At 40.7% G+C, this 238,620-nt stretch overlaps 3 protein-coding genes, 1 long non-coding RNA gene and 1 pseudogene across 6 annotated transcripts in view; 3 read left to right on the top strand and 2 right to left on the bottom strand.

Moving 5' to 3' along the window:
* The first annotated feature begins 889 nt into the window (after positions 1-889).
* CFAP77 (cilia and flagella associated protein 77) lies at positions 890-204,596 on the top strand. Its single transcript, XM_043985150.1, has 6 exons — positions 890-1,139; positions 106,893-106,992; positions 107,716-107,944; positions 141,425-141,530; positions 159,319-159,420; positions 203,510-204,596. The coding sequence occupies exons 1-6, from the start codon at positions 933-935 to the stop codon at positions 203,630-203,632; spliced, it is 867 nt and encodes a 288-aa protein (XP_043841085.1). The 5' UTR covers positions 890-932; the 3' UTR covers positions 203,633-204,596.
* Positions 143,879-145,827, bottom strand: LOC122741559 (annotated as a pseudogene).
* Positions 204,597-215,425: 10,829 nt separating the features above from the next.
* On the top strand, positions 215,426-225,480 carry BARHL1 (BarH like homeobox 1). Its single transcript, XM_043980885.1, has 3 exons — positions 215,426-216,932; positions 221,650-221,872; positions 224,209-225,480. Exons 1-3 carry the CDS (start codon positions 216,467-216,469, stop codon positions 224,501-224,503), a joined length of 984 nt encoding a protein of 327 aa, XP_043836820.1. The 5' UTR covers positions 215,426-216,466; the 3' UTR covers positions 224,504-225,480.
* Positions 225,481-230,362: 4,882 nt separating this feature from the next.
* DDX31 (DEAD-box helicase 31) overlaps positions 230,363-238,620 on the bottom strand; it is a 91,385-nt gene continuing 83,127 nt past the window's right edge. For all 3 annotated transcript variants that reach the window (XM_043988819.1, XM_043988817.1, XM_043988816.1), the window contains one exon: positions 230,363-231,109. In XM_043988819.1, the coding sequence (XP_043844754.1) occupies positions 230,962-231,109 (148 nt within the window). In that variant the 3' untranslated portion in view covers positions 230,363-230,961. The remainder of the gene's footprint in view (positions 231,110-238,620) is intronic.
* The window catches only part of LOC122743697, a 12,664-nt gene continuing 11,278 nt past the window's right edge, over positions 237,235-238,620 (top strand). Inside the window, exon 1 of the long non-coding RNA XR_006355009.1 lies at positions 237,235-237,359. This is a non-coding gene — a long non-coding RNA (uncharacterized LOC122743697). The remainder of the gene's footprint in view (positions 237,360-238,620) is intronic.

Raw genomic sequence — 238,620 nt, 5'->3', positions numbered from 1 at the left:
GTGTCAAGTGTCTGAGGCCACATTTGAACTCAGGTCCTCCTGACTCCAGGGCTGGTACTTTATCCACTGTGCCACCTAGCTTCGCCAATGCTTTGTAAATCTTAAAATATCATCATCACTACTACGACTACCACCACAAGCAGCAGTAGCAGCTGCATGCTGCACAGCTATAAAAATAAACTAGACCTGGCTAGGACCTTAGAAATCATTTAGCCTAACTCTCTCAGTTTATAAATGGGAAAAATGAGGCCCAGAGAAGGAAAGTCACTTGCCTAGAGTCACACAGCAAGTTCTCAGCAAAGGCAGGACTACAGAATTATAGAACGTCACAGACCTTGGAGATCAGATTCTAGTCCAACCCCCTAGTTTAACTGATGAGGCACAGACAGGGGGGTGAAGTGATTTGCCCAAATTAGTTAAGTGGCAGGTATCCAGACTCCTCTCGTCAGTGTTTTTCTCACCACACAACCAGGTTGCTGTCCCAAGGGTAGTGGAGAAGACTGAAATGTGTTAGAGGCTCTTTAAAGTTCTGTTCGGGGGCAGGGGTCAAAGAGTGTTGGTGTGAAGAGTTCTATGTTCGAAAATAAGTGGAAAGGAAGCTCGGTCTTGTTGGCGTCCTGTTGCTATAGAAATGGGATATTCCATTCTTTCCAGAGGGGTCGTCTTTCCTACCTTGCTTCTATGAATTTCTTTGGATTGGGTTTGGAACAAGATTGGAGATACTATAAAGTTTAAATACGTTTACTTAAAGTCACATCCAGTGTGAGAGAAGTATTTTGTGGATTCTCGGACTGGGATGGTTGAGGGACAATCCTCCCGAGGGCTGAGTGGCATGAGCCAGAGAAGGGGTGGGCTCGGGGACCTGCATTAAACCCTAGGGAAGCGGCACTTGACGGATCTCCCAGGTCCATTTCTCGGGAAATTCTCCAGGGATGGCGGCCTCCGGGATGGAGGTCCCCGAAGCCCCCCAACCCGAAACCTCCCGATGGAAGAAGAAGAAGCCAGTCTACCGCACGGCCAGCCAAATCTGCCCCCCTCCGAGGCGACCCCTGGCCATAGCCGACCTGCGCCCAGGCATGGAGAATGAGAGGCTGGGGGTCTTAAGGGACTCCATGCTGCAGAACCCGCTTATCTTAAAGGTGAGCAGGCTCTAGACAACCCAGGTTCTTGGACTTCTAGTCTAGAACATTTCTGCTTCCTCCAGTCCTTCACGTTTAAAGTTTTAAGGTTTACAAAACCTTTCCTTTCAACACCCCTGTGAAGGAGGTAGTACAAGCATTATCAACTCTATTTCACAGTTGAGAAAACTGAGGATTAGAAGGCTAACAACTAACCTTCGCAGGGTTATACACTTAGTATCAGAGACTGGAATTAAACCCAGGACTGAATAGGTGCTATGGTCTTACAAGTATTGCTTTATTCATTTAACAAATAAGAAAAGGGAAGCGTAAAATACTTTACTTAACATAATGTTAAGTACTTCAGTACATTCAACAAACATTTATTGAGCAGCAATTATATAGAAGCCTTATACCACATGTATTTGGTTTTTTGTTAGCAACATGTACTGCAGACTCGGCTTCTTGCCTGGCAAGTTAGCAAATACTGTTGATCCATTTCCTCTCACAGTGCATCAAATGAAGGGAGTACCAGAATAAAAAATGATCTGTGATTTCAGTAGGGCAGGAAACTCGAAGTATGGAAGCTCCCTTCGTCAATAGCAGATCGCAATTCATTTTGACAGTAAGCAAGTCCTAAGGAGTTACTTAATGCACCTAGAAGTGATTTGCCCTCTGTCACAGTATGTCAGCGGTGAGATTTGGAACCTAGTCTTCTGACTCCAAGGCTAGTACTATATCTATCATGCCAAGCTGTGTAATTACCTAGTGAAAATATCACCCTAAAAGCATTTTCACGCTGCAAAGCAGGCAACATGAAGTTGGTATTGAATTTACTTTGTGTTGATTATTTGGGCATAAAAATCACAGAACCATTTTAGGCTTTAACCACTAGAGAGCAGCATGCTTTTAAGAATGTTCAAATTTGTTTTAAATTTGAAATGCTGGTAAGGAAGTATATTACCTATAGCCCCTAAACAGTTTTTCTTTGTACTAGGAGCCTTAGCTTCATTAGCCCCATGCTTTAATCACCTGTGCTTAAAGGCTTAAACAAACTTTGAATGCTAATCATTGTCCCTACGCCTGGTGCACATTGAAAGATTATTGTACTGAGAGAGCCCTTGAGTTCTAATTGCTGCTATTCTTTCACTAACCATCTACATAACCTTGATCTTACTGGAACTGATTCTACTTCATTTTACTGGGCCTCTGAGGAAATGGAACTAGATGACCCATCATTCTGGTTCCCCTACATTGGGCAATCAGCTATAATTATTTTTAATAGCATTTGATTTTTTAAATTACATATAAAAATAGTTTCCAACATTTATTTTGTATGAGATTTTGAGTTCCAAATTTTTCTCCCTCCCTCTCCTCACCCCTACCCAAGATGGCAAGCAATCTGATATAGGTTATGCATATGCAATCATGTCAAACATATTTATACATTAGTCATGTTGTGAAAGAAGAAACAGAACAAAAGGGAAAAAAAACAAGTGAAAATGGTAAACTTCTGTCTGTGTTCAGACTCCCATCAGTTCTTTTTCTGAATGTGGATTAGCTATAATTCTTAAGTAAGGTATGACCGTGAAGATAGGTGTGTCTATGTTGATCTCAAAGTGACTAAAGTTACCAGTATCAGAAGGAGTTTAGAAAGCTAGAAGGCCAGACTAGTTTTATAACAATGATTTTAAGTATGACTAGGCTTGGCTAACATAGCTTTGCTATAGATTAAAGGGCAGAATCAAGCCCATTTAAAAATTGCTATTTGATTAAAGATTGCTCCAATAGATAGATGACCACTGCGTTTGTTCCACAAAGTCACTAGTAAATCAAGTATCAATTCCTTCTTTCTTCTTTTTGTCTTTCTTTGGTAGGGCAATGAGGGTTAAGTGACTTGCCCAGGGTCACACAGCTAGTAAGTGTTAAGTGTCAAGTGTCTGAGGCCGGATTTGAACTCAGAACCTCCTGAATCCAGGGCTGGTACTTTATCCACTGTGCCACCTAGCTGCCCCCTCTTTCGTTTTGTTTTTTCTTTTGAAACAAACATTTATTTTATTTTTTCCAGTTACATGTAAGGGTAGTTTTCAACATTCATTTTCTTTTGTTTGTTTGTTTGTTTTGCTTTGTTTTTGTTTTGTTTTTTTGGCAGGGCAATGGGGGTTAAGTGACTTGCCCAGGGTCACACAGCTAGTAAGTGTCAAGTGTCCGAGGTCGGATTTGAACTCAGGTACTCCTGACTCCAGGGCTGGTGCTTTATCCACTGTACCACCTAGTTGCCCCTCAACATTCATTTTCATAAGATTTAGAGTTCCAAATTTTTCTCTCTCCCTCTCTCCCTTTCCTCCCCCCTCCACAAGGTCGCGACCAGATTATATATGTACAATCCACAAGTGTTCTTTTTATTAGTTCTTTTCTATGGGGGTGGATAGTAAGCTTCCTCATTAGTTCCTTGGGATTGTCTTGGATCATTGCTTTGCTGAGAGTAGTTAAGTCATTCACAATTGCTCATTGAATAAAACTGCTATCACTATGCACAATGTCCTCCCAGCTCTGCTCATTTCACTATACATCAATTCATGAGTCTTTCCAGGTTTTTCTGGGATAATCCTGTTTGTCATTTCCAAGACAAGAAGACAATTCCACCACAATTATGTAGCACAGCTTCTTCCATCATTCCTCAATTGATGGACATTCCCTTGATTCTCAATTCTTAGCCACCACAAAGAGTTGCTATAAATATTTTTTGTACAATTTTCCCCTCTTTTCTCTTTTTCATTATTACTATTGTTAACTGTTTCCCTTCCATCCTATTCCCTTCCCCATGATATTTATTCTATTATCCATCTTCTTTCATCCTATCCCTCTTCAAAAGGGATTTGCTTCTGTCTGTCCCCTCCCCCACTCTGCCCTTCCTTCTTTTACCCCTCTCTCTTTATCCCCTTACCCTCCTATTTTCCTGCTGGGTTAGAGAGATTACTTCACCCAATTGAGTGTGTACATTATTCCCTCCTTGAGCCAATTCTGATGAGTGTTAGGCTCATTTTACTGCCCAGATTAAATAGATTACTCCACCCAGTTGGGGGTGTGTGTTAGTCCCTCCTTGAGGCAACTCTGATGAGTTTAAGGTCTTTGAGCCTTTTCTGATGAGTGTAAAATTCATTTACTGCCCTCCTCCTCTCCCATCTCTTCCCTGACTCCATAAGCCTTTTCCTATTTCATGTAGGATTTCACCTCTGCCCTTCCCCCTCCCCCAGTGCATTCCTCTCACCCCTCAATTTAACCCTAAAGATGTCATCATGGGGCAGCTAGGTGACACAGTGGAAAAAGTATCCACCCTGGACCCAGGGGGATCCCAGCCCAAACCCATCCTCAGACACAAGACAGTCACCCACTGTATGACCCCAGGTATGTCCCCCAACTCCAATTTTTTTGGGGGGGGTGGGGCAATGGGGATTAAGTGACTTGCCCAAAGTCACACAGCTAGTAAGTGTCAAGTGTCTGAGGCTGGTTTTAAACTCAGGTCCTTCTGAATCCAGGGCTAGTGCTTTATCCACTGCACCACCTAGCTGCCCCTCAACTCCAATGTTTTATGGTTCTCTAAGGTCTTGTATTTGAAAGTCAAATTTGCCATTCAGTTTAGGTCTTTTCATCATTAAAGTCCCATTTTTTCCTCTGAAAGATTATACTGAGTTTTGCTGGGTAGGTGAGTCTTGGTTGTAATCCCAATTCCTTTGCCCTCTGGAATATCATATCCCATGCCCTCCGTTCTTTTAATGTAGAAGTTGCTAGATCTTGTGCTATCCTGAGTGGGGTTCCATAGTACTTGAATTCTTTCTTTTTGGCAGCTTGCAATATTTTCTCCTTGACCTGAGAACTCTGGAATTTGGCTATATTATTCCTAGGAGTTTTCCTTTGGGGATCTCTTTCAGGAGGTGATTGGTGGATTCTTTCAATTTCTATTTTAGCTTCTTCTTCTAGAATTTCAGGGCAATTTTCCCTAAGAATATCTTGGAAGATGATGTCTAAGCTCTTTCCTTGATCATGGTTTTCAGGTAGACCAATAATTTTCAAATTATCTCTCGACCTGTTTTCCAGGTCAGAAGTTTTTCCCAGAAGATATTTCACATTACCCTCTATTTTTTATTCATTTGGATTTGCTTTATTGTGTCTTGGTTTCTCATAAAGTCACTGGCTTCCATTTGTTCAATCCTCATTCTTAGGCAATTATTTTTGCCAGAGAGCTTTTACATTTGACTTTTCAAGCTGTTGACTTTTTTCTCATGTCTTTCCTGCATCACCCTCATTTCTCTTTCCATTTTTCCCTCCACCTCTCTAACTTTATCTTCAAAGTCCTTTTTGAGCACCTCTACGGCTTGAGACCAATTCATATTTTTCTTGGAAGCTTTAGATATAGGGGCCCTGATGTTGACATCTTCCTTGTCACTAAAGAAACTTTTTACAGTTCTCACCTTTCTCTGTCTGCTCATCTTTCCTTTCTTTTACTTGTCTTTTAGCTCCTTAAAGTGGGGTACTATTTCCAGGCTGCACTATCCCAAGCTTCAGAAGTTCCAGGTGGTATGATTTAAGGAGGATCAGGTTTTTCACTCACCTGGCCTGTTCCCTAGTCCATAGATGACCCCAGACCAACTTGCTAATCAACCAGCTTTGGGTGTTGTGTTTGTCAGCTCCAACAAACCTGTGCCCCTCCCCCACCTGGGCCACTGCTACTCAAGCCTACCTCCTGGTTCTCAGCAGGGGTGAAAAACCCAAGTTCTGCCTCAGCACCAGCATAGACCCCTATAGTCTCCCCCTCTGCCAAGGGCTTAGCCCTTTCACCAGACTGTGAGCTTAGTTCCAGATGACACTGGCACTGCAGCTGATTCAGAGGCTCTGGGGGGGGGGGGTCTCTTTCTCTGGTGAGGCCTTCCTGGGACTGGATCTGTGTCAGGGTGACTGTGGGGTTGGGCTCCACTCCTGTCTCAGCACAGCAGCTCCCTCCTTCTGACCTTCCAAGCCATTCTTGGTTAGAAGATGATCTCAGCACATTCTTCTGTGGGTTTTGCTGCTCCAGGCATTGTCCTATGGCATTATTTGGATGTTTTTTGGAGTGATCGTGTCATGAGTGTGAAAGCTCACTGCCTTTCAAATACATCTCTTTTGAATGTCCCCCCTCTTTCTTAATATAAAGGGATGAAAAATCTTCCCTCTAAGGTCCTGCCCAGCTTTAGAGCTAATCCTCTGATCTTCTCTCTGATGCTTCATCATGGATCAGAGGTGACTCTGGGTTCTTGAAAGTTATTTCAGTGGATTTCATACTCTTGTAGTTCTCAGTAACCTGAAAAAACATTAATTATAGCCCTGAAGACAGATTTTATATCACTGTTCTAACTAAGTTTAGAGAAGTTCATCACCAAAGGGCTGGCCACTAGGTGATGGCTTATTTGGAGCAAAGCAATTTATGAAGTCTTCTAGCTAAGGTATAGAGGGAGTTGTGATCTGTACATGAAAGAAGGGCCCATCCTCTCTTTGAAATACTGAAGAAAAGACCAGTTATAATTAATCATCAAGTTAGAGGTATTTGGAAAGTATATAAGTGTGTATGTATATGTATGTATATATGTATATGTGCGTATATATAAATATGAAAATATATTTTTAAATTAAAAAATAACAACTGGCTGACATAGAATTAATATTTTTGCTCTCTGACTGGCACCAATTTAATGCCTTTTCTATCACAGACCAAAAGCTTCATTCCCAGTCTTCAAACTAGAGTTGGAGGGGTAGGGGAAGGAAAGGGAATGGAAAGAGAATTGCTGATTCATTGGTATTTTTGTCCAGCATACACTATGGCAGAGAATTTTGCTTACTATAGCATAAATACTTAAACTAGAGTACTCTTCCAATGTCTTATCATGGTATGGAGGTGACCCTAGATTTTCTGTTTGGGGTTTTTTTTTTGGTGATGCAGTTGGGGTTAAGTGACTTGCCCAGGGTCACACAGCTAGTAAGTGTTAAGTGTCTGAGGTCAGATTTGAACTCAGGTCCTCCTGAATCCAGGGCCAGTGCTCTATCCACTGCCCCACCTAGCCGCCCCAACCCTAGATTTTCTAAAGCTAAGCTCTCTGGCAGGTCTTGGGAAAGACTTCCAGGAGGGGCACAGGGATAAACTGTATGTCTGTTATTTGAGGATCAGCTACATATTGGTTCAGAAAAACTTGTTGCTATAGGATGAACTTTTCAGCCTTTGAAATTTCCAAAGACCATCTACAAGAAGGCCCAGAAACATTTCAGTTGTATAGGTCAGAGGGAAGCCAGTGAGACTCCTTGAAGTACTGAATTAAAAGGAGGCAATGTGGTTGGCCTCAAAGTTAGGAAGATTTGGGTTCAGATCTCTGACACATGCTGGCTATATGACCCAGGGCCAGTCACTTAACATTAGTTTACTCTGCAACTCTCTTAAGTTGCAGTTCTCAAACTTTTTGGTCTCAGGACTCCTGCACACTCTTTTATTTTATTTTAATGTAATAAACATATTTATTTATAGTTTTGGGTTCTGATTTTTATCCTTCCTTCCCTCCTTCCCCGACCCCCCTCCCTGAGGTGGTAATCAATCAGATATGGATTATACATGTTCGATTATGTAAAACATTACCACATAAGTAATTTTGTATAAGAAAACTTGAATAAAAGAAAAAAATGAAAGAAAGTGAAAAATAGCATGCTTCAGTCTTTTCCATAAATATCAGTTCTTTCTTTGGAGGTGGATAGTATGCTTCGTCAATAGTCCTTTGGGATTGTCTTGGATCATTGTATTGTTGAGCTTAGTCAAGTCATTCACAGTTCTTCATCAAACAATATTGCTGTCTCTGTGCACATTGTTCTCTTGGTTCTGCCCACTTCACTATACATCATTTCATACATGTCTTTCCAGGCTCTTCTCTCTGTACGCTCTTAAAAATTATTGAGGATCCCCAAAGAACTTTGTGTAAGTTACATCTATTGACATTTGCCATATTAGAAATGGAGATACCTTAGTAATATTCTGAGAATAGTATTGAACTTGTGGACCCATTGAAAAGGTCTCAGAGATACCAGACTGAGAACCACAGCTTTAAGACCCAAAGTTGCAGATCTTGTCTAAACTTTTTTTTTTTTTTATAAGTACTGAAGTAGAGAAATGATAAGAGGATTGTTTACCTTGGTCAAAGTCAAACCTGGCTTGAGGATTTCATATATCCAGGCAGACAAGCTTATCATATTTGAACCACAAATTTTCACTTTTTTCCTCAGGGGGGCAGTATCTCCCTTTTAATTCTTCCCCAAGCTTCCTGAGTTGCAGTGACCACATAATCTAATAGGGCCTTCATATGATAGGAATTAAGGGATCGTCAACATTTCTCTCTTTATCTCCTCTTATGAGATTTTGTAATTTGGCCCTAAAGAAGGAGAATATTATCAGAGAATTTGGGAATTGGAAGAACACCAGAGATCACTAATCCAGAGTCTTCACTTTACAAAGGAGGGGACTGAGGCCCCAAACAGTTTTAAGTAGCTTGCCCAATGTCACATAGCTAATTAGTGGCAGAGACACCAAAACTGTGTGGTTTTAAATAACAACAACAACAAATTAAAACCAAAAGTGAATTTAAATGTGTTTCCATTTTCTTTCAAAATCAAGTTGTCAAATTTGGGGATTTTTGTTTTTCTTAATTGAAATGTTTTAATTTACTGGAATTTTCTTCTGTTTGGCATATTTGGTAATGTAAAACAAGATGGTCATACTCTGTCTTTACATCTCTTCCTTTGGGATGAGGCAGATAGTACATGGTCTTTGACTTGGCTTTCTCTCTCTCTTTTTTTTTTTTTTTAGTGAGGCAATTGGGGTTAAGTGACTTGCCCAGGGTCACACAGCTAGTAAGTGTCAAGTGTCTGAGGCTGGATTTGAACTCAGGTACTCCTGACTCCAGGGCCGGTGCTCTATCCACTGTGCCACCTAGCTGCCCCTTGGCTTTCTCTTGCAGTGTTGGAATGATGGTCTGAATGGGGTTTGTTTATGCATTGGCATTTGGAGGCAGGTACATATTGGAATAGTATGAGGTCCTGCAAATACTGTCACTTATTTAGGGGAATATGTTGATATGGTTGATTGGTTGTTTCTCCTAAAAAAGGGGGCTCTTTTTTTCACTTAGACCACTGATAGAATAAATCCAACATTGCTAATAAATACCCAGGGAATTTAACAAAATAAGATCAATAACTTTCCAGTTATTAAAGGTTGTTTTTATAGGAGTCAGTTGAAAGTAGGAATAAAAAAAAGTTTGAGTAACCAACCAGTAATAGTTAACCATCTATATGATATCAAACTATGATTTGTTTATTTTGCTGAAATGACTGAGTCATAGAATTTCAGAGTTGCAAGGGACCTCAGCGGCCATCTAGCTGTATCAACTGGGTGTTTTACAAAACTGTGAAAGTTAAATTTATTCAGCAAACATTTATGAAGGAGCAGCTAGGTGGCACAGTAGATAAAGCACCAGCCCTGGATTCAGGAGGACCTGAGTTCAAATGTGACCTCAGACACTTGACACTTACTAGCTGTGTAACCCTGGGTAAGTCACTTAACTCTCATTCCCCCCCCCCCAAATTATGAAGCATCTTCTATGTGTAAAGCATTGTGTTTGGCACTGCAGATGCAAAGACAAAATCAAAACTGTCTCTACCCATAAAAAGCTTACAATCCAGTGGGTTAGGTGTAGGAGAGTACATAGATAAATATATACATGATAATTTGAGGAGGGAAAAAGGAAATGTGGTAGAAATCAAGGAAGTCATCCCATAGGTGTTGCCTGATAGAAACCTTTTCCAAGCTATAGTGCTAATTAAACAGTTGTTATTTATTTTGTTGCTTAGGATTTAAGGAAGCTTTAAAAATTAAGACATAAAATAGACAACTAAATTAAAAAAGACAAAAACCTATTAAATGGTACCCTGTGTTCTTGGAAAAAAGTTAAATAAATATTCTCTTTTTAGAAAAGGCTTCTATACTATATTTTATGAAGTGGTGTACAAGGCTAGTTTCATTTCATTTGTGACCCTCTGGAGAGAACAGAATTAGATAGAGAAAGAAGTGGGATGCTAAGTGAACAATTCCCAGTTTCCCAGAATTCAATGACTCAACATAGAACCTGGTTACAATCCCCTTCAACACTCCTTCAGAGAACTCATCAGTAATGCAACTTTCCTGCCACTAGAGCTCAGATGATATCCTGTCAATACAATTATGGGGAGAGACTTCTTGGTTAGCTCTGACAGGCTAGTACCTTCAGTTATTCTGGAGATATAACAGTCTATGTATAGATGTGGGATTTATTGAATACAGCATCTTTAGAAAATGCATATGATCATGAACCAGATTTTTCATAATTTATTACTGCTTCTGTTTTTCAGTGGGGTTTATGTCACAATTATGTAGTGCTGCATTTATGCAATCGAACCACAGAAGCAAACGAGAAAATGCATATAAAATACTATGCAAACCTTAGAGCTCTATATGAATGTGAGCTGATGCCATGATTGTAGATTATTATAGAACTACTGAATATCAAAACTGGAGAGGGACCTTAGAGATCACGATTTAGTCCAACTCCTTCATTTTACAGATGGGAATACTGAGGTCCATGGTGGTGATATAACTTTCTCAATATATCTCATAGAGAGTAAGTAACAAAGATGAGCCTAGGACCTAGGTATCTTGGCCTCTAGTGCTAGACCCCTGGTCTTTTGGCTGCAATAAAAATTAATAAATCAATTAAATAAGCCAGATTAGCCACATCATTGAAGTGATTTTTTTTGGTGGGGGCAATGAGGGTTAAGTGACTTGCCCAGGGTCACACAGTTAATAAGTGTCAAGTATCTGAGGCCAGATTTGAACTCAGGTCCTCCTGAATCCAGGGTTGGTGCTTTATCCACTGTGCCATGCAGTTGCCCCCATAATTTTTTTATTGAAGTAATTTACATGGTGCTAGCCACAGATATTCACGGATATTCAATTCAATAAACATTTATTAAACATCTACTATGTGCTAGGCACTGTGCTAAATTCTGGTGATGTAAAAAGAGGCAAAAGACAATGCCTGCCCTTAAGGAATTTACTATCTAATAGTCACCAAATGCCTGCCCAATAAATCAAATCTAAATGTCATTTTTTTTTTTTTTGCAGGGCAGTTGGGGTTAAGTGACTTGCCCAGGGTCACACAGCTAGTAAGTGTCAAGTGTCTGAGGCTGGATTTGAACTCAGGTCCTCCTGAATCCAGGGTCGGTGCTCTATCCACTGCGCCACCTAGCTGCCCCCTAAATGTCATTTTGCTCTGCTCTACTTCAGGTAACTGTGATTTTGTCAGTGTGGATACTCCCTCCACTAGTACAGACTACAACCCCTCTTCAATTTAGTAGATAGTGTTTGAGCGATGCCATGACTAAAAGATTCAGCATGCAATGAGATAGGCAGCTAGAAGGTACAGTGAATAGAGGGCTGGTCCTGAAATTAGAAAGACCTGAGTTCAAATCTAGCCTCAGACAGTTACTTGCTATGTGATTCTGGACAAGTCACTTAATCTCTGTCTATCCCAGTTTCCTCAACTGAAAAAAAGAAGATAATAATAGCACCTACCTTCCAGGGTTTTTGTGAGGATAAAATTGAGATAATATTTGTAAATTGATTGGCACAATGCCTGGCACATTGTAGGTATTTATTAAATGCTTATATCCTTCCTTATCCCTTTTCTCTATGACAAACTTGGTGATGAACATCTCTCCAAACTTAGTGAGGCATGTTTTTGGACAACAGATAAAGTCTATCCTTAGGGCCATATTTGAAGACTTTTCAGTTTGGTGGGAGTTGCCAGGGTTTGTGCTTCATTAAATGGCTTCAACAACCTAGGGTCACTCACCTCAATACCACAAGGAGGCATCAGAGTAGAACTTATCATTCATTATAAATTGAGAGCCATCCACTCTTTAAGATTCATGGTGTTGAGTCAACCAACAGCCATATCCATTTTGTGCTTAGTGCTATACTACAAGGAAGATAACATGGAGCTTACAATTTAATTGCTGAAATGAGATGCACAGATATACACATAAAATGTTAACCAACAATACACAAAATACTGTGAGAAAACTTAGATAAATGCCAGAGTGGTACATTTTGTAGGTGCTTTAAGCACAAAGGAGAGAGAGATCATTCTGATTGGAATAGTCATAGAAAGGTTCATGTAGGAGTGGGATTTGCATTGGTCCTTAAAGGATGGAAAGATAAGATTTCGAACGACAGAGAAGAATGATAGGATTCAACCTTAGAGCTATACAGAAGCAAGTTCTTCTGAGGTATATAATGGATAGGGTGCCTTCATCATAGCTATGGTTCTACTTGATGAAAATGAGTCTCGTTATTATCCATCCTTATGGTCAACAGAAAGCATTTATTCAGGGCCCATGAAATGATACCATGGTGATGGGTGCTCTATGAAACATAGGCTTACATGTCTTGGAATTTCCCATATAAAACAAATACTGACAGGAAAATACAAATGTATAAAAAGACTTTCAGTCTATAACAAATATCCAAAAATATGTCAGTTTAGTGAATGAAATGCCTACATTATATGTGAACGTAGTGGGAAAATATACTACTCTCATCCTCTCTTCAAAAATGCCACTATCAAAGGATATGAACAAAGAGTTTTCAAAAGAAGTGCAAACTATTAACAACTCTGTGAAAAATGTTCCAAGTCACTAATAATAGGAGAAATGCAAATTAAAACTACTCTGAAGGTTCACCTTGTACCCATCAAAATGACAAGGCAATAAAAAATGGAAGCAATGTTGGAGGGGCTGTGGGAAGAGAGGTATGCCAGTACAGTGTTGGCAAAGCTGTAATTTGATCCAACTGTTCTGGAAAATAATTTGGAATTCTTCTAGAAAATTCTGTTCATACTCTTTGACGCACTGAAGGAGGCTAAAGACAAAAAGGAAGGTCCTATATATACCAAATATTCATAGAAGCATTTTTGGGGTAATAACAAAAAAAATTAGAAACATGGTAGATAGTTGATTGAAGAATGACTGAACAAGTAATAGTACCTGAATACCATGGAATGCTATTTTGCCCTAAGAAATGCTGAACGTGAAGTAATTCAGGGAAACATAGAAAGACATGTATCAGCTAATGCAGACTGAAGTAAATAGAACCCAGAGAAAACAATTACTATGATAAAATAAACCAAAATAACACAAAGTTGGCCCCACTTGTGGTACAGTGGAAAACCTGCTGGATTTGGAATGTGAGAACTTAGGCTCAGATTCCAGTTTGACTAGTTGCTACTTGTGTGACCAAGGACAAGTCACTTGAGCTCTCTGGGCCTCAGTTCCTCATGAGTAAAACAAGGAAGTTGATTTAGACAACCTCTAAGGTACCTTTGAGCTCTAAGTCTATGATTGCAATGGCAAAGCTTGGTACTCAAGAACAGTTGTTCACACACACACTTTCCTCCTCTGATTGAGTGCCCATTACTTGCCTAGTAATATGCTGCAAAGAAATCTGCTATCTTACCCTCATGGAAATTACAACTTAGTTGTAGAGAGGAAGCTTGTAGATTCCTTCTCAGGTAGAGAGGGAAGGGGAGTGACCCTTGGAGTGGAATGTTATTGAAGCTGCCAGAGGGATTGTTTCATTTTGTTTTTGCTTAACAGTTTTAATTGATTACAAAAAAGAGTTTAAGGAGGGATTTTATATCGGGAAATGATTCTACTATGGAAACAAAAGACATCAGTAAAACTTAAAAGTAAATAAAATAAAAAAGAAGTTTGACGAAAATAGCAGAAGAAAGGAAAGAAAAGCAACATGGCCACCAACAAACTTCACCAGATTCCTCAAATGTTACTTTTAGGGTCTAATTCACCAAGGGGTAAAAGGAAACTTCACAGGGTAAAAAAGGGAAGAATTGGTAGAGAGCAGGGCCAAGGAAAGCAAGGAAAGAGCACATGCCCAGGAGAGGGTGGTCAGCAGTGCTTATTAGCTCTGGTTGGCAAAAAACCAAAAACTGTCAGTCTCAGCCCTAATATTGCATTTGTTTACATATCACAAATAGGAAGATGGCAAAGTTCCTATTTGGTAGATTGGGAACTTCTGATCAATTCCATCCCTCTTCTCTTTCCTTCTACTCTTCTTCCCCTCCTTCCTTTTTTGGCATGTAGTAGGTACTTAAGTGCTTGTTGATTAATTGATTTCTGCTTCCCTATTTAGCTATTCTTTAAGAGTTTATTATGTATAGGTCATTGTACTAAGGATAAAAAGGTGATAAAAATAATTATACTCCTATTGGAGGAACATGAATGAATGAATGCATTTATTAAGCACCTTACTATGTGCCAGGCACTATACAAAGAGGAAGTTTTTCCTTCCCTTCCCCCTTCCCAAATATAATTTTTTCCTATTTTTAAAAACTAGCTCTATAGATATGTGTGTATATACACATACATATTAAATACATATGTTTAAACCCACAGGACCTGGACACGTTCCTAATGATGGTTATGTTATGGGGAAAATAGGGTAGGGGGTTTGGGATAGGGGTAGGGGTTTGGGGTGCTTAGGGATTCCTCTTTAAAGAAATACACTAGGGGGCAGCTAGGTGGCACAGTGGATAAAGCACCAGCCCTGGATTCAGGAGGACCTGACATCAAATCTGGCCTCAGACACTTGACACTTACTGGCTGTGTGACCCTGGGCAAGTCACTTAACCCTCATTGCCCCACAACACCCCCCCAAGCCCCCCCCCAAAACCCAAGCAAACAAACAAAAAAAAAAGAATTACATTCTCTTGCACACAAATCCAGTAGAATAAGATAATAGTTTATTTAGGGGCTGGGGAAAGGAAACCAAGAGAGAAATCCTTGGACTTCTTCTCATGGGGAGAAGGCATGGCACAGAACGTGGCTCTGAGATGCCAATCTCCTCCAGCAGGAGACAGGCAGATATTTTTTATAGAGGACTGATGGTGGTGATCATCTGACTGTGGAAAGTTCCCTTATTGATGGAGGACCATCCCCCGATGGTGGTGGCTGGGGGATTGGGTGAGGGGTGCCTGCGGATCTCCCAAGCTATCTCTCTCCTCCTCCTGACACAAAGGCAGCAGCCACACCCAATCTTATCTCACCAGGGGATGAGGGAAACCGGAATGAAGGGTGGTGGTCCCAGAACTAGCTCAGTCCCGATCTGGTTCCACTTATCTCTTTAGGTGTATCTGTCCTTTGGTTTAGTTTCTCAAGGAGAAGATTCTTTGATGTACCCCAGAGAACTTCCGGGGTGGCTTGGGCCCATAACAGTTTGCATCACTGCCCATAATTAGTTACACTGTCACTGTCACCATCTCTTTCTCTTACAACTTATGTTATTATTAAGCTAAGAAAACAAGCATTTGGTAAATAGACTTATAATTTACCCATAGCCCAAAGGCTCAGGAAACCCCAATGTAAAGATAGTAAAATAGGGAATAGTGCATTTTAATACTATCTATATCTGCTTGTTAACCATCTCCCAGACCCTACCCTTAGAGATGAAGATTAAATTCCATAGCTATTATGAGTCACCCCTCATCACTTTTAAAATCAATTTATTTCCCATTTATGATATGGTTTACACAAGTTTGCTAGCATTTATATAAGGTTCGTCCTCTCCAGCCACTCATGTTGTAGCTTTTAAAAAAATGTGTTTCTAGAAACCCATACGGTGCAGTTCAATAATTCATTAGATAAATAAATGAATGTGGGGCTGGCTTGTTGAGTAATCACTAGACTGGCATGTGAGTGTTGTTTCACCAGCCCACCAACTTCCAAGGGTTTTTTCTCAGCATGAACTAATTTAAGATTTAAAACATAAATTATTTGGTACGCTAGAAATTAAACTCCCAGCGGGCTCTATCGCCAGCCTAGATCTTATACTGACATTGTAGAGATAAATATAGCATTTCAGAGAAGTAAATAAATGCTCTTTATAAAGGAAACAGCTGTATTTCCTTATTTCCCACCCAATAACTTAAAGGCACATCAGGGTTCAGTCTTGAAATTGACTAACATGGGTCAGTGAACAGAGAGGTCAACATTAGTAGCACAGTGAATAAAGAATTGTTTGGCAAAAAAGGATTGAAGAAAATACATAAAGAGCAAGAGAGGGGGATTTTTGATCTTTTTATGTGAACCAAACAATACATATTTGTGAGGCTGGAGGCACCTAGACATACAAGGTGAATGTCTTGGTATGTATGAAAATCTATGTTTATTTACTAAGGACAATGGAAATACGGAATCAAAGGCTCTTTGATTTCAAGGTATACTACTAAAGACATTCAGAATCATTAGCATTCAACAATGGCAGGGCTGTTTCATCAAAGGCAAAGCAGGAGTTGGCAAGGATCTAAATATCATGGTCTCATACAAAAATCCAACACTTTAATGGGGCATTGGAATGGCAGCACTTGGCTAAATGTCTCATTAAGGAAATTCCATATTGCTGGAAAACTTCTTGTAGTTGGATATTTCTATCAATGAATTTAGCAATGCATCATTACCTTGAGTTGTCATTGTTGAATTGATATGTGGTAGGAATTTATCAGAACTTCCTTTAGAACTGTCCCTAAAGATCATTAAGGAAAAACAAATATTAGACAAGGTTCCCTGTCTTTAAATATGTTACAGACTAGTTGAGGAATGAAGGAACCTACACATGCACATAAAAATCATTTTGACATTTCAAGGCAGTGTATGAAGTGCCAAATAAGGGCTATGGACAAAAAGTGCCTTAGTATTCCAAAGGAGGAAGATGTCCCTATGGGCTGAGGTGTTCAGGGAAAACTTCCTGGAAGAGGTAGAGCAGGAGCTGGACCTTGAAGGAATGGATAGGATTCAGATAAGCAGAGAGGATGATGAGAGAGTATTACAGGAAGTGATACACTTCTTTATTAATTCAGGAATGAGCCAGGTGAATCCATGGAACAGCAGACAGAAAAGCAGTTTTTAATTATTAGTATTTTGGGGTTGTCCAGTTGTTTTCTGTCATTTCAAACTCTTTATGACCCTATTTGGGGTTTTCTTGGCAAAGATACTAGAGTGGTTTGCCATTCCTTCTCTAGCTCATTTTATAGATGAGAAACTGAGGCAAACTGGGTTAAGTGATTTGCCCAGGGTCACACAAGCTAATAAGTGTCTGAAGTCAGATTTGAATTGATAAAGATGAGTTTTCCTGATCCCAAGTTTGGTGCTCTATCCACTGTGCAACCTAGTTGTCTCTCCTAATTATTTTAAGAATTCTTAAAGGTCTTGACTCTGGTGTCTATCTGTTGCTACTTGTTATCAACAAAACCCTGCGAATACCTTAATAATTTAGGAGTAGAACCACCTCATTCTCAATGTAAAACCAAATTTATACAATGTTCCAAGTCAACCTAATTAAGTATGTCATTTGTTAATGTATAGAATCGCTCTCTCCCTCTTCTTCTCCCTCTCCCTCTCTCTCTTCTCTCCTCTTCCTCTCCCTCTCTCTCTCCCTCTTCTCTCCTCCCCCTCCCTCTCTTTTTCCCTTTCCCTTTCCCTTTCCCTCTCTCTCTCCCTCTTCCTCCTTCTCCCTTTTCCTTTTCCTCTCCCTCGCCTCATTTTTCTAGGCTTTCACCTGGAATTGTACTAAAGAAGATTATACCTTAGAAAGTGATGAGGGGACAGCAAGGTGGCACAGTGGATAAAGCAGTGACTCGGAATTCAGAAAGATCTGAGTTCAAATCTGGCCTCAGACACTTGCAACTTACTAGCTGTGTGACCTTGTGCAAGTCACTTAACCCTCATTGCCCAGCAAAAAAAAAAAAGTGATGAATAGTAAATGTGTAACTAACTTTGTTCATGCACTAAACTAACTATAATCAAAAGAAGCTACAGGTCTTTTGAACATCCTGAGATATCTCCGGTTACCTAAAGAGACAATGTAGTCTAGCAGAACAGAGAGTGCAAAACTGGGTGGGAGGGGGAGGTGGCACAAAACACTTAGGATTTAGCTCTGATTCTGCCGCAAACTACCTGTGTGACCTTGGGTAAATCACCTTTTCTCAGTCTGACCCTCAGTTCCTTCTTCCAAAACATGGCTGGGTTGGACTAGATGAACTTGTAAGATCCTTTTCAGGTCTAAGACCCTTTAATCTCAGGAGATAGGATAAAATTCTCATAGTACAATGAATCTGAACTTTTTTTTTAAAGCACATGTTATATGTAGGGAAGAGAAAGTGTTGCAAAATCCAAGACTAGTCAATTGTTGCAGCCCGGTGGGAATCATGGAGCCAGAGGCTGGCCACAATTATTTTTCACTTCATTTCCAAAAATAACAAACTGTAAAAATAGTAATTCCTTGGATTCATAAGCTCTTGGCTTCAGATATTAATGCCCTATACAACTTGGCTCTAACCTGCCCACCTAGCCTTCATAGTGGTTCTGCTTCATATAGTCTACATTCCCCTTTCCCCCTACTAATTTTTCCTCCCTCAAAATTTTTAGAACACTTTGCCTGGCTTTCTTTACCCCTTTCTCCAAAAGGCTGCATAACAATCCCAGGGGAGTGCCCAGGTATACTTATTCTGTACATTAAGGAGTCACATATATCCATAGTCTGCCTTTTTTGTGTGTATATCTCATGAAATTCCTTCTCCCTTCTCCCCGTTAGGTTATAAGCTCCTTGAAGACAGAGACTGCATTATTTTTCACTATTGTAGCTTCTGTTCCAGCCCAGGGCCTGGCATATTTTAGGCACCTAATACAATTCTGTAGAACTGAATGGCACCTTTCTCTGGAAGAGTTCAAAGTACTTTCACCTCTTGATCTTTGTTATGCACACAGCATTCTTGTCAGATATTCCCCTATTTTATAGATGAGGAAACTAGGGAGTGGAAAGGTCAGGTGATTTGCCCATGTCAATGGACCGGTGATGGTACTGGGAGCTAGGACACTAATCTCTTGATTCCATCTTGCTCTAGTCACTAGATTAGTCATTTTCTTCCCAGAGGTCTCACCCTCAAATAAACAGACTTAGATGGAAGTGACCAGTCATTCCACAAAGAGGAGAAAGGAGGCAAGAGCCAGAGCTCATTTTCCAATCTACTGTGCAGACCAGACTAAAGCAAAGGTGAAAAACACATGTGTGCATATGCACATATGTGTGCATGAGCATACACACACACACAGACCCTTGACAGACAAAGAAGACACCTATGTAAGCTCACTCTCCTTTCATCCTCACTTCAAGCTCCTAACACACCAGTTAAGGTGACCGCCAATGGTCCTATCTTAGAGAAGGACAGGAGAGAGGTAAGGAGGAGGATGATCAGATGCAAGAAGAGAAGAAAAATAAATAGGAGTAGGAGAAGAAGGAGGAGAAGAAGGGGAGAAGGAAGAAAAGTGAAAAAAAGGAGAAAAATAAGAAAGAGGAGGGGAGGAGAAAAAGGAGGATGAGGAGGAAAATAAAGATCAAAACATTCTTCTATGACCTTCAACAATATTCAATGGCTTCAGCACTTAATTCTGCTGAAGATAACCTTAAATCTAATAGACTTCTAATCAATGGAAAGAGCTGAATCTCTGACACATTACATTACACGGGGATGACTGACATGGGAGAACATTTAGGGCAAGGCCCAAGAAAGCAAAAGGCCAAAGAAGACCCAAGGGCTGTCAACAAGGTGGTTTGTGCCATCTCTGAGAGCCGAGGGCAAAGAGAAACCAATAACAAAGAACCCCACAAATTTAGGCTCTTGCTAGTTGCCTAGAGGAAAACACAGCCATCGTCTTTTCAGGAAATGGGCAAATTAATTGGTAACCACAGTGTATTTATTACATGCTCGATATTTTTTATAAAAAGTCAAACAGGCCCCCACCACCCTGGTTTGAGGGTTAGAGATGGCAATTTGTTGACATTTTGCAAGTTAAACAGCTGCTGATTTCTGACAAACTCTATGTTTTCACCAAATCTGTTTGAGGGGATCTGTTGATGCTATTCAGTGTGCTTCCCCCAGGGCTGTGTGTTGTGCCTACCTTCGGGCTCCAAAGCCTTTAGAAACTGTCACTGAAGATTTTGCTCTCTCTGTAGGCACCCAGTGGGCATAAATTCAGTTTTTAAGCAAGTCATTTTTAACTACTTCTTTTTTTTTTTAAAAGAAGGTGCTTGCCTGGTGACTTTTCTGAGAGTTTTTTGTTTTTCTTGACAATTTTGGGGAGATGATGAGAGAATCTTTATCTTGCTGCTTCCTCTTAACAGAATCTCTTCTTCCTTGTCTTTGTCTTCTTTCTATCTGTTTTTTTATTCTCCCCCACCCCTTCTCCTTCTTTGCTTCTCCTCCAGAACAGGATCTTGGGGAGTCACTTTAACTAGTTAGGCATCTGAGTTTGGGATTTCAAATTATTATTACTGATCATGATAACTCACATTTACATATTGTTTTACAAATTCTTGGTGTCTGGGTGGTTCAGCTAACAAACATTGGCCTTAGGATCCTTGTTTTTTAAAATGAGTAGGTTGCATTAGAGGATTTTTGAAAGTCCCCACCCCCTCCCCACACACATAAAACCAAATTTTATTGGTTACTTACAGTTTCACATTGACTAAATTTCCCCCTATATAACTTCTTCCATCCCAGAGAATCATTCCTTATTACAAAGAATTTTTTTTAAAATGAGGGAGAAGAAAAAAGGCAGCAAAACCAATCAATATATCAAATAAATCATAACATTATATACACTATTCACCACCTGTGAATCTTAACACCTCTGCAAAGGAGTGGGATCCCCTGCAATTCTAAATCCTCTGGTTGTATATAACAAGAAGAGCTCTTTCCAGTAGCTATGGTGGAGAAGGACATGCTTTCAAACAGCAGGGACTCAATGAATCACTATTTGCTGAGTGCCTCCTATATCTGAGCACTGCCTTGGAGATGATGTTGAAAGAGAGGAGAGAGAGAGAGAGAGAGAGAGAGAGAGAGAGAGAGAGAGAGAGAGAGAGAGAGAGAGTTACAAATCATAGTATGTCACAGCTGGAGTGGATCTTAGAGATGATCTAGTCCAACTTCTTTTACAGAGAGGGAAACTGAGGCCCATCATCAAGAATTTCTCAATCTGGTAATATGAGCAATACCAGGCTAAATTTCAGGTTTGGAGGAATAAAAGATTCTTATGAGTTAGAGGGGTCAAGGAAAACTTCAAGCTTCAAAGAAGAAGGAATTTAAGTTGACTCTTGAATGGTGAAGAGTATTTAGGCCAAGAGGAATATGGGAAGGGCCTTGATGATAGAAAAGTACATAGTATGTTCAGAGTCTAGTGAATTGACTCTTTTGGCTAACAGACAAGGTTTATCAGGAACCTGGAATGGTAGGGCAGGATCAGTCAGTGGAGGAGCTTAAATGTCAGACTGAGGAGTCTGGGCCCTATCCTTTTTCTTTTTTTTTTTTTTGGTGAGGCAATTGGGGTTCAGTGACTTGCCCAGGGTCACACAGCTAGTAATTGTTAAGTGTCTGAGGTCAGATTTGAACTCAGGTCCTCCTGAATCCAGGGCCGGTGCTCTATCCACTGTGCCACCTAGCTGCCCCTGGGCCCTATCCTTTATGTAATGAGAAGCCCCTGAAGGTTTTTGAGAAGTAGAATGATACGGAAATGGGACTGGGTATTTGGTTCTAATCGGAGCCCAGATTTTAGGTTATCTGAAGTGTGTTCCTCATTCCCAGCAAAGTACCACTCTGCCAAATAGTTACTGATAGCAGCAAGCAGGCAACCCAACCAATGGTTGGTGGCAAAACCTTTGCTAAGGCAAACAGAAAAGGAAACTTTTCCTCACTGTTCCAAGAGGAAAGTATATCTTGCTTTGCTTCCACCCTGCATCTCCCCATGCTGGACTCCATAATCAGAGAGATAAAATTGTTGTCAGATTAGTACCACCAAGGAAAAGCACAGGCCCAGATCACACTCCTGGTTAGTTAGCATTTAGATAGGATGGGACAGGGGGTTGTACAATAGGCATCAAAGCTGAACTCTTGGTGCGGCAAGAGGGATTAATTTCTTTAACCAACATGCCTGATCTGGCCTATCTCATTACCCTGCCTTGTCAGTGTTGATGTAAGAGTGATTGAAGATTATACCATTTAGGCCTTTCCCCTGTTTTCCACAGAAATCGGGGCTATTGAATTGCACATTCTTCTATGGCCCTCGTCAATACTCAGTGGCCTGAGCTTCTAATTCTACTTCATTTAAACTTCATCAACTTTTCCAATCAAGTGGAAGGATCTGAAATAGGCTCTGTAAGCAGAGAGGCCCTGTGCCTTTTGTCAGATAATTTATTCCGTTTTCTGCACCCCCCCCTTTTCTCCTTCTCTCCTTCTCTCTCTCTTTCTCTCTCTCCCCCTCTCATGGTATTTCGCCCCCCCCCCTCTTCTTTTCGCTCCCTTTCCCTGATGCTGAAAATGAGATTACAGTATTTAAATGACTATGATAATCAATCCGGGGACCTTGAGCCGAGATTGAGGTTAATTTTTCTTAGCAGAACAAAGAAGCGTGATGCCTTTGGGGATTTGAAGGTGCAATATGTGTTTCATGCTTGTGTTTTTTCCCCCCTGAAATTGCAGTTTTAGGAGTCTTTTCTTGTTACTAACTAGGCGGCTGGTGTGATTTTTAACGGAGGCAACCCCTAAGAGAGAAGAAATGTAATTTTGAGCTGATAAACAGCTAACGGCCTTCAATCAACAATTTTAATAGGAAAAAAAAAGTCACTTACATGATGTGACTACAGAGTTAATGAAAGTGTGATCATTTACCTTATTTATTTTTAAACACATTTGGAATAATCTTTTCCCGTGTTGTAACTGGTAATTAACAGCCCACAGTGTGCGACAGTAAACTTTTGAATGAATGGTCCTGTCATTCAGCACCATCTTCTTCTTGGCAGCTTTTGCAGCTATAAAAGTTGAGACTTTGTCATATTTTGGCTAATTGGAATGGGGGTCATTATACGATTGAAAATCTACATGAAAGTGCCTTGTTCAATTGTTACCTGAAGCATTTGCAAGTAGGGCCCCCTGGCCAGTCACTCTACTAGCCCCCCAGCTTCTGAAGGAAAAGGAATCAAAATATGTATATTTCTTTGTCTCTCTCCACTATCTTGTCAGGGCTGTTTTACATGCTGCCACCCAATGTTATCTTTTATTTGTGTCAGGAGAAAGGATTTGACAAGTTCAGTATACAATGTTCATTTGGCAAGGCAAATTTTTCATACCAATTTTGAGTAGGAAATGAAACTATCTTTCAATAGAATGAGCAACATCATTTTTGGACAGACTTATTATGAGAAGAAGGATTGCAAAACTTTATTTCTTGGCTAGAACCTGGAAAGGCTAATCCATTATAAAACAAAAACCAAACCAAACCCTGTAGCATCTGATTCTCATAATCATCCCTTGGTTGGGGAGATAATAAATGACCTTAACTATTCCCTGCCTGCCTAACCTCCCAATTAGAAAAGATTGTCCCTGTTTTCTACTAAACTGACTCCTTCAAATCCCGTAAGAGCACTGGATTTTTGAATTGTAGGGTATAGCTTTAGGGCTGTAAGGGACCTTAGAGATCATTTTGTCCAATCCCCACATTTCACAGCTGAGAAAAGGTGGGCCCAGAGAAGTTAAGTGATTTGTCCAAGGTCACTTAGGTAGGAAGTGGTCCAGCTGGGATTCAAGCCCAGGTCCTCCAAATGCAAATCTGACATAGAGGGATTTGAATTTTCATCCCAACCCTGGTTTTCTGCAACCTCTATAATCTTGAGCAAAACATTTCCTTAGCCCATACCTCAATTTCTTCATCTATAAAATGAGGGCGTTGGGCTAGGTGGGTTCTAATGTCTCTCCTTGCTCCAAATCTTAGAATTCCATGAACCACTGGTGATTCTGTAACAGTTTTCTGTGTTGGCTAAGCAAAATATTTAATAATCACCCACATTTGCAGAAGCTGTAAGGAACACCATTCACAAAGGGTGAACTTTCCTCACATTTATTCTCTACCACTGTTTACCTAAAAAAAGAAGACAATCTTAGCCTCCCTGCTACCCAATTCATCGGGGGCAGTGGTTTACGGTGACATTTTTCTTTCTTAAAGCAAATATTGACTCACCATGGGGAAATTAAAACTCCATTAGACATCGCTACATTGTACAGCGGGCTCCATTACAGGAGTCTAGCTGCTATTAATTGGTTTCTTCCTCTGGAATAATTCAGTGAAGGAGGGGGAAAAGGGAAAAGAGAAGATAGATTTAAATTGTAATTTCTTAAAACGACACAATCTAAATTACCAAAGGTGATCATTATGTGGTTATTAATCTAAATATAGAGAAGAATCAATCTAAAAATGTAATGTATTTAATAATATAAAAAGCCTACGGTCGAGTTATTTCCAGACTACAGAAAGTAATTCTAAAAGCAAGGGTGGGTTAGAGTCTGGCAGATTTTTCTTAGGTAGAATTTCCTTCAGAGAATCCCAAGCTCTGCTTTTTTTTTTTTTTTCCCCTGTGCAGCATTTTGCTTTCCTAGAATGAATGACAAGTTTCTTGTTCTGGTCTTCTTTCCTGTTCCCATGAAAACCCTCCACTCTAGGCATACTGGTCTGCTCATCTTCTCCAGAGCACATCTCACCCTCTGCCACTCCTACATGGTAATCCTGTCCCCACTCCCACCTAGACCAGAGAACACTGTTCTCTCCTCTCTGTTTAGCCAAGGCCCAGACATTTTCTCTAACCACCCTGGGCTCCACTGGTTTCACCCTTCACTGAATCTGTAGCCCCTACTATCTCTACCACTTCATTAGGCCCTGAATGACCAGAGAAGTCTATAGTCCCTCTCTTCTAGGATTGTATCCTCATTCAGAATTCCAATGTACTTTAAGTTCTAGTTTGAAGTGGCTGCTAGCACTCTTTGGCAAACTTGCTGATATGGTGCAGCTATATAATTCCACATTCCTCATCCTATGGGGACTTTCCTGGTTAATTTTTAGGAAACTACCCCTCCTTCACTCCTGGTCCATGCTGCTTGCCATGGCTCTGCCAGGTATGTGACTGTCCCAACAGACCCTTTGTCAGAAAACCCTAAGTAAACCAGTGCCCCCAGGGGTTCTGAGCCTTAGACTGGAGAGTTGCATTCCCGACTCATCCAGGTCACCACCTGGCATGGTGGCCCATGGGAAGTGTAACGATTGGAATGATGCCACCTGCTGGAGACTTACTGTAGAAGAGTTCTGCCCATGAAGCGAAGGTCTTTGAGGGCAAGACCAGGAGTCTTTTCTTTGGTGTCAGGAAGTGACACGGGCTAGTGGGAGGAGGAAGGAAGAGACTGGCGCTCGGTCTCGCTCTCTTTCCTTTGGACTCTGGTGGAGAGGGGAGCTAGAAATGTGCTCTCCCTTTAATAGATAGGAATCTAGGCCTTTCTCTCTCTCTTTACCAAATTCTTGTTTTCCTTAATAAATGCTTAAAAGCCTAACTCTTGCTAAAGCTTATAATTTATTGGCGAGCACTCATTAGATATTTTAGACAGACTAGTTAGAATTTTAGCCCTTAACAGAAGGTAATGGTAAGGGAGGCTACATCCAACTCTATCCTTGACTAAATTTTTGTACTCTCCTATGCTGCTCTTTGCTGTGAATATCAATGAATCATTCTGATCTGTCCCAGTGTCATTTGATGTCTATTGGTAGATTGACCCAATAAATGTCCTAAATTTGTATTATAGGTCATTAGTCAAAAACTACCTTGTGTGCAGTCCTTTACTGTTATCTTACATATGATCTTGGATGAATACATGTTTTCTTTGACATGTGCAGACTGAATCTCCTCTCTGCCTTCTTATCTTGTGCACTTTGTGTCCAGGCCCTTCCACAGGCCCTCCATAGAGATCTACCCTATGTGCTAGGGGTTGCCTTCCTCTTGCTCTTTTAATCTTTCATGGATATCATGAGTACAATCCTAAAGCTATCCCTTTTTTATGCTTCATCCTCCCTTCACGACCAACCCTTTTCCTCTCCTAGTCACACATATCACTGATGATGATGTCTTTATGCCACATCTTCCATGTAAGTCACCATTGGTCACCTCCTTATAGGCAACACATATCTTTCCCTTGTCTGTTGGGTCATCTGCAATTTTTATTCTTCTTATATATCTTGGTGTTCCAAGTTACCTAATGATCGAGCATCACTGGAAAAATATTGATATTAAAAAGAGATGAGCTTTCATACCAGGGAGCAGCTTAGGATCAATGAAAAACACTGCTCAATTTCCCAAAGGCCATCCATCAATCAACCAGGGTTTATTAAGCACCTACAAGGCAGACTCTGTGCTAGGTACTGTAGATAAAAATGCAATGAATGAAACAAAACCGTATTTATAAGAAGCTTCCATTCTAACAGGGAAAACACCAAGGACAAATATGAGAATATGTAGAAAGCAGTTTGAGAAGGAGGGAACTAACAAGTTGAGGGGATCAGGAAAAAAATGACTCTTATAGAAGCTGGTACTTGAGTTGCATCCTGAAGGAAGAGAGGGGTTCTAGGTGAGAAGAGAGGGCATTACATGCATTGGGGGAGGAGGGGGAAGAGAATTCAAAGGTACAGAAACAGAAGATGGTGTTTTATGTTTATGAAGAAGAGATCCATATCCAGGTCAATTTCTTCATATTAAATTCTAAGCCCAGATTGTTGTCTCTCTGGAGCCCCTTCCCCAGATATATGCATTGATGGACTAATTCAATAGGCTGTCTCTTCTGCTGCATGTCATAATCTTGATGGTCTTTCTCCATTTTGTTTTTCCAGTGCAGATGACTAAAATAATCTCTCTCATAGTGGGAGAGCCCTGTACTAATATTTTCTATTGTTTTCTAAATGCTTTACAAATGTTCAGCTTTTTGTGTGTATGTGTCTTGTTTCCCCAACTGAACTTAGTCCCTTAGGACTAGGGACTGTGCCTTATATTTCTTTGTGTCCCCCACAGCTTTGCATACAGTAGGTACTTGATAGATATCAGATGATTATGTGACTGCTGTTTCCTGAAGTCTTTCTTCAGGGTTCTGTGGCTTATGTCTGGGAAGAGCATTTCAAGAGATGATAATATAGTACAAAGTAAATACAGATGTAAATAATCTGGGGTTGGGGAGAGAAAGCATCCACAATATAAAGGTAAACTGAGTGATATTCGTATTATCTGGATGGTCAGAATCCAAATTCTGGCACTCGTTAGTTGTGTGATCTTAGATATGTCTTTTTGCTCTAGGTCTCCAGTTTGCTCATCTTTAAGATGAGGAGGTCCATCTAGATGACCTCCAAGGCCCCTTCCAGCTCTAATATGCTATGGCTTATGACTTAATGATTTGAGTATTTAGTACTAAGTGGGCAGCCCCTAAAATAACCCAAAGAATTTTACCTTCTCCATCCCTTTGTGCTCAAGCTGGATGTCTTGACATGCTGGTAGCTGCTGTTGTACTTCTCCCTCAAAGGAACTTTAGGAGAATTAATTAATCCTTTTAGCCTTGCAGTGAGCTAGGAAAGGAATACTTCAAGACAGCCTAATGGTCTTCTTCTATTTTGTGCCAAAAAGAAAAAGAAAAGAAGTTGAACAAAGAAGTCAAGCACATCAAATAAGGCCGTTCTGCTTCTCAGTGTTACTGCTGTTGTATTTTTTTTTAAAGCAGGGACTAGGTCACCAGCTACAGGGTATATTGTGAAGGGCACTGAAAGTCCTCCATGCCATTTGATCTTCCCACATCCTCCCATGCCACCATTAATCACTTCCCTTTGGAGAAAGGCATTGAGGTGTTTGTTTTTTTAAAAAATATTAACCTATTCTTATTCACTTAGAGAACATAGCATAAGGTAGGGTCATTTCACTGGTTCTTAAGGATCACAGATCTAAATCTAGAAAAAACCTCAAAGGCCATCTAATCCAAATTTCTCACTTTATAGAAGAGGAAACTGAGGCTCAGAGAGGTGAAATAATTTGCTTCTGGTCACACAGGCATTCCGTTTTGATGAAAGAAAGGGGTAGAGGAGAGGGAAAGAGCTTCATGAAATAGAGTACTTCTTAACATTTGCCTTTTTTTTTTTTTTTTTTTTGGTGGGGCAATGAGGATCAAGTGATTTGCCCGGGGTCACACAACTAGTAAGTGTCAAGTGTTTGAAGCCAGATTTGATAATAAGGTTGTAAGGAGCCACTGCCCAGAGAGGAGGATTAGAGGTAGGGGATTTGGCCCTAAGGGGTGACCCTAGTGGTCAGGATATAGATTCTAGATGCCTGGGGATGGCAATACTGAAATGAGGGTGGATGGGTATCAAATTCCAACTTCACAATTCTGCATAGAACTGACCTTGTTGATGATTATTTTGTCTTCATAAACATTGAATCGTTACTGAATACCTGTGATATTAGAGGGACTGCACTAAACCTGGAGAGTCTATAGTCCTTGCTCTTCAAGATTTGACATTTTCAGAGGAGGCCAATAGACTTTGACTTACCTTAAAATGTTTCCTGAAATGGACAGATTTCTTGTAAGACTTTCTTGTAGGTTTGGTTACAATAAAAAAAAAACTATTTACACTTGTATTGAGTTCAGTTCAATGTATTATCTCTTCATATTTTCCAGTGCCAAGCATAGTGCCTGGTATACAAGAGGCACTTAATAAATGTTTATTGATTGATTGATATTATATGCAAAGCAATTTGCTAAGTGTTAGGGATATAAAGACAAAAATGAAAGTCTTGCCCTCAAGGAGTTTACATTCTATTGAGTCTTTTTTTTTTTAAGTGAGGCAATTGGGGTTAAGTGACTTGCCCAGGGTCACACAACTAGTAAGTGTTAAGTGTCTGAGGTTGGATTTGAACTCAGGTACTCCTGACTCCAGGGCTGGTGCTCTATCCACTGTGCCACCTAGTTGCCTAGGAGTTTACATTCTAAAAGCTATAGCATGTATACAGAAATGCATATACATGTATATATAGACCTATATGACATCTATGTACATATATTTATATCATATATAGAGATTATAGGTAGATATGCATATAAAGCTGTTATAGCTATCTATATACATTATATAATATATATACAAATATATAATATAGGTTTATATCTATATTATATACATATATTCTATCTATTCATGTATATCTCTCTATATATACATATCTCTGTATATATGTGCATGTATATACATATGTATATATTTATATGCATGTGTATGTGTGTGTATATATATATATATATATATATATATATATATATATATATATATATATATATATATAATCTCCTTGTTCAGTCATTTCATTTGTATCAAATTTTTTGTGACCTCATTTAGAGTTCTGGGAAAAGATACTGGAGTGGCTTGCCATTTCTTTATTCAGCTAATTTTGTAGATGAAAAAACTGAGACAAATAAGGGACTTGCTCAGGGTCACACAGCCAGTGTCTGAAGAGAGATTTGAATTCAGGAAGATGAGTCTTCCTGACTTCAGGCCTGATGCTCTATTCACTGTGCCACCTAGATGCCCATATTTATATCTATATATGTATATGCACTCACATACACACACACACACACATATATGAATACAAATGCATATGTTACAAGGAAAATTGAAAAGGAGAGAGCACCAACAACTGGGAGGTACAGGAAGTATTTCCAAAAGAAATAATAACTGAACTGATCACTTAAAGAAGACAAAAATTCTAAGACACAAAGATGAAAATGTACATTTCAGGCATGGAGGACGATTTGTGTGCATACAGAGACGTAGGAGGTGGAGTGTTTAGTTTGGGGAATGGTCCAATTTAGCTGAAGCATAGAGTTCTTGAAGGAAAGTAGTATGAAACAAGGCTGGACTTCAATACTGTCCTAAGGAATATATTTTATCCTAGAGGTAACAAGGGAGCCACTGGACATAGCACTTTAAGGTTGTAAGAACTTTTCACATTATTCTCTAGACTAAGGATTCTTAACCTGGGGTCCACAGACCAAGGATGGAATCTGAATGGGAAAAAATTACATCTTTATTTTCACTAATCTCTAACTGAAATTTAGAGTTTCCTTCATTTTGAAAAAAATTAAATCAATGAGAGATAATTTAAGAATCATTGGAGTGACCTAAAAGCCATGACCCAAAAAAAGCCTAGATTAAAAAAAAAAAACAATTAAAAAAACTTCCCAGATCTCTTAGAATTAGAGAGAAAAAGTAAAATTAGGAAAAAACCCCTCATTGATTGCTTTCAAGAAGAAATCCCCAATGAAAACTCCCAGTAATATCATAGCCAAAATCCAGCCAGAAAGAGAGAATTTAAGTACCGAGAAGCCACAGTCAAGATCATGAAAGATTTTGCATCTACCACACAGAAGGAGTGGAGAGCTTGGACTATAATATTCCAAGAGACAAAAAATATAGGCTTATAACCAAGGCTAATTTACCCAGCAAAACCAAATATAATCTTACAGGGGAAAATGGATCTTTCATGAAATAGAGTACTTCTTAACATTTGCCTTTTTTTTTTTTTTTTTTTTTGGTGGGGCAATGAGGATTAAGTGACTTGCCCAGTGTCACACAACTAGTAAGTGTCAAGGGTTTGATACCAGATTTCAACTCAGATCCTCCTGAATCCAGGGCCGGTGCTTTATCCACTGCACCACCTAGCCACTCCCAAAATAGAGTATTTCTGAGCAGTCCTAATGAAAAAAACTGAGCTGCATAGAAACTTTGAAATACAAGAAAAACATAAAAAAGTAAAGATGAATGAATCAAAGGGGACCAAATAAGGACCAACTGTTTATATTCTAATTAGACAGACAATATATAAGTTCTTTCTTAACCCTATCATCATCAGGAAATAGAGGAAATCTAATTAGACAGAGGGTCTTAGAGTGTTTATGTTGTGCTTATGATCTTAAAAAAAAAGAATGGAAAAGGAGGGGAAGAAGAATGTAATTATATTACTCGCATATGAACTGGACAAAGGAGGGAAAAATAGACACCCAGAATTGAATACAGAAATTCATTTCACTCAAAAAGGAAATAGGAGGGCAAATGGAGAAGGGAAAGGAGGGAATCAGAAGGAGGGTGGGTTAAGAGAGGAATTTGTCCTAAGCAAAACAAACTCTGAGGATGTACAATACTATTTAAAACTTTTTTTGTGGTGGTTAAGAATTGGAACCTGTCAATAAGCCCATCAACTGGGGTATGGCTCAATAAGTTATGGGATATAAATGTGAAAGAATACTATTATACTATAAGAAATGAAGAAGGGGGAGGTTTCAGAGAAACCTGGGAAGACTTGAATGAACTAATGCAGAGCAAAGTGATCAGAACCAAGGGAACAATTTATAAAATGATAACATTTTAAAGAAAAACAACTCTGAAAAACTTAAGAACTCTGAACAGTATAATGACCAGATATTTAATGCACTTTGTTTTTATTTCAAATGGGGTTTCTCTTTCTATTATTGCTTCTTGTGTCTTATTATTATTATGTAGAAATGCTGTTGATTTTTGAGTTTATTTTGTAGCCTGCAACATCGCTGAAGCTATTGTCTCAATTAGTAACTTTGCTGATTCCCTAGGATTTTCCAGGAATATCCTTATATCATCAGCAAGTAGGGATGGTTTTATTTCCTTTTTTCCTTTATGCATTTAATTTCTTTCTCTTCTCTTATTCTAAATTAAACTTCAATTTAAACTTAAAACATTTTAATTTGAAAATAAGCTTTCCTTCCAGAAGTCAGTTGTAACTGTGTGTGGCTGGTGTGCACATATATATTATGTATGCACTCAGATGAAATCCATTCATCGCTGTCTCAATAGAGAAGAAACAGAATTTCCTCCTGTTCGATTTTGTGTAATTGGTTTATCTTATTTTATTTCTTTTATAGACAACATGTGTTCCACTAAACCCCAGAGCTCCATCTAGGCAATGGGACCACCTGGTGAAACCTGTGGGTCTCTTTTTGGTGGGGGTACCAGAGGGAGTGGTGTGTAGAGGGTTTGGGGAGGGGTGACTTTTTTGTGTGGGTCAGCCCTTTGATTTGAGAATTTAACAAGTAATTCCAAATGGGGACTTAAAAACCTGTGATCTTATCTAGCATGTGTATCCTATCAGATGCGGCTCTGTGCTCCCAGCACAAGTTGCACAAAAGGAATGAGGGTGAACACATGGCGGCTCTAACTAGAAAGAGCTTTTCTACAGAGGATATTGAGTTGTTTGATAAAGCCCAATATTACGCTTGAATTATGCCTGAATGCTTAGAAAGGACATTGTCAAAGGGCCCTTCACATGGGCAGCAGTGGACCCCCTTTCTCCTAACCCCTTCCGTGGTGATGTTTTTGGCTGTAATGACTTGGTATTGTATTTATAAGCCGGCAGAGTAATCCAGGGAGCAGCAGGAGGGGCCCAGCCTAAATAAAGCTTTACAACATCACTAATTAAAACAATCCTTCCTCTCCCTAGGTTGGCTAATGAGATAGAAAGGGAGAGGGTTCATGGAAATGTTGCCATGAGGATCCTTATTTATTTAATTCTTTAGCGTCCATTTGAGGGGACTGAGAAAAAAGGTTGGTTTTTCCAAGAGTTGGACAGATTTTCTCCCTCGACCTCTGTAGAGAGCAGCTGAAATGGATACTTCTGTCACGTAGGTGCTTCTGAGTCCTTGCCCAGGGCAAGCTCCCTGGGAAGTGTGGTTATTTTTGAGTTTGAACTGAAAGAAAGATGAGAGAAATATGCATCCCTTTTTAGTAAATTTCTCCTCAAGTCTAAAAGGCCTGTCTGCTCTAGGCCTGTGTGGTCAGGGCAGTTATATTGAAGATCAGTCACTGAAACTGAATGGCATTTAAAGAAATTAGATCACAATGCTCTAATAGATGGGTTATGTCTCCCGTGGATGTTTCCTAGTTTCGTTAAGGTGACAAGAATTCAATTAATATTGTATTTAATAAAACCCAGCATGACCTAACCTTTTAATACCATCAGAGTATCCCAGGATCCTTCTCCTCAATTTCAATCCCTTGACTTCCTTCCCTGAAATGCATGATGATTTCAACTAATGAATCCCATCAGCACCAACTGGGACATTAGATTAGTGAAATAAAGAAAAGAATCAACTTAGTGCAGGATTTGGCAAAATGGGATTTTTATGCTTGGTGATGCTGAATTGCCTTTGCTGAAGCCCTACTCCAGTGCAACTTTGTGTGATGGCTAGACTATTATAGATGATGCCAGCACCGTGCAAGCTAGGAAGGCCTTGAATAGGGCCCAGTGACAAGACTAAGCCATGTTTGCCTCTCAAGGAGAAACCTAACCCAGGGAAGAGATACTTATCTCATCAGAAGGTCGAACAGAACCCAGTTGGCCCCAGCAACTTGAAAAACTGTGGACTTAGGTGCCGAGGGATATGAATGGCCATGGCACTCGAGGGCCCTGCTCATCTTTTGAAGTTGAAGGTTTAAAAAGTTAAATCATGTCATTCTTGGAGAACTTTTATAATTTTTGGGTCAAATAATATGCCAATGGATAAAGTTGTTTGGAGAGTGTGATTAAGTGGACACTGGTTAACTAAGGTAGTGAAGGGAAGGGGATGGTGTTATTGATCCAATAGTAAGTATTATGCCAACTGGTATTCATATGATCACTTGTTTCTAATAGTCAGGCAAAAGTTTACTACTGTAGCTTCAAGGGTAAGGATGGGTAATTTATTTATTTTTTTTTTTAGTGAGGCAATTGGGGTTAAGTGACTTGCCCAGGGTCACACAGCTAGTAAGTGTTAAGTGTCTGAGGCTGGATTTGAACTCAGGTCCTCCTGACTCCAGGGCTGGTGCTCTATCCACTGCACCACCTAGCTGCCCCTAGGATGGGTAGTTTAAAATGTTTTTTTTTTCAGAGCTAGGGTGTTCCATTTGACATTTGATATCTAACTTTGTTCTCATTTGTAGCCTTATTCCTCTTTCCTTTCCCTTCAAATGAGATAATATTGGTAAAGCACTTAGCACAGTGCTTGATGCATAGTAGGCAATAAATGCTTGTTCCCTTCCTCCTTTCCTCCTCTTCTCTTCCCCTCTCCTCTTCCCTTTCCTTTTTCTCTCCTTCTTGTCTTCCTCTTCCTACTTCTCCTTTTCCACTTCCTCGCATTCCTTCCCTTCCTCATCTTCCTTTTCTTGTCTTTTTTATTCTTTTCCTTCTCTTTTCCTCCTCCATTATCATCAGCATCACTTTAATAATTAATATTATCAATATTTATCAATCCTAGGGCTATGTCAGATTTTGGAAATACAAAGAAGTAGGTGTTAAATTCCCTGCTATAACAGAGCATCTAAGTCCTTCTGTCATCAAATTCTCTAACTGAGGAAGCAGGCCAGATAAATTTTTTTTAAATGACAATTAGAGAGAGCATATAAATACCAAATAAGGGTGCTGGCAATAAGGATAAATAATTCTGTTCTTGCGTTATCTCCACTAACATAGGTGCCTCTTGGGATAGGCACTGACTGTCTAGGTTCCTTGAACCAGCATCTATGAAACAACCAATTCATTGTCATCATAATTATCATCATCCGTAGCACCAGATGGTATCAGTTCTGACAGGAGTGTCTTACTTCTCATTTTCAAATAGGTGGAGTAAGTTCAACCAAATAAACTCAGTTTGCAAAATATTTCATTAGAAGCAGAGAAGGAAAGCAGGCTTTGAGCCAGATATTTTCATGCAATTCCATTCCTTATTTATGTAGACACAGAGATATTTCAGTAAAACTGCACTCAAATCTGAGTGACAAGGTATCTCTCTGCAGTGCAAGGTGCAGGGCCATTGTGGCGATGTTGACAGCTTTTTTAATGTAGAGTTGCTACTCCACTGAAATACTGCGTGTTGGTATTTTGAAAGTACAAGATGACCCATTTATTAGCTGTGATTCAGACAGAGATTACATGCAAGGAAATTCAAAGGAAGAAAGACATATTTTTTCTGGCTCCCATAGACTTCCCCACCCCCTTCCTCTGTACCAGGGAAGACATTTGAAAAGCAGGTGGTTTTTAGGCTGCAGAGTGGACATATTTCTATTAATATAACAGAGTTTCTTGAAATCACAGGAAAAAGTTATCTCTTTACCTCCATCATGATTCACAGAGGGTTACCATTAACTCTATATGTACCCTCGGACAAGTCATTCCAGAATTCTGGGCCTCAATTTCCTTATATATAAAATGAAGAAGTTGGTCACGGTGGTTGTAATACCTGCTACTGGGGCTGAGGCTATCTGACACCAATATGGTGAGCCTGTGGGAGGAGAAGGAGAGGTAGGCCACCAGACTGACCATGGAGTGGACAATAGTCCTGAGTCAGAAACAGAACAGATCAAAGCTCCCTTGTCAATTAGCAGTGGGGTTAGGCTTGTGTATGACTGGTGCATTTCCAGTCTGTGTGAGAAAGGGAGATGTAGCCTAAAAAAATAAAAGAATGAATAAATGAATGACTTAAATGAAATAGTTGGACTAGATAATAACAATTCACATTTATGATCTTTATTTTTTTTGTCCATACTTGATATATAGTGGAATTCTCTGGTTTGGAAAGTTCCCCCACCAGTATAGGTCAACAACTAGTCTGTAAATTATAATTTTTGAAAATTGCCTGGGACACTAAGAGATAAAGTGATTTGCTAGCAGTCACATAGCTGGTATGTGTAAGAGTCAGGACTTGAACACAGATCTTCCCGACTTCCAAATTAGCCATCTATTCCTTTTTTTTTTTTTTTTTTGGTGCAGGGCAATGAGGGTTAAGTGACTTGCTCAGGGTCACACAACTAGTAAGTGTTAAGTGTCTGAAGCTGGATTTGAACTCAAGTCCTCCTGAATCCAGGGCCTGTGCTTTATCCACTGTGCCACCTAGCTGCCATCCCCCCATTCATTTTTACCTATGCTTCTCTTTACAGATGTACATTATATCCCCTGATCCCTTTAGCCCTACAACAGCCCTGTGATGTAGGTAGGGATGGATTATTCTTATTCTTTGGATAAAGAACTGAAGCTCAGAGGTTAAATAATTCACCCTGAGTCATTTAGTTGGTACATTTCAGAATTGGAATTCAATTCAAGGTAGGTCTCTCCTAACCCCAAGGCTGGTACTTATTCCACTGGATCCAGATTCATCCCCAAGATTCCTTCTACCTTTTAAAGCCCATTATTGTCAGAATAATGGCTAAGATTGGTAAAATGGAAAGAGCATTGAATTTGGAGTCAGAGTACCAGGGTTCACAGCAATACCTCTACAAGGTCTGTATCCCTAAGAGATCACAAAAAGGGGAAAAGGAACCACATGTACAAAAATATTTATAGCAGCTCTTTTGTGGTGGCAAAGGATTGAAAACTGAGTGAATGCCCATCAATTGGGGGAATGGCTGAACAAGTTGTGGATTTGATGGAATACTAGTGTGCTATAAGAAATGATGAGCAGACAAATTAAAAAAAAACACCTAGAAAGACTTACATTAACTGATGCTGGGTGAAGTGAGCAGAACCAGGAGAACATTGTACATAGTAATAGCAACATTGTATGATGATCAACTATTAGGTCTTCTCAGCAATACAATGATCCAAGGCAATTCTAAAAGACTCATGATGGAAAAATGTGAGCCACATCCAGAGAAAGAACTATGGAATCTGAAAGCAGATCAAAGCCTACTATTTTCACTTTTTTGTGTTTTTTCTTTCTTATGGTTTTTCCCTTTTGTTCTGATTCTTCTTTCACACCATGCTCAATGTGGAAATTTGTTTAACTTGATTGTATGTGTATAACTTATATCATATTACTTACTGTCTTGGAGAGGGGAGAGGGAAATTTTTGAAATTCAAAATCTTATAAAAATGAATATTGAAAACTTATCTTCACATGAAGTTGTGAAAAATTGCTATTGAGGAAAAAATTAAAATAAACCCCCCAAATTATAGGGATCAAATTGTGACTATTAATAGGAACTCAAACAAGTAATTTCCCTTCTATGGATCTCAGTTTCCTCATCTTTTTAAAAAAAGGGGGGGGCACCTAGGTGGCACAGTGGCTAAAGCATCAGCCCTTAATTCAGGAAGACTTGAGTTCAAATCCAGTCTCAGATACTTGACACTTACTAGCTGTGTGACCCTGGGCAAGTCACTTAACCCTCATTGCCCTGCAAAAAAAAGTAGGTTAGACTAGATGATCTCTTAAGACCCTTTAGAGGTCTACATTCTATGAACCCTTTAACTCCAATGTCACTCTTAGCACTATAGATTGAGCAATGTAGTCTGTGCAACCAACAGCCTGGAAAATTCAGGTCTAAACTCCCTCTTTTACTCCAGTATCATGGTTTGGGTTCTTACCAGTCTGGGCCATTCTCTAAATTTTCTACTTCATTTTTCCTGGATTAATTTGAGCTCAATTGCTAGAAGTTGATTCTCCAATGTTTTGCAGGGCATATAAAGACATCCCTGTGGATGGTTAGCAACTTCCCCCTCAACATAGGCAAAGCTTCTCCATCCACTCACTTGTGGTCCAACTCTGGCTATATCTGGATGGAGGATGAAATCATGTTCATTTCTTCTTGGGCTAGTTCAATGACTAATTTGTATGTTAACACTGGATATGAAATGATCTAATGTACTGGGTTGGCTTTTCATGGGACAATAATTATCATATTGAAATAATGTGTATCCTTAGGCAAGTCACATAAGTCACACAATCAAGATACCAGTTGGTTCCACGTACAGAAAAGGTGGAAGTTCTCATTTCTTGGAAACTTAAAATTTTGTTATTCTTTGTGTGAGGCATAACCACAGTCTCCAAAGGGTGAATGTAAATAACTGCCTTGAAAACAGAGGTGCATCTCACATACACAGATACCTCCCAGACACATCTATGAGGGAGGTCCAGGCATCCAAAAACTACTACTTTTGGACAGTAGGTATAACTATGATTTCTGAGGTTTTGTCCATAGCCCCTTTATGCCTGGAGAAGTTCTGCTGCCATTTTCTCATTTTATTAAATGGGAAACAGCAGGTGTGCTGAGGCTCCTTGTATGAGTGATGAATATCAACAAGTGCATGGTTCTCAGCCTGTTCTTTTGTGTTTGCCACAGAAAGCATCCCTTTGCCTTCCTCCCTCCCTTCCCGAAGACTGTCAGCCCCAGAATCTTAGGAGAAATTGGCTTGAACTGAATGTTCTGAACAAAAGAGGAAGTCAACGGAAGAAGAGTATTTGTGAGGATAAGTCAGCTCATATGGAGCTTTCCAACCAAGCAAACTTAAAGCCACCTGCAGAATTACCAGGGAGACAAATGCCACATCTGGAAAGATATCTGCATAATCCACAGCTTGTCATTTGGGCAGGAAGTGGTTTTTCTCCTTTGAGATTTTGGCTAATTATGGGTTGGGTGTGTGCCAGGGAAAAACAAACACATATATGCACATGCACACACGTGCACCATCACGCTGGAGCATAGGGTTTCAATAGGAAAGGGCTGGCAGGGGCCAACTCTGTGTGACTCAATTGTCATATTGAGGTACATGGCTCCTATGCTTATTCTGCACAAAGTTTTGCCACCCTTCCTCCCAACAGTTCTTCCCCCCGCCCCACTTAAACAAAATAATAGGCCAGAAATAAACGATCTGGGAATACTATTTTACATAATACAGGAATATTAATGGCTCTCCATTTTGGTGAACAGAGAGTTTTCTTGGTCCAAGGGGTCTATCTGTTGTTGTTTGTCCTTTGTTCTCACAAAGGACCATGACACTGGGGAGGTGATGTTATTACTTGCAGTGAATTGGATTTAAGTGAGGGAGGGCTATGTACCAATCTCACTTTCTCCTCTAGAGCCATCTGGGTCCAGAGGCAATATATACATCAGGACAACTGGAGATGGCCTCAGATGTTTAAGGAAGTTGGGGTTAAGTGACTTGCCAAGGGTCACACAGCTAGTAAACTGTCTGAGGTGAGATTTGAATTCAGGTCCTTCCAACTTCAGGGCCAGTGCTTTATCCACTGTACCACCTAGCTGTCCCAAAGGATCTAGCAGGCCTAGCATGAATAGGTCAAAAGGAAATAGAAAGAGGACCTGAGTTCAAATCTGGCCTTATACCCTTGACACTTACTAGCTGTGTGACCCTGGGCAAGTCACTTAATCCCAATTGCCTCACCAAACAAACAAAAAAAGAAAGGTTGCAAACAATCCTTATATGTAACTGGAAAATAATAAAATACTGAACTAAAAAAAATTTTAAATAAAGGAAATAGGAAAGAAGATGGATTTGTTTTCCTTCTTTTAACCTGACCCTGCCCTATAACATTCAAGAACAGATAGCTAAGGGTGAGGCATAATGAAGAATACTGAAGACTAGAAAAAAGAACAAAAAGAAAAAATATTTTTTAAATCTTGGAAGTAAAGCTGTAAATTCCACTTTTTCCAAATGTACAGATAAAGAACTGGTGGCTAGCAACAATCTACAATGTGATTATCCACTTAATGCCTATGAATTCCTGTAGGGAAAGTCGTGATGCAAAAGTATATCCCTCAAATTTCATCTAAGTAGATTGATGAGGGCAGGGTATGTTTCAATTTTATCTTTGTATCGTGAGTGTTTAGCATTGTGCCTTGCACATAGTTGGCATTTAATGGTTATTTGTTGAATTGAATTGAATTTCATGGCCTTTGTTAATCACCTTGTTGAGATGAAGATAATTGGTTCCAGAGATAGAGGTTGAGCTTAGAGCAACTCTCTTTAAAATGTTGCTTGGTCGAGGAGTAAGTTGGTGCCAAGTGGTGTGGAATCAGGAGGATTTATTATCACCTATATTTTTCTGGACTAAATGAAACCAAATGGATCAAATTATTTGTTCATTTTCTACTACAGGGAAGCATTCACAAAAAACAAATTCAAATATTCCTAAAACAGCTTCCCAGGCAACAACAATTGTAGCAGACAATTATATAGTACTTGAAAGTTTGCAAAACACTTTTTATGTATTATCTCATTTGATCCTCACATCAACAGTATAAGGTAGGTGTATCAATATCCCCATTTTACAGATTAGGACACTGACACTGGGAGAGGTTAAATGACTTGTTGTGGATCAGCCAGCTAATGAATAATTAGAAGAATTTGTGGTCTTTGACTCCAAGTCCAATGTTCTATGGACAATGCCACCTAGTTGCTTCATCTAGTATCCTCATGCATTAATTATTTTGTGTTGGGAATTTGCCTAGCACTGCTCCCCCCAAACAGAATTTACTCACTCCCTCATCTCCCTGGAACCCCTTCTTCCCTCTCAAATGGATAGCAAAGTAAAGTATATGTAATAATGGATAAGCCTGACAAGGAACCCCCATCAGATCCAAATAAATATTCCACCTAAATCCAATTTTAGTATATCCTGAACTAACAACACTTCTCAGTTGTTCGTCAAGCTATTAATATGACCACAATGCTCTCATACTCTAATGGATCTGTGATCTTTTTGTTAAGGGTGTTCTTTCCCATATTGATTTCAATCCAAACGTGCAGGCCTATGTGTGACAGGTCTCATTAAAAAAAAAAAGATTCAGTAGGGAACATGAGGGCTGTGCTGTGTTCTAGTATTTGTTTTTTGTTTTGTTTTTTGCAGGGCAATGAGGGTTAAGTGACCTGCCCAGGGTCACACAGCTAGTAAGTGTCAAGTGTCTGAGGCTGGATTTGAACTCAGGTACTCCTAAATCCAGGGTTGGTGCTTTACCATTGCACCATCTAGCTGCCCTCCCTCCCCTCCATTTGAAGAGCTTTCATGGAGAGGAAGGATGGGATTTATTCTCTTTGTCTCCAGAGAACAGAACCAGGAGAAAAGGGTGAAGGTCAAAGGTTGTTTTAAGCTTAACATCAGGAAAAACCTCCTTAAGAATTAGAACTATCTAAAAATGCATTGGCTTATCCCCTCCCTTGAAGCATGGAAGAAGGATGACCATTGGTTGGGTATGTTATAGTGAGAATTCCTTCACATATTGGTTGGACTAAATGGCTCACAAGGTCCTTCCCAACTTTTAGATTCTGTAATTCTTCCTGACAATCTACCACAGGGCACTTGCCCAATGTAAGGTGGTTGTGGTGGGGTTGGATTGTGGTCTCCTCACATTCTCTTGCTGATGTGTCCCTACCAGTGGAGCATGTACACTCTTGCTAAGCAGGGGGTGGGGATGGTGAGTGCTCTCAACTCCCTGTTGCCTTCTCCAATGAGACCAAGTTCAAGTCTCAGCTGGAAACAAATGCAACATCTTCAAAAACAGAGTAGGACATATTTGTTGGAAGCATGAATTTCTAGGATGTTAATCAGTAAAGTGGTCTGAAAATTTGTCTGCCCACTACATTCTCTTTGAACTAGAGTCATAGTATCCACCATCACAAATAGTCAATGGAACAGATGCTAAAAGAAAAGACCTCCTATAATACTATATATCATAGTTATTTGTGTGCACTTGTCTTATCCCCCTTTTAAATTGTAAGCTCCATGAGCCATGGGATTGTATTTTTCCCCACTTAAGAGTATTTTATTTTTTTAAATTACATGTAAAGATAGTTTTCACCATTCATTTTTATATGATTTTGAGTTCCAAATTTCCCCCCTCCCCTCTCCAAGACATTAAGAAATATGATCTCTTATCATATAATACATGGTCAATCATGTTAAATTTCCACATTAGTCTTTCCACATAAGATCTCCTTAAGAATACAGTCTAAGTAGCAACAAGGTTATTTGTGTAATAGCCATCCATTTTATTATGTAGCAAGCATTCTGTTTTGGGATCCAGTTAGTGTTAATGTAGACATTATTAAAGGGCTTTGTTCCATAATGTGGTTTAATTAGACAACTTGGATGGATGCAAGATAACAGTTACTTCTTGTGCTAGTTTAACTTTTAATTCAGAATAGAGGATATAGAAATATCTCTTAAAATGTGGTGTTTAAAGGAGGTAGAATCATGGCATCTCAAAGACAGAAGGGACCTAAGAGATTATCTTGTCTAACCTGAATCTGAGAAGGATGTTTCTGTACACTATTCATAACTAGTGGTCATCTAAGCTTCAATGGAAGTTCTTCAGTCATGAGATATTCCCTACCTCAATTCTGCTTTGGGGAAGAACTGATTGTTAGCAAGTTTTTCCTCTGTCTCTCTCTATACCCTCTACCAATTGCTCCTAGTTCTACTCTCTGGGGTCAAATAATACAGATTTAATCCATTTTCCACAAATACCTAAAGATAATTATCATATCAGCCTCCCTCATAAAGTGATTTCTTCAAAAGGCTAAATATCCCTGCTTGCTGCAAGCCTACACTCATATAGCATATTCTCTAGTCCTTTCTGCCCCGATTGGACATCTCTTGACAACTATGAGTAAACTGGGAGTGTAAATAGCAATTGTTTTTGTTTTGGCCAGAAATTCTGAGAAATTCTTCCCCTCCCAGACTGATTCATTTATGAAGGCAAACTAAGCCATCTTTTGCCTCGATTCTTACTAAGCCTTTAATTACCGAATAGGCTTTGCCTTAGACAAACTGAGACCTGGGAAAGACCTTAGCTTACAAAGACCAAGATCTCCCACTGCATCTGGGGCCATCAGGTCTTGCCTCTGGATTCAGATGATTATGGAGGAGAGAGTGAGGCTGATGACTTTGCATAGCTCTTCCTCACTCAAATCCAAGTCACTTGCAAATCAAGACATCAACCTCCTGATGTCATCGGTCCTCATCTACAATAAAGGATGAACAAGTGAATTGGGTAATACATTGCTTTAGGCAACGTGACCCTGAAAGAGATTGTGGATTAGGAGCAGCTGAATGGCACAAACATTCCTACATGAACAGTGAATCTGCCATGTACATTAATGCCACCGCTAAGTTGGCTTCTCCAGCCCCCATGGCTAACTAATTAGGTTTCTCTATTCTGACATGTGTAGGGTGCTCCTGGTTCTTGCAAACTTTCTCACTCTTCCTTTAATTTTGTATAACTCATTAAAAATCTCTTCCCCCCTCCAAAAAAAAAAAAAAAGAGAGAGGGGCTGGTCACTTGATGAGAAAGAATGGCAAAAGGAGATTTTTTTTTTATCACCTGTGTCTAGGAAGGAGCCATTATTATTGTTATCTTGCAGTAAAAATCAAGTTATGGGGGCAGCTAGGTGGCGCAGTGGATAGAGCACCGGCCCTGGAGTCAGGAGTACCTGAGTTCAAATCCGGCCTCAGACACTTAACACTTATTAGCTGTGTGACCCTGGGCAAGTCACTTAACCCCCAATTGCCTCACTAAAAAAAAAGAAAAAAATCAAGTTATTTCATAGAATTCAGAGCTGGAAGGGCCTCAGAGATCCTCTAATTAAAATACTTTTTCACATGGGGAAACTGAGGCTTAGATAAAAGTGACTTGGGGTCACACAAATAGTAAATAAAACATCTGATTCCAGCACTTAGGGCTCTTTTCCCTACACTATTATTGTCCAATGAAGTTTTGGTCAACAATGACACTCACTGATGCTACACAGAGTATTTTTCTTTCCTTTACTTCCAAATGTGGCTAAAATAAGTCCTCCTAGACTCACACATCTAAAACATTATGTTTAATTCTGGGTGACATATTTTAAAAGAGAAACAGATAAATAAAGTATATCCTGGGGAGAATGACTAGGGACCCCCAATCCACATAATTATGAGGAATCAGGTATGTTTAGCCTGAATAAGGAAAGACTTAGTGGAAACATGTGGATGTGGAAACATGTCTCCTTGTCACAGCCATAACAAAGTTTCAGGTGGAAGAGGAACCTAGATGACTTTCAGGGATGCTGGTGAGAGCATTCCTTCATTAGATGGAAATTGGATCAGATGGTCTCTGAGGTCCTTCTCTATCTCTGTCTCTCTCTGTCTCTGTCTCTCTAAGCATGATATGATTATACCCTAGCTTCTTAAACTGTGGGACCCTATATGGGGTCACCTAACTGAATGTAGGGATTATGAAAAATTTGGCAACAGCAAAAGGTTACATATACCTATTTTATATACCTATATACCCAGGGTCATGTAAAAATTTCTTGGCCAAAAGGGAGTTGTGAGTGGAAAAAGTTTAAGAAGCCCTGGATTATACCATTCTTGAATTTAAAGTCCTTATCTATTGAAGGAAAAAATGTGTTCCATCAGCTTCAGACATAATGCAAGGAGAAAAGGCACTACCCAACCTGGTGATGGAAAATTCTAGCATGGAATATCTCTTGTCCTTGTAGAAAGGACTTTCAGCCTGGAAGATAGGGAAGAAGGGCACTGAACTATCCCCCCAACCCCCGTCCCCACCTCCACTGCTCAGCCCTATATCTTGCTGAGCATTTTTTTATTGATCTCAGTAAGGAATCAGAGTCCCTGGGTGGGATGCAGAGAAGCAGGATTAACACTGGTTTTTTTGTTTGTTTTGACTCAATTATCTTCCTCTTCTTACTTATGAGAGTGTGAGCTACATTTGTTTTTGTAATTTATATCACTTTCCTTTAGAATGGTGTCCCTCACTGGATTCAGAAAAAGTGGAACTGTTGTTTTAATAGATTGGAATTTTATCAGCCTATGTATTTGCACCAAAGCATAATAATAATAAATTATGATACTAATAAGTAGGTTATCCAGAAGGACTGTGGTGGCACTCCCCCCTTCCCAATAATTGATGCACATTCTTTGGAATTTAGGGGTGTCATAATTTATCAGGGTTCGTTTTCCCATCCAATTTGAGGCAAGGCAGCTGTGTTTTGTAAGCAATAAACTCTCCTGTTGTATTTCTTAGCTAAGCAGAGAAAAGCATTCTTATTATTTTCCCCCCAGTTTCCCAGTTATTACTGCAGCATCTGGTAGCTTCTCTATAGTAAAAGGTTTGTCAGTATTTCAATTATAAACCCCAATTTTCAGGAGGTCTATAACTCTTCTCCTTTAAAATCTGATCAGGCTGAAAACTCCATATATAGCTTGTCATCCCAGGAATGTGAGGGTTTTTAAAGAAATATTAAAAATGATATAAATCAGTTCTGCTTCTTTCAAGGCTAATGATAAAAAAATACCTTTTTCCTCCTTCACATCTACAAATATGAAAAAGAAAAAAATAAAGATTTTACCATCAAGATTTCTCCTTCAAAATGCAGAGATACTTCCCTCCACCCAGCCCTATTCTAACATCTCACTGGGCATGTAGGTGAGGCTGGGTTCTTGGAGGCTAAATTTTGATAGGTTCTACCATGCTGGAAAGAATTCAAGTTTAGTTATAACAACAGACAGCAACTGCTTTCCAAGGACCAGTCTGGCTAAGAATCGAGAAACTGATCATTAGCAGTCTGGCCACTTAATAATGATTTTTTTTGGCTATGGCAACCTATGTTTTTATTGTTTTTGTTTTTGTTTTTGTTTTTGTGGGGCAATGAGAGTTAAGTGACTTGCCCAGAGTCACGTAGCTAGTAAGTGTTAAGTGTCTGAGGCTAAATTTGAACTCAGGTCCTCCTGAATTCAGGGCTGATGCTTTATCTACTGCACCACCTAGCTGCCCCTATGGCAACATGTATTGCAAAGAAAAATATAAATGGCCCTTAGGCTCATGCAACCCCTTTCCACTTCTGCAGTGATGATGGCTGAGATGGGGGAAAGGAGGCAGAAGGTGCTCAAAATACAGGCTCTGGACCATCTATAAATGTTAATGTACGGAGGACTGTTCCCAACATGCAGCTTGAGAGGGTGCTGTATGTCTCCCAGGGAGGCAGTATAGACATCTCTAGCCTCTTCTTCCCCCACTTTTCTCTAAGGGAGACTTAAATTCCTTCCGGGAAGGGAAGCAGGTGGTTGAGGCCAGGAATTTGGTCACTCTGCTCTCCTCAGAGAGAAGGAGTACCAGACTAGAATGATATCTATCTGCTTCCTTAAATACTGTTAGTCAAGGGGATGTGGTTTTCAGGTTCAGTCAAAGTTCTGCTTGCTATTCATTAATGGGGAAAGCAGGACCCAAGCTTTATATCCAAGGCTTGATTCCCACCAAATATCAATTCTATAATGAACACACAGCAGGTAGCCAAGGAACCTACTGATCCAAGTCAATAGCAAAAAACAGAAATCAAAGAAAGTATACATAAGTGGATATATACCAGACAATGTAGAGTGAAGGAGTTCTCCCACTGGGAATGAAACAACTCAACTCAACCAATAAAGTCCTGGGTCTCACCAAGAGGAAATTTTCAATGTAATAATCTGGGGATAGATCATGATGGAGACTGTTGACTCCTCTCCTGTTGGCTTCTTCCCAGAGTCTTTTCCTTCAGCAACATGATGTGGAGTGGTCCTTGTCTATCCTCTCTCTTGAAGCTAGAAGCTGGAAGTACCTGAAGCCCAAAGAGACTGAAGAGACTGAAAGAGATTTTTGAAGAGGCTGAAGAGTGACTTGAGGAGAGAATCTCATACTATTGGGCTTTGAGACTTGAGTTACCTTCACTTAGCTTTTTGTACTCTGAATATGTGACTGGGGATACCATAGTGTACACCTACGTGTGAGAACCTCATCTAGTGACCAAACAGAGGGACATACTGCTAGAAGAACTGAGTAGTATCAAATTGACATTTTTGCCTTAAAGAAAGCCAGAAGGAAGAATTGTTAAGAGAAGAAGTGAGAAAAAAAAAAGAGAGAAGAAGTGAGATCAGGGATGTGATCAGAAATGTATGATCAGGAAATAAAGATAGATTAATTACATGGCAGGGGTAAGGGATAATCCTTGATCTCTTGTTATCCAGACACTGTCAAAAGATCCAGGTGAAAGGTCCCAGCAGGCGGGGGGGAGTCCTTGTGGAGAATTTACAAGAACATATGGACCAAGAGTCCAAAGTGGCCCTCGGGATAAGCATTTGAATTATTGGAGGAAGCATTCACATGAATGAGCTCTAAGAAGGTATCCAAGTATTCACAAATGAGAAATTTTCTCTGTCGAAGTTCTTCAGCTGTCTCTGGGATTTCTGCCCATTGTTGGAGAGACATAGGTCATTCCAATGAGTGAACCTAAAATATCTCTTAACATGGGTATCTCTTTTTGAACTCCTCATATAGCATTTGGTTTTATAATTCACTCATATATATTGTGTAAAATCATACCACGCATTATGAATATTTAGATTATATATTATACCTACCTGTATTAATGTCTTAGCTCCCTACTGGACTTTAAGCCGCATAAGGACAGGGATTATATCATTTACATTTTGTTTCTTCCCCTCCTCCAGCATGTAGCCCCCACCTTTATACACAGTAGATGTTTATTGGATGTCCATGGTTTATACAATAGACATACTTCTGAAATTTGTATAGAGCTTAGATTCTTGCATTGTCAATCATATTTCAAATGCAACTTTCTGCTTCAAGTAATATGCCAATGAATTCTGTGTCAAAATATTCTTTTGTAAAGTAAATGATCATTTCATTTCTATTCAATAAGTATTTATTGAACACTGACTATGAACAAGGCACTAAACTAGGCATTGGGGGTACAAAGACAACTACAAAGAACTCCATGCCCTCAAGAGACTTATATCCTACTCTGAGGAGCAGGAGGCAGAATAACACGTAAAGAAGCACATATATAGAAAAATATAGAAATAGGGGTTAGACCTGTGATTTCATTGGTATATGGAATTCCCAGGTGAGGAAATTCTCTCTACCAATGCAGGTGGGTACCTAATCTGCAACTTAGAGTCTTAGAGAGATGCCTAGAGTATTGATTGATCTGTTAAGTGACTTGCCCAGAGTCATACAGCCAATGTGTGTCAGAGGTGGCACTTGAAATAAGATCTTCTTGACTTTGAGTGCAGGTCTCCAACTATTGCACCACAGTGTCTTTCATCTACAAAAATATATTCAGAATACATGCAAAGGATTTTTTTAGAGAGGGGGAGAACTAGCAACAGGGGAGTTATCAGAAAAGCAACCCATAGGAGGTGGTGCCTGAGCTGTATTTTGACGGAAAATAGGTATTCTATAATAGAGAAATGAGGAGGGAGGGCATGTCTCTCAAGTATGGGTGCCAGTCTTTGCGAAGTGACAAAGATGGAAGACGAATGTAGTATATAGGAAATAATAAGGGAGTCAGTTTGGCTGGAAAACAGCATGCATGATGGTGAATCATGTGTGACCGGTCTGGAAGGACTTTAGAGTGAGGCTGTGAAGATGTTCAGATAGTGAAGCCAGAGAGAAGAGTTTGTATTTTGTCCTAGAGGCAATCGGAAGCCACTCAAGCTTCTTAAGCAGGGCAGTGATGTGATCAAACCTCTGCTTCAGGCAATTGTATGGAGAATAGATTGGAGGGGGAGAGACAGGAGGCAAGGGGCCAGATCAGGTGGCTATTTTAGGAGTCTGGTGAGAGATAATAAGGGACTGAACTAGGGTAGTAGCAGTTTGAGTGGAGAAAAGGGAATAGTTATTAGATAGGAGAGGGGAATAAGCATTTATTAAGTGCCTACTATGTGCCAGACACTGTATTATCTGTGTTTACAAGTATTTCATTTGATCCTCACAATAACCCTGGGAAGTAGGTGCTATTATTACCCCCATTTTGCAGTTGAGGAAAATGAGGCAATTAGAGGTTTAAGTGACTTACCCAGGGTCACACAGGGAGGAAATATTGGGCTGGATTTTAATTTAGGTCTTTCTGCCTCCAGGCACTATGTCACTCTAACTGCCCTTATTGTGAGAGATATTGTGTTTTTTTCCCCCCCCAGGGTAGTGAGGGTTAAGTGACTTGCCCAGGGTCACACAGCTAGTAAGTGTCAAGTGTCTGAGGCTGGATTTGAACTCAGGCCCTCCTGAATCCAGGGCTGGTGCTTTATCCACTGCACCATCTAGCTGCCCCCTGTGAGAGATATTGTGACAGGAGAATTGACAGGATCTGGCAACTGATTAGATATGGGGGCTAAGAGAAAGTGAAGAAGCAAAGATGACCCCAACGCTGGGAACTTGAGTGACTAAAAGGATTGTTAAAATCTTGACTGAAACAGGGAAGTTTGATGGAGGAGTAGTTTGGGGGGCAGTGGAGAAGGCAATGAGCCAAATTTTGGACATATTGAGTTTGAGAAGCTTATAGGATAACTAAGTGGGGAAGTTTATTGGTCATGGGGGAATTGGAGCTCAGGACTTTGATGAGAGCCAGATATATAGATATGGGAGTCATCCACACAGAGTTGGGTAGTTGAACTCTTGGGAGCTGATGAGGTTATGAAAAGAACATAGAGAAAGGAAGAGGGACCAAGTCAGAGCCCTAAGGCATACCAGTATAAGGGATGCATAACATGGATGATGGTTCATCAAAGGAGACTGAGAAAGAATGATCAGAGACATCAGATTAGAACTACAACAGAAGAGTGTCCCAAAAGCCCAGGGAGGTGAGAGGATCTAGTAGAAGGGAGTGGTCAACTGTCAAAAGCTACAGAAAGGTTAAAAAGAATGAGGAGCAAAGGTGGCCTTTGGATTTAGCAGTTAGGAAATTGCTGGTAATTTTGGGGGAGTGTAGTTTCAGTTGAGTAAATTAAGAAGGCAGTTTTCAAGGTGTTAAGAAATGAGTGGAAAGTAAGGATGTAGAGGAAATGAGTGTAGACAACCTTTTCTAAGGAGTTTTAAAGGGAAGAAAGAGATAGTACAATAGATGGCAGATTCAAGGTTTTTTAAGGATGGGGGAGATGTGGATATGATTTTTTTAAATAAATAAAAGTATTTTATTATTTTCCAGTTACATATAAGGATGGTTTTCAACATTTGTTTTCATAGGATTTTTAGTTCCAAAATTTTCTCCCACCCTCCCTTCCCTCCCTCCTCCCCAAGACAGAAAGCAATCTGATATAGCTTATATATGTGCAATCACATTAAACATATTTCTGCATTAGTCATCTTGTGAAAGAAGAATCAGAGCACGAGGGAAAAAAACTCAAAAAAGAAGGAAAAAAATGGCCCAAAAGTAGAAACAGTATGGTTCAATCTACATTCATAATCCACAGTTCTTTTTTCTGGATGTTGAGAACATTTTCTATTATGAGTTCTTAAAATTGTTTTGGATGGTTGCACTACTGAGAAGAGCCAAGTCTATCACCATTGTTCATCACACAATGTTGCTGTTACTGTGTACAATGTTCTCCTGGTTCTGCTCCTCTCAGTCAGTGTCAGTTCATGTAAGTCCTTCCAGGTTTCTCTGAACTCCTCCTGTTCATCGTTTCTTACAGCACGATAGTAATTCCATTACATTTATATACCACAACTTGTTTAGCCATTCTCCAGTTGATGGGCATTCCTTCGATTTCCAATTCTTTGCCACCACAAAGAGAGCTGCTATAAATATTTTTGTATATGTGGGTCTTTTTTCCTCTTCTATGATCTCTTTGGGATACAGACCTAGCAGTGGTAGATATGGATATGTCTGTAGGCAGTAAGGAAGGAGCCAGGAGATAGAGTTTGAAGATTTTAATGAGAAAGTGGATGATCAAAGGAGTAAGCTTCAAGAGGATGTCAGAGTGAATGGGATGTAGGGCACAGGTAGAGGGGTTGGCTTTGGCAGGAAAAGGGCCACCTCTTCTTCTTCTTCTTTTTTTTTTTTTTAGTGAGGCAATTGGGGTTAAGTGACTTGCCCAGGGTCACACAGCTAGTAAGTGTTTGAACTCAGGTACTCCTGACTCCAGGGCCGGTGCTCTATCCACTGTGCCACCTAGCTGCCCCACCTCTTCTTCTAAGACTAACAAAGGAGGTGGCTGTTGTTTGTCCTTCATTCTTTTGTTTGTTTTGTTTTGTTTTGTTTTTTGCAGGCAATGGGGGTTAAGTGACTTGCCCAGGGTCACACAGCTAGTACCTGTCAAGTGTCTGAGGCCGGATTTGAACTCAGGTACTCCTGAATTCAGGGCTGGTGCTTTAACCACTGCGCCGTCTAGCTGCCCCTTGTCCTTCATTCTTACAGGACCATGACTTAGGGGTGATGTCATGACTTGGAGCGAATTGGCTTTAAGTGAGGGAAGGCTGTGCAAGGTCACCAACCTTACTCTGTCCTCCAGAGTCATTTGGGTCCGGTGGCAAGATATACATCAGGGCAACAGGAGATGGCCTCAGATGTTTTAACACAATTGGGATTAAGTGATTTTTCCAGAGTCACACAGCTAGTAAGTGTCTGAGGTCATATTTGAACTCAGGTCCTCCCAACTTCAGGGCCAGCATTTTATCCACTGCACCAGCAAAGGAGGAGAGAGAGGTGGTGGTGGTGGGGAGATGATGCTGAGGGGATTGTCTAATCTATGTGTTCAGATTTTGGGGGGGATTTTTTTAAAGTTAGCATACCTATATTTGTAGCCAGGACCAATACTGTCCTTGCTGCCATTGAACTGAGCTTGACTGCTAGCTCTTGGTGTGCATTGAAGGTGGGAAGGTCTGCTTTTAATGGCTACTGTTTGGCTGCTGTCCATCCTTGACCTAAATGAGTATCCATAGCAGTCAGTCGTTTCCCTCAAAGATCATCTGAATATGTGTATATGGAAGGACCCCAAAGAAAGTAGTGATTTATAATGTGTCCACATGACACTAGGAATCTCAAGCCCAGTAATAGAAGTCTTAAATGACTACACAAAAGTTAGTGCTTAAAGTACACTGTTTTACTGTTTTGATTTTTTTCACCAGAAATCAACCAATTAAATTGTTCAAAGAATTATGGCTTAGGATTCATGGCTGAGTGATTACTTATAGAATCATTCTTTTCATTTCTTTTCCAACTCTGACCTAGACCTTTTTAAAGATCTCAATTGTGTAAAGCTTGATTATCAAATAATAATAACAATAGCATCTATGTAGCACTTTAAGATACGTGAAGCACTTTACAAATATTATCTAATTTTCTCATCACAACAATTCATTGTACAGATGAGGAAACTAAGGCAGACAAAAGTTAAGTGACTTGCAAAAGGTCACACAGCTAATAAGTTCCTGAGGCCAGATTTTAACCAAGATCTCTCTTGACTCTAGGTCAAGTACTCTATCCACTGTACCACCTATCTGCTATCAACAGAAGTAAATGTCATTACCACTTAGTTCATTTTTAGCGATCTCAAACAGCCTTGTGAGTCACTTTGCTTCATTTAGTCTCAGATATGTTTTAGTGCTTCATTGGATAAGTCATGGTCCTGTAAGAATGAAGGACAAGGGGCAGCTAGATGGCACAGTGGTTAAAGCACCAGCCCTGAATTCAGCAGTACCTGAGTTCAAATCCAGTCTCAGACACTTGACAGGTACTAGCTGTGTGACCCTGGGCAAGTCACTTCCACTTCCAGCTGTGTAGATTGCAACCCCTTCATGGCTTCTCATTCTGTGCAAACCTTGTTCATGTGTTTCCCTAAGTCCTACGTAAAGGATATACCCAATGTGCTAGAAGTCCTCCTTTGACTCTACAATGATACTAAAACATTATTACAGAAGTCACTCAAAGAATATTTATTAACCAAAGACATGTAAGTCATCCAAGAAAGTCATATAAAAATTAAGTAGAAAGGTAAATAATAAAGTAGAAGATGCAATCTTGTATTATATCATAAATACTCATCTGTTGATTCAAATCTTATCTGCCCAACTAGACAATAAGCTCCTTGAGACCTTATATATCCTTGTAATTTTTGCACAATGTTGGGCATTTCATAGCTGCTCAATCAATACATATTGGAAGGAATGAAATTTCTTCAGTAGTATCTTTTTCTCCTTCCTTATAGAGTTCATGAACCCCAGAATAATGGTGGTACTAGGGCACAGGACTAAACTTTAATAATAAAAGCTCATATTTATTGTAGCCTGGACCCACATAAATTATGGTACCTCTGAAAGCTATTGTTGTGTTTTAAGGCATGCTTTGGATCATCATCTACTCAACAACCACAAATCATGTGCTTCCACCAATGTTCCTTTTTATCAGACTAACCAGTTGTTGAGTTGTGTCAGTTGTATCTGTCTGTGACCTTGTTTGGGGTCTTCTTGGCAAAGATACAGGCGTGACTTGCCATTTCCTTTTCCAGGTCATTTTACAGATGAGGAAAATGAAGCAAACAGGGTTAAAGTGATTTGTCCATGGTCACACAACCAGTATGTGTCTGAGGCTGGATTTGAACTCAGGTCTTCTTGACTTCAGGGCTGGTGTTCTATCCACTGTGCCATCTAGCTGCCTGAGACTAGCTAGAGGATATATTAAAGCAAAAGAATTTCATTTGACATAAAAGGCAAGATAAACAACAAAGTAGGAATATTCCTGGCACCCATTCCCAAAACGGCTGCTTCTTCCCTACAAACATCTCCCAAAGGAAACTGCCTCCATAACATAGCAGGCATATCATACAATCAGTCATGTACCATAAAGTGTTAGATATGTTCATGGCAGTAGCATTGGATGTACTGGTTCTTAGATCTGAATTAGCCACCGTGAGCTGCTCCTGCTGCCTACACACACAATCAGAGGGAAAAGGACACAGGCAGCTAACTAACAAATAGGCAGTAGATCTTGGGATCTTCTCTGCTTTGACTAGGTTCTCATTCTGACAGAATAAAGAACACTGGTCTCCATGGGCAAAGCACTCCAAGACACCTCCTTCTCTGATGACCCATTGCCTTCCCCAATTCATATTAGATCAGTTTACACCTGTTTCACAAGTCACAGTTCAATAGTTGGAGTGTGGAACTTCCTGGGACAGTGCTGCAGGCTAGAAAACAGGGAGTATCTTTTTCCATTGTTACTATGTCTATGTGCCTCTGTCCAAACCCAGTCTTTCTCCTCACTCCTCTGTTTTCCAGCTCAGGACCCTCAGAACTACAGAGGTACTAAGTGGTACACAGAAGTGAAGGGTGTTTCCATGTTACCAAACTATTGCATAGGCCTATAAGAAATGTATTTCTCCAAGGAAAGGTATCCATTCCTCCTTATAATATAATGCTTTAAAATTTATAAAGCAGCACTTTCCTCACAACAGTCCTGGCTTTTATAGTATTATGCCATTTTACAGATGAGGAAACTGAGGCACTGACCACTGAAGTCACTTCACAGAATCATAGAATATGAGAGTTGAAAGGGACCTTACTAACCAAAAGGAATCCCCACTATAACATAGCTGACAAGTGATCATCCAACTTTTTGCCTGACATCACTTAAATTTACCTCTTTGCAATTTTTGTCTACCCATTACTCTTAGTCATGCCCTCTGAGGCCAAATAGAACACGTCTAATCTGTCTTCCACATGACAGCCTTTCAAACACTTGAACATCCCCCTTTAGTCTTGCCAAGGTCACACTGCTAGTAAGTAGCAAAACCAGAAATGAACCCAGCTTCCCTGAATTTTTCTATCATACCATCATATTCCCATTCAGAGCAGTGTGGCCTAAGGAGTCATCTCTTGAAGACTGATCTACATTTCTTCACAGTGAGATATTTGGGGAAAAACCTTGCTTGGATTTATCTCTTCACCAAAAATGAAGTATTAATGGACTGATTCTATGTGACAATAAAACATTTCCTGACCGGCTTTGGATAACTTGCACTTGAGATACTTGTAGACTCCGGAAACCCTATACTGTTGACCTAATATTCTAAGAATTGATCCATATGGCTTTGTTGAACATATCTCGTCTCAAAATAGGGAAAGTTTCAATGGACCTTAACTAATATGAAACTAGGTGGGGCAGTGGATAGAGCACTGGGCCTGGAGTGAGGAAGATCCAGTTAAAATTCATCCTTAGACATTAAGCTGGATGACTGTAGGTAAGTCACTTCTGTCTGCCTCAATTTCCTCTTCTGTAAAATGGAGATAATAATAACACCTATCTCCCATGGGTGGTTGTGAGGATCAAGTGAGATATTCGTAAAGCACTTTGCAAACCTTAAAATACTAAATAAATACTATTATTATTGCTGGTATCCAGTAGCAGAAGAAGCCATTGTGTCTTCTCAAAAGAGAGGTAGACAAGAAAAAGATAAATTCATTGATAGTATATCTTTTTTTACTCTTTTAAAATGTAAATAGTATTTTATTCTTTGATTTACATGTAAAGATGATTTTCAACATTCATTTTTATAAGATTTTGAGTTCCAAATTTTTCTTCCTTCCTCTTTCCTCTCCCCCTTCCCCAAGACAGCAAACAATCTGATATAGGCTATACATGTGCAATCATGTTAAATATATTTCTGCATTAGGATGTCATATATTCTTTAGTGAATATTTTCCAAATATCTTGAAAATTTAATCTGGCAGGATTTTCTAATAATCAACCTGTCCCCCCCTCCCCTGTGAAATATAAACTCCTTGAGGGTAGGGCTATTTTCATCCCCACAATTCCCCAGTGCCTAATACAATGCCTAACTCATAGTAGGTACTTAATAAATGCTCGTTGAATTAAATGGAATTTAGTTTATTGTGATCCTACAAGTCTTCCAGTTCAAGGTTCCTGGGACCGCCAATGCAGGCACACTTGGGACAATAGAGGAGGAAATCAGAGGGCATTGCAAGACACCACTTAACTTGCAACACTGATTCATCATTAATTTAACCTTTGAAGTATTTTCTGTGTTTAAAATCTTGGTCAGTTGCTGCCTGGCTCAGCAGACAAACACAACAGGGAGAAACAGAGATGGAAAAGGAATAGTACTCAGGAAAACCAGACTCCCACAGCCACCTTGTCCCAACATCAAATGGTCTAGTCTGTTTCTCTCTTTCTCTGTCTCTCTCTCTCCCTGCTTGCAATATACAGCAGCTCTGCAGTAGCAGTAGAAGGGGCTAGCCTAGCAAACAAGGGAGCAAATGCTCTCTCCTCCTTTCTGCTTTTATTTGTGGCCTGAAGATGCCTCAGCATGGGAGAGAGGCTGGTGCATGCTTAGGGTTCAGCTGCCTTAGCATCCTAACAATAGTAAGATAGCTCTGGCTGGAAATTTTTCGCTCTTTAATTCTCATTTGTTGCTTTATCAGAGGTTTGGTTAGAATACTCAGGCTTAGGAGCATTTAGAGGTTTGTAAGAATAGTCTTGTGATAAATAATAACATGACTGTTTTCATTCATTCAATAAATACTTAAATGCCTTCATGAGTTTAGAATACTTAGGCAAAGGGGAAATAGAATTTAGACAAATACAGCCCCATGCTATAAAACTGTGCATAACCTTTGATCCAGCAATGCTACTACCAGACCTGTATCCCAAAGAGATCATAAATAAGGGGAAAGGACCCACATGTACAAAAATATTTATAGCAGCTCTTTTTGTGGTAGCAAAGAGTTGGAAACTGAGAGGATGCCCATCAGTTGGGGAATGGCTGAACAAGTATATGAATGTAATGAAACACTATTGTGCTATAAGAAATGATGAGCAGGCAGATTTCAGAAAAACCTGGAAAGACTTACGTGAACTGATGCTGAGTGAAGTAAGCAGAACCAGGAGAACATTGTAAATAGTAACAGCAACATTGTGAGATGATCACCTGTGGAAGACATGACTCTTCTCAAGATTACAATGATCCAAGACAATTCCAAAAGACTCATGATGGAAAATGCTCTCTACATCCAGAAAAAGAACTGTGGAGTCTGAATGCAGATCAAAACATACTATTTTCACTTTTTTTTGTTTTTGTTTTTGTTTTTCCTTTCTCATGGTTTTTCCCTTTTGTTCTGATTCTTATTTTAAAACATGACTAGGGGCAGCTAGGTGGCACAGTGGATAGAGCACTGGCCCTGGATTCAGGAGTACCTGAGTTCAAATACGGCCTCAGACACTTAACACTTACTAGCTGTGTGACCCTGGGCAAGTCACTTAACCCCAATTGCCTCACTAAACAAAAAACAAAAAACAAAACAAAACAAAAAAACCCCATGACTAATGTGGAAATACATTTAACATGACTGTACTTGTATAAGCTATGTTGTTTGTTGTCTTGGGGAAGGGGGAGAGAGAAAAATTTGGAACTCAAAATCATAAAAATAAATGTTGAAAAGTATCTTTACATGTAATTAGAAAAAAATAAAATACTATTAAGTGGGGAAAAATATAGCTCTATGGCTCATGGAACTTACAATTTAAAAGGGGATAAGACAAATGCACACAAATAACTATGATATACAGTATTATGGAATCCAAGGGGTGCAAAACGAAGAGCTATGGAGCTCAAAGAGGGAAAGTCTTAACAGGAAATCAAGGAAGGCTTAATAGAAGAGGTAGCATTTATGTTGCACTTTAAAGATTAGGTAGGAATTTAACATGCAAAAGAGGACAGGAGGACTTTTTTTAGGCACAGCGAACAGTTTGACCAAAGATATAGAAGCAGAAAAATTCAGGGGATAGAAATTAGTTGTTTGGCTACAGTATGGAGTTCATGGATGATGTTAGCAGTGGTGGAGATTAATAGTATAAGATAAAGTGGAAAGATAGGTTAGGGTCAGATTGTAGAAGGCTTTGAGGGGCAGCTAGGTGGTGCAGTGGATAAAGCACTGGCCCTGGATTCAGGAGGACCTGAGTTCAAATCCAGCCTCAAACACTTGACACTAGCTATGTGACCCTGGGCAAGTTACTTAACCCTCATTGCCCTGCCCCCCCAAAAGAAGGCTTTGAATGCCAGGCAGAGAAGTTTGAATTTTATTTGTTAGGCAATATAAAAAGGAGCTACTAAGGATTTCTGAGGAGATCTTTGCATAGGGATTAAGACTGGAGCTGCTATTTCCTTGGTCTAGGGAACTCCCTCTATCTGCAATGAACAGATTTAGAGAGTTACCTAAAAAGCATTGAAAGGTTGAGTGATCTGCCCAGCAAAACACTGCTAGTATGTTTCAGAGGCAGGACTAATGGCCAGGTCTTCTGGCTTTGAGGCCAACTCTCTGTCCCTTGCATCATATGCCTGTTGTGTTTTGGCAATGATATGAAGAATGGATGATGGTGGCTGGGATTGTGGAAGGAGATCTGGACTATTTCCGGAGGGTGGTAAAGAAAGATCATACTAGGGAAGGGTAGTAGTGGGAATAGAGGAAAGAAAAGGGATGAACATGAGAGATGTTGAACTGGACTTAGCAACTGATTGGATAATGAAAGGTGAAAGAAAGGGAAGAGTCACACTCCAAGGCTTCAAATATGGAAGACTGGGTAAATTGAGGTGCCTTTGACAGAGATAAGAAAGTTAGAAGGAGGAGTGACTTTCAGAGGAAAAACAGTAAGCTTATTTGAAGATGACCACTAATGACCTATGGCTAGAAATATGAACTTTAAGTTGTTTTCTTAAATAGTGTTGATGGGTTAGTGCTGAGACTCCCTTGCTTGTGTATATGAGATGGCTATGTGCTGTGAGGAGGAAGCTAGGTGGCACAGTGGATAGAGTGCTGGGCCTAGAGTCAGGAAGATTCGTCTTCCTGAGTTCAAATCTGGCCTCAGACACTTCCTAGCTGTATGACCCTAGGCAAGTCACTTAACCTTGTTTGCCTCAGTTTCCTCATCTTCACAATGAGCAAAGGAAATGGCAAATCTCTCTAGTATCTTTACCAAGAAAACCAAACTGACTAAACAAAAATGTGTTGTGAGAGGTATTGTCTGAATGTAGTGGAAAGGACAATGGTTTTGGAGTCCAAAGACTTGTATTTGAATTCCAGCTCTATAACATACTACCCATATGACCTTAGGTAAATCACTTACTATCTTTGGGTCTCAGTTTCCCCATCTGTGAAATGAGGGGATTGGCCTAGATGATCTCCAAGGTTCCTTCTGGTTCTAAATGTATGTTGTTATTTTTTTAACCCCCTGGGAACTAATGAAGTAACTGCGCTATATAGGAATTCTTTCCTGAGCCTCGCTGCTTAGCAGGTGCTCAATGAATATTTGCTAGATTGATTGGAAACATTAACTAATTGTCCAGAGACTCTATGGACATAAATTTGCTATGAAAGAACTGTTATGCCTCATAAACATGACTGTGTGGTAGATATACCTTAATTTATACCTGGATTCTAACATGGAATTGGGGGGGGGTTATAATCTCATCCAGTAGAAAATCCCTCTACCAAGGCAGATCAGCAACTATCTATAACTTATGGGTTTTTAAAAAATAATTTTTATTGCTATCTTTTGTGTTTTATATCACTTAGGTTTCCCACTGCATTTCTTTTCTCTCCCAGAGAGCCATCTCATAATAAAGTATGAAAAAAGAAAGAAAAAGTTCCACAAAACTAAACAACATATCAAAAAAATCTGACATTATATGCAGTATCCCACACTACCAACTTTTTCAAAAGAGAAGCGAGGAAATGGAGAGGGAGAAGTGTCTTATATCATTTCTTTGAAGCCAAGCTTGGTCATTATAATTTCTCAGTGTTAAACTTTGATTTTTTTTTAGTTACTCTTTTCATTTATGTTGTTGTAGTTATTACATATATTGTTTTCTGGTTTTGTTACTTCACTTTGCATCAGTTCATTTAAGCTTTTCCATTCTGTTCTGTGGTCATCATTTTCATTGTTTCTTACTGTACAGTAATATTCCATTACATTCATATAACTCAATTTATATAGACATTTTTCAACCAATGGACATCTACTTTGTCTCCAATTCTCTACTACCACAAAAAGTACCACTATAAATATTTTGTTGTATATGGATTCTGTCCTTGGGGCACATACTTAGTAGTGGAGTCTATTGATAAAAAGTTATGGACATTTTGGTAACTTTAAGTCTCTGAAAAGTGCCTAAAAGGTTAATTGACTTGCCCATGGTCATATAGCTTGCATTGTTAGAAGTAAGCCTTGAACCCAAGTCTTCCAGACTAAATCCAGTCTACTAAGCCTCTCCTTCCCATATTAGTCTCTATGAAATCCCAGGATCATAAACTCAAAGTAATAGAGAGGATTTTGAGAGCTCTAATCCAATCCCCTGACATACTGGGAATTTAATGGATTTTTAATCCTATTTTTAAGACCTCCAAAGAAGAGTCTACATGTTTCCCAATGTTCAACAGTCCTTTCTCATAGCCAGCTTACAAATACTCATCATACCACAATTTAAGACTACTTCTTCTCTTCCTGTCCTTGGTGGAAATCAGTTTAAAGGCTGATGTGGGATACATTGATGATTCAAACAAACTTCTTGATTTTGCCATCCATCCATCAATTGACTGGTGTATATTCACCAGGAGCCATGTTAAGAGCTGGGGATATAAAGATAGAAATGAAACAGTCCTATTTCTCAAGAAACTTATATTCTGGGAGTTAGGAGGGGGTGGATCGATCAAACTGGAGACTTTTAAAGAAGCTTATTCATTTTTTCAAAATCTATTTTTGGTTAAAACTTGTTAAGATGCTAAAGCTACCATCTACTTCTTTGCTTTATTTTTAATCAAAACAAATTGTTTGGGCTTTTTTAGCTGTCATCTTGCCAGCTACTACAGTTATTTTAAATAAAACATCAATTTCAAGGGGGAAAAAAAGAATGAATTAGAGTCTCTTTCTCGTTCCTCATCTGGTTTGTCACCCTAGCTAATCCCTAATCTCTTCACCCCACCACCCTCATACCCCACTCCATCCACCTTTACTTTATTTGTTCAGCAGTCAAAGGAACCTTTTAAAAGTGCTCTCTGTTCCGCCAACACCCTCTTTGGAGGCCTAGGGAGAACTGGGAAGCCTGAGACTCCTGCATCAGTTCATCTAAGTCCTCAGCCCAGTGTGATCTTGTGTAGCTGCTCTCACACACATGCCTGGAAGGAGACTTAGAAGCACTTTCACTGACAGGATACAGCATATTTTTTAAAAGGGGGGGGGGGAGAAAAAGGATTAAAATAGAAATTCTGCTAATATTTTCCTCTGATAAAAGTGAAGCAAGGAACAGCTCAATTGTGTCACTCCCTAGTTTTTCATTTGTGTTTTTGTTTCATGCCTCAATATCTTCCTCCAGCTGCTCATGTCTCCCTTTCCTTCTCCTCACTTTGATCTATTAGTTTTCCCCAGAAATGGGGTTTATAAATCATTGTAATGCAGCCCTGGGAAAGATGGTGCTTAGTGCAGGGAGAAATACATTGCAGCTAACAGCCCCGGCAGGGAGGAAAACTCTCGCCTCGTTGCTGGGCTTTGGCGACAGGTTACTGATGGTATTTGTTTTTTATGTCTGTATGCGTGCCATCGGGGGCAGGGCCGCAGGGAGCGCTCCCTGCGCCACCTCTGTAATATTTCAAACCTCCTTCCGCAGCCTCAAACAAACTGCTTCTGGCTTTCAAGGAAGCAGAAAGAGAATGGAAAACGAAAAGACCCTACTAGAACAGATGGGAGGGGAGGCTAAAGCAAGGGTGGGGGGAAGGTGTGCTTTCTTCGGCTCCCCCCTCAGATGAGATTGTCTCGTAAATATTACAAGGCTGAGCATTCCACCACATGCAGATTTCACCTAATTAATCTGGCCTTCCTGGATGGTGATCGTCAGCTCTAACTCTCCTAGGGACAGTTAGGAGTCTAACAGCTTTGATCCTTTCCCATTGAAGGGCTGGTATCTCTCCAGTCTGGTTTTATGATCCCATTTTCTCTGATGCACATGAAGCTGCTGAGACGGGCTGGGCTTTTGGCTCAGGGCCCCATCTGAGCGACAGTGGGCCTTGCGGGGATGAGCTAGACCCAGGATGGAGCTATGAAAGATTGTTCCTGGCCTTAAATCAGGATATAAAGGCTGATCCCATTATCTTGGAACCAGGCAAACTTCCACCCACTCTGGTCACTTGGCAGGCTTAAGTCCTATAGAGAGAGCTGCTGTATTCATGGAACCTTTAGTGTTCCTCATATTCTAATTTGTATTATATGTATCTGAGTAATTCTTGTCTCCCCTTCTATTAGACTTTTAAGTTCCTTGAGGACAGTGCCTTATTTTTTTAAGTATCTACTCCACCTTTCCACTCCAAATACAGGACATTGCACAGGGTAGGCAATTCAGTATCTCATTTTGGCTTATCAACTTGCCTTCCAGTTCAGTTCAGTTCAATTCAGTCTGTGTCTACATATGTCTATGCAGGCCATGTGAAGTGATAACTGAAAAATTATTTGATGAATTGGATTGTATACATAAGCAAATTCTTCAGATTTCCCACCCCTAATCCTTCCATATTTAACTTCCCAAGCCCTCCCTTCTTTCTTCAGCATCAGGACTTTAAGTTAATATACCTTATTTCTCCATTTTGTTGCTGGTGTAGAGGCAAATTTACTTCTAGTGGTTCCCTTTTTTCCTGTGAAGGAGAATAAGGAGAATGTTTTTCTAGCTCAAGAGTTCTTAACCTTTTCTGTGTCAAGTGATTTTCCTAAAATACAGGTCTGATGATGTCACAATTCTGAGCCCCCTTGTCCCCATTCAATAAATTCCAGTAGCTTCCTATTGCCTCCAGGGGCAAATGCAAAATCCTCTGTTTGGCATTCAAAGCCCTTTATAACCTAGCCTCCTCCTTTTCCAGTCTTCTCCCGTCTTCCTCCCTGACACATATTCTTGGATCCAGTGACACTGGCCTCCTGGCTGTTTCCTGAACAAGACACTCCATCTTTCTGGTGGCCCCCCAATCCTGAAACCCTCTGTCTCTTCTCTGACTACTGACCTCTCTGGCTTTCTTTAAGTCCCAACTAAAATCTCACTTTCTACAGAAAGCCATCCTCAACCCCTCTTAATTTTGGTGCTTCCCCTCTTTTAATAATTTTCTACTTATTCTGTATACAGTTTGCTTTGTATATATTTGCATGTTGTCTCCCACATTAGATTATAAGCTCCTTGAGGGCAGGGACTGTCTTTTGCCTCCTTTTGTATCCTCAGTACTTAGCACAGTACTTGGCACATAGTAGGCACTTAACAAATACTTATTGAATTATTTAATTGAATGGACCCCTTTTGGTAGGCTGGTAAAGCCTAAGGACACTGTTCTCAGAATAATTTTTTTAAATGTGTAAAATAAAATACATAAGATTGTGAAGAAAATCAATTATAGTGAGTTCTCAAAATATTTTAAAAAATAAGTTCATGGACACTAAGTTCAGAACCTTTGGATTGAATCTACACAGCCGAGTAACATTGGAAAGTTTGCATTTACCACTGAATGGACTGGAGCTGTGTGGACAAGATTCAGCAGAGAAAATTTAATCCTTTTAGGGTTACATCTTTTTACTCCTAAAAGTTGTCCTCTGAAGAAGGCTGAAGCAGATGAAAAGAAATTTGTATGAGACCAAAACATCAAAAAAGTCATTAGGAAGCTGAACTCATTCTTCCCCCCCCCCCATGAGGCAATTGGGGTTAAGTGACTTGCCCAGGGTTGCACAGCTAGTAAGTGTCAAGGGTCTAAGGTCGGATTTGAACTCAGGTCCTCCTGAATGCAGGGCTAGTGCTCTATCCACTGCACCACCTAGCTGCCCTGAGCTGAACTTATTCTTAGGCTCATATCCTTCCTAAGCATAGCTATGAGTTGGGATGTTGAAGGATCCAAAGCAGCTCATGGCAGAGACTTCCTTTCCAGTAAAATTTGAAAATTGATCTCCTTGATTCCTCATAGCTAGTCATTGTACTGCAATAGCTGAGTATTAACCTGATCAGCAATCCCAGAATCATCAAGCCTAGGGACCTAGCAGAGTTTTCCTAGGTCTCCACAGACTTGGAGGGACCGTCAACATGACAACTAATCATTTTAGCTCAGTGGCTGGTATTTTCAGTGAACTCTAACCCAAATTACAGAAATCTGTTGCATTCTTCCTGCTAATAAATTGAAAAGAAGATACTTTGTGCTTCATTGGATGAGGGATATTGCTCAATTGTAGGTAAGTGGGGAGGACCCGTGTAGAGGCATTTCAGAGTCTACCCATCAACTGGATTGCTACTGTTTGAAACTGGGGCATCTAGGAAAAGGAAGGGGGGTGCCTTGGTCACCACCAAGCAGTGGTGTTCTAATCCCATATATGACCCATTTCTGACTTTTCAGTATTTCCTTTAAAACCTTTGTACTCTCACTAATTATAATTTGGGAACCAATCCCTATGGTCACATCTGGTTTTTCCCCTCCTTTTGTTTTTCTTCCCACATTTCAAAAGTTCTTAACCTTTTTGTGTCCTGGGAAACTTTGGAGGTTTGTTGAAGTTTGTGGACCCTTCTCAGAATTTTTTTTTAAATGCAGAAAATAAAACACAGGGGATTACAAAGGAAATAAAAATATGGAAATACAATTATCCAAACATTTTTTAAAAACCAAATTCATGGATCTCAGGTTAAGACCCCGTGCTTTAAAAAGTGAAGATTTCTTGATCCAACCATTCTGGAGAGCAATTTGGAATTATGCCCAAAGAGCTATAAAGCTGTGCATACCCTTTGACCCAGCAATACCACTTTTGGGTCTTTTCCCCAAAGAGATCATAAAAAAGGGAAAAGGACCCACATGTACAAAAATATTTATAGCTTCCCTTTTTGTGGTGGCAAGGAATTGGAAATTGAGGGGCTGCCCATCAATTGGGGAATGGCTGAACAAGTTGTGGTATATGAATGTAATGGAATTCTATTGTGCTGTAAGAAATGATGAGCAGGAGGAGCTTAGAGAAACCTGGAAGGACTTGCATGAACTGATGATGAGTGAGATGAGCAGAACCTGGAGAACATTGTACACAGTATCATCAACATTATGTGTTGATCACCTGTGATAGACTTGATTCTTCTCACCAATACAACGGTACAAGAAAGTTCCAAAGGACTCATGATGGAAAAAGCTCTCCAAATCCAGGGAAAAAAGGGAACTGTGGAATATGGATGCCTATTGGACCATACTATTTCTTTTGTTTTTGGTGCTGTTGTTTTTCTTTTTTGAGGTTTTTCCTTTTTTTCTCTGATTCTTCTCTTATAACATGACTAATGCAGAAATATGCTTGATGTTATTTTATATATATGACCAATATCAGATTGCCTGCTGTTTAGGGGAGGGGGGGAGGGACGGGAGGGAGGGAGAAAAATTTGAAATTGGAAATCTTATAAAAACAAATGTTGAAAACTATCTCTACATGTAACTGGAAAATAATAAAATACTTTTATTTTAAAAAGTGAAGAGTTCATTTGGCTCCTTAATGTGGGGTCCAGTTCCTATATCCACAACAAATTTGTTAACCTTTAACCTAAAATTTCCTAGATAGATTTGTTGTTATACAGTTCAGTCATGTCTGAGTTATCGGGACCCCATTTTTTCCAAGTGATTCAAAGGTAACTCTATTAAAATTATGCATCTTTTTTCTTTGAGAGAGTTTTTTTTTTTTACTTTAAAAGTTCAATGCACAATACTGGCCTAATGATTGGAATTGTAGGTCACGAATTAAACAAACAGTATCAGTTTCATGTTTTAGAGTATCTGATCTTTTGTTAATTGGGGTTTTCTTGGCAAAGATACTGGAGTGGTTCGCCATTTCCTTCTCCAGCTCATTTCAAAGATGAGGAAACTGAGGCAAACAGGGTTAAATGATTTGCCCAGGGTTACACAGCTAGGAAGTGTCTGAGATCAAATTTGAACTCAAGACTTCAGGCCCAGCACCCTATCCACTGTGCCACCTAGCTGCCCTACAGAGAAAGTGATGTTGTAACCCTGTACTTTTTTTTTCTGGTGGGGCAATGAGGGTTAGTTAAGTGACTTGCCCAGAGTCACATAGCTAGTGTCAAGTGCCTGAGGCCAAATTTGAATTCAGGTCCTCCTGAATTCAGGGCTGATGCTTTATCCACTGAGCCACCTAGTTGCCCCTAACTCTGTACTTCTTTTTTAAAATTTTTTTATTTATTTTAACTCTGTACTTCTTAAAAAAAACCCCAGGAAACTCTCAGTGGTCATCTAGTTCTTTGGTACAGGGCTGTGCACACAGTGGAAGGATGCCAGTAAATACAGTTTGGTTGAATGAAAAATCTCAGAGCTCAAGAGCTGGTGAAGATATGGAAATAAAGGAATTACTGTACTCAGTTCTCCACAGGTGTTCACCACCTGAAGTTTCTCTGCTCCCATTGTCACTATTAAGTTCTTTGCTAAAGAATCCATCTATTCCCCTTTCTTCTCTTTTGTTCTTGTTTACCACCATGCTAAGAAACAATTTTGCAACTCAAGCATGCATATGCGCACATATACACACACAGTCATGTACACACCCATGCATACTTGTATACACACCCACACCCTTTAAGCTGTCACAGAGTAAGTGAACACAAATCTGAGAAGCAGGACACCTGAGTTCAAATCAATGCCCTGTCAGTCATTATAATTCTGTAAGAGTTGGAAAGAATCTTAGTGACAGCATCTAGTTCAACACTCCCATTTTACATATTGGGAAAACTGAGGCCCAAAGAGGGAAAAATGACTTGGCCATGTATGTCCCTTCCCTTCTCTGGACCTCCATTTCCTCAACTGCTAAATAAGGGGGTTATACCAGATGTGGCTACTTTTTTCTTTTGAGGTCTAGACCTGAGATTTCATCGGTGTAAAGAATTCCTAGCAAGGCAATTATCTGCTCTTCTACTTAAGAATAAGAGAGCAGGGGCAGCTAGGTGGAGCAGTGGATAGAGCACCGGCCCTGGATTCAGGAGGACCTGGGTTCAAATCCGACCTCAGACCCTTCCCTTGACACTTACTAGCTGCGTGACCCTGGGCAAGTCACTTAACCCCAATTGCCTCACCAAAAAAAAAAAAAAAAAAAAGAGTAAGAGAGCTACCTGCAACCCTGACAGGTGAAGTAGCTTTGCCCACAATGACACAACCAATAAGTGATTGAAGCAGACCTTGAATCCAGGTCTAAGGGGACACCAAGGCAGGCTTTATATCCACTATACCATGCTGCCTACTATGTATGAGATGCTGTGGGCTCCATTCACTTCTAAATGGACTCTTTCTCTCTAACTTGTACAAGGAAAACCTGCAAATACCCTCAAAGTTTTTTTTTTTTAAATACTTACTGTAATTCTTAAGAAACCAGACCTGCAGGAATGGGGAACATAACAGGGGAGGAAATAACCACAGCCCTGGCTCACACAAAGCCTTCTGTTGGACCCCGCCGCAGGAAACTTGACTGTCTTTAACAAAGCACTGCCCCCCTCATCCCGGTAATTGCCTTGTTATTGTCATTGGTGTCATTGTTCATCGCCTGGTCCCCAGAGGAGCAGTTCTGCCTTCACTAAACCAATATCTCCCACAACAGACCCCTGCAGTTTTCCCTTTGCTGTCCCGTGCTGAATAAATCCTCCATCTCTGTTTGCTGAATGATCATGAAGACATGATTAAGACTCCAGATTTATGGCTTCCTTGGCCTGGAGGAATCACACAGCTCTCGCTGCTAGGGTCTGCCCCCACTGGCTGCTGGCGACAAGGGAAGGGGGAAATGAAGAGTCCAAAGGCCAGAGGGATGGCTATGCCAGAAGCTAATGCAATGAACACATTAGCAAAACTGCCACAGTTGCTGGACTGCTAGCTCCAAGTATCTTTAACTTATCCTTCTGTTAGCCCAGAGCCCAAGCCACCCACAGTTACCCCCTCCACCAGTGGGTCCATCTGCACTGGGCTACATTCAAAGGATAGGTTTTGCCTGACCTTTAAAATGTCAGGTTCTTTGCTTGTCTTCCTGCTCACATATATGGCATTTGGAAGTCTCTCTTTTACATCTAGTTACTTTAAAAATATTACCCTACTATGTGCCTGGTTTGTTCCTGATAGCTTCTTATTGTATGGCACTTTTTTTTTTGTAGGGCAGTAAGGGTTAAGTGACTTTCCCAGGGTCACACAGCTAGTAAGTGAAGCCGGATTTGAACTCAGGTCCTCCTGAATCCAGGGCCAGTGCTTTATCCACAGAGCCACCTAGCTGCCCCATTGTATGGCATTTTAAGAAATCAAGATTTCCTCCAAGATCTTGCAGTGCTTCTTCACTTACTAAAGTTAGGCATTGGACTTTCTTGGGTTTGGTGCTCAGGTTGGCACTAAGAGAATGCCTAGGAAAAGGCACTTGAGGGAAATTATGTATTCCCTATCACCTAAAAGACTAAGACCAAACTATTGTACTATACGAAATGATGAAGGGAATGATTTCAGAAAAAAAACCTGGGAAGACTTATACGAACTGATGCAAAGTGAAGTGAGCAGAACCAGGAGGACAATGTATACAGCAATAGCAATCTTGTCAAAGTTATCAACTGAAAAACTCAGCAACTTTTATTAATACAATGCTCTGTCACAACTCAAAGGGCTCATGATGAAAAATGCTATCTCCCTCCAAATAAAGAACTTATGGACTCAGAGTGAAGATTGCAATATTTTTTCCTTTTCTTTGTCTTATTTCTCTTTTTTAGACCATGGCTGATGTGGAAACATGTTTTTCATGACTTTGTGTGTATAATGGCTATCATATTTCTTACCTTCTCATTGAGTGAGAGAGGGAGTGGTGAAAGGGAGAGAATTTGGAATTGAAAATAAAAATTAAATTAAAAAAAGACCAAAACTACTTAGCTTGTCATTCAAGTCACCTTCACAATCTGGTCCTAATCTGCCTTGTCTACAGGCCTATCTATTCCTGGAGGCAGTGTGGTAGAGTCTGTTGAACTTTGGACTTGAAGTCAAGAAGACAGGTTCAAATTCCACCTCAGATGCTTGCCAGTTGAGTGACCCTGAGCAAGTCACTTAACCTCAAAGGCTCAATTTCCCTACCTCTCTTATACTGTTATTGTGAGAATCAAATGAGACAACGTAGGTCAAATACTTTAGAAATTTTGCTTATATTATTGTAAATATTATTACTTTGGGCTTTCGGTTTCCTTATTTTTGGCCTTTAATAATATCTCAGTTACCTTTAAGCTCTAATTCCTATGAATCTATGTTCCTTCTCCCCTGCAAAAGTCCTCTGGTACAGTCACATACCATAAGCCATCCCCACCTCTGTACCTAGTGTTCAATCTACCTCCTTTGCCCAGAGTACCCTAACCCACTCATTTCTGCCTCCTTGAAGATTTTGCCAGAGATACATCCTTCAAGGCTTAGCTCAAGTTCTATCCCTTCCATGAAGCCTTTCCATGACTCTCATTCCATTGTGAGTTTTTCCTCTTGCCCCCTGTAACATTCAGCTTAAGTAACACTCATACGATGTCTTTTGGGACCTTCCCACCTATTGATGATCTTCCTAAATTATTTTGTAGTTTATTTTTGTATCCATTTACCTGATAGAATGTTGTTTTTTCTTAGTAAAGTGTATGCTTCTTGAGGGCAAGGACTATTTTTTTTTTTTGTCTTTTAATAAGTGCTTGTTGAATTGAATTGAACTTCTATAGTACCCACTGTCTGTAGGCAGAGTCAGGACTTGGGAATGAAAAGGTAGGCATTTGCTTACAGTACAATATTGGGGGGATTATGGGGGTATCACATTCTAATGATTGAAAATTCCACTCTACATAGCATGTAGGTATTTATCTTCTGGTGTCAATTTACCTTTGTCACAGTGAAGGCCTATGTGGTGCAGTGGTTGGAGCACTGGTCCTGGAGCCAGGAAGAGTTCAAATCTAGCCCCAGATACCTACTAGCTGTGTAACCCTGGGCAAGTCACCTAGCCTCTGTCTCAGTTTCCCTATTTGTAGAATGGGTGTAATAATTGTATGGTTGCTGTGAATAACCAAATGAGATGACATTTGCAAAATCCTAAGCACAGTACCTGGCTCGAAGTAGGCACTTAATGTTTCCTTTCTTCCTTCCCCAGTGAACAAAATTAGAGGTGAGGGTAGGAGGAAGCAGTTGCAATCTCCCAATTTGAGTAAGGTACAATGTTCAGATCTTCCTAGGATATCCATATCTCTTTTCCCGGCTCCGTCTGTACCTCTCATTTATCATTTCCCATACACTGCCTAGTGTTGCCAATTGTTTTTTTCACATGTGTATGGCCTATTTCTCTAATTAGATTGTAAACCCCTTGAGGACGACAGAACCAAGCATTTACTACTTGTATACCCCCTACCTCCCCGAAAATATCCAGAGCAGTTTTCTCCTTACGGAGAGGTTTGTTGGCATGGATGGGGCTAAATTTCATGGTGTCTATGGAATCCAGTGAGACTCCTCTCCGAGGGGTCTGCCCCACCCCTGAGCTTTCTCATCTGGGAGGTTCTGGCTAAAAAGACAAAAGAATACCTCCCAAGGTGGAGGGTGGAGGGTGGAGGGGAGAGAGGAGAGAGGAGAGTGGGGAGATGTAGAAGGGGAAAGGGGAGAGGGGGAGACCGGGAGCAGTCTTTCTAGGTTAGTTGCTTCTGCTACTATTAGGGAAGGTGAAGCAAATCCAGGCAGTAGCAGCCTGTTTCCATTAAGTCAATATGAGGCTGGGGAGTGCTGACAGTGGAGCGGATCTGTCATAGTGAAGAGTAAGTAGAAGTCACATCAGATCTGTGCAGACAAGTGAGCCCAGGCCTGCGGATGAAAATGTATTTGCAACACTTAAGTGGAAATCAAAAGTTACCTTCGAGGCCAGAGCCGAACAAGCCCTGGAAAAATCCCTGCTCGCACAGTAACACTTTCTGTCAGATTGCGGATGCAAAGTATTTTTCACCACATTTTCTGTCGTCTGGGAAGACGGTTGTCTAAAGGGGCTCATTAAAGGCGAGGAGAAAAAAAACACCTCACTTGTCTTGGCTTAGAAGAGACCTGAGCTCAGGCCTGAATTAATGGCCACAGATAAATTCTACCCCATGGAAACAAGAAATTTCCTAAATGTTTTGAGCTTTTCAATTCTCTAGTTATGTGTGCATATGTTTCTCCTTTTGAGGGGAGGAGGGGTGTAAGTGGAGGTGGGCAGAGGATGGAAGAAATAGATGGATAAGTTGACCTCATTCTGTGTAAAACATATATTTTTTGTAGAATTATTTTCTATATGTTAAATCCCATTTCCCCATTTACATTAATTATAAAATTGGAGAAATTCTTCTCACATTGAATCATATTGCAGGAGGGAAGGGGAACAAGGGAACAAGGGAGCAAGCATTTATTAAATACCCCAATGTTCTGGCCCTGTGCTAAGCACTTTACATATACATCTTATTTGATTAGCACTTAGCATAAAACCTGGCACACAATAGGCACTTAATCAGTTTATTGATTGATTGAACCCCACAACAACCCTGGGAAGTAGGCATTACTATTATTATCCCCATTTTATAGTTGAGGAAACTGAGGTAGATAGAGATAATGTAGCTTGCAGGGGATCACACAGCTGGTATCAGGCTGGATTTGATCTCAGGTCTTCTTGATTGCAGACTCAGTGTTCTAACCACTGTACCACCTCGCCTCCTCTGCAGGTGAGACTGTAACAAACATTTAAAGTATGAATATTTGAAGAGAAAAATGTAATTTCCAGATTTTAAAAAATGGGACACTAACTTCATCTAAAAAAACAACAACAATGAAACAATGACAACTCTTCTGAGCTGATCACACTGAAAGGAAAAGTTCAAGTTCTTTCCCACCCCACCTGGAGAGCACACATCAGAAGAACATTCAGGAATATGTTCTCTGGCCTGTTTCCCCAGTGCTCTATGGAAACTGCTACTGCCTTGAGAAATGAAGAGTTTGCTCAGTGGCTAAAAGGAGATGCAGAAATGCTGCAGTCATTGATTCAGAATATAGAAGGGAAAAAAATTCAGACTATGTCCAAAGTGGAATGTTCCTTGTCCTGAACTCGGTGGCTTCAGAAATCCCTTGCAGCTGTTAGATTTCAGGACTGTGACTTGGACTCCAATTGGAGTACCATGGCTACTGGCATTAATAAAATTCACAAGTCTACATGTACTTCATATGAAGAAAACCTGGAAATTGAAACAATTGAACTTGTAAACTCAGTTAGCAAAGAGAGGGGGTGTGTTATGTGAGCATTTGTTCATTTCTCTCTTTTTTTTTTTTTTTTGGTGGGCAATGAGGGTTAAGTGACTTGCCCAGGGTCACACAGCTAGTGTCAAGTTCTGAGGGCTGGATTGAACTCAGGGCCCTCATGAATCCAGGGCCAGTGCTTTATCCACTGTGCCACCTAGCTGCCCCGAGCATTGTTGTCAAAGAATACTTTGCTTTATAAAATAATTGGTACAGTAGTCCTTTAATTAGCCAAATCTTCTATCCCTCCCTACCCCTTCTTTTCTTTCTTTCTCTCCTCTCTAGTATATTTAAAATATATAGTGTTATACTAGGAGAAGCAATGAATGTTGAGGTCAGCAGTTAAGATTCTTGTGCCCTGCCCAACTTACTAACTATAATCGGGCAAATCACTTCATGTCTCTGGCCTCATGGAAACATGGCTTTAGAGTTGGAAGGAACCTTTTGGAGGCTCAGCCAGTCCAATCAGCTCACCTTACAGGACGAAGCCTAGGAAAGGGCGGTAACAAGTCTCACAGATAGTATGCATCATGGTAAGACCCTGAAACAAATCCTCTGGTGACGGATCTGTGCTCACGGGTGGCCAAGTGCCTTGTCTAGTTTGCTTCTTTGTAAAATAAGTGGGCTGGGCCAGGGGATCTTCAGGGTCCTTTCCAGCTCTAAGTCTATGATCCTATAATTTGACCTCGCCACAAACAATGCAAGATTCAGCAATGCCTGTTTTGTAGAGCAAGGGCTCTTCCATGTCTACTGTTACTAGGAGGACCTTCAAACTGGGTTAAAATGTGCCTTCTGGTCACGTGTTTGGAAGCAGCTTGTTGACTTCTAAGTCACTGTAAAATACATCAATTCCTTCATAAGAAATTTACAACAGGGGTCCTTAATCTCTTTTTGGTTTCATGGCACCCCTTAGGCAGGCTGGTAAACCCGAGGAATCTCTTCTCAGAATAATGTTTTTAAATGTACAAGATAAAATACATAGGATTACAAGGAAATGGATTATATTGAAGCATAGCCATCAAAATATTTTGTTAAAAAATAAGCTCAGGGACCCCAGGTCAAGATCCCTTAGTTTAGAGGTTGGGTTGTTGAGAAACTGAGGTGGGTTAATGCTATTGCTTCTTCCAAGGACAGCTCGGTAAACACCACTGGGTTTTGGGGGATCCTTTCCTTTCTACTTCCCATCTTTGTCACATCCTATCAACATGGCTGGCCTGGTGGCAAGGGAGCCAGACAGATGAGTTCTGGGGGTTAGAGGTCCCTTCTACCTCTGTAACCATGATTCAAATGATGACTGTAATGCTGTGATGTTCCTTCCAAGGGTCTGGGAGCTGAGGTGACATTTTTTGTTTAAGCATCAGTGTGTTAAACTCTCTGGTGCAGCTACACTGTCAACCCCCACAAATCACTCATGCATTCTAGTGCTTGCACCCTTCAAAATACCAACGAGTTGTAAAATGTGCTGGCCTTTTCTCTGAATTACAAAGGCTCCCCTAAAACCCCCAAAGTACCTTCCCCTTTCCTCTCAAACTATTTTAAATACCCACAACTAAAAGGCTACTCTTTTACTGTTTTAAATTACTGTGTGACTGAGCTGAGAACCTCACCAGGAAAAAATGATGCTACCTTGTTAAGAAGAGAGGGGGAAAAGCCACTACTTTCATGTGTTATAATGAGGTCTGTGTAATAGGCCCGTGTGTCAGGAGGACCGAGAGGCAAGACAACAAGCCAGGAACAGTGGACTTGTGTGGGGGAGCGGGGGTCTGTGCGATGCATGGCAATATCTTTCCCCGAGTGCCTTACAAAAGAAGATAAAAGCAAGATAAAAATATCTTCCATTTCCCCCCCTAATTTGTAGTTTTCTGGTGTTAGCAAGGCTTATAAGACACATGCTCCCAATTAGCTGCTCCTCTTAATCTAAATGCTTCATAAATTATCTCCTGCGCTTGGGTGGATTATCACTTCATAATGCGAGTTAGCATTTAAATAAATAGCTGCGGTGTAGAAAATTAGAGAGGTTTACTTCTGAGGGCGCCAGTATAATGAAGGAAAATACCACAGCAGCTGAACAGGGGCTGGGGGAGGATATGAGGAGACATAGAGGCACATCTATATTATCCAGAAATTGTGCATTATTTGCAAATACTGCTCACTTTTCATTGGCTTCCACATTATCCAGGCAGGCTCTTTTTTTTTTTTCAAGGTTCATTAATTTGCTGAGTCTATAACATAGAGCAGAAAGAAACCTTAGAAATCATCTAGTCTCAGCCTCTCATTTTGAGGCCCAGGGAGATTAGAATCCTGGAAAATTAGAAGATTGGAAATTGAGACTCATGGATTATAGAAGATCAGAGCTGGAAGTCACCTTTGAGATCATCTGGTTCAGCCTATATATTTAACAAATGACAAACTGAGGCCCAGAGAGGTAGAAATCCCTTATTTGAGGGCATAAGAGCAAATATAAAAGCAGAGCTCAGTCGTATCATTTGTCCAAGCAGTTTTTATAGTCTTCTCAGAAGCCTAAGCAGTTCATTAGTCATTGTGTCCCACAACAAATGTCTATGTTACCAAATCCCCATCAAAGATTCCCAAAGCTATTTCCTCACTTCTGTAGGATCTCTACTTACAAATTTTTTCTACATCAGTGTTGAAAAGAAATAGTTCCAAAAAAAGCAGGTGTTGAGAGATGTATATAATAACATAATATAACACAAGCATTATATTATGTTAGGCTTTTACTATATGGAGTTATATTTTAAGAGAACAGGATTTTACCGTAGTGTATATAGGTATATTTGAAGTGAGCACTAGATTTGGATACCTAGGTTTGAGTCCCAGCTCTACCACTTATTACTAGGGTGACTTTGGGAAAATTACTTCATCTCTGTAGGCATCAGTTTTCCTATCTTTAAAATGGGAGGGAAGGGGGATTGGACTAGATCACCTGTTTGGAACTTTTCAGCTCTACATTCTATGATCATATGAAACCCTGTAATAATTAACTGTGTTATAACAATGTTGCATTTTAAGTAAATTTCTGGTGAAAAGAAATAGTTAACATTTATATAGCGCTTTAAAAGTTTGTAAAGTGTTTTGCATATAAATGGAATGCCCCCTCCCCTAAATGTGAACACACTTTGGGTTGGTTTAATAACTGCTATGTTTATTTTATTCATTTGGTTTATTTATTTCTGAAAAATGAAAAGATGTTACCTAGAGTTGTATGCACTTTTTGGGATACCCTCTATTTCATTTGATATTCACAATAATCCTGTGATAAGGAAACTGAGGCTAAAGGTTAAGTGATTTTACTCAGTGTCATGCAGCTATTAAGTGTCTGAGGTAGGATTTAAATCAGGTCTTCCTGACTCCAGGGTCCATCATTCTACTTACTACTGCACCTAGCTGATGATGACATAGCCATTTGCCTACCCTCTAAGAGCAGCTAAGAGGATAGGAAATAATTACGATTTTGTTCATTTTTACTACTGTAAAAAAAATGTTTCCTACTATTTTAGGAAATGCAGGGGGAGACATTGTGGGGGAGGTGCTGCTTGGTCATTAGTACTTCTTTGAAAGACTCTGAACTGTAATAAAATAAGAGATGACTGAAGTTAAATGAACTATAATTGAACTTAAATGACCTTTCCATGTGAGGCTATAATTTTGTTAAAGGCATCAATGTGCATATTCATGGTAGAGGCAGACATGTATGTAGATGTTCCAGTGCCCTTACCTATGCTGAGACTGATCAGTTTCAGGCACTATCTAAATTCAATTGAATTAAATTCCATAAGCATTTATTAACTGCCCAAGAATTCCTGGTGTTATTCTAAGCATTGGGAACAAAAGCAAAAATAAAACATTCTCTGCCCTTAACAAGTTTATGTGTTTTTTTGGGGGGGATGGCACAAAAGTGTCTAGCATACATAAATACACAGTGTATGAAAAATAAATATAGTCACGGGGGAGGTGCACTAACAAATGGGAAGAAGCAGGTAAGACCTTTTTGTGGGAAGGAGTGTTTGAACTGGACCTTGAAGGGAGGTAAGAGTTCCAAGAAGAGGTGAAGAGGGAGGGCATGATAGGTATGGGAGACAGCCTAAGCAAAAGCTTAAAATGTCATGTATAGGGATCATCAATTAAGTCAGCTTGATTACAAGATAGAGCATAAGAGGGAGAAATAATGCATTATCAGCCTGGGAAGATAAGTTGGAACCATATTGTGAAAGGCTTTCAATGCCAAACTCAAATAGTCTAATGATATGTCTGAAGATTCCTTCTCCACCAGAGAAAATGGTCCAAAGTGAGGTCTCAGGATAGAGTAAGACATTTCCAGCAGAAACATGATAGATACTTTGCCCCAAATGGAAAGGATAAGATAGTCCTCTTGTGACAGGACAAGCAGCTAACTTAGATAACCAAAAACCCAGATGGGAAGACAAGGATAATATAAACAAGAGCACATTGGGCTGAAACAATTTATAGGTATTTCATAGTTCTCTTTTTCTTAGGAAGAGAAGCAGAATGTCATGAGAGCATGTTCACATTGCATTTGGTCAGTGAAATGGTGAAACTCGAATTGTCTTCATGACCTTTTCTTTGAATGTCTCAATCCCATGCCATGTAGTTTTTTCCTTTTTTTATCAGGGCAATGAGGGTTAAGTGACTTGCCCAGGGTCACACAGCTAGTTAAGTGTCAGGTGTCTGAGGCTGGATTTGAACTCAGGTCCTCCTGAATCTAGGGCCAGTGCTTTATCCACTGCGCCACCTAGCTGCCCCCAGTTTTTTCCTTCTAACAATTCTTCCATTCCACTAACAAAGGAAGAAAACCTTGAAGCACAAACAGCCCTGAATGAAAGCTAACAATCCTAGTATATCATATATTAGTTTTCCCATTTAACCGTTATAAGGTCCGTTGCACTAGTTTGTGACCCTGGGCAAGTCACTTAACCCTCATTGCCCCACAAAAAACCCAAAAAACCCAAACCAACCAAACAAAAAAAGGTCCATTGCTTTCCCTTTAGGATAGGAGTTCTTAACGGGGGTGGGGGGGTGGGGGGGGTGGGGGGTTGGGTGGGTAGGGGTCTGGGGATAGATTGGATGAGAAAACAATTAGATTTTAATTTTCATTAACCTCTAACTGAAATTTAGCAGTTTCCTTCAGTGATTCAAAGAAATTCTTCTGAGAAGGGTTCATAGGCTTCAGCAGACCGATAGAGTGGGGGCCATGATGCACAAATAAAGATTATGAATCTCTGGGGGTAGCAGCACACACCTGTGGTGTTTTGTTCCTGGGGAAAGCTGAGAGTGGATAGAGCTCAAGCCAATCATTTGTTTAAGCCCAGCATAAATATGTTGAGCTCTTGGGAGAAGAGGGCCACCAGAATGCCTAAGGAGGAACAAACTGACCCAAGTCAGAAAAACAGAGTAGGTTAAAGCTTCCTTCCATACTGATTAATATTGGGATTGGGCCCAGGAATGGCTGCTGTGCTCCCAACCTAGGAGAAATGGGGAAACCCAGTTTCCAAAACAAAACAAAACAAAGTCCAGCCCTGCTTTAGGAAATCCTACAGCTTTATGAGTGTTGAGTTTACTTCTCTTAAGGGTTTGCTTCTTATGATGATAGTGATGAATATGGTTTCCTGTTTGGCATATTTTTTTTATATTTATGACCTGTGTCTTCTATGTAAATAGGGATTTAATGAGGTCTTTGAGGTGAACAAATTAAATTGGGGATGATTTGTTTTTCTTTATAGTTATACCTTCTTGGATTTCTATTGGATATTTTAAACTCAAGAAATGAAGGTTCTCCTTTTAAAATGAATTATCCTCTGACAGATTTCTCTAATGTAGGAATGAAGTGTGACCAAATAAAAAAGGATAAATACTGCAGTTTACATTAGATCATGAAGTTTTGCCCCATCATGGGATGCTCTAAATGCTTTTAGAATGCTTTAAACCTGTTAGGAATGTCAGAGCTTCTGTTTCATAAGCTTTAGGACACAAAAAGAAGCTCACATTTAAAAACTAACATAGGTAAGGATGTTCTAGTAGGTTGCTCTGAGCTAAGAATTATTAGATAATTATTAAGTTTGTTTCTGATGGACTTGAAAGGCTCAAGGTTTGAATTCAAAGATTCCCAAACCTTTTTTTTTTTTTTGCAGGGCAATGAGGGTTAAATGACTTGCCCAAGGTCATATAGCTAGTGTCAAATGTCTGAGACCAGGTTTGAACTCAGGTCCTCCTGACTCCAGGGCCAGTGCTTTATCCACTGTGCCACCTAGATGCCCTCCCAAACCTATTTCTTTTTTTTTTTTTAGGTTTTTTTTTTTTTTTTTTTGCGGGGCAATGGGGGTTAAGTGACTTGCCCAGGGTCACACAGCTAGTAAGTGTCAAGTGTCTGAGGCCGGATTTGAACTCAGGTCCTCCTGAATCCAGGGCCGGTGCTTTATCCATTACGCCACCTAGCTGCCCCCCAAACCTATTTCTAAAGCATTTATTCATTTGGGTCAGGTAGAAGAAAAGTTCTGTCAGTTTCCAATGAAGTCAGTTCATTTCAGCAGACTTTTACTATGGACAAGACAAAATAGTAGGTCTTGAGAAGACAAAGATAAAAAATCACAGTCCCTCTCAAGTTGCTGCCAAGCTAATGGAGGTGGGTGGAAGTAGCAACATGCATATGTGAAATGTGGTACAGTAGAAAGAGCATTGACTTTGGAGTGAGAGGCTCTGGGTTCAAATCTTGCCTCTGCATGACTTTGTACAAGTCACTCAACCTCCCTGGACCTCAGTTTCCTCATCTTTAAAATGAGATGGTGGCCAGCTAGGTGGCGCAGTGGATAGAGCACCAGCCCTGGATTCAGGAGGACCTGAGTTCAAATTCAGCCTCAGACACTTAACACTTATTAGCTGTGTGACCCTGGGCAAGTCACTTAACCCTAATTGCCTCACCAAGAAAACAAAAACAAAAAACCCAAAAAATTAGATGGTGGGTCTAGATATCCTCTGAGGTCCCTTCAAGCTAGATCTGTCATCCTCAGCATGATGCAAGGAGGAAATGTTATGGTAGCCAAAGAGAAAGCCAAACAGAGTGCTCTCCGAAAATCTAAAGAGAAGGAGATCACCTTTCAGCTATTTTGGAATAAAAAGACTTCATGGAGGACGGTGACATTTGAATTGATCTTGAAGCAAGATTAGAGATGGGAAGGAAGGAAGGTCCAGGCATGGGGGTGGGGGGGGAGTGGCCTTTGGAGTTTGGTGTGTGTGGTGTGTGTGTGTGAGAGAGAGAGAAGAGAGAGAGAGAGAGAGAGAGAGGGCAATTGGGGTTAAGTGACCTTGCCCAGGGTCACACAGCTAGGCCTTTGTTTTTAAAAAACAGGGAGGCAAGTAGGACAGGGATGAGATCTGGCAACCCCTAGAAGTTGGTTTGCCTGGAATATAGAGGGTGTGCAGGGAAATAGAGTGAAATAATCATAGAAAATTAAGCTGGAGCTAATTTGACAGTAGGTAAACTGAGGGAGAAGCAATGAGAATGTTAGAGAAGCTTTTCCCCTCAAATAACAAAAGTGAAATTAGATCTGCCTGCTTCCATCTTTCCAACTGATCTACTAATCATTATTTCTTCAAATTTTATATCCCTGACCTTGTAAATAGGATTGCAATGAAGGCGTTTTTTAAGCTGCATTTTAATAAGTCAATATGAAAAGCTCAAAATTATTTAAAGCTTCTTAAAGAGGATTATATTTGAATTTCTTGTGGGAATTCTGGAGTGTAGTATAGTAAAGATGTTCTGACCTTCTGAGGTGGTATTATATTAAAGCAACAGCATCCTTTTTATGGCAAAAAACCTTAACTGTTTTATTATTAAAATAGAGATTATTTGGTGCAAGTGGTATTTTGTTATCTGCTGGAGACATTAACTGAATCTCAGAGCTTCTGTAGAAAGGAATAACATTTTAGAGTTTCAAGAAAGATTTGTGACTTCTCTCTTGCCAAGTATCCCCAAACCTCTCTTGCCTGACTTTTTTTTTAAGTTCTGAAAAGTATAGAAGACTCTCTAAAACATCTGGAACAAGAACCCAATTTGGGCATCAGTGCATCTGGGGAAACCTAAAACTCTTTCTAGACAAGACCATCCATCCAGTTCTTCATTTTTCATTGCCAACACAAACTAGATTGCCCTAGTACTGATCTTGGACTTGCAGCTTTATGATATCATTCCATTCCCAGGCAATTTTTCCTCCAAAGGAGTCCAGCTGCAAAAGGAAGCCCAGGCTGGGAAGGCATAGTTTGAGAGGTAGAGCAGTGGGTTGTGAGTACTTCTGTTTCCTGTGGCTGGAACCTGTAGCTTCTCTTTTCCTGTTCACATCTCTGGAAATCTTGATCTTGTACAGTCAAGAGGGAAATTCAGTGGAGCCAGACAGGGAGGAAGGCCTTTTCCACATCTCCTCCAGACAAGAAGAGGAGGGCTAATTATTATAGAGGAAAAACAAAGAATTATGAGGAATTAGGCCAGCAGCTGTCTCCAAGGGTTGGATCACCTTTGCAGCCCCTGGAGACCTGAGGAGCTCAAACAGCACCTGGACCCATCAGGAGGATGCAGGCCAAGTTGAGGATGGATGGGAGGGTGGGGAGATGATGGTAATATTGTGCTGTTGTGTGGTGATGATTGGGTACCAGGATTGTTCAAGAATAGAGGTAAATGTCTTCTTTCCATCTGTTCTTCGTCTACCACATCTGTCACGTAATCCAATGGATTATACAGATAATAATCCATCTTCTAACTCCTGTCTGAAATTCAGAAGGTGAACCTTTCTTTAGTGCTTCAAAAGGTATGATATTTCACCAATGGGGACACCTTCTCCCTGGAAGCAGATCATAACCCTTCCGTTCTTTAGGAGATGTTTTCATGGGAGGTTGTGGCCAAAAATGGCATCACTTTGTGGAAAACCTTTTCTTGATGAGCCTCTGTACACTTTCCTAGACTAGGATTGGTCCTTGGACAATAGACATAAGAAACACTTGAGGCCTGTCCTTGAAGCCTTTCCAGCTTGAAAAGCCCTTCCAGACTCTGCATTTCATTAGAACAACCTTGGAGGACCCAGGTTCCCCTCCATGCTATGCTGAGGCATCACAGTGGAACTTATGGGGGTTCACTCATGGAGATGGCGATGGTTGGGGTTCATACTTTAGATGGAGATTACCCTAAATGACCTTGAAAGTCCCCTTCATCTCTAAGATTCTGTAACTCTTTGATTTTCTGAGTGTAGTTTCTTTTTGCTATCTGTCCATAGTCTTAAACAGACACTTAAAAAAACCCCAACTAATTCTTTCATTGATCCTTCTGTCCCCATTCAGAATAACAAGCCAATTTGAGGTGTGGGAGGGGTAGTGAGAGGAGGGAGGAACAATTTGGATGGGAAACTGAAAATTTAGGTTGTAGATCATGGTTCATGTGTAAATGTGCAATTTAGGAAGGTTTTTTTTTCTAAATAAGGGGGAGGAACAAGGGTCCAAGATGCAGGGGATATCAAAGTTGCCAAACCAGAACTAACACATAAGGATCACATTTTTATGTACATAGTTTTTTATTTTTTCCAATTACACATAAAGATAGTTTCCAAAATTTATTTTTATTAGATTTTTGAGTTCCAAATTTTTCTCTCTCTCCCTCCTCTCCCCCTTCCCCAAGATGGCAAGGAATCTTGTGCAATCATGTTAAACATATTCCTACATTAATCACGTTGTAAAAGAAGAAATAGAACAAAAGGAAAAAAAAACATGAAAAAAGTGAAAATGATATGCTCTGATCTTCATTCAGACTCCATCAGTTCTTCTTCTGGATGTGTAGAGAATTTTGTCTTGAATCATTGTATTGCTGAGAACATCTAGCTCTGTCATAGTTGATCATCACAAAATGTTGCTGTTACTGTGTACAATGTTCTCTTGGTTCTGCTCACTTCCCTCAGCTTCTGTTCATGTAAGTCTTTCTAGGTTTTTCTGAACTCTGCCTGCTCATAATTTCTTATAGCACAATAGTATTGAATTACATTCATACACCACAACTTGTTTAGCCATTACCCAATTGATGGGCATTGAGGGTTACATTATTAAACACGTGTAAAATTGGCTCACACTTGGAAGATGTTAAATTATTTCATGCTATATTTCATTTTCTAAATTTAAAAATTTTTTGTTGATGTCTTTCGTTTTTCATATCACCTTCATTTTCAAATATGTCCATACCTCACTCAATGAGAAGGCAAGCAAAACAATACTCGTTATACATGTGAAGTCATGCAAAACATTTTCCATACTCACGCTACTTTTACTAACAACAATAGTGAGATAAGAGGTGAGAATGCAAAGACTTCACAAGAGAAATGGACCATTATTTCTGCTACTGATCTGACCTGAACCTAACCAGTGACCAGTATAAACTAAATGTTCCTCTTCTATTTAGAGTATACAGGAAAGGAAGACCTGTCCATCACTCTGACCATGATGAAAACAACAGAGTGCATGGCTTCAGCATGATGTTTGGGATTGGAAGGTGGAACAAAAAAGGCCGTGGATTTAACTTCTTGCTCTGTTAACTACCAGTGTGATCTTGGGCTGATTGTTTGCCCTTGCTGGGTTTCAGGTTCCTCATCTATAATTGTGGGGCTTGGACTAGAGTATGTTTAAGGTCCAAGTCATTGGAAACACCTGAAGAAGACATTTCTAGGATGGTTTGGGTTGTACCAGACCCAGAAAAAGCCATAACCAAGTGTGGCCTTAATCACAGTCAGCTCCACTGAAATGTCATGATGTAGGACTTGTTTAAATGGTACAGCTGGATGGCGCAGAAGTCATGTTTAGCCTCATGAAACTTCTTAGATGGAACAGACTTAGAATACAGATTGTAATAAAACATCAGATATTGTCTTTGTTGCCTTTCTCTTATACTTCAGCTCACCAGAGAACTAGAAACAAAAGTCTAATGGTTAGGGCACGAGTAAACATGTTATGGCACAGGAATTAGAGAGCTCTTAGAGTAAAATGATGGATATAGAGAAGTATGGAAAAACTTACATGAAGTGATACAAAGGAGCAAGAAAACAATATACATAATGACTACGATAATCTAAAAGGTGACATGGTAGAGCACTGGGCTTGGAGCCAGGAAGTCCTGAGTTCAAATCTATCCTCAGACACTTACTAGTTCTGTAACCCTGGGCAAGTCACAACCTCTGTCTGCCTCAGTTTCTTCAGCTTTAAAATAGAAATCATAATGGCATCTAACTCAGAGGGTTGTTGTGAGGACCAAACGAGATAATATTTGTAAAGCACTTTAGCACTGTGCCTGGCATACAGAAGACAATAAATATATGTTCCCTTCTCCCCCTTTTCACCTAAATGAAAAAGAACAACATGAAAAAAAAAGAAAAAGAAAAAAAGGTACTAAATGTTGTGAAAGTATAATTTCCAAGTTTGTTTCCAAAAAAGAGATAAGAAAAAGCACCCTCCCATCCTTTTTTTTCAGAGGTGGAAGCTATGGGTGTACAACACTGCATATGTAATGTCAGATTTTTTTGATGTGTTGGTTAGTCTTGATGAACTGTCTTTTATCTCCTTATTCTCTGTTATAAAGGATGTGTCTCTGAGACAGAAATGTAGGTAATGTGAAATAAAAAGATATCAATAAAATGTATTTTTAAAAGATAGCTCACATTTCTATAATCCTTTAACATTTACAAAGTGATTTCTCGCCACAACTCAGAGGCAGTTAGTGTAAGAATTATTATCACCATTTTTTTCCAGATGAGGAAACTGAGATTCAGAGGGGTTGAAGTGAGTTGCCAAACCCACATAGCTAGTAAGTACTGAAATTGTGATTAAGAATCTAGTCTTTCCTAACTCCAAATGAAGTGCTCTTTCCATGATGCCTCATTGCCTTTCAACAGCATCAGCCTTTCCTCCCTCCATTGGTACCGATCACAACCTCTCCATGTCTTCAAACAAAGGTCTTCATAAGTCGTGCGGTGTAAGCAAAAACAAAATACATCACTGGTTGGCTAAACCTCTGGTCATGAGCATTCTCATTAAAATAGGCTGGTCCTCAGAAAACAACTAGGCTCATCCTCAAACCCTCTCCAGCTTGGGAGGACCTATCAGGCTCCACTGGGAGAGCCTTTGAAATCCCAGGGTTACCTCCATTCCCAGAGGAGGCATCAGAACATCCCTCAGACAAAGTCCCCCTGGGCTGGCTTCCTAGGGATTCCCTTTATCCTCTGATCATTGTGACCCAGTCTCCTTTGACCAGGTTATATCACTGTTACCTTTAGCACAATAACATTTGTTCCTGAATAAGCAAAAGAACGTTGACAGCTTTGTGGGGGCTGGGCTCTCTGTTCTGAAATGATATGAAAAAAAAAATAAGGCAAGGATAATGTGCAGATCCCTGTAATGTGGGGCATGATGCCGGTTTGAGGCGACAACGAAAAGGCTAAGGATCTAATGAAGAAGAAGAAAGTGGGGAGCATAAAGACTTTCCTCTCCGGCTAGCCCTTTAAAACCAAAATGATAGAGTTCATTTGCATTTAGATCTCTTTGGCTCCCTCTTTTCATCTAAAGACAAATCCTCACAAAAGGCTGCTTAATTAGACCAAATTAGATTTCCGCCTAGTGGCTTGTCATTCATTACAAAATGCTGTTCTTTTTCTATTTTGGTAATTATAAGCTGGTCTATACCAGTTTGCAAGCGTTCACTTCAACCCCCAAGTATGACTAGCATTCATGATTTGGTGCAGAGAAGAGGAACATTATTCAGTTGCACCAAATCTGTCTATTTTACAATTTGGATCAAAATCATCAGGGAGTCTTTTAACAATAATGGGTATTCCCTTTCTTAATTCTTTAATGATTAATTGTAGTAGCAACAGAGGTAGGTCATTTTCAAGGACTAAAAGCTAAGTACAAACAGATTTCATATTGTAGCAAATTATGCAATATATTTGAAATCTTACCTAAGTTATGCATCTCCATTCCATCTAAGAAATCTCCCATTAAATCATTTATAAGACATCTCCCCTTTTTCTGTTATATCTCTCAGCCATCTTTTGCCCTAGGAAATAAGCACACACGCTTATTCCTTTCATGCACGGCCATTTTCTGTTGAATAAATGAACAGGACACACCTCCTGCTCAAAGCTGAGGAAGCTGAGGCCGAGGGTAGTGAGGATGCCGCCACTAAAGGGATTCATTTGGAGTCAGATGAGCTGGGCTGAGTCCCAGCCTATGCCGCCCTACTACCTGCGTGACCCGCCAACCTCTCTGAGACGTGGTTTCCTCATTTTTAAAATGCGGGGATGGGACCAGATGGTCTCTAAGGTTCCTTCCAGCACTAAATCTATGACCCTAGGAGCCTTGTGCCTTCATCATGTAGCATCTGTTCCCTGCTCTAGCTGTTCAGCAGCTAGAGCCTGGTTTTAGATAGCTAGGTGCGGCCCATTGATATCAGGGTCTCGAGCAGTTTGCTAATGAAACGAAGGTTTCAGTTTTCCATTGTGGGGAAATCTCACTTAACCAGCCATTGGTCCAGCCTGTACCCCTAAACCTGGGCATTGTCTAATGACTGTCATCACAGGACGCTTGGGGAAAATAGAGCATGAATGATGGATGATCATGAATCTGTCCTCATTAGGAGAAAACCAATCAAATCATATTCTCTACTATAGGCAGAGAGAAAGGGACTTTTCAATGACACAGATTTAGAGGAAGGAATCTTTTAGGTAAGCAAAGAAGCAACATGGTGCTTACTAGCTATGTTATCACAGGCAAGCTATTATCTGGGCTGCATTTTCTGATGGTGATAGTGGCAACATCTGCTCTCACATCTCCTTATTAAATAAAATTTATTGATATCTTTTGGGGTTTTTTTACTATCAAACTTTCCCCTAGTATCCTCTCTCTCTACCCTTCTCACAGAGCCATCCCCATATAACAAATCATATTTTTAAAAGAAAAAAAGAAGAAAAGAGGGGGATAAAACATGAGTAAGATTAACCAATAACATCCAAAAAATCTGAAAATATGTGCAGTGTGCTACATCTGTGGACTTCCTACTTCTGTAAAGGGATGGGGTAGGAGTGTCTTCTTATATTTCTTTTTTTGGGAGTCATTCTTGTTCTTTGAAATTTTACAACAAGGGCTTTTGATTATTTTGTGGTTTTATTTCCAATTTAAATTGCTGTACTCATTGTGTATATTTTCTCTTCTCTGTTTACTGCATCAGTTCACGCAGATCTTTCCATGTTTCTCTGTATTAATCATATTTATCATTTCTTACCTCACAGTACTGTTCCATGACATGGATGTACCACAATTTATTTAGCCATTCCCCAATTGATGGGAATCGACTTTGTTTCTCTTTTTCTATTATAAAAAGTATTTCTCGATAACAGCAATACTGTACAATGGTCAACTATGAATGACTTAGCTATTCTTAGCAATACAATATTCCAAGACAATGCCAAAGGATTCATGATTATAAAAAATGCTACACACATCCAGAGAAAGAACTAATGGAGTCTGAATGCAGATCAAAGAATATTATTTTCACTTTTTTTTTCATTAAAAAAAAACCCTTTTAGTTTGTTTCTTCTTCCACAGCATGACTAATATGGAAATATGTTTTATACGATTGCACATATATAACCTATGTCAAATTGCTTATTGTCTTGTATGGGGAGGGGAAGGACAGAGGGAGAAAATTTGGAATTCAAAACAATTTTTAAATGAATGTTAAAAATTGTCTTTACACATAATTGGGAAAAATAAGAAAACTATGTGTTAAAAAGTGTTCATATAAATATTTTTGCATATATTGGGACTTTCTTCTATCAATGACTTCCTTGGGGGTAAAAGTCCAGTAGTGGAATATCTGGGTTAAAGAGTATGGACTTTTTAGTAATATTATTTGCATAATTCTAAATTATTTTCTAAAATGGTTGTACTGATTCACAGCTCTACCAACAATGTACTAGTGTGCCTACTTCCCACAATCCTTCCAACATTGACTATTCCCATCTTTTGTTATCCTTGCCAATTTTCAAGGTGTCAGGTTCTCACATTTCAACTCAATTCAAGAAACATTTATTATGTATCTATAGTGCTAGGTATTATACTAGCTACTGGGTATATAAAGACAACAAGGAAACAATCTCTACCCTCAAGGAGTTTATAGTCTATTAGGGCAGGGGAAGAACTTGAATAGAGAAAATTGAATATATAAACATTACATATACAAAGTAAGATCTGGGGGAGTATGAGAATGAGGATGGGCTTTCTGGACTTGGTGTATTTGAACTGAGCTTTGAATGAAGCTAAGGATTCAATAAGGTGGTTTGGAAGAATAAGTAACAATTCATTTTAAAAAATAATGACAGGAGAGAGATGTCCCAAGCATAGGGGATGGTCTGTATAGTGGTCATGAGATGAAGTATTATGTATGGGACCAGCAAATTACAGTGTCGCGTACTTGAAGGAAGTTAATATACACTAAACCTAGGAAGGTAGGCAGGAGCCAGATTGTGGAAGGTTTTAAAAGCCATATAAGGAATTTTTATTAGTATTTATTTAATTTCAGAGTGGGAGACTTGGGCTTCTTGAGTTGGGGAGTCACATGGTCAGAAATGTGCTTTAGGGACATCAATTTGATGGCTGTCGGTGGAGGGATGAGAGGGGACTAATGAGGAGGCTCTTGTAATAGTCTAAGTGAGATGGTAATGAGGACCTGAGCAAGGGTGGTGGCCATGTGAATGGAAAGAAGCAGGGTGATGAGTGATATATTGTGTTTCATATCTTACATAAAATTATAAAGCTTCGTGAATGACCAAAAGATCAATTCCGATAGAATAAAAGAGAAGGTGATGGTTGGTTAAAAACAATCACAAGGAAATTATCTATTTGGGGGTGGGCGGGGCAATGGGGGTAAGTGACTTGCCCAGGGTCACCACAGCTAGTAAGTGTCTGAGGCAGAATTTGAACTCAGGTACTCCTGAATCCAGGGCCAGTGCTCTTTATCACACTGTGCCACCTAGCCGCCCCCCAAGAAATATCTTTGCTAGTCAAGATATTTAGGGAGTTGATAGAAATAGATAAGAACAAGAGCCATTTCCCCAATAGGTAAGTAGTCAAAGGATATGAACCAGTGTTCAGAAGAAATATAAATGATCAACAGTCATAGGAAAAGAATGCTCTAAAGGCCTACAGCAAAAGGAAAAGGACAATTCTGACATTTCATCTTACATCCATCACATTGGCAAAGATCACAGAAGACAGAAAATGGTAAATGTAGTTTTTACAGCTCACATTTATTACAGAGCTTTAAGGCTTGTGAAGCAAGAAGTGCTTCAACCCCATCCTATGAGGTTAGGAAGGGAAAGTATTATTATCCCTCTTCTACAGATGTAGAAATGTTAAAGAGGTTCTTAAAAGACACAACAAGTTAAGTGTTAGAGCAGGGACTATAATCAGACCTTTGTTTCTAAGACTAGTGCTCTTTCATTATACCTTTAAAATTGTAAAGTATTCTCACGTATGGAGGGATATTACTTTGTCTTGTTGAATCGTTTTTCAGTCATGTCTGACTCTTTGTAACCTCATATGCGGCTTTTCTTGACAAAGATACTCAACCGGTTTATCATTTTCTTTTCCAGTTCATTTTTACAGTTGAGGAAAACTGAGGCAAATAAAAGTTAAGTGACTTGCCCAGGAGCACACAGTTAGTGAGTGTTGAGGCAGACTTGAACTCAGGAAGATGAGTCTTCCTAACTTCAGGCTAGTACTCTATTCCACTGCGCCTCCTGGGATGCCCATTATTAGTCTGGGCTCCAGCTAATGTAGAAATCTTCTATATATATCCCAGCCAGGTGGCCAGACTCTATATGATACAGAGCTCCCTGCTTTACATGACAGCAATCCCACTATTAGACAGATATAGTTGTTACAAAGTTCTTTGTGGTGAGTCAAAATCTGCTTCCCTGTAACAATAATAGTACCTAACATTTATATGGTACTTTAAGCTTTACAAAGAGCTTTACATAGACTATTTCATTTGAGCTTCTCAATGGTCGTATGAGATAAATACTATACTGCCCATTTTATAGATGAGGATAATGAGGCTGAGAGAGATTAAGTAGCTTGCCCAGGATCCCACAGTTAATTCAAACTCATGTTTTCCTGTTTCCAAGTCTAGCGCACTACCTGCTATGCCACACTATTCTTATCGGTGCAAAATCTATCTTCTGGAATCACATAGAGGTCCTCTGTTCCTTCTTTCCCACGACAACTCATCAAATGTTTGCATATACCAATTATGTATTGCCCAAGTGTATAGCTCACCCTCCTCTGCTTGTTTCTAATTAAAATTTTCCAACAGAACATCTTGCATTAACTGATGCATTAAAAGCAAAATGCAAATAAGGAAAATGGGATCATTATCTCCATACCTTCCTCTCTTCCCACCAGGTACTAGATGCATCTTGATTAAGGTTGGAGTCTTCCAGTATTTCCCATGAGATGGCCCCAGAGGTCTCTTTCAGCTCTAGATACGAACCTGTGACTCCCCTCTGCCGCCTATGGTAGCTTCATTGACATACTTCCAGCTAAACACTATGGGACTGAGCTCGCTGCATTACATAGTTTGGGTCAATGGCGTACATAGACATTTGTTGTCAAATCTCACTCAGTCAGTCCCAGGTGTCATGCTTTTGTAATTGTTTATTAAAATTTGCATCATTGTCACATGCTCAGGCCAAACTCTGGCTGGGTAGGAGTGGGAGGGGGGTTCCTTCCCTATTCTGGAAATAGTTCTACTGTGCTTGCACATTAATGATTCAATTTATTCCTTGGGCACCTTGACCTGGAACCTCCTACAGTACTGCTGCATCAGCCCCTTAAGATCCTTATCCTTCTTGCATCCCTCTATGTGCTTAATATTAGGAAGCGCCCAGCACATCAGTTGACACAACTTTAAAAATAATTTTACTTTGATATAAAAATCCTATCTCTATTTTCTTTGCCATATAGATTTTTTTTGTGGGGCAATGACAGTTAAGTGACTTGCCCAGGGTCACACAGCTAGTAGGTGTCAAGTGTCTGAGGCCAGATCTGAACTCAGGTACTCCTGAATCCAGGGCTGGTGCTTTATCCACTGTGCCACCTAGCTACCCCATATAGATTTTTTTTCCTTTTTTTTCTTTTTCTTTTTTTTGGTGTGAGGCAATTGGGGTTAAGTGACTTGCCCAGGGTCACACAGCTAGTAAATGTTAAGTGTCTGAAGCCGGATTTAAACTCAGGTCCTCCTGAATCCAAGGCCGGTGCTCTATCCACTGCGCCACCTAGCTGCCCCCCATATAGATTTTTAAAATGCATTGTTGTCAGTTGAAGCTTGGCCCTTAAATTCCAGGCCTTCTATTAAGATAACATATATGAGGCAGTATGTTGTTTTGTTTTGAGGCAATTGGGGTTAAGTGACTTGCCCAGTGTCACACAACTACTAAGTATCTGAGATCAGATTTGAACTCAGGTCATCCTGACTCCAGGGCCGGTGCTCTATCCACTGCACCACCTAGCTGCTCCCAGTATATTATTGTTTTTGTTTGTTTTTTGTTTTTTGGGGGGGTTTTTTGGTGAGGTAATTGGGGTTGTGACTTACCCGGGGTCCCAGTATATTCTTTTCTTTTCTTTTCTTTTCTTTTTTTTTGGTGAGACAATTGGGGTTAAGTGACTTGCCTAGGGTCACACAGCTAGTAATTGTTAAGTGTCTGAGGCTGGATTTGAACTCAGGTCCTCCTGAATCCAGGGACGGTGCTCTATCCACTGTGCCACCTAGCTGCTCCCCCCCCCCCCCGCCCCAGTATATTATTAAAGTAAAGCTAAAATGGTTTTCTATATGCCATGAAGGCCTTTCTACTTCATATCCTTAGACTCGAGCCAGCCTCTTCTTAGACCTCATTCATAGTCAGGGCTACTGGTAACCATTTTGCTAGCCCTGGCCCTTTCTCTCCATTCGTCAAAGTCCTGCCCATCCTTCCAGGTTTAATACAAGTCCTGCCTCCTCCATCTGCCTTTCTGACTTATGCCTACAGTGATATTCCCTCTTCTGAACCTTCTACATATTGTCTGTTATCATGCATTGGATATTAAAAATGACTACCTTAGTTATATTTCATATACATGTCTGATAACTACATGGGAAGCCCCTTAAGGGTAGGGCCATTGTCATAGTATTCCTCTTTGTATCCTCAGTGTTTAACTTAGAACTCTACACATAATAGATCTTTGGAAAATGTTGTTTGTTGTTTTTTAACATTCAGTGATTCATTCACCTATTCATCCAATACACATCTTAATCACTTAATAAATGCATGTCGGATTGCATTGGATTAGATGGTAGAGCAGTGTCCTAGGTTCTAGACACAACATTTAGATAAAACACAGTTCCTGCCTTCATGGAGCCTACAGTCTAGAAGACTGTAATGACCATAAAAGACAAATGACTATAATGTATAGCATTATGTGATAAATACATTACAAAGTCACTAAACAAAGTGCTGGGGAGCTAGATGAGGTAGTAGCTAGAGTGGGGCCCTGGAGTCAGGAGGCTATCCTCCTGAGTTCAAATCTGAGCTCAGACATTTCCTAGTTTCTGACCCTGGGTAATCACTTAACCCTGTTTGCCGCAGTTTCTCATCTGTAAAATGTGTTAGAGAAGGAAAAAGGCAAAACCACTCCAGTATGTTTGCCAAGAAAACCTCAAATGCGGGGCGGCTAGGTGGTGCAGTGGATAAAGCACCAGCCCTGGATTCAGGAGTACCTGAGTTTCAAATCCGGCCATCAGACACTTGACACTAGCTGTGTGACCTTGGGCAAGTCACTTAACCCCCATTGCCCCACAAAACCCCCCCAAAACCTCAAATGGAATCATAAAGAATTGGACATGGGCAGCAGATGGCGCAGTGGATAGAGCACTGGCCCTGGAGTCAGGAGGACCTGAGTTTAAATCTGGCCTCAGACACTTGACACTTACTAGCTGTGTGACCCTGGGCAAGTCACTTAACCCCAATTGCCTCACCAAAAAAAAAAAAAAAAAGAATTGGACATGATTGAAAACACTGAGCAACAACAGGATGCTAATGGAGGTCATTGCCAACTCATAGGAGACTCAGGGTGAATGGCCTTGAATGGGGCTTCAAAAATAATGACAATGATGATATAATAATTCTTTATTCGTAAAACTGCCCCAACTTTCCATTTAGCAGTACCTGTAGAGAGCCAGCACAGAGTAACCCAGTAAGTCTCCCAAAGGAGAAACTTAACAGAGACCTGGATTCCAGTCTCCAAGCTTCGTCCTAAAGTCACCAGCTTCTCTCTCTCCCTCCCTTCCTCCCTTCCTCCCTTCCTCCCTCCCTCCTTCTCTCTTTCTCTCTCTCTCTCTCTCTCTCTCTCTTTCTCTCTCTCTCTCTCTCTCTCTCTCTCTCTCTCTCTCTCTCTCTCTCTCATCTTTATTCACAGGATTTATTTTAGATCAATATCCCCCAGTCTTCCTATGCCTAACAGGTCAGCTGCCATTTTGTGGTTAAACTCCTTCTCATTTATTACAATATCACTTTTTTATTGACATAGAAATAAAACTTACAATCAATGAGATATTATGAAATATACATCAAAAAAAGTCACTGGAGCTGGTGTTTTCATCTGTACTCGGGAAGGAACAAGGGTTTATCGGGGGGAAAACCCACACTGAAACATTTTTCTTCACTATTACATGATGCGATTTTCAATGAATCTATAAAGAAATTGAAACATAAATAAGGTAATGAAAGAGAATGATCCTTGCAGCTGTCCAAACTTAAAAACACATCTAGCTTCCCCTATGATTTCTGTTTTAAGTTTTGAAAAGTACATAGCTCAGTCTCTGCCTTCTTTATTTCAGGGAGCTTCTGCCATGAATCTACTAACTCTGTGCTCATCTGGGTTTGACCCTTGGCAGCTGATGGGATCGACTGACCAAATAAGCATGTCATCTATTTCTCATGACGCCCAAAAGGGATGTCACTTATTCGTTCAACCTTCTTTGCAGTCTAAAACACTATTCTTTCCCCCTTTGGGTTCCACATCAAAGGAAGCTTGAAGACATTTCTTTGATTACTGCAATATAGACAGCAATGACCACTAGAAAGAGTCTTAGAATGGCCAGAACTGGAAGGGACCTGAGAGACAATCTAGTTATCAGATAGATCATAGCTCCAGAACTGGAGGAGATCTCAGAAACCACATATAGTCAGTCCAACATTTTTATTTCATAGATGGAGAAACTGAGCCACAGCTAGAAGTGACTTGCCCAACATTAGAGAGCTGATTAAGTGGTAGAACCATGACTGAAACTCAAGTTCCTTGTCTCCCAGTCCAATAGCTTTTGTTCCTCATTACACCACACAAAATCTTCCAAAAATAAGATGGTGTACAGCAAATGAGAAACATAGATTAAAAGGAAATGCAGAGGTCTCTGAGTTTAGGAAGATCCTAGGCTTTGCTTATCAGAAGTGTTAATAATCCCTTATAAAATCAGATTTTCACCAGGCTTCTGCCTCTGGCAGTATTCTTTGTTTTAAAACGGTAATCAGAGGGGCAGCTACGGTGGCACACGTGGATAGAGCACCAGCCCGGGACAGTCAGGAGTACCTGAGTTCAAAATCCGGCCTTAGACACTTAACACTTACTAGCTGTGTGACCCTGGGCATGTCACTTAACCCCAATTGCCTCACTAAAAAAACAAAAACTAAAACTAAAGGTAATCCATGTCTATAGGTCAGATTTGAACTCAAGTCTTCCTGATTCCAGAATAGTGCTGTATCCACTACACCACCTAGCTGTCCTCCTGGCTAGTATCCTAACAGGCAAAGGAAGATACATGCAGAGGGTTTAAGGATGACACTCTCTAGTGCTATGGGATATCTCTAGGTCAGTGGCAAGGTATACATCAGGATGACTGGAAATGGAAATGTTAGAGGCAATTGGAGTTAAGTGACTTACCCAAGGTCACAAAACTAGTTAAGTGTCAAGTATCTGAGGTCATATTTGAACTCACATCCTTTTGACTCCAGAGCCAGTGCTTGATCCACTGGGCAACTAGCTGCCCCTACTATGGTGGGGAATAGGTAGAAGAAGGGTGGAATAGAATAGATTGAGGGTAGGTTCTGCTCTAGGCATTTTCGATGGCATTATTTTGTGCCGGGGCTAGGTTCTGAAGGGCTTTGAATGACAGAGGATTTGTATTATCTGTGTACCTGTCAGCCACCTACCAAAACTATCAGCTTCTTGATGGCAACGGAATGCCCTAATCTGTTTAAAGGACACAATGATATCATGATGTTGAGGTCAAGATATGGTGAATCTGACTGTGGCCATTCCATACACCATGAGCCCAGAGGCTCTAGCACAAGCTGGGCACAAATAGTCCATTTGAACATCTGGGATGGTGATGTCCCTAGATTTGCCCATTGTACATTTCCTTTGTGCTACTGCAGTTGTGCTGACAAGATCATAGGCCTTAGAACCAAAAAGGGTCTTAGAGGTCATCTAGTGCTTAGAGGTCATTCAAGGTACTGATGAGGAAACTGGGGTTTCAGAATGACTTGTTCAAGGTCACAGAACTGGTAAAGAACTGTATTGAACTGAATTGAATAGAAAGTCACAGATCCCAAATTTCAACACAGGTCCCCTACCTGTGTGGAACTGACTAGAATAGTGAAGAGCCAAACCCTCATTTTAACATCTATCTCCTGGCTTTAAACCCAAAGCTTTCTATAATACTAAGATCATGGAAGTGCATGATGGAGGTTCAATTGAATTAATCCTTTCCAGTCTTGGCCTGTGTAAGTGTGTGAAGCTGTACAAGAAATACCATGTCACCTGTGTCCCTCTGTTTTCTCATCCACAGAGCAGGGAGAACTATTGGCTATGGGGGAGGTGAAACATAGGTGAATTTATTTTGAATGAATTTATTTCACAACCTCTTCTCTGTTATTCACATTTGTGTCTACACCAGAGTTATGGGTAATGCAAAGAAGTAGATGAATTAAAAAAAATTTCTCTTTGGGTCTAGAAGTACATTTTTCTGGTAGTAGAAACATATCAATTTTCTTAATTCTGATTTGTTCTGGATGGTTATTTATTTATTTATTTATTTTTAGTGAGGCAATTAGGGTTAAGTGACTTGCCCAGGGTCACACAGCTAGTAAGTGTTATGTGTCTGAGGCCAGATTTGAACTCAGGTACTCCTGACTCCAGGTCCAGTGCTCTATCCACTGCACCACCTAGTTGCCCCCTGTTCTGGCTGGTTATTAAAATGACTTTGTCTCCTGTAGGTATATACCAGCTGATAGCAACAGGGTATCATAGGCTCATAGAGCTGGAAGGGATTTTGGAGGCCCTCTAGTCCAAACTCTTCATTTTACAGTTAAGGAAACTGAGGCCCAGAGAAATGACCACACAGAAAGTAAATGGATGAGGTGGGATGTCTCAATTTGGGCATTGTTCTGGGGGATCTCTGAGGTACTTCCCAGCTCTAACGATTTACAATTATTCTAGGTGATCAGGGAGAAAAATTTGTGTTGATGGATAACCCACAAAACAGATAAGTGGGAGTTGCCTGTAAATCACTACACCCAGATAGAATATCCCTCAATCAGAGTGCAACAGGTGACGTGACTTTTGTATGCCCCCTACTCACCCTGGCAACCTCACAACAGGAGGAGCTCCTTCCTTCTCTGACTAGGCTCTGGAGGAAAAGTTCCAGAGAGTTCACCCCCTGGAACAATGAGGTACCACCTGCAAGTGACTCGAATCTACTCATTTCCTTAAATGCCACCTTGCCAGTTGTTTATTGTTTTAGAAACCAAGTCACAGTGTTTTGTTCCTTCCAACCTCCTCACATTTGCCTTCTTCAAAACGCTGTGTGTTCCTTCCTCATCTACCTAAACCTGATGCTGAGTTACTGGCCCCCAGAGGGCCGCGGGAGCTCAGATCTGATGCATCCATGCACTTTGTAGCTCACCGCCTTCTCTGAGTGTAATCAAACATCGAGCTAAGTAGCAAATAAATCTCTCGATCTCATAAGCTGCACAGCGAGATCATGTAAATGCAAATGAAGGACTTGATTTCAAGCTGTCGCAGGGGGGAAGGGGGAGAAAACACTGGGCCCCTGTCACTGCAATCACTCCACAAGGCAAGAGCCATAAATCAGCAATACTAATAGTAATGGCAAAATGACAGGAGGCTTTACTGTACAAGGGAGGGTAATGAAAGTAGAGAGAACAGAAGGTAGTGGGGAAGGCACCCGGGGAAGCAGCGTGGGCTCTTCACAGATACCCACTGGCCTCCCGGGTTCTTAGGAGCGCTAGCATGGTGGGACTGGCCTGATGAATTGAACATTGTAGGTCAGTTCCTAACCTAGAAACCTAGCACCCAGAGAGTACTGACCACCCAGGGAACTGCTAGAATAGAGTCAGGATTTCAGAGTGGCCTCCCTCTCAGTCTGGCTGTTAGATCCTAGTCTCTCCAGATAATCTTTCTCCCCAGATAGTTTGTGTGTGTGTGTGTGTGTGTGTGTGTGTGTGTGTAACCTCAGCTCTAAAAATTCCCCATACAGTATTGTAGATCTAAAAATTCTCACTGGTCAACCTGGTCCCTGAAACTGCCCCTTCCTAGGCAGAGTTCTGCCTCACCTCTTTGATTGTGACTTGGCTGGAATGGTGTCCATGTGGGAGTAAATCAGTATTCCTTCAAAATATCACTTTGCAGTGTCCAGCTGCCTCCCCAACAATGCACTTAATTCAAAGCCTTCCACACTTAAGATGATACCAGAGCCCTTTGATAGGAGAAGAGCCTTATTTTACATGATTGTTTATCTGAGCTTCTTAGTATGGAAATAAATAAATATCCAGTATGCTAATAATGATCATAATTTGCATTTATATTGTGATTTTCATTCAAGGATCTTAAGTTGTTTTACAATAATGAATTACGCGTTCGGTGCATGCACATTATGGTGTGTGCACGCATATGTATGCATGTCTATATGTCTATACAAATATTTTATTTAATATCTAATAGGCAATAACTCTTCTGGAGTTCCATGGAAGAAGGTGCATTTATGGAATTCATGAGAGGGGAGGCTTTTCAATTGTCTAACAAATGTTCACTTAGTCTCCAAACAGCTGTGTAAGGTAGATCAAGTTGAGCAGGGGGAAAGTCCTGGATTTGGAATCAGAGTACCTGGGTCCCTAGCCTGCCTCTGCTACTTCTTTTTTTTTTAAATTTTTTTTTTTTTAGTGAGGCAATTGGGGTTAAGTGACTTGCCCAGGGTCACACAGCTAGTAAGTCTTAAGTGTCTGAGGCTGGATTTGAACTCAGGTACTCCTGACTCCAAGGCCAGTGCTCTATCCACTGCGCCACCTAGTTGCCCCTGCCTCTGCTACTTCTGACCTGGGTGACCTTGGACAAACCACTTCACCTTTCTGTCCCTTAATTTCCTCATTTGTAAAATTAGGGAGTGGGACTGAATGGACTCTGAAGTCCTTTTGGACTCAAACTTCTATGACACTAGGATCCTATCTAGTTTTTGGAGAGGAGAAACTGAAAACCTCTTAAGTGACCTTCTTCCTATTGGGATGAGTAACAAAACCAGACCTAGAATCTAAGTATCCTGCTTCCTGACAAAACCTCTCTTATCCTTGAAAATAGCCACTTGCTTACTTGTTTGGGGTGGGAAGTATGAATTTAGGCCAGGCAAATGATATCTGGTAAAATCTCTCTCTCTCTCTCTCTCTCTCTCTCTCTCTCTCTCTCTCTCTCTCTCTCTCATTGTTATTGGGCAATGAGGGTTAGGTGACTTACCCAGGGTCACACAGCTAGTAAGTGTCAAGTGTCTGAGGCTGGATTTGAACTCAGGTCCTCCTGAATCCAGGGTTGGTGCTTTATCCACTGCAGCGCCCCCTAGCTGCTCCCCCTTTCTCTCCTTTTAGTATAGTATGTGAATGTTAACCCCCTTACTCAGTAACTGCAGTGGCTCCCTATCAACCTCCAGGGTCAAATCTTTGTTTGGCATCCAAAGTCCTTCAATACCTCCCTCCTCCACCTTTCTGATCTTATCACACCTTACCTCCACTCCCCTCTATAATCTGTGCTCCAGCGACAGTCACCCCTTGCTGCATCTTCTGACTCTGAGCATTTTTCTCTGGCCTGTCTCCCATGCCTGGAATGCTCACCTCCTGGCTTCCTTCAAATCCCAGCTAATTTGACTGACTGGGAACTACAAGCAAGTAACAATGTGTGGTGGCTGGCCCTGGTAAGGATGGTCTTTCCTTGCAGGTTGATTGTGTGTGTGTGTGTGTGTGTGTGTGTGGTGTGTGTGTGTGTGTGCGCGCGCATGCATGCAATTCAGATTAAAAGCTACCGTGATGCTCCAAAAGGCTTGGACCCTCTCAGTTCTAATTTCAGGAGCAAGAATTTGTGCTAGGAGTTCCTTACACAGCAGGGGCTGACTAGCAACCCACTCATATCCACCATCCCAGAAGGACAGTTGTCCCCAAAGAAGGAATGGCCCTAGAAAACTAGGGCTGCCTTCTCTACCTGGGTTAGCCCAATGTTGTTTCAGATGCCTAATTTTCTCCGCACTGGGGTAGTAAAGGGAGATAACTTGCAGTAGGTGCCCAGAGAAAATTAGGACCTCCAGGGACATAGAGAGAGATGGTTTTAATTAAAGCTGAGAGATGGGAAATAAGGCAGAGAGATGACATCTTAATGAGGTTTAATGAAGCTGTCTGCTGATGGGGACAGCTGTCACCAGATCTGTATTCAGGCCAAGTGGCTTTATAACAGAGGAAATTTGAAGGAAAAAAAGGCAGTGTTTAAAGACAGCTGGGGGTGGGGTGGGGCTGGGTCACAACATTAAACTGAGATTTTCTCCCACTATCCCCAACATTTAGCAGTGGTACCACTCCTAATCATTTGAAAAACTATCCAAACTAAGTGGAAATATATTGATAGTTGCTTCTCTTTTCTAACTTCCTTGTCTTGGTAAATGACAGTATGGCAAAAGACCTGAAGGGCCTTCCCTGGGACTTTCACTAAGGCAATGACCTAAATCAGAGACTTGTAGGATTGAGGATGGGGTAAGTAGAGGGGTCAATTGGTTGAGCTCCGCCCTGCCTGCTCCCAGAGAAGCCTATAACTGGAATTTGTGGTTTGTCCTATTCTTAAAAATCTCCAAGGAAAGGATTCTCTTTCCTTAGCCTCTGTGGGGGCCAAGTAGCATTACAAAACAGACGTTCGATGTCTAAAGCACCTTTGGATCCATGAATGGTCTGGTCTATGAGCTAGCTAGACAGGTTCCCTTCCCTTGATTGGAAACCATATTTCAGCCCCATTGCAGCTTTAATCTTCTTGTGAGCTGTCAGTGTGGGCAGCTGGTTGGGATCTGGGTATTTTTGCCCAAGCTGTAATTTGTGACCTCATCTCCTCCATTTCAGGGTTATCAGAGTAAGGTTGCCATGGAAAAGCAGGTGACAGATACATCAAGCCCCGATTTCCCTGGCGTATCAATGGCAACTAATCTCCAAAGTCTATAATAACATGCTTTGCCCCAGACCTATAAATACAGGGAAAGGAGTCACAATTGAGAGCTTATCACTCACGCGGTACCTCTTAAACGGAGACTCACAAATGTGGGATTAGATCTACATATCATTTTCTGTGAGGTTTCCAGAAAGGGTCGTGATGTTAAGGAGTTTGGTTGCGGTTCTTTAGAATCGGTCCACACAGGCAAAGTGGAGATTTGAGCAATTAGCTTGTAAATTGAACCGTGTAGACAACCCATTTGGAAGATTCAAGTCCCATTTTCCCTTAGCAGCAGGTTTTTGTTCCTGAATGTCCTAGAGAATTGTCTCAATTCTTCATGTCACATTTTCAATTCAATTCAATTTTTAAAAATATGTTGACATTTCTGTGTCCTAGGTATGGGGCAAATATAAATGTGTGTTTGAGTAACATAGATCCTTGGTCACAGGGAACCTACTCTGGGACAGGACACTAGGAAATACCTTTAGTCCACATACTTAAGTGCATGTGAAAGGTACAAGCTGTGTGGTATGGGCAAGGGAATGGTCATTACTGATGGTGGCAAGGAGCAAGCAGAGGAGGAAGTGCAGGCTCTCTGAAGGAGATGTGTAGGGAGGGAAAAGAGCAGAAGACCAGAAAACAGTGAGAGCAAAAGCTCAGAGGAAGGAAAAGTATAGGACATATACAGGGATAGATCATATTCCAATTGAGAATACACACTACTATGGGGAGGTTCGGGGATGATTGTAGATGGCTTCAGTAGATACAGCCAGCCCTCTGCTGGGGCAGAGTCAGAACAGGTAGTGCTGGACCTGAAATCACAAAGACTTGAGTTTAAATCCTTCCTCACACACTTACTCGCCTTGTGACTCCGGGCAAGTCATCTAACCTCTGTTTGCCTCGGTTTCTTCATTTGTTAAATGGGGATAAATAAAAACACCTACCACTCAGGGTGTTGTGGGGATCAAATGAGATAATAATTGTAAAGCATTTAGCACACTGCTTGGCACATGGTAAGCACTATATAAATATTGGTTGTTAGTAATATTATTATTATAGAGAAGGGGACCCAAAGAAGTATCATCCCAAAGTGACTAAGGCACCTATTCTGTGCATCTGATGCTATGTTGGTATCTGGGGATAGTCAGGCAACTGAACCTGTGATCTTACTGAAGCGTGACCTCCTACCAAAGATATGGATCATAATCCATCCGTGCCTGGCCCATCCCATGCAATTTTCATCCATGTTCTCCCAGTAGTTCCTCCTCGCAGTGGGTTCATCTAGTCACTAGGGCAAGTCTTGAGATACAGAGACAAAAATAAGATAGTTCTTGACTTCAAGGAGATAACATTCCATTTGGGAATGCAACATGCACCCATATAAGTATATAGATAATATGATAATTTTTTTGGTGAGGCAGAAATAATGGGAACTGATCCCCAAACCTATGATAAAATTCTTGCTCTAGGATTTGTCAACACAAAGAAAGGAGTCACAGTGAGAATGTATCACACTCACCATACCATTTCACTTTTTGAAAATAATTTTTAAAAATTATCAAGCATTGATTTTTCTCCTTCCCATTTACCCCTCTCCACTAGGGAGAAAAAGGAAAACAAAACTCTTAGAACAAATGAGGATAGTCAAGCAAAATAAATTTCCATATTTTCCATACCCAAATAAATGTCTTGTTCTGCATATTTATTCCATCACTTCTTGGTCAAGAGGTCTCATCATACATTAAAAATGAGATATGATGTTGGACTATGTGTACTAGGTTCTTTGCTGCCTTTCACTTGCTTATTTTTGGTTCCTATTGTTACCCAAAAACCCACAGCTAGTTAGTGACAGAGGAGAATATGACTAGACTCTTGGTGTATATCAGAAGGAGCATACTTAGTTCTGCCTAAGGGTGACCTTAACATTTGGTCCTTTCTCCCTCCCTCCCTCTCCCTTCCTTCCACCTCTCTCTCTCTCCTTCCTTCCCTTCCTCCATCTCTCTTTCCCTTCCTTCCTTCCTTCCTTCTTTCCTTCCTTCCTTCCTTCCTTCCTTCCTTCCTTCCTTCCTTCCTTCCTTCCTTCCTTCCTTCCTTCCTTCCTTCCTTCCTTCCTTCCTTCCCTTCCTTCCTTCCTCCCTTCCTCTCTCCCTCCTTCCCTCACACCATTCCTCTCTCCCTCCCGCTCTTCCTCCCTTCCTTCCCAGAATGCTGTGCTAGGTGTTGTAGGAGAGCAGCAGAGCATGGTATGAGTGCTGAACTTAGCCAAAACCTTAGAGTAAGTAAAGAGAGATTTGAATTTGAGTCTAGCTGTCTGATCCAGACAAGTCACTGACCTTTTCTCAGTCTCAGTTTGCTTATCTGCAAAATGGGGATAGCAGTTGCATTGACTACTTTGCAAAATTGTGGGGGAAAGACTTCATAAACCTTAAAGCTCTGGGTGGATATGAGATATCATAGATAATCCTCTGCCCTCCACAGAGCTTAAAATTTAGTAAGGTTATAAGACTGTAGTGCCTGATTAGAGAAGTGTAAAACACGATCAATTTCCCTGGGCGTAGGGTTGGGTTTTTTGTTTTTGTTTTTTCCATTTCTAAACCAATAGTCCATAGACTAAAGGATACCTGAGCTGAAAGCAAAATGTCCCCCTGTGGAAGTAGCTTGCTCCAGAGTTTGTCACTCCACCTCCAGGCTAAGAAAGCTCACAGATGCCTCAGGGGAGAAGAGAGGGTTCTAGTTGAAGAGCCACATTTTAATTAACTTCCCCTGCAGTCACTGGAAAAGCTGGTAATTTTAATAAACAAAGGAGAAGGCCAGATCTTTGTGTTGGTAAAACAGTGAGTCATATGGTATGAATTCCAAACAAACCTTCACAGCAGAGACCTTCACAGTACCAGAAATTTGGCTGCAGTCACTGCTCTGGAGAGATTTTCATCAGATCACTGTGTCTGGGATTTGATATGGGCATCAATAGGAACAGCAAAAACAATGATCATGAGGCTGAAAATAGTCTATAGATTTCATTTAGTCCACCACCCTGTCTCTAGATAGAAACATAGAAAGTCGGAGCTGGAAGAGACCTGAGAATATAGATCAGAGTTGGAAGAGATCTTCCTAATGCACAGGTCTGACCATGTCACTGGTCTAACACTTACAGTAGCTCCATATTGCCTATAGGGTAAAAGAAAAAGTCCCTAGCCTGGCATTTTTTAAAGGCCCTTTACACTCTGGCTGTGAATTTCTTTTCTAGTCACATCTATTGCCTATTCAGGGATCCTCAGGACTCAGCTCAGGAAAATAAGATAATAAGAATAAATAATTATTTTTAGGTTTTTATTTTTTGGAGGGCAATGAGGGTTAAGTGACTTGTCTAAGGTCATACAGCTAGTAAGTGTCAAGTGTTTGATGCCAGATTTGAACTCAGGCCCTCCTGAATCCAGGGCCAGTGCTTGATCCACTGTGTCACCTAGCTGCCCCAGAATAAATACTTTTTAATTGAATTGTCCTCAGAAAATAGAATGTTAGAAATGAAGAGGTGGGACCTTAAAACAGTAAGAAACCTTAAAACAGAATATCAGTGTTATAAGGGACCTTAGAATACAAAATGTCCAACCCCAAAGGACTCTTAAGAATATTGATGACTAATCTGTTTTCAAAGGGGAAAGTAGATTCTCACATCTCTTCACCAAGACCTTTCAGTTTTCACAGATGGAAATGTTCTTATCCCTAACCTAAGAGGGAAATGGCTTTTCTCATTCATAGCTCCCATTTCCTCTCTCAGAATTGAAGTTTCTAGCCAATAGCAAGTGAGACCCACTTCACTCCACCCTTCTTCCCTTTCATTCCTAGCATTTCTTCTGTGCCCTCATCTTCCACTGTTCCTGCCTCTACACTTTATTAGAAGTGACTGGGGGGGGCAGCTAGGTGGCGCAGTGGATAGAGCACTGGCCCTGGATTCAGGAGGACCTGAGTTCAAATCCGGCCTCAGACACTTAACAATTACTAGCTGTGTGACCCTGGGCAAGTCACTTAACCCCAATTGCCTCACTAAAAAAAAAAAAGTGACTGGGATGCATTGATTGGGGGACAGCTAAACAAATTGTTGTATGTGATTGTATATTACTGTGCTATAAGAAATGATGAATATGAAGAATTCAGAGAAGCATGAGAAGACATGAACTGATGTAAGATGAAGCAAGCAGAACCAAGAAATACTACATTATGATTACAACAATGTAAATGGAAAGAGCCAAAAAAAAAAAAGAAAAAGAAATTGCACATTGCATAATTATAATGACCAAACTGGCCCATGACAATTTTCTAAAGTGTACCTTCCTCCTTTTTTTTTTTTAATATACTTTACCCATCAAATGGGGAATGACTGAACAAGGTATAGTATATGATTGTAATGGAATATTATTGGTGGATAAGAAATAACAAGTGGGATGATTTTTTAAAAAACCTGGAAAGACTTATATGAACTGATGTATAGTGAAGTGAGCAGAACCAGGAGAACATTGTGCACAGTAACAGCATTAGTGTTTTATGAGTAATTGTGAATGACTTAACTATTCTCAGCAATACAATGATCCAAGACAATCTCAAAGGACTAATGATAAAGCATACTATCCACCTCCAGAGAAAGAACTGATATTGAATGAACACAGACTGAAGCATGCTACTTTGCATTTTCTTTTTTTTACTTAAGGTTTTTAATATAAAATGACTAAGATGATAATGTCTTACATAATTAATTGCACATGTATAACTGATATCTGATTGCTCACCACCTCAGGGGAGAGGGGAGGGAGAGAGGGAATGAGAGAGGGATAGAATTTGGAACTCAGAATTTCAAACAAACAAACAAAATATACTTTAGTTATTTTAATATTCACCTTTTAAAAATTTTGAGTTCCAAATTATCTCCCTTCATCTCACCCTTCCCCCACCCACTGAGAAGGCAAGCAAGCAATAGGATATCAATTACAGACTTGAAGTTATGCAAAACATATTTCCACATTAGCCATGTTGCAAAAAAGCTAGAAAAATGAAGTGAAAGAAGTATGCTTCCACCCTTTGACCCAGCAATATGACTATTGGATTTTTTTCCAAAAGAGATCATAAAAAAGGGAAAAGGACCCACATATACAAAAATATTTATAGCTGCTCTTTTTGTGTTGGCAAAGAATTGGAAATTGAGGGGCTGCCCATCAATTGGGGAATGGCTGAACAACTTGTGGTATATGAATGTAATGGAATTCTATTGTGCTGTAAGAAATGATGAGCTCAGAGAAACCTGGAAGGACTTGCATGAACTGATGATGAGTGAGATGAGCAGAACCAGGAGAACATTGTACACAGTATCATCAACATTATGTGTTGATCACCTGTGATAGACTTGATTCTTCTCAGTAATACAACAGTACAATATAGTTCCAAAGGACTCATGATGGAAAAGGCTCTCTGCATCCAGAAAGAAAAACAAAAACTGTGGAATATTAATGCAGATTGAACATACTATTTCTTTTGATTTTGGTGCTGTTGTTTTTCTTTTTTGTGGTTTTTCCTTTTTGCTCTGATTCTTCTCTTATAACATGACTAATGCAGAAATATGTTTAATGTTATTGTACATATATAACCTATATCAGATTACTTGCTGTCTTGAGGAGGGGGGGAAGGGAGAGGAATTTGAAACTAGAAGTCTTAAAGAAACAAATGTTGACAACTATCTCTACATGTAACTGGAAAATAATAAAATACTTTTATAATTAAAAAAAGAAGTATGCTTCAATCTGCACTCAAAGTTCATCAGCTCTCTCTGCCTTCTTCCTTTCTTTGTGGAGGTGTGGGGACAGTAGGTGTGGAATATTACATATTCCATCAGATTCATTGATGTATCTGTTGATTTTGCTGAAATGATTTTCCCCTATTTTTTATTCTTTGTTACAATAATGGTTTGAGGGGAGAGGGATTTATTCAGAAATGGTGACATGAAAACAAAATATATATATATAAAATTGTAGGGGCAGCTAGGTGACACAGTGAATAAAGCACTGGCCCTGGATTCAGGAGGATCTGAGTTCAAATCCAGATTCACACACTTGACACTTACTAGCTATGTGACTTTGGGCAAGTCACTTAACCCTCATTGCCCCACAAAAACAAAACAAAACAAAAAATAAATATACAATAAAGCTATCAAGTAAATTTCCTCTAAAAATAATAATACATTTTTAAAACGTGTTTTTTTAATAAAAGGGAAAATCAACTAGATTATTAATAGCAACTACAACCTGTTTGTTTTCAACCTTATCCACCCCTTGGACTGATAAAAGCAGTTTCTTAGTGAGGAAAGTTGGTTCTGGTCCATGATTGCCTCTTTAGAAGGGGCTTTGGTGACCACACCCATCATCTGATCTTTGTTTCTAGCCATCATCCTTATTGTAGCATCATCGTTTTAGAGCTAGAAAGGACTTGAAGGAAGCCAGGGACATCAAGAATCCAACCCCTTCATTATGCAAGATGAGGAAACTGAGGAACATCATCATGGCAAGGTAGAAAGAGTGATGACTCTGATGTCAGGAGATAGAGAGAGGGAGGGAGGGTCTTCCCAGCTTGTGGGACAGCTGGTGAAAATGTCCAGAGTTGGGAGATAGAATATCTTGTTGGAGGAATGGATTGTCACTGGGTTGCAGAATATGTGGGAAGTAGAGGGGTGTAAGATGTAAGAAGACTGGAAATGTGTGTGGGGAGGCAGGTTACGAAGGGCCTTGAACAGCAAACAAATGCTACAGAAAGTTAATGATGTGGGGCAGCTAGGTGGCACTACAGTGCATAAAGCACTGGCCCTGGATTCAGGAGGGCCTGAGTTCAAATCCGACCTCTGACACTTGAAACTTACTAGCTGTGTGACCCTGGGCAAGTCACTTAACCCTCATTGCCCTGCAAAAAAAAAAAAAAAAGTTAATGATGGTTTGTCCTGGCTCCCATTCTAGCCCTCTTGTGACTTATACAGCCTGTTTATTGATTGGTTGCTTGACATGACACTCAGTTCTTTACCTTTTCTCCCACTGATTCTAATGGTAGGCTGAGCTTGGGAAGCCTCGGGAAAGGAGCAGTACTCTGCCTGGAATTAATTTTAACTATGGACTGTATATTCATGGACTGGATGGAGGAGTCCCAGAAGGTAAGATGGTACAAGTTTGCATGTTGTAGAGCAAGAACAAGTCAAAGGCTTGGACATACGGGCAAACTATGCTTCCCCTAGCCGGTGGGTGACAATTGTCCATTTGGCTGACATATGGGCAGCAGTGGGATAGGTCCAGCCAGAAGGGGCCAAGGTTAAGGATCCAACTAAACAAGTGGTATCTGTGAGGTCTACAAAGGCAAGAGATCAAGTCCAGAGAGGTCTCTTAAAGCTTAGAAGAACAAGTAGGTAGCATGAGTCTTAATAGCCATGTAAATGGTGTTCTTTATTTCATTTATTTATTCATTCTTTTTTTCTTTCATTCAATGATTTTGGGAGTCAGTGTATTGCAGGGGAAAAAATACTTAAATTTAGTCACAGGGCCTTAGTTCAAATCCAGACTCTGCTTATATTATCTCTGGCAAATTGTTAAACGTCTCTGGTCCTTGGTGTCCTCATACCTAAAATAATGATCTCTGAAGTCCCTTACAGCTCAGAATTTGGGATGAGAGGAATTTTCCCAGTGGCACCTGCTCAGCTACTGCTGAGAGTACCTGAATTAGGGGAAGGTTATAACCATTCTGAGGGGTTGACTACTAACTCAGAAAAGGAGAGGCTACAAGTGTGAATGGGGGAGAAGGGGGTACAGTGGGGATCTGTTGGGGGAAGGAAGGAAGGATTTGAAAGAAACTCTATTATTCTTTTGTTTCCCTTTTCCCAAAGCCATTGGACACTGGAATGTTTTGAAACAGCAACCTACCTCCCCGCAGGCTATGACTCGGGATTTTATTGCCATGAATCGTGGTGCAGTCAAGGCTGGTCTGGTGACAGCCAAGGAACATTTCCTATATCGCCAACTCAATGATATCCGCAGGAATGACCAGGATGAGAGGCGTTTGAAAAAGGACCTGTCATCTGTTCCTCCAGATATTACCTTTGGGATCCGGGCACGGTAAGGTCTGGCCTGTAACTAGAGTCCCATTCTTTCCTCTGGGATCTAATCCTACCTGTGGAATCAGAACACAAGCCAAAAAACAAAACAAAACAAAACACACAAACAAACTGGTGAGGTGGTGGTTAATGGCAATATTATCTCAGGTGTCCTGAGTGAGTTAGCATCGTTTGATGTCTCAAAGCATCAAACATAGTCCTTAAATCGATAATATGCAAACCACCAATGGAACCTACATTTCAAAAACGAATACAAGCATATTTGTGTCAGTCAGCTTTTCAGGCCACTCAATTTCTCATCTATCACTTTGGTTTTCTGAGTAGCAAAGTGTGCACAACAGTTCCAGAAAAACAATGACAACAACGTGGCACTATTGAAAACTACAGGGTAGGTCCTAGTGACTGCTGTGGTAAGGGGTAGTACTGTTTTATTCTCAAGAGAGCAAAGATGGCTATAGCCTTCTTGAAATGCTCTGATATAGAATAAGCAAATTCCAGTTGGCTTTGGAATATTCCCATCATGAGTAAGCTTGTTCAAGATGTCCAAAATGGTTGGTAGGATTCCCTTGGGGGAAGGAGTTGCATTCATGGATTTATCAATCATTCTAGCTGATTATGTCTCCCTCTCCCTCTGGGGGATGGAACGTGGTCTCTCTTGAGACCACTGAGACTCCATCTGCCTTACAGTGATGCTTAACGTCCATGTTTCCCTAGGGATGGAGAACATTTAGGATGGCAATGACCTAATTTTTTTTTTTAGATCATCCTCATGCTTTCACAGAGACCTGTGTCTCACCCACTTCAGAATGGAAAAGTAGCATTAAAAATACAAAGTTACATGTGGACTCTGAAGAGGGACAGGTCATTTATTTTTGGGGGGGATCAGGGAAGTCTATATGGAGGAGGTGGTGTTTGAGTTGGGTCTTGAAGGATGTGTAGGTATTTTATGGGAAAGCTAGTGTAGGGATAAGGAAAAAACAGAATGAACAAAGAGAGGTTAGAAACCATCAGTGGGTTCCAAGTAATCCAGTGTCATAGAGTATGTGACGATGAGGTTAGACTAGAAAGGTAAATTGAAACCTTAAAATGCTCAAATGTCACTGGTGTTTGGAGTGTGTATATGGGGCTGGTGGTGGCAAGAAATGAGCTTCCCCAAGGAGGCTCTGAACTCACATGGACCTGGATTCATTCTTGCAGTAGCCTGACCCTAAATAGAAGGGATTCAGGCTTTAAAATCACTCTTTCTGGTTCTTTAAGCCCCACACCAGAATCTCAGGGAAACTCTTTTAAATAACACTTAGTTTTGACTCATGTTTAGGGTCTCCCTAGAAGGGATTAACAATGTCCCTTCCAGAAAAGTCATTCAATGTAGTAGATATCAGATACAGGACAAATATGAAAGAAATACTTAAAATACAAAAGACTCATAAGTGCTTACTATGTGCCAGAAAGACTTCTGGATATAAAAGAAAGTAAAAACATTCCTTGCCCTTGAGGAGTTTATTCTAAAGGGGAAGACAACATGCAAAAAAATATTTGAATACAAAATATATACATTGTAAATGGGAATTAATCTTAGAAGGAAGTCATCAGTGGTTGGGGGGTAAGAGGTAGGGTAAGAAAGACCTCCTGCAGAAGGTAGGATTGAGTCATGAAGGAATCCGGCAGGTGGAAACGAGGAAGGAGAACATCAAAGGTTTAGAGGATAGCCAGTTTAAAGGGATGAAGCACTCCCAAATGGTAGAGGCCAAGCCCAGAGGAAGAGGAGGTCCAAGATCCACACCTTACAAGGTGTGGAAACACATTTCAAATGGAAGTTTTGCCTCTCACTACCAAGTAACAGATCAAGGACAGGCTGAGGAAGGGGCTTATATACAAGGGCCAGGGGCTTTCTAGGAGTAAGGAACTGTCCCAGGCCCTAGACTGTGTACTTAAAGCAGAGAGAGTTCAAAAACAAATAGCAGGGGCAGCTAGGTAGTGCAGTGGATAGAGCACGGGTCCTGGATTCAGGAGCACCTGAGTTCAAATCCGGCCTCAGACACTTAACACTTACTAGCTGTGTGACTCTAGGCAAGTCACTTAACCCCAGCTGCCTCACCAAAAAACAAAAACAAAAACAAATAGCAGGTGTGTAGCTTGGACCTCAGGAGCAGAGATGGGTCTAACTTCTAGCCCAGTCTGAAGCCTGTAGAGAAATAACCAGAGCAGGAATCCCCAACCAAAGGGAAACTTGTAGTTCTATAACTCTGAACTAGCAGAATTTCCCAGTTGGTTAAGAGGGGCTGAGTCTAACAGTAGTCTATTGTTGCTCAAACCAAACCAAGGTCAGGAACTTGCAGGGCTCAGTCCAGGGGATCAGTGATCTGACTTTGCCCTGAGTTAGACCACTTGGTAGCACTGATAATCTGCAGATCCCTAGCCTAAGCTGTCCCCGAGAGTCTGGAATAACACAATACTCAATCTCCCAAGAAAACATCAATAGGACCAGCCCAGACCTTTCCCCTAGAAGGGCACCAAACCCTAATATCAAATCCTAGATCAAGTTGAAGGCTGGAAGAATGACCAAATGAAAACAGAATCCCAGCATCAAAAGTGAATATAGCGACAAGGATGCTTAAGACACAAACCCAGGAGAAGAGAATGACTCCCAAACATCTATAAGCAAAGCCTCGAAGGAAAACACAGTATGGGTACAAATTCAACTATAATTTCTGGATGAGATGAAGCAAGAGGGTTTTTAAAAGTCTTTTATAATCTCTTTATAAATGAAATGAGAGTGCTAGCGGAAAAAATAGAAAAAGTGAGAAATACAAAAGAAAGAACTGGAAAGGGAACTAATAGCTTGGCACAAGAGGTACAAAACATTCCCCAAACAATAAACTCCCTGAAAATTAGAATGGACTAAATAGAAGTCAATGACTCCAAAAGATAATATTAAAACAAAGTCAAAAGACTGAAAAATAGAAGAAAATGTAAGATTATCTCATAGCAGAAACAACTAATCTAGAAAAAAGATTGAGGAGAAAAATTTAAGAATCATTGAACTATCTGAATACTATGGCCAAAAAGAGCCCAGACATCATAATTCAAGAAATCATAAAACAAAACTACCCAGATCTCTTAGAATTAGAGGGCAAACTGGACATAGAAAGACTCCAGCTGTCACCTCTTGAAGGAAATTCTAATCCAGAGCTTCCTATCAGAGGAAAAATAAGCAGCCAAAAGGAAATAATTCAAGTATTAAAGAGCCTCAGTCAGGATCATACATGATTTAGCAGCCACCACCATAAAGGAAGGGAAAATCTGGAATACTATATTCCAGAAGGCAAAATGTATAGGTAATAATAACTAATAATAACTTAGCAAAACTGAGTATAATCCTGCAGGTGGAATATAGACCTTTAATTAAATACTGGATTTCTAAGTACTCCATGCAAATAGAGCAGTCAAAAGAAACACAAAGTGGTAAACACAAAGAAAAAAATCATCAGGGACTAAACAAAGATAACTTACTTTTATTCTAATATGGGGAAATGATATATGTAACTTGTGTGGACGCTATCATCATTAGGGGCCATAAAGAGTCTAATTAATCAGAAGGCCTAAGAAGTGAATCTGTTACATCTTGATGATCTTAAAAGAAGAAAGGAAGTGGGGGGGGGGAAGAAATACACTTGTGGGGGGGAGAGGGAAGGGAAAATAAGGTTAGAGAAAAATATCTCATATGATTAGGTTACACAAGTAGAAGTCTATAAAACACAAGAAGGAAGGAGAGCTGGTAATCCTTTGAACCTCACTCTCATCTGACTTGGTCAAAGGAGAGAAGAATAAACACACACAGTTGGATACAGAAATAGATTTCATTCAGCAGGGGAGGGAAAGGAGAGAAGGGTGAATGGGGAATTAGAGGAAGAGTAGATTAAGGGAGAGATTGGTCCCAAGAAAAATGAACTCTAAGGATGTACTCAAACATTTAGAGCTCCTTTTGAAATGGCAATCTGAGAGGATGGCAAATTGGGGAATGGCTGGACAAGTTATGATATATAAATGTTATGGAATATTATTGTACTTTAAGAAATAATGAAAAGAATGGTTTTATGGAAACCCAGGAAGACTTAGATGAATTGATGAGTGAAATGAACAGAATCAGGATAATAATTTATACACTGACAATGTTGTAAAGACAAATAACTTTGAAAGACTTAGGAAGAAACTCTTCCTAAACATGATGATCATCAATTCCAGAGGACTACTGATGAATCATGTGATCTACCTCCTGATAAAGAGGTGAGAAATGCAGAATCAATAATCATTCATACGTTTGTACACATATACATATACACACAGATGTATAAGGGCTTTTTTCCTTTTGGATATGGACAATGCAGAAATTTGTTTTGTTCAACTATACGTGTTTGCAACAGGAGTTTTGTCTTTCTTTTATTATCAGTTGGTTGGGGGGAAGGTAGATTTTTGCTTATTGAAAAAAATAAAATTTAATTTTAAAATAGTAATGGAAAATTTGGGAAGAAGGGAGGGTTTGGGGGAAAGGAGGAGTTCAGTTTTTTACATGTTGAGTTTGAGATATCTCGGCCTCATTTGGTGGACACCCATGATCAGCAAGCATGACATGGATGAAGATCTAGTAAAAGATACCAAGAAAGAGCAGGCAGGGAGAAAGAGAACCAGGAAAGAGAAGTATCGTGAAAATCTAGAGAGGAGAGAATATTGATTGAGGAGAAGAAAGTGATTGACAATGTCAAAGGCTGTAGAGAGGTCAAGAAGGATCAGGATCTTTGGTAACTTTGGAGAGAACAGTTCCAGTTGAATGATAAGGTCAGAAGCCATATCACAGAGAGTTTAGAAGAGCATAAGAGTAAATGAAGTGGAGGTTCTAATTGTACATGGCCTTCTCCAGGAGTTTAGTAATGAAAGGGAGGAGAGATATAGGGTGACAGGTAGCAGGGATGTGTAGAGCAAGTGAGGGTATTTTTATTTATTTATTTATTTTTTTGCTGGGCAATGGGGGTTAAGTGACTCGCCCAGGGTCACACAGCTAGTAAGTCAAGTGTCTGAGGCCGGATTTGAACTCAGGTACTCCTGAATCCAAGGCTGGTGCTTTATCCACTGCGCCACCTAGCCGCCCCGAGGGTATTTTTTAAGGACAAGGGAGACCTGGATATGTTTAGGGGCAACAGGGAAGCAAACGGTAGATAGGAGGAAGATTGGTGAGAGAGTGGAGATGATAGAGGAGGCAATCTGCTAGAGAAGATGGGATAAAATGGGCTCAAGGGTGCATGCTTATTGTATTTTTTCCTCTACCTGATAAGAGAGACCCTAAAGGGAGACACATAGGCTTTATAGAAAGGAAAGAAAGTACCCAAATGAAAGGTAAGTAGGGATAAAAGGTAAATTTTACAATTGTTTTGGGGGATGGGCTCTATAATTCTATTATAGGGATCCATGATTATTGCCAAGAAGAAAAGGAACCTCAGAAAAGTGGTCAGATAGAAATGTATTCCTTAAGTCATTGCCCTGATTTGGATGAAATACTCATTGATACTTTAGGCCAGAATATCCAACATGACAGGAAAACTGCCAGCAGATCTCTTTTCATTCAATCTTTATACATCTGCTCAATAAAGTGTCCATAAATCTGATTCAGAAGTAGAACTAGTTTTTTCCCACAAAGAATTTGCACTCTGGCAAACAGGATAAGACATGTTTATACACATACACACACACACACACACATATATATATACGTTTATATATGTTTATAGCCTCATAAGAACAAGTTTTGGAAAAGCCATTCAAACTGTCAAAGGCTATGAATGAATGGTATAGTGCTCAAGTGCTTACTATGTGCCAAGCACTGGGATACAAATGCAAAAGAGAGACAACTTCCTGCCCCCAAGAAACTTAAATTCTAAGAGAAGAAGGCAATATATGTAGGGAAGTCATAGTCAAAGAGAGATATTTGGATTAGGAAGTATCATGTGTGGAGCCAAGGAGGGACAATACTACTAAATGACATTCATATGGGCTTTAAGGCTTTCAAAGGACTTTACATACAGTATTTTATCTGGTCCTCAAAACCTTGCATGCTAAGTGCTATTAGTTCTATCCCCATTTTGAGCTGAGGAAACTGAGACTGGGTGAGATTGAGTGACTTACCCAGGGTCACATAGCTAGGTGTCAGAGAAAGGATGTGAACTAAATTAATCTTCTTACCATTTAGTCTGGTGCTCTACCCACTACACCACACTGCCAGCCTGAAAACAAAAAAAAACAAACACAAAATCCCCCTGCAGATGAGAGAAGTAAAGTGACTTACTTGCCCAAGCTCACATAGTTAATGAATAGCAGAGCTGGGATTCTAACACAGATCCTCTGACTCCCAATTCCATTGTTTTGGGTTTTTTTTTTTGTTTTCTTGTTTTTGTTTTTTGGTGAGGCAATTGGGGTTAAGTGACTTGCCCAGGGTCACACAGCTAGTAAGTGTCAAGTGTCTGAGGCTGGATTTGAACTCAGGTTCTCCTGAATCCAGGGCCAGTGCTCTATTCACTTTATCTATTGTTTTTATCACTACCCATCACTCCCTGTCACTTTCTACATATAGTGAACCCAAGAGCATTGGGAATAGCTGTGGTCTCCTTCCAGACTAGCCCCTGCAGCCATCATCCAGATAAGGAACCACTGAGGAGATGCCACCTGGCTCCTACCATCTTAGTGGCTACAGCCACCTGGGAAAGAAAGTGCTTATCACCAAAGTTCTTGGCACTGTCAAATGGCTCAGCATCAGAAACAGAGATGGTTTTCATCAGGAGAAAAATGATATCAAAGAAGATATGTTACCATCCATTTTGTGGCTGAACCCTAAGGACCATGGTACCTTTCCATCTGACTTGTAACTGAAAGGTCCTCTATGTGTTGTCTCCTCCACTGGAACGTGGACTCCTTGAGAGAAGGGAATGATTTGCTTTTCTACTTGTGTTCTCAGGGCTTAGCACAGTGCTTTGTACCTGGGAAGCATTTAATAAATGCTTTTTCATACATTTATTCATTCAAAGAGGCAGGCTACATATGCTTATTTTTTTAAATTAATAAAGTATTTTATTTTTTTTCCATTACATGTAAAGATAGTTCTCAACCTTTGTTTATACAAGCTTTACAATTTCAGATTTTTCTCCCTCCCTCCTCTCCCTCCCCTCTCCCCTAGACAGCAGGTAATCTGATATAGGTTATATATATATATATATATATATATATATATATATATACACACATAATAACATTAATCCTATTTCTGCATTAGTCATGTTATAAGAGAAAAAAAATCAGAGCGATGATGGAAAACCTCAAAATAGAAAAAAAAACAGCATCAAAAACAAAAGAAATAGTATGGTTCATTTAGCATCTATACTCCGCAGTTCTTTTTTTTTTTTCCTGGATTTGGAGATCCTCTTCCATCATGAGTTCCCTGGAACTCTTCTGTGCCATTGCATTGGTGAGAAGAATATAGTCCATCACAGTAGATCAACACTCAATGTTGATGTTACTGTGTTCTAGTTCTGCTCATCTCACCCATCATCAGCCTACATATGCTTATTGACATAGCTACATATTTTAAATAATCATTTCTGTTGGTCATAGCAATTTATTGTCATTTTACATGTCCTAGTTCTTAAAGAAATAGAAATTCCTCATATGCCAGCGTTGTTTGGGAAGGCAGTAGTATTTCCATGTAATAGTCACATTGGAGGCAGCTAGGGGGCGCAGTGGCTAGGAGTGAGGAAGACTTGGCTTCAAATTCAGCCTCAGACACTAACTAGCTCAGTGGCCCTGGGCAAATCACTTAACCCCTGTCTGCCTCAGCTTCATCTGTAAAATGGGAACAATCATGGCACTTACCTCCTAGGAGTCTTGTGAGGAAAAAAATGAAATAATATTTACAAAGTGCTTTGCAAAACTCAAAGCACTATATAAATGCCAGCTGCTATGACTACTTAGCCTGGAGATTTCTATTTCAGCAATAACTATCTTGTGCTATTGGCTGCTAGCAACATAATTCAAATGGGGTTATAATCAGAATGTAAATAATTAAAAAAAAACTCCACAATGAAACACACCCCATTTATTTCTATCCACTTTTTATTTGCAAAGTGCTTTTGCATCTATTTGTTTTGCTTTGTTCTCATTCAAAGCCCTCTGAGGGACTAGGTTAGCGTATCCCCAATTTACAGGTAAGAACACCAAGCCTCATAGAGGTGTCTTTTGGCTCTCAGGAGGCCATACACCTAAAGACATAACTACAGCCTAGATGTCTTGACTCATGGCCCAGCAACCTCACTATCCCCGGCTTAGGAGCGCTGAGGAACGGGGAGGACACCTGCAACATTTTCGAATTCTGTGACTGCCTTTGCCCATTGCATCTTCTATATCCACTGGGCTGCCTGAAGGGACGTATATTATCATCTGGCTTTCAATATGAAATCTTAAATCGCTATAAAACCCACTGGCTACAAATTCTAGAAAAAGGGAGTGATGAAGTGCTGGCTCTATCTTCTGTGATAGTAAATGGGCTTTGCATATGCAAATTGAATGGATTTTAAAATGGTATTTAATGACAATTTTCGTAGCAGACATTAACATTAATTGCATCAAAATGAAACTGCTGCATTAGGTTGCTGTTAGCAGCAAATACCCCAGCGATAAAGCTTTATCTTTATCAGCACTAGCTCCTCCTGATATGACAGGGCAGCTCAGCAAATTGCAGGGAAAAGGGATTTTATGGACCAGAAATATCCCCCAAAGCAGGCCCCAATCAGCATCAATTTTGCTTTATTTCTTCATAAATGGAGGTTAAATGGCTGCTGGAAAGCTTGGCTGGCCTGCCCAACTTTCCCTGACAAAACCAGAGCCCCCACAGCATAAATGGAAGAGGTAGGTTTAAAAAATAATCAGTCCTAGGCAGTAATGTGGCTATTACTTTAAAGTTATGGGGCACTGGGCCCATTTGCTAATGACCACCTTTTACAGTGCCTGATTGTATTTATTTCTTTACTTTAAAAGCATGTTAAAGACCAAATCACACCCACATTACTGAGGAGTTAATGATATCACACCACCCAGCACTAAGTATTGGAGAAGTTCATTCTGAGTTTAGGTTGGTGATCACAGAATCAGAAGGATCATAGAAATCATTGCCTTGGCCCCCTCATTTTATAAATGGGGAAACTGAGGCTCAAAGAATGGGAAGGACCAGTGTAAATGTTTAACAACAGGCCCATTTTAAAAATTGTACATAATGTCCGCATGACACACTTTTAAGTTTAATCTGCATTATGGACATTTTCTCCATCACTTTAAATTTGAATAAGCAACAAAACAATAAAGAAAGGCCTGATTTCTAGTGTTTGCTGATTTTGGCACTGAATATTTAAGAATCAAGCCACTTGAGCTAGCTCTAGCATACCCCTGAAAGTAATTTGTTCATCAAGAGACAATTGTAGGGGCAGCTAGGTGATGCAGTGGATAAAACACCGGCCTTGGATTCAGGAGAACCTGAGTTCAAATCCAACCTTAGATACTTTACATTTACTAACTGTGTGACCCTGGGCAAGTCATTTAACCTGCATTGCCCTGTGGGGGGTGGGGGGAGAGAGAGAGAGAGAGAGAGAGAAAGAGAGAGAGAGAGAATTGTGGCATAGTGGGTCAGTTAGACTTTGGTTTCAGTCCCATCTCTGATACTTACTAGATACTTATTCTCCTTATATTATTCCAAACTGCTGCCCCCCACCCCCATCTCCATGCCTTTGCATTGGCTGTCGTACATGCTGCTTCTTAGAATCCCTAGCTTCTTTCAAAGCTCAGCTCAATACCATATTCTTCAGGAGGTCTATCCTAGCTCCCCCAACTGGAAGGACCTCCCCTCTAAGGTTCCCCTCAGCTTTAGGTACCTTGTATGTATCTGTATATGTACATATTGTCTCCCATTAGGATGTAAGCTTCTTGAGGGCAGGGTTTTTTTTTTCTTTTTCTTTGTATCTCCAGAGCTTAGTATAGTGTATGATACAGCATAATCACTTAGTAAATGTTTGTTGATTAATTACTAGCTTTGTGACCAATACTAATTATTTAGTAATGTTTATTGATTAATTTATTAGCTTTGTGACCACAAGCAAATCAGTTCCTGTTTCTTGTTCCATACAATGGGAGTAATAATATATATCCTAGCCCCCTCAGAGGGATGATATGAGGCTTTAGTGGGATAACACATAGAAAGCATTCTAGCCCCCTGGGGGAGATAGGATATATTATTATTCCCACTTTACAGCTGTTTTTTAAAACATTTTTTACACTTAATTTTTATTTTTCTCAATTGCATGTAAGCAAGAATTTGTAACATTTTTTAAAAATTTGAGTTCCATATTCTCTCCCTCCCTTCCCACCCCCCTTCTTAAGAAGGCAAGCAATCTGATAACAGATAATACATGTTCAGTCATGCAAAACATTTCCATATTAGTCATATTGCAAAAGAAAACACAGACCAAGTGACTAATATGGTAATGTTTTACATAATTGCACACATATAACCTATATCTAATTGCTTACCACCTCAGGGAAGGGGAAGGGGAAGGAGAGATAGAATGTGGAACTCAAAACTTTAAATAAAAATACTTATTCTTTAAAAAAAGAAAAAAAATGCAGAGTAAAAGAAATAAAAACCCAAGAATAATGAAGAAAGTTTTTTTTTTAAAGCATTCAGACTCCATTAATTCTTTCTCTGGAGGGCATAGCATTTCTCAACACAAGTCCTAAATTGTCTTAGATCATTGTATTGCTGAGAAGAGCTAAGTGATTCACAGCTGATCATCATACACTATTGCTGTTACTGTGTACAATGTTCTCCTGGTTCTGCTCATTTTACTTTGCATCAGTTCAGGTAAGTGTTCCCAGGTTTTTCTTACATATGCCCAAGGTTACATTGCTCCTGCTCTCAAGTCTGGGACTAGAACCCAATTTGGGCAGCTTCCTGTCCAGCACTTGTTCCACTCTATCATCTCTATTAGTGGCCTTACTGTAGATTCTGTGCCCTGACACAAAATAAACACTTTGGCAAAAGAGTCCTTCAAAACACGGCTCTTTCATCTGTGTTTGTGAATACTTGTTTTTGTCACTTCTACACCAAATTATTGTATTAATACCGGACGATGAGGAAATGCTTGTTTCCTTCCTTGCATAGATTCACATGTTTCAATTCAACTCAACAAATATTCATTAAGTACCTAATGTGTACCAGCATTGAAGGAGATACAGAATTCTATTTCATAAAATGAAGTCTTCATGGAGTATAGGGCTATGCCACTGACACAAATAAGTACAACATGAAATCAGACATGTTTTGTGCCTAACATGGAGGTGCAAGCAAAGGGTAGTGTCAGCTAGGAGGGAAAATGGTCATTCAAGGATAGTTTAAAGGGAAGGGGGCAGCTAGGTGGCACAGTGGATAAAGCACTGGCCCTGGATTCAGAAGGACCTGAGTTCAAATCTGGCCTCAGACACTTGACATTTACTAGCTTGTGTGACCCGGGGCAAGTCACTTAACCCTTATTGCCTTGCAGACAAAAAACAAATAAATAAATTAGTGAATGAATGAATAAGTGAGTAAATAAATGAAGTGAAGTGAAAATCTGGCCCTGTATCCAAAGAAGGAAGATCACCTAGACCAAGGATTCATCACTTTTTTTTGGTCATAAGCTCCTTTTGCATTTTGATGAAATCTGGTTTATGTCTCAGAATAATGTTTTTAAATGCAACAAAAAACAATATATAGGATTACAAGGAGACCAATTATACTGAGATGAAGTTACCAAAACATTAAAATAAGTTTATGGACCTCAAGTTAAGAATACCTGACCTAAACTAATAGTTTCAACAGTTTCTTCCATAAATAGCAGGTTGGGGACTTGAATAGTTTGGCTAAAGTCCTCCTATCTCCATTTTACTTGCTCTGCCTAGATCCTGCCAAAGCCAGTGAATTCCGATTTGTGAAGGATATTTGGACCTTGGGTAGGTCAGCTGCCAGCTTAGTAATGCTGAATGCTGCCCAAAAAGCGCTCTGTGGCTCTTTGTAAACGATAATGTCAGACAGCCAGAAGTGCAGCTATTTAAACAGCACCCCCTTAATTATTGATACATTTTAACAAGTGTTTGCAAATATTCACATATCTCCCAGCACATCTTAATTGTTAGAGCTCTTAATTGGGCAAGCATTGTCAATTAAGATACAGTCCAGTGGCATGGAGGGGAATAGAACAGCATATGGCAGCTTGTGAATTCTGGGAGCTAAGATTAGCTCTAACACCTTCTGTGCACCATGCTTTGGAATCATCTTTCTTGTGTCTGCTGCAGTAGAAGACACCCCACAGTTATAAAGTAAACTTCCCTTTCCTTCCCCCAGTTGGCCTTGCCCCAGATATGGAAGGAGGAGGTACAGTCCTCCAGTCAGGAAGTGGTTAGAGCCTAATTTTAAGCTAAGATTGTGGGAATGGAGAGGAAAGAGTGGATCTTTTAAAAATAACATTAATTCATCAGTTTTTAATGAAATACCATACTGTACTTCTGGGGGAAACACAAAGACAGGGCTTTCCCCTCATGGAGCTTATACTCTAATTGGGGAGATGGGTGGGACCCATACATAATTATGCAGTAACTGTAATGCGGACAAAGCATGGGCACAAAGGCCACGCAAATCATCCTCAAAATGGAGGGAGTTCCACCATGGTGTCTCTGGAAAGAAAACTCTGGTGGCCATGAGGCCTGGCTCTACTACTACTATCTAGTTGTATGACCTACAATAATTGGGTCAGATTTAGTATCAGTGGTCCTTATTATCCATGTGACCAGACTTTCTCTGGACCTTAATTTCTCATCTTTAAAATGAGGGGATGACTCTAAAGGTCCCTAATAGCTCTAAATCTTATGAGTCTGTGAAAAGATTATGATGATTTTACATTTAAAAAAGGGTTATTTGGCAATGAATGAGATGCCTTCTCTAAAACAACATTCTTAAACAATTCTTTTTCTTTTCTTTTTTTTTTTTTTTTGGAGGGTAATTGGGGTTAAGTGACTTGCCCAGGGTCACACAGCTAGTGAGTGTCAAATGTCTGAGGTCAGATTTGAATTCAGGTCTTCCTGACTCCAGGGCTGGTGCTTTATCCACTGCGCCACCTAGCTGCCCCCTAAAACAATATTCTTAAATCCTAAGAATTGAAACTTCATACTTCATTCATTCATTCCTTTCTTCAGAGGAACCTAGGAAGAGACAAGATGCCTCACTATTTACTGCTATGAACCATGTTTTTGATGAGAGGGAAAGGCCAAGTTATATTCTTTGGGAATGAGGGTTAGAGTTTCACAATTGAACTTCAGCATTTTTTTCAACCACACAAATTAGCCTGGCCCACAGACCCAGACCCTGAAAGAAAAGCAGCTGAGGAAAAGTAAGAATTATAATAAAAATGGGCAATGCAGCTGGCATTGTACTTCTTTCGGGAACTGCTGCTTGCTGCCATCAGATGCATCATCAGCCTGACACAAATGTGAAGGATGGGAGAAAATTTTACAGGCTGTTAAAAAAATGTTTGCAGGCTGACAGGTTTTTTGAATCTATCTGCCAAGCTGATTTATTTTACAAATTTACAATAGGCCCATCAATCACTCTGGGTTCTTTTGTTACACTGTGAGCCAGTGGCCAAAAATCCGAACCACCCCCCAATAAACCAATAACAAGCCCCTTCCAAGGACTGTTCCAGAGAATGGAAGATAGAGCTTTCCAAAAGCAAAGCTAGAGAGAAAGCAGATTTATTCTAGCCCTGAAACCCCAGGCAGAACTCAGAATGACCACAAGAGGGAGCATATACCTGACTTCAAGACCTCTGGGGCTGTCTTTTCAGGAACCATTCCCGAGCAACCTTGATGAAATTTTTTTTTAAAAAGAGAACTGGACCTGGACCCTGTCAGACTCTTCTGAAGGCAACGACCATTTGAAACAGGGAGGGAAATCGGGAGTTAGAGATGCCCCACCTTGTTTGACAGATATTTGCTCTCTATATTGTCTGAGTCAAGTCCAGACTGGCCTAGAAAGGAGATCTTGCCCACTAGAGAGAGGAAGAGGTAAAGTGGTATAATAGAAAGAGTCCCAGACTTGGACCCAGGAAGCCTGGCTCAGCTTAAGCAAGCAAGCGGTGTGTGTGTCCTTGGAAAAGTCACTTCCCCTGTCATTGCCTCAGTTGGTAAAGTGAGGGTGTTAGATAAGATGAACTCTAGATTCTCTTCCGGCTTTGACATTCCATGAGTCTATGAGGAAAGCAAATGCAATTCCATTTAGTGGGTTGGGAAATCCTGGGCACTCTCAGTGGCTAAGGAAGATGTCTCTGTCCCCTTTTCTATACCTTCCCATGGCTTCCCAGTCGTCCAGCTGTTCCTATTTCTATCTCTCCCCCTGGCCTCCCCAAAGCAATGTTTTCCTCCCTGGAAGGCCAGCTTTGTTAGCAGAGTCATAAAAAGAACATTTTTCATCCCTTCTCTTTTTCCTTTCTCTCTCTCTCTCTTTCCTGGCCTCAGACATAGATTTATTGTTTCCCTGATGCGTGTGGCATTCAGAGCAGGGAGGGGTCAGGGAAGGCGCTGATGGGACAATAATAGATAATACAGACATTCCCCTGGGGCTTGTCCAGCTCCATACCCTATCCATCAGCAGCCAGCTCCTGTGCCAAGGTCAGCGCTAACGAGCCTCTGCTAAGGTCCCGGCCTCCCCCATGGGGCCCCCACCAATCAGATTGCTTGGATTCCTGCTCAGGCTTTTGATCTCTACAAGGGCTGCTCTCAGTGAAATGGCTTTTGCAACAGTGAGCCCTTGCTGGGTCTAAACATCGGGAGTCAATATTGGGTGCTCCACAGTCTCCAGGCCTCCTGCCTTCTCCACTAGAACCAAAAAAATAATAATAATTAGGAACATGTCTAGCTGTGCTGGATGAAGGAGCACACCCTTAGTATATCTGTATAGCCAAAGTTAAGTAAAACACACACACACACACACACACACACACACACACACACACAGAACTGCTTTAGAGTGAGTGGGTGTTTATATAAAACTCTATTCTTTATCTTCTACCAAACTAATTCTAGTTGATTTGACTGCTGTCACAACTCCTACGCCCTTTTCTTTCTTCTTACTGCCGCCTAGTACAGGACCTCATTACTACTCATGGAGTTTATAGCAATAGCCTCCTAATAGGGCTTCTTTCTTCCAATATCATCTTCCTCTAAACTAGACTATCAGCCAGAGTAATCTTGCCCATGTACAGATGTGGTTACATCACTTCTCTGTTCAAAAATCTTTAGTGACTCTCCAGCATCTGTCAACCAAAGTCCCAAATTCTTTATCTGGCATTCAAGGCCTTCCACCATCTGCTACCACCCAAGCTTTAACTCCTATTATTCCATTCTGTGCACTCTATGGATTAGCCAAACCCTAGAATGCTCTTTGTTTTACCGACATTGTTTGGACTTTCCAGTCCTTGTGCATTTGTTCATGCCTTGCCTTATGCCTGGAATGTCTTCCTTTCCTCTTTTGTTGCTGAATTTCTACCCGTTCTTTAAAACTCAACTCTAATGTTTCCTTTTCTAGGAAGTGTTTCCTGATTCATACTGTTGGAAATGACCTTCACCTTTGGGTCTCATGTGGCACTTCGTTTTATACCTCTCTGATATACATAAATTGTTGAGCATTACAGTTGTTTGTATGTGTGTGTGCCATATCCCTAGACTGTAAGTTCTCTGAATACAGGAACCATGTCTCATTCAAACTTTGTATCTCTGTCAGCACTTAGCACTTTTCTCTAAACAGAGTAAGCACTAAACAAACCATAGAACCTCAGAGTTGAAAGGAACCCAGTAGCCATTCTAGTCTCAGCCACAGCTAAACAAAGATCCCCTCTACCAACATCTACCATCATAATCGACAATTTGTCATCCATATTTATTTAAAGCCTACAGTGAAGGGAGATACTACTACCTCCAAAGGCAACCCATTTCACTTTGGGCTAGATCTAATTGTTAAAACATTTTTGTTTATTTTAGACTAAATTTAATTCTCTGCAACTATCAGTGCTCCTACTTTTGCCCTCCTAGGCCAGTCAGAACAAGCCTATTATTCAAATGAGCCAATTATTCATCAGTTTTTTTCTTTTATTAACATATGCCATTAACTCCTCCCTTGCCCATGGGCAAATAAAACAGCAACAACAACAATCCCTAAATAAAGCCCTGAATGTATGAATAGTTTGACAAAACAAATTCCAACAATGGCTATCCCTGAAAATATAGATATAGCTATTCTTAAAAACAGCTATCATGTCCTCCCTCTCACTCTTCCTCAAGTCTTCTCTTCTCCAGCTTAAATATTCACATTTCCTTTCCTATGATTCTTTATAGCCCTGATTTCCCTCTGCTAGATGCTTACCAGTTTATAGATGTTGTTCCCAAAATGTAGCATGTAGAACTAAATAAAGTATTCTAGATGTGGTCTGACTAGGGGCATGTTCATTGAATGAATAGATGGATGAATATCCCAAGGATAGTTATACTGTGATTATGACTACTTAGTTCAGCTGGTGAGGGCAAAGCTAGACAGCTAAGGTCAGAAGAGTAAATCCCATAGAAGTTAGTCTCTATCATTCCACTTTACGGCCTGAGACAGCTGTCTTGTACACGAATGCCCTGGGTCACTAAAGGAACTGACTAAGTAAATATGTGATGCCTGAAGAACTCTGTAACAAATTATTTTCTTAATATCACACGAACTGATTATGTTCTGCTTTATAAATCATTGGGTTTCGTGATTGTTAGAATGTAAGTTGTGATTATTTGTTTGTTGTTGTTGTTGTTGTTTTAGTGAGACAATTGGGGGTTAAGTGACTTGCCCAGGGTCACACAGCTAGCAAGTGTTAAGTGTCTGAGGCCAGATTTGAACTCAGGTCCTCCTGAATCCAGGGCTGGTGCTCTATCCACTGTGCCACCTAACTGCCCCCAGTAAATTGTGATTATTGCAAGTGTTATAGTTATGAGTAACACAAAAGACAATGAGAAGATGCACAACAAACTGAGTAGGGCACAGTCTGTTGTATGGTTCATTCAATGGAAGTGGCATAAAAGACTTTGATAAAGAAACAGATGACTGGAAAAGGAAATAGGCCAGTCATGGAACAAGAATCAGAGACAGTAGCTAGGCAGTATGAGAGCTACAGTGGTACCAAGATATTAAAAGAACAAGAAGGCTTCCAGAAAATATGGATAATTTGGGAAGTGTTATGGACGAGAATCATACAGGATAAGAAAGCTTGGAGGAATTACAGTCTACATTAGTAATGGAAGCATCCACCCTGATGAAATCACAAATCTATCTAAACAACAGATCTATTGGTTGTTTTTTTTGTTTGTTTGTTTTGGGTTTTTTTTGGTGGTGGTGGTGGTGGTGTGTGGGGGGGGGGTAGAGTAACTAAGATTGTATATTGATTCTTATTAGTTATAACTTGTACCCTCATGTCAGGCATGAATATAAAAATATTTTAAAAATTTGCTCTTATCTTGTTTGTTTGTTTTTTGGTGGGGCAATGAGGGTTAAGTGACTTGCCCAGGGTCACACAGCTAGTGTCAAATGTCTGAGGTAGGATTTGAACTCAGGTTCTCCTGAATCCAGGTCCAGTGCTTTATCCACTGCACCACCTAGCTGCCCCTTTCTTATCTTGAAAAGACAGGTTTATTGACATATCAGCTTGAAAATGTGTGTTTACTAGTCCTTCTTAAACTTACTAATGACATCATCTAAATGGTGGTAGTGGTGGTAGTATCCTGAAAGTAATACAATACAGTGGTGCACATTTCAGGTACAACTCAATGGTTCTGGGTACCTCCCTTTATTGACACTAGGCATTTACTGCCTTATGAAATCTTTTATAGTGGCATCTTGTTGTTAATGAGGGTTTGATGTTAGGGAATGTTTTAAATGTGAGACCAACTTACTATGAGCGCCTTCCATAAAGTAGCTAGGAATACCGAATTTTGCTCTAGAGTAAAACTCATTCATTGTAACAACAGCTATTTACCTGGGAACTTTACATAGGCTTTTCTATTCTTTCAAATCCGAAGTTTCCCTTTATAATACCTCTTCGATTTACTCATTTTAGAAAAAGGGAAAAGGACAGGATTATTTGTATATCTACTTAATACTTTCTTAATGCTTCTTAAGGTAGCCCACGGATTCATAGATGATCAGAGCCAAGAAAGATCCTAGAACATAAGAGTGTCAGAGCTGGAAAGGATCTTAGAACAGAGTGTCAGAATTTGAAGGAACATTAGAACATAGCATGTCTGAACTGGAAGTGATCTGAGATTGGAGAATGATAGTATATACGGTGTTAGAGGTGGAAGGGACCTTAATGAGCATGTCCACAAGTTCTTAACCTGAAAATCCATGGATAGATTTCAGGGAGTCTGTTACCTTGGATGAAAAAAAAAATACATTCTTTCATCACAAAGTAAATTTGAGGATTTCCATCAATTATGAATTACAAAACAAAACAAAACATTATTCTGAGAAGCGCTCCATAGTCTTCACTGGACTGCCAAAGAGGGTCTATGATACAAAAAAGGCTAAGAACTAGGATTGGGTATCAGCCCATATAGTTTCTAGATCAGCCCTCTCACTTTGCAGATGAGGAAATTGAAGGCCAAAGCAGCAAAGGGTCTTATCCAAAATAATACAGTAAATTAGTGGCAGAACTGAAACAAGAACCAATCCCACCTGAACCTCAATCTACTACTCTGTACAGTATCCTGTGATGCCTATCCCAGGTATCTAACTGAAATATGGACTACCTTAGAGCCTCATCTCCATAGTCCTAGGATCAACAGAAACCTAGGGTGAAGTGAAAAAGAGAAAGACTTCTGGTGATTTTCATTTGGGCGTTGCTCAAATCTTCCTCCCCAGTGAGCTGAAAAGAAATTATCTTTTATGTGACCAGCAGGTTTGCTGGCAGTTTGTTTGGGGGACTATGAAGCTATGAGTGCACCCATCCTTGGATAACTAGCAGAAGCTTTTTAGGAGCAAATTGGCCAAGATCCCCTTGCCCTTCCTGCCTTAGGCTCCAACTCTCTGTGAGAACTGCTAATTGAATTCACCCTGGTGAAAAATGTTAACAAATTGCAAATGACCTCTTAGATGAATTTAGAAGTCTGGAATTTGCTCCTATCTCTGCTGTCCCTCCTCTGTCATTAGCTTTTATCCTCAATCCACAAATAATTTAAAAAAAATAACTGAAAGCCCAGAGGCCCCCCTTCCCTAATTAGCTACAAGAGCCACACTGGTGAGAGTGGCTAAGTGCCTCAATTAACACCCCCTTTCTCACTCCCATTCTTGTTAAAATAGACAGGCCCCCTGGCCAGAAGGGAACAATTAAGGAGAAAGTGAAGAAGTGGGCTGTACCTGTCTGTGAAGCGCTCTGGTCCACCTCCTTCCCATCCCCCACTCCTGCTGGCCTATACAGTGAAAAATAAATGGAGGATAGACTTCCACTTCTTCCCAGTTAGTAGCACCCATAGTCAATGGAGGAAAGAGGGTTTTAACCGAGAACTTCTTAGGTGGCATTCCTGTGAACTAGAACCCTAAGAAAAATATGGCCCAAGCATTAGCACCTTCCTTATTATTAGGTTGCAACATATACCTCTGTCCCTAAGGGAAATGCTTCTACCATCCTTGAGATGGGGACTGTCCCCCAAAGGATCTAATCAAAAGACAAAAGGCTGTCTAGTGGGTTGACAAGTAACCTGGAAGTCAGGAGACTCCAAATGCTTGACTCCAATATTTATTTGTACCATGACCTTGGGTTTGTTACTTAACCTCTATGGGACTTGATTTCTCAAAAACAGGAGCTAAAGTGCTGATTTCTAACTACTTTGGTGAGATTTTATGAAGATGAATGAGATTTAAAAATATAAAGATTTACCAAGTGCCTACTGTGTGTCAGACACTATATTGAGCACTTCTATAAATATTATTTCATCTGATTTTCATAACAAGTATGGGAGTAGGTGTTGTTATTATCTGCATTTTACACTTAAGGAACCTGAGGCAGACAAGAGGTTAAGTGACTTGTTGAGGGTCACTTATTAAGTGTCTGAGGCTGGATTTGAACTTGTCTTCCTGACTCTATCCAGGGCTCTATTCATTGCACCCCCTATGTGCCTCTGATTAATAATAAAGTATTTATAATGAATTAATGACAATCTCTGTGTAGAGAAATGCCATTGAAATCCATGATGTTATTGTTGCTTTTCCCTACATGATGCTTATGTCAAAAGGAGGCAGTAAATTGACTCTTCCTTTGTTCTGAATTAATTGGTTATTTTGGCACCATGTTCAACCTGTCAATTAGACACCAAATCAAAGAAGGGAAGGAAAATCACCAGACAATTCTGGACACATGCTAGGTGTTCTAATTATTACTTGTTGACCTTACTTGACAGAGAGAGAAGACCTCTTATGAAGCATCCACCTTATGGCAGTGACAATGGAAGGGGAAGAATCTTCCTGCCTCTGAGCTTGTTGACACATATTCATTTAAACACAGTTTACATCCCTACTATGTGTGAAGCACACACATGTGCATACTTTGCACCAATATGTTTGTTTTCATAATTTTACTGAGGTCTTTCTTTTTAAATCACAGTCCTTATATATGCTCTTCTTGACAAATAAAACAGACACAGGAACTGTGACAGAGGGTGCATACAACATGCCACTCCCATAGTACCCTCCACCTTTTAAAGAAAAGTAGGGAAGGGCATTTCCACATCTCTTCTCCTGGGCCATGATAGGTCATTATAATTACATCTCTTATGCTTTTTGTTTATATTGCTAGAGTCATCGTACATATCTTTTCCTGGTTCTTTTTACTTCACTCGGTATCAGCTCACACAGGTTTTTTCCATGTTTCTCTGATATATTCATTGTTTCTTAAGTCACAATATCATTTCATGATAGTCATATGCTACAGTTTATCCAGTCGTTTCACAATAGATAGGAACCCACTTGATTTCCAGTTCTTTGCTACTATGAAATGTTGCTGTGAGGATTTTGGAATAAGGAAGACTGTTCTCTTTAACTTTGATGTTACCAAAGTTTCGATTTACAACTGTTACAGGCTCTTAAAGCCATCTAGTGCAACCATTTCATTTTACAGATGAGGAAACTGATGCCCAGAGAGGTTAAGTGACTTCTCTGACATCAAAGAGGTAGTAATTCGAAGTACTGGGATTTGAACCCAGGTCATCTGACTCCAAAGCCAGTGCTCCATGAAAGGCTCTTCCTTGGGACATATGACCTGGGGTCAGAACGCACTGGATCAAAGTATTCCAATACATTTCAAACCCTCTTATTTTTGCAGTGAACACTGGTTTCAGGAAAACAGGGCTTGCCTCTTTATGAAATTACCCCCACCAGGCACTCCTCATGAGGCTGTTTTTGATTTAGGTAAGTTGAGAGAAACCCATGCTATTCATCAATTATCCTTTTCACCCCTCCAAAGTATGATTTGGCATGGGAGACAACAGTCCAGCTTCGAAGAGACAGTGGCCGCCGAAGAGACAGTGCAAAGCTCACTCCCAACCCTCTTGGAAGGAGCACTGGCCCTGCCTGGCCCCTCCATTCCAATGGCGCAGAAGAGATGGATTTTAATTTAATTTTAACAAAATAGCTGTCTCCGGTGTAAGGAGCATCAAGAGCTAAATAAGGACCCGTCTTGAGCTGAATCACGTTGAACAGACCTCTGTGCTGTCATTGATTTTCCAGAAAGAAAAAAATTGCCTCTGGCTACGAAACCGAATTAGTAGTCACTGATGACCAATTATTTTAGCCCGCTGTGAATGGAGAGCCGTACTAAAATCCGGTTTGTCAGACCCAAGGCTCCCTTCTCAAACACCTTTCAACAAATGTGTACCAAAGTCCCTCAGAAGGTTCCAACGCCTTCCTATCTTCCGCCAAGTTCTCCTGCTCCACAAAGTTTTAATGAGCAGCGAGGATGAAGATGGGCTGCCATAAAAGGAGCCTCCTCTAATCTCAACAGAGCACTATTTGGCAGAGAGGAATGGAGCCCACAAATCAGAGCTGTCAGGTCTCAACCACACACACGCACAAAGTGTCAGCCTAATGTTTGCAAATGATAATTTCCATTTCTCTTGCATGTCCCCGGTGCCTTCATTTTAGATCAACCCCTGGTCTGGGGTATCAATTGCAAAGCAGTGAAGATGGATTTGATTGAACTAATTTGAAGTTTCTCGAAGGCCGACAACAAGTTTGAGCTCATTTTAATTTTTTTCTTCATTTTTCACCATATTAGACTTAGTTTTGACACAGTTTTGTTGTGACTGGGCTCATCAGGGCACTGAGTTTCTTTTCCGAAAGGTTCCTGCCAGGTTATCAGCAAGTAATTTGTATAGGCTGTTAGCAGGAGCCCTGTCATTACTGACGGAAACTACTTACGGATCCATAGGCAAACACAATTCTCTGTCTAAGAGCCAGTGAAAACAGCAACATAGAATCCCCCTACCTCCCCTCCCACCCCAAAATTCACTGGGGCATAGAGAAAGCTGCCTGAATTATATAACATTCCAAAGAGTGCTTAGGGAATCCAAAACCACAGTGGGGGAAGTATAGATTTGGTAAGTATTTGGCTTTTAATGCAGGTCTACACTGGGCCAACAACTCACTCTAAATCCCTTGCAGTGGCTGCTGTCTGAATAATCCAAAGGAAGCAGTTCATTAGGAAGTATGAAAAGACAAAATGTGTATGCTGAACCAGACTGTTGAAGGGAAAGAGAGGTTCACTGATGATAAAGCAGCTGAGTATAGTAGAAAGAGCCCTGGGCTTGGATTCAGAATCAATCAATCAATCAGCATTTATTAAGCATCTACCATGCACCAGGCACTATGCCAGAAAGTGGTGATAAAAATACAATGAATGAAACAGTCCCTGCCCTTAAGGAATTTGTATTCTATGAGACAATCCAGGTTTGGCTGCTTCCTGGGCAAGTAAATTTCTTTCTCTAAGTCTGTTTCCCCATCTGCAAAATGGGGCTGGTAATACTTATGGAAGCTAATAATACTATTGTGGAAGGATCAAAAACATATTTTTTTGAAATCATAAAATGCTACATAATGATGAGCTATCATCATAATGATGATTATCAATCTCTCCCTAGAAGAGGCAGGGAATTTTCTAAACCTTGTGTCTCAGGGAGGGCTATGACAGTCTAAAATAAAGGAAAAGAATGCAGCTGTTTTCCCAAGACCTGGATTTAGGGGGCTTTCTGAGAGGGTAAGCTTAGACTTAGAGGGATGTCCATTGAAGTTGAGGGCTAAGGCACCAAGTACGGATAAGGGATACCAAGAATTAGATATGCAAGATACGCTTGCATTTCAACAGAGAGAGAATACATAAAGAAAAAAGATGACTATCAAGCAATATATGATAAATGCCCAATGAATCGAACTGGCAATAAGTGCTAAGGGAATTCAGAGGAAGAGGAGCCTCAGTGATGAAGCTGACTTTTTGGGGGAAGCAGTACTTCAGCAGGGCCATGAAGGATGAATAGGCTTGAGAACCCCTGCCTGAATATCCGAGCCTGGCCCTCTCTCTTACCAGGTCAGTCTCCACAAAAGTACTTATTAGGTGGAAGCTCAAGGACAAGGTATTGTCAGTACTATTGTATAAAATATAATAAATATTTTTGTTTGTTTTTGGTGAGACAATTGGGGTTAAGTGACTTGCCCAGAGTCACACAGCTAGTAAGTGTTAAGTGTCTGAGGCTGAATTTGAACTCAGGTCCTCCTGAATCCAGGGCCGGTGGGTTATCCATTGTGCCATCTAGCTGCCCCCAATAAATACTTTTTAAAAATGAAACTATCCATAACAGAATCATAGTTCCACATAAAATCTTCTCTTTTTGTTCTCTCTCTCTCTCTCTCTGTCTCTCTGTATATGAAAATTTTTATGGGTTTTGGTGTCTATCAAATTCATATTTTGAAAATTTGAAAAATCTTAATGGGATTTTAGGGTTTTTTATATACTTTAATAATTGTTATGTCTAAAGATAAAAGACAACTATTCTGATTAATTCCATTTTTTCAGTTTTGAAAGACAATTTTTGAGTTAACTAAAGTGCCCCTTTATAGTGTGTGTGTGTGTGTGTGTGTGTGTGTGTAGGGGCGGGTAATGTGATTCTTTGCAGAAGGGGTTCCTATCTGATCTTCCTCTTCTTTGTTTAAACATCTTGGGTAATAAGTCCCTTTCTGGGATGTCCTAGACCACCCCAGCCTTAAAAGGCTGGAAACTCCACCTCCAAAGCTCCCTTATGACTCTTGATGCCTGACTTCTGTTCCTAGCTGTCACCTGGATTTTTGTTTAGTTCTTTCAGCCCTTCTCTGCTGGGAGTCTCATCTTTACCTCTCCTTCCCCTAGGATTCAGCTATGGGTATTTAGGAGACAGGTTTCCTTTACCTATCGCAGGGGAGGTGTGTAGTCTGTAATGAGGGTTTTTGGGTTTTTTTTGCCCTATTCCATGTTCCTATGACCCTTTTGCACAACTTTCCACAGCCCATCTGACTTCTCCTGGGTGGCATGGGAGGTAACATGAAAGTTGACATCTCCTCATTGAAGCAGAGACTAAGATGAATTTGCTCTAGGTACTTGACCCCTGGTGGTTCTTCTGACTTTTCCTGCATATCAGAACTCACATGCTTCATCATCTACCCTACAGAAAAGCTTAAATATTCCCTGAACCCCCTTCCTGGAGCTTAGAAATCTTTGAGTGCTAGGGAATAAAAAAACCCAACATTATTTTTAAGGGCTTTGAAAGTGTCTAGTACTGTAAATCAGATATTTTGTATTAAAATGAAAAGATACCATGTAGTAGAGTCGTTAGGAAAGGTGGGGGAGGTAGGATGCCTGAATTTTATCTTCTGCTTTGAAATTTGTTTGCCAGACAGTTTTGATTGGATTTGTAGTATCTAGTTAGCCCAGTTTGAAATCTCATTCATATTCACAAAGTATCTCAAATCATCAAGGAGAGACAATATAGCCTTAGGGGTGATGGTGCAGGCTTTGCTACTGAATTGCTGTGTAACCTTGGGCAACTTACTTGACCTCTCTGGGCTTCAGCTTCCCCAGCTAGAGCATCCTCCTTCTCATTCAGTGAGAATAAATAATTAAGATCTTGTATGTGAAGTGATTTCAGCTACTCAGAATAAAGTGTAGAAATAATACTTATAATTATTACCATAGGGGCTCTGAGCCTGTGGCAAAATCATTCACTCTGGGTGAAAAGCTATTAATTTTATGATACAGAATGGCATTTACATTCAAGAAAAAATACATATGATTTTAAAATATATCTGCAAAAATAGCTATTGAAAAGCTTCATACTAAAAAGGAGAGTCAAGCAAAATGGTTTATCTAGATTACTCTAGGAGGAGAACTGAAATCCCTCTCTCCAAAGTTAACTGTGATCTCTTAATTGCCAAATCCAGTGGACTTTTCTCAATTCTCATCCTTCTACATCAGTTGATACCACTGACAACCTCTTTTCCTGAGTACTTTTTCTCCTTCAGATTTTTGTGATACTACTTTCTTCTGGTTCTCTTCCTTCTTGTTTGTTTTTTAATGGATATTATTCATGTCCCCCACACCCTGTCTGTAGGTACACCCCAATGCTCTATCCCTTGCTCTCTTCTGTCCTCTCTTGAGACCCCTTTGGTGATCTCATCAGCTCCTACGGATTCAAATATATTCATGTAGATGTCCTAGATTTTTGTATCCAGCTCTAGTTTCTCTCCTAAGCTACAGCCCTATATTACCAAACATTTCTTGAACTGAATGTCTCATAAGTATCTCAAATTCAGTATTTCTTCCCTGCCCCAAATTTACCCTTTTTCTAAACTTCCATGGTTCTATTGGGTGCAGCACCATCCTTCCAGTCACCTGGATTCACAACCTCTAAGTTCCCCTCAACCTCTCACTTTCCCTTACCTCATATATCCAATTTGTTGCCTGCTCTTGTCCATAATCACCTTCATAACATTACTTGCATCCATCCCCTTCTTTCCACTCACGCAGGCTCCACTCCGATTCAAGCCTCAACCCCTCTCACATACACGATTGTCAATACTCTTCTAATTGGGATTCCTGCCTATATTCTTTTTCCTCTCCAATCTATCCTGTCCAGAGCTGCCAAACTAAGTTTCTTAAAGGACAGATCTGACCATGTCACAACTCTGCTCAAGAAGCTGTAGTAGTTACTTCTAGGACAAAATATACTTCCATTATTTGACATTTAGAGCCCTTAACAATCCAGCTCCAGCCAGTGATATTCCTAAAGTATAAGTCTGATCATATGTGTCGACACCTATTCAATGAACTCCAGTGGGTCTCTATTACCTCTAGGATCATGTATAAAATTCTGTTTGGCTTTTAAAGCTTTTTATAACCCGATCCTTTCCTACCTTATTCTCCTGCACATACTCTGCAGTCCAGTGACACTGACCTTGCTCTTTCTTCCATGATGCTAGATTTCTCAACTGAACATTTTTTTTACTGGCTGTCCCTCATGCCTGGAATGTTTGCTCACCTAATATTCTCTTCCTGGCTTTCCTGGCTTCCTTCAAGTTTCAACTAACGGGGGGGGGGGGGTAGCGAGGTGGCGCAGTGGATAAAGCACCAGCCCTGGATTCAGGAGGACCTGAGTTCAAATCCAGCCTCAGACACTTGGCACTTACTAGCTGTGTGACCCTGGGCAAGTCACTTAACCCTCATTGCCCCTCCCCCCCTAAAACAAACAAAGCAAAAAGTCTCCACTAACGTCCCACCTTCTACAAGAAGACTTTCCTACTTCTCCTTAATCTTAGTGCATTTCCTCTGAGACTATCCCCAGTTTATCCTTTACATATTTTGTTTGTTGTCTCTCCCATTTGAGTATTAATTCCTTGGAAGCAGGAACTTTTTTTTTTCTTGGCCTTTCTTTGTATCCCCAGAACTTAGCACAGTGCTGACATATAGTTGGTGCTTAATAAATACTTGTTGATTTGCTTAGTGACTGGTTGATATTTTATCCCAGACTTAGTACCTAGTACATAGGCGGTACTTAATACTTTTTGAGTAAATGATTGATTTATCACCTATACATTTGTATAGAATTCATTCAGTAAATATTTAATGAACATCTGTTATATGCAAGACCCTGTTCTAGATACATCTTCAGCCCATTGCTAAGCATGTTCAGAATTAAAACTAAATTCCTGCAAGTTTTTAGTCATAAAAAAACACATGGTTAGTATGGATTCCATGTTGAGTCTGTTCTTATTATTTTAAAAAACCCATTTTATTAGGAAAAGTTAATACTTTGATTATTGAATACCATATTTGATTGGTAAAAACATCTGACTTCATAGTATATAACAGATAAATCACTGTTTTATTCAAGATCAAGGAGCAGCTGGGCAATGTGATTTAAAGGACACTAAAAAGTCTTTCCCTGACATCCCCACCACAAGATATTTCTCTCACTAGTCTCTGGATTCTAGCATTACTGATTCATTCCTTTGTGTTGAACTTGTCCTTTCTCCTCTGGTCTTTAACAGTGAAAATGCTGTGCTCTTATAAAGAATGGTCCAGTAATTCTCTGATCACTTAGAGTGATTTATCAGATCACTTTCTTCACTAACAGGAGAAACTGTAGTGGCTTGAATTTTGGGGAACATTGGGGTGTGGTAGAAGAGAGGTAGAAGGAAAACTAGATGGAAAGCAACCTCTATGACTGACCCTGATTGTGGTTATAGTAAAACCTCAGTAGAGATGGAGCATGGGTTGGTAGGACAGACCAGGGCTTTTTTAAACTTTTTCCACTCAGCACCCCTTTTTGTCCAAGAAAATTTCACACAGCTCCTATACAAAATAGGTACATATAACCTTTAAAATTTTTTTTTTTTTTTTTTTTTTTTTTTTTTTTTTAGTGAGGCAATCGGGGTTAAATGTTTTGCCCAGGGTCACACAGCTAGTAAGTGTTAAGTGTCTGAGGTCGGATTTGAACTCAGCTACTCCTGACTCCAGAGCCGGTGCTCTGTCCACTGCGCCACCTAGCTGCACCACATATAACCTTTTACTGTTGCCAAATTTTTTGTGACTCCCACATTCAGTTATGTAACCCCACATGGAGTTGCAACCCACATTTTAAGAAGCTTTGGGAGAGACTACAGAAATTGTGCTAGACATGGAGTAAAGTTCAGATTTGGCTTCTGACACTATGTAACATTGGATAAGTCACTTGACTTCTACAGTTTTCAGTGAAACTCCCTAGGACTTAGCTACTACATGGTAGGTGAAGTGGAATTTAGGTTGATGGAGGCAATGCCTACATTAGGAGTTTTCCACATAATCCACAACAACAGTCCAACCCAAGGTATATTATTCTTCATGAGTAAGACATTTCAAAGAGTTTCTTACTCTGCAAATTTTAATGGATCTACCCAGTCTAATCTATGACCACCTGAGACTCTCAGTAAATTGTTATTTAAGATTAGCTTGAAGACCTCCACTAGAAGCCGCCCATTCTAGTCTGGGACAGCTCTGCTGGGAAGTTTTTTCCTGGCTTAAGTTACCTTTATGCAATTCCCATTCATTTTTTCCTGCAGGGGTCTACCCTTCCAAACAGTCTCATCCTTCTCTCACATAAGAGCTCACTCAAAGGCAGGTACCATTCCCCACCCTTCCATCTCACTGTCCCCCTTCCTCCAGTCTTCTCTCCTTTAAACTAAACACTTCTGCTTTCTTCATACGTTCATTATTTTATAGCCCTGACCCATTCTGGTCATCTGGATCCCCTCCACCTTTAAAATGGAAGAGCATGGAGCAGATTTATGTGGCAAATGTTCTATTGTGACTTTTCTGTTTATAGTATTTCATTAAATGTCTTTGTTTTGAAAAAATTGATGGCTTTCATTCATAAGTAGTTTGAATGCACAACAGGCTTTTAATTCCAGGGTCCATGGGCTTTTAAAAGATTTTTTCTGTTTGTGTCATTTTGTACCATAAGCATGTCATAAGCCATATGTTTTTTCATTTAACTTAATCTGATTTTATTTTCATACTATAGTTTGTGATCTATACTGTACTTGCAAGCATTATAACTGCATTGTTTTTAAAAATTCTAAGTTTCAGGGCTAACTTTAAGTTGTACCCCTCCACCCCCCCCCAAACAAAAACAACCTCACTCATTAGTCTAAACTGGAGAGGAAGGATGGTTGCATCCAGTTTGGCTAAGAAATGACTAGGGCTTAGACCCATGCCCTTGGCCAGTTCCACTAGTCAACTCTTATACCCCATTTTTTTTCCTTTCCAATTTGCATCCTTTCCCCTGGCTTTGGAATGGGGGAGGGGAGCATGACTTTTTCAGGGAGGGTGACTCCTAGCTGGAAAAAGGGAAAGGAATAAAGCTGTGGTACTGGCCTGTTGTAAATGGTCAGAGCCAGCTGCCAGAGGAACACAGAGAACAGCAGAGGCTGACCTGGCTGGCTTTGATATAGGCAGCGAAGGGGAAGGGAGGAGGTACTGAAAGAGCTCTTCTTATATGAATGGCCTCTCGGGGTAGATATTGCTAGATTATGCCTCTGGTATCATTAGAAAACACAACTATAAATTAGGCTGTTCTGAAGCATGGGGTGTGTAATAATTAAGTAATAAAAGTCACCACGGGGGTGAAGGAACCAGAAAACAAAAGAGCCACTATTTGTAGATGCACTGCTGGCTTCTGCCTCCACTATAAAAAGATCATCTGGCCATGAGTGGCATTTCAAAGCTGGTGGCTGCTCTCGATTCGGGTGGCATCCTGCTGAAAGCCTGGCAGCCCAGGGAAGGCAAAACAACTTCCCAAAGGGAGGCATACTTCCACCAAAGAGAATCCTAGCCAGGAGGGTGTGGCAGGAGAGAAGACTAACCCAAGGTGGTCTTCTGTTCCTCAAGATGCAGTGCCTAGTGTTGGAATTCATCTATTGGTCTAGATAGACCCCGTCCCAGGCAACTTTGAATATTTAAAAACAGCTATTCTGTTTTCTCAATCTTGTTCTCCCTAAGCCTTCTTTTTCCCAGTTCTATCAACTAATAACTCAAATGGCATGATCTCAAAGCCCTTTACCATCCTGGTTGGCCTCCTCAGGATACTCTTTAGCTCATCCTGAAATGTGGCACCCAGAAATAAACACCAGATGTGGTCTGACCTGGGAAAAGTACAGTGGGATTATAACAATGCCATAGTCCTGGACACTATGCTTCTCTTAATGTAGTCTAAGATTTTTTTTTTTAGTCTAAGATCTTTTTACAACCTACTAAAAATTGCCAAGGTCTTTTTTCCCCCCAGAAAAACTGCTATGCTTTTTCCCTCTTGCATTTATTAAGTCGATCTTTTGAACCCCAGTGTGGAACTTAACATTGTCTTTTTGTTGTTGCTGTTGCGTAGTTTTAGTAGTGACCCCATTTGGGGCTTTCTTGGCAAAGATACTAGAGTAGTTTGCCATTTCCTTCTCCAGCTGATTTTGCAAATGAAGAAATTGAGGCAAACATAGTTTAAGTGACTTGCCCAAGGTCACAAAGCTGGTAAGTGTCTGAAGTCAGATTTTAATTCAGTTCAAACTCTTCCTGACTTCAGGCCCTGAGCTCTACCCACTGTTCTACCTTGCTGCCCCAACATCTGTCCCTACATTTTATCTTATTAGATTTGTCCCAACATTCTTACCTATCTAATCTTTACTCAGAGAGACTGAGGAGGTATCTGAAACCATTCACCATCCAAAGAAGGGGGTAGAGTCAGGAGAGAAGAGCCAGAGATTGGAAGGAGGCCCCAAATTGTTTTATTCAATAGTAGATTTCAAGGGTGAGATCAGACTCTCAGGTGCTGTCTGAAAAATAATCCACCTGTCACTGAGACCTTGGAGATTCATAAAAGGAGAAGGGGATCCTTGGTCCTGAAGTGATTTTTCTGGGGGTTGGGAGGTGAAGTGGGAGGAGGACCCTTTCATAAAGTCTGGCCTGTAGACCTAGGATTGAAACCTGTAGCCCTAGAAACTGACCCAAAGCCAATCACCTAAGAACATATAAGAGAGAGTGTTGCTGGCTGCCTCTATCCCTGATATTCTTCCCTAGGTCAAAGTGGCCTCTATCTGAAAATCTGGGTCTATGATGCCAGGTTACTGGGTAGAGTTGGTGGAAAACAAGCCACGAGGAGCCAGAGATGCTTCAAATGATGTAACTAACCTGTTAGTCACAGGTGGAAAGCTGGGCAGAGGAGTTGAATAGCTTACTTCTGTTGCTCTTTTTTTTTTTTTTTTTACTTCAAGATGGGTGGGCTGCTTCACAGGTCACTGGTTAAATTTCTGAAGACCTCTTAGAGTTCATCTAATCTTGTTCTTCCCCAACTATCTATATCATTGTTGCTACACTTGTGTTGTTGTTGTTGTTGATGATGATGTTGGGCAGCTAGGTGTCTCGGTGGATAGAGCTCTAGTACTGGAGTCAGGAAGACCTGAGTTCAACTCTGGCCTCGGACACTTACTAGCTGTGTGACCCTGGGCAAGTCATTTAGCCCTATTTAACTCCATTTCCTCATCTGGAAAATGAGCTGGAAAAGGAAATGGCAAACCACTCCAGTATCTTTATCAAGAAAAATCCAAATTCAGTCATGGAGAGTTGGACATGATTGCATTTACTTCAGTTGCTCTCTTTACTTCAAGATGGGTGAACTGCTCCACAGGTCACTGACTAAATTTCTTTTTTTTTCTTTTTTTCTTTTTTTTTGTGTGAGGCAACTGGGGTTAAATGACTTGCCCCAAATCACACAGCTAGTAAGTGTTAAGTGTCTGAGGCCGGATTTGAACTCAGGTCCTCCTGAATCCAGGGCCGATGCTCTATCCACTGCGTCACCTAGCTGCCCCTACTGACTAAATTTCTGAAGGCCACCTAGAGTTCTTCTGATATTTTGCTTCCTCATCTGTCTATATTATTGTTGGTACACTTATATAGTGTTTTATAATTATTCAACATGATTTTACGTTGAGTATGTCTTCTGACTTTGTGAGACAGGCAAGGTAGAAATTATTACCCCTATTTTGTAGATGAAGAAACTGATGTACAGAAAGTTTAAATGACTTACCTAGAGTCCCACTACTATTTCATGGAAGAACTGGAATTAGAACTCAGGTCCCATAAGCCCTATTCAAATGTCTTTTCTAGGGGCAGCTAGGTGGCGCAGTGGATAAAGCACTGGCCTTGGATTCAGGAGGACCTAAGTTCAAATCCAGCCTCAGATAATTGACACTTAACTAGCTGTGTGACCCTGGGCAAGTCACTTAACCCTCCTTGCTCTGCAAAAATTAAAAACAGAACCCAAACCAACAAACGTCTTTTCTAGGATACCATGCTGTCCTTGTCAAATGTAGTATTCTGTGTCTATTCACGTGTCCAACGAGCCTACAATTTAATCAAGGCAAAAACAACTATCCTTTTCCCTGTTTCTCAGCCATTAAGTTCACTTTGTTGGCAGGCAGTGTGGTGCAAAGGAAGGAACACTACTTCTGGCGTCAGAGGACCTGGGTTTAAATCTAGTCTCTGGGGTTTACTGTGTGAACTTAGACCTCAGTTTCCTCGTCAGCAAAATGAGTGAGGCTGAACTTGATATTCCCTGACATTCCTTCCAGGTCTAGGTCATCATTCCATGATATGCTGGCCACGGATAGAGACCATCTATAAACTATTCCTCATGATATGGTCACTTATTCTAGGGGCTTCTTCAGGCAGCTTGGATGACCAATGTAGACTCCTCAAGCACCTGACTCAATGAACCAGAATCATTTGGGCAGCTGATGGACCTTAAATGAAATACCTGTTTTTCCCCTTTAAAAGCACAACAGCAATAATAATAAATAATAAAATACAATAAAAATAATAAAAAAATTAAAACCAGTATCTGGCTCTTCTGTTTTCTGGTGACATTCAAACATCCTCCTGTATACAGAAATTAGGAGTCTCATGGAAGGAGGGGGTTGGCATTTGGAATCCAATTTTTCCATGATTCACAAAGTCCAAATGGAAGATTTTATAGTAAGCAGGAGAGATATCATAGAGTGAGTATGACCCACATAGAGTAGATGCCTCCAAATAGTTTGAAACAGGCTGCCCTGCCTGCGTTGTTCCCTAACTCCTAGAGATTTATAAGAAAATGGTTGGTCAGCATGTGCTTGAACAGAAGTGGGGAGAAAAAACGAAGCAGTTGGCTTTGCTTTCTCCTAAAACCATGTCTGGGTTCTTTGTTCTAGGCCTTCCACACCCTTCTTTGATCTGATGCAGCACAAGTACCAGCAGCTATGGATAAAGGAACAAAAAGCAGCCCAAAAGGCCATTAAAAAGGAGAAAAAAAACAAGGTAAGGCTATAAATCACCCTTGGATGCAAACTTTGGGGGGGAGTTGTGCTGTCAGCTACTGTCATAATCGTTGCTTTTCATCCCACCCTGTTCAGGACAATGTTATTCAAGAGAAAGCAAGATGCTAATTCACCCCTTATGATTGGGGAAAGGGGCAAGTTCTTTGTTTCTCTGCTGACTAAAACCGAATTCTCCAAAGCCTACTCTTTTGTCGTGTTATAATAAGGCCCCTTCCAGTTTCAAGTCCTGTTCTATGTATTATTTTGACATAACTTATAATTATTTATGAGTGGCCTTTTCCTCCATACCCAATTGTAAGGTCTTTGAGGGAATCATCTGGGTCGTGTTTTATCTTTGTATTCCCCAGCTTCTGCATTGTGCTAAAGTACATATTAACTGATGTTCAGAACGATCCATCAAACGAACTCCCTATCTCCTGAAAGTCATTTTTAAGAGTTCTCATTTTTAAAATAAATTTCTCTTTATATCTAGCAAGCATTTCTTGTGTCTACTATAGGCCAGGTACTGTATTAGGTGCTAGGTATACAAATCTAAAGAATGAAAGAATTCCTACTCTAAAGGAGCTTACATTCTCTTTTTCTTTTCTTTTCTTTCTTTTTTTTTTTTTTTTTTTGGTGAGGCAATTGAGGTTAAATTACTTGCCCAGGGTCACACAGCTAGTAAGTGTCAAGTGTCTGAGGCCGTATTTGAACTCAGGTCCTCCTGACTCCAGGGTTGGTGCTCTATCCACTGCGCCACCTAGCTGCCCCTGCTTACATTCTTTTTTTTAAAAAATGTAAGTAGTATTTAAAATTTTTTCCAATTATATGTAAAGACAATTTTCAAGATTAATTTTTATAAAATTTTGAGTTCCAAATTTTTCACCCTTCTTCCCTTCCCTTCCCTCTCCCTCCCCCAAACAGCAAACAATCTGATATAGGTTATACATATGAAATCATGTTAAACATATTTCCACGTTAGACATGTTGTAAAAGAAGAAATAGAATAAAAGGAAAAAACCATGAAAAAAAAAGTAAGTGAAAATAGCACGATTCTATCTTCATTCAGACTCCTTAGTTCTTTTTCTGGATGTGGCGAACAATTTCCATCATGAGTCTTTGGAATTGTCTTATATCATTGGATTGTTGAAAAGAGCTGAGCCAACCCAATCATAGTTGATCATTGCACAGTATTGCTGTTGCTATTTATAATGGTCAAAGAGATTACATTCTATTACCCTCTTAGATGCTGAAAGGCAAAGAATAAAACCACTTGACCTGAGCTAGGGTAGGGATGACTTTTGTACTTTCTGAGAAAGTGTTTGTGAAACAAGTTAAGCATATTAAAATATCAGAGGGCTGTTCAGGCTACTAAAGAGAACAAATTGTATTAAGGACTTTGAGGAACAACATTCAATATGTGTCACCAAGAAGATGCCGGTGATAACAACTGGTTCATTACAGGAAGCCTGGCACTAACTGCTAGAATCCATTCAGTTTAATATTTATTAAGGTCCTATTATGTGCTATGCATTGTCCCTAGGAATACAAAGGCAAAACAAGACATAGTCCAGTCCTGATTAAGTTTATAGTCAATAAGTGGCAAATAAGACAAATTATAATATAAGTCATAATTCAATCAGTGCCTCAAAAAGGTACAAATGGAATGTTTGGGATATTCAAGGAAGGAGAGAATTTCAGTTCAATTTTAAAATAATTTATTGTGTATTACATACTAGGGGTATGATGACAAAACAAAACAAAGTTTCTGCCCCATTTTGTATTATTGTGATTAATATAAATTCAATACCTTTACTGTGCTCATGAATCTCTAAACTCACCACAAGTAAACCATGTTGGATAATCCAGTTATTACATCAGGAGTCTTAAAGTGTTCTGTGTACTTATTGTTTTATAGCAGAATGCCTAGCACACATCATCATAACTGCCAAATATTCAGGAGTGCAAAGTAGTATGGTATAGTACTTAAGTACAAATGGGAGATATAATTTAAAAAATAAAAAGTAAATACTTAAATATAAATTTATGGCTTACCAAATAGTATTTAAACTACATGGTTTATCTGCTTCCTTGAACCCATAGTTACTTTTATTTCCCCAAACCCAATAGAGTCAATATGCCAAATCATCAGTTCCATTGTGTGAATAATGGATCGCAATAAATGAGTTCCTTTTTCCAAGAGCTTTTCCTGTTTTCTCTACAAACATGATATGGCTTGAATAAAAAGACAACAGGAATTTTTTGAAGATCAGGAGTCCAAAATGCCAAATTTGGTTAAGTATTCTACATGGTCTAAAGTCACCATTAACATTTTTAGTTAGGATATATTTAAATTACTCTCTTCAATTATTTGTACAGGACAAGCAAGAAGGTTCCGCTTATGCTTCTTTCTTCCTTCCTTCCTTCCTTTTCTTTTCCTTTCTTTCTTTCTTTCTTTCTTTCTTTCTTTCTTTCTTTCTTTCTTTCTTTCTTTCTTTCTTTCTTTCTTTCTTTCTTCCTTTCTTTTTTTTTTTTGCAGGGCAATGAGGGTTAAGTGACTTGCCCAGGGTCACAGAGCTAATAAGTGTCAAGTAGTGTTTGAGGCTGGATTTGAACTCAGGTTCTCCTGAGTCCAAGACCAGTGCTTTATCCACTGCACCACCTAGCTGCCCCCACTTATGCTTCTTAAGAACACTGGACCAAGCACCCTTGAAGAAAGCTTTGCCCCCTGCCTTTAGCCATCTTCTTCCAGCAATCAGTTGGCCGAATGTATGTGATATCCTTTGTGCCCAGACTACATCATCATTTGCTGCCTTTCTGTATCAAAGAGACAGGAGACCACACCTCACTGTTCGTGCAGTCATCCAACTTTCCACAATATGAATGTTCTTAGGATCGGGGAACATGCCTTTTGTTGTATCACAGATTCCAAAGTAGCCTTCTCTGAAGATAATAATACCTTGCACTGAGATATTGAAACCTCTATTTCCTAAAACATCTTTCAGTCATGTCTGACTCTTTATGACCGCATTTGGGGTTTTCTTGGAAGATACTCGAGTGGTTTGCCATTTTCTTCTCCAGCTCATTTTATAGATGAGGAAACTGAGGCAAACAGGGTGAAGTGATTTGTCCAAGGTCATGTAGTTAGTAAGTGTCTGAGGCTGGATTTGAACTCATGAAGATGAGTCTTCCTGACTCTAGGTCGGCACTCCATCCTGTGAGATTTAAAATTGGATATAAGAGCATTAAACTCCCCTTTAACCTTTCCCTTATATATCCCCCAGACCAGTAAGAGAAAGAAGCCTCTGAGCTTTAATTAGAGAGGGATTAATTAGCTTTTATTGTTTGGGAATTAATTAGCCAACAAACAGGTGATACTGATTAGGGAAATAGGAATGTAGAAATACAAATGAATAGTCTTAGATCTAAGCTTATTCTATATTCTTTTATAAAACTCACCGAATCCCAAAACTACGTCTCAGGCTGAGAACCAGAGTCAAGCGCGTGCTGCCACCAAGGACCAGAGCCAATCAGCCGAATGTGCAGTCAAACCCGAGCCAGAGTGTGCGAGCCGAGAGAGAGAACTTCCGTTCTCTCCTAGTTTTCTAAGCTGGTGCCCCGGAAGTCTCACGTGCTTGGTCACACTCTCCCAGGCAGCAGCAGGCGCACGGCTGCTCGTCACAGTCTTCTCCCCGAAAGGGCGGTCCTTCAAAAACCATTTCAGTAGTATGCGTTCAACTCTTATAAAACTTTCATTTTTTTTTTTTTTACCACAATCCATTTCACCATGTAGCTGCACCAAAACCAAAGCCACAAATTCTGTTATATTTGATGATTTTCACAAGGCAGTCTCCCAGGCCTTTGAATTCTCTCTTGGTGTCAGATTGCCCAACATTAGCTGCTGAGCAAGTTCTCACAGAATCCAAGGGGCAGACAAAGCAGGGAGAATTGACTCCGGCTGTACCACTAGAGGCAAGATTATCAGCAAAATACCTCCAAAACTGTGTGTGCTTGTCCATTTCTCCAAAAATTGCCTATTTACTTATCCATAAAGATGAAGTGAAGAGCCAGGGTAGGGAAATATCTGATGACATTTATTGAGTTAGCTTTCCAGGAAGAAAGCACCCCTTGTTCCTTTGGAATTCGGATTATACAATCTATTATGACTTTATACTTGCCTGCTGTCCTTTCAATAGTGTTTTGACTCTCTTGATGAAAACCACCATGGCCTTGCAGACAACAGCAGCAATGCCACCAGCCAGGAAGTTCTTGGTGAAGGAAATGGCCTGTTCTGTCATGGTTACTGAGGAGCCAAATGGTAGACTTGGAAGGCAGATCTGGTATAAGAGGGGTCAAAGTTATGAAACACATTGCTGCCTGCACAATCCCTTGCTGTAGCTCAAAATAAAAGGCCATTATGCTTTTTCTGTTTTTTGTTTTGTTTTGTTTTTGCGGGGCAATGAGGGTTAAGTGACTTGCCCAAGGTCACACAGCTAGCAAGTGTCAAGTGTCTGAGATGGGATTTGAACTCAGGTCTTCCTGAATTCAGGGCTGGTGCTGTATACACTGCCCTACCTTGCTTTTCTTAATATAACCCAAGCTCTCATACTGACTTTACAATCCACTAAAATCTCCAGGGTTTTTTTTCCCAGACTAAATGGTATGGACATTGTTAAATGCCTCCCTTATCTTGCATTCGTGAAGTTGATCTCTTGAAGTCAAGTGTAAGACTTAACATTTGTCCCGACAGAATTTTGGCTTACCAGATTTGTTCCCTTATTCTAGGCTGTCAAGATCTTTTTGGGGCAGGGGATTCTGACTTTCATCTAGTGTATTAGTTAACTTTTCCAGCACTGTGTTTTCTTCAAATATGATTAAATATGCCATCTATCCAAAGTCATTAATGAAAATATAAAGCAACACAGGGCCAATGACTGATCCCTGGGATGCTCCAGGGAGACCTTAGCCTACCAAGTTGATATTGAAACAGCAAGGAGTACTCTTTGAATCTTCCCAGTCAACTGGTTCTGAATCCACCTAATGGTATGATTGTGTAACCCAGGTTTTTCCATCTTATCCACAAGAATATGAGAGACTTTGCAAAAATCTTGTGCTAAAACAAAGTAAATAAAGTAGGTAGCATTCCCTTGATGGGTCACTCCAATAATCCTATAAAAAAAGGAAATGAAATCAGCTTGGAACCACATGATATGTTCTTCATGACGCCATGCCAGCCTTCTGTGTTCATTCCTTCCTTTTTCTGGATGTTGGTTAACTGTCCTTTTAATAATATGTTGCTGTGAATCAAAGAACTCTGGCCTGATGTTTGCAAACTATGTTCTCATTCCACTTCCTCCCACTTTAAAAAAATTTGCCTTTTTCCAGTTTTGAGGCATTTCTCCTAATTCCCATGCTCTTTCAAAGATCACTGACAGTTATAGTAATCATATCCACCAGGTCTTTTAGTACCCTAGAATGGAGTTTGTCTGGGTCTGGTGAATTCAATAAGGGCAACTAAGGCTGTTGGTTTGTTTTTTGTTTGTTTATTTTTACTATCCCTTACCTTATCTTGGGAAGCAAATTTCTTTCTTTTTCTTTCTTTTTCGTGGAGCAATGGGGGTTAAGTGATGTGTCCGAGGCCGAATTTGAACTCAGGTCCTCCTAAATCCAGGGCTGGTGCTTTATCCACTGTACCACCCAGCTGCCCCCAGCAATTAGACATTTTTTTGTTCTGCCCTTTCCAAGGCAGATAATTCTCCTTGGCAGAAAAAACAAATAACCAAACAACCAGATGCAGTTTCTTTTCATTGTTTTCACTCACTCCATGTATCTCAACCTTTAGTACTTTTCCTTCTTAGAAACTTTTTCTAAAATAACTTAAAAATTATATATATATATTTATACATACATATATATAGATAGACAGATATAGATATAAATATTTTGGTCAGGCTCATTCTGAGCTTTTGTACTCCTTATCCTATTCTTACAGGATTGTTCTGTATTCATTCTGTTATGTTGTTGTTATTAGTAATTTTTCAGTTGTATCCTACTCTTCTTTTTTTTTTGTGGGACAATGAGAGTTAAGTGACTTGCTCAGGGTCACATAGCTAGTGTCAAGTATCTGAGGCTGGATTTGAACTCAGGTCCTCCTGAATCCAGGGCCAGTGCTCTATCCACTGTGCCACCTAGCTGCCCCGCCTCCTGTGAATTTTTGAGCATCTTTATTGCTATTTTTCTTTTTTCTTCCTTACATTTTAGCTATCTTTCTTGGAATGATGACACAAGGCAATTTTCTCCCTGCTCCTTCTGTTCTAATTTAAAGCTCTTGATTAGATTTGTAAGACTCTAGTCAAATACATGATTATCAACCCTTTCTGTTAAGTGCACTCCATCCCTGGCCAAGAGCCTATCATTCCTGTATTTTAAACTGTTATCTAGAAATCCAAATTCTTTTCTCAGACATCATCTTCTTAACCAACTGGACACTTCCAATGTTTGCCTTTCTCTTCTGAAGTAGTGATGAAAATACCACCTGTGCCAACTTCCATATTTCTCAGTTTCCTTTGTTGGATCTTTATGCAGGTTATAACTGCTGAAGATAGGTATCCCTCAGGACTCTGTATGGGGCCTTCTTCCTCTTCCTTTAATATGATTTCACATGGTTTCAATGATCATCTCTATGCTGATAATTCTCAGATCTCAGCTTTCTTCTGACCTCCAGACTTGCATTTTCAACTGCCTATTAGACATCTCAACCTAGATGTCCTGTAGGCATCAAAATGTCTAAAATTGAACTCATTATATTTCCCTGAAAGTATCCCAAATTCTGAACTTCCTTATTATTGAGGCTACCACCATTCTCTTAGTCACTCAGGCTCACAACCTAGGTGTCATCCTTGATTCCTCATTCTTTGTCACCCCTATATCCAATCCATTGCCAAGTCCTGTCAATTTTATCATTATCACATCTCTTCTACATGTCCCCTTCTCTCTGACATTGCCACCATCTTGGTGCAGACAATCACCATTTCATCCCTGGACTATTGCAGTATTCTGATGATTGATCTCCCTGCCTCTCCAGTTTCTCTCCACTCCAGTTCATCCTCCCTCCTTTTTCCTTTTTTTTTGGGGGGGGCAGGAATGAGGGTTTAGTGACTTGCCCAGGTCACACAGCTAGTAAGTGTCAAGTATCTGAGGTCGGATTTGAACTCAGGTCCTCCTGAATCTAGGGTTGGTGCTTTATCTACTGCACCATCTAGTTGCCTCCCTCCCTCCCTTTTCAATAAACTCTAGTGGCTCCTTATCACCTCCCATATCAAATATGAAATCTTCAGTTTGGCTTTCAGAAACTTTCACAACCTGGTCCCCACTTATCTTTCTAGTCTTCTAACATCTTACTCCCCTTTACATATGCTGTGATCTAGTGACACTGGCCTCCTAATTGTTCCTCACACAAGACATTCCACCATCAGACTGGGCATTTTTACTGGATGCTCTCCATGCCTGCGCTTCCTTTTTTTTTTTTTTTGGTTTTTTTTTTGTTTTTTTTTTTTATGAGATATTTTATTTTTTCCGTTACATGTAAAGATAGTTCTCAACTTTTGTTTATACATGCTTTACAATTTCAGATTTTTCTTCCTCCCTCCCCTCCCTCCCCCCTCCCCTAGACAGCAGGTAATCTGATATAGGTTATATCTATATATCTCTATACATATACATATAGATATATATATATACACACATATATATATATACACATAATAACATTAATCCTATTTCTGCATTAATCCTGTTACAAGAGAAAGAATCAGAGCAGTGATACAAAACCTCAAAATAGAAAAAAAAAACAACAGCACCCAAAACAAAAGAAATAATATGGTTCAATCAGCATCTATACTCCACAGTTCTTTCTTTCTTTTTTTTTCTTGGATTTGGAGATCCTCTTCTATCATGAGTTCCCTGGAACTCTTCTGTACCATTGCATTGGTGAGAAGAATATAGTCCATCACAGTAGGTCAACACTCAATGTTGATGATACTGTGTACAATGTTCTTCTGGTTCTGCTCATCTCACTCATCATCAGCTCACGTAAGACCCTCCAGGTTCCTCTGAACTCTTCCTGCTCATCATTTCTTACAGCACAATAGTATTCCATTGTATTCATATACCACAACTTGTCCAGCCATTCCCCAATTGATGGGCACCCCCTCAACTTCCAATTCCTTGCTACCACGTAAAGAGCAGCTATAAATATTTTTGTACATGTGGGTCCCTTTCCCCCTTCCATGATTTCTTTGGGCAAAAGACCTAAAAGTGGGATTGCTGGGTCAAAGGGTATGCACAGCTTTATCGCCCTTTGGGCATAATTCCAAATTGCTCTCCAGAATGGTTGCTGTGCTTCCTTTTTATCTCTGCCTCCTAGCTTTCCTAGTTTCCTTTAAGTCCCACCTAAAATTCCATATTTTTAAAGAAGCATTTCCTGATCTATCTTAATGCTCATGTCTTCCTTCTATTGCCTAGCTCCAATTTGTCCTGTATATGTTTTGTTTGTACATAGTTGGTTGTGTGTTGTCTCCTCTATTAGCCTATGAGCTTCTTGAGAGCAGGAGGTGGTTTTCAGTTTTCTTCCTATTTTTCGTATCCTCAATACTTTAGCACAGTGCCTACCATATAGCAGATGCTTAATAAATGTCTTGACTAACTAACAGATTGAAATTTAACATTTCCTTTAATTATCTAAAAGCAGTGTTTTGAAAAGGGATCCATGGACTTTACCAGACTGAGCAAGATCTTTAGTCCTTTATTGTTGTTTCCACTAGCTAAAGTTATTGTGCCTCTATGAAAAGAATAAAATGGCATTTTTCTTTTAAAAAGAAGATCTGTAATTCAGATCTCTCAATAATTCAAACAAACCTCTACATTTAGTTTAAAGTAACCCATGGCTTAGAAATGGTATACCTATGCTCCTCAGTGAGACTGCTAAATTACCCTCCTCCTCACATAAGAACTAAGTTAAATTTGGGGGAATTTCTCTCTATCAACATCAGTATATCTCAGTTTTGCTTCCACCCAGAACTAATCCATGGGAACATTCAAATGTGGTTCATGTTAGCTCTCTCCTAGCTGACATTCATTACCTACAATGATAAACTCCTAATAACATTAGAACATAAAGCTTATTCATTCCAAACTTTTTTTGTGTGTCTGGATCTGTGATCTCTTTGGCATAAACAGCTCACAATGAGGAAATTCCTTCTATCAAGACAAGCCTTCAACAGTTCTGCAGTTTATAGTCTTAGAGAGTTTCTGGGGCATCTGAAAGGATAAGTGACTTGACCAGGGCCACACAGTCAGTTTATATCAGAGTTAGGAGTTAGAGACCTAGCCAGGTCTCTCTGACTTTGAGGCTGATTCTTTATCCATTATGTCATGCTGACTCTTATGACTAAATGTAATGAACAGAAACTGGGCTCATGCCCAAGTCCCATAATCTAAGAAAGAGCGCCAGTTCCCTCAACCTCACATAAACAAAATTCACGGTGCTGATAGGGGAAGTCCCTGGAGTATATGTACAGTTGGGAATTTAGAGAAGCCAGCATCTGCATCTTGCCACTCGCCTTCTTCTTATTGGTTCTGATTGAGGCCTCATTCTGGCACCCCCCAAGAGCACAATCTGTGTCCCATCTCTCCCGTCTCCTGATGCTTGCAGATCTTTAAATGGCACCATCGGATCATGACAGCTCATGAAGTAAATACCTTTGCTTATCTCAGGAATCCTGGGCACTTGCCCAATAGCCCTTGCCTCTTCATCATCATCATCATCATTTGGGAGCCCCCAATACCTTTACAATAGCTACCTTCTTTCCTCCAAGTACTTTCTGCTGATCAGTGTCAAAAAAGCATCGTGAGAGTGGGCAGCTAGGTGGTGCAGTGGATAGAGCACCGGCCCTGGAGTCAGGAGGACCTGAGTTCAAATCCGACCTCAGACACTTAACACTTACTAGCTGTGTGACCCTGGGCAAGTCACTTAACCCCAATTGCCTCACTAAAAAAAAAAAAAAGCATCGTGAGAAAGTGAATCCTTCTATCATCTATCAGTGACCCATGTCTACTATTCATACAGTTTTTCACTGATGTTCTAAACATTTCCTTTTTCTTTCTTATTAGAAAGATCCCATATCCCTGCTTAGTTAAGACAGAGCTCCATTGCTTAGCCAAAAATGTGTTTAATGTTCTTGGAGTAGCGTAGGAATATGAAGGGACAGTAGTCCTCCTCAATGAATGTTCTCTGAAGTTCTAAAAAGAAGCAACACAAAATTCTGCAGCTAGTAGGTTCCAAGCCTCAAAAACTGACCAACTCAAGGGGCAGCTAGGTGGTGCCGTGGATAGAGCACTGGCCCTGGAGTCAGGAGTACCTGAGTTCAAATCCGGCCTCAGACACTTAACACTTACTAGCTGTGTGACCCTGGGCAAGTCACTTAACCCCAATTGCCTCACTAAAAACAACAACAACAAAACCCAACAAAAAAAACCTGACCAACTCAGCTGGATAGAAGACCATTTTCTCCCAGTGGACATATTGATTGGCATGAGGGGTATGTTTATGGTCTCTGCTCCTTGACTTTTTTTTCTTTTTGGTGAGGGAATTGGGGTTAAGTGACTTGCCCAGGGTCACACAGCTAGTAAGTGTTAAGTCTCTGAGGCCGGATTTGAACTCAGGTCCTCCTGAATCCAGGGCCAGTGCTCTATCCACTGTGTCACCTAGCTGCCCCATGTTCTGTGACTTTTTCTGTCTAACGGTAGCCCTCAGGAGTCTGAAAAGCCAGCCCATTAAAGAATGGAATACCATAATAATATTTTAAAGCAGCCAATGACTAGTTTATTAGTTAATGGCTCAAGGAAGAGTCGAGCTAATGTGGTAATGACCAATTTCAATGGGACAATTGTCATTACAAACTATGTTTTATAGCTCAAATGCAAAAGCCCAGTTTTTTTTTTTTAAATTAGCACTTATTTTATGGCTACCCAGACTGGTGTGTTAGAAATCCATGGATACCTGCTCAGGACTGATTTCCTAGTTTCCCACTGAGATAGCCTCCCAGCAAGCTTCTCTCAGTTCTACAATGTAGATATCGAAATAGAAAAGCAGTATTAGGGTAGGAGGTGGGGGGGGGGGCGGGGCGTCAAGTGTGTCATCCCCAGAGTATGCTCTGCTCCTAATTGGCTGTATGAATTTGGGCAAGTCACTTTCTTGTGCCTTCTCCTGGTCTGAAATAAAAAAGGCAGAACAAGTGATTTCTAACATAGAGTATCCTAGATATATGCTATTGTGGACTCATAAATTGCAGTAGCTACTGGTGGAGTGAAAAGAGCACTGGGCCTGGAATTAGGAAGACCTAAGTTCAAATCCAGCCTTAGATACTTACTAACTTTGTTATACTTGGCAATTCAGTCACATAAAGTTTGTCTGCCTCAGTTTCCTCAACTGTCAAATGAGGATAATAAGAGCACCTAAGGATAACAAACAAATATCTCACTAAGTTGTTGTGAGGATTAAGTGAGATAATATTTGTACAGTGCCTGGCATTCAGCAGGCACTTAATAAATGTTTTTTTTTTTTTTACCTTCCCTTCCCCATTCATAAATAGCCCTTTACCATCTGTCTCTAAGTCAGGAATAATACAACACAACAAGTCTTTGTATAACTTTACAATCGAGGAATACCACAATAGAGAGACAGAACATTGTTGTAATGCTTTTAAATTTTTTTCCTTCTTGTTCTGAATTTAACAAACAACCAAACAAAGAAAAATGACATTTCCATAGTCAAAGTAGAACACAAAAAGGATTATATGTGAGAATGTGGATCTCTACTATGTATAGGTTGCTTTTTTGGAAAGTTTATATTCAATTCAACATACAATTTTCAAAGCTGTCCTGCTTGCTGGTGTTTCATTCTGAACTTCATTCAATTCTTTCTTGGACTTTCAAAACATGCTTCAATGACCTTCCTCTTCCTCCTCCCTTCTCCTCCCCCTCCTTTTCCTTCTCCCCTCCTCCTTTACTTTTTTCTTCTAATCTTCATTTAATAAGAAACACTTTTATTTGTAGTTTTGAGTTCCAAATTTTTTCCCTTCTTCTCTCTCTCCCCTCCCCACTCCCTGAGGCAGTAAGCAATCAGATGTGGGTTATACACGTGCAATTATGTAAAATATTACCATATTAGCCATTTTGTACAAGAAAATTTGGATAAAAGAAAAAAATGAAAGAAAGTGAAAAATAGCATGCTTCAATCTATGTTCAATCAACATCAGTTCTTTCATTGGAGGTGGATAGTATGCTTCATCATTAGTCCTTTGGGATTGTCTTGAATCATTGTATTGCTGAAAATAGTTAAGTTGTTCACAGTTCTTCATTAAACAATATTGCCGTCTCTGTGCACAGTGTTCTCTTGGTTCTGCTTACTTCACTATTCATCAGTTCATACAAGTCTTTCCAGGTCTTTTTGAAATAATCCTGCTTGTCATTTCTTATTGTGGGGACCAATTTTTAATTGGGGAGTGCTAGCTAAGCGGCTCGCTGCAATATTGGGGCAAGGAAGGAAACCAGCAGCCTCCCTCAAAACAGAACAAGATTTATTTTAACAAGAACAAACTTAAAAAAAAACACAGGGGGCAGCTAGGTGGCGCAGTGGATAGAGCACCGGCCCTGGAGTCAGGAGAACCTGGGTTCAAATCTGGCCTCAGACACTTAACACTTACTAGCTGTGTGACCCTGGGCAAGTCACTTAACCCCTCAATTGCCTCACTAAAAAAAAAAACAAAAACAAAAAAACAAAAAAACACAAACAGGATCAGTAGGATCAAGGGAAAGGAAATAAAAATGTTGAAAGGGAAATTATAATAACTGAAAAATACCACCGCCCAGGAATCAGCTGAAAATACTCAGCAGAACACCTGTCGCTTTCCAGTTTCCACCTAGAATGCCCAATTCTCCTCCCCCAAACCTAGAAACACCCCACACAGTCCCAGCCAATGGAATGGCCGCTCTGACAGTCACATGACTGCCCTCACTAGGCTTCCAATCACTATAATTTTGCCAGGCCCATGTAGGCGGCAGCGAGTGGTGATGACGTGAGGTGCCAGAGCCCTGGCAATGGCTACAACCAGTGAGTGGAGCACAATGCGGTTTGCAGAGCCCCAGGCCAGTGCTCACCGAGGCATAAAAACCTCAAATAACAATTAATTCTTTACATTATAGAACAATAGTGTTCCATCATCATCATATACCACAGCTTGTTTACTTCTTCTTCTTCTTCTTTTTCTTCTTCTTCTTCTTCTTCTTCTTCTTCTTCTTCTTCTTCTTCTTCTTCTTCTTCTTCTTCTTCTTCTTCTTCTCCTTCTTCTCCTCCTCCTCCTCCTCCTCCTCCCCACCCCCATCCCCAACTACAAAGAGAAAACAATTCTTTCAACAAATTTTAACTTTTATACAAAGTCCTAGACTACTAGAGTTAGAAGAGACTTTAGAGGTCATCTTGTTCAATGAATGACTCTCTTTTATAGCATTCCCAACAAGTGGACATTCAAAGAAAAACACCTTATCTCATTCAATCCAAGCAGGAGGGAGAGGGGAATGGTAGAAGTGGTGAGCACTTTGGGAAAATTGATGAAATAGTCCCATGTATTTGTTCCCGTGGCTGGATTAAAAGTCACCAAAGGAGGACCTTTAAGCAAAGATTATTAGACTGAAATAAGGAATTTAGGATGACATCATCCCAAATATAATTTCAACTGAATATGAGGAGAAAACATTAGCATAAGTTGCTGTTAAACTCATTCCTGGCTAAAGTTACACAATTATACTCTTGAAACCACAGAGTACCATCTATCCATCCAAAGTATTTGTAGACAAAGATCAGTAGACAGAATCATGGGGATGATATATCACCTCCTTAAACAGGTGACAGTGATAAAGGCAAGGAAGGCATATTCCAAATGGAAAGAAGAATATGACCTAATTCCAAAATGGCTTTGGACTTCGAGGAATCTTGTTCAAGTCTCAGATTTGTTACTACCTATGCAGTATCAGTAGATTTTAGGATCATAAATCTAGAGTGGGAAAGGATATTAGAGTCAATTTAATACAGTCCTCTCACTGTACAGGTGAGGAAACTGAGGCACAGAGAGGTTAAGTGGCTTGTCCACTTAGAGCAATTTGGTGGCATAATGGATAGAGAACTGGGCCCGAACTTAAGTTCAAACCTGGCCTCTGACATTTACTAGCCCTGTGACCTTGAGCAAAAAACTTAGCCTCTGCCTGCCTCAATTTCTTTAACAGTAAAATGGGGATAGTGGATATCTCCTAGGGTTGTTGTGAGGATCAAATGAGATAATATTTATAAAATACTTAACACAGTTCCTGGTATATAATAGGCACTTAATTTGTTTCCTTTCCTCTTCTCTCCCTCACTCCCTTCCTCCCTTCCTCTCTTCCTCTCTTTCTCCCTTGTTCCACTTTTCTTTTCCTCCCCTCCCCTCCACTCCCCTCCTTTCCCCTCGCCTCTCCTCCCTCCCTTCCTTCCTTCCTTCCTTGTTGGGGTTGCGGGCCAATGCCCTAACGACGGGGTTGAGGATCAGAGACGATTAATCATTGACACATCAGCACCACATTATGTGTGATAAACTGTGTGCACTTTATTATCCAGGATAGCTCAGTATTTATAATATAAAACCACAAAGTTAATCAAATAAATTCTCTGCAATAATAATTCTAAGAGAATAGGAATAATTTTTCAACCTTTCAGCCTTGATCCGTCAGAACTTGTTTGTACACCTGATTCTCTTGGACCCCTGGGAGGCCAGCCAAGAATTGTCTCTCGAATTCAGGCCTTGACCACAACGTTTCCTAGGAGATTTGCTGCCTCAGTGACCACGGCCCAAGCCTGGGGAGGGAAACTCAGTCAGAGGGGCAACAGAGAGCCTTCTGGGTTCCCCAACACTTCCTTGTCCGGGGTCATGCAGCTAGTAAGTGTCTGAGGCAGTATTTTCACCCAGGGTTCCCAGACTTCAATTACACATCATTTCTGGAATTTAGTAAAATGAGAGGGTAGGACTGAGTAATCCCTAACATTCTTTCCAGTCTTAAATCTTGTAATCTCAACCAGTGTTTATTAAATGGGCAGGCTATGTGCCCATAACTATAGAAGGGGCCTTGACAGAGACAGAAATATGTAAGAGCCTCTGACCTCAAGGAGCTTATAATCTTTAAGGAAAGAAAATATGAAATAATTAGAACATAATACAGTAATATAAAAGAGTATTCCCACCACCATTTAGGGCAGCTAGGTGGAGCAGTGTTGGGCCCAGAGTCAGGAAAACCAGGGTTCAAATCTGGCCTCAGAGACTTACTAGCTGTGTGACCCATGGAAAGTCAATTAACTCTGTTTGCCTCAGTTTCCTCATCTGTAAAATGAGAGAAGGAAATGACAAATCACTCCAGTATCTTTGCCAAGAAAACTTGAAATGGGGTCACAAAGGGTCAGACATGACTGAAAACAACTGAACAACAACACCATTCAATATCATAGAAATTATTAGTGATTGGCTGTATTGTGGGGGAGGAAAAAAGTATCAGACTTGGCTCTTGCCCATAAAGAGTTTATGCAATAAAGAACTAAATCTAATGTAATCAAATGTCAAATTGTATGAAACAATTTGGCAGGAAGGGAAGTGGTCGTGTGGGCTAGAGCTATCCAAGTAGCTATTCCAAAGTTAGACATTCTTTCCCAGGATGACAGATCACTAAGGAAGTTTCTGCAGACATAGGGGATAGGCTACCATTCAGCCTTCCCATCATGCCCCATCCTTACCCCACTGTATGACACCCACTCCCAAACCACGTAGCTACCCAAGTCCCACCAGGACCAGTCCTCTGTAAACCCTGAAATTATTGTCTTTAGCACCTTTGGTGTTTTCACTTGGGACGGTGGCTTTCCCTTTTGGTGGCATTCTGAAAATACAAGCCCAGGAGACAAATTCCGTCGCTGTTGCTTATTATCTATGTGACTTTGGGCAAGTCATCTGACTTCTCCAGGCCTCAGTTTCCTCATGTGTAAAATGAGGAAATTAGATGGTCTCTAATAATGATAATAGCTAAGATTTATATAGCGGTCACAATGTGCCAGACACCATGCTAAATGCTTGACAGTTATCTCATTTGATCCTTACAAAAACTGGGGGGAGGGGTTTAAGATGCTATTATCACCATTTTACAGATGAGGAAACTGAGGCAAACAGAGGTTAAGTGACTTGCCTAGAGTCACACAGATAGCAAGCGTCTGAGGACAAATTTGAACCCAGGTCTTCTCGACTCCAAACCTAGTGCTTTGTCCACTTCACCACCCAACTGCCACAAAATATCTCTAAGGCAAAGCTTCTTAAACTGTGGGTTGCGATCCCATATGGGGTCAAGTAACTGAATGTGGGAGTAGTGAAAAATTTGGCAACAGTGAAAGGTTATGCGTACTTGTTTTACATTTCTCAGGCGAAAAGGGGTCGTGGGTGGAAAAGGTTTAAGAAGCCCTGGTCTGAGATACTATACAGCTCTAAAGCTATGATCTTTCCCCATTCTGCTCAGGAATTTAGGGTCCTGCATTCTCCCTTGATCTCCAATCCAAATCTTTTCTTATTTATTTTATTTTATTTTTCAAATCTTTTCTTAAACACATTTTCCAAAACTCATTGACAATAAAACTTCCACTGACTAATTGACTCACTGTCCAAAGTCTGATACCCAGGCTTGCCCGGTGAAGAGTCCCATTATGCCAAGTTTATCTCCTCCCTTCCCCCAACTAAAATTTCCATTCTCTCAGAGTGGATGTTACAAGGAAAATAATCTGGTTACTTGATTAAAGTAATTCACATTAAGGTATGAATGATTAATAAGCTTAAAGAACCCCAGATAATAATTGCATTTTAGAAGAAGAGCTTGTTAACCCAATGAATATCTAATGGGTAGAGTGTATCATTTGAGCATAGGGGGCCTTCCCAGCCACCATTCCCCACACTTTTTACCATAGTTTTCCTACTCCCAAACCAAAGAAGCAAGACACCCCTTTGGAACTCCCCTTTTGAAATATTGCCAACCTTGCACTAAGGTATAAGGGACTGATAAAAGTTTGCTTTTTAATGAAGAGTATTCACCTTGGACTAAAGCTGGGAAGCTCAAGTGATACAGTTTTAGACATGGGGTAGGGTATTCTTTTGGGCATGGGGCCTTTCCTGCAACCCTGAGCACATGGATAGATGCCTGCTTTGTTAGGGCCATCCCCCAAACAGCAATTCCTTCCATAGGAAGGACCCAGTAAGAACATGATAGCTGTTAAAATCTGATGCTAACTTGATAAAAACAACCATAGATTTGTTTTTAAAAAAACATTCCTGAGATTAAGGAGTGATCTGTTTTGCAACACTGTAACAACAACAACAACAACAACAACAACAATAATAACAATAATCCCCTAACTTGTTCAAATGCTTTTATTTTTTCAAATTGCCTAAATCCCATCTGAACTTTAAAATAACCCTATAATTTAAGCAGCCCAGCTATGTCACAGAAAGGAAACTGATTTTTAGAAAAGTGAAGTAACGCAGTGATTGAGTGACTTCAACCTTGGTCTCTCAGTTCTCAGACCTGGACCCTTTCCATTACATCTGGCTTCCCCTCTAGGCAACCAGTCCTCTTTCCAAGAATGGCTCATCGTTCCTTTCCATTTTCCTTTCTCCTAGGTCACCCTTGGGAGGTTTTATGAGACGAGGACCTGTCAGCTGAGGAAGTATAAACCGCCAGTGAAACTGGACCCTCTTTGGCACATGCCCCACTTTCAAAAGGTTAGTAGGTCCTAGAGTGTGACAAAAACAATTGGGTGTGAAGTGTGAAAAAGGAGAGTGTGACCATGATTGTGTTCTAGCTTTCAAATTCTAGGAAATTGGGGCAGAGAAAGAGATCATAGCAATGGGTGTGTAGGAGTAGCAGCTACTAACTAATAGGAGCCAGGGAAAACTACAAGGCAAGACAATAAGGATAGGATTTGATGTGGAGAGGAAGCATGCCCAACCCCAATGTTGGTGCCCTGGGAAAAAGTCTCATTCCCCCCATGCTAGTTATGGTTCTGGTACATTCCCTCTCTTGGCCAGGCCCAGCTAGGGTAAAGTGCCACTTGCCATTTCTTACTTCATCCATTCCTAAGTGTAATTTTTACTGAGTTATAAACAATTGCCCTTCGGCAACAACAAGCAGCACTCATTAAATGCCCACTATGTGATGAACACTGCTCCCTTACTTCAAATGTGGCCTGCTCAATGTTGGAAAGGGATAGGTCTGTACAAGGGGGCCCTGCTATTCCACCTCTTGGGGAAACCTCCCGACAGTGATGGGTTCATTTGAGTCAAGAAGGCTTTTTGTCTTGCCCTGGAGTTATGTTTCTGGAAAGCTCAGACATTTGCTGATGCTCTAAACAGCCTGCCTAACAGTGTCTTGGTGGAGGCGGGAACCCATGGTCACTAGATTTTGATTCAAGTTCACAAAACTCACCTAAATTGGTCCGGATAAGTATCACAGTTAAGATTTCATGTTCAGGCAATGGTTCCTTGTATTAAACTCAACTTCTTGTTCTCTTGTGGGAGCATCCTCATCCTAGTCAGTTGCTGGCAGCAGGTTAAACATCAGGAAAAATAAGGTGCCAGTTAAGAGTTAGGGGTATTACATAGAGGAAGTGGAAAGGCAACAGTTTAGGGGACAATGGCTCCATGGGCTGCACAACTCCCAGCCTGATTTGGTACTGGGGAAATGGTAGGCAGCAGAAATCTTTCCCAGCCCTCATTGTGGGCAGAGAACTGGGGGTTGTTCTGTTGAGCTAAACTGCAATTTAAGCAATGAAGAGGGATGGTGGCTTCCTGAAGCTAATGCACTTGAACAAGATGCAGAGTTTCACGGGAGAAATATGTTTTGCTCCACCTTGATGTATTCCTCTTATGTCCTGCCTAAGTCAGATCCATTAGCATATGTCAGTGATCATCTCCCCCAGCTGCCTGTCAGCACAGAGCCACTGCTGCAGGTAGTGTCAGGGAAAGAACATGACCGATCACTGTTGAACAGATTGTGGAAGTCACACGAGATATGTGAGGAGGGGGGAGCAGCCACTTTAAACCTCTTCTCACCCCAGACCTTTACATCACCATCCGTTTTTCAGTCTCTGTCTTTCTCGATTTTTTTTTAATTTTCAAGAAAACTCCCAATCACTCCTCTTTCACACACACAGGTTTAATACCTTCCACACTCTCCTTGCTGGCCTTTCTTTCTTTCACCCTTTTCTTTCTTTCCTCTGGTTTTCCACCTGCATTTTGGAGGACGGGTCCATCTGGAGTTCTCTGGCTATAAAAGGTCAGCAAATAGTTTTCTCAACCAGAGTAAAATGCCCTTAATCCTTCCCTAGCTCCCAACTTTAACTTCCCCCACCCAAGTCCGCCCCCCCCCCCCAGAGCCATGATATCAGGATCTGGAACATATACATAGCGATGGAAACAACATTCAATCAAGTTTCAGATTCTTTTCTCCCCAACAAAAGAAATTAAATATTCCTTCTGCTTGTCATCTGGGAAAGACTTCCCAAACCCTTGCATGTAGTAGGAGCCTCAGTTAATAATTTCTGAAGGCTTGCATGAATACATAAATGAAAGGACATCCACTTTTAAAAATGCAATTTCCTTCTGAATGGTTTTATCTCAGAGAAAATCAGAATCGGATCCAATTTGACCTTAGGAAATCCACAGTTTTCGATGCAGATATTCTTATTCTAGTTCTTGGCTTCTATTTAGCCAACAACTACACTGATAATGGTAATCTCTAGCATTAGTAAGTACATCATTTAAAATTTTTGTTCAAAACACATGATCTCATTTCATCTTCACAATACCACTTCCCCTTCCTACCCCAAGTGGTAAACAAAGCAGAGACTGACTGATAGCCCAGTTTTCTGTCTGAGGAAACTAAGACGGGGGAAATCAAATGACTTGTCTAGAGCTACAATGAGCATGAAAGGACTGGGACCCAGGACTTTCATCAGGTGCTCTCTTTTCAGCATGATCCTGGAGCCAAGATAGGGTGGTAGCAATGTTTTATTTCGATTTCTATGGCTCAAAGAGTTCTAAGAATGGTCCTTGTGCTTACTCCGCCTATGAAAAGCGTCTGAGAATAAGGGCGTACCGCGTTTACAGACCTCTAGAGATGGAGACTTCTGCCGCCACAGCTCAAACGTGCTCCTGCCGACGGCCTCTTCTTGGCACCTCCCGGAGCTCCACTGCCAACTGCCATTCATTTAGCCATTAAACAGGTTTGGGATCAACTTTGGGGACTGTGAGCGCTTTCAGAGCACGAATGCTCCTGGGAATATTTATCCCTCTCCCCTTTTCTCAGTTACAGTGGGTAAAGGCTGTGCCATTGTAAGCGCATTAACCTTTTTTTTCTTTCCCCCCTTTTAAGAGGACTGGTATTGGCTTTGCCTGTATGCTCAGAGTATCAGCAGGGGCTTTGTACTCTTCCTGCAGATCACTTCCCCCTTGATCCCCCAACTCTGCCCCCTTCCCCCAACCCCTTTCTCCTCTCCTTGTTTATCAGCCCCCTCTCCCCCGCAGCCCCCCTCAGCCTTCTCACTCCCAATCCCCCATCTCCATTATGACGGGAAAAAAATCTTTTCCAAAAAAGTTAAACCTGTCACAATGATGGATAACCTAAATGGACTCTCCCCCCTCATGAACAGATGTCGAAACTGAACTCTGTCAGAAATAATTAAACACCTTTCACACAGAAAAGCGGCAGGCAGGGGCGCGGGGAGCACGCTCATTCTGTTGGGTCAACTCAAGTTAGCAAACTTGCTTCTCCAAAAACTCAGTGAGTCTATAAATGGCGATGTTTCTATGAGAGAATCCACCACTCGCTCCCACCCCTGGCCCCAATCCTGCACAGGAGTCTCTCTTGTGTCTGAGGTGGGAGAGACCAATGCATGGAGAATAAACAATCCCTCTCTGGAACTCATTCTTGCCAAACCTCACTCCTCTATCTGCCCCCAGGAAGAGGCAGAGGTATGGACAGACTAGAGACTTTCTCTCTCTCTGCAACTGACTGCAGTCCTATAGTGGACCTATATTCCCAGTATTTATAATCCCAGCACTTACACAAGGGTTGGCACATATTAAGTACTTGATAGATGTTTTTCATCCATCCATCCTTACTGTAATGACCAGTAGGAATAGGAGGGTAGGGTTAGAGTTACTCTGACATACAACTTCACTGGAGAGGAGGATTCACCATTAGGCATGAGTTTCTCATGATGGATTTAAGAGTCATGATTGAGACATTTTTCTGGACATAGCCAATGCAGGAATTTATTTTGCTTGACTATCATATGTCTTTGTAACAGGGGTTTTGTTTTTCTTGCTTTCTCAGTGGGGGTGGAAGGGAGGTACGAAGGAGAAAAGACAGATCTTTATTTTATTTTTTATTTATTTTATTTTTTTAGTGAGGCAATTGGGGTTAAGTGACTTGCCCAGGGTCACACAGCTAGTAAGTGTTAAGTGTCTGAGGCCGGATTTGAACTCAGGTACTCCTGACTCCAGGGCCAGTGCTCTATCCACTGTGCTAACTAGCTGCCCCCAGATCTTTATTTGAAAATAAAATACAATTCAGTTTTTAAAGGTGTTAAGAAAAGGAGAAGAGAAAATAGGGACTCATAAGGGTGGTAAAACCCAGGACCAAAAGTCAGATCGGGACCTTTCCTCTCAGATCAAAGACATTTTGGGGAAAGAACTCATTGTTTTTGTTGATTATGTCACAAGGTGACAGGCCCTTTGTAGATTCTCCCTGAGTGTGCATTACTGTCTTTCACGAATGTCTGCCTGGAAGCTATGGGAGGTAACTGTGGTGGAGAAAGAGAAGAAAAGGGCTGATGTGTTCTTGGGGTTGTTTGTGTGCTCAGGAGTAGGAAATATATGGTAGAAAAAGCTTTGACCAGTTGATAGGATTCCTACATTTTTGCCCTGGATTTGGCTACAGACAAGCTGTGTGATCTTGGACAAGTCACAACTCCTCACTAATCCTTATTTTTCCCCATATGTAAAATAAGGCCACTGGACTAGATGATTTCTAAGGTCCCTTTCAGCACTAAGCATCCTATGAGTATAGAATGGACAGGTGGCTGGATCAGTGGGTGGCTGGACAGAGTGGGGTGGGATGAGCACCATTCCCAGATATCCCAGTGTTTCTTGGCAAGATCTTAGGTATGTCATGGGCTGAAAAGGGTTGGGAAACACCAACCTTATCTGGCAACAGGGGAGCAATACTGAGGCATTAGGCCTAAAGACTGAGTGAGAGGCATCCCCCACTCAAAGCACTCTTGGCATAAACCTCTGTAGGACAGATCTCAGCAGGACACTCAAGTCAATCCAAACCAGATGGTTTATTCTTTTTATAAAGGTCTCTTAGGACAGAGGCTCCTGTTCCACTGTGTGATCATCCTTAGTGTTGAAAGCATCTTCCTAGTGTCTTAACTGAATTCTAACTTGCTACAATTAAAGCCCATTTCCTTTTACTTGACCTCAGTCAGCCACAGAAATCAAATATGTGAATTGTCCCCATGCATCATCGGGCTACTGACCTCCTGAGCTCTCCTTACTTCCCTGTACTTGCCCACACACAACTATGAAATCATAGAACTCATGGAATGTCAGAGCTGAAAAGGTCCTTTGAACATAGGCTATTACAAATGAAAAAGACCATAGAACATAGAATGCCAAAAAGATAGAAGGGGTCTTAGAACACAGAATGTTAAAGCTGGATGAGGTCTTTGAATGTAGAAAGCTCAGGCTAAAAGGGTTTTTAGAGCACAGAAAATATGAGCTAGGAATAGCCTCTGTGTGTGTGTGTGTGTGTGTGCGCGCGCGCACGCGCTGAACCCCATTGGCAGTCTGGTAGTGCCTATGGAATCCATCTCAGAACAGTGTTTTAAAACGTATAAAATAAAATACAAAGGATTATAGAGAAAGCCAATTATACTGAAATTCTGTTATCAAGATATTTTAAAAATAATGTTCACTGAGCCCAGGTTAAGAACTCTTGATCTAGTTCAATTCTGAAGTCCAGAAGTATTTAAACCAATATTCCTAGATCCCTTTCAACTAGGGAACCTGCCTAAGGCTTCCAAGGCAGCCATCCTAAGCCCAAATTCCTGTACAGCCCCTGTCCCCCAAAGAACTTTGTCTCTCCTCCATGGCACCAACAACTACTGATATTACATAGTCATTCAGTCACTAAAGTATGGACAAATAGACAATATTTTCATCTGGCTGCTGGTTTCAGCCCCACTGGTTTAGAATAATGGCACATGCTATTAAGCTAACAGTTTGATTTACAAGCTTTCGTGCTCTGAACCCTAGGTTCTGACTCTGTGTCTCTGTGAAAGACTAACCCTGCCTTTAGTCTCCTGGGCCCAGCTCGCTGATATAATAGGAAGAGGTGAAACATGACGGCACAATCAGCCAAGCAGTGACATTTGGAGTTGCAGTTGATTAGTGAAAGCTGCTGAATCTAAGAAAGGATTTTCCATTCTACCTTTAAGCTCTTTTACAAATCATAACAGGCTGGGAAGTTAACTCGCCGCTAAACCCTGGGGGAGAATGGCTCCCTTGTCTGTTTATTCATCCTCTTTCCATTCTCCCCCACTCTTCCCCCCAAAAAAGGAAAAAAAAAAGAGATCCTGGCTTTTACTGTTAAAAAGATCTTTCTCGTGGATTCCATCTTTTCCTATCCAGTTCAAATGATGGAAGAACTTTCCAAGCTATTCTCTCCAAGCCTAGGAAAGAAAAATGTCAGGTCCACTATCCCCTCCCAGGGAAATCTGAATCAGTGAGGAGGCTAAGAACCCTCCAGCTTTCTTTGCACTGCAATGCAAGGCACCTCATGTTTCTAGGTAGGGCAGCAGAGCAGTGGGATTAGGAGCAGTGGGAGAATCATGGAATGCATCAGACATCATAAGGAACAATGGGAAGAGGGATTCCGAAGTCCAGAGGAGAATGCCATTCTTTAAGTATAGATATACCTTCCTTCAAATCAAATTATTTTGGAGAATTCCCAAATTATTGCATTGAGAAGGTAGAGGATTAAAATTGGTTTTCCTCAAACCATAACCTCCAAGTTACAGATTCTTTTTAGATGGTACCTGCTCATGAGGTGATAGTAGAACTATTTTTTGAAGGGACCAAACCTGTTTTCATATGCAAAGTTCTCTCTAAGGAACTCTCTCAACCAATGAAGATTGGCACTTTCTCTGCAACTTACATCCCTAGAAAACCTAGGGTATTGCTTTGTGTCAGGGGAAGAACTTGAACCCAAGTCTTCCTGTGTCCTTGGGCAAGTCACTCAACTACCCTGACCTCTATCTCCATCCTCATCTGTAAAATAAGCATTCAGACTAGATGGTCCGAGGGGGCCTCTTTAAGTTCTATATCTGTGATCCCATCGTAATAATAATTTCTGACTCCAAGGCTACCAGCTCTCTATCTGTTATGCCACCTTGCCTCTCCTGTGGTAGAAAAACATGGATAGAAATGAAATGCTGCAGTGGAAGATCTGAAACTTTTTTTGGAAGATCTGAAAACTTGGAAAGACAACAAGGAGAAAAAGAAAACTGGGGCTTGTGGAAAGAACTGGAACTAGTCCCATTGATTCCTTTGTGGCAGTGGGGTTCTTCCATCTCCTTTGGGAACATAACTTAATTTTATAATGAAAGCCCATGGAAAAACATAGTTCAACACAGAAAAAGATTTTAAAGACAACATTCCAAACAGTATGTATTTTCTAAATGCCTAACTGTACCTGTCACTTCTTCAAAACCCTGGTGAGTCTTCATTTCTGTGGAATACCTTTTAAAATCTTACATCTGGCAGTTGTTAGGTACATGATGTACCAACTATTTATTTTTTTTTACTTTTTTTTTTTTTGGTGAGGTAATTGGGGTTAAGTGACTTGCCCAGGGTCACACAGCTAGTAAGTGTCAAGTGTCTGAGGCCAGATTTGAACTCAGGTCCTCCTAACTCCAAGGCCAGTGCTCTATCCACTGAGCCACCTAGCTACCCCTCTACCAACTATTAAAAGGAAGTTCTTCCTTCTATCTTACTTGAATTCTTTCTACTTTGATAAAGCTTTTTTTTCTTGCTCTAGCACCAGATTTTTAATTTCTTCCCTTGCCTGGTCTTAATGAAGTTTGGCTCAGGAAAGCAGGAATCACATGGCACATAGCTAGCAGCAGGTTCCAACAGAGAAACAAAATTAGAAGAGCTTCACTCAGCCAAACTCGTGGTTCAGTTTTTGGCAATTGTCAAGGGGGCAGGGACTGAATCCTGACCTTGGTGACACTGTATCTTACATGAGTAGAACCTAGCTGATTTTATGTGGAGATAGGTATTCCGAGTTAACCTAAGTGATAAGCTTAATGGATATTGAGAAAAGGGACTAGCTGGGGGTTCTGGTCTTTCACCTCCCTTATAATTTTGATCCTGTTTATCCAACTCTCCAAAAAGTCCTGGTCTATGGTCCTTGGAGATTCTGCCCCAGGACCGGCTCAAAGGCCTGGCCAAATTGACCAGATGCATGAGCTAAATAAGAAGTATAGTTCATATTTATGTGAAATTTTATAGTTTATAAAACATTTTCCTTTTAAAAACCCAACCCATTGGAGTTGGATAATACAAATGTTATTAATAATCTCTGTTTTATAAATGAAGAGCATGAGGCTCTAAAAGGTGAAATTAATTACCACAAGTTATGAAACACAAAGGGCAGCTAGGTGGCACAGTAGATAGAGTGCTGGGCCTGGAGTCAGGAAAATTCATCTTCCTGAGTTCAAATCTCGCCTCTGACACTTATTAGCTGTATGACTTTAAATCACTTAAACCTGTTTGCCTCAGTTTCTTCATCTGTAAAATGAACTAGAGAAAGAAATGACAAATCATTCCAGTATCTCTGCTAAGAAAACCCCAAATGGAGTCATGAAGAGTCAGACACGATAGAAACAGCTGAACAACAACATAGCATAAACCCAGGTCTTTCTAACTCCCATTCCAATGCTCTTTTCACTTTACTATTTAATGATGATGATGATAATAGCTAGCATTTCTTTTGTGCTTTAAGGTTTGTGAAGCACTTTACAGTTATTATTTTATCTGATCCTCATTACAAATAACCTTGGGAGGTAGATGCTGTTTTATTGTTGTTCACTTATTTCAGTCTTGTCTCCATTCGGGGTTTTCTTGGCAGAGATCCTGGAGTGGTTTGGCATTTCCTTCTCCAGCTCATTTTATAGATGAAGAAACTGAGGCAGGTAGAGATTAAATAACTTTCCCAGGATCACAAAACTAGTAAGTGACTGAAGCAGGATTTAAATTCATGTGTTTCTGACTTAAAGCCTTTGCCACCTAACTGCTTCTATAATGCTATCTTTGGATGTCTAAAGAAGAAATAGTGTTTGTGCTTTGGAACACAAACTTGGGAACTGTGGCTCTGCTATTTCTTTTTGGCAAGCCATTCCCCCTCTCAGGGACTCAGTTATCTAATATGTATAATAAGGGGGTTGAATTAGATGATTACTAAAGTCCCTTCTAGCTCTAAGTCCTCTGAATTATCAGAAGGGCCCATAGCTGGTCTGATCACAGGATTTTGAAGTATTTTCAACTCCTGAGGTTGTAGACAAATATTAGGGCTCTGAGGCTACCCTGGGGCCAAGGGTGGAGTATGTAGTAGAGAGGGAGGGAATAAGAGTCAGGAATTCTAGCTAGACCTCTCTTTGGAATATTCTGACTTGACCCCAAACTACCTAAGTTAACCTCAATAATGTACAAACACTCCTCAGGCACAAAACTCCTATAGATTCATTCCAAGATTTTAAGTTTTAAAATCCAGGCCATTTTTTAAAAACTGCAGTTTGGTCCCCTGGCTAAAAAAAGAAGTCAATTAGATGACCCAGGACCGACCTTGTTTCACCAAATGGTGAAAGGCTATGGAGGAGCTATCAAAAGGTCACAAAATCATAGGCTAAAACCCTAGTGTTAGAAGGGAATTTAGTGGTTATTTAGCTCAAGCTCTTGCCCAGTAAAAAAATCTTCTGTAATATCCCAAAGATGGTGGCATAGCAATCAGAATGCTCACCGGTCCTGGAATCAGAAAGACCTGAGTTCAAATCCAGCCTCAGACATATATTAGCCATGTGACCTGAGGCAAGTCACTTAAAAAAAAAATCTCTTTGTGCCTCAGTTTCCTCATCTGTAAAACAGAAATAATAATAATAGCATCTATCTACCAGAGTTGTTGTGAGGATTAAATGAGATAATATTTGTAAAGTGCTTTGCAAACAGTTAAAACCATCCTCCTCCTCCTCTTTCTCTTCCTCCTCCCTGACAGGTAAATATTCTGTATCTGCTTGAAAATTTCCAGTCACAGGTTTGCTCTTGAGGTAGTCCATTCTGTTGTCAGACAGATTTTTTTTTTCCTTTTAGGATTTTATTTTCCAAATTACATGTAAAAGCAAATTTTGGCATCAATTTTTTTCAACTTTGTGTTCCAACTTCTCTTCCTCCTTCCCTTCCCACCCCACCTCAAGAACTCAAGCAATTTAATGTAAATTATACATGAGTAGTCATGGAAAACATCTCTACATTAGCTAGGTTGTGAGAGAAAACAGATAAAAACAAGACTTCAGATTAAGGAGTTGTTCCCCCCAAAATGTGTTTCAGTCTGTTTTCAGATACCATCAGTTCTTTCTCTGTAGGTGTATTGCAATTTTCTTAAGTCCTTCAGAGTTATATTGGATCATTGCCTTGCTGAAAATAACCATGTGATTTCCAGCAGATCATCTTACACTAATGCTGTTATTTTGTATAGAGTACATTTCTCTCTGCCTCAATTCATGTGGGTCTTTCCAGGTTTTTCTGATAGCATCCTGTTCATCATAACTGTCAGAAAGAATTTTTAAAGATGTTTTTAGAGAGTGCTTTTGTACATTCAGTCAAAATCTGTTTTCTTAATGAGAAATCTGGTAGCACAGTGGATGGAGCGCTGGTCCTGCAGTCAGGAAGACCTGAGTTTGAATCTGGTCTCAGACATTTGTTAGCTGTGTGATCCTGGGCAAGCCATTTAACCTCTTTCAGCCTCAGTTTCCTCATGGGGAAAAAGGGGAATGATAATATTATAATAGCACCTACCTCCCAGGGCTCTTGTGAGGATAACCTGAAATAATACTTGCACAGTATTATATTAATGGTAGATATTATTATTGCTTTTGCCACTGTTTCTAGTTCTGTTATCCAAAATTTAGCAGAATAAATATGAGGATAGCTTTTTCATTTTTATAGTATTTTAAGATTCCCAAACTCACAACAAGCCTTAGGTAGTACACATGTGACTATCCCCATTTTACAGATGGGGAAATTGAGGTTTAATGAGGTGAAGTTATTTTTCCAAAGTCACTGGAAATGAAACTCAAACCCAAGTCTCCTGACTCCAAACTCAGTTCTTCCTTCCCTGGTCCAGACTGCTGAGACAGGAACAAAGGGCAACATTCTATAGCATTGTCCAACCAAGGAATGTCTTGCAAACCTTTGCAAATCACTTATTTGTTTCAAATATCTTCTCAAATAGCACTATGATGAGCGAAGTCTTCTTTGCTATACAGTTCACCTGTGTCCTCTAGGCTCCATCCTTGTATCACGGGAATAGAAAAAGGTAGAATAGTGCCACAACAGAAATCTCAGCACTGAGTAAGGTTCATGTCATGCCTGTTGCCATTATGGATAATTCAGTCTGTTCACTTGAAGCTCATAGAAAACTGTGGCTGATGACACTGTCCACGATGCCATGCCTCCAAGGACACATGCAGACATTTCTTGCTCAAGCTTATCTCCATAGAGAAGAGAGTTTCTGTAACTGAATTTGTGGACTTCCCATCATCAGAAGATGAAGACTAGGATTATAGACTCACCTATTTTTTTTTTTACAGATGAGAATCCGAGGTAAAGTGATATGCTCATAGTCACACAAGTAGTAAGCAGCACAACTGCTTAAATCCAACTTCTCTGACTCCAAATCATTCTTTCCACTAGTCCATACTGCTACATAACCAAACCTATCCTTTTTTTCTTCCCAAACTTATTGTTCAGATGTTGTAATCTGAAGAGGCTTGAAAGCATCTACTACTTCTACTTGGATCAAGTTGTCTTTGCTCTGTTTCCCCCTCAAATATTTTGTTGCCCATCCCCTTTTACTCTCTTTAAATCTACTGGTGAGTAGATGAGCACATACTCATGCAATCCAAGGACCTGTCATTTTTTTTTTCAGTGTAGGAGAACTCATAGTGTAGGAACTCCCTTCACCAAGCAGATCACAGTCATCTATGACTATGATAAGTCCTAGGAATTTTCCTGAGTCACATAGAGGAGATTAAGAAATTTACCCAGGTCATGTAGTTAGTAAATTCAGAGGCTGGATTTGAATGCAGGAGGTCTTCCTAACCCCAAACCCAATACTCTCTATCCAGACCTGAACCTATTCTGATTTTGTTTGGAGGTAGTCTATTGCAGGACTTCTTTTCCCCCGTTTATTTAGAATTTTATTTTTTCCCAAATTAAATGTAAAAACAATTTTAATGTCAATTTTTAAAACTTTGTGTTCCAAATTTTCTTCCTCCCTCCCTCCCTACCCCACTTTAAAAACACAAGCAATTTGTTATAAGTTATACACCAGTAGTCAAGCAAAACATTTCCCCATTAGTCAGTTCGTGAAAGAAAACAGACAAAAATTTAAGAAAAAGGAGCTTTTAAAAATTATGTTTCAATCTATATTCAGATACCAGTTCTTTATCTGGAGATGGATTGCATTTTTTATAAGTCCTTTGGAGCTGTCTTGGGTCACTGTATTGCTGAAAATAGATAAGTCATTCACAGCCGATCATCTTACAATATTGCTGTTGCTTTTGTGTACAGTACATTTCACTTTGCATCAGCTCATGTACATCTTTACAGGTTTTCCTGAGAGCATCTTTATTGCAGGACTTCTTAAAATTTTCCACTCCTTTTTTGACTGAGAAACTTTTACATGACCCCAGGTATATGGGTATATAAAATAGGTATACATAACCTTTTACTGGTGCCAAATTTTTCATGACCCCACATTCAATTATTCGACCCCATATGGGATCTCAACTCACAGTTTAAGAAGCTTTGGTCCAAACTAACCAACATGATTCTAGCCACACTGTAGAATCAATGTGATAGAGCACATCTGTTTTTTTGTCAAAACCTGTGATTTCATTTGTATAGGTAATTCCTAGTGAGGAAACCTATCAATGCAGATTGGCAGCTGTCCTTCAACTCAAATCTTAAGAGATTTCTTTAGATTGTGGAGAGTTGAAGTCATCTGCCTGGGATCACATAGCCTCTATGTGCCAGAGGCAGGGCCTGAACTCAGGTCCCTCTGTTTCTGAGACTGACTCTCCGGGACAGCTAGGTGGCACAGTGGATAAAGTACCAGCCTTGGATTCAGGAGTACCTGAGTTCAAATCCAGCCTCAGACACTTGGCACTTACTAGCTGTGTGACCTTGGGCAAGTCACTTAACTCCCATTGCCCCACAAAAAAACAAAAAACAACTAAACAACAACAACAAGAAAACCCTAGCTCTCTGAGATGGACTCTCTTCTATTCATTATTCTATATGATGGAGTACATATCTTGGACAATTTTTGGGGGGTGGGGGCAATGAGTGTTAAGTGACTTGCCCAGGGTCACACAGCTAGTAAGTGGCAAGTTTCTGAGGCCACATTTGAACTCAGGTCCTCCTGAATCCAGGGCTGGTGCTTTATCCACTGACAAAATTAAACAAAAATTCCACTCATGCATCACCAAGATGGAAAAAAGCTTTTCCAAAATAAGTCAGAGAGATTCCCAGGATACCTGGCCACTTAGCAGCATTTTTTATTCTTGAATACATTTTATTGATACATTCATTGATACATCGATGTCACCTCTCAATCAGTCTACCCAAAACAGATAACTTGAACTTGCCTTTTAAAAGTGCAGTTAAAACAAATCAACACATTGGCAATGTCTGATGATACATGCCTCCTTCTGAACCTACAATCCACCACCTCTCTGCTCAGAGGAGGGAAGCAGCTTCTCATTTGGTCCTCTAAAGTTCCAAGTGGTCTCTATGTTGTTCAGAATTATGATGTCTTTCAGTGATGTTTTCCTGTACCTTAATGTGGTCATTATGATATCATTATTCTGGTTCTATAATTTTATATCAATTCTCACCAGTCTTCCCAAGTTTTCCTGAACCCTTCAGATTTTTTGCCTTTTATAGCACAATAATATCCCATTACATCCATACCACAATTTGTTCAACCATTCACCAAACAATGGGAACCTAATGGTTCTTTGTTAGAACAAAAAGTTCAACAACATTTCCAAGGGCAGTGTGGCTCCCTTCCTTTATACCAGGGGTTTTTAACTCTTTTGTGTGTCGAATACCCCATTGCAGTCTGAAGCCTATGGAACTTCTTTGAATAATGTTTTTTTTAAAAAATAAAAGTATCTTATTATTTTGAATAATGTTTTCAAATACATAAAACAACATGCTGAGGATTGTAAAAGAAACAAATTTATTGAAATATCTATTAAAATATATATTTTTTAAAAAGCTTATAGACTCTTAAGAATTCCTGTTCCTGGGGCAAATGTCTCACCTTTTGCTAAGATAGCCCTATCCTTTAGAATGGCTCTTGGTATACAGAGCACTAATACTACAGTCATCTGCACCTGGGCATTTAGCTCGAAATAGTCCTGTTTGCCACTATGGATGGTGACTACAGGTTGAATCATCAAAAGCTTTATTCCTTCTTAAAGGCAAATTATATTTTTTCCACAACAAAATCTCCATGTTTATGTTTCCAAAAAGAGAAGAGAATGGGGAAAAACTACCACAATAGATATGGACAGAAAACATTTGTCTACATCCTTGGCTTCCCAAACAGATAAAACAGTCTGCGTTCAATACTCTATATGAATACACGATAAGCAACTGACGAGGCATGTTTGGATACCTTGGCAAAGGACTTAATTTGCAGCCTAGCACAAAATCAAAGACTCTGTCAACCGATGAACAGCTCTCCAGGAAAGCCGCCTTTTGCTACCTGAGATAGCACTGTCAGGTAAATTTCCAGGGAAAGTAATTAAAGAATCCTCATTGTATAAATTCAGCAGCAAAATTCAGGGCCCTGGAATCTGCTTCTCACCAGGGATAGATGTCTGCTTTCAGTCTGATCTTCATGAAAATTAACAGCCCACATTCTCCTTTTTTGAAAAGGTAGCCTGCCTTTCCCTCACCTCCTTTCCCTAAGACACAGGATCGATGAGCATTGTGGACTTCAGCATTTGTGACTTTGTCAGAAAAGAGTTAAGCTGTGAATGATATAGCCATGATGTAAGATTAGCATTCTGATGTATAAACTTACCTGAGAGAGTATGGGTTCTAGAGATAGAAGGGAGCCTCAGAGGTCAGCTAGTTCAACCGACTCACTTTATAGATGAGGAAATTGAAGCCTTGAGAAGAGATGTTACTCATAGAGATCACACAGCTAGTCAGTGGTCAAGTCAGTCTGACCACATAACTCCCCTGCTCCCAAACCTCTAGTCAATTCCCACTCCCTACTGGATAAAATACAAATCTTAACATGGCACTGAAGGCTCTCTGTAATTTTTTTTTTTTTTAGTGAGGCAACGGGGGTTAAGTGACTTGCCCAGGGTCACACAGCTAGTAAGTGTTAAGTGTCTGAGGCTGGATTTGAACTCAGGTCCTCCTGACTCCAGGGCCGGTGCTCTATCCACTTTGCCACCTAACTGCCCCACTGTAATTTGGTTTTTACAGCTTTATTTCACAGGACTTCTCTCTTCATGGACCTTACATTCCAGGCAGAGTGGATCACTCTGCTGCTCCTAAAACCCTGAAGCAAATGATCATGATAAGAGATGTATAGCTAAAAGGGACCTCAGAAGGCATCCATTCTAAACCTTTCATCTTACAGAGGAGGAAAATGAAGACCAGAAAGGAGGGGACTTGCTCAAGATAAAATGGGACCTGGAGGGGCAGAGTAGGATTTTTGAACATAGGTGCTCTGGCACAAAATCAATTTCTTTTTTTTTTTTTCCTTTGCGGGGCAGTTGGGGTTAAGTGACTTGCCAGGGTCACACAGCTAGTAAGTGTTAAGTGTCTGAGGCCGGATTTGAACTTAGGTACTCCTGAATCCAGGGCCGGTGCTCTATCCACTGCGCCATCTAGCTGCCCCACACAAAATCAATTTCATTAAAATTTATCAAGTATCCGTGACTGTGTATTAGAGATTGTAAGAGGAAACATGTAGTCCCTGCCCTCAGAGAGTTTACAGATTAGGGATATTTCCAAACACCTGGTTGTCTCTTCCAGGGCAAGTTATTGAAATCAGATAAAAAATGTAAGGGTAAGGACTCTGTGTGTGCTGGGGTAAAATGAGGGGGTACACTGTATTGGGAAAGAGAGGGGGAAGATAAAGAAAGAGAGGGAGAGGGTGAAAGAGGAAGGGGGAGAGAGGGAGATGAAGAGAGAGAACAGAGAGGAAGAGAGAGAATGGAGAGGGAGGGAGAAAGAGATGGGGAGAGAGAGAGATGGGGAGAGAGATGGAGAGAGAGATGGAGAGAGAGAGATGGAGGGAGACAGAGACAGAGAGGCAGAGACAGAGACAGATAGAGAGAGAGGGGGGAGACAGAGGGAAGAGAGACACACACACACCACACAGAGAGAGAGAGAGAGAGAGAGAGAGAGAGAGAGAGAGAGAGAGATGGTCTGAAGATCAGGAAGATCATCATCATAGATTTTAAGCTTGGAAACTTAGAGTCCATCATGTCCATCCTCCTCATTTTACAGAAGTGAGGCATGGAGACATCAAGTGACTAGACCAGGGTCATACAACCAGGAAATATGTTTGAACCTAAGTCTTTCTGACTCTAGGTCCAGCACACAATCTGTTATTCCAAGTCAACTCTCTGAGAGATCTGGATTCAAGTGCCTACTCAGACACATACTGGCTCTATGACCCTGGGCAAATCACTTCATATATCAGTACCCTCAGGTAATATCCTAGGGCTAACAATAGGAGAATAAAATGCTGAAGGTCTCTATTGGTAGAGGAGATTCTATCCTGAGTTCCTACATCCATGGAATCACAGGTCTTGACACTGTGTCTGTCTGTCTTTCTGTCTCATTATTGTTGAATCATTTCAGTCATGTCCGACTCTTTGTGACCCCATTTGTGGTTTTCTGAGCAGAGATATTGTAGTGGTTTGTCATTTCCTTCTTCAGATCATTTCACAGATGAGGAAATTGAGGCAAACAGGGTTAAGTGACTTGCCCAAGGTCACACAGCTAGTAAGTATCTATGGCTGGATTTGAACTCAGGAAATTGAGTCTTCCTAACTCCAGGTGTGGCACTCTATCCATTCCACCACCTTGCTGCTCACTCTGTTTCTCTGCCTCTGTCTGTCTGACTCAATTTCTCTATATATGTACATATAAATAAGTATCTTAATATGATCTAAGAAGGCTGAAAAGATCTCAGAGATTATTAAGGCCATTCTATAACATCACAGGATGAGGGTATCTTCAATAAAGATCTACTAACTCTTACCAGGGGGCATTTATTCATCAAACGTTTATGTATATATTCACACCCATATATGTGCATGTGAATATACACATAATACTATATATACACACACACATGTACACATGCACACAAAAAGGTTGATTTCTATATATGTACACATATATACATACATACAGCCACCTTTTTGTGTGTGTCCTGGACCCCTTTGGTAGTCTGATGAAGCCTTGTAGGCCCTGTGTTAGAATAATAATGTTTCTAAATGTATAAAAACTACATAGTATCACAAAAGAGGAATCAATTATATTGAAATATATTGATCAAAGTATTTTTTTTAAAGTCCATGGACCCCAGGTTAAGAACCTTTGATTCAGAATCCCAATGTACATGGCACTGTGTTGTATACTGGAAAAAACATAACAAGACATTGTTCCTGCTCTCAAGAGTGTTCACAATCTGGTATGGATGATATATATATACACCCCCCCCAATATTATACAACCTTGAATTCAATTAATACAAAACAATTTAAAGTGCTATGAAATCAGACCAGGGAGAGATTTCTAGCTGCAGGTGATCATGGAAATCTTCATGGTAGAGGTTGAATTTTAACCTCTCCTCTCCCTATGCCCAAGATCAAAATTGCACCTCTACCAAACGATGAAGCTGAAAGCCCAGCAAAGCCACTTGGATCTTGATTTTCTTTTTTAATAGGCAACCAAAACTTGGAAGTAATAACCATCTGGTTGCCCCTAAGGATGACTAGCCACTCAAAGCCTTGACCTTCCCCATCCAGAAACTCCCCCTCTCTGCAGAGTGGGGCCAAGACCTGCCCAGCAGATTCACATGTAGGCACTGAAAAGGAAAGAGAAAGAAAGAAAGAAAGAAAGAGGGAGAGGGGGGGGGAGGGAAGGAGGGAGGAAGGAAGGAAGGGAAGAAGGAAGGAAAGAAAGAAAACTAAGCTAAAACAAAACTAAAGGCGTCACTATCCCTCCCTCTTCGCTTAACTTGTCATCAAATTTGTTGACAATCCTATTGAAAACCGCTCTGGCTGTGACTGAAGGATCTTTCTGTCTCCTCTTCCCAGACAGATCTTGAAAGGCAAAAAGTCTGGAGGACACAAACACACACACACACACACACACACACACACACACACACACACACATTCATTCTCACTCGCTCACTCACTGAGTCACCTCTCCATCAATACAGAGGGAGAAAGGCAGAGGCAACAGCCAGCCGGGGCTGACGAGCCTCCTCACCTGGCCCCGCAGTGCACCGCCTCCAATTAAATCAAAATGGTTTGTTTTTAATGGTCTTTTACACTGACAAGTGGGCGATCATTTTGGGCCCACGAGCTGTCAGGGAACGGAGGCAAATCCTCCGTTGATAATGCCCAATGCTTCCAATTAGGAGCTGGGGCCGCTCCTGGCGCGCTAACGATTCCCCAGCCTCCCCCTAGGCCCCTTTGGCGCTAGCTGTTTCTTCTTCCCTTCTCCGCCGCAAATTACTGACACAAAACGGAGGGCCCCGCGTCTGCTCCGCCACGCCAGGCCCGGGCCCTGTTGGGTTTAATGAGCCGATGGAAGTTTCGCGGCTCCCGCGCTAAATTCTTTTCTTGTTTGACAGCTGCTCAGGAAAGGCGAGTGTTGACCTTATAAAAGATTTAGTGTTTCTCATTATTTTCTGTCAAGCTTCACAAGTGATGGCTCCGTAGTTATCATTTGCATCCTTGTGTGTGTGTGTGTGTGTGTGTGTGTGTGTGTGTGTGTGTGTGTGTGTGTACTCTCCTGTGTGCATGCCTTGGACAGGGGTACACAGGATAGGACAGGGTCCCTGGGAAGGATCAAGGAAACCTAAGTCTTCCTTTGTGCTGAAGGGAGAGAGGTGAGGATCAGATTTCTGTCTTGTATTTACCTCCCACAAACCAGGACTACATGGAGCACTTGGGGACTTTGTAGTGTTTGGGATACACTCTACTCAAGTCTCCACTGACAGTATTCCATCACAAATTTATCTTTTCATGTACTCCATAACCATGTCTATGAGTACACACCCCTTGCAGATGGCCCCTTGCAGATGGCCCCATCCAAGATGTTTCCCATTGCCACATTTTTGGGGGGTTGACATATTTTAGAGATTCTACACTAGAGATATTAGATACTTTTGAAAGACAGATGATATAGCTTCTGGTCTGAGAACTCAGTAAAATCCTTTCTCCTTGTAACAGAATGACACCTTGGGAGATGATGTGGTTTCCCATCCTTTGCATGTCCACTCACTTGGGAACAGTTGAGGATTGTAGTGAACTTGAGGACAGACTCAGTACTTACTAAGCCCAACAGCTTCTGAGCCCTTTTCCTCTATTACCAGTTTAATGTGTTAGTCAGTAGTATGATATATTCCCGTCCCTTTCCCTTCATTCTCTAAAGCTTTGACAGATTGGAGCTTGGCAGAGAATGATGACCAGGATGGTGAGAGGACTGGAGATCATGCTATGTGAAGACCTGTTGAATTAATTGGGGATTTAATTAAATAATTCAGCAAGCATTTATAGAAGGCCTATTGTGTGCCAACACTGTGCTGCACTTGGGATGCAGAGGATGGAAAGCAATAATATCTAGAGAGATCAGGAAAGGCTTCCTGTAGGAGATGTCATCTGAGCTGTGCCTTAACAGAAGTTAAGGGATCTAGATAGCAGAGGTGACAAACATTCTATGTATGGGGAACAGCTTATAAAAAGACACAGAGATGAGAGTTAAGATCACAGGTATTATAGGATGATAGATCCTGGAATGTCATGAATGAAGAACAGCAAATAGGCCAATTTGGCTGAAAGGGAGGGTGCATGAGGGTGAGCTCATTTGAGATGAGTCTGGACAGAATGATTGGGGCTAGGTTGTGAAGGATTTTAAATATCGAACAGAGGAGTTTCCACTTTATCTTAGTCACTAGGTAGCCACTTGAATTTATTAAGCAGGGAAATGACCACATCAGATTTTCACTTTAGTAATATCAGTTCTGTAGGTCTGTTGAGAATGGATTGAAGAGGAGAGTGACTGGAGTCTGGGAGGCCAATGAGGAAGCTGTTGCAATTGTCTAGGTGTTGAGGGACTGAACAAGAGGGTGACTGTGAGTGGAGAAAGAGGAGACAGGTACAAGAGATGAATGGATAAGGTAGAAGTATGTACAGAATGATTTTACATATGTGTGTATGTATATAATTTGTGTCTAATGGTAGGCATCTCTGGGATAAGAGTTAGGAAGGAAGAAAAAAGAAATTTACATGATAATTTTATTATATATTTTAAAGGATTAGTAAGTTGTACATAATAGATTTGCAGTTTCATGTGCAATCATCTTTTTACTATACAGTTATAGAAATATTTGTTTTATTCCATAAACTAAAAAAAGAAATTTAGATAAAATTTAAAAGAGATGTTGTGAAGGTTGAATCAAAAGGAGTTTGCACCTGGTTGTATGTGGAGGCACAGATGAGGAAGAGTAGAGAGTAGAGAATATCTCTGAGGTTTCAAACTTCAGTGATTAAAAAGATGGTGGGTGCACTTGAAAGAAATAATGAAATTAGAAAAAAAGACATGTGTTTAGGGGTAAAGATGAATTGAACATGTTGAGTTTGAAATGCCTATGGGATATCTAGTTGGAAATGTCTAACAGACAGTTGATGACTAAGATTTGCAGCTCAGGAGAGAGTCGAGGGATTAAGCATCTGTGTAAAAATGATCATTGAAGTCATGGAAGCTTCTGAAATCACCAAGAGGAAGAATATAAAGAGATGGTCCAGGATAGAGCATACAAAGGGAGTAGGACAAAGATGAAGATCCATGGAGACAGAAAAAAATGGTTAGAGAAGTAGAAGGTGACTGGATGTCATGAAAACCCAGGGAAGAGAAAGTATCTAGGAGGTTAAAGTGGTCAGCAGTGTCAAAGGATGCAGAAAGATGGAGAAGGGTGAGTGAGAAAAGACCACTGAATTTAGAAGCTAGATCATTGTAAATGTTGGAGAAAGTAGTTTCAGTTGAGTGATGAAATTAGAAGCCAGATTTTAGGGTGTCAAGAATGGGAGTGGGGAAAATGAAGCTGTGGAGACAATGAGTGTAGACTTTCCCCATATGTTTGGCAGTTAGAAGGAGAAAAAAATATATAGAATACTTGAAGGGAATAGCAGAGAGAAAACAAAACAAAAATTAAGGGTGGGAGAGATCTGGGAATGATTGCGGGCAATTGAAAAGGAGCCAGTGGATAAAGAAATATTGAAGATTATAAAATGAGTGGAGACAAGTGAAGAGATAGGTTCATAGAAAGGACCAAAGGGAATGGGATCAAATGCATAGGAAGATGTGTTTGCCTTGGTAAAGAGAAAGACTTGAGGTGGAGGGACTGATAACAGTATTTAAGTGTTCGAAGAGCTATTACATGGCAGAGGAATGAGATCTGTTCTGCTTAGGCTCAGAGGGAAGACAGAGGAGCAATAGGTGGAAGCAGATCTGGGCTCAATCTAAGGAACAATTAATTTCCTAATAATTGGAGCTGTCCAGAGTGAAATGGGCTGCTTTGAAAGTTAATGGGTTTTCCCATTAGTGGAGGTCTTCAGGCCTAGACTCATTAACCACCTATCAGAGAAATTGTCTAAGTGTTTCTTGTTCATGTAGGCATTTGATTTGATGATCCCTAAAGGCTTTTGTGACTCTGAAATTGTCTAATATAATTTTTTAAAAGGTACCCCATTCTTTTCACCACCATGCTAACTATGGGTATACTTGACAAGCTCTTATTCCTACACTTGCCTCCAAAGCATATTAATACAGATTTTAAAAATTAGTAGAACCAAAATGAATGTTGAAAATATTCTTTACATGAACTCAAAACATTTTTAAAAGAAAGTTACTAGAACTTAAATTTTATTCCTTAGTTCACTTCCTTTTTAAAGATGGGATCTTCCTATCTCATCCAAGCTGGATGTGCAGGGACTACTCATGGGCCTGATCTCATTATGATCAGCACAGAAACCTTGACCTATTCCATTTCTAACCTGGGCTGGTTTGCCCCTCCTTAGACAACCTGTTGGCCGTCTATTTCTGGGGGTTCACCATATGAATGCTACATTTAGAGAAGATAACCTGATCAGCTTTGCCAACTTCTGAACTAAAGAGATTCTCCAGCATCAGCCTCCTTAGTAGCTGGAATTATAGGTGTGTACCACCATGCCCAACCCTGATTCACTTTCCATATCTGCTGAACTCCCACACAAATCCAATATTCTGGCATTTTGCTTTTCTCTCCTACTGGTTTATTAGCAAATCCAAATAATTATAAATGGAAACAAGTAAGCCTCAGGACCTCTGGGATGCAGAAAATTGGTGATTGTAGGCTTTTTACCAGAACCTCTAAATATATACCCATCACTGTCACAAAAGAAAATTCTGTCTTGATCTTTTGTTGACCCTTTAAACAACCAAGAAGCCTAACATTGTTTTTTTGCTTCATACTAGTCGAAGACTATAAATACATCAAAACATAAAAAATTGTCAAACTGGGTTAAATCAGGGGAGCTCAGATTTCATCTCTGAGATGCCACCTAAGGAGAATTTTCAGAAGCACTTAGAATTTGTGTTCTGGATAGAAATCTCAGACAAAAGGAAGAGAATAAACATTTACTTTTATATGTACAATCATGTTAAACATTTCCACTTTAGTCATGTTGTGAAAGAAGAATCAAAACAAAAGGGAAAACCACAAGAAAGAAAAAAACCCAAACAACACCCCCCCCCAACAAATAAAGTGAAAATAGTATACTTCAATCTTCAAAACTCCATAGTTCTTTTTCTGGATATGGAGAGCATTTTCCATTATGAATCTTTTGAAATTTTCTTGGATCATTGTATTGCTGAGAAGAGCTAAGTCTATCATAGTTGATCATCACACAATGTTGCTGTTACTGTGTACTATGTTCTCCTGGTTCTGCTCACTTCACTCAGCATCAGTTCATGTAAATCTTTCCAGGTTTTCCTGAAATCTGCCTGTTCATCATTTCTCATTGCACAATAGTATTCCATTACATTCATATACTACAACTTGTTCAGCCATTCCCCAATTGATGGGCATCCCCTCAGTTTCCAATTCTTTACCACCACAAAAAGAGCTACTATAAACATTTTTGTACATATGGGTCTTTTCCTTTTTTTATGATCTCTTTGGGATACAGACCTAGTAGTGTTATGGCTGGGTCACAGTTTTATAGCCCTTTGGGTATAGTTCCAAATTGATTTCCAGAATAGTTGGATCAGTTCACAACTCCATCAACAATCATTAATGGTCCATTTTTCCGCAGGTTCTCCGACGTTTATTATTTTCCTTTTTTGTCATAATAGCCAATCTCATAGGTGTGAATTGGTACCTCAGAATTGTCTTAATTTGCATTTCTTTAATCAATAATGACAGAGAACATTTTTTCATATGACTATAGATAGCTTTAATTTCTTTATCTGAAAACTGCCTATTCATATCCTTTGACCATTTCTCACTTGGGGAATGACTTGTAGAGAAAAAACATTTATTAAGTGCCTACTATGTGCCAAGCACTGTGGTAAGTGCTTTTAAAATATCATCTCATTTAATGTCCCAGTCAGAAATCATCTCTACCTTCTTTAGTCACCAATAGTGTTTTTTTGCACATTTCTTATGTACTCATTATATCTGACTTTGTCTTAGAGTTATTGATATATGTATCTTATCTCCCTTACTATAACTTAACCTCCTTGAAGGTAGAGATTAAATCATCTGATTATTTCTTACACATAGGCGTGTTATTTGTTGAAATTATTTTAATCTCAGAAGGTTTGGAAAGTTCCTACAATACCCTACCTTCCTTTAGTAACCTACTGTGACTTTCTCATTTATGTAAACTCTTCTTGGTCTTAGAACATAGTAAGATAAATAAAGGATAGAGAAACGTAACTAGAGCAGAGCAAATGGGATTTCTTCACGAGATGCCAAAATTTAGAGGGTGATGATAACATTTCTTAAATACGTAAGAAAAAAGTTTGAAGTTAGCACCAAGTTAACAAGAATAATTAATGAAATAGGAAGCTACCCAATTGCCTACTTCACTAACAGATAGATTAACTTCTTCCTAGCTCAATCCCATCTTTCTCCTTAACTCATTGATAATTCCCCACCAGAGACTTAGGTCCTAGGGATTCTTGTATTTCAGTGTCTGAGGTCTTGCTCTGCTCCACCAAATATTCATTGAATTGGTACATCTTTTTAAAATAATATTTTATTTTCCTCCAATTATATGTAAAACATTTTTAACATTCATTAAAAGGTTTTTTTGAGTTCCAAATTCCCTCCCTGCTTCCCTTCCCTCCCCACTTCCTAAGATTGTAAGCAATCTAATGTAGGTTATACATGTACAATCATGTAAAACATATTTCCATGTTAGTCATTTTATGGAAGAAAACTTGAACAAAAAAAATAAAGTGAAAAAATAGTATGTTTCAGTCTGCATTCAGACTACACCAATTCTTTCTCTGGAGGCAGATAGCATTTTTCATCATGAGTCCTTTTGGATTGTCTTGGATCATTGTATTGTTGAGAATAGCTAAGTCATTCACAGTTTGAACTGGCCCATCTTTGGGAAGCTTTTTTTTTTTTTTTTTTTTTTTTTTGGTGAGGCAATGGGGGTTAAGTGACTTGCCCAGGGTCACACAGCTAGTAAGTGTTAAGTGTCTGAGGTCGGATTTGAACTCAGGTCCTCCTGACTCCAGGGCCGGTGCTCTATCCACTGCGCCACCTAGCTGCCCCCATTTGGGAAGCTTTTGCACCAGGTTCCAGAATTACTCACACCACTTATGATAGGGCAACAAGCCATTTTATTTGACCTATATAGACAGTTCTATAATCCAGATAATTCAGTCCTTAACCCCACCCTGGAGTTGAATTATCCATCTGAATATAAAATAAGTCCTTGTCCAATGTTTGTACTTTACTTAGTGATCTATAGAGAAATCCTAATTTTACATGAGAATGACCAGGACATATTTGTGCGGCTTTCTATCCTGGTAATTCTGACAATTCTCATCTCTGGACCTGTTTCAAAAACTATAAAATAAGGTGATAGAGGGGTTGGTGGACAAAAAGATCTCTGAGGTCCCTTCCAGTACTGAAATTCTATGACCACAAATTGAGTTTCAGTTCAAAGCCATGATTTTCTCATGCCTGGAGTAAGTTTATAAGTGATTAGTTATGGGATAGAAATAGAGCAAAGGAGAATTATGAATATTTGTGATGGAGGAGAAAATCTCTGATTAGCCTGCCATTTACTCTAGATTTGGGGGAGAGATAATCTCAAAGGATTAAGAGGAAAGGTGAGTAGAATGCCATGAACTAAAATTCCACAAAGAAAGTTAGCCCAGGAGGATTCATTCAAGAATGAAGCTCTGATGACACAAAGAGAAACAATTACAATTAGGAGGGAAAATGGGAGTTGTCTGAAAAGGCTAATATAGATACAAAGAAAACTTGCTAAGATTTTTTAAATGTACATGAGCCATACAAATTATGAAGAATTCTTAGTAGCATAGAAAGACATATGGGGGCAGCTAGGTGGCACAGTGGATAAAGCACTGGCCCTGGATTCAGGAGTACCTGAGTTCAAATCTGGCCTCAGACACTTGACACTTTCTAGCTGTGTGACTCTGGGCAAGTCACTTAACCCCCACTGGCCTGCAAAAAAAAAAAAAAAGAAAGAAAGACATATGAACTGAAGGAAGCAGTACTCAGAAAGCAATATACACAGTGACTACCACAATGTAAATGGAAAGGACACAACAAAAACAAAACAAAACAAAAAAAACACCAAAATTGAATGCCATGTAATTATAATGACCAATCTTGGTTCCAAAAAAGAGATGAGAAAATGCACCTTTATTTCATCTTTGGAGAGATGAGGAACTATGAATATAGAACATTTTCATATACTATCAGACTTGCTTGATGTGGATCACATTTTCCCCCTTCTGAACTACTTTCCCTGCCTCTTTTTCATTTTACAAGAAATGTTTTGTTGATTAGAGGTAGAGGAGGAGGGGCACATTTGGAAATGAAAGTAAATAACATATCAATCAATCAATTAATCAATATGTATATAGTATCCACTGTTTTCCAGGCACTATGCTAAGTGCAAGAGATACAACAAGGGGCAAAAGACAATCCTGCCCTTGAGGAACTCAGGATATAATGAGAGACAACAAATATATACAAACAAGCTATATGCAGGATAGGAAATAATTAACAGAGGGAAGGCTCTAGAATTAAGAGAGTTTGGAAGAGGCTTTCTATCAAACATATTATTTTGGTTAGGACTTAAAGGAAGCCAGTGAAGTCAGTAAGCTGAGATGAAAAGGAAGAGCATTCCAGGCATGGGGAACAGCCAGAAAAAATAGCCAGAGCTGAGAGATGGAGTGTCTTATTTATGGAACATCCAAGAGGCCAGTATCATTGGACTGTATGGCAGAGTAAGATGTGAGAAGGCTGGAAAGGTAGGAGGGGCTAGGTTATGAAGGGTTTTGAATGTTGAACAAAGCATTCTATATTTCATCCTGGAAGCAATAAACCACTGGGGTTTTGTGTGTGTGTGTGTGTGTGTGTGTGTGTGTGTGTGTGTGTGAGACATGGTCAGACCTGTGCTTTAGGTCAATTACTTTAGTGGCTAAATGGAGGATGGATTGGACTGTGGAGAGAATTGAGCCAGGCAAACCCATCAGCTGGTTATTGCAATAGTCCAGGCATGAGGTGATGAGGTTCTGCACCAGAGTGGAGGCAGTGTCAGAGGAGAGAAGGGGGGGCATATTGGAGAGATGTTGCAAATGTGAAATTGTCAGGCCTTGACAACAGATTGGATATGGCTGGGGTGATGGTGGTGAAGATATTGAGGAATCAAGGATGACACCTACGTTGTAAGTCTGAGAGACTAGGAGGATGGTATTGCAATCTACACTAATAGGGTAGGTCGGAGAAAGAGGGAAGGAAGAGTTTAGGGGAAAAGATAATGAATTATGCTTTGGACATGTTGAGTTTCAGATATCCAGTCTGAGATATCTGAAAGGCAGTTGGAGATGCAAAATTGAAGGTCAACCAGAGAGGCTGGGACAGGATAAATAGTTATGAGAATCATCTGAATGAAGATGGTAATTAAAGCCATGGGATGAGATCACCAATGGAAGTAGTATAGAGGGAAAAGATAAGAGGGGTAAGACAGAACCCTGTTGGACATTTATGGTTAGAGGGGTGATCTGGATGAGAATTTGGCAAAGAAGACTGAGGAGGAGAGGTCAGATAATAGGAAGAGAACCAGGAGAGAATGGTGTCCCCAAAGCCTACAGACAAGAGTGTATCAAGGAGAGAGTGATCAACAGAGTGTCAAAGGCTTCAGAGAGATGTGAAAGAATGAGAATTGAGAAAAGGCCACTGGATTTGGCAACTAGGAAATCATTGATAACTTTGGAGAGAGCAGTTTGGGTGGAATGCTAAGGTTAAAAGCCAAATTTTTCAGGATGGGGTAGACATAGGCATATTTGAGTCATCAGCACAGATTAAAAACATCTTAAAGTTAAAAATACATACAGAGATGGAAGCAAAGGCAATAAAGGACAAATATAACAGCATGGCACAGCATCATAGGATAATGTTAAGAGTGCTAAAACAGTGAGCAAAGGCTGGAAAGGAAAACTAAGGAGGAAAAAGAAGGTTAGGGTCTTTTGAAAGCTATCTTGGAGCAGGGAGAAGGAGAATCAAAGAACTGTCAGGGGCAGCTAGGTGTTCAGGGGCAGCTAGGTGGCACAGTGGATAAAAGGCACCAGCCCTGGCTTCAGGAGGACCGGAGTTCAAATCTGGCCTCAGACACTTGACACTTACTAGCTGTATGACCTTGGGCAAATCACTTAACCCTCATTGCTCCACCAAAACAACAACAACAACAACAACTGTTTAGGGTGGACCAGACAACAATATATGACAGAAAAGTACAAACTACTTTTCCAAGTAGCATAGCTACTTTATTCTTATTTTGTTTCTGTCTTCTGTGCCAAGGGAAAAAATCATTGGACTAGAAAGGACAGAACAAAATGGCTAACAGAGAATTGATACACAAGATGTTTGGTGACAAAGACAGTTGTGCTGGTAATTGTTTAACAACTGTCTCTCTGAAAAAAATGTATACTTGACATGTTTCTAAGTTTCATTTGCATTATTAGCATTTTATCCATCACTTTCTGAGGTCTTGACAATTAACAAAATAATACATTGAGCATTTGCTGATTTTCCAGGTGAAAATGCTCACTCTGAAAATTTAACAATCTGCTCTTATCATCCAGCCAGAACTGGCTCCAGCACACCCCTGGTCATAGAACACCTTGATGATTTCAAGTCACCAGATAAACTACATCCTTAAATTCAGACAACTGGCAGGTGTGAGTGATAAGTCACTGTCAGGGATCTTGAGGAGCCTGTGGAGAACAGGAGAAGCAGCCCAGGCCTGGAGAAAGGAAATGTTGGTCTCAGTATTCAAAAGAGGATAGATAATGGAATCTGTAAACTCTAGGCCAATTAGCTTACCTCTTATGCTTAGAAAAATCCTATAAGCCTATTTCGTTAAAGAGTTAGTATACACTTTTTAAAAAAAATTTATTTTAGTGAGGCAATTGGGGTTAAGTGAATTGCCCAGGGTCACACAGCCAGCAAGTGTTAAGTGTCTGAGGTTGGCTCCAAACTCAGGTACTCCTGACTCCAGGGCTGGTGCTCTATCCACTGCGCCACCTAGCTGCCCCAGTATACATTTTTAAAAAGAATTTTTTTGGGGGGCAACTAGGTGGCGCAGTGGATAAAGCACTGGCCCTGGATTCAGGAGGACCTGAGTTCAAATCTGGCATCAAACACTTGACACTTACTAGCTGTGTGACCCTGGGCAAGTCACTTAACCCCTTATTGCCCTGCAAAAATTAAAAATTAAAAATAAATAAAAATAAAAAGAATTTTTGATCACAAGGAACCTCCATGACTTCACCAAGAACAGGTCAGGGTGAACTAACATTTCCCCCCTTTTTTTGGACAGGCTTACTTAATTGATAGAGGTGGGGAAGAAAAATATTGGATAAAGTCTCAGGTTGTAAAGATGGAAAAATATAGATTAGATACTGTAGTTAGATGGATTCAGGGCTAATTGAATGACTGGACTCAAAGACTAATCCTGAATCATTCAGTATCAGCTTGGAAGGTCTCTAATGGAGTGCCCCAGGAATCTATGCTTGGCTCTAAGCTACTTAATGTTTTAATAAATGACTTAGATAAAAGCATAGATAGTTATGTTTACCATTTTCAGATGACTCAATGCTAGGATAGCTTAGATGAAAAAATCAAGATCCAAAAATATCTTGACAGTTTATAACAATAGAGGATAAGATGAATTTTAATAGGGAGAGAGAATTCTAAAGCTGTAGACTTGGATTTTAAAACATCAGCTTCTGGGGCAGCTAGATGGCACAGTGGATAGAGCACCGGCCCTGGATTCAGGAATACCTGAGTTCAAATCTGGCCTCAGACACTTAACACTTACTGGCTGTGTGACCCTGGGCAAGTCACTTAACCCCAATTGCCTTACTAAAAACAAAAAACAAAAAACAAAAAAAAAACCATCAGCTTCTACAAGTATATGATGGGAGTAGTATAATGAGAGCTCTTTGTCTAGAAACATTTGGGGAAAGTAGAATGGGGGGGCAGATGGTAGCCTACAAGCTCAATATGACTCCACAATATGAAAACTTATGAGCCAGTGATTTCATTGGAATACCTAGTAAGGAGACTCCTACTTTCTCTACATCTTAGTGTTGGCTAGAGTATCAAAAGGTTAAATGGTTTGTGCAGAGCCCTCTAGCCGGTGTAATTCAGAGGTGGTGCTAGTACTTTTGTCTTCCTATCTTCAAAGCTGGCTTGTTATCCACTAAACCATAATACTTCTCCATGCTTTCAGTCACATATGGCTGCCAAAAAGAAAACAAGCTGATGCAGTCTTACTTGGGTGAAAGTTACAAGCTAACTTAGACTTAAGTAGGGAAAAAATTTCCTAAAATTAAAGCTATTCAAAAGTGGAACAGGCTACCTACCTCAAGGGGTAATGGGATACTTCTCATTGGAAATCTTCAATCAAAGGTTGGATGGCTAGTTTTCATTTGTATTGTAGTAACTTTTTTAGTATAGGTTGGATTAGATGACTGATGAGGTTCCTTACAACCATGAAGCTCTGTGTTTCTATAAATGTAATGCTAAATGCCAGCATTTTCTGGATCCCAGATGTGATCAAATGAGATACTGCATGAAAAACACTTTGCAAACCTTAAAACACTGTTTGTCTTATACTTATTTATTATACATAACATATAATATATAACTTATTACTACTATTGCTATTAATATTGTTGAGAGGCAGAATGGCATAGTGGATAGAGAGCTGGCCTTCAAGCAATAAGACGTGGGTTCAAGTCTTACCTCTGACACATACTGTCTATATTACCTTGGGCAAGTCACTTAACCACTATGCTCAAGGCAACTCTGTAAGAGAGAGATTGGGACGGGGGAGGGTGTCTGTTAACTTAAAAATGTGTTTTTTTTTTATTTTAATGTCAAATTCTCTCTCTTCCTCCAGCCCCTCCCCTACCCAGGCAAGAAATACAATACTCATTATACAAATTGAGTTAGGCAAAAATGTCCACATTAGCCATGTTAGGGGAAAAAAGCAAGAAAATGACATTTTAAAAATATGCTTCTAAAAGGACCCACATGTACAAAAGTACTTATAGCTGCTCTTTTTGTGGTGGCAAAGAATTGGAAATTGAGATGATGCCCATCAATTGGGGAATGGCTGAACAAGTTGTGGTATATGAATGTAATGGGTCAGTATTGTGCTATAAGAAATGATGAGCAAGCAGATTTCAGGAAAACATGGAAGTGACTTACGGGAAGTGATGCTGAGTGAAGTGAGCAGAACCAGGAGAACATAGTACACAGTAACAGCAACATTATGTGAAGATCAACTATGATAGACTTAGCTCTTCTCCGCAATACAATGATCCAAGACAATTTCAAAAGACTCATCATGAAAAATGCTTTTCAAATCCAGAAAAAGAACTATGGAGTTTGAATGAAGACTGAGGCTACTATTTTCATTTTTTGTTTTTTTTTCTTTCTCTTGGTTTCTTGCTTTTGGTTTTATTCTTCTTTTATAACATGACTAATGTGGAAATATGTGTAACATGATTGTACTGTATAACCTATATCAGATTGCTTGCTGTCTTGGGGAGAGGGGGAAGGGAGGGAGAAAAATTTGGAACTCAAAATCTTACAAAAATGAATGTTGAAAACTATCTTTACATGTAATTAGAAAAAATAAAATACTATTAAGTGAAAAAATGTGTTTCTAACTGCACTCAGTATCCATCAGTTCTCTCTGGTGGTGAATAGCCATCATGAGTACTTTGGAATTGTGGATCATTGTATTGATCAGAGTAGCTAAATCTTTCACAGTTGATTATTGTTGCAATATTGCTGTTACTGTGTACAATGTTCTCCTGGATCTCCTCACTTCACTTTGTAATAATCCTTCTAAGTTTTCTCAGGTATGAAACCATCCTCTTCATCATTTCCTGTAGCAAAATATTATTCCAGCCATTCTTCAATTCATGGGCATTTTCCTTTGCCCCTACAAAAAAGAGCTACTATATAAAACTTATATAGTGACATATAAAGATAAGGGTCCTTTTCCTTTTTTTCATCTTTTGGGTTATAGACATAGCAGCAGTATTACTGGGCCAAAGATCCATGAACTTAAATAATTTTTAACTGTGTTTCAACATAATTGATTCCCTTTATAATCTTAATACATTTTATATTATGCATTTAAAAACATTATTCCTTTTTTTGGGTGAGGCAATTGGGGTTAAGTGACTTGCCCAGGGTCACACAGCTAGTAAGTGTCAAATGTCTGAGGCTGGATTTGAACTCACATTCTCCTGAATCTAGAGCTGGGTGCTTTATTCATTGTGCCATCTAGCTGTCCCTAAAAACATTATTCTAAGGGACCCATGGCCTTTTTTTACCATACTGCCAAAGGGGTCCAGGACACAAAAGAGGTTATGAACTCCTTCCCTAAGGTTATAAGGTGCAGAGAAGGTGCTGATCTACATTGGTAGAGGGAGTTTTCTCACCCTTTAGCCAGTGAAATCACAGGTCCAGTCCATATCCAATTATATTATGAAGTAATAGGGTGTAGGAGGAGCCCCTGGTTTTAGGTTCTATTCTGAGAACAGAAAGTTCTCAATATGAACTATACTTCCTCACGAGGTCTCTGGTCCTGACTTTTAGGACAGTGGTTCTCAAACTTTTTTTTTCCTTGTGGAACAATATGATCCTTTGTGATAAGGAATTACAGGGGAACATTGGGAGATTTTGTGCATGCACATGCAATAGCAAGTATAAATTTCATACAGTTTGGGGACACACAATCATATTTGCATGTGGTTGCAATTGTAACTTCCTCTCTGAATGAAAGTCAGCATGTTCTCTACAACTTGGAATATTAAAGAGATTTAATTTCCTAGACACCCCTAGGAAGCTCATGGCACATGTGACACATGTCAGAGATGAGTCTTTGATCACCATTATGGGGTATACCCAGAGGTAGATCACTCTTAGTTATGACCTGTCCACATGACTGAAACCACAAGAGAGACCTTGTGGGGGGAGTAGGAAAACTTTCTTCCCAGAAATAAAACTACTCTGGTCTTAAAGATTCAAAGAGACCATAGTCTTTAATAAAGATGGTGGGAGATTAACTTAGCCACAAAGTCATGCAAAGGAGAGGAATATTAATTTGAAGAAGAGTAGAAATGAGAATGACCAAATATTTTAGGACTATGGAAACATTTAATCTCTCAGGAGAACAACCCATTTAAGTTACCGACTGTCCCCGGAGATAATGTTATCCTAGTTAATTACTTAAAATACATATTGGAAAATGATGAATTAGTATTTAGACAGTCTGTTACATACTTACATCTTGAACTGATTTCTGTTCTACAAATGCCTATGAACTTAAGTCATCCCTTTGATTACTGACCTGGGACTATAATTTTCAAATGCCTCTCATTAGAATTTGAAGATTTTAAAAATAAATTCTTCAGGGAATTTTTTTCTCTTAACCTTGTCAATAATTCTCCTCTTCCATTTCCCTCCCATGGTGTCCAAATTTCAAGCTGGGAAGGTTAGGAGCATCACTACAGAATCACCATGTTGTCAGTGAGCAGAATCTAAAAGAAGTCACCTTATTCAACTCCCTAATACTAGGAAGGACTACATTTAAACCACTGAGAGCAGAGGGCATCAATTCCCCATATTCCAGGTGTCTTTCAGGGCCTGACAATTCCTCTGGATGTGGGGAAATACTCCTGGGCTTTAAGAAAAGATGAGTTGGTGCAGGAAACTAGGCTCATATATTGGACTCTTAACTGTTGGGCTGGTGGATTAGTGTAACACTGGTTTTGTTGTTTCTTTCTTTTATCTAATTGATGTTCCTGGGCACTATTTTACAAGGACCAAAAGATATATTAAATGTTATCATAATCTCTGGGTAATAGGGAAAGTCAGAAAATCCTATTCCCCCAAAGGGAAATTAGGCATTGATCTCTTCATTTCTGCTCTTAGAAAATATATACCATGGAATGTCAGTGTTAGAAAGGACCTTAGAGGCCATCTGGTCTAAACTCATATTTGACAAATAAAGAGTTATGGCCCAGAAAATTAAGTGAACTATCCAAGGTACCCAATCAGCACCATGACTGGGATTCAATTCTCCTACTTCATGCTCTTTCCACTAAGTCACATTGTTGCTTTTCTTCACTCTGAAGAAATCAATGAGTAGAAAGGAAATGCTATCTTCCTTTGACAAGGCAGAACGAGGAAACTGGCCAAGGCCAAATGTGAACACATACATTGAAAAATGGCCACTGTAATTCAAGATTCTAGAATCCAATTTGTTGCCTTCTGGTCTTGTCTATTTCTGGACCCAGAGAGCTTAATTATGAGTTGTATGAATTGCTATATACAAAGAAAAAATCCAGCATGTCAATTCCTCCCCACCCCTTACTCCAGATCACATGATTACCATCTCTGTACTGAATCCAACTTTCTTATGAACATTAAGATCTTTCTTCAGGAAATGGATCAAAATGGAGTTAATAATTTCAAGAATATTGGGAAATAGAGTTAGCAATCTGGTAATAAGGAGCAGGTGGCCATAAATAATTTCAGCATAATGTGATGGTAAAAATTTTGAGTTGAGCATCAGGAAACTTGGGTTGTAGTGCTAACTTGGACAATAAGAAAGCAAAGGAAGGAAACAAGCATTTATTAAGCACCTACTATGTACCAGGCATTCTGCCAAGTACTTTACAAATATTATCTCATTTGATTCTCACAACCTGGGGAGTTAAGTGCTATTATTATCCATATTTTACAGTTGAGGAAACTGAGGTAAACAGAGGTCAAGTTACTTGCCCAGTGTCACATAGCTAGTAAGTATCTTCCAAGCCCAGTTGTGCCACCTAGATGCCTCCAGTATCCAGATATATGAACTTTCTCTGCACCTCAGTTTTCCTCACCTTTATAATTAGGAAATTGCAGTAGAGGATATTTAGGGTTACTTCAAGCTCTAACATTACTGGTTCTAAGACCCTTTACAGTTTTAAGAGTTTCATGTCCCAAGAGCCCTTCTAGAAAGTAGGACAGTCCCTACAATCAAGGAGCTTATATTCTAATTGAGGAAGACAAAGCAGTAAGATGAGTTGCAAAGGGATAGGGAAGGGGAATGGAATGAGGAGAAAGGGAAGGCAGCTGCTGGTATGGAAGTGGTGCATTCCCAAGAGTGAGCAGTATGGCTTGGTCTTCTTAGGATAGGGCAGTTCCAAGTAGGGACTAGCAAATCAGAGATTAGGTCTCCAGATAGAGTTATCCTCAGAGGGGGCAAGATGATGTTATGGAGGTAGAGCAGAGCAGAGAGAACAAAAAATCACTATTCCCCCTAAGAACATCCAAATGCCAATCTGTTTCAGAAACAAAGCAATGTGCTAGTGGCATTGATCCCTGCACTCAAGCCCAATCAGATATGGCTTATTGGAACTAGTTTCATTTTGCTAGCCCATGTGAAAGCCCTTGTCCTAGATCATTGATAGTCAGAGGGGGTCTTGCCTTATTTACCTACACTGACCTTACATCACCTCAGAGCTCCTTTCTGTGAAACTGCCTCCTGCCAAAGCCATGACATTTTCTTAGCTCCAGGCAGATACAGACTCTGGATGTCTTAATTTAGAAGCAGCTCAGAGGGGATTCCTTGTTCCTGGGTAGCCTGCGTCCTCAAATCTGAGGTCTTTGGGGTCATGCCTACACAGGTGATGTAAGCTCACCATTTAATTAGCCTCCTCTTTTCTACTTAAGCTGGTTATTTCTGGGGAAGACTGGGTAGAGAACATAACAGGGACTGTCAGCTTCTGTACTGAGCAGTAACCTTCACTCAGTTCATAGAATGTATTCTGTCAGAATTGTAAGAGATCTTAGAGACCATCCAGTCCAATCTTCTTATTTTACAAATGGGGAAATTGAGGCCCAGTGAGGAGAAGGGGCTTACCCAAGTTCACCTAACTTGTTCATCATAGAACCAAGACTCCTACCTCCTAGTTCATTAGAGATTACTATTGAGATTCTGTCCTATTCAATGTTTTGCAAAAGGGGCCTCCTGGAGTTTAGCCCTCTCTGGACTACCTTAATCATATGACCGACCTGTGGTGGTCCATTCCCTCCTTGGGCCCTACAGGGGCTTCCTAGGTAACAGCTAGGCTTTGGGTAGAATGTCTTCTAATGCCCCCCTGGAAGATACTACAAGTGCAAAAACTGATGCATTTCCTTTGGTGAAGAAGAATCTACTCACCTGTGCCTAGAACAAACCCTGTTTATTCTTACCTCTGCTGCCTTTAGTCAAGCCAGTTCCCCCACCTGGAATGCCTTTCCCATTCCTCTTTGTCCACCTAAAGTCCGACTCAAGTCCTGTGATCTTTCATTCTCTCACCTTTGAATTCATAGCACTTATCTGAACAGTGCACTTACAGAGTATTTATTTACTCATTCATATCCTGCCTTGTGACATCTGTTGTACTGGTATTCACCTTTTCTTGTCTCCCCATGAACTCCTTGAGGGTCAGAGACCATTTCTCATTCATCTTGGTATCTTCAACAGGCCCAGAACATAGTAATAATACTAGCAACTCACATTGTCATAGCACTTGGAGGCTTTCACAGAGCTTTTCTCACAACAACTCTCTGAAGAAATTAGTACAAATTTAATTATCTTCATTTTATTTGGTTTTTTGTTTGGTTTGGTTTTTTTGTGGGGCAATGGGGGTTAAGTGACTTGCCTGGGGTCACACAGCTACTAAGTGTCAAGTGTTGGAGGTCGGATTTGAACTCAGGTACTCCTGAATCCAGGACCAGTGCTTTATCCACTGTGCCACCTAGCTGCCCTATCTTCATTTTATAGATGAAGAAACTGAGGCTCAGAGAGGTTAAATGAGTTGCTTAGGGTCACACATCAAGGAAGCATCAAAGCCAAATTGGAACTGGGTTCTAATTTAATTAGGAACTAACTCCTAGTCAAAATTAGGACCAGAAGGCTCAACTCCAAGTTCCATTCTCTTTCCACTGTACTATACTACCCCTTTTGGCTCTTAGGAGACATGTGTGGAGATGACTGGGATATGGTTAGAGCTTCAGCTTTCCTCAATTAGAAGCTGTGGATGATTGAACACTGGGATCTAAAGCAGTTTGCTAATGATCTGTTACACTTGTTCACACTGCCTGAATGCTGAGTAATATTTGTGTAATTAAGACAATGTTGGGAGGTGGCAGTTGGATGAGGAGGGAGTAGGTAATATGTCCTGTAAGATTCAAGGACTGTCTCTAGCCACTATGTGCTTATTAGAAAACAGTGTTTCCCTGATGTATGATGGTGAGGAGAAGTCTGTCTATTTCCCTCCCCCTCTTACTGTCTCTTGCTCTCTTTCTGTCTCAATCTCTCTCAGTAGGAGCTCATTCACTATTTGCTTTCTCTTACACTTGCTGCCTCTTGCTCTCATTTTTGTCAGGTAGAAATGGTAGGAATTGTTTTCTGAAAGTGAAGCATTGAATAATAACACTGTAGACTTATGTTCACTTCAGACTTACAAAGCACTTTCTATACAACTTTGTGAGATAGGCGGTGCAAGTATTGTCATTCCCATTTTCCAGACCAGGAAATTGACATCTGGAGAGATCAGTGGCTCCCAACCACCCAAGATCATAATGTTCATAAATGCATGGACTCACTCTCTGACCCCAAGTCTTTTGTAGTTGAAAGATCACAGGCCCTTTCAGGAGATCACCTGCACTCATTAACACTAGTCACCCTAGCTTTGTGACTGTGGACAGATTATTCTACCTTTTCAAGCCTCATAAAATGGGGAGAATAGCACCTGTAGTATTTTCCTTAACAACATATTGTTGTGAGAGTCAAATAAGAAAACAATTGTGCAACAATTTGCAAACACTAAAGCACTGTATAAATGTCAGTTATAATTATTTCATCATATATACTTTATAAATTTGTATATTTATTATATTATGTTTATATATTTATTATACATTTATATGTTTATTTATAACATATACTTTATTTTATAAAGTAATTTGCAAATATTAAAGTGCCACTTAAACACCAACTATTATTACAGCATGTTGCTTCTCACAAGAACAAAAACAAAATCTCAGCTTCACTGACCAATACATGTTGAGCATCAGCATCAAGTATTTCTGAAAGTTATACATAATGTCCAGGCATAATCAAATCTTTTCATGTCCAATGTCTTCTTACAAGTTCCCTCACTCATTTTACTTCAGTGGTTAAAATTTTCAATATCCCCTGTACCAAATTAGTCAGATCCTTGGAGCCCTAAACAGTGGTCATGTATGAAAGTCTACACAGATATCTTGATAGACTTAGCACAGCTCCCAAACAACCAGGGAATGGCTTCCATGTAAGGTTAGTAACTAGTTGCAGGGGTGTTTTCCACAGGCTCTGACCAACATAGGGGAGTTGGCTTCAGACCCAAAGCTTTGTGCTTTGTGGGGTCTGACAATACTGAGGTGACCAGGCAGCTGTAGCTGCTTAGTGACTCAGAGCAGAAGGTGCGAATATCAGAAGGACAAAATAGGGTCAAGTAAACTCCCTTCTTCCCCCAGTCAGTAGTAAGACAAAACAAAAACAGCATTCAAAGGCCCCCCATCTTTCAAACCTGTGGCCACTTTCATCTTTATTATTTATTTAAGCCATAGTTCACATACTCTTCCTTATTAAAATGTAAACTCTTTGAAGGGAGGGAAATGGTGTGGGGTGGAGCAAGGCAATAAGGGTTAAGTGACTTGCCCAAAGTCACACAGCTAGTGTCAAGTGTCTGAGGCTGGGTCTTAACTCAGGTCCTCCTGAATCCAGGGCTGGTGCTTTATCCTCTGCGCCACCTAGCTGTCCCTTGGGGAATGGTTTTTTTAAAAATTTTATTTATTTCGTTAAATATATCAAAGTTACATGTATAAAATCTTTTTAAACATGCATTTTTAAATGTCTTATTTTAATAATAAAATTATTTTATTTTTTTCCAGTTACATGTAAAATAGTTTTCAACATTTGTTTTCATAGGATTTTTAGTTCCAAATTTTTCTCCCACCCTCCCTTCCCTCCCCTCTCCTCAAGACAGAAACCAGTCTGATATAGGTTATGTATGTAAAGTCACATTAAACATATTTCTGCTTTGGTCATATTGTGAAAGAAGAAGCAGAACACAGGGAAAAACCTCAAAAAAGAAAAAAAAAACAGCCTAAAAGTAGAAGCAGTATGGTTCAATATGCTTTCAGAATCCACAGTTCTTTTTTCCGGATGTGGAGAACATTTTCTATCATGAGTTCTTTGAAATTGTTTAACATTCATTTAAAAAAAATTTTGAGCTCCAAATTCTCTCCCTCCCACCTCTACTTGAGAAGGCAAGCAATATGATATCAATTATACATGTGAAGGGACAGCTAGGTGGCACAGTGGATAAAGCACTGGCCCTGGATTCAGGAGGACCTGAGTTCAAATCCGGCCTCAGATACTTGACACTTACTAGCTGTAAGACCCTGGGCAAGTAATTTAACCCTCATTACTCCACCAAAAAAAATTATACATGTGAAGTCATGCAAAACATAATTCCATATTAGCCATGTTGCAAAAGAAAACACACATACACACCCCCCAGGAAAAATAAAGTTTAAAAAGTATGCTTCAATCTGCACTCAGAGTTCATCAGTTCTCTCTCTGGAGGTGGATAGCATTTTTCATCATGGGTCCTTTGGAACTGTCTTGGGTCATTGTCTTTTTAAAAAGTTTTTTTTTAAATAAATTTATTAATTTGTGTTTAACATTTTTTCTTTTCAAATTTTGAGTTACAAATGATCTCTCCCTCCCACTCCCTCTCCTATCTACTGAGAAGACAAGCAATATATCACTTATACACATGAAATCATGCAAAAATATTTCTATATTATTCATATTTCAAAAAAAGCAAGAAAAATAAAGAAAGTGAGGAAATCATACTTCAACTTGCAGAGTTCATCAGCTCTCTCTCTGGAGGTAAATACAATTTTAAAAAATTTTTTAAATTAAAAAAAATCATGAATCCTTTGGAAATGTCTTAGATCGTTGTATTCATCAGAGTAGCTAAGTCTTTCACAGGTGATCATTATTGCATTGCTGTTACTGTACACAATGATCTCCCAGTTCTTCTTAAGTCACTTTTTATCAGTTCATATAGGTCATGACATATTTTTCTGAAACCACTTCCCCATATAATTTCTTATAGCACAATAATACTTTAGCACAACTTGTTCAACCCAATTGATGAGCATCCCCTGATTTTGGATCATTGTCTTGTTCAGAGAAATTGTTTTTCTCAGTACATCATCCTTATAATATTACCATTAGTATATACATTATGTTCCTGCTTTTGCTCACTTTACTTTGCATCAGTTTATATATCTTCCCAGGTTTTTCTGAAACCAAACTGTCTCATAATTTCTTACAGCAGAATAGTATTCCATCATAATCATATACCATGACTTGTTCATCCATTCCCCAGCTTATAGGCACACCCTTGATTTCCAATTCTTTGCTACCAAAAAAGAGTTGTTATAAATATTTTGTACATATAGGTCCTTTTCCCTTTTCTTTCAAGTCAGAAACTGTTTTAGCTTTTTCTTTGTATCATCAGTGCCTGACACATAGTTACTACTTAATAAATGCTTATTTATTGGTTGGTTAGTTGACAGGGGTCGGGTAAGAGGGGACCATTCTGTAGAGTGTGATTTGACTGTGGGGTCCCCTGAATAGTTCCTAAGATTACTTCCCATTGGGTATGCATTGATCATAACAATGATGATAATCTTTATTTAATAGAAAGACAGCTAATGTGGCCTACTGGATGGATAGCTAGTTTTGGCAATCCAGAGGGAAGGTGATGCCCACATAACTATTATGGTATTAGAACTTAAACATGGGTTTTCTGGTTCTGTGTCCAGCCCTCTTTCCATTATGTATATTTTGCCCTTTCTAAATCTCTTTCCCTCCTCCATTTTGCCTTTTTTCTCCCTATCGTTTTTTACTTTTTTGTTCTTCCTCTATCTTTTTTCTTTCTCTTCTGCCTATGCCTTAGACATGCATAAGCTTGACTAAATCCTTTAGTGACACTCTGGTGGCTAGCTCCTCCTGGCTTACACTGTGGAAGGAGTAACCCCTTCAGGGAACACCCCTCTTTCCTGAAGTGAGAATTCTCCAGCTATTCCCTCCAAAAGCAAAGGTAACTTGAAGGTTTCTCACCCTATCCTCTTCCTAGGTAATTTTATTTTTGTTTTTTAAGACATAGTCTCCCAGCCTCTCCCAGGCTGGAAGTTCAAGAACTACTCATGGGCCCAGTCCCATTCTGATCAGTGGAAGACCTTTGCTGATTCATTTCTAATTTAGGCCATTTCACTCTTCCTTTGTCAAGCTGGTGGTCTCCCACTCCTAGGAGCCCTCCATATTGGTGCCTAATAGACCACCGAGTCTCAGAACGACAGAGCTCAAGGGATTTATCGTCCTCAGGCTCTCCAGTAGCTGGGATTACAGGCATATGCCATCATCCCCTGCCTTCCTAAGTCATTTTAAAGGAGCTTTCACTCTCCCAGAAAAGATCATTTTAGGGGAAAGAGTTGTACAGTTATTAGACAGAGTTTCCGTCTATCTGGAGTTAGATTTTTCTGAGATGATGGAAGTAGATGGAAGGATGTTTTCCATCATTTTTTGAGAAAGATGGAATGCTCAAATATTGATTACATAAAATTTTAACCAAAAAGGCTTATCCTTCTTTTCTTGGATTTGTCTTTCTTACATGTTTCCTTCCAAAGAGGAGTAAGGTAGTTATTTTCTTGGACTAAGATGACATGGCATACTAGATATTCTAGTCTCATCAACTGCTAACAAGTGCTTTGCAAATCCTAAAGCACCATATGAATGTGAGTTATTATTACTATTAATCGGATTATCTTTAATTCAATTTAGTGCTATCCAACAACTTTTTATTCAGAATATATTCTGGCCAAGGTACTTTCCTAGGCATCGAGCATTCAAGGATAAAAAACAACATAAACTCTTCCCTCAAGGTGGGGTAAAAGGATAGATAGATAGATAGATAGATAGATAGATAGATAGATAGATAGATAGATAGATAGATAGACAGAGAGACAGATAGCAACAGAGACACAGACACAGAGAGACAGAGACAAAGAGAGAGACAGAGAGAAAGAGAGACAGGAGAAAGAGACAGAGAGAGAACAAGCATTTATTAAGGACTTACTATGTGTTAGGCACTGTGCCTGTACAGTGTCTATACAGGTAATACAAATGAGCAAGACAGTCTCTGCCCCCCAGAGCTTATATTCTAATGAAGGAATACAATGCATAAAGGTGAACTAGAGGGGCAGCTAGGTGGCGCAGTGGATAAAGCACCGGCCCTGGATTCAGGAGGACCTGAGTTCAAATCCAGCATCAGACACTTGACACTTACTAGCTGTGTGACCCTGGGCAAGTCACTTAACCCTCATTGCCCTACAAAAAAAAAAAGGTGAACTAGAAAAGGGGATGTGAGATGATGGAGGAGGGTACCTGTGCCAAGACATGGTGAGGAAATGTTTGGGAGGAGTCATGGAGGCCTGGGCCCTGGCCAGATAAGACAAAAAGCTTACCAATCAGAGCTGAAAAGCCCAAACTGGACACAAGTCTCTGGCAGGGCAGAAACAGTACAGCATAGGGCCATGGTGAGGAGACAGCTGGAAGTGTTGTGGTAGCCTGGATCCCAAATACCCACCGTGTCCCAACAAGATAAGGCAACAACTCTCCTACCAAAGCATTTAGCATCTACTAGGATGGGGCAGGAATAGAACAGGTACATAAAGTAAGCAAAATGCAAGGTAGAGTAGGATTAAGGCAAAGGAAAGAGCCAAACAATTGCTCTAGGAAGCTCTCCCCAAACTACAACTAGGGGGATCAAAGAAGGCTTTATGAAAGGGGTGATCTTCACCTAGTCCTTTGAAGGAAGAGGATTTCAATAGCCAAAGACCACATAGTACATTCTGAGTGTGAGGTTGGTCTGTGTGACTGTGCAGAAGTAGGAAATAGAAAGGAAAAAAAAGATTGTAGAAGGACATGGACTCCAATTTGGCTGCAAGGTTGTGAGGGAGAGTATTGTGAGCTAAAACTAGAAATATAAGTTATGAAGGATCTTAAATGCTGGGATAAAGAACTTGTATTTTATATAACAGGAATCTCTTCAAGATTATACATTTCAAAGGTGATGACATGCATTTACATGTATGAAATCCCATATCTCATTTAAAAAAAAACCTTAAACTTACAAGCAACAGTGAGTCCCTGACATAGGATTATCACCACATTGGAACTTTGGGGGATATTACTCTATTTTGGGATGCTGAACTCTAGTTGGAAGCATCTCTTCCCCCATTATTTATATTTTATATGTTCCATATCAATTTTTTGGGGGGGCCAATTAGTATAAAATTTCTGCATAGAACCCTGGGGAGTACTCACAGCCCATCAGGGAAATCTCCCTTTGCATGGTGCCTAGTTTGTTCTTTGAATCATGGGAAAAAAGTAAGGGCTTGATGTTGAGTATTAGATTCTATTTCAATATGATTCCAATTCATTATGAAATAATATTTATTAAGGAACCATCTATATGTGGAGTTACATTTAACACATTGTAAAATACAAGTTAAACTTATAGGAAGTGCCACTTTATGGCATTTCATATTGCACTATTCCAATATATACTTTCCTTCTTGATGCCTTTACTCAATCATTTTCACAAATGATGCTGAAAAGTTGAATGCAACAGCATATGGGCAGTCATTTTATGATGATTTACTTTAGACTACAATTTCTAGTATTTCAGTACATCTAAAAGTGCCACCTAATCTCTAGGTATTCACAATTTTCAATGGACAAATGTGATGTTGATAACACATATAAGAAAAAAAAAGAAACAAGGGAATTAAAGAGGGAGGGAAGGAAGGGAGGGAGAAGAGAAAAAAGAAAGGAAGGAAGGAGGAAAGGAAGGAAAGATGGGAAGGAAAAGGAAAGAAAAGATGGAAAGATGTAATCACATGAAGAACAAGCATTAGATTTCTGTGTAGTGAGTTTTATGTCAAACAAACAGGAAACTGGTGGGGCCACTCTAGGCCTGAAGTTAGTTCTGGATTTCAAATCTGGCCTCAGCTAAAAGCTGTGTGATCCTGAGTGAGTCACAGTATCTGGCACATAGTGGGTGCTATATAGAGATGTTTATTCCTCCTAAAAAAGCAGCACAACAGGGGGCAGGGAGATCTTCAGGGATGAGGTGGTATTGTTCCATTGCTCATTTGCACCAACCCATTTTTCCCTTATTTCTACAGGTGAACCGCCATCTTGATACATTCCCATCTGAGAAAGCTCGCCAGAGAGCATACAAATCCCACTATGAAGAGTTCTCAGTACGCCAAGGAACCCTGCGTATGGGCAACTATACCCATCCCTAGACACTTTACTTTTTTAAGAAACCCTTTTAGTGTGATAGGAAATTCCCTGGATAGATTTTAGAGTTATGGTGGGCCTACCTTTTCTGTCCTTATTGAGACAAAACCCCCATGTCATTCAGTGGAGATTCTGCCTCTGTAAGGACCTCAGAATCAGCCCTTGAGCCAATGATATTTGATGACTTCCTATTTTTTTAGGTCAAAGTGCACTAGTACCTCCTTCCCACTTCCTCACTGGAGAATCATCTTCCCTTAGCACTCTAAATCAATAGTCTAGCCCATCCTTCCCATACCCTCTTCTGATGTGAAGAAGTTGAGTTTCAAGGCATTTGTCCAAGGAACCATGCCAAGGTCAGATCACACAGCCCTATAACACTCAAGGCTATGAACAACAAACACACTGATTTTCCTGCTGAGTATAACATCAACATACTCTGAGATCCCCTGCTTTCTCTCGTGAACCTTAGTTCTCCTCTTTGGGTTTATGACCACATGCATGTGTGTGCTAGTTGTCTTGGTTCCGGTTCAACATGGATTCTCCTAGGAAGTCACTGGAAGCTTTATGATCTGGACTGTTCCAGTTCTCTAATGATGTATTATCTCTCAATCTATCAAGCCATTCCAGTATCCCTCACCTATGGGAAGGTTGCTAGGATTAGCATCATTTAGATCCCTTCCTAAAGAGAGAGAGAGACTTCCAAGGAAGGGAGAGGGCCACAGGAATGTGTTCTCAATACATAATTGTTCCGGCTGATCTACTTGGCCATTCTTCACATTATGGAAGCACCCCTTCTGTCTGTTCTCCAGTACCTTTTATCAGAGCTTATATATAGAGATTCCACAGTTCTGTATTTTAATTAAATACCTCAATTTGACATTCCTCTCTCATGTCCATATTTGAATAACTTAACAGTATATCTATAGTACTAATGATGGAACCAAATGGGATTGGGGGCTTAATGGAAGTTTCCTGTGGAGTTTTCTCCCAACAAACTGGACAGATTCCAAATGTCTAGATCAAAGTGGTTGGGCCCCTACTTTTCTATCTTCCTCTCCTCCTTCCACCATGGCTAAAATGTCAAAAAGCTACTGGTTTAAAACCACACGATAGACTCTAAGATCCAATGGCTTTACTATCTAAAATTTGTATATCTATCCTCCCCTTTTTCTCACCCATTGCTCAACACAGCAGGTGGTTAAGGGCTACAAAGCACTTTGCTTTCCATCCATTATCTCATCTGATCCCCACAACAAACTCTGAGAAGTCTTTAGTGTGAGTATTATTGTCTTCATTTTACTGATGAGAAAAGTGAATCTCAGAGAAATGAAGTGATTTGCCAATGATTACTAAGTAGTGGAGACATGCCTGGACCTTATGGTTTCTGCCACCAAATCCTATTTTCTGTCCATTGTACCACATGGCTTCTAATGCTACTAGATCAGCCCCCACAGACCACCTGGTTTTTAAGGGTCCTTCCTACTCCTACTCCATGAGTCTGTGACTACTTGAGGTGCGATACTCAGGCTGGTTATCCTAACTCTGAAAGGACATGTCTGTAGTTACTAACCTGAAGAGCGAAGTCCATGACCTTTTAGAAGCTCATCCCACAATGATAATATTCCATCTCCTTTTGTGGTTGTATTCGTCAAAACCACTAAAGTGGTCCTCAAAACTCAGCTGATCCTTGCTCGGGAGATAGATGCTATAAGAGGAAACATCAGCAGTATTGGCTCACACCCTTTGAGGTTACTACCACTGACATACTACCTGCTCTGTGATGACAAACTCTGGCCCTATGCATGGCTCCATAAGTCACAGAAACCCCATTATTCCTCTATAGTTCAAGCTTTGGGAATCAGGGCCAGTGTACCACATGCAGAGCTGTATAGGGCAGTTAAGATGGAACCAAAATGGAATTTGCCATCTTCTGGGTGACCCTTTCCCTGGAGGGAAGGGAGTTTTGGAAACATTCTTCAATATCTACTAGGTAGTGCAATGCATCTAGAGAGGAAAAAAGACACTAAAATCAAACTGAAGGCAATGTAATGGACACAAAGGAATAGAACGGTGGAAAAGAGAACCATGTCTCAGGTAGCTGGTTGCTGCTAAGGATAGCAATCAGAAAATACCACTTGGAATCTTAGGGATGACTTAAATAACTTCATTTTATTTAGATATGCTATGGGAATGAAAGATCTTGTGTGACCAAAACAAGTGTGACCAAAATAAAAAAAAAAGAACTTAAAAGTCTAAATAATAATATCCATGTTTATTTGAAATCTACAAACCATGGTGCACAAACTAGAGTATGGAGGGGGGAGGTCAAAGGAGTACTTTGGGTTCCAGAAATTTACCCCCTCCTCCCAGTACAGAGTGATGGAAATCATCATCCAGCAAAGAGAAGTGCTGGGAAGAAAGTATGTGAGGCTACGTCTTCCTCTCTCAGGACAAAGGAAAGCCTGGGTTCAGGGCAATAAATGACCAAATCACTTATTGCCCAAGCAATATAAAAGTAAACTGCTGGTAGGAAAGGGAAGCTGTGTGGATCTATGTGCTGCTAACTCTGTTCTTGAATGCTCTTCTCAAAGTCCATAATCCTCCTTTATGTCCCCAGACACAGCTCCCCAAAGCCTTGTCTAAGCAGCCCCATATCTGCCTCTTCTTGTCCTACAGTGCCACCCACTGGTCACTCTGAGACTTGGTGTAGTTTCCACCCAGCCAACCCCTTCCCCTGGCCCCACCAAGCATCTATTATTGATGAGGTTTCACAGCTTGCAGCTATATTTAACCGGGCCTTCTTAGGTTCTCCTCCTTCCTATCAAGACCCCCTTTTGCCTTTCACTCTATTTGCAGATGGACTTCAGCACAAGCTCTGGAATCTGACTTTACCCTGTAGCAGAATAGTTCTTCCTTCTCATCTACACTATAGACTATTCTAATAATTTCCAACTGGTTTTCCTTCCTCCGGTCTTTCCTGGCTCTGACCCATCTTCACACCCCTGTAAAAACAATCTGTCTAATGTACAAGTTAGATTAAGTTACTACCCTACTAAAATTTTTTTATTGGCTCGCTGTTGTCTATAGAATAAAATATACCCTCAGCTTAACATTTAAAACCTGCCACAGTCTAAATCCAATATGCCTTTCCAATCTTACTTCTCTCTCACACAATCTATAGTCCCTCGAAACTGACCCTTAGATGTAACCTGATCTTTTCCTGCTTTTTTTCTCGCTCTAAGTATTCATATAGGCCATTCTTCAACCCTCTCTGCCCCACAACTTAGAGTCTACTTCCTCATCTTTGTCCACTGAAATTTCTTCTCTTCAAGGCAAAGATGATGTGCCACCTCCTCCAAGAAACCTTCTCTGACCTCTTCACAAATAAGTTATTTTTTTCCTCCTAAAATTTTCCTGGAGCACATTTTCTGGATCAAATGAGATAATATTTGTACAACACTTAGCACAATACCTGGTACATAGTAGGTGCTATATAAATGCTTATTCCCTTCTCCCCCCCCTTTTTCTGACTTTATCACACTTATTGGTGTATATGTTATCTCTTTTAGTAGAGTATGCTCTTCTTGAGAGCAGGGGCTATGCTATTTTACATGTCTGTGTCCCCAACCTAGAACAAGGTTTGTACTTAGTAAGTTCTTGATGAATTGAATTGAATAAACTTATTTCATACTACAGTTTGAAATGGGGCCCTTGACCCAACTCCTCATCACTTCCTAAACAGAAATAAAAACAGAGTGATCTCTAAGGGAACAGAGAAATCTTAGGCATTCAGATTTTTATATATTTTTTCCAGCTGGTGGTTATGTGGGGAACTTTGAACATTTAGTTAGATAATTTGTCACCAGCCTATCAAATATTCAGCCTGGTAATGAAAATTACTGATAATAATAGCAATAAACCTTTAAGGCACCCATTTCTTTTAGCTCCTTCCAACCTTCAATTAGTAAGCCTGGAATTTTAAAGTCCTCTCTGGGGTGAATCAGCAAGAAATAATATTAAAAAGGTATCTATGCTAATTTTCATCTAGGGACTGGGGAGTAAGTGATAGATACGGATTACAACTTTCCCTAAAACTTCAGAACCATATAATGTTAGAGCTGGGACAGACCTTAGAACACCGCATGTCAGAGTTAGAATGGACCTTATGGATCATCTAACCCAATCCTCTCATTTACATAATTTAGTGTTGAAAGAAGTTCAACATAATGAGAGCCCAAGATGGATCAAATATAAAATAAAAACCTTTGATGCCATTAATATAAATAATGATAGAATTGCTATTTCAAAAAAGGTGACTGAATAATTTCTCTATAAAACCAGAAAGTGGTAGATTCAGATCAGATCCATAATTATTAGTTGGAACCCTCCACAGTAATGCATGAATAACTAGCAAAGCACTTTACTAGCTTCTTCTCTGATGCAAGCCTGATCTCAGCTTTCTTAATAGATGGGGTCATATAGTTATTGCTGAAAGATGAGAACAGTAATGATCACTTCAATGGAATGTTTATGTCCTTTATACAAAGAATTTCCAACTTGCATTGCTCAAAAAAATTGAGACAAGAAAATAATATATTGGCTGAGAAGCAACCCAAAAGTCCCAGAGATATAATGAGCAATTCATTATTGATTTGATGATGATTGCAAAAGCCACACACACTTTCTGTAACATTTCCACCTTTATTGATTGTACCAAGACCTTTGACTCAATTCCATACTCAAGGATTAGTCACATACTGAAAAAAGTTAAAATGGATCCAAGTTATAGTGTTTCATGTCAACATACAAAACAGCTTTCTATTTAAAACAGTCCACCAATACAATATTGTCAAGAACAATTGATACAAAAAATGGCATATTCTAGGAAGACACTTTAATCCTATTATGATCCTCCCTCATCCTAAATCCATTCTAGTCATTTCTTAAGAAAATGGAGAATGGTTGTCAAGTCAAAGAGGGAGTGGTACCAAAACCAGAATTAATCATTTGATGCACTTAGATATCATCAAGTTTAATGTTGCCACTGAAAAACACATTAAACACCTACTTCATTTTATGGAAACTTTCTCCAATGATATCCAAATGCCATTGGCACACAATAAAATTCTTAATGTTCACCAATAGATACTGAAGACTTTGCACTTGAAGCCAGAAGTCAGATTGAACCAATGGATAAAAGTAATACTTAGAAATACCTTGGTCTTCCCCAGGCAAGACACATTGAGCCTGAAGCTATTAAGGAGAAAGTTGAGGCTGTGTATTAAGAGACTCATGGAATCCTTGAATCAAAACTTTATGAAAAGAACCTATTTAAAACAATTAACACCTTTGCGGTGACTATCTTAATGTATACTCTTTTGCTTGGTAGGATGGATAAAAATATATCAAGATGTTCAAACATATACTCATAAAATGTTAATGAAACACAGGGCTCATCACCCCAGGGAAGAAATAGAAAGAGCCCTACTTCTTTATTTAAAAATGAGGGAAAAGGTTAATAGATTTTTCTCAGGGTACAAGATAAGCAGTTTAAAATTTTCAGGCTTACTTTGGGAACAAATAGACCTCACTTCATAATTCAGTAGTAAAACCTGACAACTGCTGGCCAGGTTTGGTACAGGAAATTTTCATACCAGCAGTTCCCTCCACCAATGAAATAATAGGTCTAGACCCTAAAATAACCAAATGTATAAATCCCCAGTGCTAGCATTTTAAAGTGCTTATTGGTTAATTGATAGTAGGAGAGATATGACATTTCTTCTAGGTTGTATGTAGTGGATACCTAATAAATTTTTGTTGATTTGTATCAAAGATTGTCTTGGTAATCAAAAAGGAATATAAGTGTATAAGAGGAATACAAAACACCCATGGATCCAAAGTCAAGGGTTTCCTACCTCCCCTTTTTGGTGATGTCAGGCCAGAGAACACTCAGTATACATTAAGCATCTACTATGTACCAGGCACTATGCTAAGTGCATCTATTGAAGGATCTGAGCCAAATAAACAAGGCTCAATGGGAATTTGAGACACGAATTACCTTGTTTCTTACCCATTTCTGCATTTTGTGGAATGTGGATATAAAATTAGCTTTTTAGTCCTCTCTTTCCATTTCCCCCTGATTTGGCTATTCATCAAGCCATGTGAAAAGCCTTAATAGCTGTGGTTGGTTCCTAGGATTACACCATCAAGACACTGAGAACTCTACCCACTCACTTAGTACACCAAGAGAGAGACAGGGTGGCATAATGAATAGAGAGTTGGACTCAAGAGTCATGAAGAACTGAGTTCATATATGACCTTATACACTTGCTAGCTTTGTGACCCTGGATAAATCACTTTATCATCTGTAAAATAATAACCTCATAGGGTTGTGAGGACTAAATGTGATAATATATTTAAAGCACTCTATAAACTTTAAGGCACCACATAAATTGGTATGATTACCATTAACTTCATTCCCTTCAGGCCCTCATATTATTGAGGAGACTGTGGTTGAGATAGGAGAGCTGGTAGCCAAGCTTTAAAAATGCTGTATAAATGTGAGCTCTTTTTACTTTTTTGGTATTTTATAGATCTGTGAAGTTTGGGCACTTCCTTCATTGTAGCAGATAATACCTCTCCATATCCCCTCCCAAGCCTTAATAGATCAAAGGCTCTTATAGGGACCTTAGAGATTATCTAACCCCAACCACTTCATTTTACAGAAAAGAAAGGTAAGGCTCAGAAAGGGAAAGTGACTTTCCCAAGGTCACACAGGGAGTCTGTCAGTAAAAGACTGGGGATTCTAAACCAGGTCTTCTTACACTAAATCCAGAGTTCTTTCAACTAAACCCAGATGGTCTTTGTGAATTGCTATGACTGAAAAAAACCCCATCACTTGCTTCTCATGATGAACCTTTCAAGCTTAATTCTATTCCTTCCCTGGGCCCATACTAAGTGCCTTCCTACATTGATAGGCCATATCAAGCTTAAGTTCTGTTGGCATAACCTTTGAGAATCTGGTGTCATCTTTTTTTTTTTTTAAGGGAGGCAGTTGGGGTTAAGTGACTTGCCCAGGGTCACACAGCTAGTAAGTGTTAAGTGTCTGAGGCTGTATTTGAACTCAGGTACTCCTGAATCCAGGGCCAGTGCTCTATCCACTGCACCACCTAGCTGCCCCTTATCCAATGTCATCTTAATGTTGTGATGAGATATCAAAGTATCACTGGAATAGAAAGAGGTATTATTATCCCTTTGGCATTAAGCACATTTTCTTTATCATATGTGATCTAAGTAAGTATACATTATCTCTGTCCTTCTAGGGGCATGAGCCCATTATGGATTTAGAAAGATATTGAAATTAGGCCTGGAAACCAGGGAGAGGAGTTGGGAAAGAAGATGGATTAGGCTATTGAAAATTATGTACTGGAGCACTGGATTTAACTTCAAAAGATTGGTATGACTGTGGTTCTGATACTCACTAGTTGTGACTCTGGGAAATCCCTTGTAATTGGATTAGAGCATCTCTGAAACCTTTTACAACATTAGGTTTGATATTCTGATGAATATAGACCTAAAACAGAATTTTTTTAAATCCTGGGCTTAACCCTGAAGTTAAGGGCAAAGCTAAGTCAGAGAAAGACAGAAATAGAAACATACAGAGAAGAGAGGGGGAGGGGGGATCAAGAAAGGGAGAGGGATAATACTTAATAAATTTGTGTTGAATTGTATCAAAGGTTATGTTGGTAATCAAATCCTTATGCCCATATTTTCACTCTAACAGGCCAGGGAAGTCAATCAAGTACATCCAACCACAACTGGAAAACTTTCCAATAATTTAAACTGTCCAGAAAGAAAGTAGTAGTCCCCCAAAGTTAGGGACTCTCCTTCCTTCTAGGGCAGTGAACAGGGAAGTGGATGACTCTGTGCTGAGGATTCCTCTTCAGGTATGGACTAGATCATCTTTGAAGTCCCTTCTGAAACTCTGTAGTTCTGATTCTATAATTATGAACGGGCTATAGTTTAGCTTTCCTAGTGGCAGAGCTGGGACCCAAGTGTTCAAGGAGCACTGGGGATAAATTGTTCATTATAAGCAGTAGAAGATTTACTGGAATTCCAGTCTGCTAGAGAGAATTTGGACTCTAGTCAGAGGTCCTGGGTTCAAGTCCTGGTTCTGCTGCTTACTAGCTTTCTTACTTAGGGCTCACTTCAATTCTTTGAACCTCATTTTCCTCATATGTAAATTGAGGATTACAAAACGTATAATATAAGGTTGTGAGGTAAATACTTTGTAAATTGTAAGTAAGCTACTATGTTGGTCTAAATATAGATCATACCTGTCCTCCCAATCTGTTTTGTATGAAACTGTAGTGTAGGCTATAATTGTATTCTCAGTATATATTGTGGGAAGATTGTGAAAAGGAGAATGAAAAGGAAGATCAAGAGTAGCAATTATAAAAATAAATAGTATTGGAATTAAAACTCGGAGAATATTTATATTGATCTGGTGATGTATAATTATTTGTGTATATACTCACATCTTTCAAAAGGATCTTACTTTAGGGATGCTATCCATATTTGGATTAGCATAATATTATTATTATACTTTCTTACTATGATTTGAGGTATATTTGAAGAATATAAAATAAAAGCTATTAACTCATTTTATTTTTAAGAATGCTATCACAAGCATTGATGTCCAAGCATGAGCCTAGGTAGGAGAGGTTACCCACTAATACATTGGCTAGCACAGATGAATTCTTTGGCCATTAATGCACTTAATAGTTACTAGTCAGACAGGGTCCTGCCAGGAATGATGGACATTTGGTTATTTAAATTTTATAATGGCATTTCCTGATTCCCTTAGTTGTTAGCACTTTTCCTAAACTCACCTCCAATTACTTACTATTTTCTTACCTATGTACGTGTTTCTTCACCATAATTTCCTTGAGGGGGAGCACTGTTTTCATTTTTGTTTTTGTATTCCTAGTGCCTAGCACAGTGTTAATAGGCATCTAATAAATGCTTGTTGAAATTGATTTAATTTAATTGGAGGGAAGATAGGGTCTATATGAGGTGAAATGTTCTGAAGATTATTAGGAAACTGATGTTTTAGCTGTAAAGGGATGTCAGTGAAGAAAACACCCCTCTTTTACTCTAGCTTTCCACCCATTCCTAGGGAGGCAGTTCTAGCAGCTTCCATAGTGGCAGATACAATTGGGAGGAAAAGAAGGGGACAGCTAGTGCTGAGAAGAAAAAGAGAAAGTGAGAAGCTGGGTTGCTGAAGGTGAACACTGCTGAAGAGAATAAAATATAAGTGTGAGAGGGACGGAAGAGAAAGGAGAACATTAGATTTCATTAACTCTCAGATTATATGTGATATTACTGCCAAATCAAGAATAATTGGGCATTTGTAATAATTCAGTACATATAAGATAGACTTTCTAGGAGAGAGAGAGAGAGAGAGAGAGAGAGAGAGAGAGAGAGACAGAGAGAGAGACAGAGAGAGAGACAGAGAGAGAGAGAGAGAGACAGAGAGACAGAGAGAGAGAGAGAGAGAGAGAGAGAGAGAGAGAGAGAGAGAGAGAGAGAGAGAGAGAGAGAGAGAGAGAGAGAGAGAGAGAGATCACCAGAAAGGGAAAGGAAAAGGAAAAGGGAAAGGTGTCTGAAGGTATATTCAGGTCACTTTTTTCACAACACAAAATATCAGCTCATTGATAGCCATGCTCAGAGACTCATGTTCTGACTGTTGGACTCCCCTACGTTCTGATTTTCCCTAGAACTAGGGCTTGAAAACTGAGGCAAGTGCACAAATCTCCTAAATCAGATATTCCTACCTGCTGGATGGGGAGACTCCCAGAATAGCTAAATGACTGGAGAAGAAAAAGAACGGGGAGAGGGGGCTGGGGTGGGGAGAAGATGTCAAAAGCTTGTCTGACAGTCTTAACTCAGGCCAACACAGGTGGCTCTGAGGTCCCTTGTTTGTAATAAGTTTTATAATTTGGATCCTAACATCACAAGGAGAGTAAATTCCAATGCCGCTAGGTAGGACGTGTGGGCTGGGATCAATAGAAAACTGGGAGCAAATAGGCCGAACAAGCTTCCCCAGACTCCACTTTATCTTTCCTCATCAAAAACATCTACAAAAACTCATGATAGCTCTGCAGCGGGCACTCAGAACACAGTGACTGACGGAGTCCGAGAGCAGCCCACAGCCGTCCCCCGGCTCACTCTGTGTCCTCCTCTCCCACCCCCACCCCCCTCTTCCGACAGCTTGCAGCCGGGCCGCCTCCTCCTCTCCACCCCCGCTCGAGAGCCGCACTCAGCCTCACAGCCCTCGGCCAGACGGGAATGACCGCTTCCAATCTGCTGGGGGGCTGACGGAGGGGAAAAGAGATGGGCGACAGAAGTTGAAGACTATCGAACGAAATTGACTATAGGAGTAGTGGGGGAAAAGTTTTTATTCCGCCAGTTTGCGCTGAGACTCCGCTCCAAAAGTCTGGCTTCCAGCCCCTGTGTAAATTAGCGCGGGTTTTCGCCCAGCGCCGAGAGAAAAGAGTGCTCAAAGAACTTTTCTTTCTTCCCCTCATCAGCTAGGAGACTCAATTCTCTCGTGAGCGCCTCCCAGCCAGGACTCCCTGCAAACATTGGACACTGCCAGTTTCTCAGATATCAGGCTAGGGGACAGCTTTGGGGCCCCAGCAGCTACAAATCAACCTTCTGCCTTCGACACTGCTCCGAACTCAGGTCACATTTCCTCAGGGAGGAGACAAAAGGGGCTCTCACTTCGTGTTTCCAACTGCCACCCCTCCACCCCCATCCCTCCCGCAACCAACCATTGGAAAAAAAAAGTGTATATGACGAGGAGATTGGGACACATCGAAAAGACCCCGTTTCCTACGATGATACCTTATAAAGAGTGTTCTTTGGTTGAGTTACGGCTCTGGGCTTTATAACGAAGATGCACAGACCCTCCTCCTCTTCTGGTTTCTCATATTCGGGGGGACAAAAGCACGAGCGGACTCTGGGGAGTGTGGCTTAGAGGTCGGGCGAGGTGGGGTTGGGGGGTTCCACCTCTTTTATCTATTTAACTTTTCTCCTTCCTTCAGCCGACACTTTCTTAGGCTCCCCGAAATCGGGAACACCCAGATCCCTTTACCCCATAACCCCACTTCTGGATGTGAAGAACCCCTCACTACTGCCACCCGGAACAGAAGAAACTGAGCTTTTGTTAAGACCGATCTCCTGTCTACCACTGCACTAAAGGAAAGAAAGAGCGGAACTATGGTACGTAAAACAAGAAACGATTAAACAACTATGGGCTGAATGGGGAGCAGGTGAAGAATACAAACTTTTTTCTTAAGAACTTTTTTTCCCTTACTGGGAAAGGAGCTCTGAACCCAAACAGCTCAACAGTGCCTACTGCTACTTCTCTTAGGTGAGAGAGAGAGAAGGAAGGAAGGAAGGAAGGAAGGAAGGAAGGAAGGAAGGAAGGAAGGAAGGAAGGAAGGAAGGAAGGAAGGAAGGAAGGAAGGAAGGAAGGAAGGAAGGAAGGAAGGAAGGAAGGAAGAAGAAGAAGAAGAAGAAGAAGAAGAAGAAGAGAAGAAGAAGAAGAAAACAGAACAGAAGAGAAAAGAGAACCAGAACCAACGAAAGCTTGATAAACTAGTGATTTGGTAAACTGTGGGAAAGGATCGGAGAAAACTTACCCAAAAAAACCCATAACCCAAGCCCACCAGCAGCAGCCTCATATTCCCTCACACACCAGCCCTTACCCCCCTTGGCTAATCACCCCTCATTAAAAGCTTCATCAGCGGCCTAATGAAAGCAAACCGTGTGGAAATCGCCGGTAAACAGTTGGGTCTGGACTGTAATTAATTCAGTGTCTCTTTTAATCAAGCTGAAAGGGGATCAGGCTCCTTCTTGCGAAACCGTGACATCACCCCCAAAATCACCCGGAACCAATCAGCGCCACCGCTCTGGGGACACGTGGGTGAGTCCCCCCTTTAAAAAAAACACACAAAAAAACAACAAAACGAAAAAAAACTACACCCAAAAAAACCTAACGCCAAAGAAAAAGTGACTCAAGTTCATTTTTTAAAAGAAGGGGGGGAGGCGTACCGCATACGGAGGAACTGTGAGAGCAATCGAGAGGCCCGGATTTGCCAGAACCTCTGTCCAAGGTGCTGAAACGTTTCACCCAGGGCTGCGGAAGCGGAGGAAGTAGGAGCCGGTGGGCCAGGTGGAGCAGCTTGCGTCTTGAGCTCTGTTGCTGTCCAAGGTTCTGATGCCGTCAGGTGCGCTCCTCCTTACCGGCTGGAAGCCTGGGCGCCAGGGACATACTGCTGTCCGTGGTGCTGACTAGCCGCTCATTGTGAAGTATTCATCAGGAAGAAGGCTTTGATTGCACTACTTTTTAATTATTATTCTTTTCTTTCTTTCTTTCTTTTGCAAACCTTTATTCTATTTAGATTTTATTTACTCACTTTTCTTTTTGCCAAAGGGAAACCTAGGCCGGAAACTTTCCCTTCTGTCCCCCAAAACTTGACGCTTTCTCCCTCCCTATCCCCAGTTTTCCCTCCCCGACACTCCCACTACCCCCCCTCAGGCACCGCAGCTCTTCGAGATGCTGCAGAAGAGCTGAGCCCTTGTGGATCTAATGCGCAAAGGCGTTTGGCCCAGAGCTCCCCGGCTCCCCCAAGGCTGAACTCGGTCCAAGGTGCCCGCCAGCTCCCTGCCCGCCTGCCCCATGCCAGCCCTCAGCTAGGGGCAGGGGCGGTGGCTGCTGGGGTTGGTGGGTGGGTGGGGAGGTTCTGGGGAGGAAAGGAAGCGGCTTGGATATGGAAGGCTCCAATGGATTTGGGATCGACTCCATCCTCTCTCACAGAGCAGGCAGCCCCGCCCTTCCCAAGGGGGACCCCCTGATCGGGGACTGCCGCTCACCCCTGGAGCTGAGCCCCCGATCGGAAGGCAGCAGCGGATGCTCATCTCCTGCTTCGCCAAGAAGGGACTGTCTGGAGACAGGAGCACCACGGCCGGGTGGAGGATCTGGCCAGGGTTTAGATTCCCACCTGCAGCCCGGGCAGCTGTCAGCTCCGTCCCAATCCCGCTCCGTGACCTCCTCCTTCCTGATCAGGGACATACTTGCCGACTGCAAACCGTTGGCCGCCTGCGCACCCTACTCCAGCAACGGGCAGCCCGCAGCCCAGGAGCCCGGGGGCCGTCTCTCGGCCAAGCCTGGAGAGGACTTTAGAGATAAACTGGACAAAGGCGGAAGCAACTCTTCTTCTGATTCGGAGTATAAAGGTAAGAAGTAAAGGGTGAGGAGGTAAAGGTATGGGGGAGGAGGGAACTGGAGTCACAAAGTCTTGTAAACAACCATTCTCAAGCTGGGCACCCTCTCCAATCTCCTTAAAAGACAAGCCTAGACACTTGATCATTTGGATGGCATCTTTCCGAAGCTCTTTGCCTGTCCCATAGAGAAAATCTGAACGAGGGGAAATGGGGAGTAGAGAGCGGAATCAGATCAAGCTTTTAGCGGGGCGAGGAAGCAAACTTATAAAACAGTCAGGAGTACTTCTGAAATATTTGACCCTGAGAAAGCTTTTTTGGTCCCTTCCCAGGACTAAAAAATCATCCTCGATGAGACAGTTAGGGGACCTACGGGTTTGATTTAAATGTCCCCATTTGAAGCCAGAAATGAGTTTCTGGTAGGCTTTGTCCACACCAGAATTTCCACTGAGGCCAGGTAAGGTCAGGGATTCTCCACCTTTTGTCTACATTTCTAAATAGGTATTGAGTTTCTCTACTTGCCCGGTCCCTGCCCATCAGAGGACAGAGGGATTCAAGCAGAAACACAAAAGTTCAAAGAAATGTGTCAGCAGCAGGGTGGGGTAGGATGGGGGGAACCTTGATAGTGGGGTAGGAGTCAGAGGGCCCGGGTGACGGGAAATCCTAAGAGGACAAGCAAGCATTTCCTAATGAATTTGATTGTAAATGGACCTGAACATTGAATTCAGGGGCTTCGGAGAGACAGGCGGTCCTTCGGTTTCGGTCTAACTATCTCACCTGCCTTCCTTACTCCCTCCTGAGTCAGTCTCCTAACTTTCGTTCTTTTCTTGGTTAATTTATTCCTCCCTTTCACCTAACGGGGAGCTGAATGAGGAGAGGGAAGGCAAGGGCAGCGAAAAAGGAAGAAGGGAAAGTTTTTTATGATTGGTTTCTCCTCTTCTTCCTCATAACCTTTCAACTACGTGGGCTCCAGCAAGAGGCTCTAATTTCTTTCTACGAGACCCTGGAAAATGGCAAGAGGAGCCTCAGGCGTCTACTGCGGAGAAGGACCCGTGTTCCCTTCCCGCTGGTTAACTGTGTTGAAGGTGTGGGCGGCAAGGAGCTCCCATTTCACTTCAGAATTAATTTCAGTATCCCTTTCTTCAGGATGGAATTTCCTTATAAAGTTCCCATTATTTTCTTTGGAATCCACATATCTGTCCTCCTATCCTAAATCTCTACTATAGGCTTGCACATACATAAAAATGTGTTCACCTTTGCATCCAGGGCTTTGGGAGAGGAGAAATCGTTTGTTTTGTTTTTTTTAAGAAATGAGGCTATCCGTCCAGAACCCTTTATCAAGATAAACTCCTCCAATGACCCTATCCCCAAATCCCTTCCCAAAGAAGAACCACCAGGCAGTTCCTCCAGGACTGGGAAGTGTAAACAGGGGTTTGGAGGAGCAAAGAAGCAAATGAGATGGGCAAGAACTACCAGGTAGGGAGTCTCTCAAGGAATGTAACAAACGGGAAAAGCTTCCCTATTTGTCCTCTGCCCAGTTCCATTCTTGTCAAAGAACTGTTTTCAGAGCTACTAAAACTGGCCTTAGAGAAAGAGGGCTGGCCTAATGCAGATGTTTATGTCCAATTCCAGACTTCAGGATAAGGACAAAATCTCCTGTCCTCTACGTGTATGAGTGTATAGGGGGGAAGAGTTAAAACATGAAGCATTATGTAGCTCATCCAATTTCTTTCTTTAGCACTCTTGCCGAAATTAGATGAGAATTGATTCTGAAAATTATAATAGCCTCACTCTCTTTCATAAGGGTGATGAAGCTGTGCTTACCAGATATAAAATGTATAATAGATATATACACACTCAATTCCAAAAAATTATTGAGTACTTGTAAGTCAAGCCCAGAAGAGAAGTGAAGGCTCAGATGGAAAATCCTGGGGACTGGAACTCCAAAAGGAAAAGGAAGCAAACAGTGACCACAACTCGGCTGCTGTTTCCTGTCTAGTGAAGGAAGTTTCTGATAACGGAGACAGACAGATCGACAGAAACACAAATTATAAAATGCATACCCAACCTACGAAGGAGACGAAATGTATTTATACTGTTAAGAGAGGTTTCCTTTGTAGGCCAGCCGGCAGGGAAAAAAATCACGGAGGTTCCCTAGGTTTTCCCGTAGTCCCCCTTGCTGTGTAACTAGAAGCAATTTTTAAAGGAGAGGAAATAGATCTCTAAGGTATGGATATTTGTGTGAAGCTGCCGGGTAATTCTACGTGATCCAGCTGTAGAGACAAGTACGGCGTCCGTTTTTCAGCTGGGGAGTCCTCTTCTCCCCGTCTCGGAACAAAAGGCCGGCTCCAGGTCGGGTTAGGCTACTGCTCCTGGCTACGAATTCCTTGAAAATGCCATGGAAAAAGAAAGGCGACTAATGTGAGAATATTTCCTGCGGTTTTGAGTCCCTTTTCAAAGCCAGCTCCCCTGCATTCCAAGTCTGAAGTCGCCAAACAGGCAGGAAGACTTGCAAAGTGCCACCCTAAACTTCAACCGGCCTTTCCTCCTAACATTACACACACACTCGCCTAAACCCTGGGTGAAGATCTCACTGGAGTACAGAAGTAACCAGCCGTATGATTCGACAGTCAATCTGGATCAAGTGGAAATCACCCTCTTCCTCCGGAATATTAAGTTTGGCTCTGAAAGTATCCGGAAAATTGCCTCAGCTCTTCATTTCCCTTCGCTCAAGTAGACATAGCTTAAGTACTTGCCCTCTTTCTTCCTGATTTCTCTCACCAGCTCCCAGCCTCTCATTCCCAGGAACTCAGCTAGCTTCCCCTAGCTTTCCTCAGTTCCGCGCTGAGCCCGGGCCCTGTCCCGGGCTGGGAGCCACTGTCTTTCCAGTTGAGGAGTTTTGCTCCCTAGCGGCTCAATTAACCGGATTATTGTTCCCTACAGAGAGAAATCAACTCGTATTCCACTCAAGCCCTGTCACCACTAAAGCAGTTCACAATGAAATTCACCGTAAAAGACTGAACACAGGGATTGTTGTTCCTCTACCTTCCCCGACAATTTATGGAAAGGGACCGTTTTGGTTACCTAATCGCTTTAGAGGATGAGAGAGGGAATAAGAGAGAAAGAGAGAGAGACAGACAGAGAGAGACAGACAGACAGACAGAGAGAGAGAGGGAGAGAGAGAGAGAGAGAGAGAGAGAGAGAGAGAATGAGAGAGAATGAGAGAGAATTTAGTTTTAGGGTGTAGACCATCCCTGTTGTAATGCAATGAAATATCTGATAGCACCCTCGGGTTAGAGAGGAAAGAGACAGGTGTTTGTGGGGTACTGTAAATAGGTACTCCATATACCACATTTTTATGTCAATATGCTTACTAATGCCATAAATATCACTAATTGTTTCTGGTATATTATATATACATACATAATACAACTTATATGCTTATATGCAATTTATTTTACTGTACATAACATTCAATATAAATGTACCTATTTATATATAAAACATGAACACCTATTCGTAGCCAAAATATTTCTATACGTACACATATTATATACATATATTCACATAACACAAATGATTACTAATCCATGTCGGACCTCAGTTTCTTCTTCTGTAGAATGAGGGCATTAAACTAGATGGTTTCTAAGATCCCTTCCAGTTCTGATATATTCTATATGCATTTGTAAGCACCAAACTAAAAATATATTGGAGATGATCATCAATCTACACTTTAATATGATAGCTGTTTATTTCTTGCCTCAAACCTTAGAGTACATTCTATTTTTAATTTATAATTTGCGTGTGGTGTGATATGTGATCGCCAAAGACAGAAACCTCTGTGTATGCTGCTCTAGGGTACAGAGTTCTGAGCAGGATATGGTCTTATATAGAATTAGGATAAGAAATTCGCCCTTTAGGTGTCGGCCCTATTTTCTGATTCACTCTTTAATTCGGCATCACACAGCCCTTTATGCACATGATCCTATGATCTTATGATCCTTTTCCCCACGGGGGCGGGTGGGAAGGAGGGAGAACATTTCGCTTCCCTGACCCTCTGAGCCACAACCGATCCTGTGGGTCCAGAGGGTTGGTAGGAAAGAGAACACTCTCGCTGTGAGTTCATATGCACATCTGTTTTAATTCAGACTCCCCCCCCCTCCACTTTCCTCACTTGAGATCTTCTCCTTTGCTTAATGTACCTCCACCCCCACCCCAGAGTAAGAGGAACAGGGGGACAGAGTGGACTATGTTCTGGAGAACCCCTCCCTCTTCCACTCTCACATATACACACACTCCCTAGGTGAATGGAAAGAAAGGAAGGACGTTGAGGTCATTGAAATCTGAAAGTTATAAAGAACTTTTCCCAAGGTTTCGCTCCCTTTTCTTTCCCCCAGTTTCAACCTTGTCTTTTTTCTATCTTTGTTGTGGAAACCCTAACTCAGATAACCCTAGCTAGAAGAGTAAGGGACCAACCCAGCCTAAGTATGGATTTCTTACGGGCGGGGGAAAAACAAGCTTTTGAAGTAATATTTGCAAACCAATCAACAACTTATGAAATTATCCTAGGAAGCACAAAGACAACTGGGCAACGAAGTTTGGGTAACTTATCTTGGGTTAGCTTTTGACTCAAGCAGGGAGAAACTGGGTTTCCAGGAAAGGGATGAGAATTTGAGTAACTAGTTGTCAGATCTTGTAGAGCTGTCTTGACCCCCTTGATTTTTTACCCCAGTGAAAGAAGAAGGCGACCGAGAAATCTCCAGCTCCCGGGACAGTCCCCCTGTTCGCCTGAAGAAGCCGCGTAAAGCTCGCACTGCTTTTACGGACCATCAGTTGGCGCAGCTGGAGCGCAGCTTCGAGAGGCAGAAATACTTGAGCGTGCAGGATCGCATGGAGCTGGCCGCCTCGCTTAACCTCACTGACACGCAGGTCAAGACCTGGTACCAGAATCGCAGGTGAGGATCCTGGGAGGCCCCCAAAGGGGAGTTGGACAGAAACCTTCCCGGGCCTGGGATTGGGGAGGGTGCTGTGAAAGCCAACACTTGCCTGCAACCCACCCTTCATCAATCCACTCCATCCTAGAGACAAAACTTACACAGCACAGGACCCCACACAATACATACAGACAAAGCCCACGAACACACTGACACAACATACAACCTCCAGCTCAAATCTATGATTCAATCACTATTATCCCCCAAAGCTAGGACCTGAATAAGAGCAGAGGCATTACAGACTAGACTACACAACACATAAACTCTGACACAACACAATCGCAGTTGCCATACACCACAAAGAGAAGTAAAACACACACACGAGCGCGCGCGCGCACACACACACACACACACACACACACACACACACACACACACACACACAATAAAGTAGGCAACCAGACCTACCCATATGCTCTCCCTCCATCCCCATCCCTACCCTTTCTACTTTTCTCCTCCCTCTCAATCTGGTCCCCATGGCCTTACAGTCAGCAGTCAGCTCTGCTGTGCCAAGGCACCTGAACCTCTCCCTAGTCACTGGGGAACTGGAGTTTGCCAGTGTTGGGAGGGTCTGTAGGTTGACCCCTCTGACCCTTGGTCTCAATCTTGGAGTGAAAATTAGTGAGCTGTCCATCCCGTGTCATGTACTCGGGACACAGAGCAGGACTGAAGTAAACTCAGATTAGAGAGGAGAGAAAAGAAGAGGTCAGAGCAGGAATCAAGACTGAGCGCAGCACAGAGTAAAGTAAAGGCGCGCCTGTTCGAAATCGGTCTTCTACAAGACTCTAGGAAGAGAAGGAGCTAAAACTCGGATCTGATTCCTAAGGCCTGGGCTCACATCTTAGTTCCCGCTGCGCACTGGTGGACAACACACCACCGATTTAGGCCTGTTTCTCCAGGGAGGAGGAGAATTAAACACTATCCTTAGCAAAGAAACACTTTGCGCTCCTGTGGAAAAAGGTGCAAAAACAAATCGGTACTTTCTTTGGGGTGTATTACAGATGACCTAAGAGCCGAAAAGCGCTTTCCCTAAACAAGCCGAATAACACATAGACCTATTAATAATAAATACCGATTACTGCGCTGGGCATCAATAATTAAGGGCGGTTACAGTAATTACACAATTATGATGATGATGAATAATTCAGGGAGGGAAATTGGGTTGGTGCTCCTTGAGCCCCAGACCACGAGGGCCCAAGAACAGATCTCGGATTGATGCTCCAGCTCCAGCTGAAGGACCCTGGGTCTCGCACAGTCACAGAGGGCATCCCCAACTTACGGCCCCCGAACTCCCGTTCTGCCTGACAAGAAGCTCAGGGCTCAAGAAGTCCCTGACCTTGTTAAGAGGCTTGGGGCTAGCAGATTTCCGTTCCCCACCTCCTTCTACTTCCGTTTCCCCAAGAAGCAGATGGACAAGTAGGCATAGAGTTCCTCTGGTTAACTCAGAGTCTTTAACTCTTTGGCTAGTGAGGCATCACTCAAACCTGCAAGCCCCAAATATGCCCCAAAGCCCTGGGTTGTTGGTACTGTTAAAAGGTGAAGATACTGGGCTCCTGGCTCCCGTCCCCTTCTCCCACCCTGCCTTACTCTCCCTTACAGGGGAGGCAGGCCGGGATCTTGACTCCCAAACCTTGGTTTGGAAATCAGGCAATTGAGACGCCTCGTCCCTCATTCCTCATTGCCCCTCTCCCCAGAGTAATTGTGGGACTCGGATGGAATTTCGCTGGAGCAGGAAGCTCCTTGGAGTTAGTTTTGAGTTCTGTTCATGTGGGTGCTATATGATTATTTGCATCGTTATCATCATTATCATCATTACCGTTCTTGTAAATATTGCCTGCACTGCTGTTCGGGAGCAAGTCCATCTCAGACCAAGAGGGTATAATAATAAGGGCGTTATCTTCATCTTGACGCCATCTCTCCCCCTCCCCTCCCCCGCGTTCTCCCTCCTGTTCTCCCTCTGTCTCTCCGTTCAGACAACTGAGACCAGCCTCGGAATTTCCCTTCCTTTATTGACCTTTCCCTGTCCTCTGTTCTCTCAGCTCTTCTCTCACCTCCTTATTTATTTCTTTCCCCCTGTCTTTTTCATGCCCATGCTCAACTCCTCCTCTGCTCCTCCAGTCCAGTTTGTCTCCCAATGAGAGGTCAATTGATCTCACTGGGTGTATATCCTGATCCATCTCCACTGCCAGTTCCGAATTTTTGGACGGGGATAGCTGGGGCTGATTGAGCCGGATCCAGGAGTTGGCGTCCAGGCGCCCACCTCCCTTATCCGACGCTGTATCTGTTTCCATCCCCAGAACCAAATGGAAGCGTCAGACGGCTGTGGGGTTGGAGCTGTTGGCAGAGGCAGGCAATTACTCAGCGCTGCAACGGATGTTCCCGTCGCCTTATTTCTACCCGCAGAGCCTGGTTTCCAATCTGGACCCTGGCGCAGCCCTCTACTTGTACCGGGGCCCCAGCGCTCCTCCGCCCGCACTTCAGAGACCTCTGGTGCCCCGCATCCTTATCCACGGACTCCAGGGAGCCAGCGAGCCGCCCCCTCCCCTGCCCCCTCTCGCAGGCGTTCTCCCGCGAGCGGCACAGCCCCGGTGAGCCTCAGTCCCCAGCCTTAGCCACCCCGGGCGCTAGTTCTCCCTCTCCGCGCGGGCCGCGCAGCCCCCACCCTCACCTCAGTTCATTGATACTGAGAGTGAGGAGGCAAGGGAGAGCAGAATCCACTGCGCGCCCGGAGGGGAGACATCCTTCACCCAGAGCCTTCTCTTGGAGGAATGGGTGTTGAAAATCCTCCCTGCCAAGAGCATAAACTCTCCCAATCCCCTCATCGCTCCAGAACAGCTCCCCACAAAGGGCCAAAGGTCAATACTCCAAGGGCCAGTGGCTGATTCCCACTTCGCCCCCCAACTCTTATCAGCCTCCCTGCTTCACTTAAGCCAGCCGAGGATGGGGTCAGTTTGCCCTAGCCGGGTTGTATCTGGCTCTGTGCATACATTTTCTCCCACAGCTCTCCATTCTGCCCCCGCCCAACTTGCTCCTTAACTTCCGGGGAATTTGACCCGTAAGGCGTCTCCTCTCCCTGCCTTTCTCCCAGTCTGGGTGGGTGGGTGGATGGGTGGATGAAGGAACCATGAGCAGCTCGCTCTGTCCTGTTCCCTTTGCTCCAGGCTTCCTGCTGTATATTTGCCCCTCCCTCCCCGCACCCTGCAGAGTGGGGAGGGCAGGGAGGAAAACGCGGACTGCTGCTTGTACAGTGACGCCCCCTTCCCCTCTCCTCTCCCTCTCCCCCAGCGGGAGCCCGGCCGGGCCCAGAGGAGAGGCTGATCGGGCCGGGCCGAGCTGTACATACCGCGTGTAAAGTGTATATGAAGTTATTTATTCGTGACCCATGAGCCCGTGACCGTGTCCGTGAATTTGTGAGTCTGTAGCCTGCGCCCTCCCCGCTCCCGGGCGTGGCAGGAAGGGGCCAAGGAGACTTGCTTATACAGCCCCCAACCTCCAGCCCGGGCCCCTGGGCCAGCCAGGTCCCTTGGGCTCGCGCACTCTCTTTTTTAAATGTCGAAATAAACTTCTTACAAATGCACAAGCCTGCTTATGTGCACGCTTCGTCTTCGCCTCGTACTCTGCCCTTTGCTCTTACGCTCTTTACATTTTGACCTCTCCCTTCTCCCAGCCCAAAACTAATGCCCTCTTACTTTCACCCTTTTCCCCCTCACCCTTCCATCCTCTCCCCCACCCCATCAACAAAATATTTCCTCTTTCTCTTTTTCCCATTCTATTCCCATCTCTCTATTTTCTTGGCCTTTTCCCTTCTTTTTCTTTTCCGCTCCCCTCTTCCCTTTCCCCACTTTATTCCCCTTCGAGCCATTCACCAGGTTTCTTCTCCTTACAACCCTTCCCTCGCCAATCCCAGACTGCTTTCCTTTCCTACATCCCTGGTACTTGGGGCCCTAGTCCCAAGAAGGTAGAGGTCCAGAGGGCCAGGACTGGAAGAGGAGGTAAAGAGGGAGGAGGGGGTGGGGAAGGAGAGACGGGAAGAGAAGGGGGTCACTGTCCGGGCGCTCGCTCTGCAGAGCGCGGGGCTGCTATTCTCTCTCCGCAAGTGAGCTCATCTGTCCGGGACCATGCGCCGGCAGCTGGTGACCGGGACCCGACGGGCGCGGGGAACGACAGATGGGCGCCGAGGCGGAGCCCACTTCGCCCCCCCCCCCGGCACCCGTTGCCCACTATCAACCCCTCCCCGCCCGGGTCATTCCCTTCCTGGTCCTACCCTGTCAGCCCCGGGGTGGAGCCGAGCCGGGCCTGAGGACCAAGCAGGCTAAACTATTCCTAGCCCGGGCTCAGTCTGGCACCTTCCAGGTACCCGGGAGAATTCAAAGACAGATCTCCAACTCCGTTCAGCTAAATCTGAGGCACCTTAGCAATGCTTCACCGACCCCGTTCCCTTCACACTTCCCATTTACCCTTGGGGTCACGTTTGGGATAAGAAGGAGGGGTGGCAATTCTTTCTTGCCCTCCCCACTAGCTTCTGCCTCACCCCAACGCCAGAATCCCAAGGGGGTTGGATTTAAACCTCGAGCCAGACTCCAGGCTGTGCCCACATTCAGGGGAAAATCATTCCCATCTCAGGGGAGGTAGCAGGTGCTCTTAGTGGACCAAACTCCCCCCCCCCCCGCCCTTCCTTCTCTCCATCCACTGTCCAGCATTCAACCTGCAGCCTCCCTGACCCTCAAAATACTAAGGGTGGGGGGGAGGCATCAGACTCTAAGAAAGGAGAAATATACAGGGCTGGGAATCGCCTTTCAGTGGAACAATAACCAGAGACCCTTCCAGTTTTGTTGACAGGAAAGATCTGGGAGATGAAAAACTGCTTTGGAGGGGAGTGAGGGGTGGGGGGAAACTGTAGTATACAGACCCTCATTAAAACCAGAGCCAGGTCCTGGTCTGCAACTGTTTCCTACCCCCACTCTCTCTCTCTCTCTCTCTCTCTCTCTCACACACACACACACACACACACACACACACACACACACACACACCCCACACCCCTCTTTCTTCCCTGGGATGGTGAGGGTATTATTATAATTTTGCAAAATGCACAGCAGCTAATTAAGTCAAGACAGCCCTTTTGCATTCGGCTTCTTTTGCATGTGAATGGGGGTTGGTAAATCCCCGACTCTGGATGTGGTGGGGGTGATGGGGGGATTGTCCCCAACTCAGGGTTAATGAAGTGGGAAAGGAGTCTCTCATAGCCTCCTGCAAACAAAACCCCCCCATGCAACAAACCCAGTCCAAATCCTACATGGATTGACTTAAACCCAGGGGATAAGTGCTTTAAATTAATCTCATTGAATAAGAATGAGACCAAACAAAACTCTTTAAAATCATATTAAAAATCTATCAAAGGACAACTTGCACTGGTGTGCTTTTCATTTTGTGAAAGTGAAGGAGATAGAATAGAGCAACCATCTTTACATTTACACAGCAGCAGTGTAAATCACAGACATATTCTCAACTATTTAATTGTCCTTGTACCTTAGAGGCGATTTCATATCTTACATTAATGAAGAACAAGGCTTCCCGACAAGTTTATAATTACAATATTTAAAATTGTCCTGCCAGTTCCCATCTGCAATAACTTTACAACCATTATGGTAAAGCAGGGGTTTTGTGGGGGCTTTTGTTGTTTTTTTTTTTTAAACTTCCATGTATTTAAAAGGCTCACTTTGGTTTCTCCTGGGTTCTGGACCCTGGTGCTGGGTGATTTCAGATGCATAAGAGGAGGCTGAGGGAGCCTCTGGAGAAGGTCCTGAAAAAGGATAACTCCTAAAAAGGCCCACCTTTTCCCCAGTCCTCTCTTTGCAACACACAGACACCCCCAGAGATACATGCGCCTTGTGGTCCTTTGCATGGAAGGTGTAACATTTCAAGTTAGTTTGAATCCTCTGCTAGAAACAGTCTATGAAGGAAAAGCTCCTGTGGACATTTGGGGGAAAGTCAAATGGACTTTCAAGTTACTCCAAACTGTCAAGCTGACTTTAAATGACCTGGGCCTAAATCCTCTCCCACACCTCAACAGCAATGGCAGAAAAAGTGTAAGGCTCTTAAAGCAACTTTTGCTAGAGGGGATAAACCTGCCTTCCCAGAAAGAATATGATGTGATATCTCCAAACCAAATAGACACCAATTTTTTTTTTTTGTGGAGGGAAAGAGTCTAATTTTTCTATCTTTGAGAAATAAAAACTGGGACCTTAATGATTTTCATTGATTACATGTAAAGGAACTAAAATCTAGAAATCGGAGACATTGGCCATTTTCCACTCACCTGACTAAAAGACTCTCCTTCAACATTGCACCAGCTCCCTAACAAAATTCAAAGGAACCCACTGGGTTTTGTGGAAATTTTTCTTTTGCTGAGGTTTAGTCTGAACTTGGTTCTATAGGAATGGAAGTCTGTCTGCTGTTTGCATTACATCAGCACTGACTTAATTAGATCACACACAGGCACCTATTTTGCCAAAGGTTCTTTGCCCTTCACTGCATGAGAAATGAGGGTCCCTTCTGAAGATTTGCAACCATTAGAGGTTGCAAATACGAAGATGTTTGGGAACCAGGAAAGGAATTCTATATAATCCACTAGGGAAAAGAACTGTAGGTTGTAACAGTTCCTTAAATGCCCAACTTCTGTGAGTCTTTAAATATGAGAAACAGGAGCACAGTAGAGAATGAAAGAGACAAGTTTGGGGAATGAGAAAATAGATGATTAAAAATGCACACAAAATTAGAATATGTACAGTGGAATTAGGCAAAGGCTTTGCCTAATTGATGTCTGAAATGTATAATCTTTCATGAGCTATAATAAGAGAAAGATTTATTTTTAAGGTTATTCCAACTCAGATAATATTAACCTTAAATCTGCTAAAGCCTTGTTTCTTTATTAACTGGGTGGGGAGGGGTGTCAGATATTGATTCTGCTCAGAAATATGCCCAGGCATCATCTTAATGTGAGATGAAACGTTTAGGCCATTATTTTCAAAGTAAGTTGGGGTTTGTAGTTTGAAGATATGTATATATACACATAATGATATACAAATATACCCTTTGCATAGTTATAGCATTTTTTACTCCAGGAATGCAGAATAACCTTATGATTATTCATCCTTTAATGAAATGAAAACTTGAAAAAATATGTAGGTCTTTGCCTTTGATCACCCCCCAATCGCTGGCATTAATCCTATTTCCCACACAGCTGGGTTTTGTCTATAAAAAGTTTGATCCCTTCTTTTCTCATCCAAATCATTTGAACTATTACGCATCAAAATGAAAGAGAGGGTGGCAGACTTGTCCAAAGTCATTTTTGACATGTGCTGCAGGTTTTTTTTTTATTATTATTGTTATAAACTTCACCAACAGTCCCTATTAATTCATATGTGACAGCTGACTCTGAGAAGGTCATATTTTTCCTCATGCAGAAGATCAATTTTTACTAGGCTCACCCTCTCCCTTACCTACTCTGAGTCATTTCTATTGTGGTGTTCTAGATGACATTTGCCTTGAATCTGATTGCCCACCATCAGAGAGGGAAGACTTCACACTCTTCCCCTTTATCACTTGGTAAATGTGAATCTTCTCCAGGCTGACATTACTCTACTGGTCAGTTAATGAATTCAAATACGGCATTTCCTTTAGGATATCTCAGAATTTTGTCACAGAAAATCTAGACACGGTCACTTGGTAGCCACAGAGGATGACCAGGAAATGCCCAAGTCAAGCTGCTGCACAGTGCTCTTCAACATGAAGGAAAGAGCTTTGATTTGTAGCCCTTTCTCTTGTGGCCTTCTCTAGCATTTCCTGTGTGTAAATATTACATTTATTGGGAAATCAATACTTCTCGAGGGGGAAAAGGGGCTCTTTCCAGACCTGCAGCCAGACCCAATGGGGAAGCTGTGCCCCAGGTCACAACACAAAAAAGCCCAGGCCCCTGGTGGAACCTTGTTGGGTTTCACTGGGAAGAAAAACACAGGGGCACTGGTGCCTTTTGACTTCAAAGGCAAATAGTAAAAAGACAACAGTAAATCAATTAGCCCTGAAAGACTAACCTCTTCTGAGGAACACAGAGGAGTGAATAATTCGAGGAGTGTAGAAAAGTAACATTGTATTTACAGCAACACATTTAGAGAAAATAAGGAGGCTCAGGGTATGCCCCAACACTGTTCTATTTCTGATCACTTTTACAAAATGATTTATAGAGCTTCTTACAGCCCACTTCATGCATGCACCAGAAAAGGGAATTTTGAGAAATAAAACCTCTCTCTTATACACACCCATTTCACAGAATCACGCTTTGAAAGTTCAAAGAGACCTTAGGAATCAACAAATCTTAACCCCTCACTTGATGGATGAGGAAAATGCAGCCCAGAGAAGGGATGAGACATGTCCAAAGTCAGAAAGTTGCTCTTCGTGTTACAAATTGTTCTTTATAAATAAGACCAAAGGTATCAAACAGTACAAAAATAAAACAGTAGAACTCAGCCAAAACACTGGTATGTGACAGCAGGGTTAATATGCTTTATAGACTGGCCTGTGTCATTGTAGGCTTTTATTGTTTGGCATGTCCAGAAGTGTTCAGTGACTTAGGATGGAGTTCTTTTGTCTTTCATTTTTACTACTGCTCACTTAAAGGACTGATCAGCTTCCAGCGTCAATGGAATGAATAGAAATATCAACTAATTAGCTAATTAGTCATGTGATGTTACTTCTCTTGGTTTCTATCTCCACACACAAGATCATGGCTGTGGTTTCAATCATAATGTTTTGAAATTTGGTATGCAGGAAAAGAGAAACATGCTCATTTTTAAAAGGGTTCCTCTGACAAAAATAGAACACATTTACCAATTCAGAACTTCCAGGATCCATCTTGAGGCTCAGTACTATGTACAGAGGCCGTTTTTGAGACGTCTTAGCTAAGTCTCACTGGCCCACAGAACATCTTTGTGAGCTTTTCCACTGATTTTCTTTTCCTTCCCCCCCCCACAGCAAAGGTTGGGAGTTCCAACTCAGCTCTGCGGTGTGTGGTTGCTGGGTTTTCCATGTTTGTTTTGCTTTTTGACCTTGGTGTCGCCAGCTTCCATCCCACTTGAGTATTCTGAACGCAAGATTTCAGCAAGACGGTGTTTACTCTGGGTCTTCTTATGAAGGTCAGGCCTAGGGAAGAGTAAAAGTAGGGAGGGGGAGAAAAGAAACTTTATATATTTTTTTCATTCCAAGATAGGCTGATGGCGGCTGGTTCTGAGGCTGTGAAACTGACATTTTTGTATTAACAGAAGTACAATCCCTTCAATTGTGCTTGTTTTGATATTCTCTGTACCAGAAGATTAGATACGGCGCTGACAGATTTTCATAACGGTGGCAAAATATCATGGCATTTTTAAAAGTGAGGCTTTGTTCTGTACTGTTGTTTTCATGGAAAAAAAGGAACACAGGCTGATGGCAAATGAGGTGTATGATACAGCAGTTTGCCAAAGGAAAAAAAAGCCCACCCTAAAACTCAACAACATTCAGTAATAAAAACACTTTAATAGCAACCACAGTAACCCCAACTCTGTTAAAAAATAATCGTCCCTCACTGCTAGCAATCCACAGATGGTAATAAGGAGGACTCCAGCTCTCCCGAGACAGTGAAGACGGCTGACTGGTGTTTCGAACAGACCTTTCTGTGGTCTAGATGGCTGAATAGATTAGTTAATAGGCATTTCTTCATTGGACTGGGAGGGCTTTTTAATCTTTTGGTCCCTTCAAAATCAAGTCCCAGGGTACATTTGGGAAGCTTGGTTTATGTCTCAAATATTGGCCACAACTGCAGCCCTCCCAACACTGCACACAAGCCTTGGGTACTGGAGGGAGGTCTCTCTTCTGCAGTAATCCACACTGAAAAATGCCAAAGGTTTAAAATCAATTTCAGCTGCTGAACTGCAGTAACTGTTTTCAAAAGACGGTAGCCTTGCCATTTGATCAGAAGATCAGAGAGGGAAATTTGTAGAAGTTCAATCAAACATAGGGAAAATGATTACATAAACCACAGAGTGAAATATTTAATGTTTCTTAAGACATATGGAAGTGTTTCAGATTTATTTTCAAAAGCAGTAGTGACCATTAAAAACACACAACACATGGTGGAAATGCCATCACTGGCACCTAGTTAGTACCACTGCTTTTACAATAACTCCCTAGGCATGAAGGGAATGTGGTATATTTTTAGGAAGCTAGATTATGCCCTTGTCCCTGCTTTTTCTTTTTTAATCTAGGATGAAGACAATAGTGGACAAATGCTTGGATTTGCCCTCTAAATAAGTAAGATAGGTATCAGAAGAGATAGCTGACACCTGCTTTGCAATATAAGTTGTAAAAGATTAAAAAACTAGGTTGTATCAGACTATTACTGTATGCAGTTAAGTTCCAGAGGACTTGACTCAAAATTATGGTACACTGAAATTTATATGGTATCGATCCTTGTTCTGATGGATTTTTTTGGGGGGGGTACAGAAGCACAAATAAAGTAGTATGAGTAGTATTTACTGCCAAATGAAAATTTGAAGCAATTATCTGGAAAAAGCAATTTTAAGGTTGTTTATTTGTAGGCAACAGAACAGAGAGGGTAAGAAAAAGAAAATCTTCAGATGATAACTTCTATTATTCATTTCATTATGACAGTAGAGACCATATCTGTGGATGTTACTGAAGAGCATTTCATTTGAGACTTTTATAAATCTTTAACATGGCTACCTCCAGTCCTCATAGTTTTTTGCCTCCTGTCCTCAACCAAAAACACCAAATCAAACCAAAGGTAACATATTAATTATAGTGGCAAAACTACTGACCAGGAGTCAGAGGATCTGGGTTCAAATGCCAGCTTGGATGTTTATACTTCCAGTGTGACCTTCAGCAAATCAGCTGGTCTCAGTTTCTTCATATGTACAGTGAGGAAACTGGACTAGATGGCCTCTGGAGCCTAAGTCGATGATGCCATGGGGGGGGACAACACGACGGGACACCCTCATCTTAAACTCTTATTACTTTCAATCCCCAGAGATAACCAGGTGTAGTAAAATGTCTTGACAAATGGAGGGTAGCCCTTTCCAACACTATTTAAATTCCTGACTGAGTTATTCAGGGCAACACCTACAATGGGCTTTTTTTTTCTTTTAAGGATTCAGAAGTGACTTTATGATAATAATAAGTTCACATTTATATTGTGCTTTTAGGTTTACAAAGGCAATTATAAGCAGCATAGTGGACAGTCACTGAATCTGGAACCAGGAAGACCTGAGTTGAAATCTGGTCTCAGACACTTATTAGCTATGTGACCTTGGGCAAGTCACTTAACCTCCATTTAATTTCATTTTGCCAACTGTAAAAGGGGGATAATAACAGTACCTACCTCAAAGGGTTGTTTTGAGGATAAAATGAGATGTTTCTAAAGTACTTAGCACAGTGCTGGGCACATAGTAGGCACTATAGAAATGTTTATTCCTTTTCCCTTTCATCACAACCCTGTCAAATAGGTAGAGCAAGTCTCAGTCCCTTTTAACAGATGAACACACAGGGGTCAAATGAATTGCCGAAGGTTAACAGAGTAAATTAGTGGAGGAGCTGGGACCAAAACCCAGGTCTACCTCCCGCCCCCTTCCCTGTATTAGCGCTCTTGCTACTCCACTGGGCTCCTTCTATGGGATGCTATTTCTCATTCGGCAGGGCCCCTGCTCGTGTACCCTCTCTGTACCTGACTGAGGTCCAAGTTTCAAGGGGGTTGATTTGTGATTTGGAAAAGGTAGGAGACAGGCCCGGCAGTTAAGAGAACTTAACTTGTTCCAAACTGATGGCTGCCAGTTCTATGCGCCTGCAGTTTATTTTTAGTTGGGCTATATGACAGACAGAGTGAAAAGGTTCTGACAGGAAGGAATGCTTTTTCTTCCCCCTCGTTTGAAGCAGGGTGTTCACAATGTGTATAATTTTAAATGTAACAACCTGGGTTTCAAAATATGCAAAGTATCAGTCAAAATATCCTCCCCAGCATAAGCTCCTGCACTTCAAAGATCTCTCCTGCCACTGCTAAAGCAAAATAAATAAATAGAATATTACCTGGCTGATTGATACGCTAATTGCCTACAAAAATGGCCCAGGCTGTGTCACCACCAAAACTTTCAGCCAAAGACAAAAGCAGGCTGGCAAATTTGCGTTCTTAGCCAAGAGACTATAGGTTTTAATCTACCTGAGCACATATTATTAAAAAATAGGTATCTATGTAGATGTATTTTTGGTGAGGTGAGAATACATCTGTATGCCAATGTGGAAATTCATTTCGATCGACTATACATGTGCATGATGGATCTTGGCTGATTAAAACAAAATGAACAAATATGTGTATGTGGTGTGTTTCCCAAGAAATCCTTGTTTCTGATCAACACAAAAACCAATTACAATTCTTGAGGACTTGTGATAAAACATACTGCCCACCTTCCTGACAGAGAAATGATGGACTTGGAGTGCAGATTATGATAATTTTTTTAAAGAGATATTGCCAATGAAAGATTTTGTTTTGCTTGACTATACATGCCTATAACTGAGGTTTTGTTTTCCCTTGCTTTCTCGATGGGGATGGAAGAAGGGGAAGGGAAGTAAGAGAAAGAAAGATTATTCTTGCTGGAAAATAAAATGTAATCTGTTAAAAAGATAATGTGCATGAATATGTACACACGCCTATATAATCATATACATGTATACACATATATGTATACACACATATACATATATAAAGTCAAGGACCTGTGATTTCATCACTGTGGGCACATCAGCACTGATGCAGAACACAGTGCCTCATACCTTTCTGGACAGTTTCAAGTTTTTACAGCTGAAAAAAATTAATCACTTCATTTATCTACTCTGTAGTTATGAAGCTCTATAAACCGACTTAGGCTGATCTTTGGATGAGAGATGTACAGTTCAACACGGGGCCCATATCTGAAATGTTTTAAGCTTGATAGTTTCTGCCAGAGCTAACATACTATCAACAGTGCTTTTGAGAACCTGCTTTTAACCTCCATGCCAAGATGAAGCACTGAAGGATATTTCAGTAGTAGGGCAGAGGCATTGGAAGGGGGTATGGAATGAAGTTAAAGGACCTGGGTTCAGGTTCTGGCTGCTACTCATTATGCATGTGACTTTTTGGTTGTTCAGTCGTTTTCAGTTGTGTCTGACTCTTTGTGACCCTATTTGGGGTTTTCTTGGCAAAGATATTGGAGTGGTTTGCCATTTATGTCTCCAGCTCATTTTATAGCTATATGACCTTGGGCAAGTCACTTAACCTCCATTTAATTTCGTAAAGTGACTTGCCCAGGGTCACACAGCTAGGCCAAATTTGAATTCACAAGGATGAATCTTTCTGATTCCAGGCCTGGCACTCTTTCCACTGCACCATCTAGGTGCCCCTCATGTAACTTCAGGGAAATCACTTAATCTATTTTACCTTTAGTTTTCCTCATCTACAAAATGAGATCAGACAAGATAATCTCAAATGCCCCTTTCAGCTCAAAATCTATGATCCTATAATGAATTCCTATCTTATCAGTATCCAAGATATATATGAATTCATCAGTAATAACAGGGGTGTATGCTATATGGTAGGGTTCTGGGGCACTGGATGCTAACCGACAGAAGATACACAAAACTGTTCTCAAAGAGTATTTGCTCAACATTCCCAAGTCCACAGTGCAGAAAATGAGATGCTATAGAAATCAGGTCTTGGAGATGGTCCTGCTCTACTTAAGTTGACAACTGAAACATTTTCCAGGCATTTTACAATTTTATTTCCAGCCAAGGCATAGTCCACCACCAGCAAATCCTAATTCCTCTACAGACCTGGTAGAAAAATGTGCCAGGTCACTACTCTGAGGATCCTTATGCTCCACAGAGTGAGCAGGTGTTCAGTTTTTCAGTCTATGGCTTTGGTTTCTCTGCTTTTGTTGAAGAGAAGCTTTGAAGGGGATTTGGATTTTTTTTAAGCATTCAAGAAGTCCAAATGGGGCCCTCATTCAGTGACCAAGCTAGTTCTCTGCTTCTTCTCTGGTATGCAGGCCCAGCCCGGGTAACAAGGCAAAAGTCAGGTAGGAAAATGGGAAATTCTAAATCTAAACATACCCTGGCAACTTGAGGCCTCAATCTTCTCCAGTGCCAACCTGCAGTCTTCCCAGTTTTTGCCAAAGTCCCCCTCTCACCACTGCCCTGGACCTCTAGTCACCGAAAGAGTAATCCCATAGTTACCAGCAAACAGATTCGTTTATCTAATTACAGTGAAAGATGAGCAAATCTACCCAAAGTTATTGGGTTGGACTGGCGTTCATCAAGAAGGACAAATGTTATCTGTACCACTGATAAAGTAAAATCTCAGCTCAGTTTGCACATCAACATACTAAGCTCTAATAATAACTCTGGAAGCAGCTAGGTGGCGCCAGGCCTGGCTCTCTTAGATTTTTCTTAGTGAGTTCAAACCCAGCTTCAGATACTTACTAGCTGTGCGACCCTGGGCAAGTCACATACCCCTGTTTGCCTCAGTTTCCTCATCTCTCAAATGAGCTGGAGAAGGAAATGGCAAACTACTTCAGTATCTTAGCCAAGAAAACCCCTAATAGGGTCATAAGGAGTCAGACACAACTGAAAACGACTGAGAAAAAAATTACTAACATATACAAAGTGTTTTAAAATTTGCAAAGTAGTTTATATAAATATTTATATTCCTTATTAGACTATAAGCTGTTTGAGGGCAGGGACCATATCTTATGTAAACTTTGTATTCCCACCCATCCCCATACCTACTACAACTCTGCAGACATTAAGTGCTTAATATCTGTTGACTTAATTTGAACTTTGAACTAAATGTGATGCTAAAAATGCTTTAATTGGTTCTTAGTAAACTGAGTTGTATTTTGGTATTCTGTTGGGTTTTCTTTTTTAAAACTTCTTTGCCTCCTCTTTACAAAATACACACACACACACACACACACACACACACACACACACACACACACACACACACACACCCCTTTGGATGCCTCAGTCTACTGAAGTCTGGTAAAATGCATTTTCTCAAGTCTGAAAGATCTACCTTGTAAACAAACTATCCAGGGCCACAGATAGACCCAAAGGAATTCCAAGTGAAAATATACCCCAAAACGGGATGGAAAAACCCTGGTTTCAAGTGTGATCAGGGGAGAAGTGGCAATGACTTTAGATGAGATGGCAATGATTGAGAAATTTCTCTGCCCTCCCTGGCTCTTAGGGAAGAAGAAAAGACAGCACCGTTTGAACAGAATTCTGGTGGCTCTCCGATGACAGGAAGAGCAACAAACAACTCCAGGGAGAATTTGACAAGCGGTCCCTCTGGTGCAACAAAGTAGTTCAGGTAAAGATTCTGCCAGTGTGGGATGATAATTTAGCCTCCTGAAGTGGATCATATTATCAAATCTTTATAGTCATCAAAAGGAGATTATCTATAGGGACTTCTTAACCTTTGGGTTCTATTTTGGCATGGATATAGAGTGGGCTGAGTTCCTGGCATACCAGTAGGCTGCCTTTTTGATCAGCTTGAACTAAATAAAACCTGGCCTTTTGGAAAAATGACTGGTACTTCAGAAAAATCCCTATTTTGTTGGTGTACCCTGCACAGACATCAAGCACTGCTGCTAAATCTTGGAGGACTAGCCTGTAGACCCAAGGACAGACATAAAAAAATTGACTTTACTCTAACACCACAGCATAAGGAGCTGCAAAGGAATCGAGGAAAATTCTAAGACCTGGTTCAAGGAATAGCACAGTGTGAGAGGCACATAGCAAGTATTCAGTAAATATTTGTTTAATTGAATGAAGGTGATTACCTACAGGAGAATTATATGAAGGATAGTAGCCTTAATAAGCTTTGAGTTAAGGGATACAATGGCAATATAATGAGACTGAGAAGTAGAACTGGATTCTAGTCTCAGCTGCCATTTAGTCATTTACTATTTATATAAATGTTTAAGTTACTGTCAGTCCTCTCCAAATTCTAATCTTTGAGCAGATTCCAATGTATTCAAATGCTTATCTCAGCACCAAACAGAAGTGCAGATACTTAGAAACTGCCCCAGGATTTGGGAGGGAAGAGGAAGTAGGTGATGAGGGTGTGGCAATGGTGCTAAACACTAAAGCACAGTCAGTTCTAGATTTAGAAATATGACAGCCTGGGGGCAGCTGGTGGCGCAGTGGATAAAGCACCGGCCCTGCATTCAGGAGTTCAAATGCGGCCTCAGACACTTGACACTTACTAGCTGTGTGACCCTGGGCAAGTCACTTAACCTCCATTGCCCCGCATAAAAAAAAAAAAAGAAATATGACAGCCTTATGTTCATCAGAATCTGATCAAATGAGATAATATTTGTAAAGCACTTAGCAGTGTCTGAAGAAAGTTTCCTTTCTTTAGGTTTAGGTTGAGACTTTTTTTCCCCCAAGGCAATGAGGGTTAAGTGACTTGCCCAGGGTCACACAGCTAGTAAGTGTCAAGTGTCTGAGGCCGCATTTGAACTCAGGTCCTCCTGAATCCAGGGCTGGTGCTTTATCCACTGCGCCACCTAGCTACCCCCTGAAAGTTTCCTTTCTTCCTTGCTATTATTACATAGAGGCTACATGGC

The sequence above is a fragment of the Dromiciops gliroides genome, chromosome 2, assembly GCF_019393635.1.
Source record: "Dromiciops gliroides isolate mDroGli1 chromosome 2, mDroGli1.pri, whole genome shotgun sequence".
NCBI lineage: Eukaryota > Metazoa > Chordata > Mammalia > Microbiotheria > Microbiotheriidae > Dromiciops > Dromiciops gliroides.
The sequence above is the reverse complement of the archived record's forward strand: the minus strand, read 5'-3'. Positions and strand labels throughout refer to the sequence as shown.

Excerpts from the sequence above, each read along its gene's own strand:
- BARHL1 (XM_043980885.1), top strand. The coding sequence starts at position 216,467 with ATGGAAGGCTCCAATGGATTTGGGATCGACTCCATCCTCTCTCACAGA. Across the intron at positions 216,933-221,649 it reads TTCTGATTCGGAGTATAAAG|TGAAAGAAGAAGGCGACCGA; the intron begins GTAAGAAGTAAA and ends TTTTTACCCCAG. Across the intron at positions 221,873-224,208 it reads ACCTGGTACCAGAATCGCAG|AACCAAATGGAAGCGTCAGA; the intron begins GTGAGGATCCTG and ends TTCCATCCCCAG.
- CFAP77 (XM_043985150.1), top strand. The coding sequence starts at position 933 with ATGGCGGCCTCCGGGATGGAGGTCCCCGAAGCCCCCCAACCCGAAACC. Across the intron at positions 141,531-159,318 it reads AAAAGGAGAAAAAAAACAAG|GTCACCCTTGGGAGGTTTTA; the intron begins GTAAGGCTATAA and ends CCTTTCTCCTAG. Across the intron at positions 159,421-203,509 it reads ACATGCCCCACTTTCAAAAG|GTGAACCGCCATCTTGATAC; the intron begins GTTAGTAGGTCC and ends TTATTTCTACAG.